The sequence below is a fragment of the Anomaloglossus baeobatrachus genome, chromosome 3 (genome assembly GCF_048569485.1).
Source record: "Anomaloglossus baeobatrachus isolate aAnoBae1 chromosome 3, aAnoBae1.hap1, whole genome shotgun sequence".
NCBI classification, from domain to species: Eukaryota; Metazoa; Chordata; class Amphibia; order Anura; family Aromobatidae; genus Anomaloglossus; species Anomaloglossus baeobatrachus.
Genome location: NC_134355.1, coordinates 521,271,665 through 521,560,022, shown reverse-complemented (window position 1 = coordinate 521,560,022; position 288,358 = coordinate 521,271,665). Strand labels below are relative to the sequence as shown.

Here is a 288,358-nt window from a genome sequence, read left to right as displayed (position 1 = left end):
GGAGGTCCTGGTTGAGGTGGATGTGGCAATGCAGGCCGAAGAGGCAGAGGAGGAGGCAGCCAACCCTTTTTTTGGGAGGTTTTTCAATATCATTTTTTTAGGGGTAAGGATGGGTGCGCCCGCTGCAGTTTTGTGCCTTCAGCGAAAAAAGGAACCTTTGCATAAAAACGCACCTTTGGCCTAAAAACACATAAAAATCAGCATATGTTTTTGCTGCATTTTGATGCACTTTTTCCCATGCGTTTTTTTTTAAAACTAGTGATGGGCAGACTCACAGATACTCGGGATCGGCAGGTCTAAAAAATATTTCTGGCCCAGAATTGATCCCAGGTATCTGGCCGGATGCCGGTCCTCATATAAGTCCATGGGGAACGATTCCCAAAAGTAAATGCACTGTCAAAAAAGTCCTAAAGAGTCCACTTGCTAAATATGTACATAAATCAATTGAAAAGAGACCTGTAATGGTTTGAAACATCACATTCATAGCAGAATAAAGGAGTTTTGGAATTGTTTCTTCTGATTTGGCACTGCATTGCCAAAAAGGTCTAAATTTCTAATGCAAATATGGAAAGTGTCAGAATTTTCCAACTATCTATTTTAAAAATGTTATATACATTTAATATTACTTTTAATATCAACCCTACAATATATGTAAAATGTATTGATATATCATGAGTATGGTGGGTCAGTGGTCAGCATCTGCTGGTTTCAGCACTGAGGTCCTGTCGTCAAATCCCACCAACCTGAAAGGAGTTTGTATGTTCTGGTTTCCTCAAACATGCCAAAGACATGCTAACAAGGGATTTAGATTGTGATCTAGAAATTGATGGTGCTACTGTATATACCGTACTGTAAGTGCAATAATGGACTATTTCTTCCTATCCTATCATTTTATCACCAGCAGAGGGCACAAACTACTGAAGTTTTAACCCTGCAGACAATTTTTACCTTATTATTCTGTTAATATTCTTCCTGCCGAGGGCTGAAGTATAGGGTTTGCAGCAAATAGTGTCAGACTGAGGCTGCTGTCACACTACGTTTTTTACCTTGGTTACGAGTGTCCTCCGCTCTCAGGCGGGGGAGAGAGAGGGAGGAGGAGAGAGGGAGGGGGAGAGAGAGACTGATAACGCAAGGCTGGTTTCTGGGCATGCTCAGTAGAGCAAGCAGGATCCTGTCTATCAGCATGCCAGCGTTCACATGCATTTGCGTGCAGTATAGTCAGGATCCAGCAATTTGCAGTATTTGGATGCAGCTCAAAAACGCTACAAGTAGCCAAGGGCCCATCACGGACATTGACACTGGTCACCCAGTGTTTAGCTACAAACAAAAATATTTTCAGAAATGTACCTATGCTTCTATATAAAAATGTCTCTTCAGAGTGGAAGAAGACTTGAACTCTACTACCAACTATTGGAAGTAGCGATCCTTAATGTCCCTTTAACAAGTTTTAACAAGTCTTGCCCAAAACGGACAATGTGTTTTCAGGCACGTGTTTGGTGGTGTTTGTCTTTCACTGCAAAGCAAGAGGCCTTGTAGCTGGGTTGGGCCTCTAATGTGAATTTAAGGGATAACATCTTCCCTTGTGGAGAGTGATATGCCTGACATGATGGCGTGGAGTAGAGAGGGGTGATTCAATGCCGCGCCAATGATCACTGTTCAGATGTCAGATTAATGTATCTTTATTATTTGCATAGGTCTACGCGCTTCAGGAGACTCGGCTCCCTTCCTCAGGACCGTCAGGCACAAAGGAAAACATCAAATCTATACAAGTGGGCACAGACATACATTAAGTAGCCAAGATGACGTCACAGGACCACCCCTTCTTAGAAAAAACGGGCGGGAAAGGGTGCATTGCAGTCCAGACATGACATAATAAATGTATCTTCATAGTGAAAGATCAAAATCCATCAGTAGTCATGGAACAGACGGCTACAATGATTAAACATACAATAAATTATGTGAAAAATAAATATGAAAATCTGATAAAACATGTGTACTCATTGGTGTGTGTAAAAAAATATATACAATCTACAAACATATGCACTTAATACAAATATTAATCGAAGTGTGAGGAGAGCCCAGAACTCACTTCATTGTGCTGACATCGGACCTCAGAATTCGCTAAGTGAAAGCTTGAAGTAATGCAGCCACCGAGGCATGTAATGCTTTGGGAAGTGAAAAAAGAAGCATCAAAAGAAAAGGAAAAGAAGGGAAAAAAAGGGGGAAAAAATCCTTACATTTGCAGTGTAAATCAGAGTAGCCTCCCTCCGGAATGTGCTGGAGAAAGAATTTCTAACAGTGAAAGAAGTACAGAACCGCCCCAGATCCTCATGTATTGAAAGCAGTTCACCGGAGTTCATAAGCGTGAGAAAAAAATGAACCGCGCCTGCGCCAAAGGTATGTATCAGAGACAGGCAGGTTATGTGGGTTCAAGACCGTGGGAAAATTGCCACAGCGCATGCGTTGCCCCAAGGAAACAGAGCAAGTGTCTGTATTAACATTTAATACACCAAAGATGAGTCAATCATGTCTGTCTCTGCCGATCTTGAACCCACATAACCTGCCTGTCTCTGATACATACCTTTGGCGCAGGCGAGGTTCATTTTTTTCTCACGCTTATGAACTCCGGTGAACTGCTTTCAATACATGAGGATCTGGGGCGGTTCTGTACTTCTTTCACTGTTAGAAATTCTTTCTCCAGCACATTCCGGAGGGAGGCTACTCTGATTTACACTGCAAATGTAAGGATTTTTTCCCCCTTTTTTTCCCTTCTTTTCCTTTTCTTTTGATGCTTCTTTTTTCACTTCCCAAAGCATTACATGCCTCGGTGGCTGCATTAGTTCAAGCCTTTGCTTAGCGAATTCTGAGGTCCGATGTCAGCACAATGAAGTGAGTTCTGGGCTCTACTCACACTTCGGTTAATATTTGTATTAAGTGCATATGTTTGTAGATTGTATATGTATATATTTTTTTTACACACACCAATGAGTACACATGTTTTATCAGATTTTCATATTTATTTTTCACATAATTTATTGTATGTTTAATCATTGTAGCCGTCTGCTCCATGACTACTGATGGATTTTGATCTTTCACTATGAAGATACATTTATTACGTCATGTCTGGACTGCAATGCACCCTTTCCCGCCCGTTTTTTCTAAGAAGGGGTGGTCCTGTGACATCATCTTGGCTATTTAATGTATGTCTGTGCCCACTTGTATAGATTTGATGTTTTTTTTTGTGCCTGACGGTCCTGAGGAAGGGAGCCGAGTCTCCTGAAACGCGTAGACCTATGCAAATAATAAAGATACATTAATCTGACATCTGAACAGTTATCATTGGCGTGGCATTGAATAACCCCTCTCTACTCTTCTCTGTTATCTGCCGTTGGGTGGCTGCAGCCGTGATCAAGTTTTACACGCGATTACAGTAGTTGTGACTTTCACAACTACATCTGGTGAGTAAGACTACTCCCCCCTCCCCACCCCGTACATATTGGGGTAAGACCCTATTTGCGCTTTCTCTCCACAGTTTTTTTCTCCTATTTGACATGATGGTGTGAGGAGGCTTATGAGTCATGAAATGCTCCTATAGGAAATTAAATATGCGAATTGCCTCTTTAGAGAGGAGGAGGTCTTGAATTCTAGTGCCATCTATTACAAGTAGTACTCCTAGAAGTCAATATTGAAGCTTTAACATCTCTGTAGAGGCTTGTATCCTAAGTCATCTGGCAAGGCTCATTAAAGGGTCAATATTGAGTTTTAGGCTATGTTCACAGACTGCATCTTTTTCCTGTGGTCACAGAAAAAACAGCTTGTGGCTCAAAAAATGCATGACGTTATGCCCCATTCTTGGTGTCTTTTTGTTAATACATTTTTTAAAAGGAGAAAGAAAATATGATAGGATAGAATAATTGATAGATATAAAAAAATAAATAGAAAGAACATATAGAATAGATAATAAGAAAGAACAGATATAATAAATAGAAAGAAATAACAGAATAACTCGAAGATAAAGGAATAGCTAGCTTGGCCAGCTGTTTATTCAATTTTTTGGGGTAAACATATGACGTGGGGTCCCCCCACTTTTCATATCCAGCACAGGAACAGCAGCAGCTGCAGGCTGCAACCCTCAGCTGTCTGCTGTACCTTAGCTGGTTATGAAAAATAGAGGGGATCCTATGCTTTTTTTTTTAAATTATTTGATTTTTTTTTTTTTAAATGACATGGGATCTCCCGTTTTTCTAAAACCAGCTAAGGTGCAGCAGACAACTGGGGACTGATATCATTAGGGTGGGAAGGGCCATGGTTATTTGGCTTTTTCCAACCTACCAATAGCAGCCCACAGTCGCTCCAGAAGTGGCGCATCCATAAGATGCACCAATTCTGGCGCTGGACCTGGCCTTTCCCATTGTCGTGGTGCGGTGGCAATTGGGGTAATAAGGAGTTAATGGCAGCCCATAGCTGCCACTATATCTTAGATTAGTAATGGCAGGCGTCTATGAGACACCCCCAGAACTAATGTGTAAGTGAAAGTAAATAAACACAAATACCCAAAAAATCCTGTATTTGAAATAAAAGACAAAAAAAACACCCTCTTTCACCACTTTATTAACATCCAAAACCCCTGCAGGTGCGATGTATTCCACATGAGGTCCCATGATGCTTCTAGGACTGCTACATATCTGAAGCTCACAGCGACCGTCATGGAACGACTGCCTGCTTTGAGATTCAGGCCACGACTTATGTGAGCCTTGCAATCAAGGATGACGTCACTCAGGTGATTTGCGGTCACAGCTGGAGTCTTCCACCCGTGACCACAAAGCAGGCTGCAACTGAAGTGAGCTGAGCAATCAGCGGGACTTCACTCAGGTGATTTGCGGTCACAGCAGGAGTCCACCAGCTGTGGCCTCAGCTAAGCTGACTGATGTCACCGCTGATCGTGCGGGCTCACTTCAGTCGCAGCCTGAATCTCACAACGAGCAGTCATTTTCTATGGCGCTCGCTGTGAGCATCAGATATGTAGCAGTGCTAGAAGCATTGTGGGACCTCATGTGAATTACGTTGGACCTGCAGGGGTGTTTTTAGGGTTTATACAGTGGTGAAGGAGGGTGAATTTTTTGTCTTTTATTCCAAATAAAGCATTATTTTGGTGTTTATGTTTAATTCTTTTCACTTACAGAGTTGTGATGGGGGAGTCTCATAGACACTTGCCATCACTAATCTATCACTTAGTAGCAGCTGTGGCCTGTTATTAACTCCTTATTACCCCGATTGCCACCACATCAGGGCAATCGGGTAGAGCCATGCAAAGTGCCAGGACTATTGCATCTAATGGATGTGGCAATTCCGAGTGGCTGCCGGCAGATATTTTTACACTGAGGGTGCCCAATAACCATGGGTATCCCCAGCCCGAGAATACCAGCCCCCAGCTGTTGGGCTTTATCTGTGCTGGTATCATATTATGGGGGGAAACCTACGCCAATTTTTAAAATGTATTGATTAATTTTACTGTATGATGTAGACTTGTCCACTGGCGTCTGTGATTGGTTGCAAAACTGTAGGGGGGAAAAAAACGCAATAGGGTCTTACCCGGTATGAGGGTAGACAGACAAGACAAAGAAGCACTCACCTGGTGAGGTTGTGCCAGTCACAACCCCTTATGATAGCCTGTGAGTGCCCGGTAGTTTAGCTGCAGCCCCGGGAGAGGAATTTTGTATCACACAGGTAGAAGAGAAGATCGGGTTTATGCCGCGCTAAAAACAACTGATGCGTGTAAATTAAAAGATTTCCTTTTTATTTGACAGTTCCTACGCGTTTCAGAAACATCCGTCTCCTTCCTCAGGAAAATATATGATTTGATTTCTTTTCCTGAGGAAGGAGACGGATGTCTCTGAAACGCGTAGGAACTGTCAAATAAAAAGGAAATCTTTTAATTTACACGCATCAGTGGTTTTTAGCGCGGCATAAACCCGGACTTCTCTTCTACCTGTGTGATTGGTTGCAGTCAGACACGCTGTCAATCAGGGTGGGGGATCGGCTGACTGCAACCAATCACAGCCACTGGTGGGCAGGGGAAGCAGTGCATATTCAGTGAAGCTGATGAGCGGCCCAGGAAGTGAATGACTGGCTGTGGGAGCAGTGTGACAGCCGCATCAGTGATTCGGTAAGTAGAAGCACTTGCTCCTATCCCTTTGCGCCAGATTCTGGTCCCTATAGACTTTATATGGGAACCGTCATCTGGTCAGATACCAGGGATTAATCCCCCACCAAACCCGAGTCAGTGGGTGATTGATCTGCCTGTCCTCCAAAACACAGGGGCAAAATGCAAAAAGAATTGACATGCTGCATCTTAGCTGCATCTTCAAAAACGCAGCCAAAAGAAGATGCAGTTGAAACGCCCGCGCCAGGGCCTGCAGGGATGGCACGGTTACCGGGCCGGTGGTATTCGGGATCAGGCTGTGAGTGGCCCGACCCGGCTTCCATGACCCCGGCGGGTTTCAATAAAAGGAAAGTCCGACAGTCAGTCCGGTGTGACAAGGTGATACAAGGAGGGTGACGGGTGTTCCTGCGGAGCTTGCCATCGCTTACAGCGGCTACTGAGGTCTCGGCCTCCTCTGCCGCAGCTCTCCCCCAGGAAACGGTATGGGACGGGGACGGGGGATGCTAGCAGCGCCACCCATGGTATGCGGCCAGGTGTTCAGCCACCGCTGCACAGTCACTCTCCGGGGCAGGTGTAATAAGCAGCCAGATGGAATCGCTCCCCACAGGTGGATCGGGGGAGCCCGGGAGGTTAGTGAGATCCAGGGCAACAGTCCTCAGGGACACCGGGGGCAGAGGGCAGCAGCATCTACTCACACCAGTCACTGAGTGCAGGTTCCAGTTTCTCTTTATTCACAGTCCATCTCACATCGCACCCAGGTGCTGGTCCTCGCTGCCTCTAGCCTCTGGTCGGTCCTGGGCAGGTAGGAGGAAGGGTACGGTGAGGTGTTCTTGGGAGTCTCTCTCTCTTTCGGTGCGTTAATGCTGTCCCCGTGGCATGGAGCATCTTGGGGACCCGCCGCCCTTCTGTCTCTCTCTCTTCCGGTAGCACATAACACCAACCGCCACCGGGTACAACATTCTCCAAAGATCCCCAGTGCCCGGCTCCATCCCCTTCTTCTAGATGTTAATAGCCCTGGTCTCGTGGCATCTCCTCAGCAGGGAGCTCTTTCCCCTGAAGTCTGTGCTCTCTCACAGCCTCTGTCGTTCTGTCTAAAACTTCTGTCTGCTCTACACTGAACTCACTCATTCAGGGCCCCCCTCCCCTTGGGTTGTCATGGGGACCTGCACACCTGCTCATTTAGAAGACAGGATGAGTCATGCAGGCTCAAACTACATGCTGAAGAATTTTTAACTCCTTCCTGCCAGTGTGTGTGTGTGGACTCTTCTCCTCCTGCCGGGAAAAATGGGGGGAATATTTAATACCCTGTAACGACTCGGCTGCAGGGGCGTTACACACTGTGCGGACAGCAAAATAGAAATCACATATACTTTGCTGGGGGAAGGAAATATATGCATCTGGGTGCATCTTTGTGACCTCACAAACACAACAAAAATGCAGTAAAAGACGCAATGTGGGAACATAGCCTTACTAGTGTAACCCCATTAGGTGACACTACTTTGAAGAAGCAATTTGCATACGTAGTTTCCCAGTAGAGCATAGCATGGCCTTTAGGACTAGTCACACCAGCATGTCACTCATCCTTGGGGAGACGTTACCCCTTAGATCTATATAATGATATACTGTTTACTGGGTAATTTGTTGAATGAATGAATGAATAAATGATGAGATGTTGCCTCTTATCTGTACATAGTAAATAAAGTGCTACTGCTCATATAGGGTGATGTGGGCCACTCCTGGACAGGTGTCTGCCGGCGAATTCACCTGATTCCATGTGGGCCTGTCCAAACCTAGCAGCATACCCTGCAAAATTACTGCAAGTGTTGTAAGGGACCAAAAGTGTTGAGGTGTAATTCTGGGTTGCTTAACACTGTATACACGGGTCTCTGGGTGTGTATAGTATGTATACATATGTTTGATTGAATTGTTGCTATTCTAAGAATGCATACTACTACATCCTAGGTCAACTTGGGACCCTTTATCTTCATGAAGAATGAGCCATGTGTTATCAAAATAAACTTGTTTAATGCTTCTTAAAAATATATACAACAGATAGTAGATAAAACACTAGAAGTCTTCATCTGGCAAACAAGTCAGAGGCACAAACATTGTGGTTATAGATGGCAGCACCATACTGGACATGTACATTGTTGACGTGCCTCAGGTTAAGCTGAGGACCTCCATCTTCCTAGCACAAGGCCACATGTCTGGTTCAATGTGTTTCGCTGTGATCATTGCACCCAAACTACCATATTTCCCCAAAAATATGCCCTACCCTGACAATATGCCCTAGCAGAAATTTTTGGCCTTTTTGGGGGTAAGGCTTAAAATAAGGCTGAAAATAAGCCCTAATTGCAGTTCAATAATGAAGTGTTTATGCAGCTAAAAAAAGTGAAAGAATTCTGCAGGACACAATTAAAAAATACCGACACCCCTAAAATAAAAAAACAAAACAAAACAAAAAAAAACCCCAGAAGCCCCACAATCATACTCCCAGACCTTAAATGAGAGGAGCTGCGGTGGGACACATTGAGGACCTGCAGTGGATCGCGCACACACACACACACACACACACACACACACACACACACACACACACACACACACACACACACACACACACACACACACACACACACACACACACACACACACACACACCAGATTGCACATACACACATCAGATACCTACTGTCTCCGGCCAGCAGGGGGACCTGGGACGCAGTGCAGTGGAGCATGAGCACCTGTATTGGAATACATGGAGGACTTGTGGAGGAACGCCATTAGGATAATAGAGGTACCTGAATTAGTAGAGTGGTGAGATAAGGGATCCTAAAAGAAAGGTAATATGCAGCATGAATAAACGTTCATGATACTGTAGTGGAGCACAGGTATGCAGCACTTGTAAAGCCAGGAGACTTGAGATAAGGAGGCTAGTCCGTCACCCTGTGGAGTGTGGAGCATTGTGTGGAGTGCGCCATTAATGCCGGTCGGTGGGTGACATCACATCTTGTGGCAGTGTGCGGTGAAGGCCAGTGCGCAGGCGCAGGCATAAAAAAAGGCTGCAGGGAAAGTCAGGAGCATTGGGAAATTACTGACATGCGCAATGGGGGAAGTGCTGAGGTAGTCAACCAACGGAGCGGGGGGAGGGTGACCAGGGTGCAGCAGGATCATGGTGGAATCTAAAAGGGGAAGAAGAATGTGATTAGTACACTGGATAAGTATTAAATAAACAAATTAGTGAATGAGTAAAGTGTTATATTGAAAGAGACCTATAGATGTATGTTAAAGAGGATCAACCACCAGGATTTTCATATATAAAATAAAGCCAGTGCTATTCTGGGGCTATCATGCTGATTCTATACATACCTTTAGTTGTGAGATCAGATGTATACTTTCTGAAATATAGGTGTAGCACCCAGGGATATGGGGTACTCGGTTCCAGGCAGTGTCTCTATTGGGAATGTCACGATGGTGGCCGTTACCTGGTTCCGTGCCCTGGGCCCTTTTTGTAATGGGGATATTTACAGGGGATTTGTGAATAAAGTTATTCGTGATGTCACTTGCTGTATTGCGGCTATATGTAGGGAGCCGCCGCTACAGAATGTCTCTACTGGGGCTGATGGTATTGCAGCTAGTATGGTAGTCCCTTCGCAAGTAGGGTATTGCCCCAGCAGGTGTATGGTGCAGTGGACGTCGGAAGAAGGAGTCCAGACAGGTATTCAGTGCAACTGGTTTACTCACTTTTCGGGTGTTAACTGGTTGCCCGAGGCCAGCTGGTTTCGCCTCCAGGTCCCCTTCGTCCCAGTGCCAGTCTGGTTCTCTGGTACCTTCTTCCCATGCACCTGTCTCTGGTAAGTGGGTTCCCTTGATATGGAACACTGGGGGTCCCCGGTTTGTTGTTTGTCCACCTCCTACCTACCGTCTGACGGTAGCGTGAACCCTGTGCGGTTGGAGTCTCTGGTCATATCCTTGGCTCTCTCTTTGCTACTGAGTCTTTGGATTCTTTAGGGTGAGCAAGGTCCTTGATGGTCCCCTTTGCTGTGCAGGTGTTAACAGGTCGGCTTGAAGCTCTTTCCTGTCCTTGGGTCCTGTACCCCGTCGGTGTGTAGTTTCGACGATACTCCACCGTACTCCACCGGCAACCACCTCTCCTGGGTGCCAAGTTACCGTTAAGCTGAGTCAGGGTGTCACTTCACTTCCACCTTCACACTTCCACAGTCACTACTGAACTGACTATGTCTGCTCTCTTTCACTGCAGACTTCCTTCTCTATTCTCACTTTCTCACTTTCTGACTACTGTCTTCCTGTGTTCCCGACTACTCTCCACAGTCTGCCCTCCCACCTGGTCAACTAGTGGACTGGAGTGGCTCCACCTATAGGCAGCCATCCATGGTCCCACCCTAGCTAAGTATCATTGTATGGGGGATTGTTGTGGAAAACTGGGATTACCTGGGTTTTTGGTGGTACCGGCACTGGCATTCTGGGTCCCTAAGGGGGTTGGCCATGCATCCTTGTGGGGATGCAGAACCTTGTAGCACCCTGAGGGCTTCAGCGGTGCTACATTCCCCCTTGGTTATGTACGGCCCCCGTGCCAGAGGCCGAGTCGCTCGGATCACGAGCCGCGGTGGCTCGAGGGGTCTCCGGACCCGGGGGTCTGCGCAGACACTCAAATTAAAAGAAGAGCGGGGGAGTATGTCCAAGGTATTAGAAAGTTCGTGACACCACCGTGTGTCGTGTGTCGTAATGTAGGAGACCACCGCTGCTGTTGGGGGAGCCCGGTGGCGATGGGGTAGCAGCAGGATGTTTAACCCCTCCGTGGGTAGGGGGTTTGTGCCCCGGGGCCCGTTGGGTGTTGGAGATTGGGGTGCCGTTGGGTAGAGGAAAAGGGTTTTTTCAGCGTACTCACTCAGTCCAGGAATAATAACACCGACAGCTTGTAAACCAGAGTTCTGAGCACCACTGCAGCCTGGAGGGAGCATGCTGGGATCCATGCCCTTGGTGTTGTTGTTAGCCTGTGGCCTTTTCCGTGGCACCTTCTCACTAGTTGGACGCTCAAGCTTGAAACTTTTCGAGTCCCACTCACCGGTATGGCTAATGGAGTGAGCTTGCTCTCAGGGTTCACGCGTAGGATTTCTCTGGACTGTATTTGGGGAAGTCCTATCCCATCGGCGCGCTAGTACCCCGATTTTGGAGCAGGTTGGGATGAATCTTGAAGTCTTCACCCCCATCGGGTAAATTACCGGGACGCGTGAAGCTACTTCCCTACCTAGGGTCCACATACCCCGTCGTGCCCTGGCCCCTGCCCGGTGATGGCTCAAGGTCGCCGGCTGCCCTCCTCGGCAGTCCGTGCCCCTTGACGCGATCCCCTGCAACCAGGGTTCCAGCTCCTACCAGGTCCAGACTAACGTTTGCCACCTAGTAAACTCCAGGAGCCCTGCTCTGGACCGGTGACCTCTCTTTCCCAGAGAGTCACTTTCCACCTCCTACTCCTTTCACTCCTGTTTCACTTCTCTGTCACTTTCTCACTTTCCCCTACCAACCCCCATATGGGCGTCCCTATTCCCTTCAGGCCCCCCAACGGTATGTCTGGTGGGTTCGGTGTAAAGTGTTCCTAGGATTTTGACTGGCTAAGCTGTTAGCAACACCAAAGGACCAGGATCCGTAACCAAGGAGGAGTGGATACTGTGCAGAAGTGCAGATTGCAAAATACCCTGTGACGACCTGATAGGCCAGGGTGTCACATTCCCCCTTGGTTAAACGTAGCTCGTCCCCGAGCTACAGGACACCAGAGGTTTATTTTTGCTTTTAACTGTAAAAGTAAAAAGGAACATTTTAACATTATGCATTTTTATTAATAGGTTCCATCCCTCACAGGGGAGGCACTTTTTTTTAAATATTACTAAAATTATTAAGAGTTCGTCGCCCAACCGTGGGACGCTACTGGTTTCTATGGTAACGGATGCTCAACCTACTCCATTGCAGCCCCTTCCTGCGACAGTCCAGTCTCAACGTCCCGGTTCCCAACAACCTGCTACCCAAACAACCTGTTCCCTCTGGAAACCTATGGTGGGTCCGTGAAAGGGTTAAGGTCCCGGGTGTTGTCTTTTAGACGACTCTGGTTGGCACAGGAGGTGCAACTATTATACAAAACACAAGTTCGTGTTGGTCACGCCAGTCCTGTGACCGTGGTCCATTTTTTACTTATGTATAAAAACTTAAACGAAGTCCATGTACCGGTTGTACACTTTTCAACAATTTACTTGCAAATCTGGTAACTTTCACTCTTTTGATTAAAACTGGTTGATTAGGCACTTATTTACTAACATTTTCTATATGGAAAATAACAAACAATGAACAATAACAAACGAAAGCATCCTATACCTGACAATTCTATGGCATCGCAACAACTGGTACCGTAACATTTTTTTCAGTAATAGACCGTCGGGTCGCACAGCCACGCTTCCTTGTGACTACGTGCTACCGACGCCAACACATATCCTTCCTCAAACATCACATGCTTAGTTTCCTCCAGGGCATACCAGCCCCGCTTTCGGCAATGCCGGGTATAGGTAACCATCTCCTCCGGCTGAAGATTACGCTCTGGGCGGCCCCAAGGAAGCTGCTGCGCCACATCTCTTCGGGACACATACACCCCTGCTGTGAGGCCCGCTTCATGGATAAACCCCCATCCTTGCTCGGGGTCAAATCGCTCCACAAGGCCACGGCACCGTGGCCCTCTTACGCTCAGCGCTCCTTATCTGCTCCTTCTCTTCTCGATAACGGGCGGCAAGCTCCCATTGTCGCCGGTCTCGGGTTGCAATCTCTGTCTGCAATTGTTACTGTTTTAGTTCCCAGTAGGGGGCACCACTGCAGCCTGGAGGGAGCATGCTGGGATCCGTGCTCTTGGTGTTGCTGTTAGCCTGTGGCCTTTTCCGTGGCACCTTCTAACTAGTTGGACCTTCAAGCTTGAAATTTTTCGGGTCCCACTCACCCGTATGGCTAACGGAGTGAGCTTGCTCTCAGGGTTCACACGTAGGATTTCTTTGGACTGTATTTGGGAAAGTCCTATCCTATCGGTGTGCTAGTACACCGATTTTGGAATGGGTTGGGGATGAATCTTGAAGTCTTCACCCCCATCGGGTAAATTACCGGGACGCGTGAAGCTACTTCCCGACCTAGGGTCCACGTACCCCGTCGTGCCCTGGCCCCTGCCCGGTGATGGCTCAAGGTCACCGGCTGCCCTCCTCGGCAGTCCGTGCCCCTTGACGCGATCCCCTGTAACTGGGGTTCCAGCTCCTACCAGGCCCAGACTAACGTCTGCCACCTAGTAAACTCCAGGAGCCCTGCTCCGGACCGGTGACCTCTTTTTCCCAGAGAGTCACTTTCCACCTCCTACTCCTTTCACTCCTGTTTCACTTCTCTGTCACTTTCTCACTTTCCCCTACCAACCCTCATATGGGCGGCCCTATTCCCTTCAGGCCCCCCAATGGTATGTCTGGTGGGTTCAGTGTAAAGTGTTCCTAGGATTTTGACTGGCTAAGCTGTTAGCAACACCAAAGGACCAGGATCTGTAACCAAGGAGGAGTGGATACTGTGCAGAAAGGGCAGATTGCACAATACCCTGTGACGACCTGATAGGCCAGGGCATCACAGTTACCGTAATTCCAGCATGTCCTCAGGCTGCAAGGTAAACTGGTTACACATTTTTTCTTTTATTTTCAACAGGTAAAACATTAAGGCTTAAAGCATAACAGGTCCATCCTATGCAGGGGAGGTGCATTTCTTTAACGTTTCTACCTGGGTATCCCTCCCTGCACGCACCACCCAAAGGTCCTGGTCTCAGAACCCTTCTCAGGAGCCAGGTTACCGGTTTCACTGGTGATCAGGTCCCGGCCGCCCTTGCCATGGACCTTTCCTGCACCCGGCCTCTCCTGGTGGCGGTGCCCACAGCAATGTCCGCTGTATGGGTATACCCTGGTTGGGCACAACTGGTGCAACTATGTACATTAACACAAGTTTGTGCTGGCTGCTGCCAGTCCTGCAGCCTGGGTCCATTTTTATCAAAGCATTTCAAAAACTGGTAACTTGTCATTCTGGAACAGACCAATGTTCAAACAACAAACAATATTCAGTAAACAGTAAACAATTTAAAACAATTTAACAGGTAGCATATCAGGTCATTGCTACCAGGTGCGGGTGTCCTTCTCAACCCGTGCTCGCTCCCAGGTGACAACTGCTGACTTCCCACTACCTGGTTCAGGGTAGCTCACTGCCGGGTCCCCGACAGCGACTGGGTACAGTACCTGGGGACAGTCGTCAGCACTGGTGGTGGCCTCCTCCGCGGCTCCCGATGATGTCATCGCCTGGGCTGCCGTCACTGGATCAGAGGACAAAGCTTTCTCCTTCTCCAGCGGAGAAGGTGAGTTGACTGCTTCTAGTCTGGCAGGGGATGCTAGCAACACTGTGTCCTTCTCCAGCGGAGAAGGTGATGCGACCTCTTCTGGTCTTACTGGCTCTGGCGGTGGCACGGCCTGGTCAAGAATGGATCCCGGTAGCTGGATCGGTGCAGCCTGGTCAAACGGCACTCCACTCTCTTGAGCCCGAATGGCTGCCACCACCTTCAGCATCTCCGCCTTCCACTCCTTGACTCGCTGCAGGTGCTCTGCACGGAAAGTTCAGCACAGCCGCTGGACCTCTGCTTTTAGCCTTTCCGCGGTCCAGGTCCTGGTTGAACTGGGACACTGGCACGATCCCCTGGAGCAGAAATGTTGCTGGATACAGTCCTGGAGTCATTCTGTGGCAGTGACTCCGGGCTCCCTGCTTCCAGTTTCGTTTCACATTCCGGATACTCCCAGGGGGCAGGGCTTCCTTTTTGCGCCTTTTGGTCTGCTGTGGCAAAGCTATTTTTCACAGCAAAATGGCAGCGGTTTTCAAAGAATAAAGCACAGTCCATAAAGTAGTCTTTAAGGCACACGTCACCCGGTTTGACCGGGTCCAGTTCAATCCTCTTCGTGACGCCAGGAAAAAGGGTTGTAGCACCCAGGGATATGGGGTACTCGGTTCCAGGCAGTGTCTCTATTGGGAATCTCACGATGGTGGCCATTACCCGGTTCCGTGCCCTGGACCCTTTTTGCAATGGGGATATTTACAGGGGATTTGTGAATAAAGTTATTTGTGACACCACTTACGGTGTTGCGGCTATATGTAGGGAGCCACCGCTGCAGAATGTCTCTACTGGGGCTGATGGTATTGCAGCTAGTATGGTAGTCCCTCCGTAAGTAGGGTATTACCCCAGCAGGTGTATGGTGCGGTGGGCGCCGGAAGGAGGTGTCCAGACAGGTATTCAGTGCAACTGGTTTACTCATTTTTCGGGTGTCAACTGGTTGCCCGAGGCCGGCTGGTTTTGCCTCCAGGTCGCCTTCGTCACAGTGCCGGTCTGGTTCTCTGGTACCTTCTTCCCCTGCACCTGTTTCTAGTAAGTAAGTCCCCGTGGTATGGAACACTGAGGGTCCCCGGTTTATGGTTTGTCTACCTCTGTCTGCCTGACGGTAGCGTGAACCCTGTGGGGTTGGAGTCTCTGGTCTTATCCCCGGATCTCTCTTTGCTACTGAGTCTTCAGATTCTTTAGGGTCAGCAAGGTCCTTGATGGTCACCTTTGCTATACAGGTGTTAACAGGTCGACTTGAAGCTCTTTCCTGTCCTAGGGTCCTGTACCCCGTCGGTGCGTAGTTCCGGGAGTACTCCACCCTACTCCACCGGCAACCACTTCTCGTGGGTACCAGGTCACCGTTAACCCGAGTCAGGTTGTCACTTCACTTCCACCCTCACACTCCTGCTGTCTGACACTTTCAACAGTCACCGCCGTTCTCACTACTGTCTTCCCGACTACCCTCCACAGTCTGCCCCTCCCACCTGGTCAACTAGTGGACTGGAGTAGCTCCACCTCTAGGTGGCCATCCATTGGTTCCACCCTAGCTAAGTACCATTGTATGGGGGATTGTTGGGGAAAACTGGGATTACCTGGGTTTTTGGCGTTACCAGCACTGGAGTTCTGGGTCCCTAAGGGGGTAGGCCACAGTAAACGGGACCATCAAGGACCTTGCTGACTCTAAAGAATCCGAAGATTCAGTAGCAAAGGGAGAACCGGGGACAGGGGACAGAACCAGATACTCCAACCCCACAGGGTTCACGCTACTGTCAAGCGTACAGAAGTGAACAAACCACAGAACGGGGACCCCCAGTGTTCTATACCATGGGGACCCACTTACCAGAGACAGATGCAGTGGAAGAAGGTACCAGAGAACCAGACTGGCACTGGGACGAAGGGGACCTGGAGGTGAAACCAGCCAGCCTCGGGCAACCAGTTAACATCTTAAGTGAGTAAACCAGTTGCACTGAATACCTGTCTGGACTCCCTTCTTCCGAAGCCCACTGCACCATACAGCCACTAGGGCAATACCCTACTAGCGGAGGGACTACCATACTAGCTGCTAATACCACCAGCCCCAGTAGAGACATTCTGCAGCGGCGGCTCCCTACACTTAGCTGCAACACCGCAAGTGGCGTCACAAATAAACTTTATTCACCAATCCCCTGTAAATATCCCCATTACAAAAAGGGCCCAGGTTACATAACCGGGAAATGGTCACCATCGTGACATTCCCAAGACGTACACTGCCCGGAACCGAGTACCCCATATCCCTGGGGGTGTGACACTAAAGTGCATTGTTCAGCAATCCACAAACGCTAGATAGAAAGCAGGGCATACAAAAAACAATGATAGCAATAGAAAGATAAATTACCTATGTAGCAGCAGTGTAAATAAATCTGCAAATGTTAATGTGCACTGTGTAGCTATCCATAGATTCTAGATAGAAAGAAGAGCATACGTAAAGCCAAAATTAGTAATGAAGAATAGAATAACCTGTGTGGATGCCACACATGAGTAATATTTTGCAAATATTCTATATAGGTATATAAACAAGTGCATCTCAATAAATTAGAATATCATCAAAAAGTTAATTTATTTCAATAATTCAATACAAAAAGGGAAATGCATATATTATATAGAGTCATTACACCCAGAGTGATCTATTTCAAGTGTTTATTTCTGTTTTAATGTTGATGATTATGATTATAATTATGGTGATTATGGCTTACAGCCAGTGAAAACCCAAGTCATTATCTCAGAAAACTAGAATAATTACCACAAAACACCTGCAAAGGCTTCCTGAGTGTTTAAAATGGTCCCTTGGTCTGGTTCAGTAGGCTACATAATCATGAGGAAAACTGCTAACAAATGTCCAGAAGGCAGTCATTGACACACTCCACAATGGGGGTAAGCCACAAAAGGTCATTGCTAAAGAAGGTAGCTGTTCACAAAGTGCTGTATCCAAGCATATTAATGAAAAGTTGAGTGGAAGGAAAAAGTGTGGTAGAAAAAGGTTCACATGAAACTAGGATAACTGCAGCCTTGATAGGATTGTTAAGAGATGGCCATTCAAAAATTTGGGGGAGATTCACAAGAGTCAGTGCTTAAAAGCCACCACACACAGACATATCCAGGAAAGGGGCTACAACTGTCACATTCCTTGTGTCAAGCCACTCATGACCATAGACAACGCCAGAAACGTCTTACCTGGGCCAAGGAGAAAAAGAACTGGACATTTGCTCAGTGGCCCAAGATGTTGTTTTCAGATGAAAGTAAATTTTGCATTTCATTTGAAAATGACGGCTCCAGGGTCTGGAGGAAGAGTGGAGAGGCCACAATCCAAGCTGCTTGAGGTCTAGTGTGAAGTCTCCACAATCAGTGATGGTGTGGGGAGCCATGTCATCTGCTGGTGTAGGTCCTCTGTGTTTAATCAAAACCAAAGTCAGTGCAGCCATCTACCAGCAAATTTTAGATCACTTCATGCTTCCCTCTGCTGACAAGCTTTTGGGAGATGGAAATCTCATTTTCCAGCAGGATTTGGCACCTGTCCACAATGTCAAAAGTACCAATACCTGGTTTAATAACCACAGTATCATTGTGCTTGATTGGTAAGTAAACTTGCCTGACCTAAACCACATAGAGAATCTATGGGGTATTATCAAGAAGAAGATGAAAGACACCAGACCCAACAATGCAGATGAGCTGAAGGCTGCTATCAAAGCAACCTTGGCTTCCATAACACCTCAGCAGTGCCATAGGCTGATCGCCTCCATGTCACGCCGCACTGATGCAGTAATTCATGCAAAAGAAGCCCGACCAAGTATTGAGTGCATTTCCTGTACAGACTATTAGTTTTTTCAGTTGATCTTATATAATATTCTAATTTTCTGAGATAATGACTTTTGGGTTTTCATTGGCTGTAAGCCATAATCATCAACATTAACAGAAATAAACACTTGAAATAGATCACTCTGTGTGTAATGACTCTATATAATATATGTGTTTCCCTTTTTGTATTGACTTTCTGAAATAAATTAACTATTTGATGATATTCTAATTTATTAAGATGCACTTGTATGTGTAAAAGATGTTTGTGTCACATACTGTGTATATAGCATCCATTTATAAATCTAGGATGCACACATAAACGTTTATAGGTGTAAACATGTCGGCAATCGCCCATTGAACAAGCAAAATGCTGCTCAATCATTGGGAAATTGGATTGCTTATGGTGGAGCAGAAATCATTGTTCTCGGCAGCAGATCACCCGGAGCAAACTGCAGATGTGCAACTGATAAAATTATACAGTATAGGACAAATTTATCTATTAGTGATCGTTCTGTGCCCATCATCCTTCCTCATTCTGTGTACAGAGGCTGGAAACAAGCACTGAAATACATAATATTGTTGATCGCGCTCACTTACCAGTCTGAACTCAGCGAAAGTAAGTGCAGCCTAAATGGTTGAGTGTGATGGTGTGTTATGTGAGCATTTAGGGCGCCACTTTAAACTTTTGCTCACTTTGTCTAAAACCAGCCCAGGTAATAAGTATCCTTTACTGTTTAAACAAGTTTGTCAAAAGAACATTTATAAATCACACATTTGTTTAATTTTTAGGACTTTGGGCACCTTGGTTATGTTGATAAGTGGTCCCATCATACAGGATTCTCTTTTCATCTGCTATGAGGGTGACTTGGCTAATTTCACGTTTCTACCTCACAGTATTCCCATGCTAATGCTAAGTTAACTAGGTTACTGCCACAAAATCAGGAAATGAGCCATTATGAAACAGATCAATAATATTGTATTCTCCCTTTTCTTCTGAAGGTCCTAGCTCCAACCAATAATAGTGAGGGTTAGGTATCAGGAAAAAGAGAAAAATCTTGTTTATTCTTAGGCCAGTGTCAATATTTGATCGATATTACGTTCACAAAGTTAATTTCTTTTTTTAATTAATTTTTAAAAACAGATACTAAGTGTATATTTGTGTCCATAAATTTACAGTGCAATAATAAACTACTTAAAGGAGTTGTCCGACATTAGCTTACCAAAACTTTTCGAGTTTATCTGTGCTGTACTGTCATATAAAACACCCCTATATTGTTATTTTTTGTTTTCTAACTTTTGTTCCTCTTGAATTATCCCTTTATTCTCTGCAGTTCTTTGTTTACATTTTGCTCCAGCAAACTGACCACTTCCTGTGCAAAACCTCAGTCAGAGCTGGCACCGCCCGGCCTCACTGTCCAGCCCCTCCCCCTGCCAGCCCCGCCCTCTGCCAGCCCCCTGTAAACACATTCCCTGTCAGTATTCTGCCCCAGCACCTGACCTGTTATCACTCTAGCAATGGAAATAACAGCCCCACATCGTGCTCTGCGCCACACACACACACCGCACACACGCACACATCGGGGTCTGTGCCACACACACACACACACCGCATGCACACACACATCGGGCTCTGCGCCATACACACACACACACATCGGGCTCTGCACCCCACACCACATCAGGCTCTGCAACCCTCCCCCCACACACACACACGGCGCTCTGTACCGACCCCCCCCCCCCCCTCACCATCGTTCTGTACCGACCCCTACCCTCATAGGGAACACATGTAGGCTACATTCACATGACTGTTCTGTTTTTGCGGTCCGCAAAAAACTGTCCATTTTTTCACGGATACATCCGTGTGTCATCCGTGTGCCTTCCGGAAGCAGCAAGAAAGATAAATAGATGAGTAGATATAGAGATGAATAGATAGATATAGAGACAGAGAGATAGAGGGATGAATGAATGAATGAATGAATGAATGAATAGAGGGATAGATAGATAGATAGAATCAAAGATAGGTAGGTAGGTAGGTAGATAGATAGATAGATGAGAAAGACATATAATGTCCTACCCCCCTGCATATTCTAAGCTGGCACCCTTTAGTGACTTTCATGTGGCACTAAAGGGTGCTTAGCCTTGTATTTATCAAAAAAATAAATAAATAATTAAAAACAAAAATGACGTAGGGTCCCCCATACTTTTGTAGCCAGCTAGGGTAAAGCAGACAGCTGCAGCCTGCAAACAACAGCTGGCAGCTTCACCTTGGCTGGTAATCCAAAACAGAGGGCACCCCACGCTGTTATTTTAAATTAAATAAATAATTTAAAACAAAAAACATTGGGTCCCCCCCAAATTGGATCACCAGCCAAGGTAAAGCGGACAGCTGTGGTCTGGTATTCTCAGACTAGGGAGGTCCACTGTTATTGGACACTCCCCAGCCTAAAAATAGCAGGCTACAGCCACCCCAGAAGTGGTGCATCCATTAGATGTGCCAATCCTGGTGTTTCTCCCCAACTCATCCCATGCCCTGGTGCGGTGGCAAACGGGGTAATATATGGGGTTGATGCCAGATGTGTAATGTCACCTGGCATCAAGCCCTGGGGTTAGTGATGTCACGCGTCTATCAGATACCCGACATCACAAACCCAGTCAGTAATAAAAAAAATAGACAACAAAAAAAAGTTTTATTTGAAAAAACACTCCCCAAAACATTCCCTCTTTCACCAATTTATTGAAAAGAAAAACAAATCCAGGTCCGGCATAATCCAATAAGGGGGTCCCATGACAATCCATACCATAGTCAATGTCCCAGTCAATGAAGAACAGAATGTTCTCCATTGGCTGGGAGAGTAGTGACTTGAGCTAACATCAATAGCCCAGGTCACTGCAGGGGATGCCGAGCGCTGCTGTCAGGAGGTTAGATGAAATCATTATGTCGCGGGCGGAGGAGGGGATGCTGCGCTCTCCCACTGCTCGGGTCCGGCCGCTGCTGCAGCGGCTGCCGCTGCTTGGTGGTGGCTCGAGCGGTGGGTCGGATCCCGGGGACTCGAGCGGCGTTCCTCGCCCATGAGTGAAAAGGGTGGGGATTTGATTGTGGGGATTTGGTTATTGTCCGTGACGCCACCCACGGTTGTGGTGAGATTGGTGACACCACCGCTGCTCTGTACGGGGATCCCGGGAGCGATGACAGGGAGCAGCCTGGATGTTAGTTCTCCCCTCCGTGGGTAGGGGGTTGGTTGTCCCGGGGCCCGGTGATGGGGTAGGGATGGATGACAGGCGGGTTACGGGGCCTGGTGAGGTGCAGGGTCACGGGGGCAGCGCTGTGGTACTCACTCAGCCCATGATGAGGACACAGTTCTCGGTAAAACACACGGCTGGATGGACCGGTGCCACAGACGGCTGCGGTGTTGTTTCTCCCGGCAGGTTGATGGTGACTGCCTTTCCCTGCACCTATGTACGGTAGATGGTTCCAATGGGTTCCCACCGGTAACCCGCTCCCCAGCTTGGATGTGGGCCGGAAGCCCCTTTTGCCCGCAGGCTCTGGCCCTGGGAAACGGTTGCCTTGGCGGTGGCGGTGTCTCCTTCTCTTGGTTGGACTGTTGCCTTCTGTCGGGACTTGGCTGCTGGGAAACCCAGGAGGTTCACTTCGCTAACGGATTTGGCAAATTCACGGCGACTCCTAGCCTTGCCGGGGTCCGTAAGCCCCTGCCAAATGGTGCTGGCTTCTCTTCACGTACAGGTCCGGTACCGCCGGGCCACCGCCCGTCCACGGTTCTTACGGTAAACTCCGATAGGCCACTCCTGCAGACGGTCACCACCGTCTGCCAACCTTGCTGATCTGTCCGGGCCACACACCCGGACCAACTTCAGTTTGCTCAGCTGCCACTTCACTCCTTTCCACTTTCACTCCCTAACTGAACTGTCTGCTTTTCCCGCCTCCAGGACTGTGAACTCCTCGGTGGGCGGGACCAACCACCTGGCCCACCCCCTGGTGTGATCATCAGCCCCTGGAGGAAGGCAACAAGGGTTTTGTGTTTTGGCTCTGATGTGCCTGACCGGGAGTGTGGGGTGTATGGGTGTTGTTCTCTGTGGCCCCTGGCTTGTCCAGGGCGCCACATTCCCCCTTAGTTAAATGCAGACCGTCCGCGGGCTGTCCGTCCATCACCGGTTTTATTTTCACAAACTGAAAGGTAAACGGTAAAAACACAGATTACAATTAAAATAACATCTTCCCACATCGGGAGGTACTCTTACTTAAACGTTGCGTAACGGTTATGGCTTCCGCTCTCTCCCACCCAAGCAACCTGGCCCTGATGCTGCCCCTAAGCAAACAGGCAGCACCCCTTGACCCCAGTCCAGCACAAGTTGCCCGAGCGGGTTCTGTCCTTTTCAGGGGACCCACGTCCATGGGGAACCCCTGAAACCCCCAGAGTATTGCCACCGGTTCCGGTGGTGGCTGGGCCCCAGCCTGCTCCACTGCGGGCCCTTCCTCCAATCTGCCTAACCGGAGGCTGTCACGGTGAAAGCCACAACAACATTATTTACAAGCCACAAGTTTGTGGTTGCCCTGCTAGTTCTCGGGCCTGTTCATAAGGAGTTCCTTATGCATAATTGTAAAGGGGGTCCCAACGGGGACCAGTTGCCGGCAACGACCGGTTTAATCAAGCTGTAAATCAGGTAACTCTTCGGTAAATCATTCACTTATCATTCTTTTCTTCAAAACATTTTAACTTTAAACACACTGGTGGTCCCAACGGGGGACAACGACAACGGTATTCCGCTGTCATCACTCTGAGTCCTCGGCATCACTTGGGGGAGGGAGCGCGGTGCACACACGGGCCTCCTGGCTGCCCCTCAACTTCCTCGGAAACAGGCTCTGTGTCCGGTCCGGAGTCGCTTTCATCCGTCCCTGCGCCAGGCGGGTTACCGCCAGCTGCCGCAGCCTCCGGGTTCGCTACTCTCTCGGCTCCTGCCACGAAGGGGTGTACGCTAGATGGACCAGGCGCCGCACGGTGCACGGGCAAGGAAGACGGGTGCAGCATGGGGGCCAGGGGTAGACCGGGTCCCTCAGCCGCAGTGGCCGGTCCCTCGGGGACACAGGGGCGTGGGTCACTCACCCAGCTCCTCCATCATTGCTTCCATTCCGTACACCCGGGCGACTGCAGCTACCTCCTCCACCTCCGCGGTCCACTGCTCCATCAACCTACATAACTGCCTCCGGTAATGTCGGCAGATCCCTGCCGTTCGGGCCCTCAGCCATGCCGCTATTCCGGGCACCAACTCGGTAGCCTCCGCATAGCTGGGTGGAGCGGACATTCTTTGCAGGGGTTAGCGGATCGTGGGGTCCCGGCATCCCTGTTTTTATAGCCACGCTCACATGCGACCAGCCGCCATTTCATCCCCCTAGTCTTTTTCCGGCTCCTCCTCTACAGGGGCGGGGTTTGGGCCTTCGCGCCTCTACTACTCAAGAAGACGCTCGAGCGGGAAATTTTCGCGCCCAAGATGGCGGCTTCACAAATGGCGCACCTCTACCCAACGGCAGAGCGGTAAGATCCTGTTCGTGCTGCCAAGTTGTCGCGGGCAGAGGAGGGGACGTTGCGCTCTCCCACTGCTCGGGTCCGGCCGCTGCTGCGGCGGCTGCCGCTGCTCGGTGGTGGCTCGAGCGGTGGGTTGGATCCCGGGGACTCGAGCGGCGTTCCTCGCCCGTGAGTGAAAAGGGTGGGGATTTGATTGTGGGGATTTGGTTATTGTCCGTGATGCCACCCACGCTTGTGGTGAGATTGGTGACACCACCGCTGCTCTGGACGGGGATCCCGGGAGCGATGACAGGGAGCAGCCTGGATGTTAGTTCTCCCCTCCGTGGGTAGGGGGTTGGTTGTCCCGGGGCCCGGTGATGGGGTAGGATAGATCACAGGCGGGTTACGCGGCCTGGTGAGATGCAGGGTCACGGGGGCAGTGCTGTGCCGCACGGCACGGTGGTACTCACTCAGCTCATGATGAGGACACAGTTCTCGGTAAAACACACGGCTGGATGGACGGGTCCCACAGACGGCTGCGGTGTTGTTTCTCCCGGCAGGTTGATGGTGACTGCCTTTCCCTGCACCTATGTACGGTAGATGGTTCCAATGGGTTCCCACCGGTAACCCGCTCCCCAGCTTGGATGTGGGCCGGAGGAGCCCCTTTTGCCCGCAGGCTCTGGCCCTGGAAAACGGTTGCCTTGGTGGTGGCGGTGTCTCCTTCTCTTGGTTGGACTGTTGCCTTCTGTCGGGACTTGGCTGCTGGGAAACCCAGGAGGTTCCCTTCGCTAACGGATTTGGCAAATTCACGGCGACTCCTAGCCTTGCCAGGGTCCGTAAGCCCCTGCCAAATGGTGCTGGCTTCTCTTCGCGTACCGGTCCGGTACCGCCGGGCCACCGCCCGTCCACGGTCCTTTCGGTAAACTCCGATAGGCCACTCCTGCAGACGGTCACCACCGTCTGCCAACCTTGCTGATCTGTCCGGGCCACACACCCGGACCAACTTCAGTTTGCTCAGCTGCCACTTCACTCCTTTCCACTTTCACTCCCTAACTGAACTGTCTGCTTTTCCCGCCTCCAGGACTGTGAACTCCTCGGTGGGCGGGACCAACCACCTGGCCCACCCCCTGGTGTGATCATCAGCCCCTGGAGGAATGCAACAAGGGTTTTGTGTTTTGGCTCTGATGTGCCTGACCGGGAGTGTGGGGTGTATGGGTGTTGTTCTCTGTGGCCCCTGGCTTGCCAACAATTACCTGCTGTGACGATCTTCACTTCACTCCTGTCAGCGCTGTCCCTGATTTCTATGCTCGCCGCGTTCTCAGCAGTATCGCCCGTGACGTCACCGCTAGTGACGTGAGAACGCGGCGAGCATAGAAGTGGAGCAGCAGAGGAAAGAAGAGAACATAGTATTTTTATTTTTTTAAATCTTTGAGTGTAATGTTCGCCGCAGGAGATGGGAAGGTGGTGAGCAGGAGTAGACCCAATGGACCATAGGGGGTACCCGGGCCTACCATTTAGTGGGAAGGGCTTGACTAAGTGCCACAGATGCCACTCCCAGGGCAGTGACCGGGACTGTGGCAGCTGACCCCCAGGGCAAGGACAGACACAGGTGCAGATGTACAGAGTCACTAGTGTAGCAGGTGCAGCCAGAACGGCTGAGTCAGGTCGCACGGACAGGCAGAGTCACTAGTGTGGCAGGTGAAGCTGGGATGGCTGAGGCTGATAATACAGCCAGGATGGATGGACAAAATCACTAGTGCAGCAAGGTCTACCGGGACAGCTGAGGCTGAAAGGACGACCAGGATGGACAGGCACCGGTGTACCGACAGGACCGGGAGACAAGAATAGGACTCTGTACACGGGGACGGACAGTGGACAGAGGGACCTGACAACTAGCTGGCTAGGGCATGGACCACTAACTAACTAACCACATTGATCAGGCCCCTCCCCTCTATGATTTAAAAAGAGAAAACACAGTAGTTTGACAATAAATGGCTTAACCCAACCAGTAACAATGAGTGGAAAAAAAGATATTATGTGATCATTCATATTCTCTGAAAAAAGGCCAAGAAAACAAAAAATCTGCCGGGGTATGTAAACTTTTGAGCACAACTGTAGCTCCTTTAACACTAGAACTACTGGACTTGTGACACCTATATAGAAATACATGGTGAAAAGTAGTCAAAATGACTACCTCAGTAGTTCTAGTGTTAATGGAAATAAAGGAAAAAGTTCTGGGTCTCTGAATTTTGAGACACAAAAACATTATTTTTCAGTGTATTTATTGTAAATAAGTAGTAAAACAAATACAATTATATAAAAGTGTTATTGCTATAATCGTACCGACCCACAGATTGGAGGTAACATGTGTAGCATAATGAGTGACAATTTACGATATAAAAAATTTGCAGAATTGCTATTTTTCTATTTCTTCTGTAACAATTTTGGCCTGTTAATGCACACCAATAGATTATATATGCACATTTACTAGTCTGCTTACACAAGCTGACAAATACTGGAGAAAACACAACGGATCATTAATATAATAATTTTGTTTCCTTAGAGGATGATGCCCACATGTAGCTACACTGAAGGAGAAATAAAAATGTTATGCTAAAAAAAATAAAACATCAAAGTGCTAAAATATGACAATCCTAAAGGGGATAAATAGTAATTTATGTTGCCAAGTTGTGAAATAAAAGCTACAGAAGCGTTCAGGACTCTGGAGCTCAGTGGTTTGTCGTGCGGAAAGTTAGATTCAGACAAACGACTAAAGCCCAGGAAGACTAATAGTAGACTGTGTGACAAATAGTTTGTGTGTTCCTTACTTTGTACTTATTTGTAGTATTTATAGTTACATTATGGGTTCTACACTGTAGCACTTTGTGACCTTTATCTTCATAACTGTTATGCTCACGGGTTTGAGTGGGAGTAGAACCACTGGACTGTAGCATCAGCTCACCTGAGTGGCGGGACTAAGCGCTTTCCAGGTTTTCACCAGAGCCTCTGATGGTAAGGATGAGCTTCGCTGCCTGTAGCCACAGGGTGCTACTTAGTTAGCCACAGTACTGCGACAGCTGGCCCCAGTGGTGTAGATTTGGACACAGACAGCCTCTGATGTGAACAGGTGCAGCCGACATGGCTGATTCAGGCTGAACGGCAGGGACCAGCAGGTATGGAGGATTTGTCTAATACAGCAGGTATAGCTGGGATGAGAGGTATGGCTGGGGTAAAGCAGGCATGGAGGGAAAAGCAGGTGCAGCAGATATGGCACATATGACTGGTATGGCTGGTACAGCAGTGTGCAGCAGATACAGTGGGCTCTAGGACACAGACTCATATTAGAACACACAGCATGAAGTACAGCACACGGGAAGGAACCTGACAACTAACAACACGTCTCTAAGGATAGACCATGTGGCCCAGGCACCTGTCATAAGGGGAGGGTGCCTTAAATACCTAGTGCTATTGAGCTATAGGCTAAGAGACACTTCCGGGTTTGGGTGTGCTGGCCCTTTCAGAATAAGTGCACGCGCATGACTTAAGTTTGCTCCCAGGAGACCTTCGTGGTGTGCCCAGGCCCTGTGAGCTGGCGACAGGGACCGGGGAAACAGGAGCTACCTCTGAGTGGCCAGTAATATGAGTGGGCCAGCGTCACCGCAAGAAGGAGGGGCAGAACAGTGCAGGGACATTGATAATGGCATAACAATAGCACATATTCCCCAAAACAGAAAAATGTATCAGAATCCCTTTCTTGTAACAAAGGACAAATCTTAGGCCCTACCTAAAAAAAGTCAAATGTATAACTTTATATTCTACAGAATTCAAACATTATGAATTATTTGTGCCCCAAGGGGCAACCATCAATATCACATTATGCAACTAATGGAGTTTCTCTTTAAACACACAAGTAATGAACATATTATACTGCCTGACGACAGCCTATGTTCTTGTAATTAACAAAGGAGAACATTAAAAAGTGATTTGCAAACATATGACCTGTTGTGTCATTGCTCTACATTCACTGTGAAACTCAAATCCCTCATTAGACTAACGTTGGCTGAAACCGCCTATATCATCGGGCTTGGCCAATAGTCTAATCCTGTATTGACGACTCGGAAAAATGATTGTCTGGGAAGATAAGGATCCGGCATGTCCGATTTCGGACTGCCCATTCTTTTGTTCTTCCTGAGAAAAGACATTACCGGAAATATCAGCAGAGCTCCCGAGTATGATAGAGATGGCTGAGATAGGTGCCGGACGAACAATCAACCAAGCAATGGCTCAATGGACAGCAATCTAAGATTTGTGGGGGCTTAAGATTCTTGTTTTGTCTGCTGCTCTAGGAGGTGAGTGGTGAGACTGGTGTGCTGCCATACACAAAGATACAACAGAGTAATTTTCTTAACTCTTTCCACTTGACTACTCCTGAACCTTGGAGTTAACATTCATCATGAGATAATTGACTTTCTGCTTCTGGAGAAGTCAAATATTGCACTAAACATTGTTCATTGCCTTTATCTTACCACGTCAAAATACTCTATGGTGCTGTCATCAGAGCCGTAGATGGGGCCTCTGTAATCACCGACGTTATTACTCCTCGTTTCCCGGCGGGGTTGCTAGGTTATTAATCTCTATTCACTGTATTCACATGAAAAATTACATTGATGACATTTACGTCTTTTTGTCACCTTCAATTGACAACTGAACTGATTATTAAAACCAATAAGTAGAAAACATGACGTAAGCGGAGGCTGTGTGTCCTACCCAGATTATCAGATGCATACCAATAAACAATATAGTCCATGGTCATTTCAATAGGTTTTATTAGAATTAATGGATGATGAATTTTGTGCCTTCATAGCTATAGGTGAAGAAAATAGCTGGAAGAATAAATTAAATTGATGGAAATAGCCAGAATAGAGGCTGATCATCAAAACCCAGCAATTACAGAGCTGCTGACCTTCTAGAAGAAAATGTATGACAATAGAATACTACTGGGAATGTAAAAAGGAGCTAGACATGAGAGAGCCTAAGATCAACCCGAGAAATGTCACTAAAGTAAATAAAGTCAAGAATTCAAGACAAGGTTACAACTAAGCATTCATTGTTAATCTGTTTTCACAGGAAAAAATACACTGTGGATGTATTGTACTTAGTGCAGGTCTCTGCTTTGGGCAGTTCATGATTACAACATAAGCACCTCTGCCAAGGTTAGGAGGTGAATTCTCAGTATTTGCCCTAGTTTCTCAGTCATGTACAAGAAAATTTACTCTACTCTTCATAAAAGTACTAAAAGCAATATATAAACTGATATTATACACTCTACCTACAATTTACTACATGTTGCCACATTACAAGGCACATAGACCTGGCTGTAAAATGCATTAAACTCTGTCACGTATTTCATGCTGCCCACCCTGACAGAAGCATACAGTAGTGCCTGGCACACTAATTTCAACATCGTGTCTATAGGCCGCTTTACACGCTGCGATATCGTGACCGATATCGCTAGCGTGCGTACCCGCTCCCATCGGTTGTGTGACACGGGCAAATCGCTGCCCGTGGCGCACAACATCGCGCGGACCCGTCACACTACTTACCTTCCTAGCGACATCGCTGTGACCGGTAAACCGCCTCCTTTCTAAGGTGGCGGTTCGTTCAGCGTCACAGCGACATCACAGCAGCGTCACCGAACCGCCACCCAATAGAAGCGGAGGGGCGGAGATCAGCGGGACGTAACATCCCGCCCACCTCCTACCTTCCTCATTGCGGGCGGCCGCAGGTAAGGTGAGGTTCCTCGTTCCTGCAGTGTCACACATAGCGATGTGTGCTGCCGCAGGAGCGATGAACTACTTCGTATACCGAGCAGCAGCGATATTCGAGATTAGGGGGGGATGTCACCGATGAGCGATTTTGACCGTTTTTGCGACAATTCAAAATCGCTCATAGGTGTCACACGCAAAGACATTGCTAAAGCGACCAGATGTGTGTCACAAATTCCGTGACCCCAACGAGATCGCTTGAGCGATGTCACAGCGTGTAAAGCAACCTTTAGTCGGAATATACTAGAGTTTGGCCAAACTCACATGAGCAAGCAATTATTGGTGTAGACATGGAGGTTGGAGACGTTGGTGAGGAGGAGAAACAGGTAATGAGTTAACATAGTAAGGGAGGTGGAAAAGTGTCTAAGAAAAGGTAGGGTATTCCTATTTCTGTACCTCCTAGCAAAATTGCTACATCTCAGAAATGGCAACACTAAGGGATTCTGCTCTACTTAACAGTGGTAAGAACAGCCCAGCTAGTACCGTAGCTGTGAGGTAAGTAATGTAAGTAGGGATAGACAGATGGTGGTTATAAGGGATTCTATAAATCAGGAAGATGGATAAAATAATTTACTGCCAAGATCACCTCCACCGAATACACTCCACCTCCACTGTCTACCTAGTTCTAGAGTATAGGGTGCTTTTCACGCTGCGACATTGCTACCGATATATTGTCGGGGTCACGTCGTTAGTGACGCACATCGTTAGCGACATCGCAGCGTGTGACACCTAGGAGCGACGATCAACGATCACAAAAACGGCAAAAATCGTTGATCATTGACACGTTGCTCCTTTTCATAATATCGTTGGTGGTGCATGCCGCTGGTTGTTCATCGTTCCTGTGGCATCATACATCTCTATGTGTGACACTGCAGGAGCGATGACCATCTCCTTACCTGCGTCCACTGGAAATGAGGAAGGAAGGAGGTGGGCGGGATATTCCGCCCGCTCATCTCCGCCCCTCCGCTTCTATTGGACGGCTGCCGTGTGATGTCGCTGTGACGCCGCACGAACCGCCCCCTTAGAAAGGGGCCACAGTGACGTCGCAGGGAAGGTAAGTTCGTGTGATGGGTGTAGGCAATGTTGTGCGCCATGGGCAGCGATTTGCCCGTGACGCACAACCGACGGGGGCGGGTACGCTCGCTAGCGATATCGATAGCGATATCGCAGCGTGTAAAGTACCCTTATGGGATGTGTTGGAACAGGTGGATAAATTGCTGCGCGAGGCTGGTGATTATCCTGCTGACATGGTCTACTTGGGAACCAATGGTATGTAGGAGAAAATACTTGGGAGTTTAAAACCAGAATCAATCACCATAGAGCCATAAGTGCATCTCAATAAATTAGAAAAGTCAATTTATTTCAGTAATTCAATACAAAAAGGGAAACCCATATATTATATAGAGTCATTACACACAGAGGGATCTATTTTAAGTGTTTATTTCTGTTAATGTTGGTGATTATGGCTTGTAGCCAATGAAAACCCAAAAGTCATTATCTCAGAAAATTAGAATATTATATAAGACCAACTGAATAAATTATTTTAGACTCAGAAATATTGGCGCCTACTGAAAAGTCTGTATAGTAAATGCACTCAATACTTGGTCGGGGCTCCTTTTGCATGAATTACTGCATCAATGCGGCGTGGCATGGAGGCGATCAGCCTGAGGCACTGCTGAGGTGTTATGGAAGCCCAGGTTACTTTGATAGCAGCCTTCGGCTTATCTGCATTGTTGGGTCTGGTGTCTCTCATCTTCCTCTTGACAATACCCCATAGGTTCTCTATGGGGTTTAGGTCAGGAAAGTGTTTTTGTTCTTTTTTTACACATCAAACATTGATCTTTTGATATAGCTTTTGAAGATTTTGACTCATTTCATTATAAAAAATGACTGTGTCTATGATATTAACATTTTATTGTAATGAAATGAAGGTTCTGTGAACTTTTTCAATAGGAGGATAATTACTTTGTAATAAGGGCTGTAAAGTTGTGAAGTAGGCTCTTCTGTGACTCAGCCGAATATAATTTATTTTTTACTTATTTTTTTTTTTTTTTTTGGGGCGGTGGGGGGGGCAATTAGAATTTGTGCTCCGGGGGCCCCATGATTTCTATGTACGCCCCTGACACCAATAACATTATTTTTGTGTTTAAGCACATGTAGAGATGGGGAGAATCATTATCAGTAATTATTTTTTTGATCATTAAATGTACAGGGCACTTTACTCTGTATTGTGAATTATCTATGAAATGTTTGTTGCATAGCTAATGCACTGCATCACTATAACTTATGTACTTTATATTTACATGAAATTCATCTTGTATTTTATGAACAATTAATTGTATCTATGAAATGCACTTCACTTCCATTTATATCTTACTTTAAAAATGTCCTCATATGGACTAAAGCAATGCGGTTTTGGGTGAATAAAGACCATTATTTCTACTGGATATCAGAGTGTTACTTACATTTTTACTACTATTACGGATTTGGTATATAAAAAGATTTGCACTAGCACTGTTCTGTACATATATATATATATATATATATATATATATATATTTATATACACATACATACATGGCTGGCTGGCGACTGTTCCATTCCACGCAGCTGGTTTTGAATCCCCTATTAAATCGATGGCTAGACCATATGTGACAAGCTTTTCTCCCCCCATCCCTCACTCCTTTTGGTATGTTAATTTTGTTATTTTGTATTGTCTCATATTGTCTGTACATGTCCCCTCTGAATAGTAAAGCGCTGCGGAATATGTTGGCGCTATAGAAATAAAAATTATTATTATTATATGGCTGGCTTTAGTATTTGCGACTAGTGCGGTCGCACAGGGTGCCGGCCGGCGGACAGCAGATGGGGCACTGCTGGGAGCATCAGTTCACTTTGATTTGCTGCTCCTGCTCTGCACAGGTTCCAGCAGAGGGCGCCCTCCCCTCCTGTGTGCTGTGCGTCCAGTCTTCTCCAGTCTTCACCAGAGAGGGGGGGTGGAGGGGCGCCTGCATTGCTCTGGCCTGAAAAGCTGCTTCTAAACACCTACCGCTCTCCAGGAGACCAAGAAGGAACAATGCTTCTATGTTGGTGAGAATAATGTGCTTTGTGTCATGTGTGTTATGTATAAGATGTGTTTGTCCTGTATAGTGGCAATATCTAGCTGTCTGTCTGTCTATACTATCTATCTATCTATCTATCTATCTATCTATCATCATCATCATCATCATCATCGTCATCATCATTATTATTATTATTATTTATTGAGCACCATTGATTCCATGGTGCTGTACATGAGGGGGGTTACATACAGAATACATATACAAGTTACAATAGACAGACTAGTACAGAGGGACGAGGTCCCTGACCTTGCGGGCTTACATTCTAAAAGATTTTGGGGGAGGAGACAGTAGGTGGGGTGTAGGTTGGATGGCAGCTCCGCACGGTGGTGGGGCGGCAGCTCCACACAGTGGTGGGGCGGCAGCTCCGCACGGTGGTGGGGCGGCAGCTCCGCACGGTGGTGGGGCGGCAGCTCCGCACGGTGGTCAGGCAGTGAGGTCATTGTAGATTATAGGCATTTCTGAACAGATGAGTTTTCAGGGTCCGTTTGAAGTTTGCAAGTGTAGTAGATAGTCTGACGTGTTGAGGCAGCGAGTTCCAGGAGACTGGGGATGCTCGGGAGAAGTCTTGGAGTCGGTTGCATGAGGAGCGAATGAGAGAGAAGGAGAGAAGGAGATCTTGGGAGGACCGGAGATTGCGTTTTGGAGTGTAGCGAGAGATTAGTTCAGAGATATACGGAGGAGACAGATTATGGATGGCTTTGTAGGTCAGTGTTAGTAGTTTGAATTGGATACGATGGAAGATTGGGAGCCAATGGAGGGATTTGCAGAGAGGAGAAGTGGGTGGTATTGAGGAGAGAGGTGGATCATTCGGGCAGCAGAATTAAGGATGGACTGGAGAGGGGCGAGCATGTTAGCAGGGAGACCACAGAGGAAGATGTTGCAGTAGTCGAGGCGGGAGATTATGAGGGCATGCACTAGCATTTTTGTAGATTGGGGATTGAGGAAAGGGCGGATTCTGGAAATACTTTTGAGTTGAAGACGGCAGGAGGTGGTCAGGGATTGGATGTGTGGTATGAAGGACAAGGCAGAGTCAAAGGTCACTCCGAGGCACCGAACTTTGGGTGCTGGGGAGAGCGTGATGTTATTTATTGCAATAGGTAGATCAGGTAGAGAGTGTAGGTGAGATGGAGGAAAGATGATCTGAGGTTTCTGAAGTAATCCTGTTTAGCGGAAGTGAGGGTCCAAGCGAAATGTGTGAATTGCATTTTTGAATGTGGTGAAGTCTTCCTGGGAGTGCGTTTTCTTCCAGCGCCCGCTCTGCAGCCCTAGACACTTGCCGTAGTTTTTTAGTGAGGCTGTTGTGCCAGGGCTGTCTATTGATTCGTCTCGCTCTGCCATGCACAAGGGGTGCGACTGAATCAATAGCTGATGTGAGAGTGGCGTTGTAGAAAATGGTGGCACTGTTTGTGTCTTGGAGTGAAGATATGGGGGATAGTGGTAGGATAGAGTCAGAAAGGGTGTGTATGTTGATGTGTGCAAGGTTTCTGCGAGGGTGTGCTAGGTGCTGGACAGGGAGGACAGGGCTGAAAAGGTCAGTAGATGGTGGTCAGATAAGGGGAGAGGGGAGGTTGTGAGGTTAGATAGAGAGCAGAGACGGGTGAAGATAAGGTCTAGTGTGTGCCCATCTTTATGGGTGGCAGAGGCGGACCACTGAGTTAGACCAAAAGATGAAGTGAGGGAGAGGAGTTTGGAGGCCGCTGACTGGCAGGTGTCAGTGGGTATGTTGAAGTCACCCATGATGATAGTGGGAATGTCAGCAGAGAGAAAGTGTAGAAGTCAGGCAGAGAACTGGTTGATAAAGGCAGTGGTTGGGCCCGGGGGTCTGTATATGACGGCCACTTGGAGGTTGGAGGGAGAATAGATGCGGACAGAGTGCACTTCAAAGGAAGGCAGGACAAGGGAGGGTAGAGGTGGGATTGGGTTGAAGCTGCAGTTGTTAGAAAGAAGGAGGCCCACTCCTCCACCCTGTCTATTGCCAGGGCGAGGAGTGTGGATGAAGTGGAGGCCGCCATAGCACAGTGCAGCAGGGGAGGCAGTGTTGGAGGGTGTCAGCCATGTTTCGGTGAGGCCCAGAAAGGATAGATTGCTGGAGGTAAAGAGATCGTGAATGATATGCAGTTTATTACAGACAGAATGGGTATTCCAGAGCGCTCCAGAGAGAGGGGGCGGTGGAGTGGGTGAGAGGGGAATGGATTTTATATTGGAGAGGTTGCGGTAGTTACTACTAGGTGGGGAGCGATAGGGGGGTGATAAAGAGGAGTGTCCCATCTGTGGGGGGCCAGGATTGGGAGATATGTCACCAGCAGTGAGGAGAAGTAGAGAAAGGGAGAGCAGGTGGGAGAAGGAGAGTGGACGGCATGGTCTGCGTGTTATTAAGAGAGATCTGAGATTTATGCGGGCTTTACACGAGACGACTGGTCGTGCGATGCATCGTCGGGGTCACAGTTTTCGTGACGCACATCCGGCATCGTACACGATGTCGTCTTGTGTAACACTTCCTAGCGACGCAGTATCGCTCACTAACCGTGAGTCGTGTACTCGTCGCTAGGTTTCATTAAATTGTTTAATTAAAATGGCGCTGGTTGTTCATCGTTTCCATAGCATCACACGTTGCTCCGTGTGACACCACGGGAACGATGAACAGCAGCTTACCTGCGTCCCACGTCTCCCGCCGGCTATGTGGAAGGAAGGAGGTGGGCGGGATGTTTACATCCCGCTCATCTCCGCCCCTCCGCTTCTATTGGCCGGCTGCTGTGTGACGTCGCTGTGACGCTGAACGTCCCTCCCACTCCAGGAAGTGGACGTTCGTTGCCCACAGCGAGGTCGTCCGGAAGGTAAGTACGTGTGACGGGGGTTAAACGAGTTTGTGCGCCACGGGCAGCGATTTGCCCGTGACGCAAAAACGACGGGGGTGGGTACGATCGCTCGTGCTATCACACGATAGATCGACTCGTGTAAAGCAGGCATTAGGAGCAGGTCAGCAGATGAGGACAGGTGAGGAGATAAGAGGGAAGGGGAGATAAATATTTGTTTGGAAAGTGCTGGGGTTTGGGGATAGTGAAGGAGAGCGAGGAGGAGTGGAGCAAAGACTGTGAGCGCGAAAGTGAGCATGGTGAGAATAAGGTTTTCAAATAAAAATAAGGGGGGGGGAGAGAAAAAAAAAAAGGGACAAAAGCGAAGGACACACAGTTAAAGAGGTAGCGCTCACCTTCTGGGACATTTCTGGAATATTTCTGATTGCCCACTTAGAAATCCCACTTAGGGAATCACACCATACCATGGTCATAACAGACCAGTGCCATCAGATTTATACATCACTAGAGGCATAGAACATGACTGTGAGCAGAGGGGAGGGGTTGGAGGAAGAGAGGTCTGAGAAACACACCAGGGGTGAATTAGTAAGTTTTAACCAAGAGAAACATTTGGACTACTTCACAGCAAGAAAACAAACTACTTAAGATGCAGAAGATATGGACAAGTGTGAACTGTGATCAAAGAATTAGAAGAATATGAAAGTCAGAGAGAGGAGGCAGTTTTTGAATTAATATGACGTACCAGGAGAAATAAACATATAGGAAAGAATAGGCTTTAATGGAGGAGGCAGTTGTTGAATTAACCCCTTAACGACCGCGGGCAGTAAAATTACGTCCTAAATGACATAATCTTACTGCCCGCGGTCCTCCGGCGGCAGCATGCCGCGATCGGCACACATCTCAGCTGATTTTCACAGCTGAGATGTGTGCCTGCTAGGCACGAGCAGAATCGTTATCTGCTCGTGCCGATTAACCCCTTATATGGCGCTGTCAATACATGACAGCGCCATTATAAGCGCGATTGCGGTAAGCATTTACTTACCACCCGAAACCGGAAGTCACGTGACGCGATCACGTGACTCCCGATAGTTGTCATGGTAGCACAGGGTCATGTGATGACTCCTGTACTACACATGACTTGGTTTCACTTTCGCTGTGCCCGGGGCACAGCAAAAGAGAAAGACAGCGTATCTGCTGTTTACAGCCTTGTGGCTGTGATCAGCAGATACTGCAGAGCGATCGGAATGTTGATCGCAATAGCCCCCTAGGGGGACTAGTAAAATAAAAAAAAAAAGTTAAAAAATAAGTTTTAAAAAATTAAAAAAAAACAAAAAAACCTAAAAGTTCAAATCACCCCCCATTCGCCCCATTGAAAATTAAAGGGTTAAAAAAATAAAAAATATACACACATTTGGTATCGCCGCGTTCAGAAACGCCCGATCTATCAAAATATAAAATCAATTAATCTGATCAGTAAACGGCGTAGCGGCAAAAAAATTCCAAACGCCAAAACGACGTTTTTTTGTCGCCACAACTTTTGCGCAAAATGCAATAAGAGGCGATCAAAACGTAGCATCTGCGCAAAAATGGTACCGTTAAAAACGTCAGCTCGAGACGCAAAAAATAAGCCGTCATTGAGCCTAAGATCCCGAAAAATGAGAACGCTACGGGTCACGGAATATGGCGTAAAACGTGCGCCACTTTTTTCGGACAAACTTCCGATTTTTTTTTAACCCCTTATATAAAAGTAAACCTATACATGTTTGGTGTCTACGAACTCGCACTGACCTGAGGCATCACACCCACACATCAGTTTTACCATATAGTGAACACAGTGAATAAAATATCTCAAAAACCATAGTGCTATCGCACTTTTTTTGCTATTTTTCAGCATTTGGAATTTTTTTGCCATTTTCTAGTACACAATATGGTAAAACTGATGGTTTCATTTAAAAGTACAGCTCGTTCCGCAAAAAATGAGCCCTCACATGACCATATTGACTGAAAAATAAAAAAGTTACGTCTCTCAGAAAAAGAATGGCGAAAAAAAAAAACGGAAAGCGAAAAATCGGCCGGTCGTGAAAGGGTTAATATGATGTACCATACCATACCTATACATCTATCCTATCTGTGTCTCTCTCTGTACATACATTTTTATTTTTTTTTAAACCAAATTTTTATTTATTTTCTTGCAATGGTAAAATAGGGTACAGAATGAAGAAAATAAGGGTCAACAAATCAAAATAGCAAATAACATAGTCTCTACAATTTATCAACCAAATATCTGTCACTGTCATCAAATTTGCTCCTTCCCCTTCTTCGTCAGTGTATATTTCCATTATTCAGTCTCCGCTACCCCCTTCAGCCTTCCTTCATAACTTGTTACAAACATTACTTATAAACACTATCCCTTCCATCCCCCCTCCCCTCTCCATGCGACACAACCCAGACTCTAGCCAGCTATACTTTCAGCTCGCACAGGGACCCTGACAGATCTTCCTTCATGTACCATTCCATAGACATAAATGTGGACATTATTTGTATTATTTCTTCTCTAGAACATATAACGCTTATGAACTTTCACCATTTACTAAAAAATGTTGCTGTCATTAGAGGCGTAGCTAGGGGTTCAGCTGAGAGGGGGCGAAACCTCTGAGTGGGCCCCTAACCAGGTAACCATATTTACAATTATGGTGTTGCAGCCTAATAGCTTGTGTAGACAACCATATTTTTGATCCAAGTGCGATCCAACAAAATATTGGATAGCATTTGGACCAATGTTATCCAATGAGGCAGTGCACATGTACAATTTTGTCCTTAGACCTAGTGGTCTAAGAAAAAAATAATAAATTGCATTATGCATGCGCAGACTGGTACGGTTAAGTGTAGTGGCAGGGCCGTAGTTGGCGTTCATGCTGTTCTAAGCACTTAAATTGATCACGTACCCTACCAATAAGAGACTAAAGCCGCATGCAGATGTGGCTAGAAGTATGCAAATCGCACACTTGTGGTCACATGACGGCCGCTCTCATCACCGACACTGGAAAACCATGACAGTGTACTGTGTACATGCAATGAGGATTCACAAGTCTGCAGTCACAGGCCATTGAACAGCTGCCGATCGGCTTCATATAACCAAACGGTCGACTATCATTTAAAGGGAATCAGTCAGCAGGTTTTTGCCCTCTAATCTGAGAGCAGCATAACGTAGGGACAGAAACCCAGATTCCAGTGGTGTGTCACTTACTGACCTGCTCAGAGTAGTTTTCAAAAAATTACTGATTAATCAACAGTAGGTTTGTTAAGGCAGTCATAAATTTACAGTGATGCAATCTAATTGTGCATCTACCTTAACCCTGTCTGCATCCAAATCATGAGTCATTTGTTAGTAGCATGCATACCATTATCCCTTACAGGCCAGAGATATGACACGGATCTGCATAGGAAATATGACTGGTTTAATACGGACGTTGACAAACATTTAAAAGGAATTATTGGCTAAGGGCCAAGAATACGTAACACGTCTCCTATTGGATAAAGTAAAATAGCTTATTCTGTAATATACAGTAAACTGTAATGTATAATGCATTTCCTCATTTATATTAAGTTATGTCAGCATGATTCACTTGTCACATGAAAGTCCAGACTGTCTGAGTCTTGTTATGTCTGAATGCAGTTCAAACCCCATCTTAAATCCTGTTTTTTGGATATCTTCATATAACTCATACCGTGTTTCCCCGAAAATAAGACGTCCCCCAAAAATAAGACATAGCAGGAGTTTTCAGGGATGCTTTAATATAAGACATCCCCTGAAAATAAGACATAGCTGCGGTCAATAATGAAGTGTCATGCAGCGGTGAAAGAGTTAAAGACACTGCAGGGCACTTCATTATAGGCAGCGGGCACCACCAGAAGAGATAAGACAGAAGACCCCCGATCATACTTACCAGACACCGACCGGGAGCAGGTGAGCGCATCATAGTCCTGCAGCGGCGGAACACACACACACACACACACACATAAGAACAGACACACACACATCAGATTGCATCCACACACTCACAACCTACGGCGATATCGCTTGCTTCTCGGCGGCGATTCTGTGCACTGTGCAGTGACCTTCCAGGACCTGTCGGAGGATCACATGGCCGGAAGCATGTGGTATCTCCGGATGTTTTGAGTGTGTGAGCGCGTATGTGCGATATCGTCAGTGTGTGTGTGTGTATGCGATCGGGTGTGTGAGTGTGTTCTGATGTGTGAGTGTGTGTGTGAGTGTATGCGATCGAATCTGTGAGTGTCGGCAGAGGAGCACGGCGTGCAGCACAGCTGCTGGGACCGCCCACCGGAGAGCACAGGGAGAAGTGGGATGTGTGTGTGTGAGTGTATGCGATCAGATGTGTGCGTGTATACTGTCTGATGTGTGACTGTGTGTGAACGTAAGTGATCGCATCTGTGAGTGTCGGCAGGAGGCAGAGGAGCACGGCGTGCAGCACAGCTGCTGGGATTGTGGGGTGGGTGGGAAGAAGTGAGGTGGGTGTGTGTTTGTGTGTGAGTGAGTGAGTGTGATCTGATGTGTGTGTGTGTGTGATCTGATGTGTGTGTGTGTGAGATGTGATGTGTGTGTGAGATCTGATGTCAGCCAGACGCAGGGGAGCACAGCTGCAGGGAGATCACAGGGAGAAGGGTGTGTGTGTGTGTGTGTGTGTGAGATCTGATGTCAGCCAGACGCAGGGGAGGCGTGCAGCGTACCTGATGGGAGATCACAGGAGGATCTGGGAGCCATACAGACGCCCTGGGCTGGTAAGTATGACGATCCTGGGATGGGGGTCTGCTTTTTGTGGGGGGTAAACTTACCCCCAACCATGTCTCCTCGAGAATAAGACACCCCCTGAAAATAAGACATAGTGCTTTTTTCAGGGCAAAAAAAATATAAGACAGTGTCTTATTTTTGGGGAAACAGGGTAATAGTTCATAATCTTGTCCATAACATTCCCCCCTTTGGAGATAGACAAAAGTCTTTCCTTACTTTTCCCGAGTCTATTAATCTGTCCTAATGCCGATGGTTACCTCACTCACATACGAGATAACCCATCCCTTGTGAATGAATATCCCCACCCAACAAACTATGCATAGGAAGCCAGATCTTGACCGTATTCTCTTGACTGTCCTCATGGCTATGTTCCACACTGGCACACGTTATTCAGGAAGGAGGAACGTGGCGGTAGTCCTCTAGTCAGCTCACATTTATCAGGGTTGGTTTCACTCAGTCTCATGCTCCTCAGTCCTCAGGAAGTAATGGTGGGACATCGTCAAAGGTGGGACGCACAGTCATCTTCTGGTCCACAGACTTGGATATTATCTTCTTGGCACAAAATATCGGGTAGAAGAGGAAAGACAGCCATCTCCCGGTCTCAGGTCCGACATCTTTTGTAGTAGGATGAATGGATCTTTGTAAGAAAGAAAGAAAGAGAGAGAGAGGGAAGAGAAAAACTCTCATTTTGGGGTGTCAACCGATTCCACCTAGGATATCCTGAGTTACACAACCCTAGCATCCATTTAGTATATACAGTATATCATGGGACAAGAATTTTTGCCCAGAATAACGCAAATTATGTGTGAACAGTGTCCAAAATGTGTATGACAAAGAGAAATCAATCAATGCCACCTTATGGTAACCTTCATAATAGAACTATTTTAGCGCAAATCCAAAATGGATAAATAGTCCCACCTGTCTTAATGTCAGTGTAGTTACTTCATAACATAAAAGAAAAAAAAGGGTATACAGTCATTCCAGAGGTTCTCAAATCCACAAAAACTAAATAAAACTACTAAAAAGAAGTACATACGTACATTCTGACACTGGTGCGTTGGCGTCATCACACTGGAACATCATAGAAAAGACATCCGGAACTCCCCTGGCTGTGCTGCCATGCTGTTTTAACCGCAACTGAGCTTCAGGAAAGCTCCCTGCCTGCCAAAGGCAGTATATCAAACATTATACTGAAGGCAATATGACCATAGGCCCCCCAAAGTGGGGGGCAGTTCAGATTGCCCTCATTATAATCTGCCTACCCCCTCCTGGTTTTGTGGCTTCCAGTATGTCCTGCCTCATCTTTACTGTACCATGTGCCTTACACCCTTCTGAGCCAACACCCTGGATCCATGTGGCCACCTTAACCTCTGGCTTTGTGAATAAACCCACCAGGTGAACTCTAACACCCTCATAATGGGCTGTGCTATATCATGTGATTTTATAGCTGCAAATTTTTATGGGGCAGCCTACGCAGCCATACTTGAAGTCATGGGAGCCTTCTCTTGCTCATGCAAAGTTTTGGTTTGTTAAATATGGTAGCTGCCATTTTTTTTGTGTGAATTTCAGATGACGTAAAGAGGACAGCCATGATTTTTCTGTTACTAAGTGGTGAAAAAATTAACAGGCAGGTAGTTGCTTACAAAGGCAACTACTTAGCTGTTGTGCCTGGTGCTGGCTTAGAGCAGTCATTGAGCTCTTCTTTTTCCACTCTGCCTTCTCTACGTGACATGATTGCCGATGTCATGCTGATTGACATTCAGATTCCCCCAATTAGGCAGAAGGAAGCCGGCTGTCAATCAACATGATGTTGAAATATATGCCTCGTCAACACAGCAGAGCGGAAAAGAAACTGTTGTTCTGTCAACTTGTCAGCAGTGGAAGCTGCGGAATTGCCAGCAGGACCGGTCTGTGATCACTTTGTGCTGGCAAATTTTGGTGCCGGGCACAACAGGCATGTAGTTAGCAACTACTTGGGTATTCGTGCTCAGGCACATTGTAAGATTTTAAAAAAAGCTCCTCGATATCCCTTCAAATCACGAATTGTTAAAATTTACCTGTTCCAGAGAATTTCCTTAAATTTGATGCTAATTAAATTTGCACCAAATTGATTTGCACATTTCTAGTAACTGTGATATAGAAGATAATATTATAACATGAAAGATAAAGTAATAATTTTTTGGTTAAATATGGAAACGCTAGAAGAATTACATTAGTGATGGGAAGAGCTGTGATGTATGTTAGGTTTTTATTGCATTCTTTTACATAACAGAATAGCACTAGAAGCCGCTATGACATTTTCTTTCAAATCTCTGTATGATAAACTGTCATCCATGATCCCCACTTCACAATCTAAACAGCAGAGCAGGTGTATGCACCGCTGCCTGGCAGGAGCCACCTGAGGGTTCCGTCACCTGTGACATTATGTCATCTGCACACGACCAACTACTGTTTACTTTCAACTGTCAACGGAGGTGACTGTAATGAAGCCTACAGACGGCAAGAATTTTCTGAGAATGGCATCCACTGGACATGTAGAAGAGGGCGAGGAGTAGAAGAGAAAAAAGAAGAGGAAGAGAGAATAGGAAAGCGATACCACTAGATTCAAGAAGATCTCAAAGAAGAGGAAAGAGGCCAAAGACAATGGATTGGAAGATAAAGAGCCAACACCTGGATGCAGTGGAGACCATGGAATATCCAGCCCCTACCCAAGGCTTGACATGAACCACTTCAACATCCACAAAATCTTGGGCAAGGGCAGCTTTGGCAAAGTGAGTATCTATTATTTTTCATTATAAAACTGTTTGCCATTTTTTCTCTATCAGTGTTCCTCTGTAGGTAGATATTCATTGAAGTGTACTTCTATGAGTTTACAAAAAAAACATCCTGACACTCCCTTACCTGTTATGATCCGGAACCATGGAAGACCACCATTTTGCCAAATCATTGGCAAAAGGTGACAAGAGCATTGGCAACTAATCTGGCCGCCATCCCCTTACTAACCATCACAACTAGAAGTAGCCGAGGGGTGAACTAACATCCTGTGCACCACGAATCCAGCCGGAGAACTAACTATCCTAAAGGTAGGAAAGATGAATAACTCTCTGCCTCAGAAAATAGACAAGAATAGCTAGCCCCCCACATTCAAAGACTGCGGTGATATAGGAAAAACACAATACACAGGTAGATGACAGGATTAGCAAAAGGTGAGGCCCCCGCTGACTAAAATAGGAAAGGACTGATGGTGGCCAGAGAAAAACCCTGCAAAATACCAACTTCCTGATAGTACAAAAAGGCCCTAAGATCGCACGATCTGAACTCAGTCCTATACCAGGTGCCCTTGTCATACCAATGAACAGAAAACAAGAATCATAACAAAGTCAACAAGCCACAAACACGTGGACCCAAAGGAGCTATACTCCACACAGAACTGCAGGGAGTTCCCCAACAATCCAATGAGGGGGAAAATCCCTGCAAGCAAATAACCTGAAACCAACCACAGCAAATGACAAACTCAGATAAACGAAAGAACCAGACAATAAATAAAGAGCAAGCACTTATCTGGGGAAGATGTGGTGTAGAGCATGATTAAGCAGGCTGGAGATACAAAGAACAACTGACATCCGGCAACAGCCTGCAATCAGACCAGGATTTAAATAAGCAGAGAGTTAGGAAGCACCCACTGCACAACACACCTGGTCCAAGTCCAAACCATTCCTGGCCACTAGAGGGAGCCTCCCAGCAGCCAAAACATAACTAACATTCACAACAGTACCCCCCCTTGAGGAGGGGTCACCGAACCCTCACCCACGCCACCGGGTCGCTCGGGATGAGCATGATGGAAGGCGCGAACCAACCTGTCCGCATGAATGTCAGAAGCAACAACCCAAGAGATATCCTCCTGCCCATAACCCTTCCATTTCACAAGGTACTGAAGCTGACGCCTACTGCGACGGGAATCCAGAATTTTTTCAACCTCATACTCCAGATCCCCTTGTACCAAAACAGGGTCAGGAGGCGCTGCTGCAGGAACTGCTGGCTCCACATGTTTCTTCAACAAGGACTTCTGGAAGACATTGTGAATCTTAAATGACGCAGGAAGAGTCAAACGGAAAGATACAGGGTTAATAATCTCCAAAATCTTATAAGGTCCAATAAATCTGGGCTTAAATTTAGGAGATGGAACTCTCATAGGAATATTTTTAGAGGACAACCACACCATGTCCCCTACTTTAAACCAGGGACCAACAGTCCAACGCCGGTTGGCAAACTTTTGGGCAGTTTCTTGGGACTGAAACAATTTATCCACTACCTGCCCCCAAATCTGCTGCATTCTGTTGACCACCGAATCCACCCCCGGACAGTCAGATGCCTCAAGCTGCCCTGAGAGGAACCTAGGGTGATACCCAAAATTGCAGAAAAAGGGGGACACCAACGTGGTAGAGCTAGCTCTATTGTTAAGGGCAAATTCAGCCAAAGGCAAAAACGAAATCCAGTCATCCTGATCCGCAGAAACAAAACACCGTAAATAGGTCTCCAGGGTCTGGTTAGCCCTTTCAGTCTGACCATTGGTCTGAGGATGAAACACCGAGGAGAAAGACAGCTGACCACCCAATTTGGAGCAAAAAATCCTCCAACACCTGGATACAAACTGCACCCTCTGTCAGAAACAATGTTTTCGGGAATACCATCCAAACGAACAACATGTTGGAAAAACAAAGGCACCAACTCTGATGAAGACGGCAACTTAGATAGGGGAACCAAGTGGACCATCTTGGAGAATCTGTCACAGATCACCCAAATCACAGTCATTTTCTGAGAGACGGGAAGCTCTGAAATAAAATCCATAGAGATGTGCGTCCAAGGTTTCTTGGGTACAGGCAAAGGCAATAATAGCCCACTAGAACTCCACACGACTGCACAAAACGACGGACATCTCGGGACAGGGAAGGCCACCAAAAAGAGCGTCTCACAAGATCCCGAGTACCAAAAATGCCAGGATGACCCGCCAAAACAGAGCAATGAACCTCAGAGACAACTCGGTCTCTCCATTGGTCTGGGACAAAGTTTCCCTGTAGGACATCTCTCAGGCTTATCCCCCTGAAATTCCGCCAGTGCCAACCGCAGATCAGGCGAAATAGCCGAGAAAACGACACCATCATTCAGGATAGTAGAGGGTTCGACAACCTCCAAAGAGTCCGCGCAGAAACTCCTGGAAAGGGCATCGGCCTTAACATTCTTGGTGCCCGGCAAAAAAGAGACCACAAAATTAAACCGGGTAAAAAACAAAGCCCACCTGGCCTGCCGAAGATTCAACCTCTTGGCCGATTCCAGATAGATGAGATTCTTGTGGTCCGTAAGCACCACAACTTGATGCCTAGCCCCCTCCAACCAATGCCTCCACTCTTCAAATGCCCACTTCATAGCCAATAATTCCCGGTTCCCCACATCATAATTCCGTTCAGAAGGAGCAAACTTCCGAGAGAAAAAGGCACAGGGCTTAAGTTTACCCGAAGTAGCGTCTCGTTGAGACAGAACAGCACCTGCTCCGATCTCTGAGGCATCGATCTCAACTTGAAATGGGCGAAACACATCAGGTTGCTGTAGAACTGGGGCAGAAGTGAATCGCCTTTTAAGCTCCTGGAAGGCCACAATTGCCTCAGGGGTCCAATGCTCAGCATCAGCTCCCTTCTTTGTCAAATCTGTCAGAGGTTTGACAATGGCAGAAAAATTGGCTATAAATTTACGGTATAAATTAGCAAACCCCAAAAACCGCTGCAGGGATTTTAGAGAAGTCGGTTGCACCCAGTCGTAAATAGCCTGAACCTTAACCGGGTCCATTTCGATAGCGGAGGGAGACAGGATGAAGCCCAAAAAGGAAATCCTTTGCAACCCAAAGAGGAACTTTGACCCCTTAACGTACAGTGCATTATCCTTAAGTATCTGAAAAACATCCCGTACTTGCCCAACATGAGACTCCCAATCATCAGAAAAAATCAAGATGTCATCCAAATACACAATCAAAAATTTACCAATAAGGTCCCGAAAAATATCATTCATGAAGGCCTGGAAGACGGAGGGTGCATTAGTGAGCCCAAAAGGCATCACTAGGTACTCAAAATGCCCCTCAGGAGTATTAAAAGCCGTCTTACATTCATCACCCTCCTTAATACGGATGAGATTATACGCACCCTTGAGATCCAGTTTCGGAAACCATTTGGCACTCTTCACTCTAGAGAACAGATCAGACATCAGAGGCAAAGGGTACTGATATTTGACCGTAATTTTATTAAGAAGACGGTAATCAATACAAGGCCTCAACGAACCATCTTTCTTAGCAACAAAAAAGAAGCTGGCACCCAAAAGAGAAGATGAGGGCCGAATGTGCCCCTTCTCCAAGGATTCCCTGATGTATGACCGCATGGCATCATGTTCGGGCACAGACAAGTTGAAAATCCGCCCCTTGGGAAATTTACAACTGGGCACCAACTCAATGGCACAGTCACAGTCCCGGTGTGGGGGCAGAGAATCAGATTCCTGGTCATTAAATACATCACGGAAATCAGACAAGGAGGCCGGAACATCAACTGCCTGAGCAGACGTGGATGACACGGAAAGGTCCTGATGCACACCTTGACAACCCCAACTAGCTACCGACAAGGATCTCCAGTCAAGAACCGGATTATGGGTCTGCAACCACGGAAATCCCAGTACCAAGGTATCCTGTAGATTATGCAATACTAAAAATGTACACGTTTCCTGATGCGCTGGTGCAACTCTCATAGGCACCTGAGTCCAAAATTGGGGTTTATGTTCTGCCAAAGGGGTAGCATCAATGCCCCTTAAAGGAATAGGAGTTTGCAAAGGAACCATGGGGAAACCACAATCCCTAGCAAACCCAAAATCCATCAAATTGAGCGCTGCCCCTGAGTCCACAAAGGCAAATGCAGAAAAGGAAGACAATGAGCAAATCAATGTGACAGACAAAAGAAACTTTGGTTGCAAAGAACCCACAGTAGCAGAAGTAGCCAATCTCCTTTCACGTTTAGGGCAGACAGAGATGTTATGAGAAGCGTCTCCCCAATAGAAGCACAGTCTATTCTTCTGTCTGAACCCCTGCCGACTAGCATTAGAAAGGACCATATCATACTCCATAGGCTCCAAAGGCTGTTCCACAGGCACAAAACCAGCAGGTATCTTACTGCGCTCACGTAAACGCCTATCAATCTGAATGGTCAAGGTCATAAAGGCATCAAGACCAGAAGGGACGGGAAATCCTACCATTACATCCTTCACAGCATCAGCAATACTCTTCCGAAAAAGAGCCGCAAGCGCATCATCATTCCATTTGGTAAGGACCACCCACTTTCAAAATTTCTGACAAAACGTTTCTGCAGAATCCAAACCCTGAGTTAAGGACAACAAGACCTTTTCTGCTTGGTCCACAATATTGGGTTCGTCAAATAATAAACCCAAGGCCTGAAAAAAGGAGTCCACATCATTGAGAATCGGATCATCAGACGCTAAAGAGAAGGCCCAGTCCTGAGGGTCACCACGCAGCAAGGAGATGACAATCTTAACCTGCTGTACAGGATTCCCTGAGGACTTAGGGAGCAGGTCAAAAAATAATTTACAATTATTTTTGAAGCTCAAAAATCTCGTCCTATCTCCTGAAAAAAATTCAGGAACAGGAATCTTAGGCTCTGCAAGGGGAGTCTGTGCAAGATAAGACTATACGACCAACCTTAGCATCAAGATGAGCAACACGCTCCTAATTCATCCATGCTAGACAAAAGAAATCTTCCACAGAACCCAAACAAGAAGAGGAAAAACACCAAAAAAAAATAAAAAAATTTTCTCAGCAGCTTTTTTTTTTTCTTTCTTCTTAAGAGTACCCTTTAAATTTGTGGGCCGGATGTACTGTTATGATCCGGAACCATGGAAGACCAACACAAATAATTGGCAAAAGGTGACAAGAGCATTGGCAACTAATCTGGCCGCCATCCCCTTACTAACCATCACAACTAGAAGTAGCCGAGGGGTGAACTAACATCCTGTGCACCGCGAACCCAGCCGGAGAACTAACTATCCTAAAGGTAGGAAAGAAGAATAACTCTCTGCCTCAGAAAATAGACAAGAATAGCTAGCCCCCCACATTCAAAGACTGCGGTGATATAGGAAAAACACAATACACAGGTAGATGACAGGATTAGCAAAAGGTGAGGCCCCCGCTGACTAAAATAGGAAAGGACAGGAAAGGGACTGATGGTGGCCAGAGAAAAACCCTGCAAAATACCAACTTCCTTATAGTACAAAAAGGCCCTCAGATCGCACGATCTGAACTCAGTCCTATACCAGGTGCCCTTGTCATACCAATGAACAGAAAACAAGAATCATAACAAAGTCAACAAGCCACATACACATGGACCCAAAGGAGCTATACTCCACACAGAACTGCAGGGAGTTCCCCAACAATCCAATGAGGGGGAAAATCCCTGCAAGCAAATAACCTGAAACCAACCACAGCAAATGACAAACCCAGATAAACAAAAGAACCAGACAATAAATAAAGTGCAAACACTTATCTGGGGAAGATGTGGTGTAGAGCAGGATTAAGCAGGCTGGAGATACAAAGAACAACTGACATCCGGCAACAGCCTGCAATCAGACCAGGATTTAAATAAGCAGAGAGTTAGCAAAGGAAACACCCACTGCACAACACACCTGGTCCAAGTCCAAACCATTGCTGGCCACCAGAGGGAGCCTCCCAGCAGCCAAAACATAACTAACATTCACAACACTTACCCCCATGCCCACTTTGTATTTCACATATTGGAGCATAGTTAGGTGTAGTGCTGCTATAAATGGGTATTCTGATTTATTGAAGAGCTGATTTCTGGGATCCCTTTTGTGAGGAGTTGGGGGACATGGTTTATTTCCTTCTACTGGTCCATATATGCTGTTATCAGAATACAATATATACTTTGACCTCTATGTTATATTATCAACTGCACATTGATATAACACCAATACTGACCCCAATCAACTCAAAGAGCCATCCAGTGTTTGTCCTATTTGTACCCATATGATAATAGTGAAATACCCCATTAACCCCTTCCCCCCGGGCCATTTTCCATTTTTGTTTTTTCCTCCCCTTCTTCCGAGGGGCATAACTGTTTTATTTTTCTGTCAATATAGCCATGCAAGGGCTTATTTTTTGTGAGACGAGTTGTACTTTTGAAAGAAATCAATACTTTTACCATATAGTGTACTGGAAAACGGGAAAAAAAATCCAAGTGCGGTGAAATTGCAAAAGAAGTGCAATTGCACGATAGTAGTTGATATCTTTTATTCAAATTGTTCACTATATGGTAAAACCGATGTGTCAGTGTGGTGCATCACATCGGTACGAATTAGTAGGTACCAAAAATGTATAGTTTTACTTTTATCTAATGGGTCGCCATTTTCCAAGACCCATAGTGTTCTCATTTTTTCATTTTTCGGGATCTGTGGCTCAGTCATGACTTATTTTTTGCGTCTTGAGCTCACATTTTTAAACAATACCACTTTTGTGTAGATGCTATGTTTTGATCGCCTGTCACTGCATTTAAAAAAAAAAATGCGGTGACCAAAAACATAATTTTTGCATTTGGAATTTTTTTCTTGCCATGCCGTGTACTGTTCAGATTAATTGATTTTATATTTTGAGAGACTGGGCATTTCTCAATGTGGCGATACCAAATATGTGTATATTTTTTATCTATTTTATTTTCAGTGGGGCAAAAGAGGGGTGATTTGATCTTTTAGGCTTTTTTTTATTTTTTCATATTTTTAAAACTTTACATTTTTTATTTATTTTACTAGTCTCCCTAGGTGACTTTTTCACTGCAGTGTCCGATCGCTTGTTCATTTCTGCTGATCAAAGCAGCATCACTCTAATCAGGAGAAATGCTGCTTTCCTGTGAGTGCTGGTGCTCCTCTGGCTCTCACAGGAAGTGAGTCATCAGCTGACCCTGCACTGCCATGGCAAAACATTGGTGCCCCGTGATTACGTCACAGGGCCACTTATCCCCGCCGCGGCCATTTAAAGTCACGCTGTCAGTATTTGACAGCACGATCTGAGGGGTTTACAGGCACGGGTGATCTTCGATTCATCTGTGCATGTTAGCCACACATATCTGCTCAACAGATCAGCAGACATGTGCAGGGGTCACTGCGGGCTCTCCGCCAGAGCCCACGATAACCGGAGGGAGGCAACCAAGGACGTACAGTACGTTCTTGGTCATAAAGGGGTTAAGATGTCTCCATAGAGGATCCAAGAATCAGGCGGTTCATTATGCCAATAGCTTAGCTTTGCTCTACTATAAGGTCTTCATTACTAAAAGTCTCACAAACCTCTTAATCCTTGTGCAGTAGATACACCAGTTGATTTCTGCCTTCCATGTACACTTTCTAAGCATTCTCTATAAATTTCCTCAGGTGGTCCTGACATCAGTCCCCAGCCGAAACATCTAGATAGCTGTAAAGATCATAGACAAAAAAGAGGGTACTATAAACACCATTATAAGTGAGCGGCAGATACTCCTAGTGGCCAGAGACTGTCCACTTGTACGCCCCCTCTATGCCGCACAACAGTCTCGGAAGCGTGCATATTTCATCATGGAGTATCTGTCTTGCGGCAGCCTGAAAGCTTTGATTGATATGTGTGGCTACTTGAATACTGACAGCATAGCGTGAGAAAAAGGAAGGTATACCAAAATAAAGAAAGTTAAGGTTGTGACATAGCGGACACAGGGATGGAAGGTTATTTGGTGCAGGTGGGGGGGAAGTGCGACAATGAGATTGATACTACACTCTGTTCTCTTTATCAGATTCTACACAGCAGAGATAGCTTAAAATTCCACGTTGGCTTGATGCTGACAAGAAACTGCTGAACAAAGATCCTCAGGAACGATTGGGTGTGTGCAGGAACATTAGAGCGTATCCATTTTTTACCACCATCGGCTGGGAGGAATTGGAGGAAAGGAGAGCACGGCCTCTGTGTACACCATTCAGGCCGGTTCTGGAGAACCATCTCATGCACTGGCCGGAGGAAAAGAGAGCCCTAGATCCTGTGGCTGGATTTAATTACATATCACCAAGCTGGGCTCTGTAAGAACTGCCTCGTCTGGCAATAACTCTCATTGGGAGTTCTTCTCGCCTTGTGGTCATTTCTATTGTTTTTGTCTTCTCCCACTATCTTTGCCAATGACTATACTATGACTGTTATTCTTAGGTGGATGAAAAGATCAGGGCTGTGAAATGGTGAGTTACCGCTGTGCACGCAGGACATCAATCATTATATCCATACTTGATATCTGATGTTACATATGGGAATGATTCATTATAAAGATCATTCCTCTAAGATAACAGAAGATCTAGGAGATAGAAGTTGTTGAATAATCTTCTTATGTCTTGCTGGATGAGCCCATGCCAACTGCTGAGAAATTCTTGCCTCCTGACCCATGCCTCATATCTCTGTTGATGTGTGTCATCTCGGCTGTCATAGAGAACACCATTCTTTCTCCATAACATCTTAATGCCCGACCATTGCCATCGTGACACTGCGGCACGCTCTTCACTTTGCATCCTCCAATCCTGGGCTGGCACCTGACATCATCCAACCTGAAGATACTCTGCCCCCCAGGAGCGGCTTGTGCTTGATGTCCATTTGGTGAATTCAGGAATAATAGTCTAATTTAGGCCATTATCCCTGAACTCAGCTCCGCATATGCCGGGTAAGTATTTCACCCATTACCCAACACATCCACATCATCCAGACTACACGATAAGTATAGACCCCCACACTACATGATAGGTATAGGCATCCACAAATAGACACTTAGATTGTACATGGAGATTTCAACTTTTGATCCTGGGATTTAATCTGATTGCCATATTTGGGGTCAGGAAGGAATTTTTCCCCCTAATATGAGGACAATTGGCCAATTCCTCAAAGGGGGTTTTCGCCTTCCTCTGGATTTACACAGCCTTAAATAGGTTTAGTATAATAGATCAATAAGTAGATTTACACATAAGTAGTGTCCAAAAACGTTATAAAAATTGAAAAATATATTTAAAAAAATTGTATATTTTACAGAAAAAAACATTTTTAGTCCATATATATATATATACAGTATATATATATATATATATATATATATATATATATATATATATATATATATAATCAATAATACATTAAAGAAAAATCTAAAAATCTCACAAGACAATCAGGTTAGTGGCCTTTGATCCTGGGATTCACCCAGATCGCCATATTTGGGGTCAGGAAGGACATTTTCCCCCTGATATGAGGATAATTGGCCCATTCCTCACAGGGGGTTTTCACCTTCCTCGGGATCAACTAGGCCAATAAGTAGGTTTAGTAAAATCGAATAAATAAGTAGGTTCTCATATTTATAGCAAAAACCTATATAAAAAAATAAGAATAACAGTTATGTAAGATAATAAAATATTTTTGGTTCAAAATGTTTTTAGTTGATACAAAAATAAACATAAGTTAGTCCAAAAATAGAAAATAATAAAATATTTAAAAAGAAAAAAAGTACACTAACGTATACCACATTAGTTAAGAGCCCTTGACCCTGGGATTCATCCCCATCACAATATTTGGGGTCAAGAAGGAATTCCCCCCCCCTTGATATGAGGATAATTGGCCTTTGTCTCACAGGGGATTTTCACCTTCCTCTGGATCAACATGGCCAATAAGTAAGCTTAGGAAAATAGAATAAATAAGTAGGATCTAATATTTATAGAAAAAAATAAATAAATGATAATATAACTTATGTAAAATAATAATACAATATTTTTTGTTTTAAAAAGTTTTAGTTTACACCAAAATAAATATAAATTAGTCCAAAAAAATGATAAAAATTACAATTAAACATTAGCTATGAGCCCTTGATCCTGGGATTTATACCGATCGCTATTTTTGGGATCAGGAAGGGATTAAGGGATTTTTTTTTCACTTCTCCTGGATCAACATGACCTTAAGTTGTATAAGTAAGTCTCACATTAATGTTTTATTAAAAATATATTTAAAAAAATCACTTAAAACATAAATAATAGCTGACACACATATACATAAATAGTCATTAGGTCAGTTCAAAAATAAAAATTAAAAGATAAATAGTTTAATACATTTATTAGAAATTAATTTCATTACACAGGTTATCAGCCCTTGATCTTGGGATTTATTCTGACCGCCATGCTTTATTTGGGGTCAGGAAGGAATTTTCCCCCCTAATATGAGGATAATTGGTGGATTTCTCGCAGGTTTTTTTTTACCTTCCTCTGGATCAACACGGCCCATAAATAGGATTATAAATCTGATAGTTGTATAAATTACACTTATACATAATAATAAAATAAGTAATAACCTCCATCTATAAATAAAATATTCTTTTTACCTGCTACATCTTTGTTCTTGTCTTTATTTCATTGGACGTCGATTTCATGAATCTGGGTTTAGCACCAGGGTCGTCTTCTCCAGCACTATGGACCTTGATGGGGTCATCCAGTCTCATGTAACGTTTTCCCATACAATACATGTAGGTTAGTGGTGCTGTGAATAAAGCCCATAGAGGTCTTTGGCTCTTTATCAGGGGCGTAACTATAATAGGTGAATGTGTTGCCATCGAACCTGCGCCCTGGAGCCTAGGGGGCCCCAAAAGTTATTTTGGCATATATGAAAAGACCAATGCTATGAAAGACTTGCCAAAATTCAGGCCCTCATTGGTTCTGTATCATTGAGGCCCATGAGCTTCACGTTACGGCTCTGCTCTTGATTATCCACTTTTGTTAGATGAGTCCCGGTGATAAGATAATCAGATTGATCCCTTCTCCATAAACATCCTGCACCCAGCAGTAAGTGCTGATTTTCCCCACAGTGCCTCCAGAGGAGGAATGAAGTATTACACATCGTTCTCTGTAATCACTGGGCTGTCCATGAAAATCATGGAAGTGTTGACTCCTCCACAGGGGGAGACGATGTTTTTTTGGTTTTCTCCATTCTGCTTAATAGATGATAATGCAGAACGTGGTCTCCACTGTTGAGATTTCCGTAAAATGACATTAGGAAATTGGGTTTTCTAAACTGGTCAAGAACGTTAATGGTTATGTAATACACAGTGAGGGTTTGCTGCAATGTATCAGCATGGGTAAGAGATATAATATAGACTATTCAACTTGTGGAGGATTGTCTACTACACCGCCATACGCTGCTCTCCATTACTGCAACTTAGCTCCCAATCACTTACATAGGAGCTGAGCGGCAGTACCCAGGAATGACCACTACACAATATATGGGGCTGTAGTGTCCTGGCTCTGTACACTGTATTTTCAGCCCCTACAGGCGATGCAAGGAGCTGATTTATGGGAAGTGGGGAGGTGTCAGAACCAAATTAATCTGATATTGATGACCTACCCTAAGCAGAGGTCATCAATGTATAAATCATAGACAACCTGTATAAACACAACTAGCAAAAGTAACATGTGGAGCATGACCTGCAGGTGTAATGCTATAAATCACACATCGGTGGGCAACTCATTGAGGGGGTAAGAGCATAAATTGCCACCAGAACATGGGAGGCCACTGAGATTTATTACACCCCTTTCCAATGTGTACTTCTGTGCACCAATAAGTTATGTCATATGTACTACAAGTCATTGTAGTCATATGTATTTTTCATATTTTTAAAACTTTACATTTTTTATTTATTTTACTAGTCTCCCTAGGTGACTTTTTCACTGCAGTGTCCGATCGCTTGTTCATTTCTGCTGATCAAAGCAGCATCACTCTAATCAGGAGAAATGCTGCTTTCCTGTTAGTGCTGGTGCTCCTCTGGCTCTCACAGGAAGTGAGTCATCAGCTGACCCTGCACTACCATGGCAAAACATTGGTGCCCCGTGATTACGTCACAGGGCCACTTATCCCCGCCGCGGCCATTTAAATTCGCGCTGTCAGTATTTGACAGCACGATCTGAGGGGTTTACAGGCACGGGTGATCTTCGATTCATCTGTGCATGTTAGCCACACATATCTGCTCAACAGATCAGCAGACATGTGCAGGGGTCACTGCGGGCTCTCCGCCAGAGCCCACGATAACCGGAGGGAGGCAACCAAGGACGTACAGTACGTTCTTGGTCATAAAGGGGTTAAGATGTCTCCATAGAGGATCCAAGAATCAGGCGGTTCATTATGCCAATAGCTTAGCTTTGCTCTACTATAAGGTCTTCATTACTAAAAGTCTCACAAACCTCTTAATCCTTGTGCAGTAGATACACCAGTTGATTTCTGCCTTCCATGTACACTTTCTAAGCATTCTCTATAAATTTCCTCAGGTGGTCCTGACATCAGTCCCCAGCCGAAACATCCAGATGGCTGTAAAGATCATAGACAAAAAAGAGGGTACTATAAACACCATTATACGTGAGCGGCAGATACTCCTAGTGGCCAGAGACTGTCCACTTGTACGCCCCCTCTATGCCGCACAACAGTCTCGGAAGCGTGCATATTTCATCATGGAGTATCTGTCTTGCAGCAGCCTGAAAGCTTTGATTGATATGTGTGGCTACTTGAATACTGACAACATAGCGTGAGAAAAAGGAAGGTATACCAAAATAAAGAAAGTTAAGGTTGTGACATAGCGGACACAGGGATGGAAGGTTATTTGGTGCAGGTGGGGGGGAAGTGCGACAATGAGATTGATACTACACTCTGTTCTCTTTATCAGATTCTACACAGCAGAGATAGCATGTGGCCTTCAGTTCCTCGATGGACACAACATCAGCCACCAGTAAGCAGAACTCTCCTCCTTCTGTTGGTCCCCTCTATATTCTTGACTTCTCCGCCCAGTCTTACAGTGACCCATTTCACATCTCTAGTATCAATGGGAAGATTTCTCATTCTGTTTTTCTATGTAATTGCAGAGATCTAAAGCCGCAAAATGTCATGTTGGATGCAGATGGCCACATCTAATAATATCGACCTGGGACTCGCCCAATATGGTGTCACCCCCTCCAATACCATCTGTGGAGTGATGGGCAATCTTCATTACATGACCCCTGAGGTGCTTTGCAAAATAGCATACGGCACAGTAGTTGATTGGTAGAGCTTGGTAATTGTGGTGTCCATGATGGCAACAGGACGCTTTCCATTTTACATCGGCTCCAACAGCAAAATGGCTTACAAAGATGTAATCAAAGAAGAGCTTAAAATTCCACGTTGGCTTGATGCTGACAAGAAACTGCTGAGCAAAGATCCTCAGGAACGATTGGGTGTGTGCAGGAACATTAGAGCGTATCCATTTTTTACCACCATCGGCTGGGAGGAATTGGAGGAAAGGAGAGCACGGCCTCTGTGTACACCATTCAGGCCGGTTCTGGAGAACCATCTCATGCACTGGCCGGAGGAAAAGAGAGCCCTAGATCCTGTGGCTGGATTTAATTACATATCACCAAGCTGGGCTCTGTAAGAACTGTCTGGCAATAACTCTCATTGGGAGTTCTTCTCGCCTTGTGGTCATTTCCATTGTTTTTGTCTTCTCCCACTATCTTTGCCAATGACTATACTATGACTGTTATTCTTAGGTGGATGAAAAGATCAGGGCTGTGAAATGGTGAGTTACCGCTGTGCACGCAGGACATCAATCATTATATCCATACTTGATATCTGATGTTACATATGGGAATGATTCATTATAAAGATCATTCCTCTAAGATAACAGAAGATCTAGGAGATAGAAGTTGTTGAATAATCTTCTTATGTCTTGCTGGATGAGCCCATGCCAACTGCTGAGAAATTCTTGCCTCCTGACCCATGCCTCATATCTCTGTTGATGTGTGTCATCTCGGCTGTCATAGAGAACACCATCTTTCTCCATAACATCTTAATGCCCGACCATTGCCATCATGACACTGCGGCACGCTCTTCACTTTGCATCCTCCAATCCTGGGCTGGCACCTGACATCATCCAACCTGAAGATACTCTGCCCCCCAGGAGCGGCTTGTGCTTGATGTCCATTTGGTGAATTCAGGAATAATAGTCTAATTTAGGCCATTATCCCTGAACTCAGCTCCGCATATGCCGGGTAAGTATTTCACCCATTACCCAACACATCCACATCATCCAGACTACACGATAAGTATAGACCCCCACACTACATGATAGGTATAGGCATCCACAAATAGACACTTAGATTGTAAATGGAGATTTCAACTTTTGATCCTGGGATTTAATCTGATTGCCATATTTGGGGTCAGGAAGGAATTTTTCCCCCTAATATGAGGACAATTGGCCAATTCCTCAAAGGGGGTTTTCTCCTTCCTCTGGATTTACACAGCCTTAAATAGGTTTAGTATAATAGATCAATAAGTAGATTTACACATAAGTAGTGTCCAAAAACGTTATAAAAATTGAAAAATATATTTAAAAAAATTGTTTATTTTACAGAAACAAACATTTTTAGTCCATATATATATATACAGTATATATATATATATATATATATATATATATAAAATCAATAATACATTAAAGAAAAATCTAAAAATCTCACAAGACAATCAGGTTAGTGGCCTTTGATCCTGGGATTCACCCAGATCGCCATATTTGGGGTCAGGAAGGACATTTTCCCCCTGATATGAGGATAATTTGCCCATTCCTCACAGGGGGTTTTCACCTTCCTCGGGATCAACTAGGCCAATAAGTAGGTTTAGTAAAATCGAATAAATAAGTAGGTTCTCATATTTATAGCAAAAACCTATATAAAAAAAATAAGAATAACAGTTATGTAAGATAATATAATATTTTTGGTTCAAAATGTTTTTAGTTGATACAAAAATAAACATAAGTTAGTCCAAAAATAGAAAATAATAAAATATTTAAAAAGAAAAAAAGTACACTAACGTATACCACATTAGTTAAGAGCCCTTGACCCTGGGATTCATCCCCATCACAATATTTGGGGTCAAGAAGGAATTCCCCCCCCTTGATATGAGGATAATTGGCCTTTGTCTCACAGGGGATTTTCACCTTCCTCTGGATCAACATGGCCAATAAGTAAGCTTAGGAAAATAGAATAAATAAGTAGGATCTAATATTTATAGAAAAAAATAAATAAATGATAATATAACTTATGTAAAATAATAATACAATATTTTTTGTTTTAAAAAGTTTTAGTTTACACCAAAATAAATATAAATTAGTCCAAAAAAATTAAAAAAAAATGATAAAAATTACAATTAAACATTAGCTATGAGCCCTTGATCCTGGGATTTATACCGATCGCTATTTTTGGGATCAGGAAGGGATTAAGGGATTTTTTTTAACTTCTCCTGGATCAACATGGCCTTAAGTTGTATAAGTAAGTCTCACATTAATGTTTTATTAAAAATATATTTAAAAAAATCACTTAAAACATAAATAATAGCTGACACACATATACATAAATAGTCATTAGGTCAGTTCAAAAATAAAAATTAAAAGATAAATAATTTAATACATTTATTAGAAATTAATTTCATTACACAGGTTATCAGCCCTTGATCTTGGGATTTATTCTGACCGCCATGCTTTATTTGGGGTCAGGAAGGAATTTTCCCCCCTAATATGAGGATAATTGGTGGATTTCTCGCAGGTTTTTTTTTACCTTCCTCTGGATCAACACGGCCCATAAATAGGATTATAAATCTGATAGTTGTATAAATTACACTTATACATAATAATAAAATAAGTAATAACCTCCATCTATAAATAAAATATTCTTTTTACCTGCTACATCTTTGTTCTTGTCTTTATTTCATTGGACGTCGATTTCATGAATCTGGGTTTAGCACCAGGGTCGTCTTCTCCAGCACTATGGACCTTGATGGGGTCATCCAGTCTCATGTAACGTTTTCCCATACAATACATGTAGGTTAGTGGTGCTGTGAATAAAGCCCATAGAGGTCTTTGGCTCTTTATCAGGGGCGTAACTATAATAGGTGAATGTGTTGCCATCGAACCTGCGCCCTGGAGCCTAGCGGGCCCCAAAAGTTATTTTGGCATATATGAAAAGATAACAGGTAACACAGCCAGCCAGAAACCTCTTTCCCCGGACACAGGCATCAACCAGCGTCCCATATGTGTCTCCTGACCTCCTCTTCTCCTTAAGATATTTTTCAGGGAATACCCTACTTCACATAGAGCTGTTTCCTACATGAAGTAACCGGGCCATAGGGTTCTCTTTTGATGCACCTGACATGTGTTACCTGATGACATTATCCTAACTGCATTACTGCAATATGCTGCATTTGCTCATTCTACCTAGTTGTGACAGGTCTGCATCTGACATGTGTTGCATAAATGGCATTGTCCTAACTGCACTACTGCAATAAGCTGCAATTGCTCGTTCTACCTAGCCGCGACAGGTCATTCCTACCCTTCTGGACATGACACACTATATGACTACCTAAAGCTCACCTCATCTTGGACACCTTACTGTAAATGAGCAGACCATACTTTGGTCTCCTGCCTTCCTATGACGTCAATTCACGGCCCCTTCTGGCGTCACTCTTATTGCCTACTTTGAAATCTCTTTACATGGTCACAGAGCCTAAACTTATTTCTTTCTGTCTATGACGACCTCATACGGTTCCTTTTGGTGTAATTTGAATACTGACTCTAATGTTTTAGTCTGATACAACCCCTGAAAAAGGTCCTATCTGGACTGAAACGTTGGGACAGACTTTTCTTTTTGTTTCAATAAAACCACGTTTTAGCACCACCCAAGACTTTTTGCTTAATTCTTTTAAGGTGTGCCGGAGCTACTTTTTTGTTTTAGTGGATATATTTCTCCAGAGCACCCAGTTTTATAGTGAGCCAGGTTTATACTAATATGAGCCCTAGGCGACAGCACTCCTCTATTTGCTTTATATAAACGTCTCGAGAACACTCTACCCATCGGAACTATATGCAATGCAAAATTCAAAAGGCCCAGTGAGGCTTGTAGATCCCTCAAAGTAGTTTTTCTTTGGCTTATAAATTTAGCAATATTAATTTAAGTTTACTTAACTTATCAGGGAGGCAACATTCCATATTAATAAAATCAATTACTATACCTAAATATTCAAGCCTACAACAAGGGTAAACAGTCTTTTCCTCTGCCAAAGGAACACCATAAATCTTAATAGGATCCTTAGGCGGGCTTTGCACGCTGCGACATCGGTAACAATGTGTTACCGATGCTGCAGCGATTGTCCCGCCCCCGTCGCACGTGCAATATCTAGTGAAAGCTGACGTAGCGATTATTATCGCTACGGCAGTTTCACACGCACATACCTGCCGTGCGACGTCCCTCTGGCCGGCGACCCGCCTCCTTCCTAAGGGGGCAGGTCGTGCGGCGTCACAGCGACGTCACACGGCAGGCGGCCAATTGAAGTGGAGGGGCGGAGATGAGCAGGATGTAAACATCCCGCCCACCTCCGTCCTTCTCATTGCAGCCGGCGGCAGGTAAGGTGAAGTTCCTCGTTCCTGCGGCTTCATACACAGCGATGTGTGCTGCCGCAGGAGCGAGGAACAACATCGCACCTGTCGCTGCACCGGCATTATGGAAATGTCGGAGGCTGCAGCGATGATACGATAACGACGCTCGTTCATCGTATCATCTAGGATTTACACACTACGACATCGCAAGTGACGCCGGATGTGCGTCACTTTCGATTTGACCCCACCGACATCGCACCTGCGATGTCGTAGAGTGCAAAGCCACCCTTAAACTTTCATAGCAACATTGCACAAAATCTGAAATCAGCCCTACTAATAAAATAATAAATAGTTTAAATAGAGGACCCTCCATCTTTCAATTCATATTGTAAAGTACATTGTAAAAAAGATGAGAAGGCTTCAAAGTAGTAACAGGATAATAAGAAACCTATGGTAAGCATCTATCAAAATAATATTTGTGCTCGAATTGAAAACCCAAGGAATTGAATCAGCTAGGATTGACAGGATGCAATCTGAAAGCTGACTTTATGTCCGCTTTAGCCATTAAGGCCCCTCTCCCGTATAATTTAAGCAAATCTACAGCTTGGTCAAAGGAAGCATATTTAACTGATGCACTCTCTCTATTTACTTCCTCATAAAAGATACTTCCTTTGGGTAAGACAAGTGATGTATAATTCTAAAAGAACCTGGATCTCTTTTAGGGACAATACCTAAAGGCCGCTTTACACGCTGCAACATCGCTAGCATTTGCTGGCGATGTCGAGCGCGATAACTCCCGCCCCCGTCGTACGGCCGATATGTGGTGATCGCTGCCATAGCGAACATTATCGCTACGGCAGCATCACACGCACATATCTGCTCTGCGACGTCACTGTGACCGGCGAACCGCCTCCTTTCCAATAGAAAAGGAGGGGCGGAGATGAGTGGGACGTAACATCCCGCCCACCTCCTTCCTTCCTCGTTCCCGGCGGTCGCAGGTAAGGTGAGGTTCCTCGTTCCTGTGGTGTCACACTTAGCGATGTGTGCTGCTGCAGGAACGATGAACAACATCGTACATGCAGCAGCAACGATAATTGAGAATAGGGGGGCATGTCACTGATTAGCGATTTTGAATGTTTTTGCGATGATTCAAAATCGCTCATAGGTGTCACACGCAACGACATCGCTAACGTGGCCGGATGTGCATCACAAATTCCGTGACCCCAACGACATCGCTTTAGCGAAGTCGTAGCGTGTAAAGCGGCCTTAAGGCCCCCTTCACACCTCCATGTCTCCAATACGTGTGATGTCCATTTTCACACTTACCGAAGACATGTTCATGTGGCGCCCCTGAGACTTCAGTCGTCACAGAGTACTGCACCTCACTTAAGGAGCGGTACTTATCCCGGGTTCGGAGTAGGTCGGTGCAGGTATCACATACATTTCATTCAATACACACCGTAGGTTGCCCTCCCCACTGGGGACCGGGCTAGGGTCGGATCATAAGGTTGTTATCCAAACACTGGGGCTTCCACCCACTAGTGACAGGGACCCAGGGGAGGAGAAGCCACCAGGGGGGAGAAGGAGTCACACACAGGGAGTCGAGCTCCAGGAGGTGACAGGACAGGGGCACATCACCGGTAGCTCCTGTAGGACAAAGGAGAACAAAACGGTTGCTGAGGGGAGAGCTTCATTGCTCCCCCGGAACCGGCACTCGGCAGGGTGCAGAGCCCTAGGATGGAACACACTCTACGTTGGGCCACCAGAATCTGCCGGACAGGAGGATTCCATGTCTCCCTGGCCACCACGTATCTCTGAGCACAATAGCACATAGGGTCCGGAGTCATCATTATAGTTAAGCCCCATAGCGGATCCGCACCACCTGCACATGTGATGTTAGCTGAATTACAAGAACCGGGGTCCCCAAGTACCTTCAGGCCACGGGGATCCAACACTAAAAGTGGAAGGAGGGAAGGGCCTACAGGCTAGCGCACCGATACTGACCTATGAAGGATCTGGGATAGGCTGGAGCCTATCACGGCAGAGACCGGTACCCCCGGGCAACTAAAGGACAGTGAGTAAAGACCTGGAACTGTAACTACTGTGTCAGTCCTTCTTTGATGGCAACATCGCCACGCGCTTCGGCGCCAACGGCCACTACTACCCCCATTATCCTCCCTGGGGCCTAGCTTCACCTGCGGGATGCTGAACTATCCTAGCTGCGACACCATCCGCCCCAGAGGACAGCAACCGCAGCGGCAGCTAATCCCTGGCCGCATACTGAGATGGCGTCACGAGACAACCAGTATAACTCCCATCATCCTCATCATCATCCATCCTCATCCCATCTCCATTCCCACTTTTGGTGTACACCTCAGGGCCACGAAGCCGGGCAGGGCCACCCGTGACATCCCAGACCCGACATCACTGGCCTAGTGACAAGTAATTTAACCCCTGCCCCGTGGGTTCTACATTCACACACATACTAATTAAAATCACTGGGGATCTTCACATCTCCGTGATTTCACACAGCTCGTGTGTGCATTTGAACCACCTGTGTAGCCGTTTGATCCACACAGAAACATGTCCATTTTTTCCGGCTGCATGGATACCATCCATGTGATATTTGTGTGACACGTACTGGAAAAAAAACGGATGATACTGACATGAATTTTTTTATGTGTAAAAGATATGCAAAGCTAGAAAAATGACAGATAAACGCTAAATAGCTTGTACAGCTATTTAGCAAAATAAATAAATAAAGGAAAGAAATGACCTGGGGTCCCCTCCTATTTTTCATAACCAGCACAAGTCAAGCATCAGCTGCAGGCTGCAACCCTCAGCTGTCAGCTGTATCTTGGCTGGTTATAAAAAATAGCAGGGATCCCATGCTATTTTTTTTTCATTATTTAAATAAATCATTTGAAAAAATGGCCTGGGACCCCCCATTTTTCAGAACAAGTCAAGGTACAACAGACAGCTGGGGGCTGGTATTATCAAACTGGGAAGGTCCATGGTTATTTGGCCCTTCCCAGCCTAAAAATATTAGCCACCCCTGAAGAGGCATATCCATTAGATGCGCCTATTATGGTGTTGGACACGGCTCTTCCTGATTGCCCTGGTGCTGTGGCAATTGGGTTAATGGTTTATGGGGTTAGTGCCAGCTTTGAATTGACAGCTGGCATCAAACTCTGGTGTTAGTTATGGGTGGGCGTCTATCAGACACCCCCATTACTAACCATGGGGATGTAAATAGAAAAAAATACACCCCAAAATGTTTTATTAAATCCCCCTGACTCTAGCCCTCATTCACTAACTTATTAAAAAAAATGTAAAAAAGCCTTGATGTTCAGACGTAATCTAGTGAATTCGAAGTAGTCCACAAAAGTGAACCTCAAATATATAAAAACAGAGAATTAAATAAATACAGATAGTACACAGTCCCCCGTTTACCAATTTATGAAAAAAATAAAAAAAAGCATTGACGTTCTGACATAATCCACACAGAGGTTTCACAACATTGCCTGACTCAGTGGCCCAGGCTATGAAGAATATTCAGAGAACGAACCCCATAGCCTGGAACAGCAGCCACTGCTGGCTCTCATTGTCACTGTAGGTACGCAGAAGGAGGAGTGCCAAGCAAACGGCGAAAGGGAAGGGAAAGAAAACCCTGTGTCTAGGAAAGGGGGAGATCGTGACCTCTGACCAAATCTTCCGCTGGCCCCTGGCTTCCCTCTCCACCCTAGATAGGTTCTGTACCTATACGCCAAGCTGGATACCTGACCCTTGCTGACCCTGAAATAGGCCCTAGGTAGGGAATGGATGCGGTGAGTACTTAGTCAACCCCACTAAACTCTAAAAAAGACACAGGGATCACAAACAGGGGGAAAGTAAACTAATAACATATCTCCAGATGACTCAGAGAGAGCAACTGCAAAAACAACAAAGTTTCTCCAAATGAATACAAGCCTACTGCTTTCATTGAAGGCTTGTCAAGGGTATTAGACCTATCACCAGCACAGAGTAAGGGGGAATGAGAGTATTTAAAGGCACAAATGGAACTGCTGAGGATTAAGAGTTGAAAAGGTGAGGAAATCCGCAGAGTCCTAAAGAAAAAGGGATAAATCCCAAGTAGGGAACAAGGGAAAGTGTAACGCCTGCCTGGATCCACAGACTCAGACAGGCTGTAATGGACAGGCTAGAGGGAAGCCACTCACCAAGCAGGACCCCCAGAACCCTGAAACCCTTTAACCACTATACAGGGATTTGGAATTACACAGGGCCCTGGAGATCACTACCTGTGGAAGGCTACAGTCCGAGAGAGTAGTCGTTAGGCAGGGTCAAACCAGGAATTGCAGAACAGGGACAGAATCGGCAGGCAAGGACGTAATCAGAAAACAAGTAGTGGTCAGATCCGGATCAGGCAGCGAGGTACATAAACAGCAGGCAGGAGAGATAGTCAGGAAACAAGCAGAGATCAGCACACAGGAATCACTATACAAATAACACAGGAACCAGGAATACAACTATCTCTGGCAGTGGTCAGATGACAGGAGGGGGAATAAGAAGGGTGTGGTGTCTTCCCATTGACTGCAGGTGAATGCTGGCAACTACAGCTGGAAGACACATGCCACCTACAGTCAGCCAGTAGTACTGCAGGTTCCAGGGAAACCCAGCCTAGTGGATAAGCAGAGCCTGCGCTCAGCAGAGCCATGGGCACCAACTCCTCTCCCATCACCAGCACTATTCATGGCGGGAACACAGCATTGCCTGTTGATCGGAGCAGAAGTCGCAGGAGCGGACTCCGGTGGAGACATGACAGAAAGTCAAAGAGCAGCTTGTGTAGCCAAACGCTGCGACCTTCTACAGCCAGAAACTATAGAACTATGTGTCAAGCTTGACACACCGGTGACACTCATACTGCATTCCGTGAGAACCGCCAGTGGCAGTGTCAAGCAGTGATGTCATTAGGTCACTGCAGGTCACAACAGTTGAGTCAAAAAGAACATAATGTGAGAATCGTCAGTAGGAGTGATGAGCGGTGACATCATGAGGTCACTGCAATTCACAACAGGCTAGTCAAACAGAACATAGTGTGAGAACTACCGACAGCTGTGACTAGTGGCGACGTCATGAGGTTACTGCAGTTCACAGCAGCATGTTTTGGCACTACTTTCTGTGTAACCTGGCTGCTGTGAAATGTGTTGACCTCATGATGTCACCACCTTTCAATGCTGCTGGAAGTTCTCACAGAATGCAGCATGAGAGCTGGCAGTGGCAACTGTTCCAACTTATGGGGTTCATTTTCTGAATGTTCTTCGTAGGCTGGGCCACTGAGTCGAGGAACATCTTGGGACCTTCATGTAGATTACGTCGGAATTTCAAGGCTTTTTTTTATTTATTTTTTTATAAATTGGTGAATGAGGGCTAGAGTTGGGGGGTGTCTTTTTAAATTAAATATTTTTTTATTTAAATCTACTGGGTTAGTAATGGGGGTGTCAGACAGACACCCATTACTAACACCAGGGCTTGATGCCAGCTGTCAGTTCACAGCTGGCATCCTCCCCATAAACCATTACCCCATTTGCAACTACACCAGGGCAATCAAGAAGATCTGGTTTCAGATTCAAAATTGGCACATCTAATGGTTGCAACACTTTGAAGGCGGCTGTGGGTTGCTATTTTTAAGATTGGAAGGGCCAAATAACCATGGACCTTCCCAGCTGTCTGCTGTACGTTGGCTGGTTATGAAAAAATAAGGGTACCCCATGCTGTTTTTAAAAATTATTTATTTAAATAATTGAAAAAACTGCTTTGCATCCCCTCTGTTTTTCATAACCAGCTAAGGTACAGCAGACAGCTGAGGGTTGCAGCCCGCAGCTGCTGCTTTACCTGTGTTGGTTATGAAAAATAGGGGGCACCACACATCATTTTTTTCCATTAATTATTTATTAATTTGGCTAAATTCTGTACAAGCTATCTATCTATCTATCTATCTATCTATCTATCTATCTATCTGTGTGTCTGTCTGTCTGCCTGTCTATCGATCATTTATCTATCTTTGCATAGCTTTTACACATAAAAAAAATTAATTTCAGTATAATAAGTTTTTTTCTGATACCTGTCACACAGATGATACATGGATGGACAAAACGGACAGTGCAACATGTGCGTTTTTTAAACAGATGTGCGAAGGGAGCTTAAGGGAAATAATCTAAAATGTAAAAACGGATGGATACTGAATTCTACAGTATTTAACTCTAGCTCTATAGCAATCTTTTCTATAACAACATCTTTATAAATTAAAGCAGAAGCCAAATTCTTAATCCAACAACATCCAACACCTCTGAACTCAGGTACATAAAACCATAGCTGAAACCTTGAAAAATGAACTCAGTTTTCTCCTGATCTGGGAAGATTTCGAGCCTAGGCAGCATTTTTTCCAGATTCACCGGAGTCGATGGTTTTAAAAAATACCGTATTTTTGGATTATAAGACGCACTTTTCGTCCCAAAAATTTGGGAGGAAAGTGAGGGGTGCGTCTTATAATCTAAATGTAGCTTACTGTGGGTGGTGGACAGGGTCGCATGAGGCCAGGGGAATGCTGCAGCAGCTGTGCAGGGGCAGCGGTGGCTGGGTTGTGCTGCGGCTAGATTTTGTCTAAAAGACTCATTATAATTATAGCAGGGTATACCGTCAAAATTGCTGTCTGTCTCAAGTATAATATCAACGTGTAGAAAGGAACCACAACAAATGCTAGACAATCTTTCCCCAAGAAGAGATGCAGAAGGCCTGAAGCAAATTATTAAAAGACCTCGGGGCACTACGCTTTTTATCATCTCCATTGACAGTCTCTTCCTTTTAAGTAGATCTTTTCCTGATGGCAATAAAGAAAATAAATCTATAAATTCTTTGTTAAATTCCTTAACTTAAGCATTAGGGTGACTGAAATCCCAATGTGAGCTCGCTCTCACATGTCAAGGCTTCCTTAAAATAAGATTCAGAAACCCGTGAAAATTTAGGGTTTCCGACCTAGATTAAAGAGAGTCTATCAGACCTAACATTTGCCCTAACACCTGTCTAATTAAGTCTTTCATCTAATCCACAGTCTCATTCCTATCAGAGAAAGACAGGGAACAAGTATTCTCTAACTCCTCACATCAGGTTCTTGGCTTGAACCCGGTAGATCATCATCTTTGGTGCTCAAAGCCTCCATATGGGCAAGCACAGGCACCGCCGCTCATTAGACATTCAGGCTGAAGCCTTGTCTTCTCCTTATGATCCTGCTCCATCTCCCCAGGGTGCAGCAGCCGATGAACTACTTCTCCCGGACCACAGCGGTGAAGACCTGTCAAAGCACTGATTATGCTTTGATATTCCCTGGGCCAGTGCTGCACTTTTATGGCAGTGGTAGCTAATTGACCCACAGGAGATTTTATTGTCTGCCCTGGTGATGGTCTCTTCCTGATAACGTTGGCATGACTGTGACCCGAACTTTAACCTTGCGATAGGCTGTGACTATCTCAGTAATGTTCCTCTTCCTACTGAAAAGCGCTGGTGGTGAGTATAAGTTGCAGAGCCTTCTTTGCCTCTTCATGTTTTTTAATAGCTTGTCTATTAAAATTTCAGGCTGCGATGGCTGTCATTCTACTCGTTTGATCCTCTTCAAACTACACCGCTTCTTTTTCTTTCTCAGATGCTAACAATGGGACCAGGGTTTCCAGACATTGCCACAGCCAGTCTTCCCCTCTGGCTTTGCCGGCTATTCTCATCAGTTGTTGAAGTAAGCCCTGCATCAGGTGCTTTTTGGTCTTGAGCTGTGGCGCCCCTGACCTGGTCAGGCACCACAGAGTATTGCACCCATGCGGGGACAATGCCTCCAGGTAATCTCCAAAGGCCAGGATGAGGTGCACACACAAACACATAGTGACCAGGTCTCCCACATCACTAGAGGGGACCCTTGGGTAGCCAGTAGGGGTTAACTTTCAATTCCCAGCAAGGGGTGTGCTCAGAGGCTGGTTGCTAGGAAGCAGGGCAGAGAGGAAGGAGGGAAGTCTAGAGGAAGAAGTTGAAGTGTGTGGAAGGGAGCAGAGGAGCTCTCGTGTCAGACAGGTCCTGAGGAGTGCAGTAGCTGAAAGCGGGGGAGAAAGGAGTACCGTGGGTCGGCCTGAAAATCATCCAGAGAGAAGGGTGGCTGAGTACGGAGATCCCGGTATCCGAGCACACAAGGGGAACTAGATCCCCAGTACAGGCAGCAGATCATCCAGAGCTGCTTAACCTACAGGTGGGGGGGGTACTTCATGCCCTCACCACGACTACACAGAGCTTGAGCCAAGCAGCAATCACCAGGCCCATAAGGGGACAGGGCCAGAAGCCATCCCACCAAGGCCACGCTGCCGGCAGACGAGCCAGAGAGAGAGGGGAGCAGGGTGGTAACAGCTTCCCTGGAGGGGTCCTACCACGCTTCAAGCAAAGGATCCTCCTAAAACAGAAAGAGTGCAAGGAAGGCGAGTGGACAGCTACCCTCAGAACGGCCTCCTGGAATTCCTGGTTCAACCTGGTTATCACAGTGTCGCCCGGGCATCTCACCGTGACCTCCAAACAGTGAGTAAACACGTTGAAAGACTTCTTGGACTGTGTTTGAGTCATTCTGCGACCTGTGGTCCCACACACATACACCGGGGCCTGGGGCTTGCCTCACTCTCAGGGGGCTAATATACTGACTGCACCCACCATCAGCCCCAGGCATCCCTTAACCTGCAGTGGCGGTCCGCACTGACCGCAATTCTGAGAGTGGAGTCACGACGTATCCCAAAACGAAGGTTCCCTACCTGTGACCAGACCGTCCCATCCCGTGGAGTCCCTAAGGGTAATACCCTGCTGCACCGCAGCTGAAGGGCTCCACAGATCTGGCGTCACGAACAGGATTTGGACTAGACCTGTTCAGACAGGTGACCGTGCGCCTCAGAGGTCCGACCGCAAAAATTGAACCGCCGCCATATTGCCATCTTCAGAAGCGCGCGCTGCAGCCCGCGCGAGGGAGAAGAGCACCGCCCACGAAGAGGTGTGGCCGCCCCAGAATCCCCACAATTCAGAGAGCGTACTGACCCAGGAAGTGGAAAGGGAGCGCGCAGATTTTTTGAAGAAAAATGGACGCTGCAGGAGGTAATGCCCCTGGTCAGGGCGACGCAGCCCAAGCGATGCCAGCCCCCGTCGCGCTGGACGCAGCAGCGCCTGGTGCCGGTGCCGCGGTCGCAGCTGCGCCGGCCGAAATCTCCCCCATAATGCCAGTTTCCTTACTGTATGTCCCAGGAGCGCAATGGCTGCCCCAATACGCCGGTAAAATAGACACGTTGACCGGGTTTAAGAAGAAGATCAACACCCTGCTAGACATGCACGCGATGACTGGTAAGCAGAGGGCCGCTGTGGTGCTGGGTCAATTGACTGGAGCCGCAGAATTGGAAGCTGAGTCCTGGACCAATGATGACCGGGGCTCTGTTGAGACCATCTTTGCCAAACTAGCAGCTGCTTTTGAACACCGCACAGAGGGAGAGCTGAGGACGGACTTCTATAACTGCTGTCAGAAGCCCCAAGATAGTATAAGAGACTATGCCCTCAGGCTGCAGGCTGCACTACGGGCTCTCAAGCTGGTGGACCCTGTCAGTGATCAGGAAGGAAACCGGATGATGAAGGAACAATTCTTGCGGGGCCTGCGCTCTCCTGAGGATGGGAAGCAGATGAAGCTGTGGTCCCTGGAACACCCTGACGTGGACTTTGCCATTCTGAAAGACAGGGCAGTGAAAGCACTCCAACCTCCTGTGGACGCAGACCCCGTCGCACCAGCATGGCCTGCCAGTTCCACGGCTGCAGGAGCGGAATCCTCCTCGCAGGCCCTGATAACTGCAAAAGGACTCAACGCGTCAGCAGAGACTATAAATACACTATCCTCCCAGGTGCAACAGCTCACTAAGGATGTCGCACAAATCCTGAAAGCAATGCAGTTGCCCTCAGAAACCAAAGTCCCTCATCGGATCCTGCTAGCTGACAGCCCAGAGGACGTCCCTTGGATGCGAAGGAGAAGAGGTCCTACAACCCGAGGCAGGAGCAGTGATCGCTATGACTCATCTGGACAACCCATCTGTCGTCGTTGCCAGGAGGCAGGTCACTATGCAAGGGCTTGCCCTTTAAACGAGCCAAACCTGGGGCCGAGGGCCAGTCCTCAGGATTAAGAAGATCAGGCCCAGGTCGCTGCCATGGTCAGTACGTGGGTGGACGTCCTGTCCTGTCCATCGCCCTGGATGGGATCCCTACCCCGGCATTATTGGACACCGGCTCTCAGGTAACCACGATCCCGTATGTCCTGTATCGTAGGTTTTGGTCGGACGACGATCTCCGACCACCGGACCCCTCCCTCACCATCTATGCTGCCAACGGACAACCTATAGACCAAATTGGGGTCAAGGAGGTAACCATAAAGGTGGGAAGGCAGGAAATGAAGGGACAAGGACTGATTGTTGTGGACACTGATATTAGAGAAAGGAACCCGCAAATGATTTTAGGCACTAATGTCATAGACAATTGCCTAGGGGAAGTGTTGTTGTTGCTTCACCAGATTGTTGAAGGTGCTGAGGGCAGGTCGCAAAGAGCCTTGCAAAAGGAGATCCGAATCATTCTGAGGAAGCAACAGGTAAAACAGACTGGCGGTGAGATTGGTAGTGTACGGGTGATGGATGCTAACCCAATTGTGATACCCCCACGGAGTGAAATGATGATGTGGTGTAGAGCAGCGGTAGGTCTCAGAGGACAAGATTACCAGGCTGTACTAGAGCCCACTCATTCAGACCACTGGCCCACGATTCTGACAGCCAGGGGGGTAGTTGACGTACACAAGGGACGAGTGCCTGTACGAGTGTTGAACTGTGGGGAGGAGGAAGCCAGACTACCAAGGTACGCTACCATAGCCAAACTGTTTACATGCTCAGATGACGCCATAACACCTGTAGGTCCCCTGACACAAGCTGACTCAAAAGAGGGCGAGACCTCCCAAAAGCAGTTAGAGGATTGGTGCCAGAAACTCCACGTGGGGACTGACTCTACACCCGTCTACCGGAAACATGGGGTTTACAGGGTCGTGCGGGAATACGAGCAGGTCTTTAGTAAGAACCCACTAGACTTTGGTAGGATCAAAGGGGTGCAACATCACATACCCACAGGCAGTCATCCTCCCATTAAGGAAAGACATAGGCCTATTCCACCAGCCCATTACCAGCGCACAAAGGACATGCTGAAGGACATGAAGGAGGCAGGAGTCATAAGGGACAGTTGCAGCCCCTGGGCAGCTCCCCTAGTCCTGGTGAGGAAGAAGGATGGCACGATGAGGATGTGTGTGGATTACAGACGGATAAATCAGATAACACACAAGGATGCCTACCCTTTGCCAAGGATAGAGGAATCCCTCGCTGCCTTAAAAACCTCCAACTACTTTTCTACCCTAGATCTTACTAGTGGCTACTGGCAAGTATCTGTAGCAGAGGAAGATCGGGAGAAGACGGCCTTCACCACCCCAATGGGCCTCTGTGAGTTCAACAGCATGCCATTTGGACTCTGCAATGCCCCCGGGACCTTCCAGAGGCTTATGGAATGCTGCCTAGGGCACCTCAACTTTGAAACCGTCCTGCTCTACCTGGATGATGTCATCGTGTACTCCAAGACCTACGAGGACCACCTGAAACACCTGGCTGAAGTCTTTGAAGCACTATCCCGATATGGAATGAAGCTGAAACCATCCAAGTGCCATTTACTGAAGCCAAAGGTCCAGTACCTAGGTCACGTGGTCAGTGCAGAAGGAGTAGCACCGGACCCAGAGAAGGTCACAGTCATCCAGGAATGGCCCACACCTACTACCGTCCGGGAGATACGTCAGTTCCTTGGCTTGGTAGGCTACTACAGGAGGTTCATCAAGGGCTACACGAAAATGGCAGCGCCTTTGCAAGAGCTCCTGGTAGGCCACCCAAAGAAGAAAGGAAAGATCTCCGGCCCGCCATTTCACTGGGGAGAAGCAGAAGAACACTCCTTCAGACAAATGAAAGGGGCCTTGACGGGTGAAGAGATCCTAGCCTACCCTGACTACGGTCTGCCATTCGTACTGTACACAGATGCCAGTAATGTGGGACTGGGAGCAGTGCTTTCACAGGTGCAGGGAGGCAAAGAGCGTGTGATTGCTTACGCCAGCAGGAAGCTCAGGCCTACTGAAAGAAACCCAGAGAATTATAGCTCATTTAAGCTAGAGTTCCTGGCTATGGTATGGGCTATCACAGAGCGGTTCAAGCACTACCTGGCAGCCACCAAATTCACTGTCTTCACGGACAACAACCCCCTGACCCACTTTGATACTGCTAAATTGGGTGCCATGGAGCAGCGTTGGGTAGCCCGACTGGCGAATTATGACTTTACTGTCAAGTATCGAGCTGGCCGCAAGAACGGCAACGCAGATGCTCTGTCCAGGATGCCTCACCTAGCAGACGAGGGTGAAGATGTAGATGATCTTGAAGAGATTGAGCTGCCAGTGTTCCATCGCCATGGAGCAAAACAGTGTCGGCAGTCGCGTGCCAACCGCCAAGAGGTGACCCTGAACCCACTACCTCACTACAACTGGAAGGAGACCCAGGAAAATGATCCAGCGGTAGGCTTGGTAAAGAAACTGATCAGCCAGCCTGGCGCCAGCCTTGACAAAGGAGCCCCACCTGAGGCACAGTACCTATGGAAGGAGAGGGGTCGATTATTCATCTATCAAGACAAACTTTACAGGAGCATCATTGACCCGAGGACGCATGAGAAGGTGTGGCAAGTGATTGTACCACAGAAGGATACGAGGATGGTGCTAGAAGCCTATCACAATGGTGCAGGCCACTTTGGTTGGAAGAAACTGGAGGCCCTACTTAAAGTAAGATTCTACTGGGTGGGTATGAGATCTGCCCTAGAGAAGTGGTGTCGAAACTGCGGGCCCTGCAATCTTAGAAGAAAAGACCAGCACAGCCAGAGAGCACCACTCCAGCCAATCCAAACTAAACGGCCCCTGGAGATCGTGGCCCTGGACCATGTAAAGTTGGCACCCAGCAGACAAGGCTACAACTACGCTCTCACTATGGTTGACCACTACTCCAGATTCCTGGTGGTAGTACCAGTCAAGGACTTGACAGGTCAGACTGCAGCCAAAGCTTTCCAGACACATTTCTGTCGACCACATGGCTATCCAGATCAAGTGCTCACTGACCAAGGACCAGCCTTTGAAGCTGAAGTGTTTAAGGAGTTTTGTAACCTATACGGCTGCCAGAAGATCCGTACTACGCCTTACCATCCTCAGACCAATGGCATGTGTGAGAAGATGAACCACATCATTCTCGACCTTCTGAAGACTCTCCCACTAGAAGAACGAAGTCAGTGGCCGGAAAAACTGCCCGATCTAGTGGACATGTATAACAACATCCCTGTGAGTTCCACGAACTGCACACCGGCATATCTGATGAGGGCCAGACCAGGGAGATTGCCAGTAGATCTGGAAATGGGAGTTGAGACCCCTGAAGACCATCTACAAGGTGCTGATTGGGATTCCAACCGCCAAGCCCAATACAAGAAAGTACAAGAGTGTGTGGAGCGAAGCCTGACTCAGCAGCGTGAGAAACAAGAAAAGGCCTACAATCGAAAAGCACCTGCTGTTCCTTTGCTGCCAGGAGATATAGTTCTCAAGAGAAAGAGAAGACATCATAAACTTTACAATCACTGGGAAGAAGAACCCTATACTGTGTTACCATCGACGCTTAGCAATGAAAAGACATGCCGTATCAGCAAGGATGGAGGGAAAACAACAGCTGTCGTTTCTAGAGATCGCCTAAAGAAATGTCCTGAACAACTAAGAACCCCTGAAGAAATTCCCAACCCTTTGCCAGTTCAAGAACCAAAAGAAAAGATGATCCATACTGTACTTGGAGATTTTCCAGCAAGTTGGCCTCAATACAATGGAGCAGTAGTTATTCCAGTCATTACATTCCCTCAATCTAGAGAAGTAAGAGAACCAGAAGAACCTGTTCAGAACCTGGAAGAGCCAAATGTCGCTGAAGCAGAAGACCATGCATTGGTATCAATACCCAGTACACCTATTATTCACATTGAGACACATACATCGGGTGGGAGGACACAACCTCAGACAGATGACAGTATAGTACTGCGTAGATCAACCCGCAGCAACTTTGGTCAGCTCCCATTACGCTATAGAGAAAGTACAGTTTAGTTCAAAGTGACGGTATGAAATGTAATGTTTAACCTGTTTACAGTTAAGTAACGTTTAAGTGAAATGTGCCCACAAGGACTATTGTGAGACCTCTTTAAAATGTTTTCTTTACACTAGTTCACGTGCATTTTAAAAAAATGGACCACCGGTTATGAACTGGCTTTAACCACAAACTTTTGCATTGTAAAAAGTTACCTCCTTGGTATCAACCACAGAGTCTGCCTGTTGAGGGGCATGGCTCTGCACCAACAAGGGGGCACGCCTGTTTATGGGGCCTTCCCTCCAACACTCGGAAGCGGGTACGCCTGTTTATGGGGCCTACCTTACACCACTCTCCTCAGGAGAGGAAGATTGGAGGAAAGGTCTGGGGAATGTGATGGCCCAGCCCTGGTCACCAAAAGGACCGGCGACCTACCTCCTGGAGGTTTTTGGGTGGGGGTTCGGACATGTGGGTGGTTGGTGGTGGAATGGTACCTGGTATGTTTAAATGTAAATAATTGCCCCTGCGTGGGAAAAGTTTGTATTTACCTTTTTCTCTTGTCTTTGCAGCCCGAGGACGTGCTGATGATAACTAAGGGGGAATGTGGCGCCCCTGACCTGGTCAGGCACCACAGAGTATTGCACCCATGCGGGGACAATGCCTCCAGGTAATCTCCAAAGGCCAGGATGAGGTGCACACACAAACACATAGTGACCAGGTCTCCCACATCACTAGAGGGGACCCTTGGGTAGCCAGTAGGGGTTAACTTTCAATTCCCAGCAAGGGGTGTGCTCAGAGGCTGGTTGCTAGGAAGCAGGGCAGAGAGGAAGGAGGGAAGTCTAGAGGAAGAAGTTGAAGTGTGTGGAAGGGAGCAGAGGAGCTCTCGTGTCAGACAGGTCCTGAGGAGTGCAGTAGCTGAAAGCGGGGGAGAAAGGAGTACCGTGGGTCGGCCTGAAAATCATCCAGAGAGAAGGGTGGCTGAGTACGGAGATCCCGGTATCCGAGCACACAAGGGGAACTAGATCCCCAGTACAGGCAGCAGATCATCCAGAGCTGCTTAACCTACAGGTGGGGGGGGTACTTCATGCCCTCACCACGACTACACAGAGCTTGAGCCAAGCAGCAATCACCAGGCCCATAAGGGGACAGGGCCAGAAGCCATCCCACCAAGGCCACGCTGCCGGCAGACGAGCCAGAGAGAGAGGGGAGCAGGGTGGTAACAGCTTCCCTGGAGGGGTCCTACCACGCTTCAAGCAAAGGATCCTCCTAAAACAGAAAGAGTGCAAGGAAGGCGAGTGGACAGCTACCCTCAGAACGGCCTCCTGGAATTCCTGGTTCAACCTGGTTATCACAGTGTCGCCCGGGCATCTCACCGTGACCTCCAAACAGTGAGTAAACACGTTGAAAGACTTCTTGGACTGTGTTTGAGTCATTCTGCGACCTGTGGTCCCACACACATACACCGGGGCCTGGGGCTTGCCTCACTCTCAGGGGGCTAATATACTGACTGCACCCACCATCAGCCCCAGGCATCCCTTAACCTGCAGTGGCGGTCCGCACTGACCGCAATTCTGAGAGTGGCGTCACGACGTATCCCAAAACGAAGGTTCCCTACCTGTGACCAGACCGTCCCATCCCGTGGAGTCCCTAAGGGTAATACCCTGCTGCACCGCACCTGAAGGGCTCCACAGATCCAGCGGATCCCAAGGCCGAAATTTAAATGGAATATTCTTCTTGATCTTTTTTTAGATTGTCCAATCAGTGGCTGTAAAACAGTTGGTTGAAGCTGGATCTAATCTGCTTGTGTCTCCACAACTGACTTCGATGACTTTTCACGTGGTAAGTAAACTATAAACAATTGTTAATCAATTAATTGCTGAGCAGGGAAGGAGAGTGAGGGGAATAATATATCAATATATATATTAGGGTGTGTCCGACCATAGGACTCACATTTTAGGCCGTTACGGGGCCTTACATTATGATGGGGCATTCCAGAGCCCATACTTGGGAACAGCGGTAAGACTCACTACCAATCCACAAGATTGATACCTATCCTTTGGATAAGAGATAATTTTAAATGTTTGGAATTATGATATAATCTAACATTTATGGCCACCTTAAAAATTCTTGTTCATAATATTTAGAGATATATTAGATGCCATGACTGTCTATTGCTTTTCCAAGTGTGCCATAACAGTAATTGGAAAAAGCATAGAATTAAAGATTTGTTCTACAAATTATATATTGATGGCCTATCATTTGAATAAGTCACATACCAAATTCTAGATTAGAGAGAGTCCAACACTCAGCACCCCCACAGATCAACTGTTCTCATTGCCAGTGACAAACGGATGGAGGTTGTGATGCTAGTTATGGGGAAATACCATGTATAAGGTCAACAGGGAAGGGAAACCCTGTGTTTAGGGAATGGGGAGATGGTGACCCCTTACTAAACTTTCTCCTGGTTCCTGGCTCCCTGGACACTCTAGATAGGTTCTGCACCTATGCGCCGAGCAGGATGCCTGGCCCTGGCTAACCCTGAACTGGGCCCTAGGTAAGGAACGGATGAGATGAGCGCTTAGTCAACACTACTAAGTTTTAAACAATACGCAAGGAACATACACAGGGGAAGTGAACAAACAACTTATCTCCAAGAAGACTCAGGGACAGGAACAGCAACAAACAACAATGTTTCTTCAGATGAATACAAGCTGACTGCTTGCATCCAAGGAATGCAACTATCACCAGCAAACACCAAGGGGAAATGTGGATATTTAAGGACACTAGGTTAAGTGATGATAATGATGATGATTAACAGCTGAAAGGTGAGAATATCCTAAAAGGAAAGGGATTAACCCCAGGCAGATAACATACATAGGATACCATTTGCACTACAGCAGGAAGAATAGAATGTCAGGGAGTAGTTTGTGTAGCCAAACACTGCGACCTTCTATAGTTGGTCACCACAGGACTGTCTGTCAACTGTGATACACCTGTGACAGTCCTGAACTGAATGGCTCTGACTACCGTGTAGTGGCCGCTGCTGAGTACCACAGATTTTATTCATTCATTCAAATAGTGGTGGATCTGCAGTGTCCTGCAGTGACTACTACACATTTGATGATGGTGTGCTGTTCAGCTCTGCAACTGTTAACAATCAGCCATTGCCGCTACTGAGAAGAGCTGATCGGTGAGGGTGCCGGGGGTCAGACCACTACTAATCTGATATTGTTAACCAGTACTTACAATAGGTCATCAATATACTAGTCATAAAATCCTTTAAGTCTTGATCTGGTTGACCTAGATTTCACAATATAAACTACATGATTAAAAAGATCACGATAGGGATGGTGTACGTAATGTGTAAATCTACGTCAGACTGATGGTATGCTCCTCAAGTGGAAATCAGCATTATAGGAGTAATAAAATGCTGATTTTAATATTAGCAGGGAAACTTTCACAAGAGGTTGTACAACCATTCATAAAATAAGTACACCAGCCTCAACAGGAGTAAAAGATCTATTTAACTGAATATGCACTTTATAGAGTGAAATTCGATGACTGTTCCACTTCTCAGGTATTTTATATATTATCATAATCATTAACAGAGTAATTCATTGTGGAAGCTGAAATACTCTGATACACAGGGTAGGACCATAGGTATAAAGGGTGAAGAGGTAGAAATCTGTAGACTGTGAGCCCTCGCGGGCAGGGTCCTCTTTCCTCCTGTACCAGTCTGTGCCTTGTTTTGATCATGATTTTTGTACTTGTCCTTATTATGTATACACTTTTCACATGTAAAGCGCCATGAAATAAATGGCGCTATAATAATAAATAATAATAACAAGCACAAAAGCCCTGCTGTGTGAGAGAGGGCAAAGGTTCCTTGCATAAGATGATACCTGTATGACAAATAAGTCATGGTAGCTGGGGTCCCTCTTATGAATTTTGCCCAGAACATTTCATGTAACCCAGTAACACAAGGCTGTAGGAAATGTTTCCATATCTGCAGAATCTCCATCTGCAGATCCCAAGGCAGTTTACCTGGTGAATGAACTGTGTGGAGCACATGGGCTACAGGTTGCCATAAACCAGCAAGCATTCTGACTGCACCTATATCAGGGGCTCTGACTGCACCTATATCAGGGGCTCTGACTGCACCTATATCAGGGGCTCTGACTGCACCTATATCAGGGGCTCTGACTGCACCTATATCAGGGGCTCTGACTGCACCTATATCAGGGGCTCTGACTGCACCTATATCAGGGGTTCTGACTGCACCTATATCAGGGGCTCTGACTGCACCTATATCAGGGGCTCTGACTGCACCTATATCAGGGGCTCTGACTGCACCTATATCAGGGGCTCTGACTGCACCTATATCAGGGGCTCTGACTGCACCTATATCAGGGGCTCTGACTGCACCTATATCAGGGGCTCTGACTGCACCTATATCAGGGGCTCTGACTGCACCTATATCAGGGGCTCTGACTGCACCTATATCAGGGGCTCTGACTGCACCTATATCAGGGGCTCTGACTGCACCTATATCAGGGGTTCTGACTGCACCTATATCAGGGGCTCTGACTGCACCTATATCAGGGGCTCTGACTGCACCTATATCAGGGGCTCTGACTGCACCTATATCAGGGGCTCTGACTGCACCTATATCAGGGGCTCTGACTGCACCTATATCAGGGGCTCTGACTGCACCTATATCAGGGGCTCTGACTGCACCTATATCAGGGGCTCTGACTGCACCTATATCAGGGGCTCTGACTGCACCTATATCAGGGGCTCTGACTGCACCTATATCAGGGGCTCTGACTGCACCTATATCAGGGGCTCTGACTGCACCTATATCAGGGGCTCTGACTGCACCTATATCAGGGGCTCTGACTGCACCTATATCAGGGGCTCTGACTGCACCTATATCAGGGGCTCTGACTGCACCTATATCAGGGGTTCTGACTGCACCTATATCAGGGGCTCTGACTGCACCTATATCAGGGGCTCTGACTGCACCTATATCAGGGGCTCTGACTGCACCTATATCAGGGGCTCTGACTGCACCTATATCAGGGGCTCTGACTGCACCTATATCAGGGGCTCTGACTGCACCTATATCAGGGGCTCTGACTGCACCTATATCAGGGGCTCTGACTGCACCTATATCAGGGGCTCTGACTGCACCTATATCAGGGGCTCTGACTGCACCTATATCAGGGGCTCTGACTGCACCTATATCAGGGGCTCTGACTGCACCTATATCAGGGGTTCTGACTGCACCTATATCAGGGGCTCTGACTGCACCTATATCAGGGGCTCTGACTGCACCTATATCAGGGGCTCTGACTGCACCTATATCAGGGGCTCTGACTGCACCTATATCAGGGGCTCTGACTGCACCTATATCAGGGGCTCTGACTGCACCTATATCAGGGGCTCTGACTGCACCTATATCCGGGGTTCTGACTGCACCTATATCAGGGGCTCTGACTGCACCTATATCAGGGGCTCTGACTGCACCTATATCAGGGGCTCTGACTGCACCTATATCAGGGGCTCTGACTGCACCTATATCAGGGGCTCTGACTGCACCTATATCAGGGGCTCTGACTGCACCTATATCAGGGGCTCTGACTGCACCTGTATCAGGGGCTCTGACTGCACCTATATCAGGGGCTCTGACTGCACCTATATCAGGGGCTCTGACTGCACCTATATCAGGGGCTCTGACTGCACCTATATCAGGGGCTCTGACTGCACCTATATCAGGGGCTCTGACTGCACCTGTATCAGGGGCTCTGACTGCACCTATATCAGGGGCTCTGACTGCACCTATATCAGGGGCTCTGACTGCACCTATATCAGGGGCTCTGACTGCACCTATATCAGGGGCTCTGACTGCACCTATATCAGGGGCTCTGACTGCACCTATATCCGGGGTTCTGACTGCACCTATATCAGGGGCTCTGACTGCACCTATATCAGGGGCTCTGACTGCACCTATATCAGGGGCTCTGACTGCACCTATATCAGGGGCTCTGACTGCACCTATATCAGGGGCTCTGACTGCACCTATATCAGGGGCTCTGACTGCACCTGTATCAGGGGCTCTGACTGCACCTATATCAGGGGCTCTGACTGCACCTATATCAGGGGCTCTGACTGCACCTATATCAGGGGCTCTGACTGCACCTATATCAGGGGTTCTGACTGCACCTATATCAGGGGCTCTGACTGCACCTATATCAGGGGCTCTGACTGCACCTATATCAGGGGCTCTGACTGCACCTATATCAGGGGCTCTGACTGCACCTATATCAGGGGCTCTGACTGCACCTATATCAGGGGCTCTGACTGCACCTATATCAGGGGCTCTGACTGCACCTATATCCGGGGTTCTGACTGCACCTATATCAGGGGCTCTGACTGCACCTATATCAGGGGCTCTGACTGCACCTATATCAGGGGCTCTGACTGCACCTATATCAGGGGCTCTGACTGCACCTATATCAGGGGCTCTGACTGCACCTATATCAGGGGCTCTGACTGAACCTATATCAGGGGCTCTGACTGCACCTATATCAGGGGCTCTGACTGCACCTATATCAGGGGCTCTGACTGCACCTATATCAGGGGCTCCAGTGTCAGACTAGATGAGACATTCTCCAGTAATGCAGGGATCTAATCTATGATTGTCATCCTATAATAACCATACACCATTCCTGGGTCGCTGTCCTGGGTGCTGAATCCTTAGCACATGTGCGGAGTGAGGAGCAGCACAGGCAGGAGGCTGGTGGGATGTCACTGAGGACATTGGATTGATTCGTGTATATCTGCTGGGTCCTGTCTCTCCAGGAAGCAGAACTCCCCCGCAGCCAGTCCTATAAACCACTCCTCTGCTTTGACTATACAGAGCTGCTCTGCAGTTTTCTACTCACAAAGACTACAGAGTAATGGGACAGAGCTCCCCTAGACAAACCAGAGAAAGAGGAACCAAGCAATGGAAGCCAAGCAGAAGCCCTTCTATCCAACCAGAGCTCCCATCTCCAGTGTCTGCAGGGAGCCACCTACACTATTAGAGAAAGATGCATCAAGAAGATAACTGGCAGCACAGGTAGGGTTAAGGTGAGGATGGGAGATGGAAAGTACCTGTAGGGTTCTCAGGTGACCTGTCCCAGAAGATGTCCAGCTCCATCTATGCTGCTTTTCACATTCTGCTCAGTATCCTCATCCCAGCTGCCAATATTCCGGTCATTGTCATCTTGTCCAAGCTGCTGAAGAAAAGGCGCTGCAAGAGTTACATCTTCATCCTGAACCTGGCTGCTGCAGACCTTCTGGTGGGACTCATGTGCATCATGGAAGCCCTAGATGACATCTTTGATGAGGAGTTTGACAGGAACCTTTTCTTCTGTCTGCTGAGGTTATGCTTCACAGTCACTCCTTGCATTGGATCTATGTTAACTCTCCTCTTAATCTCCCTGGACAGATACCTGGCTGTGAAGATGCCACTATATTACATTAAGATCATGAATGGTAAGTGTGTTGGCATTTCTCTGGCTGTACTGTGGGTGGTCGCCTTCTTTGTTGGCCACATGCCTTTAATAGCCCCCTCACTGCAGCACAACAACTACACTGGAATCTGTGGACTCTTCTATGCAACAAAGAGTGACTATCTGTATGTTCTGTGCTTCGTTATTTTCCTGCCAGCCTTAGTGACTATCGTGTGTCTCCACATTGCTGTTGGAAGAATTGCCTATTTCCACCACAGACGGATCCAGAGAACAAGGGCCATTAGTGGTCTTCCCAGCAACCACCCAGCACATTCATCCCACTTCAAGGCAGCTAGAACAGTTCTTATAGTCATTGTCTGCTTCACCCTATCATGGGGTCCTTACTACATCACTGGAATCATCCAAGCCACTTGCACCTCCTGCAAGCTGGTGGACTTACTAAAGGATATTTTATTTGTAATGGGCGAAGCAAACTCTCTTCTTAACCCCATCATCTATACCTTCTATTGTAGAGACATAAGAAGTTACCTATACCAACATCTTATCTGCAGAAGAAGAAAGGTGAAGCCTCAGGTGTTAGCATTGGTCCAGTTCACCAATATTGGAGGAGCAGCTGGCCATGAAAACTCTACACTGGCCCAAATATCTGGAGACACTGGCCATAACCTGTCCATTGTAACATGCAATGGTGAATATTGTAAAGGCACATCTTAACACTAGAAGTCCCAGGAATTTTGAGCTCCATAGAGTTCCAATGGTAGAAATGTTAAATGACCCCTCTCAGGGACTTCTAGTGTTAAAAGGTGGCAAATAATACAAGTGATATCCTACAGATTGATCTATGAAATAAAAGCACAAGATTCTTCACTACAGGCTGTGATCTGATGTGACTACTACAATACTGCTGGGGCAAGGAATATCCACTGTACTGATTCCGGAGCCTCAGGTTGCCTACCTCTGCATTAGTCCTGGTGCTATAGACTGGCAGTGTTCAGTAGAAGGCTATTCTGGGCCAGCTCTTTTTTGGAGATCAGTTAGGATTGTTGCCTGCAGATATTTACAGATGGGCACAATCTTAGGACATTTTGAGTTGTCTATAATCTGACTTCCCTTTGTTAGGAATCACATTTTACAAGATGCAGGTTATTTTATATCTGCAGTAATTCCATGCAGGGTGAAGGGCAGTCCCACATTTTTTTGTGTTTATATGTACAGATTGTTTTTTTTTCTATGAATATATTTACAATGTTACTATGTGTTTACAGGACTTATTTTAATGCATAAAAAATATAAATATTTTATCCCATTTTTCTTTTATGCATCTGTTCCTTTATGAAATACATTGTTGACAAATAAGCAGTATTTTACTTGGGGGACTTTGTGTATTTATTCCATTGTCTACATAATTCTGCTGTATTTCAGCATAACGGCAAGATGATGCATTATATCAGATGTGCCAAATACATTCACATTGTTTTGTTTTTGTGGAATGTAGAAAAAAAACAAAAATCTATGGTTCTTAAAGGGAAACAACCAGCAGGATTTTCCCATGTAAAGTAGAGGCAGTGCCATACTGGCGCTAGCATGGTAAGTGAAATCATACTGTCATGATTCCTCTGTGCAGAGCATCTTGCACACTAGGACATGCTCTGCTGGGTTTTCCTGGGTTACTGGCTGGCAGGTTGATTGACAGTGCAGGATTCCATGCAGGTTCTCTGAGGTGCTGATTGCTCATCTTCCTGGTAATTGCTCTGCTTCTTTTCTGAGCATGCTCTCCCAGAAGCTTGCCAGTCGTACATTCTGGTTTGTGTATAGTGTGGTTAGCCTGTATTCCTGTTTGTTCTGATACTTGTTGCCTGACCCCGGACTGTTGTTTGACTCATCTCTGCCCACTCCCTGTTCTTGTTGCGACCTCCTGGCTTTTGACCTCGGACCGTTACCTTACCACATCTCAGTTTACTCCCTGTATCCATACGTGCCTTCCTGGAATCCTGACCTCGGATTGGGACCTGACTACACCTCTATTTCCTCCTGGAATCCATTGCGTGTCCTCCTGTTACCAGACCCCGGCTTTACTGACTACTCTTCCGTTTGTACTACCCATATGTAGTGACTAGCATCACATATACCTTCAGTTGCCAGATTGTATGTTTGATCGCCCAAAAATATGTTCTCAAAGGTCCAGAAATGAGTTCATTGGTTGAGTGGTGTGTGCAAAGGGCGGGCCTTTGTGGGTTGGGTCCTCTGTATATAGTCCTCCTCCTGCGTTCCCCTGTCTTACCCCCTTTTGTTTATTTAAATTTTTGTTGGTGGCGCATGTGCATTGCTATTATGATGTCTTCATTAAAATGGAGCACACATGTACCGCGATCACCAGTGACATTTTATTGCAGACACTCACTGTGGAGACGACTGTGAGCGGCAGGGGCGCATGATCAGATGAAAAACAAAATTCAGTCATCACATGGGCCGATGCCGCTCATATTTGTCTCCACTGTGTCTTCAATAAAATGGCGTTGGAGATACCGGTACATGCATGCACTGACTCCAGCTCCATTTTAATGAAGACAACATCAAAATAGCAATGCACACGCGCTACCAACAGCTACAATGATCGTGCAGCGTGAAATTTAAAGAAAGAAAAGGGGCAAGCCAGGAGGAAGCAGGAGAAGGAATATACACCGAGGACCCAACCCACAAAGTCCTACCCCGCAGCACACGCCAATCAAACCATGCACTCATTTCTGGACCTTTGAGAACGTTTTATTCAGCAATCAAACATCCAATCTGGAAACTGAAGGCATAATTTCATTCACCATGCTAGCGGAAGTATGGCACTGCCTTTGCTTTATATGGGAACATCCTGCTGGTTGGTTCCCTTTAAACTGACTGAATACATTAGTCACATATATAAATCACTGCTGAGCACCAAGTTTATGTTGTGATTTTTTTTGAAAGTCTGTAAAAATAACTCATGCAAGGTGTATCATGTATATGTGTCATGAGTTTGAATTACAAAAAAAAAAAATTGGATTCATAGATTGATCAGTCAAAAAATTGTCTCTTTTATTGCCATCATGTCAACAACTTTACCGTCTTTACCATATTACTAGGGTATACAGCATCATACGGCCTTGATTAATAATCAGCCACAAAGATTGAAACATATTTCAAATAATGACTACTAAATAGATCTATTTAGGACTGTGTTCACATTTGTATTGGTGTCATTGATTATTAAAAATCTTTATTTTTATCTTAACTTTTCACATGTTCTGTTAAGGTGTTCAGAAGTTGCTCCAATAATATCTAATGTACATACAATTGCTGTAGGTGAGGGCTGGAGTACACTTGTGTAAAAGTTTAGCAATATTTTAAAAAGTAGTAATTGATGAATCAGCTGCAAACATCTGGAAACCCGAGAGCCTTCCCACAATTACAACCATAAAAAAAAACAGGTAAACACAAGGCGCAAATATAAAAAAGGCAAAAAAAAAACCCTGTAAAAACTAGACAAAGAAAAGGTTAAAAGGCAGTAAGAAATCGTCACATAGTGTAAAGAACAAGTGATATTTTTTTTTCTTTTCAAATTTAAAGAGAAAGTGTCATTGCAAAATAACCACTTTTTATATTTTTTTCAAATCACTATTTTGATTATAAAAATCCTAAAATCTATGAATATTCACTCTGAAAACGGAACTTAAAGGGAACCTGTTACCAGATTTGCGGCCTATAAGCTGCGGCCACCACCAGTGGGCTCTTATATACAGCATTCTAACATGTGTAGAGCGTAAAAAACACTTTATAATACCCACCTAGGGGGTCGGTGCGATGCAAACTGGTCAGATGGGTGGCGCTGTTCTCCGGAATCGGCGCCTCCTCTTTCGGCCATCTTTGTCTTCCTTCTTCTGAAGCCGGCATGCATGACACGTCCTACATCATACACCCTCGCCGGCATTGAAGTCCTGCGCAGACACGCTTTGATCAGCCCTGAGCAAGGCAGATCAAAGGATTGCATTGCACCTGCGCAGGACCTCAATACCGGCCTGTGTGCATGATGTAGGACACATCATGCACGCCGGCTTCAGAGAAAGAAGACTACGTTCTACACAGCGGTCTGGGCTCTTATATACAGCATGTTAGAATGCTGCATATAAGAGCCCACTGGTGGTGGCCACAGCTTATAGGGCCCAAATCTAGTGACAGGTTCCCTTTAAAGTTGATCTTTCACCAGTTTGAGCATGTTAATCTGGACACATCATGGAGTAGTGGCTGCAGAGCTGAGTAACAGTAGTTTTTATTTTACTTTATTTTCTCTGTTGCGGAGATATTAGCTTGTCAAGTTTAGGTTATAATTTGTGTTACCAGAAATGTGTCTCTGGGGGCATGAACTTCTACTCCAGCATGAGGTTAACCAATCAAAAGCAGGCAGCAACACAGAGGGGAAAAACGAACACACTCTTCTTTCCTTATTATTCAATGAATCTCTTGTGTAAAGCACTGTTCCCCAATCTGTAGTTTCGGAGCCACATGTGGTTCGTGGGCCAAGATATCACTCTCTGGTGTCTGTCAGCTTCATGCATTAGCAACAGGTCTAACAAGCTGCTATGAAGAGCTAGTCTGCAGAACGTGACTTTTGTGAATGGCCCTGCTCAGAAGAGAAGTTCTGTATGTGCATATGCTGGGAGAAGAGATGCATATAGTAAGCTGGAGATTGGATGACACTGCAAGAAGCTGGATAAAATAAAGTGGTTAATGTGATTGATGCAAGAATTACAAATTGGGGGGTAGAGTCAGAATCCCTGAATGTAAATATACTGCCTATAAGAACCACAAGGGGCACAATGTTCTGGTTTGCCTTCTGTGGGCAAGTTTTGTATGTCATCACACCAATAACAAGGGGCTCTGGGTGTCACTACTGTTGGGTGGAGGATCGCTCAGTGTGGCTCACAACCATTTCTCAAAGCTGAATGTATCTCTCAATGTACGGCCAGAGTCACACTTGTGAGAGATTCGCGTGAGTCTCGCATCGCATCCCCTAGCACAGACTGACGCCCTCCGGACAGGAGTGTCTCAGCTGCATAGAAATACATACAGCCGACCTGATCCTGTCAGGAGAGTGTTTGGCCATGCCGGGTGATGTGATGCGAGAATCACGCGAGTCTCTCGCAAGTGTGACTCTGGCCTAAGAAAGGTTAGATTTCATTGGTGTAGAGAAACACAGCAGACTTGAGTTGTGTATCAGTACAAACACTTCCAGATCTCTTCTCACAGTGCTGTCAGCTTTCACCCTTCCCCCCAAGCTGACTGCTTTGACATGAGATCTGGAAGTGTTTCTAATGATACATAAGTCAGCTCTGATGTATCACTACAGAGTAGCTGCAGAGATCAGTAAGAGAGGAGAGGAGGGCATGTACTTTTTTCCCTGTGTTGCTGCTTGCTTATGATTGATGATCCTTATGTGCAGGAAGAGATAAATGCCCCCAGAGTCAAATCTCAGTGGTTAGCACTGCAGTCTTGCAGCACTGGGGTCCTGGGTTCAAATCCCACTAAGGATGACATCTACAAGGAGTTTGTATGTTCTCCCCATGTTTGCGTGGGTTTCCTCCAGGGTCTCCGGTTTCCACCCACACTCCAAAGACATACAAATAGAGAATATAGATTGTGAGCCCCAATAGAGAGAGTGTTACTGATGTATGTAAAGTGTTGCGAAATATGTTGGCGCTATATAAAAATTAAAATTATTATTATTATTAATAATAATAATAATAATAATAATAATCACAGTTGGGCTATAACATAAATTATAACCTAAACTTTACAAGCAATCTTTGCAATGGAGAGGGGATATTAGAAAATATCAGCTATGTTTCACTTAGCTCTGCAGCCAGTATTCCATGATGTGACTAAATAAAATACTCATACTGGTGAAGGGGTCTCTATGACATGAATAAATAAAATGTTCCTTTAATGTATGTACAATCTTTAGTGAAGAATCTACATAATCCGTAATCCTCCTTCTTCGTCACACTTCTAGTGATGGTGTATTTCATCCAATGATATTGCTATTAGTACTGCTGAAACCATTAGTTCCACAAGTGATAACCACCCAAAATATTGTCATGGAGTGTGATGAAGAGGAAGGATTCCAGATAGTGTAGATTGTACTTTAAGTATCGTAGAGAAAGGTAAGATTGTGTATTATCTGTCTTTATTGTCTTGTGTGTCTTTATTTTCTAGAGCACTGGGTTAAATCATTATAGTATTATAAAGCATAAGAGGTTGACTTAAGGCCGCTTTACACGCAGCGACATCGCTAGCGATCGCACCCGCCCCCGTCGTTTGTGCGTAATGGGCAAATCGCTGCCCGTGGTGAACAATATCGCTAGGACGCATCAAACGGACTTACCTTCCTAGCGACGTCGCTGTGGGCGGCGAACAACCTCTTTTTTAAGGGGGCGGTTAGTGTGGCATCACAGCGACGGCGGAGAGCAGCCACATTCACGTCACTCCCACCTCGTTGCCGGAGGGCGCAGGAATGCTGTTGTTCGTCGTTCCCGGGGTGTCACACGTAGCGATATGTGCTGCCTCAGGAATGACAAACAACCTGCGTCCAAAATGAGCAACGATATTTAGGAATGGAATGACATGTCAACAATCAACGATTTTTGCCTTTTTTCGGATCGTTAGCGGTTGCTCGTAGATATCACACGCTACGACGTCGCTAACGAGGCCGGATGTGCGTCACGAATAACGTGACCCCAGCGATATCTCGTTAGCGATGTCGTTGCGTGTAAAGTGGCCTTAACACAATTCCTTCTTAAAGACTACCGTATATTCCCCAATGTAAAATAAAAATACCCATACTCACCTCTCACTCCGGCACCATACAAGCAATGTCAGCTCCAGGTCTCCCAGGGCTCACGTGACATTGTTATGTCATATGAGTCTTGAAGTCAATCAGTGGCTCTTATTGAGCTGCTGTGCTCACTTCTTTGGAAGAATCTCAGAATTCTGAAGCAAGTAAGAGCACAACTGCCCATTAGCAATCACTGATTGACGGATTGACAATGTTGCATGAGCCCGATGTTAGCATCGATGGAACCGCACTTGTATGAGAGGTGAATACAGGGCATTTTTTATTTACATCGGGATGACCAAGTAGAGGATAACCCCTTTTATATTAGGCTCACAATTATTTACTACAGCCAGAGTGGAGCTGGGTGAATTGATTTTGTAATTAAACATATATATTGCATACACACCTGAACCTCAAGATAATTACTGATGCAAGTAAGCAGGTCAGTACCATGCCTCCACAAACCCAAGTCATCTTAATTATATCAGGTCAGTATCATGCCTCCACAGTTACATACCTGAGTAGTGATGGGCAAACCCCCCCCGATGTTCGTGTTCAGGAGACTCCCCCAAACTTTTTGTAAAGTACTTGTAGTCACATACTATCTAGACTTATTTGGCTTATCTCAATTCTTTTCATTTGAGAGCAGCCATATGAGTCTAGTTGACATGTGATTGCAAGTATGCAAATCGTACACGTGGTCTCACTCGCAAGGGGAATTTTTACAGTTGCACTGTTCATGGAGCTTCCATTAACAGGATTAGCTCAAACCATTGCATTTACCAGATCCTGGAGTTGCCCTGTCCTTCACCCTTTAATCCCTGGAAAGGGATCTGGATTTACACAGTGGCCTCTGGGCTGAGGCCATAGAGTCAGGTGCTGAACAGTAGAATAAGCTGAAGGCAAGAAGAATTGACAAGTGGTGTCAATGACAAGAGGTCACGTCAGGGATAAAGTCAGAAAGCAAGAGGTTGGTGAAAACTCAAGTCAAAGTCTGAAAATGGCAGAAATCAGAAAGACAACCCTAGAAGAGCAAGGACTAGAGATAAAAGCCAGGTGAGGAGAACTCATTGGCTGCAAGTGACACAGGTATTTAAGTAGCAGACAGCCCCACCTAGGGCTTCTCGAAAAGCAGTAATCATATCCAAACAATTAACCCCATACTTCCCTGATCTAAGGGCACAAATAGTCCCAAAACTAAAACAGGACAACTGTCACTCTCACACATCACCCAAAGCAGCTGAAGTCAAGTCTGATGCTTCAGTGAGTACGATTGCTGACCCTGGAGACCAAATGGGTGAAATCCTATTGTTGGTTCCAGTGAGCAAATGACTTGTGAATGACTAAGGAATCAGGGTTCCTGGGGTCAAATAGGGCCAGGAGGAACATCTGCATAAAGCTTGTTTGCATGGGTTTCCTCTCTGTAATGTTTCCTCTAGTCCATGTGTGATAAAAAGCTCAACTGTAATTGTTGTCAAACATAACAATTTATGTAAACTGTGAGCCCTCGCGGGCAGGGACCTCTCTCCTCCTGTACCTGTCTGTGTCTTGTATTGTTTATGATTATTGTACTTGTCCCTATTATGTATACCCCTTTCACATGTAAAGCGCCATGGAATTGATGGCGCTATAATAATAAATAATAATAATAATTTAGAGCGATAAAAGAAAAAAATACAATGAAAAGGGCAGAAATAAATGCAATTTTTATTATTACTAAAGTCTTACAAATGGTTGCAAAGCCACCTGACGGCATGCAAAATGTTACACGTGTGTCAGGAATCCAGCATGTGATGAGAATGTGAAATACTTCTAATTGGGTACGTTACAGGGTACATAATTGCTTACGATATCCCGGATTGATGAGCAGACATCCTTGTTAATGTTACAAACACTGCAGAGGTAAATTAGCCTCTGTGCCTGGGCCACCAGAAATGATGAAGGCTTGACTTTGTCCCACTGCTTTTTAGACCGAAAATTCAGGCATTCATGACATTTGTTTAACAAACTCAGGAACCTGATCTTCATGGCGAGCAGCATTAATTCATCTTCCGCTGATTTCTTCTGCAAGTCGCCGTCTCCTTTTGCCTCCTTTCAATTAAAAATAATAGTAAAATCATGAAGGAAAGTCATACTAAGCATATTTTCCATTAAGCTGTTCATTTAATTTAATTACATTATTTTCTGTTTCTACAATAAAAGTGGTTTTCCATAGTTTAAAGGGAACCTGTCAAAAGTATTTTCAGCATTAAACCAAAAGTATCACCTTATGCAGCTCCTGGGCTGCATTCTATTAAGGGTGCACCTTATTGCTGACTCCCTTTGCAGACCCCAGAACTAACTTAATAAAATCTGACTGCCACATATGCTAATGACCGGTTCGGGTCAGATGGGCGTGCTCATTTTCAGCTCCTGTCCCTCCTTCTGGCCTTGTTCGCCGTCCTCCTTTCATGATTGACGTTGATGACCCCTCCATCATCATCATCCACGTTGCTCTGCCAAATCTCGCGCCTGTGCAAAGTCATTCCCAGCAGGTGCAGTTCGCTCTGCCCCATCGCGGGCCAAGCTAAAAACATAGCTGCCTTTGCACGAGTTGGTGAGGTCTTTGCGCAGGAGCGAGATTATGGTCAGTGATGTGCATGACGTCACTTGCGTTATCCTCGTACCAACCATAATCTCATGCCTGTGCAAAGACCTCACCAGCTCGCGCGAGGGCAACTATGTTTTCGGCTCGGCCCGCAATGGGGCAGAGCGAACTGAGCCTGTGCGAGTCGGGAATGACTCTGCACAGGTGCTAGATTTAGCAGAGCAACGTGGATGATGACGGAGGCGTCATCCATGTCAATCATGAAAGGAGGACGGCGAACAAGGCCAGAAGGAGGGACAGGAGCTGAAAAGGAGCACGCCCATCTGACCCGAACAGGTCATTAGCATACGTGGCGGTCAGATTTTATAAAGTTATTTCTGGGGTCTGCAAGGGGAGTCAGCAGTAAGGTGCACCTTCATAGAATGCAGCCCAGGAGCTGCAGATCGTGATTCTTTTGGTTTATTACTGAAAAAACTGGTGACAGGTTCCCTTTAATGTTGGGCAATCTGGTATGCACAACATGCTCGTATATCTACTGTAATAGTCCCGAGAGGCATTGTTGTGAATTATTTAGGGACACTGCTAAAGTGAATTGCAAATTGCATCTATAAGACCAGTAGTTCTGCAATTTGGTTGTAGGTCTCGGAGTGCCCCATGTGTGTAGAAGCATTCTATGATCTAAAGAGTGAGGTGAAAATACAAATCAAGGAGGCACAAACTAAAGGCTATCAAAGTAGCCAAGATCAGGAAATAGAGAAGGTAAGCCATCCAAATGAAACAGAGTCCCAAATATGTAAATCAAGCAGTAAAACACTGATCAGTCTGATCTGCTGTCGGGGAGAGTGTAACTTAACTTTTATTCAATAAATTCTCTGCTTGGAACATCCTGGACTTAGGAGTCCAGTGGGCGGTCCTAATCAGTGATTGACAGCTGAGTACTGACACTTACACATGAATCTGTCAAACATCAAGTGACATTTTAATATATCTCAAATGGAAAGTCTTCCTACAAAAATCAAGCCGTTCAGCTTGTCATGCTTGTCCTGTCTTGTTGCTCATAGTTTATGCAGCACTTGCAAGCTGTTGGGATATCTATGGAGGAGCAGCCACTCAATGAATGCAGAGCTGAAGAGCTGCACACAGTGTTTGCTTTTGTTTCTATTATTTGCCTCGGTTTCTTCCTCTATTTTCATGCAACACACAAAAGAAATATAACAAGGATGAATCTGCATTGTACATCCTCTTCCTTTCCCCTCAACAAGTGGTTATATTCTCGCTTTGGCCGGTTTCACACATCCGGCTTTTTGCCGTTTTGCCGGATGCGGCGCTCTCCCGTACAGTTAATACAGTACAATGACAGCGCAACAAGCGCCGGTCACATGCTGTCATGTGACCGGCGCATGTGACCCGGAAGTTACAGCGCTGTCATTGTACTGTATTAACTGTACGGGAGAGCGCCGGATCCGGCAAAACGGCAAAAAGCCGGATGTGTGAAACCGGCCTTTGCGACTTTGCTCATGAACATTTACCTGTGAAGTCAATTTTCTTCCTCCAACATTGAATTTTGCTTGCTTCCCCATTGCCAAAAATGTGACATATATTCGGTCTTTCCCAAATATTCTGATGCCAACATGATGATTCAAGGCTATAAATATTGGTTTGAACTCAACACAAGGACTGACAATTTCAGGGCTCTTCCACCTCCATCGCCGTACTCTGCTGCCGGTGCAGTCCGAGTATTGTCCTCCCACTGGATTCATAATTATCCTGGATATTAAAGAACATAATAAGGCATTTCATGTATATGTCAGTGACTTAATCAGTATAAGAGCTTATTACTACTATCATTTTATATGATATAATAGCATTTCACAATATTCCTTAAAATGGAAGAAACAAATCATATAAGTAAAATCGCATTTAACTATTTATGTGCAGCATGTAGGACAATGCATGGGATATAATGTAATATCTCAAATAATTTTTACACTTCCTATATGTGCTTGGCACCGGTGGAATATCTAGCAGACACTTGTCAGAAAAAGCTCACAACAGCTCTTAATTTATGATTATTCTGCTATATGTGATATTTAATTAGTAAAAATTGATGCAAGAACAGGAATCTACATGTCACAAATTCTTATTAGTGAGGAGTGAGCACTTCCATGCTAGGGTGCTCATTACTCGTCACTAGCAGCGATAAGTGGGCACTTCCATTCTTGGGTGCTCATAACTCCTATCTAACAGTGATGAATGAGCACTACGATGCTCTGGTGCTCGGTACTCATAACTAGCAGTGATGAGTGAGCACTGCCATTTTCAGGTGCTCGAGTGAAAACTGTGGAAAAAGAAAGCGCAATAGGGTCTTACCCCAATATATATAGGGTGAGGCAAAGAGTAATACTACTCACCAATTCGGGTTGTGACAGTCACAACACCTTTAGCAGCATGTAACACCAAGTCCCGGCAGCGGTCCCCATGCGGCAGATAACAGAGAGTAATAGAGACGGGTTTCACAGCCGCGCCAAAGGACTACTGGATTCTTTTCAGATTAATGTTTCTTTATTTCATGCACAGGTCAAGTCTACGCGTTTCAGGAGAACACAGCTCCCTTCTTCAGGACAAACCAGCAAAGAATCATCAAATCCCTGAGATTTGATGATTCTTTGCTGGTTTGTCCTGAAGAAGGGAGCTGTGTTCTCCTGAAACGCGTAGACTTGACCTGTGCATGAAATAAAGAAACATTAATCTGAAAAGAATCCAGTAGTCCTTTGGCGCGGCTGTGAAACCCGTCTCTATTACTCTCTGTTATTTTCAGGTGCTCGGTACTCGCAACTCAAAGACAAAATGGAGAAGGGCGGTCCGCACACACTCCGGTGGCTTAGATGTATAGGTATGAAATCACCAGATCCAACGAATAGGATATGAAATGACTGCGTTTCAGCAGTATCTGCCTTCATCAGGTACAAAATCAATATGAAGGCAGATTCTGCCGAAACGCATAGTACAGCAAGCAATGTTTTTAAAAAATTTAAAAAACTGTTTCATTTTTAATAAAGACAAGATCAGTATAAGTGGATCTGATAATTTCATACCTATACATCTAAGCCACTGGATTGGGCGCAGACCGTCCTACTCCTTTTGTCTTTTTGTTTTCTGCTTGGAGCCCGGTAAAGGACTCCAATTCAGTGGGACGACCAGCCGCCGCCGGATAGATGGGTTCCCCAGATTACATGCACGATTCATTTTACACTAAGGTGAGTGCATTACCATTCAAGCACTTCTTGGGATCACAAAATACTGCACCCAGAAAAGCGCCGCCTGCCTCTCTTCCTTTCTAGGAATTTTTTCCCACTCTGAGGCTATGTGTCCACGTTGCTTTTTACCTGCTTTTTACCTGCTTTTTTGCTGCTTTTTCAACTGACATGTCAATTGTTTTTGCCATTTGGGTTTTGCACTGCAAAGCTGAGTTTTTGTCCAAAGTTCTGCAACAAAAAGGCTGCAGTTTGAACTGCATAGTGGGCACAAGAAACCCAAATTCCCATAGACTTTGCTTGAAAAGCAGAGCACATCCTTTTCGGCATTAAACGCTGCAGTTGAAAAAGCAGCAAAAAAGCAGGTAAAAAGCAGGTAAAAAGCAACGTGGACACATAGCCTTAGTACTCGTATCTAGCAGTGATGAGCTAGCAATACCATACTCGGGTGCTCGGCACTCGTAACGAGTAGTGATGAGGGAGCACTACCATGCTCGGATGCTTGGTACTCGTAACTAGTAGTGATGAGCTAGCACTACCATGCTCGGGTGCTTGGTAACGTAATGAGTAGTGATGAGCGAGCACTGCCATGCGTGGGTGCTCAGTGTTCGTAACTAGCAGTGATGAGCGAGCATTACCATACTCGGGTGCTCGCTACTCATAACTAGCAGTGATGAGCGAGCATTACCATGCTCGGGTACTCGGTACTCGTAACGAACAGTGCTCAGAAGAATGCAACTCCCGTACCAAATTTAATGGAAGACAGTGGGGTACTTGAGCATTTTTCTAGGAAATCTTCCCAATTGACTTCCATTATACTTGGTACATGATATATGCCCATCCTAGCATCAACTGCTCTTAACGAGTACCGAGCACCTGAGCATGGTAATGCTCACTAATCACTTAATTTTATACACTGCAACTATGTAGCTTTCTGACTGCCAGCAAGGCTGCAGCAAAAGAATATTGTGTAGGAGGTAGAATGGGTATAGCTGACTTTCCATTCCACACTTTCTTACTATTACCGTTCAGTGAAAATAATAGTACACTTTGTTATTCTCTCCTTAGACCTTAATCACACACAGCAGATCTGGTACAACTTCTTTTTATGTACTTTTTTGTCAAAAGAAGAATTTGATCCCTAAAGAGGAGAAGAGGAATTTAATTGAGTTAATACATTTTTTCTGTAAAGATCCTAGTTTTGGAGTAAAAAAAACATGCACCAAATTTGTTCTGATTCCCTTTTTACATCATTGTATTTTTATGATTAATGGGATTTTTTTTAAGAATCTTTATATAAATGTCCCAGAGCAGTTTAACATCATTGTGGAACAGCCTGAAAATCTGACATGGCCTTGAGGGTAATAATGGTTTATTCCTTAGTAGAGCTGAGCGAATCTGAGGTTTGGTGTTCATACTAAACACAGACGTTACAAAAAAAAACAGAGTTCGGGTGCTTTACGTATACAAACCACTTGTGCGAGCATCACTGTACTCGTGTACTCTCGATGCTCAGACCAGTGAGCGCTGCTTGTAGTGATTGAACGGCACACACTGGGGGTAACAATAGCGTGATCGGATGTAGTATGCACCAAACAAAATAAAAATGGAAAAAAAACCTTGCCCACCCACGCCTGGAAGTGTTCTGTTTATGGCGGGTTGCATGTGGGAGGAGACCTGAACAGCCCAATTAGTGACTTCCATTGGGGTTCAACTCAAGTTGAAACGTCTGGGTCCTAAACCGAACGGTACCTAAAGTCCGGCTGAACCTGCCGAACCGAACATCCGCTCATCTCTATTCCTTAGTTATTAAAAAGCTATTTCCTCCAAAAAACAAGGTAACACCATTTAAAAGGGACCCTTGGCAATCTCAAGATCAGGACTCTGGAATCCAGAGAATGATGTTCTGCAGCACAATCACGAATGGAGCAGAGGAGTGCATGCTCAACCTCCACCCTATTCTTTATCATTGGGACTGTTGGAAAAAGCTGAGTGCAGCACTCTATTTCTCACTGATGATAGTCCCAGAGGTCACTGTATTACCTGTACACTAAAGGCACTGTCACACACACAGATAAATCTTTGGCAGATCTGTGGTTGCAGTGAAATTGTGGACAATCAGTGCCAGGTTTGTGGCTGTGTAAAAATGGAACAATATATCCATGATTTCACTGCAACCACAGATCTGCCAAAGATTTATCTCTGTGTGTAACGGGGCCTTAACACTATATACAGAGCTACTGTGTATAATGGCACTGATGGTAATATTATTGTTATTAGTATTGTGATTTTTATTAACGATCATTATTGTAGCATTATTTGGCACTGTGTGGTGGTAATATGTGGTCTGGCCACAGTGTGGTGGTATTTCTCTGTTGCATGGGGTATTATTTGGTCATTTATGTGGTCTGGTTAAAGTGTTGAGGTATTTCTCCCTTGTATGTGGTAATATTCGGTCACTATGTGCTCTGATTATGGTGTTGCGGTATTTATCTCTTGTATGTGGTTGTATTCAGTTACTATGTGGTGGTAATATGTTATTGGTCACGGTGTGGCATTATTTCTCTCTTGTATGTGGTTGTATTCGGTTACTATGTGGTGGTAATAGGTTATTGGTCACAGTGTGGCGTTATTTCTCTCTTGTATGTGGTTGTATTTGGTTACTATGTGGTGGTAATATGTTATTTGCCCCGATGTGGCGGTATTTCTCTCTTGTATATGGTTGTATTTGGTTACTATGTGGTGGTAATATGTTATTGGTCATGGTGTGGCGGTATTTCTCCCTTGTATGTGGTATTATTGGATTTGGTAGAGTGGATTTTGTTGTGTCTGGAGGACATTTTTTCTCTATCAATAAAGGGAAGATTATTTCCAGTAGAGATTGAATACTTGAATGTTTAACCCCTCCCTGTCATGTGACTATTACACTGCAAAAATATGCTAAGTAATCGCCTATTCTAAGGCCACGTGCACACATTGAGTATTTGGTCAGTATTTTACCTCAGTATTTGTAGCCAAAACCAGGAGAGATAAAATCAGTGGAAAAGTATAATAGAAACACCTCTGCATTTTTCACCCAATCCTAGTTTTGGCTTAGAAATACTGACCAAATCCTGAACATGTGAACGTGGCCTAAGGATAATTGATAACTTATTCATCTGTGGGACCGACTGCTGGGACCTGCACTGATCGTGCAACTTTTATCCTCTTGAAAGTGGAGCTGATGTCCGATCCATTCTTTCAATAAGTGATCACCTTCCTAACCTGTGGATCGGTGATCACTTGTTTTCACCAAAGATCCCCCTTACTGCAAACTACTGTAACAGTACATCAGTTATTGTGTGTGTACAGGAGATGTGCAGGAGCCGCCTGTGCTTCACAGTCAGTGCTCCACTATAACGAGGATAATGGCTAACAGGTATTTGCATATCGCTGTAGGGTGGGCCCCTGGAGTCAATTGGAGACACCAATGGAGACACCCCAGTCCAACGCTGCTTAGGTGCATACCAGTTACTACAGAATTTTGCACTCCGAGTGTTAAAGGCCATGATCACTGTTTTTTACAGAACGGTATGGAGGCATATATATCAGGATGGGGACATATATACCAGGATGGACCCAGGATGGGGATATATATATATACACCAGGATGAGGACATATAGTACAGACCACGTTCTCAGTGGGCACACCTTCTCATTGAAAGAGTTTTCTTCATTTTCAGGACTCTGAAAATTGTAGATTCACATTGAAGGCATCAAAACTATGAATTAAAACATGTGGAATGAAATACTTAAAATAGTGTGAAACAACTGAAAATATGTCTTATATTCTAGGTTCTTCAAAGTAGCCACCATTCCATCCTGGGTAAGGAGGAGGTCAATGCCGGTTCATGCAAAAGCACAGCACACTCACTTAGCAACACATCACTAAACCTTGTGAAGGCGTGATTATACCCGAACCAGACCGGGGGGTGGAGTCAGCTGAGTGGGAACAGAGGTGTCATGTGGAGAAAGTTTGTCTAAAGTTGGAGAGGAGTAGTGGAGGAGCAAAGACCCCCGGTTTGGAGCTGGTACCGCTCAAGCCGGGCATAGACAGAAGGGTCCCAGAGCCCACGGGAATTCCTACAATAACCCTTGGACTTGTTGTGGAGGGACACTGTCAGGCTCTGGTCCCCAGGCTAGAGGAGATTAAACCCACGGATCCCTAGTGAAACCAGTGGCTGAGGTGTCTTCAAGCTCCGAGGCTACCACCGCACACTAATTCACTGGAGAGTGACCCAAAACAGACCAGAGGGATAGAGCTTCACGCCGCCCAACAGGGTTCACGGGCACTGGACAGGGTTCAGTGAGAAAGGGCACAAGGCAGGAGGGTGAAGCCAGTGCAGAGTTGAACCAGAGAAAGAGCACATTACAGAAAGGTGCACCGGACTCAACCTCCGAACTACCCGAGATCGGCTGGAGCCCATCACGGTTAATCCCAGCATTCCAAGGGTGGTCCACAGCTTGTGTGTAACCGGCTACAGTGAGTAAACATCCATTGACTACATCCCTGAGTCGCTCCATTATTCACCTGCGTCCGCCATAATAGACTACTACTACCACCCCCATCCACCCTGGGGCCCAAGCTCTACCTGTGGAGAGAGACACCATCTAAGCTGCATCACCATCAGCCCCAGAGGTCCCTATCTCGCAGCGGCGGCACCCAAACTTGCCGCATACCACAGGTGGCGTCATGAATAACTGCCATCATTGACGACATCTTTATTAAACTTTACCGCTGGGCTCATGGAATCGGGCCTGGCCACTGCGGCGCCCCTGCAGCAGCAGAAACGGAACCGCGGCTCGGTAACGAGTCTCTCCAGGCCCCTGTGGGTGCTTCACTACTGAGGAGAGCGAACCCATGACCCGCAGATTAACTAATATATATATATATATATATATATATATATATATATATATATACATATACATATACATATACATATACATATACTAGAAGGTGGCCCGATTCTAACGCATCGGGTATTCTAGAGTTTATTGTCTAGTTAATGTATGATTTTTGTTATATATATATATAGATGTTGTTGTGTGTAGTTGCCAAGTGTTTGTGTAGGGCGCTGTAAATGTTCTGGGTGTTGTCTGGGTGTGGGGGTGTGTGAGAGCGGTGTTGTTTGTGTGTTGCGTTGTGTGTGTTGCGTTGTTTGTGGAGCGCTGTGTGTCTGCAGCGTTGTGTGTGTGTGGTGCTGTGTGTGTTGCACGGTTTGTGTCGGTGTGTGTTTTGGGGGGAGGTATGTTTTGTGCAGTGTGTGTGTCTTGGAGGAGTAGTCCTGGGGGAGAGGAGTATAATAGGAGTAGTCCTGGAGAGAGAGCAGGATAATAGGAGGAGTAGTCCTGGGGAAAGAGGAGGATAATAGGAGGAGTAGTCTTGGGGGGAGAGGAGTATAATAGGGGGAGTAGTCCTGGGGAGAGAGGAGGATAATAGGAGTAGTAGTCCTGGGGAGAGAGGAGGATAATAGGAGGAGTAGTGCTGGGGAGAGAGGAGTATAATAGGAGTAGTCCTGGGAAGAGAGGAGGATAATAGGAGAAGTAGTCCTGGGGGGAGTGGATTATAATAGAAGGAGTAGTCCTGGGGAGAGAGGAGTATAATAGGAGGAGTAGTCCTGGGGAGAGAGGAGTTTAATAGATGGAGTAGTCCTGGGGAGAGAGGAGTATAATAGGAGGAGTAGTCTTGGGGGGAGAGGAGTATAATAGGGGGAGTAGTCCTGGGGAGAGAGGAGGATAATAGGAGGAGTAGTGCTGGGGAGAGAGGAGGATAATAGGAGGAGTAGTGCTGGGGAGAGAGGAGTATAATAGGAGTAGTCCTGGGAAGAGAGGAGGATAATAGGAGAAGTAGTCCTGGGGGGAGAAGAGTATAATAGAAGGAGTAGTCCTGGGGAGAGAGGAGGATAATAGGAGGAGTAGTGCTGGGGAGAGAGGAGTATAATAGGAGTAGTCCTGGGAAGAGAGGAGGATAATAGGAGAAGTAGTCCTGGGGGGAGTGGATTATAATAGAAGGAGTAGTCCTGGGGAGAGAGGAGTATAATAGGAGGAGTAGTTCTGGGGAGAGAGGAGTTTAATAGATGGAGTAGTCCTGGGGAGAGAGGAGTATAATAGGAGGAGTAGTCTTGGGGGGAGAGGAGTATAATAGGGGGAGTAGTCCTGGGGAGAGAGGAGGATAATAGGGGAAGTAGTCCTGGGGGAGGGGAGTATAATAAGGGGAGTACTCCTGGGGAGAGAGGAGGATAATAGGAGGAGTAGTGCTGGGGAGAGAGGAGTATAATATGAGTAGTCCTGGGAAGAGAGGAGGATAATAGGAGAAGTAGTCCTGGGGGGAGAAGAGTATAATAGAAGGAGTAGTCCTGGGGAGAGAGGAGTAAAATAGGAGGAGTAGTCCTGGGGAGAGAGGATTATAATAGGAGTAGTCCTGGGGAGAGAGGATTATAATAGGAGGAGTAGTCCTGGGGAGAGAGGAGTATAATAGGAGGAGTAGTCCTGGGGAGAGAGGAGGAGTAGTCCTGGGAAGAGAGGAGGATGATAGGAGGAGTAGTCCTGGGGAGGGAGGAGGATAATGGGAGGAGGAGTCCTGGGGGAGGAGTCTAATAGGAGGAGTAGTCCTGGAGGGGAGGAGTCTAATAGGAGGAGTAGTCCTGGGGGGAGAGGAGTCTAATAGGAGGAGTTGTCCTGGAGGTGAGGTGTCTAATAGGTGGAGTAGTCCTGGGGGGAGAGAAGTCTAATAGGAGGAGTAGTCCTGGGGAGAGAGGAGGATAATAGGAGGAGTAGTCCTGGGAAGAGAGGAGGATGATAATAGGAGGAATAGTCCTGGGGAGAGAGGAGGATAATGGGAGGTGGAGTCCTGGGGGGAGGAGTCTAATAGGAGGAGTAGTCCTGGGGGAGGAGTCTAATAGGAGAAGTAGTCCTGTGGAGGAGGTGTATAGGTGCGCTATATGTGCGGGGGGCGTAGCCGAGCGGGCACAGTGCGCGGGGGGGTGTGGTCGAGCGGGCACAGTGTGCGGGGGACGGGTCGGGCTGAGCCGAGCGGCCAATGCGACGGTTGTGACTGTAATGACGTCATTTTGGAGCAAGACAGACAGACAGACAGAATAAGGCAATTATAAATATATATATATATGCACATGCTACATTTCTAATTGATTTGCCAATATTATTATTATTACACCTACTACATATTGAGATGGGAATGACCCTATAATGTCTATCAATAGCAGTTATTTGTACTCTGCGGCTAATGTCTGTAAGAGATGTACGCACCCTTTCCAAGAATGGATTATTAATGAATCATCTGAATGACTTCTCCCCCATGACATTTACCATACAATCCACGTATACACAAAGTCCTTATTTTTAGGTATAAAATAAGGCAGCAGAGTTTATCATACAATAATTCTTATATTTAATTCTGCTATGTTTTTACTTTATAAATGTGATCAATGATATTAAGTCCTTGAGTGAAAATCATGTTCTTATGGAAATTTCCAATACAATTCTTGTACAAACACAATAAAGCACAAAGCCATCCAAATTCTAACAATTCAGCTTTGCCTGAGGATTAACCCATCTCCCATTTTAAACAGGCCTACATAAGAAAATTCCATCCGGAAAAAGTAATTATGAGAGATAATGGGGTGGATGTAAAAATAGATTTACTATGTAAATACATTGAAGATATGAAGCCGATTGATTACTACTTTCCTAAGGTTAGGCAGGATAACACCATATTAAAGAAGCAGAAAAAAGGACCAAATGGTTCAGAATGATGCACTCTGTCAGATAATTTACTAGATGTGTACGACATTATTTCTTATCACCTCTTGCCTCACACCATTATTTTGCATCCAAAAATTATAAATTATACCTGCCATTCCGGTTAGTTACACTCAATTTTTTCTCTCATTCTCAAGGAAGTGTAAAATATTTCTGGCCAACGTAATGAAAGACACTGACAAGGAAGGTATAAAAAATGTAACTCATTAAGAATGTGGGGAACGCCCTGGAAGGCTCTTCTTTTTAGCACTTTGTGCATAATTCTAATGCATTTTGCCATAACAAACACCATATATATGACAAGCTTTAATATGCTTGATATATGAAAGGAGGACTTCATGTTTGACATACAATACAGTGAGAGAGAGACAGAAACATTGTCTATGTAGTGCCACAGCTTTAAATGGATTCTGTCAGTAAGATCCTGCCCAAAACCACGTATATGGGCAAGCAGATGTTTGATAGCTAAATGCATGAATACCTATACCGTATTTTTCGGACTATAAGACGCATCGGACTATAAGACGCACCCTGGTTTTAGAGGAGGTAAATAGGAAAATATAATTTTAAGCAAAAAATGTGGTCATGACACACTGTTATGGGGCGAGGCTCTGCTGCTGACACTGTTATGGGGGTAATGTCCCCAAAATTCTCTACTAAGGTACCCCATCCTGGTAATGATCCCCCTGCCTTGTATATGATTCTCCTGTCTTTATATATATATATATATATATATATATATATTATATACATATACACTGTATATGTCCCTCATCCTGGTATAGCCACCATCCTGCTATATACCGCCATCCTTGTATATGGCCGCATCCTGCTCTATACCAAAAATGACAGAAAAATACTCCTAAAATGTGTTACCTTTAATGATTTCCAACACAATTTAAAAACGTGAAAAAGACTTGTACAAATATACCCTAAGGGTCTAAATTACAGATTAGTTAACAGTTTAGTGGACCGGTCAGCGGTATATCCCAGCAAAATGGGTTATATCGCTCCACTTCACAATCAATAATAAATCAAAAGTTTACACTCATTATAAAAGCAATCAAGAACATAGTCATTATGTCTAGATCCAATAATTATCCATATACTGGGAAGTGTACAAATAAAATTAACAATATATCTCCCATGTGACAGTAGGAAATAACATATATATATATATACATATATATATATGTTAACACTATATGTGGTTTTGGCTGTATAGGACGAAATGGAAGATATGTAATTTACTAAATTGGTGGAAATTTTTATGCCCAAGGCAACATTTTAACCCCAATATTTTAATCTAAATCACAGCCACTGTAATGTTTCAATCATTGGAAATGGTTGAAACATTGAAATCCAGCCATGATCAGTGCAGCTATAGCACTGATCATTGGCTGGAGCAGGGTGACCTCTGCTTCACCCACCCCCAGCTCTGATTGGAGAGACCGGCCTTGTGACCAATCTCTCCAATCATTGTGGATCTGGGGCTGGTGACCGCTCCCCTCAGCTTCACTCCGGCGTCTGTGGAAGCTGTGGAGAGCGATCCCTGTATGTGCATCAGTAAGTTATAGCTGCCGCCGCCCCCCTCCATCTGCAGTCCCCCTTCCATCTGCTGCTGCTCTCCCCATCAGCCGCTACCCCTCCATCTGCCACCGCTCCCCACATCAGCCGCTACCCCTCCATCTGCCACCGCTCTCCCCATCAGCCGCTGCCCCCTCCATCTGCCACAGCTCTCCCCATCAGCCGCTGCCACCTCCATCTGCCACCACTCTCCCCATCAGCCGCTGCCCCCTCCATCTGTGACAGCTCTCCCCATCAGCTACTGCCCCCTCCATCTGCCACCGCTCTCCCCATCAGCCGCTGCCCCCTCCATCTGCCACCGCTCTCCTCATCAGCCACTGTCCCCTCCATCTGCTACCGCTCTCCCCATCAGCCCCTGACCCCTCCATCTGCCTCCCCCCCTCCATCAGCTGCAGCCCCCTCCATCTGCCGCTGCTCTCGCCATTAGCTGCGGCCCCCTCCATCTGCCTCCTCCCTCCATCAGCCGCTGCCCCCTGCATCTGCCGCTTTCCCCATCAGCCGCTGCCCCCTCCATCTGTCTCCCCCCTCCATCAGCCGCTGCCCCCTCCATCTGCCGCTGCTCTCCCTATCAGCCGCTGCTCCCCTCCTTGATTGAAATTAGCGTACAGACTACAAAACTGAATAATGAGAAAGAGGGCTGCACCGTTCATTGGACAAGTTGAGCAGTTTGCTCAGGCGGCACTATATTCAGGGTGGCGGCAATGCGGCCAGGGGGCGGAGCTGTATGGGGACTGCCGTTTTCCGCCGCCTAGTGCCTCAACAGGTAAACCGTGCACAGGATGTCCCGGCCGCCCGACAGCACGACAGCACCCCCTCCTTGCTCCTCAATCTCGGCCGCCAGCTGACAGATCCCCCCCTCCCGCTCCTCAATCTCGGCCGCCAGCGCCTGACAGCAGCCCCCCCGCTCCTCGCCTCAGAGATGCATACTGGCAAATATATTTTTACAAAAAAAACACTGGATATAACCATTCCCCATTTTGCTGGGATATACCGCCGACCAATCCACTAAACTGTTAACTTATCTGTAATTTAGACCTTTAGGTATATTTATACAAGTCTTTTTCACGTTTTTAAATTATGTTGGAAATCATTAAAAGGTAAAAAAATGTAAGAGTATTTTTCTGTGATTTTTGTTTTCTGGTTACTCCAGATTTTGATCTGCTTCTCTGTGAACATATCCTGCTATATACCCCATCCTGGCATATGGCTTCATCCTGCTATATACCCCATCCTGGTGTATGGCCGCATCCTGCTATATACCCCATCCTGGTGTATGGCCGTATCCTGCTATATACCCCATCCTGGTGTATGGCCTCATCATGCTATATACCCCATCCTGGTGTATGGCCTCATCATGCTATATACCCCATCCTGATGTATGACCTCATCCTGCTATATAAACCATCCTGGTGTATGGCCTCATCCTGCTATATTCCCCCATCCTGGTATATGGCCGCATCCTGCTATTTACCTCATCCTGGCATATGGCCGCATACTGCTATTTACCTCATCCTGGCATATGGCCGCATCCTGCTATATACCCCATCCTGGTGTTTGGCCGCATCCTGCTATATACCCCATCCTGGTGTATGGTCGCATCCTGCTATACAGTGCCTACAAGTAGTATTCAACCCCCTGCAGATTTAGCAGGTTTACATATCCAGAATTAACTTGGCATTGTGACATTTGGACTATAGATCAGCCTGGAAGTGTGAAATGCACTGCAGCAAAAAAGAATGTTATTTCTTTTTTTTAAATTGTGAACAGTTTATTCAGAGGGTCATTTATTATTCAACCCCTCAATCCACCAGAATTCTGTTTGGTTCCCCTAAAGTATTAAGAAGTATTTCAGGCACAAAGAACAATGAGCTTCACATGTTTGGATTAATTATCTCTTTTTCCAGCCTTTTCTGACTAATTAAGACCCTCCCCAAACTTGTGAACAGCACTCAAACTTGGTCAACATGGGAAAGACAAAGGAGCATTCCAAGGCCATCAGAGACAAGATCATGGAGGGTCACAAGGCTGGCAAGGGGTACAAAACCCTTTCCAAGGAGTTGGGCCTACCTGTCTCCACTGTTGGGAGCATCATCCGGAAGTGGAAGGCTTATGGAACTACTGTCAGCCTTCCACGGCCTGGACAGCCTTTGAAAGTTTCCACCCGTGCCGAGGCCAGGCTTGTCCGAAGAGTCAAGGCTAACCCAAGGACAACAAGGAAGGAGCTCCGGGAAGATCTCATGGCAGTGGGGACATTGGTTTCAGTCAATACCATAAGTAACGTACTCCACCGCAATGGTCTCCGTTCCAGACGAGCCCGTAAGGTACCTTTACTTTCAAAGCGTCATGTCAAGGCTCGTCTACAATTTGCTCATGATCACTTGGAGGACTCTGAGACAGACTGGTTCAAGGTTCTCTGGTCTGATGAGACCAAGATCGAGATCTTTGGTGCCAACCACACACGTGACGTTTGGAGACTGGATGGCACTGCATACGACCCCAAGAATACCATCCCTACAGTCAATCATGGTGGTGGCAGCATCATGCTGTGGGGCTGTTTCTCAGCCAAGGGGCCTGGCCATCTGGTCCGCATCCATGGGAAGATGGATAGCACGGCCTACCTGGAGATTTTGGCCAAGAACCTCCGCTCCTCCATCAAGGATCTTAAGATGGGTCGTCATTTCATCTTCCAACAAGACAACGACCCAAAGCACACAGCCAAGAAAACCAAGGCCTGGTTCAAGAGGGAAAAAATCAAGGTGTTGCAGTGGCCTAGTCAGTCTCCTGACCTTAACCCAATTGAAAACTTGTGGAAGGAGCTCAAGATTAAAGTCTACATGAGACACCCAAAGAACCTAGATAACTTGGAGAAGATCTGCATGGAGGAGTGGGCCAAGATAACTCAAGAGACCTGTGCCAGCCTGATCAGGTCTTATAAAAGACGATTATTAGCTGTAATTGCAAACAAGGGTTATTCCACAAAATATTGAACCTAGGGGTTGAATAATAATTGACCCACACTTTTATGTTGAAAATTTATTAAAATTTAACTGAGCAACATAACTTGTTGGTTTGTAAGATTTATGCATCTGTTAATAAATCCTGCTCTTGTTTGAAGTTTGCAGGCTCTAACTTATTTGCATCTTATCAAACCTGCTAAATCTGCAGGGGGTTGAATACTACTTGTAGGCACTGTATACCCCATCCTGGTATATGGTCGCATCCTGCTATATACCCCATCCTGATGTATGACCTCATCCTGCTACATACCCCATCCTGGTGTATGGCCTCATCCTGCTATATACCCCATCCTGGTGCATGGCCTCATCCTGCTATATACCCCATCCTGGTGCATGGCCTCATCCTGCTATATACCCCATCCTGGTGTATGGTCTCATCCTGCTATATACCCCATCCTGATGGTTGGCCCCATCCTATGGCACACAAAAAAAAATAAATGTTTATACTCACCTTTCCTCACTCCATGCACCATCGCTCCACCTCCCATCTGAGCCAGCAGTAGCGCCGCTGACCTGTGTGGAGCCAGCCACGATCCCTGCAGCATCGCGATGTCCTCCTGTCTGTGCCAGCCTCAACTGTGTGTGGACACGTGCGCACAGCGATGACATCATCACTGTGTGCACCGCTGGTCTCCACACACAGCCACGGCTGGCAGACAGGACGACGAGCGATGCTGCAGGGATCATGGCCGGTGAGTATACTGATTCACTGCACCCCGTGCTGATGCGTGGGGGGCAGTGAATACAGCCACACATGATCACTCCAGGATGTAGTTGCCAGGGGTGATCATGCGGGCTGGCTGTTTAGTATGCACGCACCCCCCGCCCATTATCCCGCCCAACTCTCAGTGACGGCTTCAGCGCTGAGAGATGATGGGTGGGATGATGGGCGTGTATATGAAATGAGCCGGCCCACATAGTCACGGCAGGCGCTGATACAGCTGATGACCCGCTCCACCACAACAGCCTCATTCCCCGCAGCCCTACATTCAGACTATAAGACGCACCCCCCCCCCACTTTCCCCCAACATTTGGAGGAAAAAAGTGCGTCTTATAGTCCGACAAATACGGTATATGTTCTATCTGTCACTGCATTTTTGAGAAATCAGTGCCTTAATTCATATAAAAATAAGGCACTAAATGTTCTGGGCGTGACAGATCACTTCCCACACCTCTGCCTCCTAAGGTTACTGTAGCGCCCCTGAAGCCATCAGGGCGCTACAAGGTACTGCATCCTCACCAGGATGCAGTGCCTACCCCCTAGGGATCCAGAAGACCAGTGCCGATCACACACAAACACTCCAGGTAATCCCTGTTATCCCCAATGCTTCCACCATAGAATGGTATAAGGCTAGGGTCGGACCAATGGATGGCCGCCTAGAGGTGGAGCCAATCCAGTCTACTAAACAACCAGGTGGGAGGGGCAGACAGTGGACAGTCAGACAGTGGAGAGGTAGACAGTCTAGCAGTGAGAGTGCAAGTGAGCAGACGGACTGACAGGAGTGAACAGTGACCTGAAGGCCCAGGCGGTTGGTTGCCAGTGGAGTAGGGTGGAGTACTCCCGTAACTACGCACCAACAGGATACAGAATCCTAGGTCAGGCAAAAGCTCCAGGCAGACCTGATAAAATCTGCGAGGGGACCGTCAAGGACCTCACTGACCTTGAAGTTCAGGACTCAGTAGCAAAGGGAGAACCGGGGACAGAACCAGCGACTCCAACCCCACAGGGTTCACACTACCATCATACAGACTGCTGAAGAAGACAAACAGGACGGGACCCCCAGCCACTCTACGCCACGGGGACCCACCAACCGATGACAGGTGCACGGGGAAGAAGCCACCAGGTCACTTAACCAGCACTGGGACTACGGGGACTTGCGGTTAAGACCAGCCAGCCTCAGGTGACCAGTTACCACCAAAAAGTGAGTAAAGAACCAGTTACACTGAAACTCTGTTGTGGTCTACCTTCTTTCCACACTCGTCTACATCACCTATCCTCTGGTGTCTGGCCCAGCTTGCGGAGGGTCTAACATTCAGGCTGCCATTAACACCAGCCCCAGTAGTGAACATTGTGCAGCGGCGGCTCCATCCACATAGCCGCAAAACCGCAAGTGGCATCAAGTGTGTGAACATTATTCAAATTTCCCGTAAATACCCCCCTTTTAAAAAGCACCCAGGGCACAGGACCAGGCAACCGGCACCAAAGTGACATTTTCTCCAGTTATACCGCCCGGGACCGAGTACCCCATAACCCTGGGCGACACATTACGGTATCTTTCTCCATGGAAAAGGCTCTTTAGCTGTCACACTATAAGATGGAGGGGAGAACGTGTCGTAGACCCACTGATCCTAAAACCAGATTTACCCTGAGAGGGGCGTGACTACTCAGTTTTCACCAGAGCCTCTCATGATGAGGCTTTACTTGTCTGATGATAGGCACCAGGTACCACTCTAGGGCAGCTCCTGGTTGTTGTGCTCCAAGGGGGCTCGTTGGTGTGAGTTATGACAGGAGAAGGGATACACTGCTACTAGGGAAGGATAGGTAGTAGGCAACCCCTGACACTTACCCTAAGCAGCTCAGATTTCCCTCACTTACCTAGACAGGTTCTTTCACCCCATGCACTGATCACATTTCTATCTCTGTCTTTCCTTGAATACAACCCTGTCTAGTGCACAGGATAGAGGGTACATTAGTCCAGCTCTACATTAAAGACACAGAGGGGATAAGACAGACAGGGGGAAAAGAAACAGCAATCACACAAAGCACACCAAATTACAGGAAGGAGTAAAGGGAAAGGATAAGTGAGGCATACTGAAATGGAATTAAAGAAATGGAAAACACCACACAAACTTCCATGTAGCAATCTGCGGCTACAGCTCCAAAAATGACTTCTTTGACTAAAGCTCACAAGTACACTCCAAAGGCTAGGTATAGCTAAACTATCACTAGCAACTCCCTGAAGTGGGAGGAGAGTATTTATAGCAGAGGTGAGTGTGAAAATCAGAACAGCTGAGCTAAGGCTTTTCAAGCTGAGTTAGGAGAAGAAACAAACTACTTAACCCTTGCAGCACTGGATCAAGGAGAATCTGCACAGTTAGCAGATTTAACCCATGCACGTGTGCGTGTAGCCATGCGCTGCTATCTCTTGACACCTGAAACAGAACAGACCACGCTCCATCGTGGCACCCTTGTGACATTAGCTTGATTGATAGCTCATTGTCTGTGTGAAGTTAGGCGCCATGCAAATATTTCAGACTAATATACAAAAGCAAAGAATGGAGTAAATACGTGCACTGAATAGATAATTTATTGATATATAAATAGTTACAAAGACATGTATATAATATTGAGAAGCACCAATCAGGGAACCAATACATACAAAAGGTCCCCGTGGATCATCCCAACTACTGGTATATATATCATCAAGGATAACTTCAGTATATGAAAAGGAATAGCAGATAGCTGTGGCTCAATGAAGTACAGGGCAATTATAGGTAATTGCTAAGGGGCTATGTCATAGAGAGATCATAAATGAAAATATTAGGTAATAATAGCCACCTTTTGCTAACAAGTAGTTAAAGCACCACCAGGTATAAATACTGCATGGGCAAACGTAAACAGCGTATATTAGTCTATTGGAGTGTGCAGTCTCTGGGACATCCTGGTGGGTTAAATCATACTCCTTACCAGTATGACCCTTTTGAGACCATAAGGTTTAACCATGAGGCCTTTTGTTTGGATAAATATTTCAGACTGTAAGCTATCAATAAAGATAACGATGCTCGTGCTGGATAAGAAAACAGCGCCTCAGGTAGCAGAGGCTTGGGAAGTGCTCTGTCATGCACACAGCACTGGATACCTTGTCTGGATATGAATGAAAAAGCTGATTACTTGGGAATGTAGCAACAGGTAGAAGATAATCACTGTGTGCTCAATTATTAGGCAATTTATATTTTTGATGATTAATTTCATTATTGAACAACTACAGTGCTATCAAACTAAAAGGTTACTAATCCTGAAACATTAATATCTACAAAAGTAAAATTAAGGTTTTGTCTTTCTTAGGAGAATATCTGTGTGTGCAGAATTACTGGGCAACTATTAGTGTGTAGAATTATTATACAACTAAATGAAAAACAAAACTTTTCTCATTTAAACAGTTTATTTTCCTCTGCTACAGTGAAAATAATAACAAAAGTCAAGATACAAAAAATACATTTCTGACATTTAAAAAATATTTATCAGTGACCATTATAGCCGTCCGTCATAAGCCTTCCATCCATGGAGTCTCTCAGTTTCTTAACCTGCTAACGATTTACTCTTTTGAGCAGCACCAACCAGTCTCCCAGACACTGTTCACAGAGGTAACGTATTTTTCGCTTTATAAGACGCACTTTTGTTCCCCCAAATTTTGGGGGAAAGTAGGGGGTGCGTCTTATAAGCCGAATATACGGGGGGGGTGGTTTTTATATATATATATGTACACTGCAGGGTCCAGGGGAGGTGGGGGCGCTGGTGGGGGCAAGTGAACGCTGCGGCGGCAGCGTTTGATCTCCTGCTCCCGCTCATATAATATGCACAGCCGCTGTCCATCTCCAGTGGTACTGAAATCGCACCGCAGTGAGGGGCTGGGGCAGCGGTGCATATTATATGTCTCTACGCGCCCCTGTGATGGTACATGTCCCCCCTGTGTTAGATTTGGCCCCCAGGCTGCTGCTCATTCTAAAATAAAAAAGCTTTAGGCTAAGTTCACACTTCCGTTGTTTTATATCAGTCACAATCCGTCGCCTTGAGGAATTACGGTATCCTGCAAAATATTTTGCAGGATTCCAGTTTTTCCCCATAGACTTCTATTGGCAACGGATTGTGACTGATGATGCTGCCTTGCATCCGCTGCGTCGCGGTCAGTCGTTTTTTGACTGACCGCCGGGCGGGAGCAACGCAGCATGTAACATTTTTGTGCAGTGGAATCCGTTGGATTTCGCTGCGCATGCGCTCTCTGGCTCCCCGCACAGGTAACCAGGATAAACATCGGGTTACTAAGCAACGCGCTTTGGTTAGTTACCCGGTATTTACGCTGGTTACGGGTGCAGGGAGGCAGCGCTGAGCGGTGTATGCTGGTAACCAAGATAAATATCGGGTAACCAAGCAAAAAGTACTTTGCTTTTACCCGATATTTACCCTGGCTGTGCACGGAGCCAGACACTTCACCGCTCGGCTCCGCCCCCTCCCGGCCCCGCCCCCTCCCGCACTCAGCATGTACACACACACACACACACACACACATACACACACACTTACACTCACACTCACCTGTCCTGCAGTCCCCGCGGCACTGACGTACTCAATGCCACGGCCCCGCTCGGTTCCACCCACCCCGAACGCCGCCCCTCGAACTCCGCCCCCCGCACACAATGGAATCCGACAAAGAATTCTGTTCTTTGTCATCCGTTGTCATCCGTTGTACAGCACATCAGTCACATGCGTCAAGCGACGCATGTGACTGATGCAAAACAACGGAAGTGTGAACTTAGCCTTACTTACCCCCTCCAGCATTTCTCCCCGTGTCCCTGCTTCCACTGTGATCAGGCACGCAGAGATCTCAGTCTGCTGTGCCGATCACATGACCGCACTGAGAACCAGGAAGTAAGGAAGAGAAGCACGGAGGGAGCTCAGCGCTGGAGGAGGTAAGGAAAGAGTGTTTTATTTTACTATGGGCAGCAGCCTGGGGGCGATATCTAACACAGGGGGACTTGTGCGATCTATAGGGGCCATGGGCAGCACTATGGGGGCGATATCTAACACAGGAGGACTTGTGCAATCTATATAGGGGCCATGGGCAGAACCATGGGGGCGATATCTAACACAGGGGGACTTGTGCGATCTATATAGGGGCCATGGGCAGCACCATGGGGGCGATATCTAACACAGGGGGACTTGTGCAATCTATAGGGGCCATAGGCAGCAGCATGGGGGTGCTATCTAACACAGGGGAATGTGTGCAATCCATAGGGGACGATAGGCAGCACAGGGGAATGTATGCAATCCATAGGGGGCCATAGGCAGCACAGGGGAATGTATGCAATCCATAGGGGGCCATAGGCAACACAGGGGAACGTGTGCCATCACAAGGGGGCTATATTCAATATAAGGGGGCCATATCCAGATTAAGTGGGCTAATTTTAGGATGGGGGGGCTATGAGGGACATATGCCCTATATGATTTGATAGAAGGACACTGGCATTATAAGATGGACCCCATTTAACATTAAAAAAAAAATTCTCTTTTCCTTCACCAAATTTGGGTGTGTGTCTTATAATCAGGTGCGTCTTATAAAGCGAAAAATACGGTAACTGTTTTTTCACCGTAAATCTCCCATTTCAGAAGGGCCCAGATGTTCCCAGTAGGGTTTAGGTCAGGTGAGGAAAATTACATTTTACTTGAAAGATGCACACTTTTTCTTGTACCACTGCTTGAAAAAAGTATCCCCTGAAACTGACCGTAGGGTTGAAAGCTGATTTTGAGTCGATCTTCAACCCGAAATGGTCCAATTAGCTCATCTTTAATAATATCAGCTCATAGCAGTACCTAATCTCTACCTTGCTGGCGTCCCATCGAAGTGGAGGTTTGTGCCAGTTACCGGTACTCATCGAGTCACATACCTATCCATCTGGTCTGTCAAGAGTAATGCGGGCGTCACACGGTACGATATATCTGGCGATATGTCGTCGGGGTCACGTCGTTAGTGACGCACATCCGGCATCGTCAGAGATATCGAACCGTGTGACACTTATGAACGAGCAGAAATACTCACCTTCTCGTTCATCGTTGACGTGTCGTTCATTTTCATAATCTCGTTCCTCCTTCTGTGCTCCGGTTGTTCGTCACTCCCATGGCAGCACACATCGCTGTGTGTGACACCCCAGGAGCGACGAACACAGCTTACCTGTGTCTCGCCAGCAATGCAGAAGGAAGGAGGTGGGCGGGATGTTTAGGTCCCGCTCATCTCCGCCCCTCCGCTTCTATTGGCCAGCTGCCGTTTGACGTCACTGTGACACCGAACGTCCCTCCCCCTTCAGGAAGAGGATGTTCGCCGCCCACAGCGACGTCGCCCGGAAGGTAAGTCCGTGTGACAGGGGTTAACGACTTTGTGCGCCACGGGCAACCAATTGCCCGTGATGCACAAACGACGAGGGCGGGTGCGATCGCACAAATTATCGTCCCGTGTGACGCCCGAATATACGGGGGGGTTATATATATATATATATGTAAATAAGAAAGCCGCGGAGACACCATCACGTGTTTCTCAATGCTGCCAGGAAACTAGCCAGGTCTTTCACCGGGAAGGAACAACCACGGGAAAGGCAGTCTCCAGTCAAGGAGACCAGCTATACCAAACATGGTATCCATCCAAAGACAGCCGTTTCGGGGTATTTGCCCCTCATCAGTGTGGAGTAGGAATCTGGCTAGTGGGGGCAATGCCTAGTAAAAGACTACTTAAGCAAGCATTGTTGACCTTAGGGAGATCAACATATCCACTGCGGAGACACCATCACGTGTTTCTCAACGCAGTGATTCTAGAGCAACGCCCCCTGGGAAGTATGCAAATAAGAAAGCCGCGGAGACACCATCACGTGTTTCTCAACGCTGCCAGGAAACTAGACAGGTCTTTCACCGGGAAGGAACAACCACGGGAAGGGCAGTCTCCAGTCAAGGAGACCACGTATACCAAACATGGCATCCATCCACAGACAGCCGTTTCGGGGTATTTGCCCCTCATCAGTGTGGAGTAGGAATCTGGCTAGTGGGGGAAATGCCTAGTAAAAGACTACTTAAGCAAGCATTGTTGACCTTAGGGAGATCAACATATCCACTGCGGAGACACCATCACGTGTTTCTCAACGCAGTGATTCTAGAGCAATGCCCCCTGGGAAGTATGCAAATAAGAAAGCCGCGGAGACAACATCACGTGTTTCTCAACGCTGCCAGGAAACTAGCCAGGTCTTTCACCGGGAAGGAACAACCACGGGAAGGGTAGTCTCCAGTCAAGGAGACCACCTATACCAAACATGGTATCCATCCACAGACAGCCGTTTCGGGGTATTTGCCCCTCATCAGTGTGGAGTACGAATCTGGCTAGTGGGGGCAATGCCTAGTAAAAGACTACTTAAGCAAGCATTGTTGACCTTAGGGAGATCAACATATCCACTGCGGAGACACCATCACGTGTTTCTCAACGCAGTGATTCTAGAGCAACGCCCCCTGGGAAGTATGCAAATAAGAAAGCCGCGGAGACACCATCACGTGTTTCTCAATGCTGCCAGGAAACTAGCCAGGTCTTTCACCGGGAAGGAACAACCACGGGAAGGGCAGTCTCCAGTCAAGGAGACCACCTATACCAAACATGGTATCCATCCACAGACAGCCGTTTCGGGGTATTTGCCCCTCATCAGTGTGGAGTAGGAATCTGGCTAGTGGGGGCAATGCCTAGTAAAAGACTACTTAAGCAAGCATTGTTGACCTTAGGGAGATCAACATATCCACTGCGGAGACACCATCATGTGTTTCTCAACGCAGTGATTCTAGAGCAATGCCCCCTGGGAAGTATGCAAATAAGAAAGCCGCGGAGACACCATCACGTGTTTCTCAACGCTGCCAGGAAACTAGCCAGGTCTTTCACCGGGAAGGAACAACCACGGGAAGGGTAGTCTCCAGTCAAGGAGACCACCTATACCAAACATGGTATCCATCCACAGACAGCCGTTTCGGGTTATTTGCCCCTCATCAGTGTGGAGTAGGAATCTGGCTAGTGGGGGCAATGCCTAGTAAAAGACTACTTAAGCAAGCATTGTTGACCTTAGGGAGATCAACATATCCACTGCGGAGACACCATCACGTGTTTCTCAACGCAGTGATTCTAGAGCAACGCCCCCTGGGAAGTATGCAAATAAGAAAGCCGCGGAGACACCATCACGTGTTTCTCAATGCTGCCAGGAAACTAGCCAGGTCTTTCACCGGGAAGGAACAACCACGGGAAGGGCAGTCTCCAGTCAAGGAGACCACCTATACCAAACATGGTATCCATCCACAGACAGCCGTTTCGGGGTATTTGCCCCTCATCAGTGTGGAGTAGGAATCTGGCTAGTGGGGGCAATGCCTAGTAAAAGACTACTTAAGCAAGCATTGTTGACCTTAGGGAGATCAACATATCCACTGCGGAGACACCATCACGTGTTTCTCAACGCAGTGATTCTAGAGCAACGCCTCCTGGGAAGTATGCAAATAAGAAAGCCGCGGAGACACCATCACGTGTTTCTCAATGCTGCCAGGAAACTAGCCAGGTCTTTCACCGGGAAGGAACAACCACGGGAAGGGCAGTCTCCAGTCAAGAAGACCACCTATACCAAACATGGTATCCATCCACAGACAGCCATTTCGGGGTATTTGCCCCTCATCAGTGTGGAGTAGGAATCTGGCTAGTGGGGGCAATGCCTAGTAAAAGACTACTTAAGCAAGCATTGTTGACCTTAGGGAGATCAACATATCCACTGCAGAGACACCATCACGTGTTTCTCAACGCAGTGATTCTAGAGCAACGCCCCCTGGGAAGTATGCAAATAAGAAAGCTGCGGAGACACCATCACGTGTTTCTCAACGCTGCCAGGAAACTAGCCAGGTCTTTCACCTGGAAGGAACAACCACGGGAAGGGCAGTCTCCAGTCAAGGAGACCACCTATACCAAACATGGTATCCATCCACAGACAGCCGTTTCGGGGTATTTGCCCCTCATCAGTGTGGAGTAGGAATCTGGCTAGTGGGGGCAATGCCTAGTAAAAGACTACTTAAGCAAGCATTGTTGACCTTCCATCCATGGAGTCTCTCAGTTTCTTAACCTGCTAACGATTTACTCTTTTGAGCAGCACCAACCAGTCTCCCAGACACTGTTCACAGAGGTAACGTATTTTTCGCTTTATAAGACGCACTTTTGTTCCCCCAAATTTTGGGGGAAAGTAGGGGGTGCGTCTTATAAGCCGAATATACGGGGGGGGGGTTATATATATATATATATGTACACTGCAGGGTCCAGGGGAGGTGGGGGCGCTGCTGGGGGCAGGTGAACGCTGCGGCGGCAGCGTTTGATCTCCTGCTCCCGCTCATATAATATGCACAGCCGCTGTCCATCTCCAGTGGTACTGAAATCGCACCGCAGTGAGGGGCTGGGGCAGCGGTGCATATTATATGTCTCTGCGCGCCCCTGTGATGGTACATGCCCCCCCTGTGTTAGATTTGGCCCCCAGGCTGCTGCTCATTCTAAAATAAAAAAGCTTTAGGCTAAGTTCACACTTCCGTTGTTTTGTATCAGTCACAATCCGTCGCCTTGAGGAATTACGGTATCCTGCAAAATATTTTGCAGGATTTCAGTTTTTCCCCATAGACTTCTATTGGCGACGGATTGTGACTGATGATGCTGTGTTGCATCCGCTGCGTCGCGGTCAGTCGTTTTTTGACTGACCGCTGGGCGGGAGCAACGCAGCATGTAACATTTTTTGTGCAGTGGAATCCGTTGGATTTCGCTGCGCATGCGTTCTCTGGCTCCCCGCACAGGTAACCAGGATAAACATCGGGTAAGTAACGCGCTTTGGTTAGTTACCCGGTATTTACGCTGGTTACGGGTGCAGGGAGTCAGCGCTGAGCGGTGTATGCTGGTAACCAAGATAAATATCGGGTAACCAAGCAAAAAGTACTTTGCTTTTACCCGATATTTACCCTGGCTGTGCATGGAGCCAGACACTTCACCGCTCGGCTCCGCCCCCTCCCGGCTCTGCCCCCTCCCGCACTCAGCATGTACACATGTACACACACACACACACACACACACACACACATACACACACACTTACACTCACACTCACCTGTCCTGCAGTCCCCGCGGCACTGACGTACTCAATGCCACGGCCCCGCTCGGTTCAACCCACCCCAAACTCCGCCCCTCGAACTCCGCCCCCCGCACACAACAGAATCCGACAAAGAATTCTGTTCTTTGTCATCCGTTGTCATCCGTTGTACAGCGCATCAGTCACATGCGTCAAGAGACGCATGTGACTGATGCAAAACAACGGAAGTGTGAACTTAGCCTTACTTACCCCCTCCAACGTTTCTCCCCGTGTCCCTGCTTCCACTGTGATCAGGCACGCAGAGATCTCAGTCTGCTGTGCCGATCACATGACCGCACTGAGAACCAGGAAGTAAGGAAGAGAAGCACGGAGGGAGCTCAGCGCTGGAGGAGGTAAGGAAAGAGTGTTTTATTTTACTATGGGCAGCAGCCTGGGGACGATATCTAACACAGGGGGACTTGTGCGATCTATAGGGGCCATGGGCAGCACTATGGGGGCGATATCTAACACAGGGGGACTTGTGCAATCTATATAGGGGCCATGGGCAGAACCATGGGGGCGATATCTAACACAGGGGGACTTGTGCGATCTATATAGGGGCCATAGGCAGCACTATGGGGGCGATATCTAACACAGGGGGACTTATGCGATCTATATAGGGGCCATGGGCAGCACCATGGGGGCGATATCTAACACAGGGGGACTTGCGCGATCTATAGGGGCTATGGGCAGCAGCATGGGGGTGCTATCTAACACAGGGGAACGTGTACAATCCATAGGGGACCATAGGCAGCACAGGGGAATGTATGCAATCCATAGGGGGGGCATAGGCAGCACAGGGGAACATGTGCAATCCATAGGGGACCATAGGCAGCACAGGGGAATGTATGCAATCCATAGGGGGCCATAGGCAGCACAGGGGAACGTGTGCCATCACAAGGGGGCTATATTCAATATAAGGGGATCATATCCAGATTAAGGGGGCTAATTTTAGCATGGGGGGGCTATGAGGGACATATACCCTATATGATTTGTTAGAGGGACACTGGCATTATAAGATGGACCCCATTTAACATTAAAAAAAAAAATTCTCTTTTCCTTCACCAAATTTGGGTGTGTGTCTTATAATCAGGTGCGTCTTATAAAGCGAAAAATACAGTAACTGTTTTTTCACCGTAAATCTCCCATTTCAGAAGGGCCCAGATGTTCCCAGTAGGTCAGGTGAGGAAAATTACATTTTACTTGAAAGATGCACACTTTTTCTTGTACCACTGCTTGAAAAAAGTATCCCCTGAAACTGACCGTAGGGTTGAAAGCTGATTTTGAGTCGATCTTCAACCCGAAATGGTCCAATTAGCTCATCTTTAATAATATCAGCCCATAGCAGTACCTAATCTCTTCCTTGCTGGCGTCCCATCGAAGTGGAGGTTTGTGCCAGTTACTGGTACTCATCGAGTCACATACCTATCCATCTGGTCTGTCAAGAGTAATGCGGGCGTCACACGGTACGATATATCTGGCGATATGTCGTCGGGGTCACGTCGTTAGTGACGCACATCCGGCATCGTCAGAGATATCGAACCGTGTGACACTTATGAACGAGCAGAAATACTCACCTTCTCGTTCATCGTTGACGTGTCATTCATTTTCATAATGTCGTTCCTCCTTCTGTGCTCCGGTTGTTCGTCACTCCCATGGCAGCACACATCGCTGTGTGTGACACCCCGGGAGCGACGAACACAGCTTACCTGTGTCTCGCCAGCAATGCAGAAGGAAGGAGGTGGGCAGGATGTTTACGTCCCGCTCATCTCCCCCCCTCCGCTTCTATTGGCCAGCTGCCGTGTGACGTCACTGTGACACCGAAAGTACCTCCCCCTTCAGGAAGAGGATGTTCACCGCCCACAGCGATGTCGCCCGGGAGGTAAGTCCATGTGACGGGGGGTTAACGACTTTGTGCGCCAAGGGGCAACTAATTGCTCGTGACGCACAAACGACGAGGGCGGGTGCGATCGCTTATGTCCCGTGTGACGCCCGCATTACTCTCACCTCATCAGTCCATAAAACTTTTGAACAATCTGTACTCATATATTTCTTGGCCCAATTTGGACACTATCTTATGTGTCTAGCTCATTGGTGGTCTGGTTCAGCCTTCCTTACCTTGGCCATGTATTTGAGCACTGAACACCTTGTACTTCTGGGTTTGCAGATCACCTGATCTGCTTCATCCAATAAGCATTCAAGTTTATACAGCTTAGAGTTGGAAATACATAAAAATATGGCGATATGGTCAAAATATTCACTTGGCTAATAATTGTGCATAAAGTGTTGAAGTGCAGATGGTTTTAGCGTTCAAGGACCTGTATGCCTATGTATGTGGTTTGCGGGCTTGATCTTACTGACAGATACCCTTTAAACAGCATCAACAAGAAGTCGAGAAATTCTTTAAGGCATAAGTGACAATACTCTTCAGAGCTATAGATAAGGTTATTGTTTTATGAAGATATTACTCATGAAAATCAAATTTTATGCCCTCACACTGAAAGCATATAGCATGAATTTACATACAGTAAGCTCTGGCATTGCTCTAGTTTTAAGAAATGCATATCGAACTTATCAAGGCAGATATTCAATATTTTTATAAGTATATTAAGATGTTTTTGCACTTTAATGATAGGAATCTTGATTTTCACACTTTTCTAAAAATACTGTAAAATGATATTAGTATTAAGCACACATTTTGCAAATGACATACTGTTTCTATATTACAGTGATCCAGGATTAGATTTCTGTAGCACAGGGAGCAGTAAAAGCAGAACTGGCTGATACTGGAGCCGGTTACGTCCAAGCCGAGAGTGTCAGATGAACACTCGCCTCATGATTCAGCTATGCCTCATATTTCATCCAATGATCAGAAGTGACGAGACCAGTATATATTTCAGTTCCACAATCATTATATACAGTCTTACTGGATGGTCCATGCTACAGTGAAGGAAATAATTATTTGATCCCTTCCGGATTTTGTACGTTTGCCCACTGACAAAGACATGAACAGTTTATAATTTTAAGGGTAGGTCAATTTTAACAGTAAGAGATAGAATATTCAAAACAAGATCCAGAAAATCACATTGTATAAATTATATAAATGTATTTGTATTTTTAGAGAGTAAAGGGCCATTTACACGCAGTGACATCCCTAACGATATATCATCGGGGTCACGGTGTTTGTAACGCACATCCAGCGCAGTTAGTAACATCGCAGCGTGTGACAGGTAGAAGCGACCTTAAACGATCGCAAAAGAGACAAAAATCGTTGGTATATGAGAGGTCGTTCATTTACCAAAAATCGCTGTCTCGTACGTAGCGAAGTTTTTCCTCGTTCCTGCGGCATCACACATCGCTATGTGTGACATCGCAGGAGCGACGATCATCTCCTTACCTCCGTCCACCGGCAATGAGGAAGGAAGGAGGTGGGCGGCATTTTCCGGCCGCTCATCTCCGCCCTTCCTCTGCTATTGGACGGCCGTTTTGTGACGTCGCTGTGACGCTGAACGCACTCCCCCTTGAAGGAGAGATTGTTCGGCGGGCACAGCGACGTCGCACAGCAGGTATGTGCGTGTGACGCTGCTGTAGCGATAATGTTCGTTACGGTAGCGATCACCACATATCGCACCAACGATGGGGGCGGGTGCTAACGCTCGCGACATCGCTAGCAATCGCTAGCGATGTTGCAGCACGTAAATCACCCTTAATACGTATTTGATCCCCTAACAATCATTAAGAGTTCTGGCTCCTCCAGACCAGTTAGATGCTCCTAATCAACTCGTTACCTGCATTAAAGACAGCTGTCTTAAATTGTCACCTGTATACTTCTGGCCACAGACTCAATTAATCAGTCAGACTCTAACCTCTACAACATGGGCAAGACCAAAGAGCTTTGTAAGAATGTCAGGGACAAGATCATATGCAAAACAAGAATGCCGCGGAGACACCATTACATGTTTCTCAACGCTGGCAGGAAACTAGCCAGGTCTTTCACCAGGAAGTAACAACCACGGGAAGGGCAGTCTCCAGTCAAAGAGACCACCTATGCAAAACGTGGTATCCATCCACAGACAGCTGTTTCGGGGTATTTGCCCCTCATCAGTGTGGAGTAGGAAACTGGCTAGTGGGAGCAATGCCTAGTAGAAGACTACATAGGTAAGGATGGTTGACCTTGGGGAGATCAACATCCAACACTGCGGAGACACCATCACATGTTTCTCAATGTAGTGGCACTAGAACAAGGCCCCCTGGCAAAATATGCAAAACAAGAATGCCGCGGAGACACCATCACATGTTTCTCAATGCTGGCAAGAAACTAGCCAGGTCTTTCACCGGGAAGGAACAACCACGGGAAGGGCAGTCTCCAGTCAAAGAGACCACCTATGCCAAACATGGTATTCATCCACAAACAACTGTTACTGTATTTGCCCCTCATCAGTGTGGAGTAGGAAACTGGCTAGTGGGAGCAATGCCTAGTAGAAGACTACATAGGTAAGGATGGTTGACATCGGGGAGATCAACATCTGTTAGGTCCGGGTGGTGGAAATACTGGACTGTACACCGGATTCCCCTGGTGAGGCAGCCAGGCAGGTCACCCCGCCAGAGGGCCTTGATGCACGGCAGCCGAAGCACTCCTGGTAGCAGGACAGTCCGTGTAGAGAGCTGGGAAGTAGATGTCCCTGGGAGCACAGAGTTCTAGACGGTAGTCCGGGTGACGAGGTTCAGGGTCCGAGGCCGGGTTGTAAGGTCAGGCGGGATCCGGAACCAGCTGAGCGAGATGGCAGGTCACCAAACGGAGCCAGGGACTGGAGACTGGCGAAACTGAAGAGGTGGTGGAACATCAGCCGACAGTCACTGACAGGAGTACTGGAGCAGACGTGGTCAGGACCGGCTGGCGTCGCAGGACATGCTCTGCGAGATAGACAGGGGTTAATACTAGACAAAGCAATAGGGGGACCTGAACTCCTAGCTTACTAAACATGTAGAACAGGCCCCGCCCACCAGGAAGGAGAATCCTCTTATACCCTTTACTTGCCTATGCAATATCCTGTTTCAGGACGCTGGCCCTTTAAGAGAGGGTCAATGACCGCGCGCGCACCCTAATGCGCATGCGCGAGGCCCGTGTGGTGCCAGAAGCCAGAGCAGGAAGCAGTGCAGAAGAAGCAGGAGTGCCCGGCAGTGTGTCCTGCGTCGCAGAGGGGCGCCGGGAGCGGGGAGCAGGACACATGGAGGGCGCAGGCGAGGGAGAGGAAGCAGGAACCGGAGCGGTGAGCAGGGGGCGCCGTCGGGGACTGGAAAGCGGGGCACGGGAACCGAGGAGCGGGGCACGGGGACCGGGGAGCGGGCCAAGGGGACCGGAGAGCGTGACAGTACCCCCTCCCCCACGCCGCCCTCCCCGCAACCGGGACAGGAAGGCACGTATCAGAGGAGTACCAACATTCTCCCGGGGCTCCCAGGACCTATCCTCGGGGCCATAACCCGCCCAGTCCACCAGGAAGAATTGTCAACCTTGCACGGTCTTCATGGCCACGATATCCCTTAGCGCATAGTTGTCATCGTCAGCAATGGGAGGAGCAGCAGTACTGGCACCAGCGGAGAAGGGACCAAGGACAACCGGCTTGAGCAAGGAGACATGGAAGGAGTTGGGTATTCGCATCGTGGCCGGGAGCTGCAGCTTGTAGGAGACTTCATTGATCTTGCTGATAACTTTAAACGGCCCGATGTAACGAGGACCCAACTTGTACGATGGTAGCTTCAATCGGACATATTTGGAGGCAAGCCAGACCAGATCACCTGGAGAGAAACATGGAGGATCCAGGCGCCTCTTGTCTGCGTGTCTCTTCATCTGCAGGGAAGCGCGCTCAAGGGAAGTCTTGACAGAGTTCCATATAGCTGAGAAGTCCAGGACTAGAGCATCAGCAGCAGGGACATCTGAAGCCGAGGATACTGTTAACGGGACGGAAGGCTGAAGTCCGTAAACGACATGGAAGGGAGAGCTGGAGGTGGACTCGCTGATGTGATGGTTATGGGAGAATTCAGCCCAAGGAAGGAGCGTGGACCAATCGTCGTGATGGATGTTGACGTAGTGGCGCAGGAAGGAGGTCAGGATCTGATTGACTCGTACCACTTGGCCATTCGACTGAGGGTGGTAGGCCGAAGAAAAGTCCAGAGATACTCCCAGATGTTTGCAGAGGGCCCTCCAGAAGCGCGAGGTAAACTGAGTTCCTCTGTCGGACACAATGTGTGCGGGAAAGCCATGCAATCGGAATATGTGTTGTATGAAGGCGTCAGCGAGCTCCTGGGCAGAGGGCAGCCCACCCATGGGAACGAAGTGAGCCATCTTTGAGAAACGGTCCCCCACAACCCATATGACCGTGTGTCCGGAGGACAAGGGCAAGTCCGTAATAAAGTCCATTGCAATGTGCTGCCACGGAACGGAGGGAATTGGCAGAGGCAGAAGACGACCGTATGGCAGGTGCTTGGGCATCTTGTTCCGGGCACAGGATGGGCAGGCTGAGACGAAGGATGTGACGTCTTTGCGGAGAGACGGCCACCAATAGTGACGGACAATCGTACTCCATGTCTTCTTCTGACCAGCATGGCCGGCGATTTTTGAGGCATGACCCCAGTGTAAGACTCTGTTTGTCGGTATCCGAGACATAGATCTTCCCAGGGGGTATCTGAGCCAGAGTGACAGGGGCCACCGGAAAAATTTTACTGGGACAGATGATGGGCTGGAACGTCTCCTCCTCCTGCTCCACGGGCACGAAGGACCTGGACAAGGCGTCTGCCCGCACGTTCTTATCCGTGGGCCGAAAATGGAGTTGGAAATCGAACCGGGCAAAAAACAAGGACCAGCGGGCTTGTCGCGGGTTCAGTCTTTGGGCTGACCGTAGGTACTCCAGGTTCTTGTGGTCCGTGTAGATGATCACGGAGGTAGCGCCATTCCTCCAAGGCCAGCTTGATAGCCAGTAGCTCCCGATCACCAAAGGTGTAGTTGCGTTCGGGTGCCGAGAAGCTCTTGGAGAAGAATCCGCAAGTGACCATCTTCCCGATGAGGATTTCTGAATTAGCACTGCCCCGGCCCCTGAGGAGGAGGCATCCACCTCCAAAGTGAACTGTCGGTTCAATTCAGGACGATGGAGAACCAGGGAAGAGGCAAATGCCCGTTTCAGAGAGTAGAACGCGGCGTCGGCCACAGGTGGCCAGTCCTTAGGGATAGCCCCCTTCTTGGTCAAGGCAGAGAGGGGTGCAGTCAGGGCAGAGAAGTGCGGGATGAATTGATGGTAATAGTTAGCAAAGCCGAGGAAGCGTTGGATAGCCTTCAGTCCGGAAGGAGGGGGCCAGTTGAGGATGGAAGAGACTTTCTCTGGGCCATCTGCAGGCCAGTGTCAGAGATTACGTAACCCAGGAAGGGAAGAGACGACTGTTCAAACACACACTTCTCGTACTTGGCGTACAGACAATTTTCTCTAAGCCTTTGTAGTACCCGCTGCACGTTCTCTCTGTGGGTCTGTAGGTCCGGAGAGAAGACCAGGATGTCGTCCAGATACACGACAACACAGACATAGAGGAGGTCTCTGAACACGTCGTTCACTAGTTCTTGGAAGACTGCCGGAGCGTTACAGAGACCAAAGGGCATTACACAATATTCGTAGTGCCCATCCCGAGTGTTGAATGCGGTCTTCCATTCGTCTCCAGGGCGAATGCGAACCAGGTTATAGGCACCACGGAGATCCAACTTGGTGAATACACAAGCTCCTCGGAGCCGATCGAATAGTTCGGGGATGAGCGGCAGAGGGTATTTATTTTTCACGGTGATCTGGTTTAATCCCCGGTAGTCAATGCAGGGGCGCAGGTCACCTTCTTTCTTCCTGACGAAGAAGAGGCCTGCTCCGGCAGGGGACGAAGATCTCCGAATGAACCCCTTTACCAGGCTCTCGGTGATATAGGCAGACATGGCCCATGTTTCAGCAGGGGACAAGGGGTATATCCTTCCTCTAGGAGGTGTAGTTCCCGGCAGTAGGTCGATGGCACAGTCGTAGGGACGATGAGGCGGCAGTACCTCTGACTCCTTTTTATCAAAAACGTCCACGAAGGACTCTTAGGCAGAAGGCAGTCCTGGTAGAGACTCTGGAACCGGAGGTCGGGATGGGCTGTATGGATTTCAGGCATCTCTCGTGACACGAGGGGCCCCATCGGTTAATTTCACCTGTACACCAGCTGACCGACGGTTCATGTGCCCGTAACCATGGGAGTCCCAGCAGGATCTGATGAGACATGCGCGGGAGGACGTAGAAGGTGATTTTCTCGGTGTGCAGGGCACCGATCCGTAATTTCACAGGCTTGGTGATCAACGAGATGGTGTCAGAGAGGAGTCTCCCATCTACAGAGGCAATCACCAGGGGTTTTTCTAGTGGGATAACAGGCACCTGGTACTTGTCCACCGTAGCCTGCTGGATGAAGTTGCCTGCTGCTTCGGAATCGAAGATACGCCTCTGCCGTGAACTGGGTCTCTTCCGTAGTCACTTGAACAGTCCATGTAACGGAGTCTGAGAGAGTCCCAGTACCTAGGGTGGCCTCTCCTACCAAGCCTAGGCTTTGGAGTTTCCCAGCTTCTCGGGACAGGAGCGTAGCAGGTGTGTGCCATCTCTGCAGTAGAAGCAGAGACCCTTTGCTAGTCGTTCTGCTCGGCGTTGCTCGGACTGCCTCAGGCGGTCGATCTGCATGGGTTCGTGGGCAGAAACGCCAGATGACGCCGACTGGGAATCGGTGGACTTCAGCGGAGGGAAGAAGTGCCGTATCGGATGCCTCTCGCGGGACACCTCTTTGGATCGTTCCTGAAAGCAAAGATCCACTCGGGTCGCTAGAGCGATCAGGGCATCCAGGGTGGAAGGAACGTCACGGCCAGCCAGCTCATCCTTAATACGACCCGAGAGTCCTTCCCAGAAAGCGGCGGTTAGGGCCTCATTGTTCCACCCTAATTCTGAGGCCAAGGTGCGGAAGTGGATGGCATACCGGCCCACCGTCAAAGTCCCCTGACAGACTGAGGAGCAATGAGGCGGACGCGGAGGCGCGTCCAGGTTTGTCAAAGGCAGTACGAAAAGCCTGCAGGAATTCCTGGATGTTGGTGGTTACTGGGTCCTCCTTCTCCCACAAGGGGTTCATCCAGGCCAGTGCCTCTCCCTCTAGATGGGACATCACGAATGCCACCTTGGCTTGGTCAGAGGCAAAAAAGTGCGGCAGCAGCTTGAAGTGGAGGGAGCACTGATTTAAGAATCCCCTGCAGGTCTTGGGATCTCCGGCGTACCGGGGTGGTGAGGTCAAACGGAGTTTGGAGGTATCCGAGGAAGCTGCCATGGGAGCTGCGGACGTGGACTGAGTCGCCAGAGACGTGGCAGTTGCTTGCAGCGTATTCAGGCGGGTGTCCACGGAGGTCATGAAGGCCAGCATATGGGATTGGGTCTCACGTTTTCGTCTGAGTTCCTGCTGCAATCCAGCCAGCTGGGATGCTAGTGGTTCGGCGGGATCCATGGCCTGTTCTAGCTGTTAGGTCCGGGTGGTGGAAACACTGGACCGTACACCGGATTCCCCTGGTGAGGCAGCCAGGCAGGTCACCCCGCCAGAGGGCCTTGATGCACGGCAGCCAAAGCACTCCTGGTAGCAGGACAGTCCGTGTACAGAGCTGGGAAGTAGATGTCCCTGGGAGCACAGAGTTCTAGACGGTAGTCAGGGTGACGAGGCTCAGGGTCCGAGGCGGGGTTGTAAGGTCAGGCGGGATCCGGAACCAGCTGAGCGAGATGGCAGGTCACCAAATGGAGCCAGGAACTGGAGACTGGCGGAAATGAAGAGGTGGTGGAACATCAGCCGACAGTCACTGACAGGAGTACTGGAGCAGACGTGGTCAGGACCGGCTGGCATGGCAGGACAGGCTCTGCGAGACAGACAGGGGTTAATACTAGACAAAGCAATAGGGGGACCTGAACTCCTAGCTTACTAAACATGTAGAACAGGCCCCGCCCACCAGGAAGGAGAATCCTCTTATACCCTGTACCTGCCTATGCAATATCCTGTTTCAGGACGCTGGCCCTTTAAGAGAGGATCAATGACCGCGCGCGTGCCCTAATGCGCATGCGCGAGGCCTGTGTGCCAGAAGCCAGAGCAGGAAGCGGTGCAGAAGAAGCAGGAGTGCCCGGCAGTGTGTCCTGCGTCGCAGAGGAGCGCCGGGAGCGGGGAGCAGGACACATGGAGGGCGCAGGCGAGGGAGAGGAAGCAGGAACCGGAGCTGTGAGCAGGGGGCGCCGTCGGGGACCGGAGAGCGGGGCACGGGAACCTGGCCACAGGGACCGGAGAGCGTGACAACATCCAAAGACGCTGGGTGAGAAGGAGACAACTATTGGTGCCATAGTAAGAAAATGGAAGAAATACAAAATGAGTGTCAATCGACATCGATCTGGCGCACCATGCCCATGCAAAATCTCACCTCGTGGGGAACCCAGGATCATGAGGAAGGTGAGAGATCAGCCTAAAACTACACGGGGGGAACTTGTTAATGATCTCAAGGCAGCAGAGACGGCTGTTACAAAAAAAACCCCATTGGTAACACATTACGCCGTAATGAATTAAAATCTTGCAGTGCCCGCAAAATCAAACTGCTCAAGAAGACGCATGTGCAGCTGGCCCATATGAAGTTTGCCAGTGAACACCTAGATGAATCTAAGAGTGATTGGGAGAAGGTGCTGTGGTCAGAGGAGACAAAAATAGAGCTCTTTGGCCTTAACTCAACTCGCCGTGTTTGGAAGAAGAGAAATGCTGCCTATGACCCAAAGAACACTGTCCCCACTGTCAAGCATGGAGGTGGAAACATTACGTTTTGGGGTTGTTTCTCTGCTAAGGGCACAGGACTACTTCACCACATCAATGGGACAATGGATGAAGCAATGTACCATAAAATGCTTAGTGACAACCTCCTTCCCTCCGCCAGGACACTTCCAGCATGACAATGACCCAAAACATACAGCCAAGGCAACAAAGGACTGGGTCAAAGAGAAGCACATTAAGGTCATGGAGTGGCCTAGCTAGTCTCCAGACCTTAATCCCGTAGAATACTTATGGAGGGAGCTGAAGCTCAAAGTTGCCAAGTAACAGCCTCGAAATCTTAATGAATTAGAAATGATCTGCAAAGAGAAGTGTACCAAAATTCCTTCTGACATGCGCACAAACCTCATCATCAACTAAAAATACAGTCTGACTATTGTGCTTGCCAACAAGGGTTTTGCCACCAAGTATTAAGTTTTGTTTGCCAGAGGGATCAAATACTTATTTCTCTCTGAAAAATACAAATAAATTTATATAATTTATACAATATAATTTTCTAGATTTTATTTTGGATATTCTTTCACTGTTAAAATTAACCTACCCTTAATGTTATAGACTGTTCATGTCTTTGACTTTTACAAAATCAGCAAGAGATGAAATTATTATTTCCTTCACTGTATATTAAAACTAAAGTGGCAGATGTGATTAGACCACCACAAAAACAAGACAGCATTAAGGATTAAATACACTCTTCAACACTGGAATTACAACACCAAAAAGTAACAGTTGTGAAATCATGGCAATCACAGGATTGATTTGCAAATTATGAGGAAATGGAAACATTTTCAAAACCTCTTGATTTATCCTGTATCAAGTTTGAGTGCCACATGCAGAAATACATGCACTTATGTGACGCCGTGACAAAATCAGGTTGTCACAGGAGACTGCATCCATCCTCTAGATGCAGCACTCTCTCCTCCTTGCCTACCAACACAACCCACACACAGGTACACACACCAGCCAAAAAAGCCTAGTCACCCTCCCAAGGACAATAGGGACACACCAGTGGGTGGGGCCAGGCAGATGGTAATGCCCACCTAGGAGTTCTGAGGTGTCAGGGGAAGGAACGCAGGAGATTAGTTTGGACAGTGGAAGTGAAAGGAGTGAAGTGGTAGTCGTAGGTTGCAGCTCCCGGACTACCGGACTACCTGAGCTGACTAGGTGGCAAACGGCAGAGCAGGCCACAGGCGACGGAGATCCGGTCGCGGGAGACCTTAAGTGGACTGGAGCAGGGTTGTAGCCCGCCAGTGACGACAACGGGAATCCAGTCCGGAGGCCGTGCACAGTCGAGGTACCTGGACCCCAGGAGAGCTTCAAGCACCTTTCAGATTAACCAGCAGAGGACAAGATTCCACGTCTTGTCCCACGAGTAGCCCAGATAGAGCGAGACGGAAGCCCAACGTGGGGGATAGGGTGTCTGCAAGTGCCTGCAAAAATCCCAAGGGTCAGATCTCGAGGGCCACAGCTCCCACAGCAAAGACACAACTCAACACACGAGACACCAAAATAGAGTGCAGGAGGAAGGGCCCCTGTTCTGTTCACCGGTGTGCGGGACCCGAGCACACCCCTCCGGAGGCTACCGGTATCCGGCACTTGGTTTACTACTTGGACTTTGTGTGACTTATTTCCAAACTGTGAGTACACCGGTATCATCCGGTCCAGCCTGCAGACTGCGCCCCAGCATTCCACTCCACATGCACCTGGGCCCCGGGACAACACCTCCCCTACCCGTGGAGGGGATACCATCCTGCTGTCCGCCCCATCAGCCCCGGGCGCCCCATATCAAGGCAGCGGCGGTGCCACCAACCATCAGCGCAACCCACGGGTGGTGTCACTGACAATCTCTCCCCTGAAAATAACCCCTTTATACAGTTGTGGGCGGCGGGCTGCTGCACGAGCCCTGGATCCGGCTGCCACTCGAGCCACAGCCACGATCCCCGATCCGAGCGCCTCGGGTAGCCTCCCCTGCCGTGGTCTGTGCCCCCCGCCCAAGATAACTAAAAATTGGAGTCACAAACAGGATACTTACCCCATCTACTAACCTGGGTGAAGTGCGCCTTTTCTGGACTTTTAACCCGCCACCATCTTGCCCGCCATTTTTGGTGCCAAAAACAACAACCTCACCATTTTCATCCCCGAAAAGAGCGCGAGTCTGAAGCTCCGCCCACCTTCCTGTGAGCGCAGCCGGAGACTACTGTGGGAAAACCAAGGGGAAAGGTGAGGGAGTGGCATGTGACCAGAGCTGATAAAGTGCAGGGACGCCAGGACTCTGCAGAAATCCGTTCCTGGACACCGACGCGGCAAGATATCACAGCAACCTTGCAGGCAGCGCCCAGAGAGTCCCGTCCCCGGAACCACTGACTGGGTCGAGGAGCTGATGGAGAGGATGTGCCGGAGGATCCAGGCCCAAGCCCACTTCATGCTGGCGAAGTGGACATCGGAGATGAAGGGCCTGGCTGCAGCTGTCCGGGCACGCGAAGTGGAGATGGCCTCAGAGGAGCGGGAAAGCAGTGACCGACGCCCCTATGTTCCCCAGGAACCGGCCTGCCCGGCTGAGGGGTCCGGCATGCTCCCATTCGCCACACCACCTCCCTCGTCACCCATGTCCGCAGCCAACGCCCCGACCGACCCGTGTCCTCAGTCTGTGGCAGCGGAACCCGTACCATCTACGGGGAAGGACCCAGCCACTGGGTCCTCAGGCCTTACTGTTGCCATCGCTCCACCACCACTGATGACATCAGACTCGGCCTCGAGCCAGGCCACACCGCCTGTGACGTCCGTCTCGGCCCCGAGCCTGGCCGCACTGTTGATGACGTCGGCCCCGGCCATCCGACCGGCTGCTACGGAGACGGCACCCTTCTTTGTGTCTTCCCCAGCTGCAGCACCAACCGCTCCCAAGCACCCCGCCCCAGCTGAGGAGCAGCCAGAGTGTTCCTGCAGGGAAGCGGAGCAGGCCACCGATCAGTGGGGCCCACGGCAGTATGAGAGGCCGGTCGTAGCCGGCGCCAAGGGCATCTGAGTGGGCCTGGCTCCTGAGCAGGAGGAGGAGCACGGAAACTGTGCCCCGTACTGGGAACAGCAGCAGCGACGGCTCTGCAAAGAGATAGCTGCTCGGGAGAAGAAAAGGGCGTATGTGGTTGCCCGAACCTACCGGGAGAAGGACTGTCTCCGGCAAGCTACTTTCCGGGTCAGAGGCCCGACATACAGGGGAAAGGTCCGCCATTTTGACCCCCAGAAAGGGTGGGGGTTCATTTATCAGCTGGGACTGGAGGCTGAAATATATGTGTCCCGGAGGGATGTGTCCCCTCATCTACCATCTAACAGAAGGGCCCCTGTTCTGTTAATCAGGTGTGCGGGACCCGAGCACACCCCTCCGGAGGCTACCGGTATCTGGCACTTGGTTTACTACTTGGACTTTGTGTGACTTATTTCCAAACTGTGAGTACACCGGTATCATCTGGTCCAGCCTGCAGACTGCACCCCAGCATTCCACTCCACATGCACCTGGGCCCCGGGACAACACCTCCCCTACCCGTGGAGGGGATACCATCCTGCTGCCCGCTCCATCAGCCCCGGGCGCCCCATACCAAGGCAGAGGCGGTGCCACCAACCATCACCGCAACACACAGGTGGCGTCACTGACAAACTCTCCCCTGTAAATAATCCCCTTTTTATACAGTTGTGGGCGGCGGACTGCTGCACGAGCCCCGGATCCGGCTGCCACTCGAGCCACAGCCACGATCCCGGATCCGAGCGCCTCGGGTAGCCTCCCCTGCCATGGTCTGTGCCCCCCACCCGAGACACTAAGGGGTACTTTGCACGCTGTGACATCGCTAGCGATGCCAAGCGCGATAGTACCCGCCCCCGTCGCACATGCAATATCTTGTGATAGCTGCCGTAGCGAACATTATCGCTACGGCAGCTTCACGCACTTACCTGCCCTTCGACATCGCTCTGGCCGGTGACCCGCCTCCTGGTCGTGTGGCGTCACAGCGACGTCACACGGCAGGTGGCCAATAGAAGCGGAGGGGCGGAGATGAGCGGGACGTAAACATCCCGCCCACCTTCTCCCTTCCGCATTGCCGGTGGACGGCGGGCGCAGGTAAGGAGATGTTTGTCGGTCCTGTGGCTTCACACACAGCGATGTGTGGAGCTGCAGGAACGACGAACAACATTGTACCTGTGGACGCACCGCCATTATGAAAATGAACGATGTGACACAGATCAACGATTTTTGACTGTTTCACGCTCGTTCATCTTCTCTCCTAGGCTTTACACGTTGCGACGTCTTTACCGGCGCCGATGTGCGTCACTTTCGATTTGACCCCGACGATATCGCAGTAGCGATGTCGCAACGTGCAAAGTACCCCTTACACTCCCTGGTATGCTATTAATGAGATTAGTAATTGAATACACTTGCGCAAATCATCAAGATATGCTGCTGGCAGCTCTTTTTCCAACTGCTGATCAACGATGCTCCAGTTGTGTTTAATGGAACACAAGTCCAGAGATGCTACAGACCAAGGTAGGATATTTTGGCCAAGCAGGCTGCTTATAGTAGCACAAGTAGCATGCGTTAAAAACAGCTACTGGGACACTTTGGATAAATGTCCATAACATTGGTTCTATGAATAATTTATACTGTACTGCAACTGAAAATGGATGTCACATATCAAGCCTAAAGGTGGCTTTACACGCTACGAGATCGCTAAAGCGATCTTGGGGTCACGGAATTTGTGACGCACATCCGGCCGCTTTAGCGATGTCGTTGTGTGTGACACCTATGAGCGATTTTGAATTGTCGCAAAAACGTTTAAAATCACTCATTGGTGACATGCCCCCTCTTCCCAATTATCATTGCTGCTGCAGTGTGACGCCGCTGGAACGACAAACATCTCCTTACCTGCATCCACTGGAAAAGGAGGAAGGAAGGAGGTGGGCGGGATGTTCCTGCTGCTCATCTCCTCCCCTCCCCTCCTTTTCTATTGGGCGGCGGTTCAGTGATGCTACTGTGAACTCGCTGTGATGCTGAACAAACCGCCCCCTTAGAAAGGAGGCGGTTCGCCAGTCACAGCGACGTCGCTGCACAGGTATGTGCGTGTGACGCTGCTGTAGCGATAATGTTCGCTACTGCAGCGATCACCACATATCAGGCCACCGACGGGGGCGAGTGCTATTGCACGCGACATCGCTAGCCCATGCTAGCGATGTTGCAGCGTGTAAAGCGGCCTTAAGACATCAAACAGTGTCTATACAAATTATAAGGCCATGTGCCCAAGGGAGAAAGTAACTGCGGAATTTGCTGCGGAAAACCCATGGATTTTCTAGATTTTCCAGATACTTTCCATCCCCAGTACAGACACTCCCAATGTTATTCTATGGGATTTGGGGAGTGCTGTATCAATGCTGCGGTATGTGCGGCTTCAGAATATGCTGCGGATTTCCGGCAGCCGCACGTAACTGCATGTCCATTATTCATGCAGAATTATCTGCAGAATTCCTGCCTTTCCACTATGGAGATACAGGGCAGGAATTCTGCAGGAATTCCACACAAAATCCGCACTGCTTCCGCAGGTTTACCGCAAAAATTCCGTAGATATACTGCAGCAATGGATAGCTGTGGATTCCAGGAAGTTGCTGCGTGAACCTGCGGAAATATCTGCAGAAAAGTCCGCAGGTAGGATCTCCCGTGGGCACATGGCCTAAGTAGGCATTGCATTACATTGAGCAATGTGCCAGAAAAACAGCTATGGGTATGTGCCACCCCCGTGCCAGCAGCCGGGCTGCTTGGATCCAGATCCGCAGTGTGGCTCGAGGGATTCTAGCGGGGGTCGCGCGGACACTTCAAATAAAAGGGGACGTATTTGTACGGGATTTGCCGTAAACTGTCTGTGACGCCACCCACGGTGTGTGGTTAAGTGTGGCACCACCGCTGCTGTTGTGGGGCACCCGGGGGCGATGGGATGGCAGCTGGATATTAACCCCTCCGTGGGTAGGGATGGAAGCCCTGGGGCCCAGTGTTGCTATGCTGAGGATGGTGACTGCAGGGGCCGGCGCGCCCGGTCAGACCGGAGGATGTTAGTTTACTCATGATTAAATGAATCACACAAGTCCAATGGTAAACCAAGGTGCTGGTGGCCGGCCGCCGCAGTCGGGTGTATCTGGTCCCACACCACCCGAGCTGATGGTCTGTATCACTTTCCTCTGCACTCTGTGTTTTGTGTGGTGGACTTCCCGGTGTGAAACACGGGAGTCCTTTCCCGGTCATTTTGTTGGGAGCCGTGCCCGCTGACGCTGGCCCGTGGGATTTACCGGGCCCCGTTGCTTCCGGTCCTGGCTTCAGGGTCCAAGTTCCCCCTCAGTGCACGGTTTCCGGGTCGGTTCTCCGCTGTTGGTACCGGTGGGCTCCAACCCTGCCCCAGTCCACCTCGGATCTCCGGCAGCCGTCTTCCCGTCTCCTGTCAGACACAGACCACCGTCTGCCACCTAGCCAGTACGCCGAGGCTCCAACCCCGGTGTCTTTCCTTTCTGAACTTGAGCTTCACCTCCTCACTACTCCACTCCTCTCCTCCTGAACTTCAACTCTGCTCTTCACTGACTCTTTTCCCGTCCCGGGTTCTCCAGACCCCTAGGTGGGTGTTCTCCATCCGCCTGGTCCAGCCCACTGGTGTGCCTTTCCTACCCTGGGGGGGGTGACTAGGGTTTCAGGTCGGCTGTGTGTAATCCTGTGTGGGATAGTGTTATGCGGGGGCCTAATTGTGTGACTACCTGGTTTTGCCAGGGCGTCACATTCCCCTTTGGTTAAATACAGACCGTCCGCGGGCTGTCCAACCACACCAACATTTATTAAAACCGGAACTGCAAAAATAGAAAAGGGATAACAAGGATAATAACATAATAAAACATTTCTTCCCTTTACGGGAGGCACAATTTTTGAACGTTGCAAACGGAACGGGATGGAACGGACCACCTTCTCATTGCACCCACCCAAAACAATCTGTTTTCTGGTGCCACCGCTAAACACTGGTGCACACCCCTTTGCCCAAGTCCAGGAACGGGTCCGGGTGACGCCCACAAGGGCCGGGTAAAAAGTTCCTTACCCAGCAGTCCTTTTCACGAGCCTCAAGTCCGGGGACCCCTGGCCTGGAGGTTAGTCACCGGTTGCATTAGTGACTGAGCCTCGGCCTACTCTACTGCAGGCCCTTCCTCCAATCTGCCTCTCCAGAGACTCCTGTGAGCAACAGGAAGGTGGTTTAAAACATTTGAATACCGCTGCCGGGCGGCCTCCTCCTGCAGCGTTCCCACCAGACCACCGCTCTAGCAGCCCGGGCCCCAGTGCCACCTTCACTCGCGGTGCTTCACTGTCCAAAAACCCCTCCTTCCTGCTGCCGACGGTGCGGATACAGCTGCTCCTCTGGTCATGGCTCCATCCTCCACCAGGGGCTCCGACCCCTGATGGCATCTTCACTTCAACAAGCAGGGGGAAGATGTTCAACAAGAATGGAGCTCCAACTGTTAACTTTTTCAACTGCCCTGCCACCCTCCACCTACGGTGCAGATGGCCTCCTCCAGAACATGAGAACGTACAACAAGGGTAGCGGGTTTTTTAAACAGTTAACTTTTAACTTGTAATTTGTAAGGGTAGACTTATGGGTTCCGCTACCACTGCTGCATAGGGCCGTATGGCTCACTCAGTACTCTGGGAATGGCATCCCTGGACCAGCCGCAGTGCATTCCGGAACTCCGGGCTTCCATAAGGAACGGAGGTAGTATACCAGGCAATACTGTCTCGTCGGGGAGCCGGATCGGCTGGTGTTCCCCGGCCATATTGGGAACGGGCTCCGGCTCCGGGCAGGTCAGCGAGGCCGGGAGGGTCTGTGTTCCTCTCTCCCGACGCGGCACTGTATGGGTGGCTCGACTCTTGCAGGCCCACACCACTGCCACCATTCTCTGGACCTCCGCTTTCCAATCCAGCACTTGTTGCAGCGACTGAGCTCGCACCTGGACACAGAACCTCGCTAGTTCTCGCTCCAGCCAGGCAGCGGTCCCCAGTGGTAAGCGGTCCGATTCTTGCTCCTCTGCAGGAACCACCACTCCGCCTCTGCCACTTCTAAGTGCCACCACGCCAGCGAAAGGCACCGCTCCATCATTAATATTGGACGCGGACATCTTCCCGCTTCTCCCCCTTGGATTTTCAGGAGCAGTCTCCAGATGTGGCTCTCTAGTTTCGTTTTCGGCCTCAGGGTGTTACTTCCTTCAGGCCATGTTCCCAGGGGGCGGGGCTTCAACTTTGCGCCCTTTCTTGGGGAAGAAGACGCTGGGTTGTTCTTTTTCGCGCCAAAAAATGGCGGCAAAGATGGTGGCTTTTCAAAATTTTGCAGCGGAGCACCGCTGACAGTCCAGAACAAGCCGCACTTCCACCAGGTAGGTGGATGGGTTACAATCCTGTTCGTGACGCCAGGTTTTGAGGTGTGCCGCCCCAGTGCCAGCAGCCGGGCTGACCGGACCCGGGAGTCGCGCAGACACTTCAAATAAAAGGGGACGTATTTGTACGAGATTTGCCGTAAACTGTCTGTGATGCCACCCACGGTGTGTGGTGAAGTGTGGCACCACCGCTGCTGTTGTGGGGCACCCGGGGGCGATGGGATGGCATGGATGTTAACCCGGGGGCGATGGGATGGCTGGATGTTAACCCCTCCGTGGGTAGGGATGGAAGCCCCGGGGCCCAGTGTCGCTATGCTGAGGATGGTGACTGCAGGGGCGCGCCGGGTCAGACCGGAGGATGTTAGTTTACTCACGATTAAATGAATCACACAAGTCCAATGGTAAACCAAGGTGCTGGTGGCCGGCCGCCGCAGTCGGGTGTATCTGGTCCCACACCACCCGAGCTGATGGTCTGTGTCACTTTCCTCTGCACTCTGTGTTTTGTGTGGTGGACTTCCCGGTGTGAAACACGGGAGTTCACTCCCGGTCCTTTTGTTGGGAGCCGTGCTCGCTGACGCTGGCCCGTGGGATCTACCGGGCCCTGGCGGATGCCCTATCCCCGCGGTGGGCTGTTGTCTGCTTTTGGGACTTTGGTTGGGACAGGACCTATAACCCTGCCCTCAATTGGTTAATTGGCTAGGCCGTTGGTTCCGGTCCTGGCTTCAGGGTCCAAGTACTCCCTCAGTGCACAGTTTCCGGGTCGGTTCTCCGGTGTCGGTACCGGCGGGCTCCAACCCTGCCCTGGTCCACCTCAGATCTCCGGCAGCCGTCTTCCCGTCTCCTGTCAGACACGGACCACCATCTGCCACCTAGCCAGTACACCGAGGCTCCAACCCCGATGCCTTTCCTTTCTGAACTTGAGCTTCACCCCCTCACTACTCCACTCCTCTCCTCCTGAACTTCAACTCTGCTGTTCACTGACTCTTTTCCCACCCCGGGTTCTCCAGACCCCTAGGTGGGCGTTCTCCATCCGCCTGGTCCTGCCCACTGGTGTGCCTTTCCTACCCTGGGGGGGGTGGGTGACTAGGGTTTCAGGTCGACTGTGTGTAACCCTGTGCGGGATGGTGTTATGCGGGAGCCTATTTGTGTGACTACCTGGTTTTGCCAGGGCGTCACAGGTACTCCATTGAACTCACACCGCCAATCTCAAACGCTAGCATTGTGCAGAGAAAGACAGCAATGGAGGCTGTAAAGGAGGCCATCTTCTTCAGCAATGTGTCTCGCTTTTTCTTGGATGCATTGACGCCTGGAGATTGGTCTGCAGACTATATGGGCAACACAAACAGGCCTTCATGATGAAAACATTGTACTTACTGGATTATAATGTGGGTTGGCATAATGTGTGGTAAGTAGACTCTTCTTAATGCCAAGATGTTTGTGTACCGGAATGGTCATGGAACCAGGGGTACGACCAAACTGCCCAAAAAGCCATTTTTTAATGGAAGAATGTTAGGCCAAATGTTGCTGGTGTAAAGGGTGCTTTACATGCTGCGAAAACGCTAACAATATATCGTCGGGGTCACGGTGTTTGTGACGCACATCCGGCATCTTTAGCGACATCGCAGCATGTAACACCTCTGAGCGACATAAAACGATCGCAAAAGAGGTAAAAATTGTTGGTATTGGAGAGGTCGCTCCAACACCAAAAATCGTTGACAGGTGACTAGCGAGATTGTTTGTCGTTCCTGCGGCAGCACACATTGCTATGTGTGACACCGCAGGAACGAGGAAACTCACTGTACCTGCGTCCCGCCGGCAATGAGGAAGGAAGGAGGTGGGCGGGATGTTTGGCCCGCTCATCTCCGTCGCTCCTCTGCTATTGGGCGGCCACTTAGTGACGTCGCTATGATGCCGAACGAACCGCCCCCTTAGAAAGGAGGCGGTCCACCGGTCACAGCGACATTGCTAGGCAGGTAAGTATGTGTAATGGGTGTAAGCGATGTTGCGCGCCAAGGTCAGCGATTTGCCCGTGTCGCACAACCGACGGGGGCGGGTACGCTCGCTAACGATATCGGTACCGATATCGCAGCGTGTAAAGTACCCTTTACTGTGAGCAGACTGAGATGTCTGCAGCATCTTTGGTCTTGTCTCCTACCAAGCACATCTTTGATATAATTGGTCGGCAATAGCTAAAGGAACTTCAAGGAGTAGATCTTGATTTTTGTGAACAAGCACATTCAGCATGGCAGAACATTCCTCAGACAATCATTATTAATTTCACTGATGGTATGCCAAGGCTTGCAAATGCATGTAGCTGTGCGCATGGCGCTCATATTTGATATCGGATAAACCAAGATGGTTTGAAATTTTCATTCCATTTTTTGATCATTTACATATTGTAAACATGCATATCAATCCTTTAATCTCCATAGTTTCATGAATTTTTCATCTCAGTGTTACAATTTCAATGTTGAGGAAAGAATAGATAATTAGCTATATATGGCAACATGTAGTATAGCAGCAGAGAAACCACAATTGCTCTAAACTTGGTTGCTGGAAAGTGGAGAGAAGGGTGCTCTCTCACTCTATCCAAATAGTCCTGAGTTATCTAATTGAATGTATTAATTGGACTCTGTCAGTAAGCGCAATGCCCTCCTTAGGGTACCATCTTACTAAATGACGTACCAGCGATTCCAACCACGATACGGCCTAGTCAGGATCGCTGGTGCATCGCTACATGGTCGCTGGTGAGCTGTCAATCAGGCAGATCTCACCAGCGACCAGCCACCAGCGACTGTGCGCTTGGTAACTAGGGTAAATATCGGGTAACTAAGCAGAGCGCTTTGCTTGGTTACCCGATATTTACCCTGGTTACCAGCGTACACCGCTTAGCGCTGGCTCCCTGCACACGTAGCCAGGGTACACATCGGGTTAGTAAGCAAAGCGCTTTGCTTGGTTAACCGATATTTACCCTTGTTACCAGCGTACGCTGCTTACACAGAGTTGGTGCTCGTTGGTCTCCCTCCGTCAAACACGCCGATGTGTGCTGCACATCGGGAGACCAACGAGCAAAAAATGAACCAGAACAGTGTGTAACGATCAGCGATTTCACAGCAGGGGCCAGGTCACTGCTTAGTGTCACACACAGCGAGATTGCTGATGAGGTCACTAGTACGTCACAAAACCTGTGACTCAGCAGCGATCTCGCTATTTGAGAAGTACCCCTTAGACTGCATATTTGGGCAGACAGGTGTTTGAAATGTAAATCCATCAATACTTTTATATCTTCTATCTATTACTGCATTTCCAAGAAATTAGTGACTGATTTATATGCAACTTAGTCGTTAAATGCTTTGCACCTGACACAGCACTCAGTGTTCACAGGTTGTTTTTTTTACACATCCAGCAACAGCCTCGTTAGCTTGATTGAAAGCTCACTGATTTCTTTGCCTGATTTTTGACATCACAGTGAACTATCAATCAATCTAAAGAGGCTGGTACTGGGCAAGAAAACAAGCTCAAAGCAGAGGCGTGGGAAAGGGTCTGCCACATTTGATACACGATTTGCATTTTCAATGAAAATGGTATTTTCTGTGGAATGCCGCAACAGATAGAAGATATAAAGATGTCAATTGATTTACATTTTGAAAAAATGCATACACATACTGTATGTGTGGTTTGGTAGTGATAATTTTACTGACTGTTTCCCTTTAAGAACCAGCTGAGAGAGCAATTAACATTTGATAATCAGCCTGGGGAAGACAGGCTTTGACATCTTTCTATATACTATAATATGTGTATATAATATATATTATACAGTATAATATGTACAATTATTTTTTTTAATACTTAAGTCTTGTTGATTTCCAAGAAATGTTATTTTTATGATTTCCAACAACGCACCACAGTCTCCGAGTTAACAGCTATGTTATCACACACACTAGGCTTTGGAAGACGGCCAGCTCAGTTAATATTAGCAGCAGAGCTGTGAATGTGCTGATCTGCAGCAGCCAGCAGGGAGCTGGCTCCTATCAATATCTCCGCATTTGCACACTGGTCTATTGGCTTTGATTACAACATGCCCTACTAAATGGAAAGAAGCATAATTCTGATTGAACAGTATAGATCATTAGATAAAATGCACACGTGGGCTATGTAGAGTAAAAGCAGGGTGTAACTTACCATACATTCCTGTTTGGGTGGTAGCAGGTAGCTTTACCAGAAGATCCAAACACTGCTAAGATGTCTGGGCTGTGCTCTCTGTCTTCTTGAACAATGCAGATTGATTCTTTTACTTTACTTGGAATAATAATAATGGCCAGGTTACCCGAAGGATAGCTGCAAGATAAGGCCAATAACCAGTAATCTCATGACACATATTGTTACTATATGATTCATCCATTTTCCATAGAGAACCTCTGGGATGGAGGGAGAGAATTTCCTGCTGTGCTTCCCAGCCTACAGCATGTGTCACAGCAATTATACACAGCAATTACACAGAATTTTAATGTAAAAAAAACCATATTTTTTGCCAGATTTCTTTGGCAAAAATACTGCCACCAGATCTTAGGCTAAGTTCACATTTCCGCTAAAATCTATCAGTCACAATCCGCTGCTCTTGTAAACAGCGGAATCCGTTTAGCGGATTCCGCTGCTCCCATAGACTTGTATGAGCAGCGGATTGTGACTGATGATGCTGCGTTGCACCCTCCGCCCGACTGATCAGTCGTGGAACGACTGACCGCCGGGCGGGAGGAACGCAGCATGTAACGTTTTTTGAGCAGCGAGATCCGTCGGATTTCGCTGCGCATGCTCTCTGGCTCCCTGCACACGTCACCAGCTTTGGTTGGTTACCCGATATTTACCCTGGTTACGGTGCAAGGAGCCAGCGCTAAGCGGTGTAGGCCCGTAACCAAGGTAAATATCGGGTAACCAAGGTAAACATCGGGTGCTTTGCTGTTACCCGATATTTAGGCTGGTTACGTGTGCAGGGAGGCCGACACTTCCCCGCTCGGCCCCGCCCCCTCCCGCACTCCGCACATGTATGTACACACACACACACACACACACACACACCTGTCCCCAGCCATGCAGACAAGCACTGACACCCTCGTCTGGCCCCGCCCCCTGCTCGGCTCCGCCCCCTCCCGCACTTTGCATGTGCACACACACACATACATACATACATACATACATGCACATACACACACTCACTCACTCACAGATACACTCACCTGTCCCCAGCCATGCAGACCGCAGCACTTCCACTGACATCCTCAGCGCCTGGCCCCGCCCCCCGCTCGGCTCTGCACCCGAACTCCCCCCCCCCGCACACAACGGAATCCGACAAAGAATTCTGTTCTTTGTCATCCGTTGTACAGCGTTGAACAGCGCATCAGTCACATGCGTCAAGCGACGCATGTGACTGATACAAATCAACGGAAATGTGAACTTAGCCTTACCTGCACGTAGTCAAACACTACAAACAATGACCTTTTGTGTGCCGCCCCACCCCCATTTTTGGTGCACATTTTGACATAGTTATCAACAGGCTATTAATATAATTTAGGGACGTTAAAGAATCCCCCCCCCTCCGAAAGTCAGATAAAATGGCGTCCCTGGTATAATTCAATTTGTGATCCGTCGTAGTCACATGACAGTATAGGCTGCAGACTGAAGAAATACAACTCCTGTGTTTCAACTCACAAGATGTATGACATACCTCAGTCTGTTACTGATTCTGGTGTGTGAAGAAGAAGAAATATTTTAATTCATGTTGTGCTTGCCCAGGAGATCTCCAGCTTCACGCCCCTTATCTGTCAGTCTGATAACTTTATAGCAGTACATGGAGACTGACTGTGCCGATCTGGAAAACAAACATTGAGGAGAATGAACCTGGAGATTCCGAAGAAAACTCAATTATGTTCAGGAAGAGATACACATCGGGTGAAATAAGTATTGTAGACGTCACCAATTTTTTAAGTAAATATATTTATAAAGGTGCTATTGACATGAATATCTCACCAGATGTCAATAACAACCCATTCAGCCCACACAGGCAAATAAATCAAACCATTGATGTCCATTAATTAATTAACTTATGTGTAATAATGAGAAATGACAACGGGAAACGGTATTCAGCACCTGAAGAACGAGAGCTGGAAAAAGCCAAGGAAAGTCATGACAACAGCTGGAGTCTAGCAGTATTTAGAAGACAATTCTGCCACTTGGTTGAAAATAGTATCAGCTTGTTCAACTGATTGTCTATAAAAAGGTGACTCATTACCATGGTACCACACAAGAAACATCTCATGATACATAAAACCAGTGAGCTATCTCATGACCATCACAACCTTAGGCTTCTCTCACATCAGCGGTATTCTGCCGCACTGCCGGTGTTTGGCTACTGTTCATATGCTAATTAAGTTTGTTGAAAGGCTGCATCGCAGCTACATCTTTATTGCATGTCGACATTACCTGTCTGCTGCTGTGAGGCAATTGACCCCATTTTGCTTCCTCATGAAGCCCCCTAGCCCTTACTATGACTATTTTACAGCCATTTTACAGGACACAGGTTCGAGTCTCCATTGACTTACATGAGGCTGCGGGCTCAAGTTCGGGTCAAGTACAGGCCCCACCCAAAACTTGTAACTAAATCTGAACCCGGCGAACACGAACTTCCAGGGGTCTGCTCATCCTTACTCACCACGCAAGAAACCGTTGCAAAACAAAAAGCATGTCCAAAATGTCCAAAAGCATTTATAGTTTGCTCAACAACATTTAGACAAGCCTATAAGATACTGGAAGAATATAATCTGGTTAGATGAGGCCAAAATTGAGCTCTTTAGATGCAATAATACACATTATGTTTGCAGACCAAAAGGCACTACATATCACCCCAAAAACACCATGCCAACAGTAAAGTTGGGAGCTGGGAACGTCATGGTGTGTGCCTGTTTTTCATCATATGGCACTGCAAGTTTCATTTAATTGATGGAAGGATGAATGGACAAATGCACAAAGACATTCATGATAAAAAAAATCTGCTGCCATTTGCAAGGATGATGAAGATAAAATGAGAGCTGACATTTCAGCAAGACAATGATCCCAAACACACAGCCAAAGAAACTCTCATTTGGTTTCAGAGAAAGAAAATTAAGCTGCTAGAAAGGCTGAGCCAATCACCTTACCTGAATCCAAAAGAAAATTTATGGAAGGAATTAAGGCTCAGATTTCATAGAAGGAGCCTACAATTTGAAGAGTGTTTGTGTGGAAGAATGGGCCAAAAGCACACCTGAACAATGCACGCAACTAGTTTGTCCATACAGGAGGCATCTTGAAGCTGTCATCACCAACAAAGGTTTTTGTAGGAAGTATTAAATACATTTTAGTAAGCGTTATCAATACTTTTTACTGTGTAATTTTTCATTATTCCTCACCACTAAATTAATGGACATCTATTGTTTAATTTCTTTACCTGTGTGGATCGGATGGGTTGTTACAAACATCTGGTAAGAAATTCATGTCAATAGCGTCATTAGAAATAGATGTAATTGGTGATGTGTTCAATACTTTTTTCACCTGCTGTATTTTTCCCACATATGACAGCCTGACTGAGATATGTGTGATGCAGCTCTTTCCAGTTGACACACAGGTCTAGGGAGATATATATCTTTAGTCTGCAGCCTGTACTGACACGAGACTAGGACAAGCTGCAATTTCAATTATACTAGGAACACAATTTTATCTCATTCTCAGAGAACCCCTATAACCCAAAACAAAGTCCAGCAAAGAAGTTCTCCTTTACCCCTTCTCAACATGGACTCCAACCTGTTGTCAAAGTTTGAATGAACCAAAACCATCTTCACCCCAAATAACCCAACTTTATATGAATTCCACCCCTATTGATTCAGGAAGATTTTGACTTTGCCAGGACTGCTTTTGAAAAATCATGGTGAGCCTTGACAAATCAAGGGGTTTCCTCAAAGTTCTCTATGAAAAAAAAAATAAAAAAACAAATCCATGTAAGATTAGTATGATAACAAAACTTGGCTTAATAAACACAGAAAATACAAACAAATCTTACCATTTAAAAAAAGAGCCCCAAAAAGTATGAACAAAGGAAACCTACAGAACTTAAAGGGAACATTTCCAGTTGCACCGATTTGTGAACAGCATTATATAAAGAAGAAACTGGGTAGAAAAATTTTTAATTATGTAAAATGAATAAGATGAGCGACAGAAGAATGTGTCGAATATCTCTCGTCCATTGTGCATAAAATCATTTATGTGAGAAAAAAACTTTTCCTTTTAAATTTTAAAAATTGTACAATGTAAATGGAGATTGTTCGCTTTGTCAACAATTAAGGGCACGTTACACGCTACGATATATCTTACGATATGTCGTCGGGGGTCACGTCATAAGTGACGCACATCCGGCATCGTTTGACATATCGCAGCGTGTGACAGCTACGAGCGAGTGTGATCGAGCAAAAATACTCACCTTATCGTTGCTCGTTGACACGTCGCTCATTTTCAAAAAATTGAACGTCCTTCTGTGTGCCGGTTGTTCATTGTTCCCGAGGCAGCACACATCACTCAATGTGACACCCCGGGAACGATGAACTGCAGCTTACCTGCGGTCGCCGGCAATGCGGAAGGAAGGAGGTGGGCGGGATGTTACATCCCGCTCATCTCCACCCCTCCGCTTATATTGGGCGGCCGCTGTGTGACTGCCCACATTGAGGTCGTTCGGAAGGTAAGTACGTGTGATGGGGGTTACCGACTTTGTGTGACACGGGCAAGAAATTGCCCGTGCCACAGAAACGATGGGGGCGGGTGCGATCGCAAATGCGAGAGATCGACGAGAGATCGACACGTGTAAAGCAGCCTTTAGACAAGCAAAAATGAAGACTGGAGTTTCACATCCTAAATAGTTATGGCTTTCTGTGATTGGCTGATCGTGTTCAAAGGCAATTGTTCAGTAGCAGTTGGAGCATTAGAATGAGAGCATATTCATGTCATATTTTTCATCGTTATTATTGCTGTTCATGTACAGCCATGAAATTGAAACAAACATTTTATCACTAATTCAATTAAATGTTCTTTATACAGCACATAAATGCTTGTACAATCTCGTACTTTATTAATTCATGTATTCAATATAATTAGTATCACTCATTAGGTTTAACCCCTTAATGACCCATGACATACTATGTCCATCATGAGTCACCTTCCTGACTTTGATGTGGTCTCGCACTCAGGTTGCTCATCTTTCCCTGCACATATTGGCTGATCTGATTAGCCGACATATGCCTCTAACATTTGGGGGTGGACCAGAGATCCACCAATGGCTGTTAACTAATTAAATCCAGCTGTCAATCTTTGACAGCAGGTTTTAACATGTGCCGGCGGTAGTGTATCTTCCCCTACTCCCATAAGCACACCCATGACGTGATCGCGGGACGCCAATGGGTTGTTATAACAGCTAGGGGTCTGCTGATGACTATTGTGTCTTTTGTGACCATCCTCCTGTGAATGCCGGCTGATAGCCGGCGTTCATAGACGTTTGTGTTTTCTGCTAAAGAGAGACATATATAAAAATAAAAAAGAAAAAAGGTTCAAATCACCTCCCTTTTGCCTCATTGAAAATTACACAATGAAAACGTAAATAAAAAATACACATATTTGGTATCGCTGCATTCAGAAATTTCCTATCAAAATCAAAAAATAATTTGATTGGTAAAAAGCAAAACGAGGAAAAAAATCAAAATGCCAGAATTGCAGTTTTTTAGCCTCTGCAACAACAGAAAAAAATGTAATAACAGGATCAAAATATTGTAACCCAAAATAATATCAATAAAAACATCAGCTCGTTGCCCAAAAAACAAGCTCTCACACACCCCAGATCCCAAAAATGTTCCATTATGGGTCTCGGAAACTTGTGACTAGGGATGAGGGAACCTGAACTGTAAAGGTCGGGGTTCGTACTGAACACTGGGTGTTCGAGCCTCAGACTAAGGGCTCTTTTCCACGTGCGATTTTTATGTGCGAGTGCAATCCAATAAAAATTCGGATTGCACTTGCACCAGTGTTAATCAATGAGGCAGTTTCCTCTTTCCTGTTATTTCTCGATACGAATCGTGCTCTCGGTGCAATCGCAGAATGTTTCGTTTTGCAGCGAGTCTCAGCTCACGCATCCCCATACAAGCCTATGGGAGCGTGTGAAACATCGCACTGCACTCGCATGTTATGCGACTGCAGTGCGGTGCACGCAGAGACAGAATAGAATAGATGGGTTCCCTCTATCTTCTCCACTCCTGTGATTGCGATTGCAAGATCGCATCACAGTCGCATGACCCTCGGCTGACGCATGCAGCAGAGGGTCATTAGCATATTGCTTCCGCGGAAGCGGTACGCTAGTAGAAAAGAACCCTAAAACATGGACTTTTAAAAAATGTCAGTGTCCGAAATCTGGTGCTGTTCGTATACTAACCACGCGATCGAGCATCAGGGTGCTCGGATACGCTTGGTGCTCAGCCCAGTGAGAGCCACTTGCAGTCTCTGAATGGCACTAACTGGGGTAAAATCAACCTCCATTACACTCGTTACTTGAGTTGAGCCCATTAGTTTAGGTCCTTTGAGGTCCGACAACAAGTTCAGGTCAAGTCTAGGTACCGAAACCTGGTGAACCAGAACATACACGAGTCCGCTCCTCTCTAGTCATGACACAAGCAAAAGTTTGTTTTGTTTCACAATTTCTTATTTTGTTTTCATGACTTTAATAAAACAAAAACTATGCATTTTTGGTATGTGCGTAATCGTACTGACCCGGAGAACCATACTGCCAGGTAAGTTTTATGATAAAATGAACATTGGAAATGAAAAACTCAAAAACCAAGTTCTATTTTGCCGCACTTTAACTTAAAAAAGCCCTCACACAGCTATATCGACAGAAAATAAAAGAGTTATGGCTCTTGGAATAAGGGGAGGAAAAACAAAAGCGCAAAAATGAAAAATCGCCCTGTCTATGGGGTAAATTTTTTAACACAAAACACTTCAGAATATCTGTCTGTATGAGCGCTGTGCACAATGTTCGATGCTATGATGTAAAAAGGGGGGTTGCCACGCTGCGATATCGCTAACGAAATATTGTTGGGGTCATGGTGTTTGTGACGCACATCCGGCATCGTTAGCGACATGACAGCTAGGAGCGACGATCAACGATCGCAAAAACGTCAAAAATCATCGATCCTTTTCATAATATCGTTGGTGGTGCATGCCGCTGGTTGTTCGTCGTTCCTGCGGCATCACATATCGCTATGTGTGACACCGCAGGAACGACGAACATCTCATTACCTGCGTCCTCCGGCAATGAGGATGTTCCGCCCGCTCATGTCCGCCCCTCCGCTTCTATTGGACGGCTGCGGTGTGACGTTGCTGTGACGCCGCACAAACCGCCCCTTAGAAAGGAGGCGGTTGGCCGGCCACAGCGACGTCGCAGGGAAGGTAAGTCCGTGTGACGGGTGTAAGTGATGTTGTGCGCCACAGGTAGTGATTTGCCCGTGATGCACAACCGACGGGGGCGGGTACGCTCGCTAGCAATATCGATAGCGATATCGCAGCGTGTAAAGTGCTCTTTAGGTTCACTATTAAACTATTACTAGTCTTGGAAAATGGTGACTTAAGGCCCCGTTACACGCAACGACATCGCTAACGAGATATCGCTGGGGTCACGGAATTCGTGACGCACAACCAGCGTCGTTAGCGATGTCGTTGCGTGTGACACCTACGAGCGACCGCTAACGATCCGAAAAAAGGCAAAAATCGTTGATTGTTGACACGTCGTTCCTTTCCCAAATATCATTGCTCGTTTTGGATGCAGGTTGTTAGTCGTTCCTGAGGCAGCACAGATCGCTATGTGTGAAACCCCGGGAACGACGAACAACAGCGTTCCTGCGTCCTCCGGCAACGAGGTGGGAGTGACGTTAATGCGGCTGCTCTCCGCTCCTCCACTTCTATTGGTGGCCTGCTGTGTGACGTCGCTGTGACGCTGCACGAACCTCCCCCTTAAAAAAGAGTTTGTTCGCCGGCCACAGCGACGTCGTTAGGAAGGTAAGTATGTGTGACATGTACTAGCAATATTGTTCGCCACGGGCAGCGATTTGCCCGTGATGCACACACGACGGGGGCGGGTGCGATCGCTAGCGTGTAAAGCAGCCTTTAAGCTATTTTTTTAAGAAGTTCCCACAAATTTATACCATTTAAATAATAATTAAAAAAAAAAATATGCAAATTTGTTTTTTGTCATAATCATACTGCTATGGGAAATCAAGTTTCTAGGTGATTCTTACTGCAAAATGAGCACCGTAAAGAAACTCCCCCCAAAAAACAATTGTGGAATTGCAGTTTTTTCGCAGTTTCACTTCCCAATACAACCAGTCCCGTAAAAAAAACAAGCTCTCACATGGCTTTGTCAGCAGTAAATACTGTAAAAAAATTACGGCTCTTGGAAGAAAGTGAGGGAAAAATGAAAGCTCAAAAACTAAAAATTGTTTGGTCCTTAAGGTGCAAATAAACTCTAACTGGCGAGGTAATATCAGAGCTTATTTATACTGATCTTAATTCTCTCATAACACTTATTTCTATTATAAATAGTGGAAAATCTGCAGAGGTAGAAAGGCAGAAAAATGCAACATGGTATCACGATGTGACTGTTGGATAACGAGGGGTAATGGCCCATAGGCTGTCCCTCATGCTAGGGGGCCCTATGCGATCCGTAACCTCAAGGATACTCCTAATGGTGGAGATGCCAATGTCACATTCCTGGCCCTGCTCCTGACCAGACCTAATTTTTTACCCCCTCCCACCAAAGAAGGACGGGACAGGAATGTGATGTTAACCCCAGATAACAACAGACAAGGGAAAGCCAATACTCTGACACACTGCGTACACACACACACACACACACACACACACACACGATTAGACAATAAGAGATTCAGGAGGAAAACAAGAGCAGGAAGGTAGCTACAAAAGACAACAGGGGTAAACTCCACAACTGCACAAAGCTATGAGCACAACTTCCAACAGATAGTCTGGAACAGCACACCTCACCAAGCCACCTGAGATAAACTATAGCTGGCATAGGAGGAAGGATTAAGCCAGCATAAATAGGAGTGTAGCAGTTCTGATTGGCTTCCCCACAACATGTGATCAAAGGAGACTAATAAGCAGACTAGAAGAGATTAACCCTTGCTAGCCTGCCTATAAATCAGCCCACATCAGGTCGAAGTCCAAGTCTGCCTGTGTTGATCCCAGACACCAGAGGATTTCTCAGGCAGAGTGTCAGACTCTGTAATCTGACCAGAACCTGACGCCGCAATGTCAGCAAAGTTTGTGAAAATCTATGTGTGACACATGGCTGGGCCACGATAGCTGCATTCTATTTTCTCGGTTGGCATTAAAACAAAAGATTGTACCTAAAAATAAGCAAAAGCTGAACCTTATACAAAATCTGTAATATTAATAATGCCACATGCCTTTATTCCTCACCTGGCATGCTTATGCTTATTATGAGAACAGAAGACTTATAAGGTCTGTACACACTGACAAGATATTTATCATAATAAAGAATGTAAAGTCTGAGTATAAAGGATACAAAATCTGTGCAGTTTCATCTGGAAAAACTGTGAGGAATTTCCTTCCTGTCCTGTAGTGTTTTTCGACAAATCTTCCAGGGACAATCTGAAAGAGAGCATGAAGCATTCTAAGAATACGTTGCCATGATCAGTTTTACTTACGTTCTTGTACACAAAGTGTCATTGTGACGCCCTGGACTAGTCAGGTCGTCCCAGGCAGTCCCATGCACACACACTCCCTCCCTAAAAAGGTGACAGCAGCCAAACTTCAAAACCCTTGTCACCTCCCTCCAGGTTTGATGTCCACACCGGGGAAAGGAGCCAGGTGGTTGGCTCCGCCCACCGAGGAGTTCACAAGCCTGGAGGCGGGAAAAACACTAGTTCTAAGTAGATTAGCTTTGACAGTGGAGTGGAGTAGTCAAGTTCAAGGGCAGACCTGTGACCAGGCCTGCCATAGTCTACTAGGTGTCCGGGTTGGAGCCCAGTCACCTCTGGCAAGGAGGCAGACGGTGGTGGCCGCCTGCAGGAGCCGGGATTACAGCCGGTGGAACCGTAGGGACCGGGGTCGGGCGGTGCCGGTACCGAACCGGGGAACCGATTGGAAACCGGAGCACCAGGAGGGGTACTCAGACCCAGTACAAGGCCCAGAAACAACTAGGCTAAGTCGAATCAACTGATTGAGGACGGGACTTTAGGACCTTTCCCACACAAGACCCGACTGAAGACAACAGCCCAACCATTAGGGTAAAGCCACCGCCAAGGCATAGAGACCCAAGAGGCCAGCGTCTGTGGGCAAACAGGGCTCTCCCGACACCCAGCAAGCCGGGGAGCGGACTACCGTTGCTTAGGCATAGGAGTCATAACGTCTACACTAAAGAGGTGCAGGAGAAAGGCGGAAACCACCAACCTGTTAAGGGGAAGCTGCAGCCGGCTGCGGGCCCCATTCATCATCCCGTTTGGTTTACCAGACACTCCAGTGTGTTGTATCATAGTGAGTACACCAGTGCCTTCGGGCTGCGCACCGCACTGCACTAGCACCCAGCACGCACCCGCTCCCCCGCCTCAGCCCCTTCCTCGGACCCCCGGGACCATCACTCCCCTACCCACGGAGGGGTCAACACCAAGCTGCGCAACACCGTCCCCGGGAGGCCTAGTCAACGGCAGCGGTGGTGTCCATCCATTCACCACAACCCGTGGGTGGCGTCACGAACTTAAATCCCCTACTCCCCACCGAAGTCCCTGCGTGTAGCGCCAACCCCCTTTCAGAGCGACGTGACCCCCGGGTCCGTGGAGAGCTCGAGCCACCCACCGACAAGCACGGATCTGAGCGGCTCGGCAGCCGGCCGAGCCCACAGGGCGATACACATCGACTCTTCTGGCGTCACGAACAGGATTGAACCCATCCACTTACCTGTGGAAGTGTGCCTTGAAGTTATCGTCAGCGCAGCCCCCATTGAAAAATTGCAGAATCCGCTATCTTATCGCCTTCCTGTGGCACGAAGTTTCCCGCCCAAGCCGTCTTCTCCAAGCAAAAAGGGCGCGAAAGAGAAGCCCCGCCCCCTGAGAGCAGAGCGGTGCAGAAAGCAAGTGAAGTGCCCCGAAAAGACCACGGGGGGAACAGATGGAAAGATGTCGGCGTTCCCGGATGGGAGCGGAGGGGCGCCCGCCGCTGGAGTGGCGGGGCTCGGAAGGAGCAGAGGCGGAGTAGCCTTTGAAGACTGTGGCCCGGGTGAGCTTCCCGCTGGAGTCGCTGCCTGGTTGGAGCGGGAGCTGGGTCGGTTCTCCATGAAGGTGAGGGCACAAAGTCTGCAGCAGGTGCTCGACTGGAAGGCGGAGGTCCGCAGGGTGGTTGCCGTGGCGTGGGCCCGTGAGCGGAGGGCCGCCGCAGCCGTGGAGCGCCGAGATCGAGCCACGGAGACCCCCATGTCATCCCTCATCAGCTGGGAGCTGAAGCCCGCCAGTACCGTAACCAGCGAGCCCAGGATACTGCAACTCATGGAGGAAGAGGTACCGTGTACGTTGCCCCCGCCGCCGTTCCCGCTGGAAGTTTACAGCCCAAGAAAATACTGCACCTGGATGGGGAGTGTCGAGGGCGGGGACCGGCTTCACCGTCGCGGGAGCTGCTCGGGGAGATTGCGCCCGGATCCGGTGCCTTCTCCTCGGTGGCCCGAGGGCTCGAGCAGCGCACCTCGCCTACGAGTGAAAAGGGAGGCGGCCTACCGGAGCCTACTCCGTTACCGTCGCAGGGTCGTCACCACCGGCGGGTCCTTCGGTGGGTGCCGCTGGGCTTGCTGGCATCACCGGGACTTCCACTCCTGCGACCGGAGTGGGAGCCGCCTGCTGACTAGCTGATTTACCTTCAGGCCCCGCCACTCCGTTGATGGGTGCCGCTCCGCTCACCTCCCTGGACGCTGACATTCTCCTTTTCTCTTCCCGCGGACATCAGCAGCAGCTGTTTCACCCGCCCCCCCTTGGTATTTCTACTGCACTTCACCTTTTCGGAGGCGGGGCTTCACTTTTCGCACCTTCACTGCTCGGGAAGACGACTCGAGCGGGAAATCTTCGCGCCCAAAATGGCAGATCTTCAGATTTTTCAGCGAGACGCCGCTGACGGGGATCACAAGGCGCACTTCCACCGGTAAGTAGACTGGTTCTATCCTGTTCGTGACGCCAAGTGGTCGAGGGCGGGGGCCGGCTTCCTTGTCGCGGGAGCTGTTCGGGGAGATTGCGCCCGAATCCGGTGCTTTCTCCTCGGTGGCTCGAGCGGGCCGGACCTGGGGCTCGAGCAGCGCTCCTCGCCCACGAGTGAAAAAGGAGGGGAATGGGATTGTTGGGATGGATAGAGTGTTCGTGACGCCACCCACGGGTTGTGGTGATGGTGGGCACCACCGCTGCTGGTGACGGGGTTCCCGGGAGCGATGGCGGGGAGCAGCTAGGTGTTAACTCCTCCGTGGGTAGGGGCTGGTGGTCCCGGGGCCCGATAGGAGGGAGGAGGATTCCGCAGGATGGGTTTTTGCAGTGTGCAGGGTTGTGGTGCAGCGCAGTGCAGTGCCTGATGGCACTGTTGTACTCACAATTAAACCACACAGAGTCACTGGTAAACTAGAAACTGCCGGAGTCCGCAGCCTTCGGTGCGGAGAGTGTTTGGGTCCCACACACAGTACAGCAGGATCCTGTTCTTGTTTTGCAGCCAGACGCTTCTTTCTCCTTCCTCAGTCGGGAACGGGGAGCCCACTCCCCTGCCGTGATCCGGGTCGTCCCTTGGTACCAGCGGGCCACTACCCTGCCTCGGTCACCTCGGGCCCCTTCCTCACACTTCCCTTCCTTACAGCAGCCAGGAGCTATCCTCCCCTGGTCTGCTCTCTTCACTCTCCTCACTCACTCTGCTCCAGCCCCTCCCCTGCTGCTCTGTTTAGCTCTTACACTGGGGGGAGGGGTGTGTCTGTCCTGCTGCACTGGTGTGGGATCAGGTTACCAAGGAGGAGAATGGCCTGCACTTTGCTGGATTTCTGCAGGCTCTGTGACACCCTGGTTTTGCCAGGGCGTCACAAGAGCCCGATTGATCGTCAGACCGTCGGCCAGTACGGTCCCCTATGGTGGTAACCACCCTGAAGTTGCAAGTTTTACAAGTTTTAAAATATTTTAAAGCCCCGCTGCTATGAAGACCCGTGTTCCTTTGTTGAACGTCCCCATGTTCCCGGGAGACGCCATCCGGTATGCCTGCCTGACTTGTTGAACGCTGCTGCGGTTGGAGTCCCAGTGGGCGCCATCAGGGGTTGGAGTCCCTGGTGGAGGACGGCAGGGAGTTGTGAGGAGTGAGGACAGTTCCCGTTACAGAGCCCGGTTCACCGTACCCGCACCGCAGGCAGTGGAGAACGGGGTCTTTGTGGACAGTGTCACTGTGAGTGAATGTGGCATTGGGGACCCGTGCTGCCCTGTGGTGGACTGTGGGAAAATGGCTGGAGGAGGCTGCGCCGGCAGCAAAGTCCCGCTTGTAAATAACCCCCTTTAACCGGCCTTCCCATTTCACAACCTCCGGAGAGTCAGACTGGAGAATGGGCCTGCGGGAAACAGATGGCCGAGGCCCGCCACCAATGCAACCGGTGGCGATCCTCTGCACCGGGGGTCCCCTGGACGTGGGGCCTCTGAGAGACAACCAGGTGTGAAACCCTGCACCCGTCCCATATAACAATGCCTGGGCCCGTTCCTGGACTGGGGAAAAGAGGTGCTGCCCATTTCTTAGGGGCAGCATCAAGACGAGGTTTGTTTGGGTGGGTGACTGAAGGACCCGGTCCCGTTCCCGCATTAATAAAGTTGTATGTTTGTAACGTTTAAGAGAATGCCTCCCGTAAGGGAAGATTTGAAAAAAAAAAATGCATACTGTTTTGAAATGTTTTTATCTTTTTTCAGTTACAAAATAAATCGATAGTGGACGGGCAGCCCGCGGACAGTCTGCATTAAACCAAGGGGGAATGTGACGCCTTGGACTAGTCAGGTCGTCCCCGGCAGTCCCATGCACACACACCCCCTCCCTAAAAAAGTGACAGCAGCCAAACTTCAAAACCCTGTTCACCTCCCTCCAGGTTTGATGTCCACACCAGGGGGGTGGAGCCAGGCAGTTGGCTCCGCCCACCGAGGAGTGCACAGGCCTGGAGGCGGGAAAAACACTGGTTCTAAGTAGATTAGCTTTGACAGTGGAGTGGAGTAGTCAAGTTCAAGGGCAGACCTGTGACCAGGCCTGCCATAGTCTACTAGGTGTATGGGTTGGAGCACAGTCACCTCTGGCAAGGAGGCAGACGGTGGTGGCCGCCTGCAAGAGCTGGGATTACAGCTCTCCCGACACCCAGCAAGCCGGGGAGCAGACTACCGTTGCTTAGGTATAGGAGTCATAACGTCTACACTAAAGAGGTGCAGGAGAAAGGTGGAAACCACCAACCTGTTAAGGGGAAGCTGCAGCCGGCTGCGGGCACCGTTCATCATCCCGTTTGCTTTACCAGAGACTCCAGTGTGTTGTATCATAGTGAGTACACCAGTGCCTTCAGGCCGCGCACCGCACTAGCACCCAGCACGTACCCGCTTCCCCGCCTCAGCACCTTCCTCGGGCCCCCGGGACCATCAGTCCCCTACCCACGGAGGGGTCAACACCAAGCTGCGCAACACCGTCCCCGGGAGGCCTAGTCAACGGCAGCGGTGGTGTCCATCCATTCACCACAACCCGTGGGTGGCGTCACGAACTTAAATCCCCTACTCCCCACCGAAGTCCCTGTGTGTAGCGCCAACCCCCTTTCAGAGCGACGTCACCCCCGGGTCCGTGGAGAGCTCGAGCCACCCACCGACGAGCACAGATCCAAGCGGCTCGGCAGCCGGCTGAGCCCGCGGGGCCTTACATCATCACTGCAGATTTTCCCCATAGACTTGTATTAGATGTGGAAAAGACGCATATAAAAGACGCATGTTTTTGGTAAATTTAAATAGCAGAAAGGTACCAAAAACGCACGTAATCTGCACCTAATGATGTCAATACCAGGAAGATTCAAAAGCACAATAGCTTTAAGGGTTTTCACTCAAAAAAAGTTCATTTTAAAGTTAACTTTAATCAATAGGTCTTGGAATAATAATACTTTCCACAACTGGATGTGTTTAAAAGAAATGTTCTTGCACTGAGATAATCTTATAAATGTGTCCCTCCTATGTACTGTGTAATGGCCGTGTCTGACCATACAGGGACGTGGTCTGATCATACCATAGCTCCTGGGCAGTGGAGGATGCAAAAGAGTATACAGACAGGGCAGCATGGGATCACAGATGATTCTTTCTGTGGGGTAAAGCATTTCCTTACCTGTTTTTAAAAAAATGTTTTACCCCAAAGAAAAAAATATTTGTGATCCCATGCTGTACTGTTTCTATATATATTTTTTTTTTACTTCCTTCCCAGCCCAGGAGATAGGTATGATCAGACCATGTCCCTGTACGGTCAGACACAGCCATTACACAGTACATTGCAGGAACACATTTATGAGATTTATCTCAGCACAGGAACATATTTTTTTAAACACATTTAGTTGTGGAAATTATTATAGGCCATATTGCTGCCTATGCACCTCATATTGGGAGGTTTCTTTCTTGAAACTACTTCAATCAGCCATTATAGACTGCAGTGATTTTAGATACATGTACCTCCATATCTTTTTGAGTAATGATGGAGATCTCACACTATTAAGTCATAATCAAAAGCGCTTTTATTTTATGAAATACATACTTTGACCAAAGTAGAGGGCTATGCTTTTGCTTTGAACCATGAAAACTGGCAAATTTTTGGTTTACATCTTATACTTTAAAAATTGTGTTTATAATTAAAGATATGTAAAAATGAGTTTTTATATGGACTATATTCTTCTTTATGTCAGATAAACCATTTTTAAAACTTGGATTTGATTCCTGATCCATATAGGTAACTAAATATTATACAGGTATGTATAATCCAATGCTCCCACTTAAAAGCATCCCGGTCATAATACATAATACATATACTGTAGTAAGCTATCTACTCTTCATTCTTCACCTCAGACTCCAGAGCATAAAAAATATTGTATTCACTGTTTAAAATTTGACATAAAGAGTGAACTATGTCAAGAGGATTATTACAATCCCAGCCTTTAAGATGATTAAGTTGCAAGGCAATAAAATATTTCCAACAGCTCGGGATACTAAATCCTCCTCCAGAGCTTTCTGTTTGTACAATTTTAGGACATGCTTGAAATTGACCATTCAGTGGCTGCAACAAAACAAAGTGAAGATTCTGTAGGTTTTGCAGTGGCCATCATTGGTCTACTGTCATCAAGATAATTGAACCACTTTTAAGGAGAACTCAAACTTGCGGTTAGCTCGGTACAACCAGAAAATGTTCAGGATTTGGGAGCTTTTTGCACCTAAGAAAATAAAAGGCTTCATCTATCAGAAAAGTCCTTAAGCTTCTATATATCCAAAATGAGGGAATACACAATAGTACGAACCATGTGAGAAGGTCACCGGAAAAGTCCTTTAATGGAGATATTTATCATCGAGGTTGATAGCCTCGGTGACACTAACCCGGAAGAAGGCTCCAGCATGGTTAATGCTGAGAGTGTTAATAGGGTGTGTCAGGGCTGGGTTTACGAGTAGTCAAAGAGACGGGTGGGAACGATTGCTCACATATCCTCACCCTCGAGCATGGTACAAGAGGTAAAATGGAGCTCATTAGTTGTATTCAGGTGTCTGTGTGTGGAGGTGTGCAGACCTCCAGTGGTGTTGCTCTTGCTAAGAGCTGGACATTATCTTGACCCCATAGCTATATGCGGGCTTGTTATTTTCAGTTTGTATCCTTGTGCCGGAAGGAGGCTCTTTTGAATTTGTTTTACTGCATGGTTTATGAAGACTGAACAAACCAGCTGGACACACTTCCTGTGTCTACCTCCAACACGTACCCAATCGAGTCAGAACATTACAGTCCCCCATACACATTAAACGCAATATGGGCGTATTAGCCGATATTTAGTCCAATGTGTTCAGGGTAGATGAAGTCGGGGAGAGAAGGATCTGGCCTATTTTATTTCCAACGGTGAATATTTTTATTATCTGAGAGATAAGAAAGGCCCTCTCACACAGAGCACAGTGCAGGAGAGCTAGGCCAAGACCAGCTTTCCTTTGTATGTTGAAATTGTGATGCCCTGGACTAGCCAGGTAGCCACAGACAAAACACAAACACACACCCCACCCCCCAGACAGTTACATTAGTCAGACAAAAACCCTTGTTGCCTCCCTCCAGGGTCTGATGTCCACACCAGGTGAGGCGGAGCCAGGCGGTTGGCCCCACCCACCAAGGAGTTCACAGGCCTGGAGGTGGGAAAAAAGACGGAGATCAGTTTAGGAGGTGAAAGTGAGAGGAGTGAAAGGTCTGCGTGGGCCTGGGTAGGAGCCCAGGCACTGACCGCAAGGTTGGCAGACGGTGGTGGCCGTCTGCAGGAGTTGGTGGAACTCTGCAAAGCCGTAAGGACCGGGGCTGGGCGGTGGCCCACCGGTACCGAACCGGGGAGCGGAGTGAAGCTAAGCACACACAGGCAGGGCCATCGGACCCCGACCAGGCTTGGAGCCGCCGTCAATACTCAAATCCAAGTGTGACAGGAACTCCAGGGGTTTCTCAACAACCAAGTCCCGACAGAAGGCAAAAGCTCACACCGAGAGGATATACAGCCACCGCCACAGGCTAGAGATCCAAGGGCCAGCGCCTGCGGGAAAACAGGCTCCTACGGCACCTATACACCGGGGAGCGGGCTACCGGTGGGCAACCACAGGAGTCAGAACATTCTAAAAGGTGCAGGGAAAAACAGCCACCATCAGCCGTCCGGGGAGAGCACAACAACAACACTGCAGCCGGCTGCGGGACCCGTCCATCCAGCCGTTTTGGTTTACCAGAGACTCTGTCAGTGATTGTCTGAGTGAGTACACCGGTGCCGTCCGGCACCGCGCCGCGCTGTCCCTGCAACCCTGCACCCCAGCCATCCAGCCTCCCCGTTACACCACCGGGCCCCGGGATCACCAACCCCCCTACCCACGGAGGGGACAACATCCTAGCTGCTCCCTGCCATCTCTCCCGGGATCCCTGTCACCAGCAGCGGTGGTGCCATCATCACCACCATGTCCCGTGGGTGGCGTCACGAACAATCTCCCTAACCAAACCACCCCTTTTCACTCACGGGTGAGGAGCGCTGCTTGAGTCCCCGGGTCCGGCCCACCGCTTGAGCCACCGAGCAGCAGCAGCAGAAGCCCCGGAACCGAGCGTAGCGAGCGCGCCCCCTCTGCCCGCGACAAAATCAGATACAACAACAGCTAAAATCCTGCTCAAGACAAGACTGCCATTTCATTGAGGTATCAGAATATAGCTGGCTATTGAAGTCTATGAAGAGGGAAATGTTGGGGAGCAGCAGAACAAGAGGAAAACACATACAGAGGCCCTACTGCTGGACAGGAAGAAAACACATACAGAGGCCCTATAGGAGGAGGAAAACACATACAGAGGTCCTATAGGAGGAGGAAAACACATACGGAGACCCTACACATTGCTGGAATCTGTCACTACATTCCTCATATACATACTTATAACAGTTTATTCTGAAATTGCATGTATGAGTTAACACACAACAACAGTTATCATTAAATCGCTGTCCGGTCTCTTAAGCTACAAGTCTGCGGTCACTCTATGTATCTCTCTATGTGTCTGCAGACATCTGTATCCAGGGCCGGATTATAGGCGGGGCAGGCGGGGCTCCAGCCCAGGGGCCCCCACCAAAAGAGCTTCTAAGGGGGCCCCCACCACCAGGGCCATACTTGTCAGCATTTTTTTTCTTCACACCCTCTCCCCCTCCGTAAAGACAGTCTAATAAATCAGCCGTGTTTTCGGAGGGATGGGGGGCGGTGCACCGGCATTTATTTGTATCTGCGTCTTTAAGACGCAACAACAAACTGCGGGCACAGGACGCTGAATGACCCCGGAAGTACCAGCGCTTGCACTTCCGGGGTCAGAGGTGTTCCAATGTGCTTCCTGCTATGTGCTGCGGCCGTCATGGGCGTACCCAGCGAGGGGCAGGGGGGCACCTCCCCCCCGGGCCCCTAGAAGCAGGGGCACGGTGTAATGGGCCGCTGTATGTGCAGCCACGCTCCTCCGCAGTGTGTGTATGCAGGCCCGACACACTAGCTGCAGCAGGAGCAGGAGGCAGCGCTGTGCTGTGCCGGCTCTGCTGTGTGCTGTGTGCCCGGCATGCACACAATGCAGAGGAGCCCAGCGGAGCCGGTGACCGCAGCTTCCTCCTTCTTCCTTTCAAATGTATTTGCGTCTTTCAGACGTAAATACATTTGAACAGCGCGCTGGGACTGGGCCCCGCCCCCGACGTGCAGCAACGTGATGAGATAAGCACCTTGCTGACGTCATCACAGTGCTGCGGGCGCCGGCACACGGGACATCAGATGGTAAGTGCTCCATGAAGGAGCCGAAGAGACAGGTTTAATTAATGATGATGAGTGGGGAGGGGCTGAGGACACAGAACGGGGAACATCTGTGAAGGAAGTGAAACACAGCTTTGTGGCAGGCAGAGGGGGAGTACTGTATTCCGAGGGAGGGGGGAGGCAGGAGTGTGTAGTGATGGGGCAGTGTGATTTGTGTGTGTAGGGGGTGATGAGGGTTGCATTGTATTGTGTGTGGGGGGAGGGGTAATGGGGGGGTGCATTGTGTGTGTGTGTGTAGAGGTGATGGGGGGGTGCATTGTGTGTGTGTGTGTAGGGGGTGATGGGGGGATGCATTTTGTGTGTGTAGGGGGTGATGGGTGGGTGCATTGTGTGTGTGTGTGTGTGTAAGGGGTGATGGGTGGGTGCATTGTGTGTGTGTGTGTGTGTGTGTAGGGGGTGATGGGTGGGTGCATTGTATATGTGTTTTGCGTGGGGGGAGTTATGGGGGGTGCATTGTATTTGTGTGTGTAGGGAGGAATGGTGGGTGCATTGTATTTGAGTGTGTGTGTGTGTGTAGGGGGTGATGGGGGGTGCATTGTGTGTGTGTGTGTGTGTGTGTGTGTGTGTGTGTGTAGAGGTAAAGGGGGTGCATTGTGTGTGTGTAGGGGGTGATGGGGGTGCATTTTGTGTGTGTGTAGGGGTAAAGGGGGGTGCATTGTGTATGTGTAGGGGGTGATGGGGGGTGCATTGTGTGTGTGTGTGTGTGTAGGCGGTAAAGGGGGGTGCATTGTGTGTGTGTGTGTGTGTGTGTGTAGGGGGTGATGGGTGGGTGCATTGTGTGTGTCAGAGCTGTGTGTGTCAGAGCTGTGTGTGTCAGAGCTGTGTGTGTCAGAGCTGTGTGTGTGTGTCAGAGCTGTGTGTGTGTCAGAGCTGTGTGTGTGTGTCAGAGCTGTGTGTGTGTGTCAGAGCTGTGTGTGTGTGTCAGAGCTGTGTGTGTGTGTCAGAGATGTGTGTGTGTGTCAGAGATGTGTGTGTGTGTCAGAGATGAGTGTGTGTGTGTCAGAGATGTGTGTGTGTCAGAGATGTGTGTGTGTCAGAGATGTGTGTGTGTGTGTCAGAGCTGTGTGTGTGTGTCAGAGCTGTGTGTGTGTGTCAGAGCTGTGTGTGTGTTAGAGATGTGTGTGTGTGTCAGAGATGTGTGTGTGTGTGTCAGAGATGAGTGTGTGTGTGTCAGAGATGTGTGTGTGTGTCAGAGATGTGTGTGTGTGTGTGTGTGTGTGTCAGAGATGTGTGTGTGTGTGTCAGAGATGTGTGTGTGTGTGTGTGTCAGAGATGTGTGTGTGTCAGAGATGTGTGTGTGTGTCAGAGATGTGTGTGTGTGTCAGAGCTGTGTGTGTGTCAGAGCTGTGTGTGTCAGAGATGTGTGTGTGTGTCAGAGCTGTGTGTGTGTGTCAGAGCTGTGTGTGTGTCAGAGCTGTGTGTGTGTCAGAGCTATGTGTGTGTGTCAGAGCTGTGTGTGTGTCAGAGCTGTGTGTGTGTGTCAGAGCTGTGTGTGTGTGTGTGTCAGAGCTGTGTGTGTCAGAGCCGTGTGTGTGTGTGTCAGAGCTGTGTGTGTGTGTGTGTCTGAGCTGTGTGTGTCAGAGCTGTGTGTGTGTCAGAGCTGTGTGTGTGTCAGAGCTGTGTGTGTGTCAGAGCTGTGTGTGTCAGAGCTGTGTGTGTGTGTCAGATGTGTGTGTGAGAGATGTGTGTGTGTCAGAGATGTGTGTGTGTGTGTCAGAGATGTGTGTGTGTGTGTGTCAGAGATGTGTGCGTCAGAGATGTGTGTGTGTGTCAGAGATGTGTGTGTGTGTCAGAGATGTGTGTGTCAGAGATGTGTGTGTCAGAGATGTGTGTGTGTCAGAGATGTGTGTGTCAGAGATGTGTGTGTCAGAGCTGTGTGTGTCAGAGCTGTGTGTGTCAGAGCTGTGTGTGTGTCAGAGATGTGTGTGTGTCAGAGATGTGTGTGTGTGTCAGAGATGTGTGTGTGTCAGAGCTGTGTGTGTGTGTCAGAGCTGTGTGTGTGTCAGAGCTGTGTGTGTGTCAGAGATGTGTGTGTGTGTGTCAGAGATGTGTGTGTGTGTGTCAGAGATGTGTGTGTCAGAGATGTGTGTGTGTGTGTGTCAGAGCTGTGTGTGTCAGAGCTGTGTGTGTCAGAGCTGTGTGTGTCAGAGCTGTGTGTGTGTGTCAGAGATGTGTGTGTGTGTCAGAGATGTGTGTGTGTGTCAGAGATGTGTGTGTGTCAGAGATGTGTGTGTGTGTCAGAGCTGTGTGTGTGTGTCAGAGATGTGTGTGTGTGTCAGAGATGTGTGTGTGTGTGTCAGAGATGTGTGTGTCAGAGCTGTGTGTGTGTCAGAGCTGTGTGTGTCAGAGATGTGTGTGTCAGAGATGTGTGTGTGTGTGTGTGTCAGAGCTGTGTGTGTCAGAGCTGTGTGTGTGTGTCAGAGCTGTGTGTGTGTGTGTGTGTGTCAGAGATGTGTGTGTCAGAGCTGTGTGTGTGTGTGTGTGTGTCAGAGATGTGTGTGTGTGTGTCAGAGCTGTGTGTGTGTGTCAGAGATGTGTGTGTGTCAGAGCTGTGTGTTTGTGTCAGAGCTGTGTGTGTCAGAGCTGTGTGTGTGTGTCAGAGCTGTGTGTGTGTCAGAGCTGTGTGTGTGTCAGAGCTGTGTGTGTCAGAGCTGTGTGTGTGTGTCAGATGTGTGTGTCAGAGATGTGTGTGTGTCAGAGATGTGTGTGTGTGTGTGTGTCAGAGATGTGTGTGTGTGTCAGAGATGTGTGCGTCAGAGATGTGTGTGTGTGTCAGAGATGTGTGTGTGTCAGAGCTGTGTGTGTCAGAGCTGTGTGTGTGTCAGAGCTGTGTGTGTGTCAGAGATGTGTGTGTGTCAGAGATGTGTGTGTGTCAGAGATGTGTGTGTAAGAAGCAGTCTATGCAGCCCCCCAGAACTATATGGGTCCCCCAGAGCACTATGTCACCCATCCCAGTAATGAGTACCCCACCAGAGCTGTTTGCCACTCCAGTAACGTCTATGCCCCCTGCCCCTCCTGTAATGTATATATTGTAGCCCCCAGCCCCTCCTGTGATGTATATACAGCAGTGCTGTCAGTGTGCAGTCATGTCTGTTAGTGACAGCCATCGTGAAACACAGCCACATGTCCTAAAGGAGCTGGATGGAAACAAGCGGGAGAGGTGAGTGAGGCTGCTGGCGATTTCCCCATATTAATACCTGTAAGGGCTCATGCGCACGTAACTGCTGAATATTCTGCAGCAATTTGACAGCACATGTGCGCGTCAAATCGCTGCAGAAACACTGCGTAATGGATGCAGTTTTTCTTTACAAAAAATGGCGATTTCATGTGCTCTGGCTGCTGGCCCCACCATAGACAGAGCGGGAGCTGCATCCATAGCGCACGGAATAATTGACATGCTCATTTTATGAACACACAGATTTGGGTCAACATTTTAGCACCCAAATCACTGCGTTCATAAAAGCAACGTGTGCACGTATCATGCACAGTCTACATAGATCGTGCTGGGGACGCAGGACGCATGCATTTATGCTGCAGTGCTATACGCAGCGTAAATGCATGGAATTACGCAACGTGCGCACGAGCCCTAATGCGTCTGTGTCTGCATGTATGTCAGTGTATATGACTGTGCATATATTTGTCTGTTTATTTGTATTTTTCTGAATTTGTCTTCAAATATGTATATATACGTATGCCTGTATGTGTGTGTGCGTGTCTGTGTGTGGATGGGGTCCACTGAGACTCTTTCACCCGGAGGCCACAGAAACCTGGAGCCGGCCCTGGCTGCCTTAACATTGGGATCAATAAAAAATATGTGAGTAAGGTTCTGTACGCATGTTGCGTATTTGCATGCAGTTACGCTGCGATCTGCACCGCAGCGTAACTGCATGCGTCCTGCGTCCCCAGCACAATCTATGAAGATTATGCAGGAGCCGTGCGCACGTGGCGTATTAGAGCGCAGCGATTCGGCTGCTGCCTGAAGCGCTGCGTTCTAAGAAGTGACATGTCACTTCTTTCATGTGCTTTGGATGCAGCCCCTGCTCTGTCTATGGGAGGGGCTGCACTCAGAGCGCATGAAATTGGCTTTTCATTACGGACTCTTTCTGTAGCGATTTGAAGCGCACGTGTGCTGTTCAAATTGCTGCAGAAATTTCTGCAGAGACAAACGCAACGTGCGCACATAGCCTAACTCTACTTTCTGTGTATAAGTAACGGATGTGAGTTATCCTGGACTGTATCTGTATTGTACTGTGTGTATAAGTGACGGCTGTGAGTGATCCTGGACTGTGTCTGTATTGTACTGTTTGCATAAGTGACTGCTGTGAGTGATCCTGGACTGTGTCTGTATTGTACTGTGTATAAGTGACTGCTGTGAGTGATCCTGGACTGTGTCTGTATTGTACTGTGTGTATAAGTGACTGCTGTGAGTGATCCTGGACTGTATCTGTATTGTACTGTTTGCATAAGTGACGGCTGTGAGTGATCCTGGACTGTATCTGTATTGTACTGTGTGCATAAGTGACGGCTGTGAGTGATCCTGGACTGTGTCTGTATTGTAGTCCTGTAAATCTGAATGTGGCAGAACAGGATAAGATAAATGTTCATTGGATTTATATCTAAATGCTACAGTTCGCGCTCTACTGTTATGGCTAAAAATGTTAACGTTATGGGGCCCCCACCAGATTTTCTGCCCGGGGCCCCCACCAACCTTAATCCGGCCCTGTCTGTATCCTCACATTGCAAGCAGTGCATGCTGTGAGGATTCTCTAGTGCTGGGAGTGGGCGGCCATGTGACTGCAAGTGTGCAATATACATATTCCGGGCCATATTTAGACTATATGGGAGCAGCATTGCTCATTGCAAGTGTATGCAAGTGTCAGCGCCCTGTTTGATCCTTTTTGATCAAAATAGTGTCAACTGAGTACCCTATGGTATATACATGTACTATTACTGTTCACTTATTTACTTACTGTAGGATATGTGCCCATTTTATTGTTATCCTAGGTTATCCTTGTTAATGGCCACGATGTGAATGTGCATCTTACAAATTGCACTTATACTAACAAGAGTTCCAGCTAATTTCTTGGTTTTGGTTTCTTTTTTTGTACTTTCTACATATAGGGGCGAGGATCCCCCTTTTTGGGCTGTGCATATAGTCTATATAGCTTTTCCATGGACAGGTGTTTCAAATGGTGGGCCTGGGTCCTGCTCTGCCCCCATCTATTGAGGCTTGCTGGCACTTATTGATGCTTAATACTAGAGATATGACCATCCTGATTAGGTACACCTTGCAGCAGTGGTATTGCGTTTATGCTTTTTTGATCAAAATAGCGTCAACTAAGAAACCAATGTTGTTATTTATATGTACTATTACTATTTACTTACTACAGGGTAATTACTCATTTTGTTTTTATACTAGGTTACCATTATTTAATATGTATAGTATATTGATAATATTACAAGTAATGGGGAACTTTTATAGACATAGAAGGACATAGTTGCAGACAGTAAGCATTACCGTATCACTAGTGAAGTCATATAGGGTTGCCTCTTGATCCAAAGATTCCTCACCAGAAGTTGCTTCTTCATTATCTATAGGAACTGTCCAGCTGTCGACTGCAGGAGGAGCATTGGATAGTTGGTAGGAAATGGTTTTCATGGGCCTTCCATCTGCCATTAAAAAGGTACACCATCAAACACTGTGTACCATATATACATATATACCTGTATTAATAACTGCTAAGAACTTTTCTTGAGGTTCTGTAAGCTATGGCCCTCTATTTGCTCTTGTAAGGATACTGACAAAGTAAACTTTTCTTTTTTTTGTCCTATCTAAAGACAGGCAGTGTATGGGAATGTATAGAGCACCAGCATATGCAGTCTTATACTAACTGATATATGATAATAAAAATATACTGTATATATAAATGTTTTCTAGGCTCACAAAGTAGTGATTGACAACTTTCCCTTAAAATCACATATGCAACTTTTCACAGTAAAGCCTGCTTTACACGTTGCAATTTCGTATATGATATCGTATGCGATTTGCAAGGCCCCCATCGTATGTGTGGCATGTTCAATTTGTTGAACGTGCCGCACAAACGATTAACCCCCGTCATACGTACTGACCTCGATGCGGGCGGCGAACGTCCACTTCCTGGAGTGGGAGGGACGTTTGGTGTCACATCGACGTCACGCGGCAGCCGGCCAATAGAAGCGGGGGGACGGAGATGAGCGGGACGTAAACACCATGCCCACCCCTTCCTTCTGCATTGTCGGCGGGAGCCGCGGACGGAGTAAGCTGTCGTTCAATGTTCCCGGGGTGTCACACACTGCGATGTGTGCTGCCTCGGGAACATTGCACAACCGCACGTTCAATCTTTGAGGAATGAACGACGTGCATGCGATGAACGGATTTTCGTTCAATCGTAATTGCACGGAGGTTTTACACGCTACAATCATACTTACGATGCCAGATGTGCGTCACTTACGACGTGACCCCGCCGACACATCGTAAGATTTATTGTAGCGTGTAAAGCGGCTTTAAGTCTAAGCTCAGTGGCACCTTCTCTTCCCTATGCTGTCCTCCGATGTATAGTTAAAATCAAAATCCTCAATCCTGAAATCAAATTCAGTTTATTAACAAAGTGACAAACTTTTTTGTTGTTTGCAATAAGTCAAACAAGAACAATTTAGTGGGAATCTGTCACCAGGTTTTTGCCACCTAATCCGAGAGCAGCATAATGTAGGGGCGGAGACCCTGATTCCAGCAATGTGTCACTTACTGGGCTGCTTAGTGTAGTTTTGATAAAATCACTGTTTAATCAGCAGTAGATTATCATTAGATGACTACTTGGCCTCCTGCCAGGTAGTCCAGCATATTCATGAATTTGACATAACCCCTCCCCAAGCACTGATTGGCAGCTTTCTATGTACAATTTACATTGACCAAAAGGTGCCAATCATTGTTGTAGGCGAGGATCCACATTCAATAACTGCCAAATCTGCAGCAAAGAAAACAGTAATTTTATCAAAATTACAGCAAACAGCTCAGTAAGTGACACATCATTGGAATCAGTGTCTCTGTCTCTACATTATGCTGTTCTCAAATGGGGTAACACAAACCTGATGACAGATTCCCTTTAAATAGCTCAACACAAATGTTTACTTCAAATTTAGCAAAAAATGCCAGTTGTAGTCTCATAATTATTTAACCACTTTATGACAAAAGTCTTTAGTATTAAGTAAATAAACCTTTGTATGTTATGACCTGCTGCAAACAAGATGCCTAGCCGGACACAAGCTTTTGCCAGAATATTTGTGGAACCTTATCGCATTTCTCCTGGGCAATGGCCTCCAGTTCAGTAATTTTCTTGGGTCGCATGCTCCAACATCCTTCTTCAAGCACACTGAAGATTTTCTGTTCACCAACTGAGGGTTACTTCAAAACCTTTCAAGATGTGTTCTGAAATCAAGCCTTGGTGGACTTTGGGGTATGCTTGGGATCATTGTTTGGCTGGATGGTCCAATGATGCTTCAGCTTTTTCACGGAAGGCATGATGCTTTCTCCCAGGATTTTTTGATACTTGGTTGAATCTAGCTTGCCCTCCACACATTGCAGATTTCCAGTGCTACAGGATACAAAAGCAGCTCCAGAACATCATCGAGCCACCACCATTCTTCGCTGTAGACAGATTGTTCTTTTCAGCCTGTGCTGCATTCATCCTCCTCCAGACATACTGTTGATCCACAGGCCTGAAAAGTTCCAGTTATGTTACATCGCTTCATAGAACAGAAGGCCAAAACGTCTGTGGCTTATTTATATGGCTTTAACCATATTGGAGAAGACTTTTCTTATGCTTTTGGGTCAATAGAGATACTGTATTTGTCTTGGAGTCCGGACATGGAGACATTCAGAATTTAGTATGTAACTTACTATGTACACTAAAACCTTAAGGCTATGTGCCCACGCTGCGGATTTACCGCGGATTTTGCCGCGGATTTGCCGCGGATTTACCGCGGATTTTCCGATAATCTGCAGCAGTGGCACTTCCAAGCCATTTCAATGGCATTTTGGAAATGCTGTGTCCATGCTGCGGATTTTTCCGCGGCAGATTTGCCGCGGATTTTTATCCGGAAAAATCTGCAGCATGTCAATTATTGTTGCGGATTTTGGTGCGGATTTTGGGTATAGAATGGGGAAAAAAAAAAAATCCGCATCAAAATCCGCGGCAAATTCGCGGTAATCCGCGGTAAATCCGCGGCAAAAATAAGGTGCGGATTTGCCGCGAAAGTCGCGGATTTTCATGCAGAAAAATCCACAGGTACATTCTACCGTGGACACATAGCCTAAGGCCTGCTGCAACCAAATCTTGTTGCCTATGTTTTGCAGTAAGTTGAGGGTCTTTGAGATGATGCCTCCTCAGGACTTTGGTGACCATGTCCTCTTTCTGCCACGTCCACATAGTGTAGCCAGTCTTCCTATAGTTTTGATTGTGTGAAAGCTTCCAGTTGTATATGTAGAAAACTTCAATGTCTCTGCTATCTTTTTGCATCCTTTCCTTTGTTTGGCAATGATTTTTTTCTCTTAACTTTTTGGACCGTTCTATTGACAATCCATAAGTATTAGTGGACTTTTGAGAGGAATGTGTTAAGAAGATTCCTCAGAAATGCTGCCAGAAGCTGGTGTCTGGCCATGTAACATGTTTGCAGCAGGTTATTACAGCCCATGTGTGCTCTACTAAGCATTAAAGATGCTCGTTATGCGGAGTTGAATAATTAAGTCGTTAAAAGGGACATTTTGTATTGAGTTTGGAGAAATCACTCTGTTTGAACTATTTAAATTGCTTTTCTTTGATTGGTTTATTGTGAAAATGTTGCTAATAAACCTAATTTACAATTGTGTTGAATAATTTTCATTGCAACTGTATACAAAAAGTCATATTGCACCAATACATGCAGGATGCCTTGCACATATAGTATAGACTATTTAGTTGGTCACTATATTTTGCGATATATATCAGATGCTAGTCTGCGAACACAATGAGATGACCTCTCTTCGAAGTCCATTGACAGACTACTGGCTTCCATCTAATATGCGTCCATTGTGCTGATAGAATTAGAAAGTTCCAGCAGCCCTGAAATGTTACTATCAGATTGACTATGGAACACATTCTAGTTATAACATCATGTTACATTATGGCTGATAATGCAATTATTTAATATAATATTCACATTGGCTCCAGGGTAAATCTTCATCGTTTCTTATTATCCATTAAAACCAACAATGTTAAAGGGGGTTTCACCTACATTAATATTGATGTCCTATCCTTACAAGTTAGGTGCTAGTACAAACCTGACACTCCCACTAATCAGCTGTTTCCAGCTCTACAATGGCTGGATGTAAGCAGTATATGAAGCGGGCACCACAGCGCAATACACTGTTGAGAGGCCATTCCCAGGTACTGCAGATCAGCTGCTAGACATCTGAATATCTTCGAAGGTGGTAACAGTTCCAAAAACATTGACAAATCTCCCGGGCCAGATGGCATTCATCCATGGATACTGAGGGAATTGAGCTCAGTAATCGACAGACTGCTGTATCTCATCTTCTTAGACTATCTTGTAACAGAGATAGTACCTCAGGATTGGAGGATTGCTGATGTGGTACCGATATTTAAGAAAGATAAGAGGGTGGATCCAGGCAACTACCGTCCAGTAAGCCTGACATAAGTGGTGTGTCAGGTTTCTGAGGGCATTTTAAGAGATGACATGCAACAATATGTTGGAGAGAATAATATAATAACTGATAACCAGCATGGATTCATGAAAGATAAGTCGTGTCTAAACAACCTGTTGGGGTTCTATGAGGAGGTAAGTGCAAATCTGGATATTGGTAATGCAGCTGATGTGATTTATTTGACTTGGCAAAGGCAATTGATACTGTACCACATAATAGGCTTATACTAAAGCTAAAGAAGCAAGCACTAGAGGAAACTATACGCAGATGGATAAGGAATTGGATAAAAGATAGAAAACAAAAAGTTGTCCTACATGGTACATTTTCTAAATGGGCTATAGTCAGCAGTGGGGTGCCGCAGGGATCTGTGCTAGGACAGATTCTTTTTACTCTCTTTATTAATGACCTTGTGGATGGGATTGATAGTAAAGTGTCAGTCTTTGCTGATGACACCAAACTATTTAGGATATTAAAAACTGACCTTAATAGTATAATATTACAAAACGATCTGGACAAAATGTCAGAATGGGCAGATACTTGGCAAATGAGATTTAATGTTGATAAATGTAAAGTAATGCACCTAGGACGGAGTAATCCTATAGCTGCGTATACATTAAATGGAAGAAAACCTGGGACTACAGAACAGGAGAAGGACTTGGGTATTCTCATTACAAATAAGCTGAGCAGCAATACGCAATGTCAAGCATCAACTGCAAAAGCAAACAAGATTTTAGGGTGTATAAAAAGAGAGATTAGATCCTGTGATCCCAACGTATTGTTACCCCTCTATAAATCACTTGTAATGCCACATCTGGAATATGGGATTCAGTTTTGGGCTCCACATTTTTAAAAAGATATTAAGAAGTTAGAGTCAGTTCAAAGGCAATTAACTAGATTATTGCAAGGAATGGAAGGTATGATATATGTGATGAGAGGTTGAAAAAGTTAGATTTGTTTAGCTTAGAAAAAAGACATCTCAGAGGAGATCTCATTTATATGTATAAATACATGTGTGGTCAATATAAAGGACTGGCACATCACTTATTCCTTCCAAAGACAATAATACTAAGGACTAGGAAGCACTCACTGCGAGAGGAAGAAAGGTGATTCCTGAATATAAATAGGAAAGGGTTCTTTAAAGTTAGAGCAGTCAGACTGTGGAATGCCCTACCACAAAACCATAACATTTAAAAAAGGGCTGGATGATTTCCTCAGTACACACAACATTGTAGGTTATAAATGATTTAGTGATGAAATATATAATTGGTGGAGGAAGGTTCAACTAGATAGACCTAGGTTTGTTTTCAACCTATGGAATTACGTAACTATGTAACAGTGATCGGTAAGAGTAAGGGGTACTTTGCACGCTGCGACATCGTTAGCCGATGATAGCGATCCAAGCGCAATAGTATCCGTCCCCGTCGCACATCCGATATCTTGTGATAGCTGCCGTAGCGAACATTATCGCTACGGCAGCTTCACAGGCACTTACCTGGTCGGCGACGCCGCTGTGACTGCCGAAGAATCCCTCCTTCAAGGAGGCGGTGCGTTCGGCGTCACAGCGACGTCACCGCGACGTCACTAAACGGCCGGCCAATAGAAGCGGAGGGGCGGAGATGAGCAGGATGTAAACATCTCGTCCACCTTCTCCCTTCCGCATTGCCGGTGGACGTCGGGCGCAGGTAAGGAGATGTTTGTCGCTCCTGCGGCTTCACACACAGCGATGTGTGGTGCTGCAGGAACGACATACAACATCGTACCTGTGGACGCACCGACATTATCAAAATGAACGACGTGACACAGATCACAGATTTTTGACTGTTTCACACTCGTTCCTCTTCTCTCCTAGGCTTTACACGTTGCGACGTCGTTACCGGCGCCGAATGTACGTCACTTTTGATTTGACCCCGATGATATCGCAGTAGCGATGTCGCAACGTGCAAAGTACCCCTAACGGGTGTCAATCCCCTACCTATATCATATTGATGAACTTTCCGAGAATAAAGTCATCAATATAATTGTAGTGGGCAACCCCTTTAATTTTGATAAATATTTCTAAAAATTTTTTACACAAATGGTATTTCATTCTCAAAGCTGTCCTTATCCGGATACTTGTAGATTGTTCTGTCTTCTGAATGGGCATTGTACAATGCATTCCCAATGAACAAGTGATGATGCCTGGAACTAAAGAGTTAAGCTTAGCATGTTGCTGTTGAACAGTATTCACATTTCTAAAGGCCCACTCACACTAAAGAACTTGCCAGCGATCCCAACAACGATCCAACCTGATAGGGATCGCTGGTAAGTTGCTAGGAGGTTGCTGGTGAGATGTCACACTGCGACGCTCCAGCGATCCCACCAGCAACCTGCCCTGGCAGTGATCGCTGGAGCGTGGCTACACGAGTTGCTGGTGAGCTGTCACACAAGCAGATCTCACCAGCAACCAGTGACCAGCCCCCAGCCAGCAGCGCCGCGTGGAAGCGATGCTGCGCTTGGTAACTAAGGTAAATATCGGGTAACCAACCCAATATTTACCTTGGTTACCAGCGCACACCGCTTAGCGCTGGCTCCCTGCTCTCCTAGATACAGTATACATGGGGTTAATTACCCGATGTGTACTGCAGCTACATGTGCAGAGAGCAGGGAGCCGCGCACACTGCTTAGCGCTGGCTCCCTGCTCTCCTAGGTACAGTACACATGGGGTTAATTACCCGATGTGTACTGCAGATACATGTGCACAGAGCAGGAGCCGGCACTGGCAGCGTGAGAGCGGCGGACGCTGGTAACAAAGGTAAACATCGGGTAACCAAGGTAAGGGCTTCTTGGTTACGCGATATTTACATTGGTTACCAGCGTCCGCAGAAGCCGGCTCCTGCTGCCTGCACATTTAGTTGTTGCTCTGTCGCTGTCACACACAGCGATCTGTGCTTCACAGCGGGAGACCAACAACTAAAAAATGGCCCAGGACATTCAGCAACAACCAACGACCTCACAGCAGGGGCCGGGTTGTTGCTGGATGTCACACACAGCAACATCGCTAGCAACATCACAAAAGTTGTTCGTTAGCAGCGATGTTGTTAGCGATGTTGTTTAGTGTGACTGGGCCTTAAGGCTACGGTTTAGTACAATGGTGCATTTGTGAATTGTTTTTAGATTATATAGTGACAGTACGCCCTGAAGCACCATACATGTGAAATAGGAAACTAAATAAATGAGTACAATGTTATCAGTATTGACCAGAACTAGCAATTTCCATACATTACATGGGGGGATTCAGCGATCACAGGCTGATTACAGCATATTTATAGAAAAATGAGATGAGCTCAAAACTAAGGAGCGTATTGTACCAGGTACTTGCACAATAAAAGCAATCTACATCAAATGAGTGCATTCTGGCCCCAATAAAGCAATGACTCTTCCTCATTTACCTGAATCAGCAGTGCAATTTATCAGCCATCCAAACAAAATAAATATTGGCGTCTACTGTCCATTACACCCTCACCATTCTTGTAATAGTCGTGTAATCCTGAGGATAAAGCTTTTTTATAGTCTGAAATAGAGGCAGCGTGTAAATACAGCTCCAGCTGGGCACACACGGCTCCTGGACATGTCATGGCTTAAAACATATCTAATTAGAGAGATGTACTTGGAAACGTCACTGTATCAACAGTGTGTTATAAAGGAGTTCGGCTGTGCTGACCAGCTATGCTACTTTATAAAAGAAACTATAGATCAATATATGTCAGACAGGCATGAATAGATAAGAGAGAGTTATATACATAGGGAGGCACTGTGACTTTGCAATCCAGGGGTCTTGGGTTTAAATCTAGAGATGAGCAAACCTGAGGTTTGATATTCGAACCAAACACCAACTTAAAAATTCAAGGTTCAGGTTCTGGGTTCGGATGCTCTACATGCGAACTTCACTCGCACGAGCAATGCTGTGCTCCAGTACGCTTGGCGCTCAGCCCTGTGCGAACCGTTTGCAGTGTTTGAACGTTGCACACTGGGGGTATCATCAGCATGACTACATGTAGTGTGCAACCCAAACAATTGTTGAAAAAGCCCTCCTACCCTCGCCTGGAAGTGATCTGCTAAAGGCTGGCTGTTTGTGAGTGGAGACTAAAACTGCCAATCAGTTACTTGCTCCCAGGTTCAGGTCACGCTCGAGCCAGTGGAGGCTCGATTGCTGCCGGCGAACCGAACCTCGACAGAACCGCTCATCTCTATTCAAATCCCACCAAGGTTAACATCTGCAAGGAGTTTGTATGTTCTCGCTGTGTTTACATGGGCTTCCTCCAGGTTCTACGATTTCCTTCCAAACTTCAAAGACATGATAGAGAATATAGATTGTGTGCCCCGATTGGGACAGTGATGATTATAGCTGTAAAGCGCTGTGGAATGATGGTGCTATATAAATTAGTAACATAAATAAAATATAGCTAGACAGACAAACAGATAATCCAATGATATCATTATAAGATGTACACTATATATCCATATGTGTTTTATTGTGTTTCTTTTGCACTTACATTCATTAAAAGTTGTTGGCTCTGTCACAATTGATTCAAAAACTTTTGCCATATGTCTTTCTCGGAGCCTGAGGAAGAATAGCATTTAGTTTAGGCATTTATCTTTTATTTCTAAGCAGTGAAACCATATGAGGAATGTGAATTGATCCATTGCATCTTTTCTTTTAGCTCAAACTTTATTTTTTAAATATAACAGGAAAAGAATACTGAATATTGGTAACTGAGGCTTTCTTTTAGGAGTCCTGCTGCAGTTTTGACTTTGCAAACTGCTGACAGTACTTCATAGAAAACCTGCAACACAGTTTAAAATGCCTTTGTGCATGGCGTCATAATCATTGTCACGGTAAAAGAGGTTTCATACTGCACGTGCCATGAAGGCTTGGATGGTGGTCCCTAATGCTGAAGTGCTCCCTACAGTAAGTGCTTGTCAATCCTTCTCCTCTGATTGAGTGTCGGCTGTAGTCGGCTCCTACTTAACACTAGAAGTCCCAGAGAGGGGTCATTTAACATTTCTACCTTTGGAACCCAGAGACGGGTGGAATGGCCTAAAGGATTTTAGCTAACATCCTATAATCACCGTCTTTTGTTCTGTAATTAAGGCCATTACTGTCGCACCACAGGAGGTTGTTGTTTTCCATTGAGTTTAGCCATTTAGTTTCTAGTTAGTTCTATTCAGTTTATTGTATGTCATTTGACCCTCTTTCAGGACTTCAGGGGGGAGCTCGAAATTTCTGGGACTTCTAGTGTTAACACTATAAAGTCAGGTGCGGAGCAGAGCGGTGGTCTGGAGAGGCCTGGGCCAGAGATAGATTTAGAGGGAGTCTCCCAGTGACATGGCTAGCAAAACTGAGTGCAAGTTAAATGTGTTAAATGAGACATTTCTGGGCAACTGAGCCACAAGAAGGGCAACCACCGCCTTATGTATTCAGCCATATTGTTTTCTGTTGACCTATGCAAGTGCCATACAGTTGTAACCACCTGACTTACATGCCTTCTGACATGATCTCAATGTGGCCTCCATTTTTGTAGACCATTTCCTCCTGTGGGCAGTCAACGCTGGACCCCAGTTGTTTTTACTACACATCATAGTTTTGCCACTTTACAGGCAGCCCTTCTATCCTAGATGACAAAACGCTCTAAGTCATTAGTAGAAAGCTTCATTAACCAGCAGCTGCATTCACCTCTTCTATTTACCACGTTATGGCAGATTTGGGGGAAATGAGCCTACTTGACATCTACATAAAATTTACAGCTGCTGAAAAGTACAATGAAACTTTTTGCAATTAACATACATTACAGAGTTTCACATATTGACAAGTACTGCTCATGAGTTCTACATATAGAGTCTGTTAAATTCTAGCTGTGAAGTGTAGAGCCTTCTTAGAAGAGCGGAGACGAGGTGCCCAGACCGGGGAGGACATCTGTGTATATATCTGTGACTGCTTAGGTCATATGTTCGGGAATTTTGAGCCATCCTCATACCTTTGGATATGCAAAGTACTTCATGATTGAGAGTATTGGACAATAATCAACTAAATAGGATCCCAAAAATTTGGGCTGGCCTTATAGGACTGCCAACTGTGTGACTGCACAGGGCAATCCTAATCTAGTGATATATTAAAAAGAAGAGAAAACATAGGCTCGGCACTGTCACTGTCAAGGAAATAAATCCCTCACCCCTCCATGCTTGATCCAGTATGGCTCATATGAAGTACGGTGGTGCTCAGCTGTGTTATCCCAGGAGAAGGGAGATAGCCAGTCCAGACACGGAGAGACCAAAGAGGTAAAAACAAACCCTTTATTCAAATCTTCATAAAAACATTCTCATGTTCAAGATCACAGCTGGGGGAGAGGGAAAAACAAAGCAGGTGCAGACCCTGAAAAAGCACGGAATAGTGCAAAACGGCCGCCATCTGTGCTTCCCCTTCACCTGCTTTGTTTTACTCTCTCTCTCCCCAGTTGTGATCTTGGACATAAGACTGTTTTTATGAAGATTTGAATAAAGCGTTTGATTTTACTGAGTGCCGCTATTTCTCTGTGTCTATACTACTCTAGTGGAAGGTGCCTCTGCTCATGATAGCGTAGGTACCTGAACTTTCACTCAAACTCCCAGTTGTGTCCTGGGCTCAACCTACGGTAACTAGCGGTACTGGATTCAGCCCCATCCACTAGGTTATTTATTCGGCAGTTTTACTTAGACAACTGTTTGGTCATGTAATTTAGGCACCTTCCAGCATTGTTATTGGGGTATTAAATGATTGTACAAATTGGGCACTATACATTACATAAAGGATGGCACTAGTAGAAGGCATTGTACGATGAACGCCCAAGTCTGATAAAGGTAAATCTACAGAAGTCATAGATAACAGACAGTTCTAAAACTCTCTGTAATACATGCGGCAGCTAGTGTAAACTTTTGTCAATACTGAAATATTCCCGCATTAAATGACGTCTTTAAATGGAGTCCAGAAAGTAGGAGATAGGAGTAACAGCAGTCTAGCCCTGAGCACAGATATTTTCCAATTGTAATGGACTAAAAGGGTTAATGTGAATTTTGATCGGAAATGAATATTTTACAAATACAATGTCACTAGGAAATATTCCAGGTCATTTTATTTATATATCCACTAGACGCGAGTATTTTTTCTTGACATGTATTTCCATATAAACAACGCTTCATCATTAGTCTACCAGGATTCAGGAGCTCCTAGGATAAGATGCAGGAATGAGCGGTGCAGATGGGACGTTACCTCTGTGCAGTCTTTTCTTTCGCCTTTTGTCTCTCGGTATCACTTCCAAAAGGTCCATGGGGGGCCACCGAGATTAACTCGATTTCATCCCTTTGAAGCAGTCGCTTCTCCTCTTTCAGCAGATACTGGCACATGTTCCTAAACTGCCTACAGCAAAAAGTCTGAAAGGGTCTTGTGTTAGTTTAGTGGGTTTGAAACAGCTTGTGCCCCCCCATATTGTCAGAGAAGATATCTATAAATATAGCTTCTAATACACATTTGATCCTTTGAAATCCATTAAAATGTGTTTTTCCTGCTGATCTTCGTTCTCAGTGATAACATTACGCAGACTAAATTGGATTTCAGCTCTACAATATACAGCAATGATGGTTAGAGGAGACACCACATTTCCCCATCGCACTGCCAGCTTTCTTGGATGGCGTATGTATGGGCTATATGCCATGCTCATTATATCTTCTGATATATTAGTTTTCATCTGCGCTTTATGGTTACTCATATTCAGGGCTGGACTGGGACTGAAACTCATCCTATGCAGCCGCCCCTACACCATCTTCCCTAGATGGGGTCTTTATTACTAATATGATCCCCCAAGCATAAATAAAGCAGATGTTGTCTTTTTTATTGGCTGTGCATTATACTCTTTCCTTACATTTGGATCATCTATCCAAGCCTGGAACTGCCATACACCATATTTCCTACACAAGCCAATGAGTGGTGAGCTGAGTACATTTTTTCTCTTTCAATTATATTAAAGAAAACGCACAGGAGGGGTCTCCCTGAAAGCGACTTGCATTTACTGATTTACTGAGAGCTGCCAGATCTGGCTCATAGACGGGAATATGGTCAGGGTGGTCTTTATATAGAGCTGCTGTTTATACATAATTTGGGATCGTGAGAAGCATTTCTAAAAAAAAAGTGAAATCAGATCTCTGGCATTGCGCTGAGGAGGGGCACTACCATGAAACACGTGTCCGCAAGATTCTGGTTTCTATTTTATCCTGACATATGGCAAGGCTCGTTAAAGGGTTGATTTAGCCTCCTATATACATTATAAGTACAGACATAATCTCTTCTATACATCATGAGCCCCAAATAGCCTCCTTCATACATTATAAGCCCCACATAGCCTCTCATATACCTTATGAGCCCCACATAGCCTACTATATATATTATGAGTCCCACATAGCCTCCTGTAAACATTTTACACTCCACATAGACTACAAAATAAAACAAGAGCTCCACACCGCCTCCTATCTAGATTGAGTCCCACATAGTCTTCTATATACATTATGAGCCCCACATAGCCTCCTTAGTACAGCATCAGCCCCACATAGCCACCTAAATACATTATCTAGCAGGGCTCATAATCCCTGTCCACACCACTGATTGGTATCTGTGTACAATGTACTGTATATTGACAGAAATCTGCTAATCATGGGCAGACTTGAAGGCACAGGGCTGCTTGTCCTGTAGTGACAATCTCTGGCTGATAAAACACTGATTTTATTGCCCAGTAAAGGACATCTCTCTGGAATCAGGGTCTCTGTATGAACATCATGCTGCCCTCAGATTACATAGCAAAAACCTGGTGATAGATTCCCTTTAACAATGGTGTCTCTGTAGCCCACTGCATCAGCAGCTTTTTATTTGCAGCATGGCAGTGGGTTTCAATGTCAATACAATGTTCTTAGCCGTGCCTACATTTTGAGGTGGGATAACAATTGATTGGAAAACCCACTATGCACTGTTCTTCACTGCATAAAAATGTTCGCTCTAGGCCACCAAAATTAAGTGACTTAATTGAACATTTTTTACACAAATCATGCTTGCCAGACCACTAGCTTAGTGGAGTCCAAATTCCAGCACCCTCTACGATGAGCTGTTATCAGCACCAGTGATGTTCCAATGTGAACAGTGTACAGAGCAGGAACAGCAAAGCTCCATTTACTGTGAAGTGTCTGCTCCCAAATGGAAGTGAAGAGAAATAAAGCTGCAGACCAAGACCACGGCAACTCCACACTCCACTCATACACTGTTTATATCTGACCACCGCGGGAGCTACAAATGGATAATCAGTGGAGGTGCCGGGTGTTGACCACCACCAATCTGATATTAATGACATATCAATAAGAACAGGCCATCAATACCTACTATACAGTATGGACAGCCCCTTTAAGCACCCAGTTTATGGCTACGACACCTGAACGTACAGCATATTTGAAGTAAATGTCTATTGTTACAGAACGTGTAAGGAGGTTGAGGACATAAGAGAGATGCTGAGCATAGGCTGTATGCCTCTGTCGGATATTAACAATGTGATGGATTTACCTCATTAGAAATCGCTTTATCTATGGTGTATTCTAGATGAAATGGCTTCAATGGTTTTCCACAGAATTCACACAGCTCCTTTCCAGACTGTTCCCTCAGGATCTATATACATGGGAGAGAAAACGCAACAGTGTCACACTCCGTGAATAATGTGAAGTGGGAATAACACAGCCATCAGGAGATTGCAGACATGTCCTAATAGGATTTCCTATTACCTGGTACCACGGAGGTTTCTCCACAGTATTATCACACTTACAACCTCTTTATTAGTGTTGAGCAAGTATGCTTGTCACTACTCGGTACTCGCACGAGTATCACTGTACTCGGGCTACTCGGCGGGTACCGAGTAATCTCGCGATACTCGTGCTGTACTCGTGGTCTTCATTCCTGCATGTTGGCGCTCTTTTGAGAGCCAGCCCTCATGCAGGGATTGGCTGGCAGACCACTGCAATGCCACAGCCCTGTTAGTTGTGGAATTGCAGTGATTGGCCGGCCCTCACAGCATGACCGTGCCTTTAGCCCGACACTTCCCCGCTCGGCTAAGCCCCCTCCTGCACTTCACTCCGCATGTATATATATATATACACGCATACACACACACGCACGTTTTTTTATTTACTTTACAATTTTATGGTTTTTACATGCTGCCGGGGGTCATTTCAGAATAATACTCGGGTCTCCCATAGGATAACATTGGGCTCGGTGCTCAGGCTGAGTACACGAGTATCTTGGGATGCTCGGCCCGAGCCTCGAGCACCCGAGCTTTTTGGTACTCGCTCATCACTACTCTTTATGCAAATTGTACAAGAAGTATCTAATTACCGACCTTCATCATTGCCAGTAGCCGGTTGTTTTCTGAGGATTCTCTTTTGTATGCCAGGATAGTCGGAGGGCCAACACTGGGTAATGTCTCTAGGTGCTTCTCAAAATACGCCCTAAAATCATGAGAGAACTACAGGGAAATACCACATTTTATCAGATGGTTCACTTCATGTTTAAGTTAAACATGGATGAAATGTCATTCATTACCTCCATATCATAAAGACTGCTTAGCTCACTCAGGTCTTCTGATATTGAGGAGTACAAGTCTGCAAGTAATGCAAGATATGAAGGCCGATGGATATCAATGGAAAATAATACTTTTACAAATGTTAGTGTCAACCTTGAGTTAAACAGAATCTGTCCACAGGTTTTTGCTTCCCCATCTGAGAGCATCATAATGTAGATCCAAAGACCCCGATTCCAGCGATGTGTCCCTTACTGAGCTGATTGCTATCATTTTGATAAAATCAATGTTTTCTCTGCTGTAAATCTATCTGCCATATAAAGCTCATGAATACAGTGGGTACGGAAAGTATTCAGACACCTTTAAAATTTTCACTCTTTGTTTTTTTGCAGTCATTTGGTAAATTCAAAAAAGTTCTTTTTTTTTTCTCATTGATGTATACTCTGCACCCCATCGTGACAGAAAAAAACAGAAATGTAGAATTTTTTACAAATTTATTGAACAGGAAAAACTGAAATATCACATGGTCATAAGTATTCAGACCCTTTGCTCAGTCTTGAGTAGAAGCACCATTTTGAGGTAGTACAGCCATGAGTCTTCTTGGGAATGATACAAGTTTTTCACACCTGGATTTGGGGGTCCTCTGCCATTCTTCTTCGCAGATCCACTCCAGTTCCATCAAGTTGGATATGGAACGTTGGTGGACGGCCATTTTCAGGTCTCTCCTGGGATGCTCAATTGGGTTTAAGTCAGGGCTCTGGCTGGGCCAGTCAAGAATGTGCACAGAGTTGTTCTGAAGCCAGTCCTTTGTTATTTTAGCTGTGTGATTAGGGTCATTGTCTTGTTGGAAGTTGAACCTTCAGCCAAGTCTGAGGTCCAGAGCACTCTGAAAGAGGTTTTCTTCCAGGATATCTCTGTACTTAGCCACACTCATCTTTCCTTCAATTGCAACTAGTCGCCTGTCCCTGTAACTGAAAACCACCCTCATAGCATGATGCTGCCACCACCATGTTTCTCTGCTGGGATTGTATTGGGCAGGTGATGAGCAGTGTCTGGTTTTCTCCACACATACCTCTTACAATTTTCACCAAAAAGTTCTATCTTCATCTCATAAGACCAGAGAGTCTTATTTCTCATAGTCTGGGAGTCCTTCATGTGTTTTTTTGAAAACTCTATGCAGGCTTTCACATGTTTTGCACTGAGGAAAGGCTTCCGTCGAGCCACTCTGCCATAAAGGCCCGACTGGTGGAGGGCTGCAGTGATATTTGACTTTGCGGAACTTTCTCCCATCTTCTTACTTGTGACGCCCTGGACTAGTCAGGTCGTCCCAGGTAGTCCCATGCACACACACCTCCCTCCCTAAAAAGGTGACAGCAGCCAAACTTCAAAACCTTGTCACCACCCTCCAGGTTTGATGTCCACACCAGGGGGGTGGAGCCAGGCGGTTGGCTCCACCCACCGAGGAGTTCACAGGCCTGGAGGTGGGAAAAAGCAGTAGTTCTTGAGAGGAGTTCTTGAGAGTAGTTTGACAGTGGAGGAGAGAAGTCAAGTTCAAGGACAGACCTGTGACCAGGCCTGCCAATAGTTTACTCAGGTGTCTTGGTTGGAGCCCAGTCACCTCTGGCAAGGAGGCAGACGGTGGTGGCCGCCTGCAGGAGCTGGGATTACAGTCGGTGGAACCGTAGGGACCGGGGTCGGGCGGTGGCCCGCCAGTACCGAACCGGGGAACCGATTGGAAACCGGAGCACCAGGAGGGGTACTCAGACCCAGCACGAAGCTCAGAACCCACAGGGCTGAGTCAAATCAACTGATTGAGGACTGGACTTTAGGACCTTTCCCACACAAAACCCGACTGAAGACAACAGCCTAACCATTAGGGCAAAGCCACCGCCAAGGCATAGAGACCCAAGGGGCCAGCGTCTGTGGGCAAAGAGGGCTCTCCCGACACCCAGCAAGCCGGGGATCGGACTACCGTTGCTTAGGCATAGGAGTCAAAACATTCACATAAAGAGGTGCAGGAGAAAGGCGGAAACGACCAACCTGTTAAGGGAGAAGCTGCAGCCGGCTGCGGGCACTGTTCATCACCCCATTTGGTTTACCAGAGACTCCAGTGTGTTGTATCATAGTGAGTACAGCAGTGCCTTCGGGCCGCGCACCGCGCCGCACCGCACCAGCAAGCACCCATCCCCACGCCTCAGCACCTCCTTCGGGCCCCCGGGACCATCACTCCCCTACCCATGGAGGGGTCAACACCAAGCTGCGCAACACCATCCCCGGGAGGCCTAGTCAACGGCAGTGGTGGTGTCCATCCATTCACCACAACCCATGGGTGGCGTCACGAACTTATATCTCTTACAAACCACCGTGGCCCCGGCCGTGGAACTACCCACTGAAGTCAATGCGTGTAGCGCCAACCCCCTTGCAGAGCGACGTGACCCCCGGCTCTGTGAGGAGCTCGAGCCACTCAGCATACGAGCACGGATCTGAGCGGCTCGGTAGCCGGCTGAGCCCACGGGGCGGTACATACTGCATCTCTGGAGCTCAGCCACGGTGATCTTGGGTTTCTCCTTTACCGCTCTCAACAAAACTCTTCACCCACGAATGCCAGTTTGGCTGATTGGCCAGGTCTAGGAAGAGTTCTGGTCGTCCCAAACATCTTACATCTAAGGATTATGGAGGCCACTGTGCTCTTAGAAGCCTTGAGTAATGCAGACATTATTTTGTAACCTTGGCCAGATCTGTGCCTTGCCACAATTCTGTCTCTGAGTTCCTTGGGCAGTTCCTTTGACCTCATGATTCTCATTTGGTCTGACATACAGTGTGACCTGAGAGGTCTTATATAGACAGGTGTGTGCCTTTGCAAATCAAGTCCTATCAGTTTAATTAAACACAGCTGGACTCCAATGAAGGAGTAGAACCATCTCAAGAGGATCACAAGGAAATGGACAGCATGTGACTTAAATATGAGTGTCTGAGCAAAGGGTCTGAATACTTATGACCATGTGATATTTCAGTTTTTCTTGATTAATAAATTTTCAAAAATGTCTACATTTCTGTTTTTCTTCTGTCAAGATGGGGTGCAGAGTGTACATTAATGAGAAAAAAAGAACTTTTTAGAATTTACCAAATGGCTGCAATGAAATAAAGAGTGAAAAATTTAAAGGGGTCTGAATACTTTCCATATGCACTGTATACTGGACTACCTGGCTATTCTGTCTCTTCCTGGTAGCAATGAATCCAACCGCTCTAATTATCAGTCCCTTAGATAACTGTATGATTTTACTCACTCTACCGGCTTCCACAGATAGTGTTAACTCAGCCCAACGATGACTTGTAGGAAGACAAGGAGAAACGCTGTAGTTTTCTTCTAGAATCTTGTATTAAGTACAAAGTAAAGGCAGGTGAAAAGGAATAATCTGTACAGGGTTGCAGACATGTCTCTTCAGTAATGATTCCTCTAGACTAAACTGAAGGAGAAGGGAGGAGCTTTCTATACAGAAGCCAACTAAGGGAGGAACATAGGGACAAACTTCATACAGTCTAATCTACCTAGTAACAATAAAGGAATTTCCTGATAGGAGGAAAAATATGCAATGCAAGAATTATATACAACAGGTTGTTCCCATTCATGGGACACAACACTCCCCGTCTGAAATCATATGATTTCACAAGTCCTTCTACGACGTAAGGAGTCGATCCTGTCCCTCGATGTCACGAAACCTGTAACGAGAAAAGAGACAAACACAAAAAATGCAACCGTAATGCACTGAATTCAAGTCCATGCTTTGTTGATGACGCATTGTCCTTGCGTAAAAATGTAAAAGTAGAAAAATGTAAAAAATGAATCCAAGTTCAACAACCCATCTTCAGATTGGGGAAGCCGCAAACATGCCAACTCTTCCTCCAACCCAATAATCCAACAGTAACGTTTTAATCCAAAGGAAAAGTTCAAGGTTCAATTGGACACGGACAATTGTGTCTCAGTACAGCAGGGGTAAGGAAAGGTACGCTCCCCGCCGTGGCAGTGTCCAACGACAAAGTTAGTTCATGTAACGTCCTCCTTTGGTAAAAGTAGCACGAGTTCGGTGACTGGACGAATCACACACATGTGCCAGCCGTGGCACGTTGAAGACTTGTAGTTGGTGAAACAGTGAGCAATGTGAATAAGACAAGCTACCTCAGATGATCAACTTGAGAAGCGCTCGAAGCGATGAGGTCTCAATTTCTGTTCTGATGTCACTGAAGTGTAGCGAGCGGAGACGACCGGTCTAATTTCCTTGTCGGATTCTGGTTCCACCAGCTCGTACATGTTGCCGGCGTAGTTATCGCAAGTCTCCTCGTATAAGATACTTGGAGGTGTCAGACACATGTTGTCGCCGAGTTTGGATGCAGCAGTGAGTCTCGTTCCTCGGTCGGCTGGGTTTTGTTCGGTGAGAATGTGGTGCCACTGTTCAGCATGATCTCTGTTGAGGATATTTTGCATAATCTCGACAAAGCATTTCTCCATTTCTGGTTTTCTTTCCAAAGTGCGTTTTAGAGAGGAGGACCTTGCGGTTGCTTGCTGGGAGTTGTTTGGCAACCTTGGCCTTGGAGACCGAAAGGGTAATGGGGCTACCCAACTGTTATAGTCATTTTGAGAGAACTCTTTATCCATAATCTTTATGAATTCTTTGTCTTCTCTCATCGGAGCCAATTTGTTGTCTTCGTTTGTAGACTCGAACGCTGTTGACCCGAAGTCGTCATGCCAGAGATGATATGCGTCCGCGCAGTCGGGAGGCTGCTGTCGCCACCTGGTGTCACTCAGCCTCTCTTTCACCCCATAGTGATGCGGACATGGTTGAAAGTGAGTGCCGCGACCGTTTGGGAGGATGTGCATCTTGTAGGAGGAGATCGCGTCGGGACTCTTCATTTTGCCTACGCAGACGTTTCCTATGATCACCCAGCCTAAGTCGTAGCGCTGAGCGAATGGCGCATCGTGTGGCCCGTTGATGTGTTGGCGTACTTGGTGTAGCCGGAGGATGTCCCTTCCAATCAGAATCAGGATTTTTGCACTATGATCAAGAGGTGGGATCTTGCTGGCGATAGTTCTCAGGTGAGGGTGGTGAAGAGCTGCCTCTGGTGTTGGAATCTCTTCCCGGTTAGCCGGTATCTGGTTGCACTCGACGAGTGTCGGTAGAGGTATCTCTACGGTATTTTCAAGAGATGTTACCACGAGACCACTGGCTCTTCTTCCGCAAGCTTCTGAGATGCCGCTGCAAGTACCTAGTGTATAAGGGTAGGCATTTCCTTTTAAGTCGAACAAGTCGAAGAGTTCAGACCTGGCGAGTGACCTGTTACTCTGGTCATCCAGGATGCTGTACACCTTCACGGCCCTTTCTGGGTGACCTTTGGGATATACCCTTACTAGGCATATTTTCGCACAAGACTTGTCCCAGAGATCTTCTCCGCAGACTGCGGTGCACGAGGAGGATACTGTGAGGTGGTTTGCAGCTTGGCCTGTACTCTCCCCGCCATGACTTGTGGTAGGAGAAGGTGTAGGTGCAGGATCAGGCTGAGATGGGTGCAGCGCTTGTACGTGATCTGTGCTGTCACACTCCATGCACTTAATTGTAACCTTACAGTCCTTGGCAAGGTGTTCTGTAGAGGCACAACACCTGAAACATACCCCAAACCTTTTCAAGAGTTCCTTTCGTTCTTGAAGGGGTTTCTTCCTGAAGCCAATGCACTTCTTCAGGGGGTGTGGCAGTTTGTGAATAGGACACTGGCGGTTCGGATTTTCCGCCTTCCCGCCTTCAGTGCCATTGTCTGGTGCTGATGGTGTAGGTGGTAGAACATCGGTCTTTTTGACTGATACTGGGCCCCTACACTTCCTGTCATTTTGATGAGGGCTCTCATTTCTGGGAGCCGGTGAAGTGGAGCCGGTGGGTTCTCCACAGGTGAAGCTGGGGTCTGCCTTACGTTCCGCGATGCCATTGATGAACTCGCAGAAGTAGGAGAATGGAGGAAAGGAGACTCGGTGCTCTTTTTTTATAGTTTGTTCCTACCGTGGTCCACCTTTCCTGCAAGTTGTAAGGTAACTTGGCGACTATGGGTTTCACCCCACGAGTGGTGTCCAGGTAGCTGAGGCCAGGTAGGTGTGTGTCTGTTTTGGCCAGCTGGAGCTCGGACAGCAGGTCGCTGAGTTCCTGGTACTTTGAAGCATCCTTGCCAGATATTTTGGGAAGGTCGTATAGTTGTTTCAGCAATGCATCTTCAATTGCTTCAGGACTGCCGAAGCCTTTCTCTAGTCTGTCCCATGCGGTTGCGAGACCAGTTGTTGGGTCGCTGATGTAGACGGATCGGAGTCTCTTGATTCTTTCAGTAGACCGTGGCCCTAGCCACCTGATTAGCAAGTCCAGCTCTTCAGCAGCCGTAATGCCAAGGTCATGCGTTGCGGTTTTGAAGGCACACTTCCACCCTCTGTAGTTTTCAGGCTGGTCGTCATACTTTGTGAGACCGGTGTTGGTGAGTTCTTGGCGGATCATGTACCTCGCAAAGTCGGACATGTCTGATCTTTCCGACGTTGGGGGCACATTTGCTGACTGCGTGGTGCTGGTTGCGTGATTCGTAGCTTCGTGGTTCGGGAACATGGGAAAGTACGGAGTGGCGTGGGCGTTTAGACCAGTGATCGGTTTGGTGTGTACAATCTCTGTTGTATACGGGCTGGAACTACATAGTTGTTGGGAGTGTAGCGCCTTGCCGGCATGTTAGGTTGCATGTAGACATGGGCACACGGAGGTTGCTGATGCGCAGGGTGTGGCTGTGCATTGGAATATGAAGTTGGTTCAGGCTTGAAAGTCTGAGGTGCATTGGACTGGCCTGGAAGGCTGGAAGCGGTAGGTGGATCAGTGTCTTGAGGCTCTGGAGAAGTGTTAGCACTGACGGGAGTGTTGATGGTAGTTGGCAGTTCGTCGGCTTGGCTCAGCACGTAATCTCTTGTACGCTTAAGTGAGTCTTCTGTGTCGAGATCACACAAACTGGCGCTGCCTTCTTGGCTCCCACCCAGAGCTTGCTCAAAGACTTTTAGCCTTACCATGGCCGCCACATGTTCACATTCCTTCTGAAGGGCTTCAATTTCTGCTTCCTTGCGTGCAGATTCTGCTTTCATATCTGCTTCCTTGCGTGCAGATTCTGCTTTCATCTCTGCTTCCTTGCATGCAGATTCTGCTTTCATCTCTGCTTCCTTGCATGCAGATTCTGCTTTCATCTCTGCTTCCTTGCGTGCAGATTCTGCTTTCATCTCTGCTTCTCTCTGGGCGAAGATGGTGGGTACTTTTGTTGTTTCTGCTTCCGCGCGCGCCTTTATGAGCTGCTCGCTGAGGGTTGAGTACCTTGATGAGCCTGATTTGAGTGAGTGCCTTGAGCTCTTAATGGACCTGGATTTGTAAGATGCCGCTCCTGACATTTGCGCAATTTTTGCTTCAGTCTCGCTCACAATGTCGCGCATGGTGCGGTCTCGTTCAGCATTAAGCTGTTGAAAGTCCTGTAGTTCTTTTTGAGACTCGGACGTATTTGATCTCAGCAGGGTATAGGAATATTTTTTACAAATCTCTTTGTAAGACCGGTATGCTGAGTACAGTTGTTCAAGGGCTCCCTCTGATGGTAGCTCATGAGCACTGGGCGCAGATAAAACAGTCACTTGTTTTTGCACTCTTTGCCACGATAATGCTGTGTGGGTGTGCAGTTCACTTCTGGCTGTTTCTAGGTTCTCTATAACCTTCCATGTTGGTCTGATCGACCGCTTAGATCTTTCACTGTAATTTGAGTGTGACTCCATGTCTTTCTCTTGCTGCTTTAGAGCAGGTAGTGAAAGGGTTCTCTTTACATCCATCAGGAAGGGTGAATGCTGCTCTGCACTGGTTGTCAGGGAAACAATACAATGTTGCAATCTCTGCAGCCAGCAGTTTGTGATTGCAGAATGTATTTGCAGAGTCTCTGGCTGCAATTTACAATTAGCTTATGGGGGATTCTTGGTTTATAGCTGCACACAGTTCTGATAACAGGTTAATACTTTACAGAGCACTTTGTCTGAAGCTGCTATAAAGTTTTATGCTGTGGCTTGTTATCAGCCCCTTGGGGTAATCCTTTCTCTGGATTGTATGCAGTATAGCACTCCTGGAAACAGGTTCTTTACTGATATATGTATACTAATCCCGGTAACAGCTAGTCCTTTTCACTATTCTGTCTCTTCCTGGTAGCAATGAATCCAACCGCTCTAATTATCAGTCCCTTAGATAACTGTATGGTTTTACTCACTCTACCGGCTTCCACAGATAGTGTTAACTCAGCCCAACGATGACTTGTAGGAAGACAAGGAGAAACGCTGTAGTTTTCTTCTAGAATCTTGTATTAAGTACAAAGTAAAGGCAGGTGAAAAGGAATAATCTGTACAGGGTTGCAGACATGTCTCTTCAGTAATGATTCCTCTAGACTAAACTGAAGGAGAAGGGAGGAGCTTTCTATACAGAAGCCAACTAAGGGAGGAACATAGGGACAAACTTCATACAGTCTAATCTACCTAGTAACAATAAAGGAATTTCCTGATAGGAGGAAAAATATGCAATGCAAGAATTATATACAACAGGTTGTTCCCATTCATGGGACACAACACTGGCAGCAGGGGCATAATGATGGTGGTTTCAGAGATCACGACTGCGACTAGGCCTGGCAGGGCGGGTGCCCGGCAGAGAAGCAGCCGGCTACTCTCAGTGAGAGAGGAGCTGTGTTGTTCAGTGGCATACCACCAATGGCGGCAGACCACGCGGCTGTTCTGTGGCAAGTGAGTCAGGGGTGCCGGAGCGAGCGGAGGCACCAGGCTCCCCTCGCACTTTATCACACAAAGAAATGATGAGAGAGGGAGCAGAGGCCTCCGTTTCATCCTTGATCATTCTTCCCCTGTGTCTGCACTCAATATCTCAGCGCAGCGGAGCGCAGAGACGTCACTAGTACGTGCCGCTGTGCTGAGACATGCAGGATGTTCTGACCGGAGCAGCAGGGGAACAAGGAGAAGAAAGTACTTGTTTGTTTGTTTTTTTTTAATCAGTGAGTACACGATGACCAGAGGCCTATGGGGGTGCATTAAATGGTATGTGGGCTGCATAATACAATATGAAGGACTATGGGGGATACCTTATACATGGACTATAGGGGTGCATTATAATACATGGAGGACTATGGGGTACATTAAATGGTATGGGGCTGCATAATACAATATGAAAGACTATGGGGGCTGCATTACAATACATTGAAGACTATGAGAGCTACCTTATACATGGACTATGGGGGTGCATTATAATACATGCAGAGCTATGGTGGCTGAATTATATTATATGGAGGACTAGTTGGGTTACCTTATACATGGACTATGGGGTGCATTATAATATATGGAGGACTATGGGGTGTTCATTATAATACATGGAGACTTATGGGGTGCAGTATAATATATGGAGGACTATGGGGTGCAGTATACTATATGGAGGACTATAGGGCTGTATTACAATATATGGAGGACTACCTTATACGTGGACTACGGGGGTGCATTATAAAACATGGAGGACTAGGGGTGTGCATTACAATCCATGCAGGACTATGGGGGCTGCATTATAATATATGGAAGACTATGGGGTGCATTATAATATATGGAGGACTATGTGGTAAATTATAATACATGGAGGACTATGGGAGGTGCATTATAATAATTGGAGGACTATGTGGGTGCATTATAATATATGAAGGGTTATGTGGGAACCATTATTCTATATGGAATACCATTTGAGGAACTTTATAGTATTTGAAGAGCTATGAAGGAGCCTTTATACCTTATGGATAGCCATTATACTGTATGCAAGAAATTATACAGGTTTGTGTGGGGTTTATAATACTATGCAGAGGGCTGAGTGGGGGTCATTATACTATTTGGAGGGTTAAAAGGGGTTATTATACTGTATGTAGGTCAATTATAAGCATAATAATTATAATTATATATTATATATAATTATATATTATATATATAATTATATATATATAATTATAACAATTATAATTATAATGCATAATGCATAATGCATCCCCACATGGTTGTGTGGGGATAATACTGTGTTGGGGGGGTCACCATTCTTTGCTGGGGTAGTTGAAGGGGGGGTACGGCAAAGGGTACTGTTAAGAGGAATTCACTGTGGGGGAGCATATAGTGCTTGTGGGGCACTTTTGTTGTCATCATACTTTATGGCTGCGATGAAAGGGGAATCTAGGGGCTTCAATAGGAGGAAACTTACTTTGAAAGGGCTGAAAAGCTTACGTGACCAAACCAAATATTATTATTGTGATTATTATTATTACTTCTTTTTTTGTGGGAAGGGGCTCTTTCCCTCAACACACAGCTTTCCCATGCTCTGCTATATATCTTTCCCTCAGCACCCAGCTTTCTCATGCTCTGAAAGCTGGGAGCTGAGGGAAAGATGTATATCAGACCGTGGGAAAGCTGAAGGAAAGATGTATAGCAGAGCATGGGTAAGCTGGGTGCTGAGGACAAGATGGATATCATAACATAGGAAAGCTGGGTGCTGATAGAGAGAGGGATTTCAGGTCATGGGATACCTGGGTGCTGAGGGTAAGAGAAAAGTGTCAGTGTCACTATCCTGTACCCCGAATGTCCGTGTCATTATCCCATACCCCAAGTGTCGGCGTCATTATCACGTACCCCAAGTGTCGGTAAACAGTGGGGGGGCCCAGGTCCAAACTTTGCACCAGTTCCCATCAATCTCTAGTTACATCACTGCCTGGCTGCACACCAAGTAGGTCCATAATGATAATCTACTGCTGATTAAACTGTGATTTTATCAAAACTACACTAAGCAGCCCAGTAAGGGAAACACCGCTGGGAATCAGGATCTCTACCCTAATGTTATGCTGCGCTAAGATTAAGTGGCAAAAACCTGGTGATAGATTCCCTTTAAAGGAGCTGTCTCGAGGATCTTAAATGTGTCGAGTAAAAAGAAGCAACTCTGTAATTTACCATTTAGTAAAATTTCTCTCTTTTTCCAAAAACGGAGGGATTTGTAATTCTGTAGGTTACAGCCCATTGCTTAGGTTAATGGCCACCATGCACTGACAGAGTGGCCGGTTACCTAGGCAAGGAGCATGTGCCGTCAGCAGACTCCATGCCTTACTGGCTGCTACCAAGCGTTGCACTGAAGCCTTCAGGATTGCTGGATCTACCCAACCTCAGTGTTTATGAGCTTCAACCATGCTGCAGAGGAAAAGATACCCCCGCTAAGAGCCTTGATGAAAATTAGTGTGGGCTGACACAACCACCATGTCGCTGGTCTGAACTGTCAATCTTGATGAGCGCACCACCCCATGAAGCCTGGAGGCAGAGGAGCGGTGTGCTCCTAAACAAACAACATGAGAAACACATCCTTAAAATAAAATTTTTAAGGTTGCAATCTTCATTACTTAATTAATTTTTGACACAAACATGTAATTTGCAACCTTCTCTTAGTCCCACACCTTTCCTTTATGCTGAAAGACACTGATCCCTCTTTCCTGGAGCATCTTCTCTCTACACTCATATATAGCCTATGTGATTTCTCTCTCCTTACCCTGCAAGCTACCTAGTATATGCTTTACTATATATCTATAACCTGTGCAATCTGCAATCTAATGATCTGGATGCTAACCTCCCCTCTACACCCTGACCTGTGGCGTACAACCCCCCCCTCTCCTTGCTAAAATGTTTAAAGAAAATTTGTTGGCAGATTTTTGCTGCCTCATCTGAGAGTAGCATGATGTAAGCAAAATGATCCAGGATCCAACGATGTATCACTTAAGGCCCATTTACACACAACGATATTGCTAACGAGATATTGTCGGAGTCACGGTGTTGGTGACGCACATCCGGCCTCGTTAGCGATGTCGTTGTGTGTGACACCTTTGTGCGATCAGTAATGATCACAAAAAGGTGTCAACTCGTTCGTCATGTACTCATCGTTCATTTTTTAAAAAACGTTCCTCGTTTGGAACGCAGGTTGTTTGTCGTTCCTGCGGCAGCACACATCCCTATGTGTGACTCCGCAGGAATGAGGAACAACATCGTACCTGCGGCCGCCGGCAATGAGGAAGGAAGGAGGTGGGCGGGATGTTCCGGCCACTAATCTCCGTCCCTCTGCTTCTATTGGGCGGCCGCTTAGTGACGTCGCTGTGACGCCGAACGAACCTCCCCCTTAAAGGAGAGATTGTTCGGCAGCCACAGCGACGTCGGTGAACAGGTAATTGCGTGTGACGCTGCCGTAGAGATATTGTTCGCTACACCAGCGATCACCCCGTGACGCGCCACCGACGTGGGCGGGTGCTATTGCTCGTGACATCACTAGCGATGTCGCAGTGTGTAAAGCCAGCTTTAGATTAAAGGGAGCAGCGAATCTTACACTACCAGAAGTTTTAGATTTAGAAATGTAGCAGAGCTGAAAGAGCTGTCCCCACCACACCAGGCTCTCAACAGAGATTGAACATTGACAGTGAGGTGTCAATCACAGAAGGGGCGTGCTGGACTGCCGTGCACGTGACATTGTCATCCGAGCAATGATAAGTCCTGCTGCGTCCTGCTGCTTAAACAAACATAGCAAATAAACAACGGTTCGGACCTTGACAAGACAATTTTCTGTGTTAACCCCTGCAGCATGCTGTCTTCAGCTTACATAGCAAAAACCTGCTGACAAATTTCCATTAAAGGCCCCCCATATATATTAAACCACAGTTGTGTGAACCTGCTGATATCAGTGGGATCAGCCATCAGTTTAATGTGTACAGAAGCCTCCCAACTCTCCTGACAGATGATGTCAGGGGACATTAGGGTCAAAAAGTTTGAATTTGTAAACGATCTTTTTTGTTTTTTGACATATAAGATACTTCAAAAGCTGATTGGCAGCAGCTTTCTCTGCTCCTCCGTTAAAATGGGGCAGTCAGGGAAAACAGCTGGCGGTCAAGTTAGCGCTCACTTGTCAGTTATCTTATATGTATGAAAACCTTAATCATCAGAATAGGGAAAGGGAGGTAAGAGAAAACTGCTACAGGGGCACCATGCTGTCACATCTATGCAAAAGCACCAGAACAGCCAGCTATGTGAAAGATTTCCACAGACTTGACAGCAGCAAAGTGATAAAAAAAATGAAAAAATATGTTCTCGATTATCCTACCTTCATCCTGCTCAATCACAGCAGATTCCATTACTGTTTGAGTAGAATCAGCTTCTAAAAATGGAAAGAAAAAAAGGTTAAAGCTATATGTATGCTAGCATTAACTCTGGAGATGAGATTGATAAATAAATATGGCTTAAACAAGGACTCCGACTTTCCAACGCTATGATGCAGTTGTATGTTAGCAGTTGTATTTTTACATAGTTAGGTTTTACTTTTATAAAAGCTTTTTAATTGATATAATTAACCATTTATAGTTTATTTGTTTCGCATGCTACATTGTATCAGCAATCCTCTGTGTACAATGATTTTTACATGTAAGATACCTCTATGTTGCTGGCATGTGACCGGACAGATCATTTCTATGTAACTTTCACCTGACCTCCCACAATACACTGCACAAAACCATCTGAATTCTGAATTTAGCTTTAAGGCATGAGGATCAAACAGCAGATTTTTACACAGATTCCAGCATGCTTTTCCTCTTTTCTTTAAACTGACTTGTTAATTCTTGAAGCATTTTCTGCACAAAACCCATGCAGAAACCACGGAGGGTAAACATCTAGGTTAACAGCATTGTGGTAGCAAAAACTGCAAATACACAGCGGACGTCTGTCACGTTTGCATTTCTGCCACTAATTTTCTTACAAAAATCCCTACTAAGCCCCCCGTCACATGTCCGTGCAAAAAACTAACGTTTTGCACGATATGTGGTATAGGTCCGTCTGTGTGTGTGTGTTTTCCATGTGCTAGTTGTGTGGTATCGGGATAGCACACAGACAGTACGAACTTGTATACTCATCTGTCTCCGGCGCTGCTGTATCTGGCGCTGCTGTCACACTTGTTTCCAGGTCCACAGTCAGTGCAGTGAATATTCATGAGCATAATCAGCAAGCCCGGAAGTCACAGCAGCGCGGGAGACAGGTAAGTATAACAATACATTTATTTCTCAGTGACGTGTTTCCTCCGGTATGTGTCACATTGATGTCGTTCTGTATGACATATGTACTGCTGGCAGAAAACGGACATGTCACCGTCTGGAGCCAATGGACACACAGTCAGTGACAGAACACGGACATGTGAGAAAATCCATTGATTTTATTGGGTCTACGTGTGTACGGATTTCTGGAAAACGGATGTGAAAACGGATGTCACACGTACCGGAGACACGGATGTGTGAAGGAGTCCTAAGAAGGATCTTTATATGTCACAGAAGAATAGCCATGGAGATTGGATAATTGTCAAACATGTTTATCTAAAGTCAGATGCATGTAAGGCCGGAGTCACACGAGTGTATAAATCTAATGAGTGCTGTCTGATTTTTTTTTTATCGGATAGCACGGAAGCAATGTTATTATATGGGGCAGTGTTGATGACCGATTGTTTTCACTGAAAGAGTCTGTCAGTGAAAAAAAATCACAGCATAATGCAATTTCACTCTGAAGTCAAATGTCACTCACCCACTCAAGTCTATGGATGTGTGCCGCCCCGCGTCAGCAGTTGGGCTGCTCTGATCTGGATCCGCGGTGGCTCGAGGGGTCTCAGGACCCAGGGGTCGGGGTCATGCGGCCACTCAAACAAAAGGGGGCTGTTTGGTTAAAGTTCGTGACGCCACCCATGGTGTGTGGTAAGGTGAAGTACCACCGCTGCTGCTGGGAGTACCCGGTGGCGATGGTGTGGGGCAGCCCGGTGTGTAACCCCTCCACGGGTAGGGGGAATGCCCCAGGACTCGGTGATGGTGTCGGGGAGGTGCCATCGGGCCGGTAAGGGTTTAATTGCGTACTCACTCAGTCCAATAACGCTGACAACCATAGTAAACCAAAGTTCTTGATGCCACTGCAGCAGGGAGGGAGCACGCCTGGATCTCGTGCCCGTTGGTGTTGCTTGATAGCCTGTGACCTTGACCTTGGCACCTCTCTTCTGTAGTTGGTCCCTTTTAGCATACAACTAAACAGGTCCCGCTCACCAGTGTGGCTAACTGGGTGAGCTTGCTTTCAGGGTTCACGCTTGGATTTTCTGGACTATGCAGTGGGAAAGTCCTATCCCCCTCATTGCGCTAGTACCCCGATTTTGGAGCGGGTGGAGAACGGATCTTGAAGGCTCCGTCCTCGTCGGGTAAATTACCAGGACGCCTGAAGCTACTTCCTGGCCTAGGGTCCACATACCCCGTCGTGCCCTGGCCCCTGCCCGGTGATGGCACAAGGCCGCTGGCTGTCCTCCTCGACAGTCCGTGCCCCTTGTCAGGATCCCCTGCGATTGGGGTCCAGCTCCTACCAGACCCAGACCAACATCTGCCACCTAGTAGTAACAAGGAGCCCAGCTCCTAACCTCCTGTCACTTTCACCTCCAACACTACACTGACTGTCTCCTGACACTCCTGACCTCCCCTTAACCAACCCCCCAAGTGGCCAACCCTATTCCCTTCAGGCTGTCAACTGGTGTCTGGTGGGTGTGGTGCGGAGTGTTCCTAGGGTTTTGATTAGCTTGTTCTTAGCAACATCAAAGGTCAGGGACCCATAGCCAAGGAGGAGGTGGATATCATGCAGAAGGGCAGATTGCACAATACCCTGTGACGACCTGATTGGCCAGGGCGTCATAGGTGCGTGGAAATGGCCCTCGGATGATATAGTTTTGTGGTGTTTAAGATTGAAGGTAGACTTAGGTGCATCGAGTTCAACCCATGACCTAACTTAAACAACTGAGTGCAGTCCGATTTCTGCACACTGAAAGAATGGAGAATGTAGAGAAATGTTGTTCTCCATCTTCTCCTCACAGAGTGCTTTGATTCACCTCATCCCGGAGAATCAGATCTCACTAATCTGACACTGATCAAACTCTGATCATAGTTCCAATAGCATAATCGACCCAATTCTCTCTGACGAGAGAATCTATGGTTGTATGACCCTGGCCTGCGATGTCGGTGGGGTCAAATTGAAAATGACGTACTTCCGGCATCGCATGCGACATCGTAGTGTGTAAAGGCTCGATGATATGATTAACGAGCGCAAAAGCGTCGTAATCGTATCATAGGTGCAGTGTCGGCGTAATCCATGATTACGCTGACGCGACGGTCCGATGTTGTTCCTCGTTCCTGCGGCAGCACACATCGCTGTGTGTGAAGCCGCAGGAGCGAGAAACATCTCCTACCGGCGTCACTACGGCTTCCGTAGGATATGCGGAAGGAAGGAGGTGGGCGGGATGTTTACATCCCGCTCATCTCCACCCCTCCGCTCCTATTGGCCGCCTGCCGTGTGACGTCGCAGTGACGCCATACGACCCGCCCCCTTAAAAAGGAGGCGGGTCGCCGGCCAGAGCGACGGTCGCAAGACAGGTGAGTCTATGTGAGGCTGCCGTAGCGATAATATTCGCTACGGCAGCTATCACAAGGATATCGTAGTTGCGACGGGGGCAGGCACTATCGCGCTCGGCATCGCAGCATCGGCTTGCGATGTCGTAGTGTGCAAAGTGCCCCTTAGGCTTATGGGCCCAATACCAAATCTTTCAAGGGAATCTGTCAGCAGGTTTTTGTTATGTGATCTGAGAGCAGCATACTGTAGGGGCAGAGTGCCTGATTCCAGTGATGTGTGCCTTATTAGGCTGTGTGTTGGATTCAATACAATCAGCATTTTCTAAGCAGACTATCACTATATGACAAGGTGTCCTGTGCTTCCTAATCCATGTCTGCCCCCACCACTGATTTGCAATCTTCTGTCAATGCATAGTGTACACAGAAATATGGCAATCAGTGTGGGCAGAGTGATAAAGGGCTCAGCATTCTGAGTACTGCTACATCTGCAGTAGAAAAAACATTGATTGTATTACAACTGCTGCATCCAGTAAACTGATTGATACATCATTGGAATCAGAGTCTCTGCCCCTGCACTATGCTATTCTCAGATGAAGTGGCAAAAACCTGCTGACAGATTCCCTTTAATAATAATAATAATAATAATCTTTAAGAGTTTCCCCCCCAAGTACCGTGTGCGTATAATACTGGGGTGTTATTATAAGGCTGTAATGCTTCCCCAGGAAAGGAAGGTCAAATATTACTACTACCTCTGTAACCCTTATAGATACACCCCTGATTTAAACAGTGCGTAGTTAGTATGAAAAAAAAGGTAATTAGATGGGATTGATTCCTAGAACAAACAAGTGTGATGAAATCTCGCAGTGTAGCAGTCTAGCTCTGATTTCTTCTCATATCTCTGATCATCAATAGAATTTAATAACATGTCAGAACATAGAAGAAATGTCCTTTGCTTAGATTGCCTGACACAGAGCAGATTTCCTCCTTGGAAGAAGCTACTGTCAACATTTACTTCCATCTGAAGAGAAGCTCAGGTACAACAGTGCTTAAGAAGTCTGTGTTACTTCATCTTTTCAGTACCTTATATTTGGGGCTCTTGAAAAATATATTAAAAAACAGCATGAACATTAATTTCACTATCCTGTATTTTGCAGTCACAAGGATTATCCATAAAGAGATTTTAAAATTATATTATATCAGTTGCTTATGGGCTAAGATAACACATAAGCACATATTATTACGTACACCTTTCATATCCTCTGCTAGTCCAGCAGTGATCGTCTCAATATCCTCTGCTGTTTTTAGTTTCCACCATTTCAGGAATGACGCACTAAACTGACATCACCGCTGCAGGCAATCACTGCTCACAGCAGTGGTGTTAGTATGTACAGCACATGATGCCAGGTGAACCTTTGCACTAGACATTACAGCATGTCATCAATACAGCAAATTATATAAGTTGTCTACTACTTTAACATTTATGGTCTGTCCTTAGGATAGGTCATCAATGTCTGATCGGTGGGGGTCCGACACCTGGTACTCCTGCCGATCAGCTGCTCTCGGTGCCAGCGGCAGCAGCAAGTTGTACTACACGTCCGCTGGGTACTGCATGTCCGCATCCCATTCATATCAATAGAAGGCGGATATGCAGTACCTGGATGCTAACAAAAGATGGAGCAGCTCCGGAACTGAGCATTTCCAGATGCATGTTGCCGCCGCTGGCACCAAGAAAAATTGATCTCTGGAGGGTGTCGATGTGGTCAGACCTCGGCCGATCAGATATTGATGACCTATTATAAGAATAGGCCATCAATGTAAAAGTAGTGGACAACTTCTTTAAGGTGAACCGACTTAAGGAGGCTTTACATGCTACGACATCGCTAATGCGAAGTCGTTGGGGTCACAGAATTGGTGACGCACATCCGGCCGCATTAGCGATGCCGTTGCGTGTGACACCTATGAGCGATTTTGCATTGTCGCAAAAACGTGCAAAATCGCTCATCGGTGACATGGAGGTCCATTCTCAAATATCATTACTGCAGCAGTAACGAAGTTGTTCCTCATTCCTGCGGCAGCACACATCGCTCCGTGTGACACCACAGGAACGAGGAAGCTCACCTTACCTGCCTCCCGGCCACAATGCGGAAGGAAGAAGGTGGGCGGGATGTTACGTCCCGCTCATCTCCGCCCCTCCGCTTCTATTGGACGGCGGTTCAGTGATGCTGCTGTGACGTCGCTGTGACGCTGAACAAACCGCCCCCTTAGAAAGGAGGCGGTTCGCCGGTCACAGCGACGTCAACGGGCAGGTAAGTACATGTGACGGGTCTGGGCGATGTTGTGCGGCACGGGCAGCGATTTGCCCGTGTCGCACAACAGATAGGGGCGGGTACCCACGCTAGCGATATCGGTACCGATATCGCAGCGTGTAAAGCCCGCTTAAGCTGAAATCCAGTGTCTGGTGTGGTGGCAGCAGAGAGCAGTGAGATCAACCATAACTCTGACGCTGCACATTCATTAGCATTACATGCTAAGGGGGCTGACCAGCCAAGGGAACTAACTGCCTTGTGAGTAGTCGCTGGCCTCATTAGCATATCATATGGTATCTTTAGAAATACTTTTTCTAAAGATCCCTTTATCTATACTACTAGATTAGATACAGGGACAGTTAGGCAGGGATTAGCAATATGCACCCAGAACTGCTCCTAGTTCCTGACAGGTTCCCTTTAAGCACAGACTAGCAGGGAACCATTGGAGTGCACTTTTGTTAATTTAGACCGTAAATAACTGACACATTTTTATTTTTTTTTAAAGGTGGGAAACCACATTAGATGCATTAGGCAAATGACTTACCATTTTTGTCAGGACTGGACTCTTGTTTTTGGACTGTGTGACTTGTTTCAATGCTATGGAAAAATATACATATCCGAAGAATCAGCAAAAAGTTAAGGTATGTGCACGACAATAATTCAGGCGTATTCCACATGTCACTGTTCACATGTTAAGTCTGCCCTTACTTCTTTTAACCACTTCAGGGTATGGAAATCGTGAAGTGGTTAATAGAAGCAGCAAGATAACTCTCCTGGGGGGTTCTGCTATGAAGCCACTCACTAGTTATAGTATAGAAGACAAAAAAGGAAGCAAGTGGGAGAGTTGTTGCAAAATGATGGCAAAACCGCCAGCGAAGGCGCAAATACAGTTCTGATCTCAGCCTAAAGGATGCTTTACACACAGCGAGATCGATAGCGATGTCGTTGGAGAAAGCACCCACCCCAGTCGGTTGTGCGTCACGGGCAAATCGCTGCCCGTGGCGCACAACATCGCTAGGACCCGTCAGACGTACTTACCTGCTCTGTGACGTCGCTGTGGCTGGCGAAACGCCTCCTTTCTAAGGGGGAGGTTCGTTCAGCGTCACAGCGGCCTCACTAAGCGGCCGCCCAATAGAAGCGGAGGGGCGGAGATAAGCGGGACGAATATCCCGCCCACCTCCTTCCTTCCTCACTGTGGGCGGCCGCAGGTATGGTGATGTTCCTCGTTCCTGCGGTGTCACACATAGCGATGTGTGCGGCCGCAGGAACGACGAACAACCTGCGTCCTGCAACAGCAACGATATTTGGGATTAGAACGACGTGTCAACGATCAACGATTAGGTGAGTATTTTTGATCGTTAACGGTCGTTCCTGCGTTTCACATGCAAAGACGTCGCTAACGAGGCCGGATGTGCGTCACGAATTCCATGACCCCAACGACATCTCATTAGCGATGTCGTTGCGTGTAAAGCCCCCTTTAGAATAAAGACAATTTTGGTATTTTCTTTGTTCATTGCCTCGGTGCATTTTGGCTCAGATTCCATTTTTATCTTCACACGATGTTCAGTTTATGTAATAAGAATGCAACGGGAAATGCTCTCAGCACATACTGTACCTGTGCTAGGTCAAATGTTATTGGTCTTCAGGTAATATGAGTGACATATGCAACTGTATGGTATATAGTGGCTTATGTCTGGGTTTTGTTAAGTGCATATGTTAAAACACAAATTCAGCTTTTTTTTAATATTTCACCACTGAAGGGTGTCGATAATGTAAGATTCCTGTTCCTTACCAGCCACCAGCTTCTGTTCTTCCCAGCACCCCTCCAGTTTGGATTCACCATCGGCTTCAGTCACAAGCTCTCAATGTAAAGGTCCAGTCACACTAAACAACTTACCAGCGATCCCAACAACGATACAACCTGATAGGGATCGCTGGTAAGTTGCTAGGAGGTCGCTGGTGAGATGTCACACTAAGCGACGTTCCAGCGATCCCACCAGAAACCTGACCTGGCAGGGATCGCTGGAGCTTCGCTACACGTGGAAGCGATGCTGCGCTTGGTAACTAGGGTAAATATCGGGTAACCAACCCGATATTTACCTTGGTTACCAGTGCACACCGCTTAGCGTTGGCTCCCTGCACACCTAGCCACAGTACACATCGGGTTAATTACCTGATGTGTACTCTGCTACGTGTGCAGGCAGCAGGGAGCCAGCTTCTGCGGACGCTGGTAACCACGGTAAACACCGGGTAACCAAGAAGCCCTTACCTTGGTTACCCGATATTTTCCTTCGTTACTAGCGTCCGCCGCTCTCACGCTGCCTGTTCCCTGCACTCCTAGCCACAGTACACATCGGGTTAATTACCGATGTGTACTCCAGCTACGTGTACAGGGAGCAGGGAGCCGGCACTGGCAGTGTGAGAGCGGCGGATGCTGGTAACGAAGGTAAATATCGGGTAACCAAGGAAAGGGCTTCTTGGTTACCCGATATTTACATTGGTTACCAGCGTCCGCAGAAGCCGGCTCCCTGCTCACTGCACATTTAGTTGTTGCTCTGTCGCTGTCACACACAGCGATGTGTGCTTCACAGCGGGAGAGCAACAACTAAAAAATGGTCCAGGACAGTCAGCAACAACCAACGACCTCACAGCAGGGGCCAGGTTGTTGCTGGATGTCACACACAGCAACATTGCTAGCAAGCTGTGCCTCAGCAGCGATGTTGCTTAGTGTGACGGTACCTTAAGTCTATGGGAGCCTTGTTCTGGCCCTCATAGACTTACACTGACAAGTGACCTCTGGCTCACCCAGCAAACACTGGAGCGATCTGGCAGGTCATAAACAGCAGAAAACGGCCGAAGCGGTGCCAAGAACAGAATAAGAGAGCGGCAGGTAAGTATAATACTAGGGGCAGGGAACTTATATAAGTGACATCACTCCAAATAAAAAAAATGCTAGAGTGGTACTTTGAGATATTTTCAGTAGATTAACGGATCGGACAAAAATTAAAATTCGGCTGTTTGTGCGCCTGTTTTCCCTGTAAATTTGATTCACAGAGAAGTTATTCTCCAGAAATGTAATGTCCCTTATTATGCTACAGACCCCAGAGCAAAATAAGATGTAAAAAATAAAAAACACATACCTCAACTCTCACCTACAACCGCTCCGTTCCTCTTTGTCTCCCATCCGGTCCCCGCTGCATCTTTTCATCACTGCTATGAATGATGAAATTCCCACAAACACGCAAAAGGTCATAACATCATGATGTCACAACGTGCGTGAGGATTTCACCGCTCATGGTGGTGAGCAGAAGATGTGCCCAGGACCGTAGGGGTTGATGGTGAGAAGCTGAGGAGCCGGAGAGGTGAGTATAAGGATTTCTTAGGCTAAGTTCACACATCCTGTGTTTTGCATCAGTCACAATCCGTCGCCTTGGGGAATTACGGTATCCTGCAAAATATTTTGCAGGAATCCTGTATTTCCCCATAGACTTCTATTAGCGACGGATTGCGACTGATGACCCTGCGTTGCATCCGCTGCGTCGCGGTCCGTCGTTTTTGACTGACCGCCGAGCGGGGAGCAACGCAGAATGTAACGTTTTTCGGGCCGTCAAAATTAACGCGCCGCGCAGGAATCCGTCGCCATCCGCCACACTTGCAATGTATGTCTATGGTGCTGGATTCCGTCGTAATCCGTCTTACGACGGAATCCAGCGCTGGATTCCGCCATGCTCTACGGAGCATGCCCAGCATGTTTGGCACGCCCACTGGGCTGTCCCAAACACAAACGGATCATGACTGATCCGTCAAAAAACGGATGCACAGCGGATGTAACGGACGCAACTGATCAGTTTTTTCACAGGATTCCTGTGAAAGGAATCCTGTGAAAAACACATCAGTTGCATCAGTTGACATCTTGAAAATGACTGATCCGTTGCTGACGGACCTGACGGATTGAAAACACAGGATGTGTGAACTTAGCCTTAAATGTTTTTTGACCTTTGATGGATCTTTAGGATCTTTATGGTGCAAGAAAATGCATCCAGCGCCCACCATTCTGCTAAATCCAAAAAGGGAATTACAAAACTCAATTTTGGCGAATGCAGATTTTTGTAATATTCCACTCTAATATATTTGCTTATCTCTAATTTTCACTCTATCCATATATAAAGCCAAAATTTAATGTGAAAAGAAAAATCATCTAAACTAAATGTAAAGCCAAAATCAATGTGAACAGAGACGTAGTTAGCATTTCATTCTTATTTATATATTGTATATTGACATCATCAAGAGGATGTCACAATAAATAATCATAATTTTTAATGACAATTACTAAAAAGGACTGGTGGGAGTGCACATTGTAAAAAAAGGTTGAAAATAAACTTGAAAATATTGTGAGACTTTCACACGCAAATGGACAAAGTACAGACTTCCAAAATACCCTACTTAACCATCGCTGAGAAAAAGAGGGTGTGGATTGTCAACATATCAATACCTGGAGATAGCAGGGTCAAGGAAATGGAAAAGACCGAAAAATATCAAATCTGAAAATGAAAATCCAAAGATTACGGCACAAACCAGCAGTTGTGGTATCAGTGGTCATTGGCACTATGGGTGCTATTCCGTAAACCTCAGGAAAGCCTTACAACTAGGGATGCACGGACCCGTGGAAGTTTGCCAGATTCCACCAGACTTTAGTTAAAAGTTTGGTTCAGGACCCATAGCCACCTGTCTGTAAAATTGTCGCAATAAGAGCTAAGGGGCTGCAAAAGAAGCAAAATCAAGGCAATTGCCCTGCCAACGAATGTGGATAGGGAATAAAAACAATAAAAAATGACTTGGGCTCCCAAATATGTTTGATAGCAAGAGCAGGAAAAGTAGACAACTGCGGGCTGCAACCCTCAGCTGTTAGCTTTATCTCGGTTGGTTATCAAAAACAGAGGGGATCCAATTTTAAAATTAATTAAAAGTATTTTTTTATTCAATAAATTGGTGAATAAGGGTGTGTGGGGAAGTGTTTATTCAAATATTTTTTTCCCCCTGTGTGTGTTGTTGTTTTTTTAACTCTATACTTACCGGATTAGTAATAGAGGTGTTTGATAGACACCTCTCTATTACTAATCCCTAGGCTTGATGTCAGTTTTCAAGTAACTACTATCAACCCAAAAAATATTACCTCGATTACCACCACACCTGGCAATCGGGAAGAGCCGGGCAAAGCGCTATAATTGGAGCATCTAATGTGATGCGCCAGTATTGGCACGGATGTGGGCTGCTATTTTTAGACTGGGAAGGGCCAATTAACCATGGTCCTTTCCACCCTGATAATATCAGCCCCCAGTTGTCCTCTTTACCCAGGCTGGTTATCAAAACTAGGAGGGACCCCATGCCATTTTTTTAAATTATTTATTTAAAGCAATTAAGAAAAAATGAGTGTGGTCCCCTCTATTTTCTATAACAGGTCAAGGTAAAGCAGACAGCTGAGGGTTGCAGCTCCCAGCTCTCTGCTTTACCTTCACTGGTTATCAAAAATAGGGGGAGCCCATGTAATTTCTTTTTTGTATTGTTCACAGCAGTGTAAAAGTAACGTCTACATGCAATTACGCTTGTTGATTAGCTGCGCTGCAGCATTTCAACAAACTTTATTAACATACAAACATTACTCAAACTCCGATACAGACTTTTTTTGAAAGTCCGTGCTTGAATCCAAAAACGTGGACACCCAGTGTCCCTTACGAACCCCAAACTTTACCGTTTGGGTTTGCTCATCCCTACTTACAACTCAATATTGGCAATATCTTCATCAGTCAACTGCAGAAAACAGCTCTGCGCACATCCTAATATATACAGTTGAAACCAGAGGTTTACATACACTATCTAAAAAGTCATATATGCATGTTTTTCTCACTATCTAAGATGAACTCAGAATAAACCTTTCCCGTTTTAGGTCAATTAGGAACAAAAATTATTTATATTTGCCAAATGCCAGAATAATGAGAGACATAATGTTTAAAGGCATGTTTATTACTTTCTGCAAAGTCAAAAGTTTACATACCAAGTATATGGTACCATAGCCCTTAAACTGTATTGTGCCGCCCCCACGCCAGCAGCCGTGCTACTCGGATCCGGATCTGCAGTGCGGCTCGAGGGACTCTACCGGACCCGGGGGTCTTGCGGACACTTTGAATAAAAAGGGGACGTATTTGTACAGGTGTCGTTGAAAACTATCTGTGACGCCACCCACGGTGTGTGGTGAGATGTAGCACCACCGCTGCTGCTGTGGGACTCCTGGGGGTGATGGGCTGGCACCTGGATGATAACCCCTCCATGGTTAGGAATGGATGCCCCAGGGCCCAATGTCTCTGTGCAGGGGATGATAACGGCAGGGACCGGCGCACTCGGTCAGACCGGGGATGTTACACACAGTTGAATAAACCACAAAAATTCTTTGGTAAACCAAGGTAATGGTGGCTGGTTGTCGCAGATGGGTGTATCTGGTCCCACACCCGGGCCGGTGGTCAATGCCCCTTTTCTCTGCACTTTGTGTTTTCTGTGGTGGACTTCCCGGTGTGTAACGCAGGAGTCCGCTCCCGGTCCTTTTGTTGGGAGCCGTGCATGTCAGACGCTGACCTGTGGGATCTACGGGGCCCTGGTGGATGCCCTATCTCTCTCTGTGGGTGGTTGTCTACTTTTCGGGACTTAGCTTGGGACAGGACCTAAAATCCAGCCCTCAATTGGTTAATTAGCTAGGCCGTTGGTGCCGGTTCTGGCTTCAGGGTCCAAGTACCCCCTTTTGTGCACAGTTTCCGGTTCAGTTTTCCGGTGTCGGTACCGGCGGGCTACAGCCCTGCCCCGGTCCACCTCGGATCTCCGGCAGCCGTTTCTCCATCTCTTGCTGGCGCTGACCACTGTCTGCCACCTAGCCAATGTGTCAGGGCTCCGACCCTGGCACCTGTCAGCGTCACCTCCAAACTCTCTGACTTCCAAAACTTCACTCTCTGTTTTTCCCGCCCCGGGCTCTCCAGACCCCTGGGTGGGCGTTTTCCTTCCACCTGGTCCCGCCTACTGGTGTGTCTGTCCTTCCTTGAGGGGGTGACTAGGATTTTGTTGGCTGGTTTAACCTTGTGTGGGAGCGGTGTTATGTGTCACGCTCCCGGTGTCCCAGCAGCGCTCCTTACTTACTGAGCTGGTTTCACCATCCAGGCACCGCTCCGTACCCACTGATACGGTCGCACCTGCATTGCACCGCTCCATGCTCACTGATCCAGTCTGACCATCGCACCACCGCTCCTTGCTCACTGATCCAGTCTCGCCATTGCACCATCGCTCCTTGCTCACTGGTCCAGTCCATGCGTCCACCGGTCACGCCTGCTGCTCCCGCTCTTGCTCCCCTGAGTCCTGTTCCAGGTCTCAGGAGTCTGACTCTGACTGATGCCTCTGTATAGGACCGGGCCGAGCCCACTCACCAGGTCTTATAGGCCCAGCACTGCTGCAACAGGAAATGACCTGAGGCTGTGCTGGGTATATAAGACTGGCCTTTCCATGTAGGCAGGGCCTGATCATCGCTTGTGTTTCTTTGCTTTGTCTTGTGAGCTAGGTGCTCAGGTCCTTTTGTTCCTGTTTCCTGTATTTCTGCCTTAAAGTACGCTGTGACCCTAGTGACCTGGTCCTGTCTTTGCTTCCTGACACCTGCACCTGTTCCTGTACTGTCCTATGGGACTTCATGACCCTGGTGACCTGGTTCTTCCCGTTCCTGCCACGCTAGTGCTCCAGGTACCGTGTACCCTGCCAGGTGGGGTGCTCGGTCCAGTGGATCCACCTCCTGGGCCTACCAGTTCTCCCCGGCCCTCACATTACGCGGGGGCCTATTCTGTGTGACTACCTGGTTTTGCCAGGGCGTCACAGTATGACTTGTGTCAAACATTTTGGATATCCTTCCACAAGCTTCTCACAATTTTTGGTAGGAATTTGGGCCCATTGCTCCTGACAGAACTGGTGTAAAGTCATGTTTGTAGGTCGCATTGCTCGCACCTGCCTTTTCAGCTGTGCCAATAAATTTTTAATAGAATTGAGATCAGGGCTGTGTGCTGGCCACTCCAAAACATTGACTTTGTTATAGTTAAGTCACTTTGTAACTAGTTTGACAGTATGTTCGGGTCATTGTCCATTTGGAAGACCCATTTCCACCAAAGCTTTAAGTTCCTGGCTGATGTCTTGAGATGTTGCTTTAGTATTCTTTCCTCATGATGCCATCTATTTTGTGAATTGCACCATTTTCTCCTGCAGTAAAACAACCCCACAACATGATGCTGCCACCCCTGTGTTTCACAGTTGAGATGGTGTTCTTAGGCTTCAAAGCGTCTCCCTTTTTCTCCAAACGTAACGATGGTCATTATGGCCATACAGTTTAATTTTAGTTTTGTTAGACCACACGACATGTCTCCAAAAATTAAGGTCTTTGTTCCTGTGTGCATTTGCAAGGATTAATCTGGCTTTTTTATGTTTCTTTTGGAGTGATGGCTTCTTCCTGGCAGAGTGGTCTTTCAAGCCATGTTGATACAGTACTCGTTTTACTGTCCTATATTGTTTAAAGGCATAGTACTCTTAGTGTATGTAAACTTTTGACTTTGAAGAAAGTAATAAAAATGCCTTAAAACATTCTTTCTCTCATTATTCTGGCATTTGACAAATATAAATAAATTTGGTTCCTAATTGGCCAAAAATAGAAAAGGTATATTCTGATTTCATGTCAGATAGCTTTTTGGATAGAGTATATGTTACCGGCAATGTGTAAAAACAGGCATTCTATAGAATACCTAGGCAATGTATACAATGCTGGAAATGGGTTGTCAAAGTATGAAATACATCAGAGGTTCATACATTTCCTAGTTATGCTATAGAATACCTTAATGACAAACAGGCGGAGTGTAGAATACTAAAGGGGTGGTCTGTCCAAAAGTAGGTGGACAGAGCAGGCAGCAGCAGATCTGTGACACTGGCTCAGTTGTCCTTAGCATCCAAAAGTAGGTGGACAGAGCAGGCAGTAGCAGATCTGTGAAACTGGCTCAGTTGAACAATGCAGATATTTCATACCTTGCCTGAAAATGACAGGGATTGTATACATTGCCTAGGTATTCTATAGAATGCCGGGTTTTCATACATTGCCTGTAACATACTGTATATAAACTTCTGGTTTCAACTGTATATGTCAGGCTCTCAGCTGTCACTTTATGAAAGCAGACTATGGCAATTCCAATGTGGATGTTCATATGTCTGTGAAATTGCTTGATGAAATAATGACAAGCTGAACTAATCATTATCTAAAAAAAAAAGCATATTTAGCATTAAAACAGTGTGACGTGTAACGTTTGCACGGGTCACTAATTTATGCCATGCACGATACATAATTTAATTTTTTACTTATTTTTCCTTTGGTAACTATTTAGTTTTACTATTACATGAGCCTGTACAGGTAGGAGGCCAGATGGCGACATACAGTATGTTCCGCACATCAATTATGCTTGAAGCCCGGCTCTTATTAGGTGAAACTTGAAGTTTCCTGTTAGAAATTTCCTGGAAATCCAAGAGAAGGTCCTGAATGCAGCATAGAGAACGCTCAATATACCGATCCTAATGGTTTTGTTTATGTTCTGCCTTTGTTTTCAATCAGTCCTTATTACACAGGATCAGAGCACAGTGTAGGCAGCAGTAATTGCCATGCCGCTAGTTTATCTGTTCTCATCAATTGTTTGTCTGAGTCATGACCCTTGAGTGAAGTAGTGATCAGCGGGAAAGTAGTGGCCGATATTCAAAATGCAATGAACTACAATCAATGTCTGTGGCTGTCTCCCTTTCTTGGGCAATATTTACCTGTGAATTCTAGGGGGAAATAATTATTTGATCCCTTGCTGATTTTGTAAGTTTGTCCACTGACAAAGACATGAACAGTCTATAATTTTAAGGGTAAGTTAATTTTAACTGTGAGAGATAGAATATCCAAAATAAAATCCAGAAAATCATATTGAATAAGTTATATAAATTTATTTTCATTTTGCAGATAAAAATAAGTATTTGATCCCCTACCAACCATTAAGAGTTCTGGCTCCTACAGACCACTTGGACATTCCTAATCAACTCGTTACCTGCTGTCATGATTGACTCCTGGCTCAGCTGAGCTGAGCCTTTTTTTTAGTTTCACTTCTGATGCAAGTCACGTTAGGGGTTAATCCTTTCTGCCTCGTTCTGGAGGTCAGGCTGCTTTATTAGGGCACTGTTTCTCTTGGACTTCGCCAGTGATACTTCTGGCTCTGCTGTGTTCTGCTCTTGAGTGACCTGTTGTCTGCCCTGCCCCCTCCTGACCTCCGTGTTCACCTGACCTGTTAACCTCCTCTGTTGTCTGTTTCCATCAGTGTCTCTCCCACTGTCTCCCTGTTCGTTCCTTATCTGTTTACCTTTATTCTGTCTTGTCTTCCCATTCCCCCTCACTTCTAGGCTCTGATTTCCCGGCTACTGACTATTTGCTTCCCTCTGACTACGTTTAGACTTTGCCTTTGTGTACTTACAAGACCTCATGTTGTTACACGGCTTTCTGACGATTCTACTGCCATCTGGTGGGCTTGACTAGTATTACCTCTGCTAGGGAATTCCCTGCTCACACGTTTCCTCCACTTTTACGCCCCCTAGTGGTTTACCAGCTAACTACCTTCTCAGATAGTTTCAGGAATCCTCTCAGTCCCACATTACTGCGCTGTACTGCTATTGTACATCTTAGAGTACAGCGTGACACCTGCATTAAAGACACCTATTTAAAATTGTCACGTTTATAAAAGACTCCTGTCCACAGACTCAATTATCAGTCAGACTCTAACCTCTACAACATGGGCGAGACCAAAGAGCTTGCTAAGGATGTCAGGCACAAGATCATAGACCTGCACAAGGCTGGAATGGGCTACAAAACAATAAATAAGACGCTGGGTGAGAAGAAGACAACTGTTGGTGCAATGGTAAGAAAATGGAAGAGATACAAAATGAGTGTCAATCGACATCGATCTGGGGCTCTATTTAAAAAAAATCTCACCTCGTGGGTATCAAATATCATGAGCAGGGTGAGAGATCAGCCTAAAACTACAGGGGGAACTTGCTAATGATCTTAAGGCAGCTGGGACCACTGTCACCAAGAAAACCATTGGTAACACATTACGCCGTAATGGCTTAAAATCCTGCAGTGCCCGCAAAGTCCCATTCCTCAAGAAGGCACATGTGCAGATCCATCTGAAGTTTGCCAATGCACACCTGGATGATTCTGAGAGTGATTGGGAGAAGGTGCTGTGGCCAGATGAGACAAATTTGAGCTCTTTGGCCCTATCGCAACTCACCATGTTTGGAGGAAGAGAAATGCTGCCCATGAGCCAAAGATGTGACATGGTCCCCACTGTCAAGCATGGAGGTGGAAACATTATGCTTTGCGGGTGTTTCTCTGCTAAGGGCACAGGACTACTTCACTGCATTAATGGGACAATGGATAGAGCCATGTACCGTAAATTCCTGAGTGACAACCTACTTCCCTCCGCCAGGACATTAAAAATGGGTTGTGGCTGACTCTTCAAGCACGACAATGGCCCAAAAAATACAGCCAAGGCAACAAAGGAGTGGCTCAAAAAGAAGCACATTAAGGTCATGGAGTGGCTTAACCAATCTCCAGACCTTAATCCTATAGAAAACTTATGGAGGGAGCCGAATCTCCAAGTTGCCAAGCGACAGTCTCAAAATCTTAATGAATTAGAAATGATCTGCAAAGAGAAGTAGACCAAAATTCTTCCTGACAAGTGTGCAAACCTGATCATCAACCACAAAAACCATCTGATTGCTGTGCTTGCCAACAAGGGTTTTGCCACCAAGTATTAAGTCTTGTTTGCCAGAGGGATCAAATACTTCTTTCTCTCTGCAAAATCCAAATACATTTATATAATTTATACAATGTGATTTTCTGGATTTTAATTTGGATATTCTATCTCTCACTGTTAAAATTTACCTGCCCTTAAAATTATAGACTGTTCATGTCTTTGTCATTGTGAAAACTTATAAAATCAGCAATAAATCAAATAATTATTTCCCCCACTGTATAGCCCTCAGACAGGAATTAGACTGAGTCAGGTCAGATCTGCAAATTTTTTTCTCATGCTGATTCAGGGCTATTTTCTGGTATGTTCACACATGGCAGAAAGGTTGCAGAGACGTCTGTAAGGCTAGGGTTACACAACCACTTATTCTCTCATCTGAAAAATGGTAATAAATGGGTCCAATTATGCTGATTACACTGTGATAAGAGTTTGATCAGTGTGATCCAATTTTCTCCCATCTGGAGAATTAAAAAAAAAGTATCCATGTTCTCCATTCTGACAGTCTGTGAAAATCAGATTGCTAGATATCATCCGAGTGCAGTTCGATTTTTCTCATGGACCCACAGGCACGAATGGTCGAGTGCTATCCGATAGTTTGATGTAAATCATGGGTGTGCACAGACCCATAGATTAGCATAGGAATGAGGGTTTGCCATTAAAATGATGGATAGCACTTTTCCGATGTTTACGCTCATGTGACCCTAGCCTAACTGACATTGAGGTCCATACAGAAATCTCTGCAAGTCTCATACATTTCTGCAAGAATTTTGCTTCATGTAAGTATGTACCTAGGAAATCAGATAGGATGTATTATAGCATCACTTCTACAGATGGTGTCAATCCAATGTTGTGGGGTATTAACTGCTGCTCATATTTTCATCATTCCCCCAGGGCCGGTTAAGGTGTTTGATTAAATATATGACTCTTTAAGACCCCAATATCTGAGGTCAGTGTTTCCTCCATATATTTTATTCGACTAAGGGGCCAATCAGATGGCCGTATAATACAGACTGACCAGCGGCCATGTGTCTGCACTCTTACACATAGGATTTACACATAGGATTTACTAGCTCCACTTCCAGTTAAAGAATTGGAGTTAAGATGTCTTTCTTACTCAGTAGGCGGGGTCTTCATTTCCATAGACGGGTATTGTCCCTCTCTTCTTACTGTCATTATTGCTTTTGGCAAAGGTGATGCTCCTGAAAAATAAATGCATCAAATCCACCTGATTAGTAGGCGCGGTATGTACAGAGAAATGATGCACAATTATCTGGATGTGGCCCACTTTCCCGCACCTTACTAATTGTACCTGTGTCGCCGCTGAGGCTTCAGTTGCCACAGAGTATTGTTTAAGCTGCGGTATTCGCCTTGGGTAAGGCGGGGGTTAATCACCGATATTCCACATTCACACTTTACATAAAGCTTAGGAGCCTTCTCACTGGGGAGCTGTGCTAGGGTAGGCAGCGGCTTGGCCATCACGAAGCATGGCAATTTCCCGGTCACTTGGACAACCACCTGGGGGGAGGGGTTCCACTTGGGATAGAATAGGAGTAAACTCACACAATCACTAGTCAGTCTACCTGGGACATCAGTTCTGGAACACGACACCACCTCTTTCTTCTCTTCACAGGGCCTGGGGCTTGGAGCAGAGCCCTCAGCCCAGATGCCTCACAGCGGGAAGGACAACTTTAGAAAAGGACTTTCTTCTTCTTATTCAAACACCGGTGGCTTCTCCAAACTTATCTGGGGTCGTCGGTGCCCATTACAGCAAGTGACCGGTATTACCCGGGTCGAGCGGCACGAACTGTGAATAAAGACACCTGGAACCGCAGCAGCAGACTCAGACTCTTTATTACCAGCACCGCTGCTGTCGCGGGCGGGGAGGAGGGTGTCAGCACACCGCGCTCACCCCTTCTGCTCGGGTCCGGCAGTTGCTCCTGGTGGCTCGAGCTGCGGGCCGGATCCCGGGGTGTCTCGAGCGACACTCCTCGCCCGTGAGTGAAAGGGGGGGTGTTTGTTGGGATTATAGTTCGTGACGCCACCCACGGTTGTGGTGATGGCACCACCGCTGCTCAGTGTGGGGGTCCCGGGGATGGTGATGGGAGCAGCCAGGTGTTGTGTTGCCCCTCCGTGGGTAGGGGTTGGTGATCCCGGGACCCGGTGAAGAGATGTGAAGTGTAGGGCCTGGAGGGCGCATTGACGCGGGGGCAGCGCTATGCCTTGCGGCACTGTGGTACTCACTCAGCCTGAGACACGGACACAGTTTGTACGGTAAACCAACGGCTGGTAGGACGGTCCCACAGACGGTTGCACCTGCACTCCCGGTAGGTGACGGTGACGTCTCTCTTCCTTGCACCTGTTTGACTGATGGTAGCGGTGGATTCCCTCCGGTTACCCGCTCCCCGACTGCAATCTGGGCCGGAGGAGCTCTACACTTTGCCCGCAGGCGCTGGCCCTGGGGAAACTGGTGCCTTGGCGGTGGCGGTGTCTCCCCGGTAATGGTCGGGCTGTTGCCGTCAATCGGGACTTTGTTGCTGGGGGATCTGCGTCCCCTTCGCTGACGGATTCGGCAAATTGGGCGACTCCTAGCCTTGCCGGGGTCCGAGAGGCCCCTGCCCTGGTGCTGACTGTCCTTCGGAACACTGCTCCAGACCACCGGGCACACAGCCAACGGGGTCCTTCCAGGAACTTCCAAACGGTCCCTCTCCGGACAGTCACCGCCGTCGCTGACCTTGCTGTTCTAGCCCTACACACAGCTGGGCTCTCAGGCTTCTCCTTCTCTCTGCTCTGTCACCACTTCTTGCTTTCCTCCTTTTCCACTTTCCTTTCCTTCACTTTCACTTGTTGTTTGTTTCCTCTAGCCCCTGCCTGGGCTACTCTGCTGTTCACTCCTTCATGTCCCTGACAGTTCTGCCTGATAACTTCCTGCCTCCAGAGTTGTGAGCTCCTTGGTGGGCGGAGCCAACCGCCTGGCCCACCCCCTGGTGTGCATCACAGACTCCTGGAGGGAGGCAACAAGGATTTCTGGTTAGCAGGTGTGCCTACCTGGAGTGTGTGGTGTAGTGGTGTTGTTATCTGTGTCCCCTGGCTTGCCCAGGGCGACACACTGCCCCGTGCCTCGGGGCCAAACGCCATCACTACTGCTCTCATCATCCTCCATGGGGTCCGCTCCACCTGTGGGGAGCAATACCATCTCTGGCTGCTACCACCAACCGCCCCGGAAGACAGCGACAGCAGAGGCGGCTTATTCCCTGGCCGCATACCACAGGTGGCGTCACGACATTCATCCTACTACTACCCCCATCATCTACCCTCCTTATTGGTGTACATCACAGGGCACGAAGCCGGGCAGGCCACCGCGACATCCCAGATTATCACACCAGCCTGGTGACTAGTAACGCAGGTAAGTGAGACTACTGTGCCTGATGACCCCTGCCCCCTGCCCTCTGGGTGCTACATACTTATTTAACCCTTTCATTTCTGCTATCTAGATTGCCTGCATAATAATCCAAGGAATGTGCCCCTTTTTTGTGCTGTGATCTGTAAATAGAAGGGCACACAGAGTTTTTGTGAGGTGTTCAGAAACAATGAGTCATGTAGTGTAGAGTTTTCCTTTTTCTGAAGAGTTTAGTGCTGCGGCTTTGAAGAGGTTGGGTATGGGTACAGCGTCATTTAGACAGGAAGAGCTGGCGGTCTTTTAACTGTGAAGGCTTTGCGGCTGCCTTGCCATCCTTCTTATGGTGGCTCTGCTCCCAGCGGCTTTCACTCTATACTACTAAGATCATGGAGTCACCTGAAGACTGAGCTAGTCACCTTGTAATCGCTTCAGAGTTTCTGAGCCTTGAAGTGGCTAAAAGAAGGAACTTGTACACATTGATGTCACTGTGACATTGCTGTGCACCATGTTTGTTTTATGGGGGCAGAAAAAGATTTGATGGCCATTTTCTTTCCCCCCACCAGGTTATTTTCAAAACTTAAAGAGGAAATAAAAGTTCAAAAGACTGAACATATAAAAAGCAAGGTGGTTTTACAATGGAAATGAATAAGAAGAGTCTTTTAAAGGTTTTTGAAGAATTTTTTCAGGCATGTTTGAAGTCGCCCTGGTTTACTTTCCATTGACTTCTATTGTAAAGTATGGAGCAACTTTGGAGCAGAAGATGCCTGAAGGAAGGCCGCGTCGCCTGTTTTATCTGTTTGCCATTTTTGGAAGCCTGAAGTGGATAAAAGACACTCAAAAGCCTGAACATATGAGTGGCAAGTCTTATTACAATAGCCGTGAATAGGAAGAGCGTTTCCAGCATTGTCTGAGTGATTTTTCAGTTGTTTTTTTAAGCGGACCTGCTAAAAGAAACTCTGAGAAAAATGAACAGTGAACATACCATACCCTAAGGTTATATGCTCACGATCAGTGTTAGCAACATTTTGTACGCATCAATATTTCAGCTACGTCCAAAATGCTGCATTGTACAGTAGAAGCACAGTGGATGGAATTTCTAGAAGTCCTGTGCCCACTGTGCGTGTACGGCCCGCAGCAAACACTGACCTGCGGTGCGTCTTTCCTGAGTCGCAGCATGTGAATTCTTTGCTGCCGAGTTGCAAGCGTGGTCCACAGGGAGAATACAAGCGAGAGACTGTAGCGCACTGAACCCTGATCATGGGCACAGTCAGCTGCGGTCTCCTGCGGAGGAGACTTGAGGACCCACAGGTGTGTCCAGGATGCAGCGGGTCCTGATCGTGGACACATACCCTAAGGCGGGCTTTGCACACTACGACATCGCAGGTGCGATGTCGGTGGGGTCAAATTGAAAGTGACGCACATCCGGCATCGCATGCGACATCGTAGTGTGTAAAGCCTAGATGATATGATTAACGAGCGCAAAATCGTCGTAATCGTATCATCGGTGCAGCGTCGGCGTAATCCATAATTACACTGACGCGATGGTCCGATGTTGTTCCTCGCTTCTGCGGCAGCATACATCGCTGTGTGTGAAGCCGCAGGAGCGAGGAACATCTCCTACTGGCGTCACCGCGGCTTCCGTAGGATATGCGGAAGGAAGGAGGTGAGCGGGATGTTTACATCCTGCTCATCTCTTCCCCTCCGCCGCTATTGGCCGCCTGCCATGTGACGTCGCTGTGACGCCGCACGACCCGCCCCCTTAGGAAGGAGGCGGGTCGCCGGCCAGAGCGATGGTCGCAGGGCAGGTGAGTGCATGTGAAGCTGGCGTAGCGATAATGTTCGCTACGCCAGCTATCACACGATATCGTACCTGCGACGGGGGCGGGGACTATCGCGTGCGACATCGCAGCATCGGCTTGCGATGTCGCAACATGCAAAGCCGCCCTAAGACGTTTTACCAGATTGGCTGTTTGGCGTTCCCACGTTATTAACTTGTGTTAGAAAAAGCATCATGTCGTCGTGTGAATTCTGCATTTTTGCAGGTGACTTCATCACAGTTTTGTTGTCATTTTTGTAGCAGAAACATTGGGAAAAAACACACTAAAAAGACATAAAAAAACTGCATCGAAACAGCTTCAAAATGGCATGGTTTTATAAAACAGCTCAGGAAACCCAGAGCAAATTAGGGTTTTTTTTCAGCCATAAAACTCCATCATCAAAAACATATGTATGAATGCTCCTATATATGCACAAAAAAACTGTCGTGACGTGCCCCAGGGTCATTTTTTTTTTTTGAATGGATGAAAAACTTGTTACAGGCAGATCTGAAGCGTTTTAGGTGGATTTTGTGGTGTTAAAAACAAAACTGTGTGAACATACCCTTGAACGCCTTGTAGGTGTACCCCACAACAGTCTGACAGACTGTACATGTTCAGGTAAAAACAAAAATAATGAACATTACTGCAAAAAAAGCTAAATAATCGTAGAAAAACAACAACAAATAATTAAATAGTGATTTTGCTCATTAGAAAGCAGCTGTCAGCAGGATTTCTATCACTGATTCCCAGCGTACCAGGAAAGTGCTGAATCTGCGGAGAGGCAGCGGATACTGAGGAACGGATACTGAGGAGTGGATACTGAGGAGTGGATACTGAGGAGCGGATATTGAGAAACGGATACTGAGGAGCGGATACTGAGGAGCAGATACTGAGGAGCGGACACTGAGAAGCGAACACTGAGAAACGGATACTGAGGAGCGGACACTGAGAAGCGAACACTGAGAAACGGATACTGAGGAGCGGACACTGAGGAGCGGATACTGAGGAGCGGATACTGAGGAGCGGATACTGAGGAGCAGATACTGAGGAGCGGATACTGAGGAGCAGATACTGAGGAGCGGATACTGAGGAGCGGATACTGAGGAGCAGATACTGAGGAGCGGATACTGAGGAGCGGAAACTGAGAAACGGATACTGAGGAGCAGACACTGAGGAGCGGATACTGAGGAGCGGATACTGAGGAGCAGACACTGAGAAACGGATACTGAGGAGCAGACACTGAGGAGCGGATACTGAGGAGCGGATACTGAGGAGCGGACACTGAGAACCGGATACTGAGAAGCAGATACTGAGGAGTTGATACTGAGGAGTGGATACTGGGGAGTGGATACTAAGGAGTGGATACTGAGGAGCGGACACTGAGAAACGGATACTGAGGAGCGGACACTGAGAAACGGATACTGAGGATTGGATATTGAGGAGTGGATACTGAGGAGCGGACACTGAGAAGCGGATACTGAGGAGTTGATACTGAGGAGTGGATACTGAGAAGTGGATACTGACCAGCGGATACAGAGAAGCGGATACTGAGGAGTGGATAGTAAATGGATACTGAGGAGTGGATATTAAGCGGACACTGAGGAGTGGATACTGAGAAGCGGATACTGAGGTGCGCCTACTGAGGAGTGGATACTAAGGAGTGGATACTGAGAAGTGGATACTGACCAGCGGACACTGAGGAGCGGATACTGAGGAGCGGATACTAAGCAGATACTGAGGAGCAGAAACTGAAGAGTGGATACTAAGCAGATACTGAGGAGAAGATAGTGATGTGTTGAAACTGAGAAATGGATACTAAGTGGACACTGGGGAGTGAATATTTAGAAGCGGATACTCAGGAGCGGATACTCAGGAGCTATCCTGAGGAGGGTCATTCCATGGTAACTTACATTACATTCAGAAGCCAAAAACTGAGTTAATAATGGCTACAGACTGTTCTTTGAAGGCAATATAGGTAAGGATGGTTGACCTGAGGGAGATCAACATCCAGCACTGCGGAGCACCATCACGTGTTTTCTCAACGCAGTGATTGTAGAGCAATGCCCCCTGGGAAATATGAAAACAAGGAAGCCGCGGAGACACCATCACATGTTTCTCAGCGCTGGCAGGAAACTAGCCAGGTCTTTCACCGGGAAGGAACAACTATAGGAAGGGCAGTCTCCAGTCAAGGAAACCACCTATGCCAAAACATGGCATCCATCCACAGACAGCTGTTTCGGGGTATTTGCCCCTCATCAGTGTGGAGCAGGAAACTGGCTAGTGGGAGCAATGCCTAGTAGAAGACTATGTAGGTAAGGATGGTTGACCTTAGGGAGATCAACATCCAGCACTGCGGAGACACCATCACGTGTTTTCTCAACGCAGTGATTCTAGAGAAATGCCCCCTGGGAAATATGCAAAACAAGGAAGCCGCGGAGACACCATCACATGTTTCTCAACGCTGGCAGGAAACTAGCCAGGTCTTTCACCGGGAAGGAACAACCATGAGAAGGGCAGTCTCCAGTCACGGAAACCACCTATGCCAAAACATGGTATCCATCCACAGACAGCTGTTTCGGGGTATTTGCCCCTCATCAGTGTGGAGTAGGAAACTGGCTAGTGGGAGCAATGCCTAGTAGAAGACTATATACCCCGAAACAGCTGTCTGTGGATGGATACCATGTTTGGCATAGGTGGTTTCCGTGACTGGAGACTGCCCTTCCCATGGTTGTTCCTTCCCGGTGAAAGACCTGGCTAGTGTCCTGCCAGCGTTGAGAAACATGTGATGGTGTCTCCGCGGCATTCTTGTTTTGCATATTTTCCCAGGGGGCCTTGTTCTAGTGTCACTGCATTGAGAAACGTGATGGTGTCTCCGCGGCTTCCTTGTTTTGTATTTTGAAGGCAGGCACAAAAATGTGTGAATATATATTGTACATTGAACTATTCTCAATAGATTTCAACACAGTTTGATGTTTCAACAATAAAATTAAATACAAAATACAATGTTATTCCTTGGAGCTTACGTTTCTTTTTGTGTAGCATAAGTTATCAACTAATAACATTGTATTTTGTATTTAATTTGTATTGTTGAAACATCAAACTGTGTTGAAATCTATTGAGAATAGTTCAATGTACAATATATATTCACTCATTTTTGTGCTGCCTTCAGAGAACAGTCTGAAGCCATTATTAAAGGGAACCTGTCACCACTTTTTCAGCCTATAAGCTGCGGCCACCACCGGGCTCTTATATACAGCATTCTAACATGCTGTATATAAGAGCCCAAGCCGCTGTGAGAACATAAACACTTTATAATACTTACCTAACGGTGGCATGGTGGGCCTTAGGGGCGTCTCCGTTGTCCGGTCCCCGGTGCCGCCTCTTTTGGCCATCTTTGTTCTCCTCTAGCCGCGGTGCATGACGCGTCCGACGTTATACACACTCGCCGGCATTCAGGCCCTGAGCAGGGCAGATCAAAGTATTGTAGTGCGCCTGCGCAGGACCGGCGAGTGTGTATGACGTAGGACGCGTCATGCACAAAGGCTTCAGAAAGAGGACGAAGATGGCTGAAAGAGGAGGCGCCGACAGCGGAGAACGGAGACGCCCATAAGGCCCACAGCGCAACCGTTAGGTAAGTATTATAAAGTGTTTTTCATGTTATACCCCCGGCCTGGGCTCTTATATACAGTACTCTAACATACTGTATATAAGAGCCCGGTGGTGGTGGCCGCAGCTTATAGGGGAAAAAAGTGGTGACAGGTTCCCTATAAGTGTATAGTTATAATGCAGAAACGCCTTATTGGCTTCTGAGTGTAACGGTTAAGTTACCATGGAATGACCCAGGAGCAAATAGTGGGGAACGGATATAGAGGAGCGGATATTGAGGAGCGGATATAGAGGAGCGGATACTAAGTGGTCTCTAGAGCGGACACTTAGCAGCACACAACATGAACGGGTCCGTCCTGTACGCAGGCTCCGACTATACAATGTGATCTGCACAGCCATCCCCGGGCCGGGACACGGGGCTGACTGCACGGTGCAGCTAGAACTCACCCGGCTCCCGGGCCTCCTCCGTTCCCTCCATGCTGCGCTTTGTTGTCGCATGGTCTCCATGACAACCCTGTACAGCTCAGACGCCGCCGCGTTCTTGCTGGCAGCCCCATCCTGTCACCCGGAGCCAGCCCAGCAGTGTTGTCAGAGGAATTGTGCGCAGTGTTGGCGGCAGCGGGGCACAAACAAGCAGTATAACAGATGCCTGCATTGTGGCCGCACAGGATAATAATCCGCCAGCCAGAGCTCTGCACAGCAGTGTCCCCCACATGTGCCCCCATCAGAAATCCCTCCACAGCAGTGCACCGCACTGTCCAGAATGAGGGCAGGCTTATACTGTACCAGCAGAGGATGGGCATTTCCTGCAGATGTCCCCCAGAAGGACACTGTACAAGGAGAGATCTGCTGCAGCTCTGTGGCATCTGTGGGGCGCTGCTGCCGATTCATTGCACATTTTACTATAAATTTGGGGCATAACCTGTACAGGGATTTTTCCTCTGAATTTACAGCTCATGTGAATGCGCCCTTAACTCCTCCATCTCCATAATGTTTGTGGGGATTTGTGACTCCCTGGCCTATCAGGTCATCACAGGGTATTGTGCAATCTGCCCTTCTGTGCAATATCCACCTCCTCCTTGGTTACGGGTCCCCAACTACATGGTGTTGCCGACAACAGCTAATAAAATCCTAGGAACACTCTGCACCACACCCACCAGTGGACAGCCTGAGTGGAATAGGGTCGCCCACTTGGGGGGTTGGATAAAAGGGAGGTCAGGAGTAGGTCAGAAGGAGAGTAAAGTGTAGGAAGTGAAGGACAGAGGAGGTCAGGAGCAGGGCTCCTTGGAAGCAACTAGGTGGCCTGGTAGGAGCTGGACCCCCGGTCGCAGGGGATCATGGCAAGGGGCACAGAACTGTCGAGGAGGACAGCCGGCGGCCTTGCACCATCAGCGGGCTGGGACCACGGCATGACGGGGTACGTGTACCTTAGGTCAGGGAATAGCTTCAGGCAACCTGACAACTTACCCAACGAGAACAGAGCCTTCAAGATCCGCTCTCCACCCGCTCCAGAATCGGGATAATAGCGCAACAAGGGGGATAGGACTTTCCACTAAAACAGTCCAGGAAATCCCAAGCGTGAACCCTGAGAGCAAGCTCCCACAGTTAGTCATAGTGGGGAGCGGGACCCGACTAGTTCTATACTACCAGGACCAACTGACAAGTGAACTTAGTGCCAGGAGGAAGGTCACGGATCACCAGGCAGCACCATCGGGGACGGGACCCAAACTAGCTCCCCTCAGCGGCAGCGGTGTCCAGAACTTTGGTTTACCCAGTTGTCGGTGTCAGCTTTATGGATTGAGTGAGTACGCAAGTGACCCCTTCACTCCCCAAACACCATCACCGAGTCCCGGGGCATCCTCCCTACCCATGGAGGGTTCTAACACCTGGCTGCCCCATTCCATCACCCCCGGGTACTCCCAACTGCAGCGGTGGTATTCCCCATTACCACACACCACGGGTGGCGTCATGAACGATAAACACAATCCTCTGTAAATACCCCCCTTCATTTGAGTGGCCGCACGACCCCCGGGTCCGGATGCCCCTTGAGCCACCGCGGATCCGGATCCGAGCAGCCCCAGCTGCTGGCACAGGGCGGCACAGATTTATACACCGTGCTCGGGTACTGCTGCTGCGAAGTCAGCATCCGGCATCTGCTGAAAAAGGGGGTAAAATGTGAATCCCCCCTCGTCTTACCTGTTAATACTGAAGAAATAAAAAAACAAAACACTTTTGGTGTTGCCACATATGTAAGTCTGGACTATCGAAATTATCAAAAGATAAAATTACTGTATCGTAAATACTGCAACGAGAAAGAAAAATACATAAATACGACAGAATTGCACTTTTTGTCACCTCATCTCCCTAACATAATAAGCAAAACCAAAGAAATGAGGCGGAGCATATGCTGGTATAAGTGCAAAGTATTGGCGCACGTTCACACTGTGACCATTTAACAGACAAAACCAAAATCAGCAAACACCCTGTTGTGAGTAGATAAATAGTAATAGTAAATGTAAATAACATCGGGTTCTTAGTTAACACTATTTTGATAAAAAAAAGCTTAAAAGCTGTCCCACCACGACAAGGTGTACCCCAATCAGGATGGTCCTATCTCTAGTATTAAAGGGAACCAAACATCAGGATTTTCCTATATAAGGTAAAGCCAGTGCAGTACTGGCACTATCAGGCACAGTGTGTACATACCATTAGTGGGCAGCTCGGGTGTTTAGGCTGTGAAATTCAACTTTATAAAGTTTGAAAATTCATGCACTTTTTGATTGACGTGTGCACCTTGCTGCTAATTTCCGGGCGGGTTATGCACGTGTATCCCTGCCCCCCCACGCAGCCTGTTCCTCCCTCCCTCTGGATGTATGTAAACTTCTAATCTTCAGTCACACAGCATCGGAGTTAGCGCCTGCGCATAGCGCTCATCGCCGGCGCCGTGTTTCTGAAGCCCACAGTATTATTGTGCATGAGAGGGTGGCGCATGCGCCCTCGCTTCTTCAGATCTGTTGTGACCGCGGGAGCGTGCGCGGGCACAACAGGACTGGAGAACAGCTGATCTTACTGATTAGCTGCAGCAGACGATATCATAGGGGACGTCTGCTGCAGCTAATCAGGGTAATATCAGCTGTTCTCCAGTCCTGTTTTGTGACACCGCGCGTGCTCCCGCGGTCACAACAGATCTGAAGAAGCGAGGGCGCATGCGCCGCCCTCTCATGCGCCACCCTCTCATGCACCATAATACTGTGGGCTTCAGAAACATGGCGCCGGAGGTGAGCGCTATGCGCAGGCGCTAACTCCGGCGCCGTGTACTGCAGATTAGAAATTTACGTACGGCCAGTGAGAGGAAGGAACAGGCGGCGTGGGGGGGGGCGGGGATACACGTGCATAACTCGACTGGACATTAGCAGCGAGGTGCACACGTCAATCAAAAAGTGCATGAATTTTCAAACTTTATAAAGTTGGATTTCACTGCCTAAACACCCGAGCTGCCCACTAATGGTATGTACACACTGTGCCTGATAGTGCCAGTACTACACTGGCTTTACCTTATATAGGAAAATGCTGATGTTTGGTTCCCTTAAACCTCTCTATGTGTCAGCCGACCTCAGTATCGATGGGGGAGGGCAGGATCCAGGCTGACTGTTCAGACACATGAATCATGTGGAGCCCAAATTAGTGTCAGTAAAAGTATCAGCATACCAGGTAAAAACACAGCTGTAGTAGGGTAGATCAGGGATGGGATTCAGTGGGTTCGGGGGAACTGATTGTTACAATTGCATCCAGGTCCCCGAAGTGGCAAGAAACAGCATCCCAACCCAGCTCTGAGACCTCTCTAGCTTCAACTGCATGTGCGTGCTCGGATGCATATTCGGTTGACATATATCATCCTAAGTCATATGCAAAGGATTGTTAAAAATCCATTTTTGACTTTTAGGATCGCTACTTCCAATAGGTGGCACTGTGCTAGAGTTTGTCTCCTTTCCTGGAGAGACAATTTGGTCATGGTGCATGAACTCCTTCCTGCATCAAAATAGTTAAAATAGCTGCCGGCCTATCGGAGGCTGGCAGCTGACGTCAACGCACGTCACTGGCATCAGCGAGGGCCTATCAGAGGCCGACAGCTGACGTCAGTGTGCACATCGCTGATGAATGACATCACTAGAGATGAGCGAACCGGTCGCGGTTCGGCTCGAGGTCGGTTCGCCGAACGGAGGTCCCGTTCGAGTTCGGTTCGTCGAACGTTCGATGAACCGAACTCGAACCGCATAGGAAACAATGGCAGGCATTCACAAACACATAAAAACACCTAGAAAACACCCTCAAAGGTGTCCAAAAGGTGACAAACAACTCACAACACAACACAAACACATGGGAAAGTGAGAAGAACAAATTCTCATGCGAAAACAAAAGAGCGTAACAAGGAAAAAGAGGACGAGACACAGATATAGGCATGGCACGCCCTTCTAAAATCATGTAAAACACCGCAAGGTGACTCCAAGCGGAGTCTCCCTTTTTTCCAAAAATTGGGCCCCACACACACCCACCCATTCAGTGGCAGCACTTGTGACCTAGTTGTACACTTCACAGCTAGATTTGCATCAAGCACATTCAAAAATATGCCATACTTAACCGTCCCCAGGATGACTCCGGGGTAGGTAGCAAAGTCTTTGACCATGACTTGTTCATCTTGGCTCCTTTTAAAAAACACAGCAAGCAAGGGTTACTCCAAGCAGAGTCTCCCTTTTTTCCAAAAATTGTGCCCCACACACACCCACCCATTCAGTGGCAGCACTTGTGCTCTAGTTGTACACTTCACAGCTAGATTTGCATCAAGCACATTCAAAAATACGCCATAATTAACTGTCCCCAGGATGACACCGGGGTAGGTAGCAAAGTCTTTCCTGATCCCAGCTCTGTTCATCTTGGATCATTTTTAAAAAACACAGCAAGCAAGGGTTACTCCAAGCGGAGCCTCCCTTTTTTCCAAAAATTGGGCCCCACACAGACACCTTATCAGTGGCAGCACTTGTGCCCTAGTTGCAAACAGGATGTTTTGATTTGCATCAAGCACATTCCAAATCCACAAGCATTTACTCTCCCCAGGATGACACAGGGGTAGTAAATTCCTTCTGGATCCATGACTTGTTCATTTTGATGAACGTTAGTCTGTCCACATTGTCACTGGACAGACGCGTGCGCTTATCTGTCAGCACACACCCAGCAGCACTGAAGACACGTTCAGAGACAACGCTGGCAGCTGGACACGACAAAATCTCCAAGGTGTAACTGGAGAGCTCTGGCCCTTTTTCAAGATTTGAAGCCCAAAATGAGCAAGGCTCCATTTGCAAAGTCATGGCATCGATGTTCATTTGCAGATACTCCTGTATCATCCTCTCCAGCCGTTGACTATGTGTTAGACTTGTTGTCTCTGTTGGCCTTGCAAAGGAGGGTCTAAAAAAATTCTGAAAAGATTCCATAAAATTGCTGTTACCAGCACCAGATACGGTGCTACTGGTACGGGTAGACTGTTGAAGATGACGAGACCGTCCCATGTTTGTCAAGTTACAACTGGGAGATTCACTCCCTGCACCTGCACGGTTGTTTGGTGGAAAAGCCGAGCTAAGATCGAGTAACAGCTTCTGCTGATACTCCTGCATACGTGCGTCCCTTTCTATGGCTGGAATTATGTCACAAAATTTGGACTTGTACCGGGGATCTAATAGTGTGGCAAGCCAGTAGTCATCATCACTTCTAATTTTGACAATACGAGGGTCATGTTGGAGGTAGTGCAGCAAGAAAGCACTCATGTGTCTTGCGCAGCCATGCGGACCAAGTCCACGCTGTGTTTGTGGCATAGAGGTGCTAACCGTTCTTTCTTCCTCTGACATCTCCCCCCAACCTCTTTCAACTGAAATTTGAAAAAAGGTCTCCCTCATCCGCTGAGTCTTCCATGTCCATGGACAGTTCGTCCTCCATTTCTTCATGTTCTCCTGCACCTTCCTCAACATTTCGCCTGCTACCATGCGCCCTTGTTGATCCCTGTCCCCCATGGTCCCATGCCTGCCGCGTTGGTGATGATGAACGTCTGGACCTTGGAGATGTTGTTATGTCTTGCGCATATGAATCCTCCTGTAGTTCCTCCCCTTCCTGTTGTCCCACCCCCTGACTCCGAATAGTGTTTAGCGTGTGCTCCAGCATGTAAATGACTGGAATTGTCATGCTGATAATGGCATTGTCAGCGCTAAACATATTCGTCGCCATGTCGAAACTGTGCAGAAGGGTGCATAGGTCCTTGATCTGAGACCACTCCATCAGGGTGATCTGCCCCACCTCTGCATCTCGTTGGCCCAGGCTATACGTCATGACGTATTGCACCAGGGCTCGGCGGTGCTGCCACAGTCGCTGTAACATGTGGAGAGTCGAATTCCAGCATGTCGGCACATCGCATTTCAGGCGATGAACCGGCAGGCCGAAAGACTTCTGGAGCGATGCAAGTCGCTCAGCTGCGGCGCTTGAACGGCGGAAGTGAGCAGACAGTTTTCGTGCCCTGGTCAGAAGGCCATCTAGGCCGGGATAGTGTGTTAAAAATTGCTGGACAACAAGGTTCAACACGTGAGCCATACAAGGTACGTGTGTCACCTTGCCCAGGCGAAGGGCCGCACCCAGGTTTGCAGCATTGTCGCACATGGCCTTACCAGGCTGCAGGTTGAGTGGAGACAACCATTTATTAAACTCGGACCGCAGAGCTGACCACAACTCCTCAGCTGTGTGACTCTTATTCCCAAGACATGTCAAGCTAAAGACCGCCTGATGACGTTGCGCTCTGCTGCCAGCATAGTAATGAGGGGTGCGTGATTCCTTCTGCACAGTGAGAACGCTGGTGGCCTGACCAGGCAGGCTTGGGGCGGAGGTGGAGGACACAGATGAGGTGGAGGAGGCAGAAGCAGTGGCGGAACTTGGACAGACAGAGGATTGACACACAAGTCGTGGGGACGGCAAGACTTGTGCAGCAGACCCTTCACCATCTATCACCATAGTTACCCAGTGCCCAGTCAGCGACATGTAACGTCCCTGTCCATGCTTACTGGTCTAAGTATCGGTGGTAAAATGCACCCGTTCACACACAGAGTTTCTCAAGGAAGCGGTGATGTTGTGTGCGACATGCTGGTGTAGCGCGGGCATACCTTTCTTAGAGAAGTAGTGGCGACTGGGCATCTGGTACTGGGGCACAGCGACAGACATAAGGTCTCTAAAATCCTGTGTGTCCACCAGGCGGAAAGGCAGCATTTCGGTAGCCAAGAGCTTACAGAGGGATAAAGTCAACCTCTTAGCTTTGTCATGGGTCGCAGGAAATGGCCTTTTATTTGTCCACATCTGAGGGACAGAGATCTGGCTGCTGTGTGTAGACGGTGTTGAGTAGGGTGTCCCTGGAAAAATGCAGGTTTGTGAGGAAAGTGCAGTCGGAGACATGATGTTGCCTTCATCCAACGTTGGTGCTATCGATGTCTGAGAGAGCTGTACACACGCACTTGTTTCCCCTTCCAAACCAACTGACGACCTACCAAGCAAACTGCCTGTTGCGGTTACAGTGGTGGAAGTTGTGCGTGGAAAACCAGGTGTGACAGCTGTCCCCATAGTCCTAGAAGATGAAGAGCGCGCGGATGCACTGGAAGGGGCAGGCGGTGGATGGTTCGCTCCGCTAGGCCGCATTGCAGCACGGTGAGCTTCCCACTGGGACCTATGATATTTATTCATGTGACGATTCATGGAAGAAGTTGTCAAACTGCTGAGGTTTTGACCTCTACTAACAGAATCACGACAAATTTTACACATCACATAATTTGGGTGATCTTTTTCTATGTCAAAAAAGGACCAGGCTAGGCAAGGCTTAGAGGGCATGTGACCTGCTGAGCCCCCCCGACTAGTGCTCAGAGGCAGAGTGGTGGCTGATGATGCAGTTGTAGACATGCTACCAGTGCTCCGACTCTGTCCAGGAAGGCGCAAGGTAACTTCGTCGTCGGTTGCATCCTCCTCCACCGCCTCTGTTGACCTCCTCGAGTGCCTGACTGTGGGTTGACAGTAGGTGGGATCAAGAACTTCCTCATCAATTGTTGTGTTTGCACTCCCTTCACCCTCAGACCGAGCCTCTTCTTGCCCTGACCGAATATTTAAGTTGTCATCCCAATCTGGTATCTGCGTCTCATCGTCATCAGTATGTTCCTCATTGTCTATAACCACAGGTGTTACAGTTTGTGACAAAGGGTCAACATTATGCTCAGAAACTTGGTCCTCACGGCCTGAATCAGAGTCACAAAGGTTCTGGGCATCACTGCAGACCATTTCCTGTAGCTTGGGAGCAGACCTCTGATTCCCAGGCTATAGTGTGACTGAACAGCTCTGCAGACTCAGCCATCTCAGTTCCACCATACTGTGCAGGGCTGATGGAGACTTCAGAGCTGGGAGAAAGCAAGTTTGATTGGGATGACAACTCAGAGGACTTGTGTTTTTTGGATGCGGTAGTTGAGGTGGCTGAGAGGGCACTTGTTGGACCACTTGAGATCCATTCAAGCATTTTCCTTTTTTGGCCATCATCTACCTTTGTTCCTGTTGTTCGTGTCCGTAAAAAAGGGAGCACATCGGATTGTCCACGGTAAGTAGTAGACATCTTACCTTTGCTGGTAGATGGTCTATCTTCAGCCGATGTTAATGGAGCTTTGCCACCTTCCCCACGGACAAACCCTTTTTTCCCTTTTCCAACACGCCTCTTCCCCTTTCCACCAGCATCTGTCATTTTGCCACTCATGTTGATTGCGACAAGATTGTGCACTTAAAATGTGGTAGTAAAATTTGATAGGTGGTGTAGATTGCAGCGGTGGTCTAGCTTTATTAACAGCAGAATAATAAAGAATAATTATCCCTGACAATGCAACTACGGCCCTTAAACTGTCAGCATATATTGCTAGTATAATGGCTTAGTAACAATGAGTTTGAGTGTGCAATGCAGGCAGACGTGCTGCAAATATCTGTGCACTACTGGGACTATACAGAAGTCCAACAGCCACCGTTGCTTCTCTGGCTAAAAGTCCACTTAGCTGTGTGTGTCTGGGATTGGCTGACATGCTGGCCCGCCCCACTACACGCGCGCGCTTAGGGAAGGAAGACAAGGAAAAAAAAAAAAAAAATGGAGATCGCCATTATACATACAGCAGTGATCTGAAGGTGCTGTTCCCGCACACTATACACTGAAATGTCATAATAGTGTGAGTCACAGAGTGACTTACACTATTACAGCGGAAAGCCAGCTAGGAATTAGCTGTTTTTTTTTGCTGCTAGAACCGTTCTCGAACGTATCTAGAACTATCGAACTTTAGCAAAAAAGCTCGAGTTCTAGTTCGATCTAGAACAGCCCCAAAATCACTCGAGCCACGAACTGGAGAACCTCGAACCGCGAACCGCGCTCAACTCTAGGCATCACTGCAATGCTTCAGCCTGTCTGCTCCACCAGTCAAGCAAGAAGAGGATGCTGCGACTCTGTGGACAGGTAAGAAGAACCTATTTTTTTTTTTTGTAGTTTATTTCATTATTTTATTCATATGTGGACCAGGATAGATGAAATACACTCCCTGACAGAAGTTCTGTCGCTTATCCATGTTATGTAAATAGAAGCTTATAGCCTGACTTTAAATTCATCCATTGGTTTTATAAATTACTCTTTTGAAAACTGAAACCCTCCCAAATTTGGTTTAGGTTATGAAAATGAAGTTGCTGCAAAGCTGAATTATTGATCATATAATGAACACAGAAAGGTAGATTTTGGCAAAACAAAAGTTGTGTCGCCCATAGAAAGTAATGTGAAATTCAAAGAAATAATTAACTTCTAATACAAAGATATGTTGCATAAGTTGTGGTGCTATTAGAGCCATATTTAATATTTTGTGTGACTTCCATGAGCTTGAAGGACTGCGTCCATGCGGTTCAACAATGATTCATACAATTTATTGATGAAGTCATCAGGAATAGCAAATAATGCAGTCTTACATGCCTCCCAGAGTTCATCTAGATTCTTTGGTTTTATCTTCCAAGCTTCCTTTTTCATCCTACGTCAAGCATGCTCAATGATGTTCATGTCTGGTGACTGGGCTGGCCGGTCCTTGAGCACCTTGATCTTCTTTGCCAGGAGGAACTTTGTTGTAGAGATGGATGCAGGTCATCCTGCTGCAGAATTTGACCCCTTTTATGATTGGGAATGTAAGAGGTAGCTAATACTTCTTGATATTTTAGGCTATTGATATTGCCTTCCACCTTGCAAATGTTTTGCACACCCCCATACTGAATGTAACCCCAGACCATGATCTTTCCACCACCAAACTTAACTCTTTCCTGGGTGTATTTTGGATCCATACGGGCTCCAGTAGGTCTCCTGCAGTATTTACGGTGGCTGTGGTGTAATTCAACTGAAGATTCATCAGCGAAATCCACCTTCTGCCACTTTTCCAGCTTCAATCTGTTTAGCAGGTTGTGGACTTGGCAAATGCCACATGTTTTTTTAATTGCCTCTTGTTTAGTGCTGGCTTCTGGGCACTGATTCGACCATGGAGGCCATTTTGAGACCGAATTCTACAAACTGTTCTAGTTGACACAGGGACTTGAGGTGGCCAGGCCTGTTGGAGCTCTGCTGCAGTGGAAGAGGGGCTGGCTTTGGATTTTCTAACCAATAAACATTTCTCCTGAGCAGTTGTCTTGCGGGGTCTGCCGGACCTGGACTTGTCAAAAACATCGCTGAGACATTAAAGGTGCCCGCCACTTCTGCAGTGGATCTGATCTTCAGCCTTTTGATAATCAAGGCTTTGGTCGCAGGGTGGATTTTGGCATGTTGTCAGAGGTCAAGTAAGTTGCAGTTTAAGTGACGATCTGGGGTGCTGGATTTCCATTTTATACACATGCACTAATTAACCGATCATTTAGTGAGCACAAGTGAGGATGTAAACTAGGATTGGGTGCATTATATGACAAGATGACAAAACTTTTGTCTTGCCAAAATCTGATCTTTCTGTGTTCATTAAATGATCAATATTTGAGCTTTGCAGCAACTTTATTTTCATAATCTAAACCAAATTTGGGAGGGTTTCAGCTTTCAAAAGAGTAATTTATGAAACCAATGGATAAATTTAAAGTCAGGTTATAAGCTTTTATCTATATAATATGGATAAGCAACAGAACTTCTGTCAGGGAGTGTATGGAGACCAGGATGAAGGGTTATATGGGGACAACGATGGATGTTATATGGGCACCAAAATGGGGGATGATATAGAGATCAGGATGGATGACATAAGAGGACCACGATGGGGAATTATAAGGTGAACAGGATGGATGACATATGGGGACCAAGATAAAGGATTATATAGGGACCAGTATGGATGACATATGGGGACCAGGATGGGCGATTACATGGGGTCCAGAATGGAGGACATATTAGGACCAGGATGAAGGATATATGAGGACCAGTATAGTGTTTTATATGGAGGACATATGGGGACCAGGATGGGGATGGTTATTACATAAATGGGTCAGAATAGGGGACATTGCAGGAAGGGGGCCGAGGATGGAGGACATTATTACAGGAAAAGGGGCGAATGATTTAGGACATTATTACAGAAAGGGGCCAGAATGAAGGAAATTATTACAGGATGGGGTGACATTATTACAGAAGAGGGCCAGGATGTAGAAAATTATTACAGAAAGGGGCCAGTCTGGGTGACATAATTACTATATTGGTGCTAGAATGAGGAACATAGATTGCTTATGGTGGCAAGTAGGAGACATAATTAATATACAGTATTCTACCATGCTATTATATATAGTATTTTCATATTCTACCATGCACATTCAGCTGGTGTATTGCGAAGCAGAGACCTATCAGGTCCCTGCACCACAATCTACTCTGTTGGCCAATCAAAGGTTCGCAGCTGACATTAGAGTGCCTGGCATTGTCATTGCACAACAGTGGCATCATGCATTGTCATATCAGGTACACCGATGTCAGCTTCCCGCCTCTGTGTCTGCTACAGAAGACAATGCTGCGTGTAGTGGGAGTGGAAGACGGTAAGTAAAATGTCTTTTTGGGGGTTTTATGTGTTAGAGGCAGGAGAAGGACTTATATACCAAAAAGGGGCCTAGGATGGAGGGGATATAGACCAGGATATGATATTATATATATATTATATACCAGGAAGAGTCCCAGGATGGGGGACATATATTCCAGGATAGAGGGACATATATAAGAGGATGGGGGAAATATATACCATGAAGGGTCCCAGGATGGTGGACATATGTACCAGGAAGGGGTCCAGGATGGGGGGGCATATATACCATAAGAGGCCCAGGATGGAAGACACATCTACTAGGATGGAGAACATATATACCTGAAAGGGGCCCAGGATGGGGTGAAATATATTACTGGATGGGGGACCAGAATGGGGACATACATACCAGTATGGAGGACATTTCAACCTAACAAAGAGTGACAGGGGGAGCGAATGTCTGCATATGATCTAGAATGCTACAAGGGCCCATACATGATGCAGGGGGAGCCCAGGTCATAATTTCACCAGGGCCCATTGGACTATAGTTACGCCACTGCTCCTTGTAATTCTAACGTTTTTCAGTGTATTGCTGGTGGATTCATGAACATAGACACTAGCTAATTTGAGAGAGACCTTTAAGCCTGCTTTACATGTTGCAATTTCGCATACGATATCATATGCGATTTGCAACGCCCCCATCGTATGTGTGGCACATTCAATTTTGTTGAACGTGCCGCACAAACGATTAACCCCCGTCACACGTACTTACCCGTCCATACGACCTCGCTGTGGGCGGCGAACGTCCACTTCCTGGAGTGGGAGGGACGTTCAGCGTCAAATCGACGTCACGCGGCAGCCGGCCAATAGAAGCGGAGGGGCTGAGCGGGACATAAACATCCCGCCCACCTCCTTCCTTCCGCATTGTGGGTCGGGAGCAGCAGGACGTAGGTAAGATCTGTCCATCGCTCCCGGGGTGTCACACACTGCGATGTGTGCTACCCCAGGTACAATGAACAATCTGACGTGCAATTCTAGAGAAATGAACGATGTATATGCGATGAACGTTTTACCATTCAATCGCAATCGCAAGTACCTGTCACACCCTACAATGTACTTACAATGCCGGATGTGCGTCACTTATGACGTGACCCCGCCGACACATTGTAAGATACATTGCAGCGTGTAAAGCAGGCTTTAGTTGCTTCGAAGTTACCTTGGGTTTCTTTGTGACCTCGTGGACTATCATAAGCCTTGCTCTTGGAATGATTTTTGTTAACTTGTCCTAGGTAGGGTAATAGTGGGCTTCAATTTCCTCCATTTATACACAATCTGTCTGAATGTAGATTGGTGGAGTCCACAGTCTTTAGAGATGGCTTTGTAACATTTCCAGCCTGTGAAGTGTCAATAAGGCTACTTTCACACATCCGGCTTGAGCCCTGCGGCTCAATCCGGCTGTGAAGCCTATGCAACGGATGCGGTGAAAACACCGCATCCTTTGCATAAGTTTTTCCCATGCGGCCCGCCCGGTTTTTGCCGCTTGCGGCATGCTACTGAGCATGCGCAGTGGCAAAAACCGCATGCGGCGGCCGGATGCGGTATTTGCCGCATCGCGCCGCATCCGGCCACCATAGGCATGCATTGAGAGATGCGCCGCATCGGCCGAATGCGGCGCGATGCGGTTTTTTTTGCCGCACGAAAAAACGTGCCAGGCAACGTTCCATCCGGCCGCCGCATCGGCTAAATCTGCCGCATGCGGCAAAAACCGGATGGAACGCAAGGCCATGCGGCACAATGCGGCACTAATTAAAGTCTATGCAGGAAAATCGCAACCGGCAGCAAAAAAAACCGGTTGCGATTTTCCTGCAAAGTGCCGGATTGTGCCGCAGAAGAAAAACCGGAGGTGTGAAAGTACCTTTACTCTTCATATCTGATGGTCATCCCATTGATTCAAAACACAAGACTCTAATTTCATCTTCACATTTTCTCACAAGCTTATAGGCTCATATACTTTTGCCACTTACAGACATTTGATATTGGATCATTTTGGTCATTTACCACCACTCCAGCATTTTTTTTTAATCCCACCGCTGGAATGATGCTTTGAATCTAAGTCCCCTGCTCCCTGTCTTATACTCACACTCCAGTGCTTTCATCCTTTTTCGGCATTACTCCTTTCCCGAGGTGCCATCTTGTGCCCATAACGTCTGACTGGCCAGAAGGCAAAAGTTATGTCACAAGCTCTCAATACAAATCTATGAGAGCCAGAATGAGGCTCTCATAGACTTGTATTGAGTTGTGACCTCCAGCATGCTCCATGAAACACTGGAGCTGCTGGGAAGTCACAAATCACTAGAGAATGACCGGAGTGGTGATGGTAAAGGTGAAGCCACCAGTAGGTGAGTATGAGACAGGAGGTAGTTGACTTGGATTTAAAGCACCACTGCAACGGTAAAATAAAAAAACGTCTGGAGTGGTTCTTTAAAAAATGACAACATCTAATATTTATGAATCATTTGTTTGATTTGGTTCTCTTTATCTACTTTAAGCACTTATGTCAAAAAATCTGATGTTGAACTTTATTTTACCATTATATTCCTAATGGGATGTTGTTAGACAATGCAATGTTTGAGCAATATTTACTGTTTGTTTTGTTGAAGCGCTGTTACTATGTGCGGAGGAACATTATACAGCTCTCTAATATAATTTGTAAAATTACTCCAGTTAATCTATATATATAATTGCCTTATTCTGTCTGTCTGTCTGTCTTGCTCCAAAATTGTGTCCTTACGGTGACACAAAGCTGATTGGCCGCTGGGCTCGCCATGGCCCCGCCCCGCCCCCCCCGCACGGATTGGCCGCTCGCCCAGGCTGCGCCCCCCCCACAGATTGGCCTCTCGCCCCGGCACCCTGCAGGCATTGGCAACTCGGCCACGCCCCGCCCCCCCTCATGCAATGCACGCTAGCTCTGGCCCCGCCCCCCCACGCATTCCCGGAACCGACACGGTCTCGGACCCACGACTCCCAGGTGAGTACTGTACCCCCGGGAGCCCACATCAGCGTACGCCGCCAAACCAGCCAACACATACCCTCGCATTGCTGGGGCTGGCCGGCGTATGCTGGTGTGGGCTCCCGTGCGAGCGGGGGACGAGATACGCTGGTAACCATGATAGCATAGTTACCAGCGCATCAAGGTCCTGCAGCGGCGGAACATACACACACGCACACACATAACATACACACACACACACATCAGATCACAGTCACTCTCACACACACCTCACACACACATCACATCGCATCCACACACTCACAACATCCTGGGATATCGCTTGCTTCTCGGCGGCGATACTGTGCTGTGAGCTTCCAGGACCTGCCGGAGGATCACATGGCCAGAAGCATGTGGTATCTCCGGATGTTGTGAGTGTGAGCGCGTATGTGCAATATCGTCAATGTGTGTGTGCGTGAGTGTATGCGATCGGGTGTGTGTGAGTGTGTGTGAGTGTATGCGATCGGGTGTGTGTGAGTGTATGCGATCGGGTGTGTGTGAGTGTATGCGATCGGGTGTGTGTGAGTGTATGCGATCGGGTGTGTGTGTGTGTGTGTGTGAGTGTATGCGATCGGATCTTTGAGTGTCGGCAGAGGAGCACGGCGTGCTGGAGGAGGCTGGGAGGAGAGAGGCTGATCCTGGGGAAAGCTGGGATGGGGAGGCTGAGAGAAGAGAGGCTGATGCTGGGGGAGGCTGAGGCTGGGGTAGGCTAGGAGGAGAGAGGCTGATGCTGGGGACCGAAAAGGCTGATGCTGGGAGGAGAGAGGCTGATGCTGGGGGAGGCTGAGGCTGGGGCAGGCTGGGAGGAGAGAGGCTGATGCTGGGAGGAGAGAGGCTGATGCTGGGAGGAGAGAGGCTGATGCTGGAGGAGGCTGAGGCTGGGGTAGGCTGGGAGGAGAGAGGCTGATGCTGGGAGGAGAGAGGCTGATGCTAGGGACAGAAAAGGCTGATGCTGGGAGGAGAGAGGCTGATGCTGGGGACAGAAAAGGCTGATGCTGGGAGGAGAGAGGCTGATGCTGGGATGAGACAGGCTGATGCTGGGGACAGAGAGGCTGATGCTGGGGACAGAGAGGCTGATGCTGGGAGGAGAGAGGCTGATGCTGCGGGTAGAGAGGCTGATCCTGGGAGGAGAGAGGCTGATGCTGCGGGTAGAGAGGCTGATGCTGGTGCAGCATGGGGGATGGAGCACGATGGGGGGTGCGCAGCATGGGGGATGGAGCACGTTTGGGAGTGCGCAGCATGGCGGATGGAGCACGTTTGGGAGTGCGCAGCATGGCGGATGGAGCACGTTTGGGAGTGCACAGCATGGCGGATGGAGCACGTTTGGGAGTGCGCAGCATGGCAGATGGACCACGTTTGGGAGTGCGCAGCATGGCGGATGGAGCACGTTTGGGAGTGCGCAGCATGGCGGATGGAGCACGTTTGGGAGTGCGCAGCATGGCGGATGGACCACGTTTGGGAGTGCGCAGCATGGCGGATGGAGCACGTTTGGGAGTGCGCAGCATGGCGGATGGAGCACGTTTGGGAGTGCGCAGCATGGCGGTTGGAGCACGTTTGGGAGTGCGCAGCATGGGGGATGCAGCACAATGGGGAGTGCGGAGTATGGCGGATGGAGCACGTTTGGGAGTGCGCAGCATGGCGGATGGACCACGTTTGGGAGTGCGCAGCATGGCGGATGGAGCACGTTTGGGAGTGCGCAGCATGGGAGATGGAGCACGATGGGGGGTGCGCAGCATAGGGGATGGAGCACGATGAGGAGTGCGCTGCATGGGGGATGGAGCACGATGGGGGGTGCACAGCATGGGGGATGGAGGATGATGGGAAGTGCACACCTCCCCCCAACACACACATACACACACACACACACACGCACACTGCCCAACACACCACACACACACACTGGGAACCACAAACAACTGCCCTACACAGACACCCACACACACAGACAACGCTGCACACACACAACACCCAACACACAAACACCGCGGCACACACAAATATACGCACATACCGCACAACACACACACACAAACATACCTCCCCCCAAAACACACCACACACACACAAACCGCGCAATACACACACACACAATGCTACAGACACACAGCGCTCCACAAACAACGCAACACACATACAACACCGCTCTCACCCCCCGCCACACCCAGACAACACCCAGAACATGTACAGCGCTCTACACAAACACTTGGTAACTACACACAACAACATATATATATATATATATATATAAAACAAAAATCATACATGAAATACACAATACGTAAATTCTAGAATACCCGATGGGGGGGTGCGCAGCATGGGGGATGGAGCACGTTTGGGAGTGCGCAGCATGGGAGATGGAGCACGATGGGGGGTGCGCTGCATGGGGGATGGAGCACGATGGGGGGGTGCGCAGCATGGCAGATGGAGCATGTTTGGGAGTGCGCAGCATGGCGGATGGAGCACGTTTGGGAGTGCGCAGCATGGTGGATGGAGCACGTTTGGGAGTGCGCAGCATGGGAGATGGAGCACGATGGGGGGTGCGCAGCATAGGGGATGGCGCACGATGGGGAGTGCGCTGAATGGGGGATGGAGCACGATGGGGAGTGCGCTGCATAGGGGATGGAGCACGATGGGAAGTGCACACCTCCCCCCAACACACACACCACACACACACACACACTGGGAACCACAAACAACTGCCCTACACAGACACCCACACACACAGACAACGCTGCACACACACAACACCCAACACACAAACACCGCGGCACACACAAATATACGCACATACCGCACAATACACACATTGCACAAAACATACCTCCCCCCAAAACACACCACACACACACAAACCGCGCAACACACACACAACGCTACAGACACACAGCGCTCCACAAACAACGCAACATACGCAACACACATACAACACCGCTCTCACCCCCCGCCACACCCAGACAACACCCAGAACATGTACAGCGCCCTACACAAACACTTGGTAACTACACACAACAACATCTATATATATATATATATATATATATATATATATATATATATAACAAAAATCATACATGAACTACACAATACGTAAATTCTAGAATACCCGATGCGTAGAATCGGGCCACCTTCTAGTTAGTTTATAATTTTCTAGTCCTAATCAGTTTTGTAAAAACTGAAGCTCTATTATAGGTGCTGACAGTGGTAGGGGATATTGGTGGAAAGCTGCGCTTCTCGGCAGCAGGAAAACTATTATATTTTAGTAGCTCTGCATTATCCACTTCTCTTTGGTGTGGGAAATTACCCATAATGTGCTATCACTATGCAGGGGCAGTCTTCAGAATCTTCAAAGGTCAGGCTTAGGTCTAAACTCTTGGTTGAATCTGTACATTATTGTTTTCCTTTCTAATCCTGGAATGTTTCAGATTTATCTCCTTAATAAGACATTGAAGATGAAAAATAAAGTGTTTTTCCTTCGTCACAGTGCAAAAATAAATGTGAACTCACTATTAGGTGCAGATGTGCCGCCCCTGCAGTGGTCGAACCGCTCGGATACGGGGGTGATTGCTTATGGCTTGAGGGTCTCCGGACCCGGGGGCTAGGGGTCACACTCAAATGAAGAAGGTGGTATTTACAGGGGAGATATAGATAGTTTGTGACATCACCCATGGTGTGCGGTAATAGGGAGTACCGCCGCTGCCGTTGGGAGTACACGGGGTGATGGAGTGGGGCAGCTAGATGACGTTACCCTCCACGGGTAGGGAAGGTCCCGGGACCCCAGATGATGGGATGAGGGTGCAGGGGGAGCGTAGGCTAGGTTAATCAGGTAGTAACTCAGCAAGAAAGCAGACGCTGACAACGTAGTTAACCAAGTCTCTGGGTGCCACTGCTCTCTTAAATTACCACAAGATTAAAATATTTATTAATATTAGACCGTGGCCAACCAGCATTAGTTGTGTAACTATACCCTGCTTAACAAACATTGCGCTAATACTAAAATTAATAACAATAGTATAGAGCTGTGGAAAAAGAAGCGCAGATAGGGTAGTACCCCAATAATGTGGGGTGAAGGGGGGGGGAGTACTACTCACCAGATGAAGTTGTGCAAGTCACAACTCCTTTACTCGCATATAAAAATGTGATCACGGCTGCAGCCCCCCGAAAGCAGATAACAGAGAAAAGTAGAGAGGGGTGGTAGTGCTGCGCCAAAAATCACTAATGAAATTCAGATTAACGTGTCTTTATTATTGGCATAGGTCTACGCGTTTCAGGAGCTCTGCTCCCTTCCTCAGGACCGACAAGCATAAAAGAAACATCAAATATACAATTGTGACAACAGTCAGACATACATTAAATAGCCGCATTGATGTCACAAGGACCATCCCACTTAGAAAAAATTGGGCGGGAAACAACGAAGCAAGGCAGTACAATCATGACATCATGGATACATTTATAAGACTAGAAATAAAAATATAAAGACATATATATACAAAAAATCTCCTGAAATAAATGAAATTTGTTCAAAAAAGTGTATTTATTGTGATGCGTGTGAGCAAAAAAATTTCAAAGAATATGAATTATATATAAGATAGTATGTATGTGGGGACCAGAACCCACATGTGCTTGTAATTCATGTGGTACGTTAAAGATATGCAAGATAGAGAGGATCCAGTATAGCCACCAAGGCATGTGTTCTTCTTCCATAAGGAAGAAACACAACCGAGAAAAAACAGCTATGGATCAGGGGGTGGAGCGACCTATACTATAATGCAAAAGGATAGAGCATATATCTGTGAGTATATCTCACTATAAAGAAAAAGGAATGGGGATAGTGGGGTCAGACTGTGAAACCGCTACAGATCCTCGTCACTGGGGCATTTGGTGAACCGCTGTCAGTGACTAAGTGGGATGGTCCTTGTGACGTCAATGCGGCTATTTAATGTATGTCTGTTGTCACAATTGTAGATTTGATGTTTCTTTTATGGTTGTCGGTCCTGAAGAAGGGAGCAGAGCTCCTGAAACGCGTAGACCTACAGTTAGGTCCAGAAATATTTGGACAGTGACACAATTTTCGCGAGTTGGGCTCTGCATGCCACCACATTGGATTAGAAATGAAACCTCTACAACAGAATTCAAGTGCAGATTGTAACGTTTAATTTGAAGGTTTGAACAAAAATATCTGATAGAAATTGTAGGAATTGTACACATTTCTTTACAAACACTCCACATTTTAGGAGGTTAAAAGTAATTGGACAAATAAACCAAACCCAAAAAAAATTTTATTTTCAATATTTTGTCGCGAATCCTTTGGAGGCAATCACTGCCTTAAGTCTGGAACCCATGGACATCACCAAACACTGGGTTTCCTCCTTCTTAATGCTTTGCCAGGCCTTTACAGCCGCAGCCTTCAGGTCTTGCTTGTTTGTGGGTCTTTCCGTCTTTAGTCTGGATTTCAGCAAGTGAAATGCATGCTCAATTGGGTTAAGATCTGGTGATTGACTTGGCCATTGCAGAATGTTCCACTTTTTTGCACTCATGAACTCCTGGGTAGCTTTGGCTGTATGCTTGGGGTCATTGTCCATCTGTACTATGAAGCGCCGTCCGATCAACTTTGCGGCATTTGGCTGAATCTGGGCTGAAAGTATATCCTGGTACACTTCAGAATTCATCCGGCTACTCTTGTCTGCTGTTATGTCATGCCCATGCCATCACGTTGCCTCCACCATGTTTTACAGAGGATGTGGTGTGCCTTGGATCATGTGCCGTTCCCTTTCTTCTCCAAACTTTTTTCTTCCCATCATTCTGGTACAGGTTGATCTTTGTCTCATCTGTCCATAGAATACTTTTCCAGAACTGAGCTGGCTTCATGAGGTGTTTTTCAGCAAATTTAACTCTGGCCTGTCTATTTTTGGAATTGATGAATGGTTTGCATCTAGATGTGAACCCTTTGTATTTACTTTCATGGAGTCTTCTCTTTACTGTTGACTTAGAGACAGATACACCTACTTCACTGAGAGTGTTCTGGACTTCAGTTGATGTTGTGAACGGGTTCTTCTTCACCAAAGAAAGTATGCGGCGATCATCCACCACTGTTGTCATCCGTGGACGCCCAGGCCTTTTTGAGTTCCCAAGCTCACCAGTCAATTCCTTTTTTCTCAGAATGTACCCGACTGTTGATATTGCCACTCCAAGCTTGTCTGCTATCTCTCTGATGGATTTTTTTCTTTTTTTTCAGCCTCAGGATGTTCTGCTTCACCTCAATTGAGAGTTCCTTAGACCGCATGTTGTCTGGTCACAGCAACAGCTTCCAAATGCAAAACCACACACCTGTAATCAACCCCAGACCTTTTAACTACTTCATTGATTACAGGTTAACGAGGGAGACGCCTTCAGAGTTAATTGCAGCCCTTAGAGTCCCTTGTCCAATTACTTTTGGTCCCTTGAAAAAGAGGAGGCTATGCATTACAGAGCTATGATTCCTAAACCCTTTCTCCGATTTGGATGTGAAAACTCTCATATTGCAGCTGGGAGTGTGCACTTTCAGCCCATATTATATATATAATTGTATTTCTGAACATGTTTTTGTAAACAGCTAAAATAACAAAACTTGTGTCACTGTCCAAATATTTCTGGACCTAACTGTATGCCATAAATAAAGACACGTTAATCTGAATTTCATTAGTGATTTTTGGCGCAGCACTACCACCCCTCTCTACTTTTCTCTGTTAAAATTAATAACAATAAAAGAGGGAGGGTGGGATACTACTTCTTTACCATTTCACGTAATTTCCAGACTCAGTACAGAAGTGGTCCTTATATTTAAAAATCCTTCATTCCGCTAAACCACAGCAACCAATCAAATTAAAGAAACTCTTCCCACTCAAAGTGAAATAAAGGCTCTTGACTCATGAGGCAAGACATAGCTGATCCATCAACAGTAAGTACCACTAAAAGGGAAGAAGAAGGGCAGAAGAATTAACAGGGGATGGTAGGGGGAGAAAAAGGGCCATTCCAAAAATACTAACCAAGCTAAATTAACATTGTTATTTCACTCTGCTAAGGGAACGTGCAAACAGGTTCCCCCCCATCTATGACTCTCTGAGGTTCCCTGGCTTTATAATTCACTGTTGCAGTGCAAAAAGCCAATATACTGTTGTTATACAGGGACCCTCTACTGTCTGTGTCCACCTACCTAGGCTGCCATAGTTCTCCGCAGTGTGAGTTTTATTTACACAGGCCGATGCACCGCAGAGGACGATGATGTTTGGTGCTGCGCCAAAGGTCATTTTACCTGAAGAACGTCCATTTAGATAGTTTTTGAAAATGTAAGAAAATAATGTGACTTAAGAGGCTTCTGATCAGCTCATTGACATTACTTGAGTTAGTCGGAGGAGAACGCATCAGTAATTTATGGCCTACTTACCTCTTTGATTCACAGACTAAAAAACTCCTTAATTTTGTAAAATTTAATTTTATTAACAGAAGCAATCAAATAAAAAACACTTCCACAGTATGTAGCAAACAATCCATTCAGTGCCAAACACTCAATAGAGACATATATCCCTCTTCTGATTATATTCATATGTGTTTCCCCTATTTAGGAGCAAAAAACAAATGTCAATTAGGCATAGCACAAAAATATATCCCTAAACAGTCCAATAGTCAAGGGTCCTACAGTCAAGATCCCTAAAGCAACACTTTTACCCTAGATTAGTTGATTCTGCGTTGAGATATAGTTCTGAATATATTGCCAATTACTATATTTGTGAGGAGGTTGTGATATTATCAACCCTCAACCCCTAATTGACCCGACGCGTTTCCCCTCCCAACAGGAGGTTCTTCAGGGATCATTCAAAAGCAGAATAGAAAATGATAAATACTATACAAATTATCCTCCAATTATATAGTATAGACATGATTTTTGTAATCTCCTCGAATAGAAAGTGATATATACTTTACAAATTATCCTCAAGTTATATAGTAGGTGTAGACATAATTATTGTAATCTCCTCTGGTTATAACGCATTCCCAGAATCCAAAAGTTGCCAGGTGATGCAGAGTTTCATAAGGTATCGGTGTAGATGTTACAGGACAACTTACTTATTTCTCTTAATGTTATTTATCACCTCGCCTGGAACAAAGTTATAGATTCAGAGTGAATGACGATGTCACCTGAAAAATTGAAAGAATTTTATGTCCCATAAGGCTCATATTCTCAGGTGTAATTACAAAGAGAGATCACACAATAGTCAACCATGGCACTTAAAAAGAGAAGAGACTAACCTCCAGAGGGTACAAAAAAGAGAGTAACACAAAGAAGGCCATCACCTCAGAAAAGGAACACCTAAGTGCCCATATAGCTACTAGATATACCTATTTATGACATGTCCATTCATGATTCCCTTTCAAAAAGCATTTTTTCCTTTTTCTAATAATGCAATGAATAGACTAAGATCCTATGAAAGAAGCAATAAAATCAAAATGTGCTAATACAGCACCCCAGAGGGTTTTATATATAACATTTAGGTATAACATACCCCTCCAGGAGATAATTAATAAATATATCCGGTCCAAAAAGTTTGGAGACTCCGCATACTACTTACCTCTTAGCTTGACATCATGACGAAATTAAAACAAATCAGTCAAGACTTCAGAAAAAGAATTGCGGACCTCCATACGTCTGGTACATCCTTGGGACAACTTCCAAACTCCTGAAGGACCCATATTAATCTATTCAAACCATAATCTGCAAGTTTATACGTAAGGATGTGGACTGACGGTCTTTTTCCTGGCCCTGAAAACACCAATGGTGACAATGTCTTGTCATTTATTGTGCCTTGTGAATTGTAAGGTATTATGTGCCTAGATGTAGCAATGTTATGAAGAACGGAACATGCAGGTATAGGACTATTATGCAGTCTGTCAGCATGGAGTGCAGGGACAGAGATAGTTTAGTGTGGGATTAGCCCACAATGGGAGGAGACAACAAGCAACTGCTTCCGGAAGAGAGAGGTCAGTTAGGTTTGGAAAACATGTAGATAAAAGGTGGTTCTGGACAGTACAAAGTCTATATAGTGTTACCTGGGTGGAGAATCCTGAAATGTCTGGAGCTAAAGGCTCAAGCCCTGTTTGTGCAATGGTGAGCACCTTAACCCCTTCCTGTGAAAGGCAAATAGACATGGAGTCGTGGATGGGAGAAGGCACATATTTCAGATGTGCTGCGGTACTGGGCTGGCAATTCCTTGAACAGACAGGTCCAGAAAGAGCAGGAATAGTCCATGTGGAGCAAACAAAAGACTTGGAAGCGTACTGCACGTGTCAGGAGTGTGTCGCATTCGGCTGAGACATTTGCAGTATCTGGGATTAGAAGTTCACGTTGATTAGGTTCTCTTTAACATGAGTGATGGGATTTAACTTTTATTTGGTGTTAAAGGGGTTAACAGTTCCTTTTAGCTCTAATCTCAATCTAATGCTGCACCTTTATGCCACTCCCACTCCTCCACTCACTCCTGCCTCTCATATATGTCAGTGATAGTTATTCTATGCTGGCCTCTCAGGAGAAGTTGTCATTGTGGAAGCTATGGAATATATTTTTTGTTTTATTCCCATGTGTTTGTTTTTCTCCCTGTGTTGTCTTATTGTAGTAGTAAGACTAGTGTCTTGCTGCCCAGCTGACTAGCCCAGGACTAGCCCATGGTCAGCCAGGACTCAGTCACGTGATCGTGCACAGAGGGAAGGACCTATTTAGGGTCGATAGGAAGTGAGGGGTTCAGCTTCAGGTGAGTGTTTAGAGGTCACTCATACCTCCTCTCTCTATAGCCACGGCCCCATTGTATGTGTTTCCCTTCCCTTTGCGCCACATGCTGAGCATCATCCTACCCTGGCGTGATAGCACATTTGAGAAGTTGACCGTAAGGACATGTTCCCGTTCTTATGTATTGCAGTGTGATGGCTATGGACTGTTAGATAAACTTTTTTTGTTTGGAAACAAACTCGGTGTCCCTTGGTTCATGTGTGGCAGCTCCTGAAACTGAAGATTTGGAGTCGGCGGAGACTTGTGGTTCAACAGTGAGTACAATGTACTCCACACAGAACAGCATACATAATCAAGGACACGATTTCTATGAAAAGTGCCAAAAGGGCTATGCAGCAGCAGCTCACCCATGATTACCGCCATCTGGCACCCTACATATACACCAGGCGATCATGCAGCCATCATTCCGGTCAGGCAGGACGCATCCTATCCTCTATAGGCGATTGTACTCTGGTGCGCAGCTCCCCGAGGAAGGTCACGAAACGTGCGCGTCGGAGCACGCCACGTCGGGTAGTTAACACATATGGGTAAGTGTTTCACATTTATTACGGCTTTATAACTTTAAACTCAGCTGGTAATCTGCCTTGTTGCTGAACACATACTAAGCTGTTGAATGTGAAACTGGGCACATCGCTCATTATGTCTATTTACTGTTCAGCAGGTCTGCTCTGCATTCCTTATCTTTACTGTATAATTTAATTAGACCCACCCCCTGGGCTTACGGTTTTGGCGATCTGCCTTGTGGTATTACATCTATTAGCTATTGTTTGTGAAACTGAGCTTATCGCTCTTTTATGCTCACTAACAGCGGGTCTGCTATTTTGCATTCCTTTATTGTATAGCTAAACTGGATTCATCCTCCGGGCTCACAGCTTTGGTTTGGCTTCAGCCTTAAGCATGGCTGTTTTCCTGCAGGTGGATCTAGTTTAACTCTTCACTGTCTGACACAGATCACTCAGTATGTTTATTTACTATCGGCAGGTCTGCTTTGCATTCCTTATCTTTAACTAGATTCACTCCCTGGGCTCACGGCTTTGGCAATCTGCCCTGTGGTATTACATTTATCAGTTGTTGATAGTGAAACGGAGCTTATCGCTCATTTATGCTTACTAAAGCTATGTGCGCACGTTGCGTAAAAACATGCAGTTACGCTGCGCTTTGCAGCGCAGCGTAACTGCATGCGTCCTGCGGCCCCTGCACAGTCTATGGAGATTGTGCAGGGGCCGTGCGCACGTGGCGTTTAAGAGCGCAGCGCTTCGGCTACTGCCGAAGCGCTGCGCAAAAAGAAGTGACATGTCACTTCTTTCCTGCGCTTTGCCGGCAGCTCCTGCTCTGTCTATGGGAGGAGCTGCAGGCAGAGCGCATGGAATCGGCGCTCACTACGGACATTTCTGCAGCGATCTAAAGCGCACATGTGCTCTTCAGATCGCTGCAGAAATTTCTGCAGGGCTTGTACGCAACGTGCGCACATAGCCTAACAGTGGGTCTGCTATTTTGCATATCTTTTTTGTACAGCTAAACTAGGTTCATCCTCCGGGCTTACAGCTTTGTTTTTGCATTAGTCTTAAGCATCGCTGTTTTCCTGCAGGTGGATCTAGTTTAACTCCTCACTGTCTGACACACTCGGACATTGGGGTGTTTTTCTATGGTTATTATAACATCTCCTTATATACAGTTACCTTGCTGATACCCTTATTCAGTTTTTTTTTCCCAATGTGTACTACCCGATTTTTTATGGTTCCTGGTATTTTCCTGACATTAACCTGATTGTCTTTATATATACATTTTTATGAAACAAACTTTTTTCCTCTTATGCCTGTAATTGTATACTAATAAAATTTCATTGGATTATTTGCAAGAGGTTGTTATACTGTGCATTATTTTTGATTAATCGATATCCTCACTAGTAGAAACCCCTGCTCTCTCTTGTTTTCCTGTATTTCCAATATGGGGTCTAGTGTTTTTGGATATTAACTATGACAGGTCTAATTATCCCTACCCTTTTCATATATATCCTCTATAGGCGATTGTACTCTGGTGTGAATAATACAAATCAATCCAAAAACAACAGTAAAAGACCTTGTAAAGAAGTTGGTGAAACAGGTACAAGAGTATTGATATCAACAGTAAAATGTTTCCTGCAGCGTCATGACCTGAAACGTCGTTCACCAAGGAAGAAGCCACTTGTCCAGCAAAGCCAGGATACAGTTTGCAACAAAGATGTTACATTTTGGAGAAATGGTCTCTAGTAATCTTATGAAACTAAAATGGAGTTGTTTGGCAAATTGGCATAATTTCCATCGTTATGCATGGAGGAATAAGGGGGATACTTCCAAGCCAAAAAAGCATGTGGTTGGCGGCATCAGGTTGTAGAGGAGCCCTGCTGGTGCAATTCACAAAACAAATGGTGTTATGTTCAGGGAAAATGATGTTGAGTTATTGAAGAAATAACTAAAGACATCATTTAGGGAGTTAAAAAGGTTATGAACATAGAAAATGGCGTCATTAGCACATCTTATGAGTTCCTTCAGGGTCACAGATTTTACTGTCACGCTACCCGAAGGAGAGAATGAGCGTGAAATCTGGTGAGCTTCTTCTCTTCTGTGGGCCATACGCTCTGTGTGAGACAGGGCTGATTATATCAATCATCTGACTGGAAAAGCGCAGCCAAATCTGCAAGAGTTTGATACTGTTGCTCCATAAAGCACAATGGGATTTACCGATTTTTCTCCTGAATTCATACAAAAAGAGTCATCATCATGGTCAATGAATTCATCCCAATAGACAGTAAATGAGCAAACTGCAAATCAGATGAAAATTTACCTAAGCTGCAACCTGGAGTCTAAACTTTACCTGATACTGAACATTATTAGGTATCAGCCATGTAATAAGATGTCGCTGTGTATTATATAGCCCAGATAAAGGTGGGTGATGCACCAGGTTCTAAACAGTTAATCTGCAAAAGAAGAACGTGCATTATATAGACAAGCATACTGGGACACCTACACGTTACACCTACAGGAACGTTTATGGTGTTCCGGTCTAAAGTCATAGGCATGGATTTGGAGTTGGTTTCCCCTTTGCAACTATATCAGCTTCCACTCTTCTGGGAAGGTTTGTACAAGATCTTGGGGTGTGTTTGGGAATTTGTTGCCCAGAAGAGCATTTGTGAAGTCAGGCACTGATGGCTGGTCATCGCCGTTCTAGTTCATCCTAAAGATGTTGGAGGGGTTGAGGTCAGGGCTCTTTTCAGCCGGTCATGGTATTCCACATCAATTTCACCCAACCATGCCATTTTGGACCTTGCATTATGAACTTTGATACAGTCATTCTGGAACAGAAACAGGCTTTCCCCAAACTTTTCTTGGAAAGTTGGAAGCTATAATCGTGCAACATGACTTGGTATGCTGAATTAAGAGTTCACTTCATTGGAACTAAGGACCCCTGTCTGACTCTTGAAAAACAAGCTCATAGCCTTATCCTTTCTCCACCAAACTTACAGGGAACTTGACAGCTGATATTTGCTGCCTGATCAACAGGCATCATAAATCAGACAACAGCTGCATGATTCCAGCATTTCAGAAAAAGACATAGTTTAATAGCCCTCGGGGACCGAGTCACATGGGGAACTGGTTGGACAGGTTGGTTCTCCCCTATGTTTTTTCTCTGACACCACGCAGTGTTTCAGAATTAAATATACAGTATATGGCTAAAATAATGCACCCAGTATTTGATACATTCTACTTTTGGACTGGGCAGCATGTATCTGCAGTCAGGTTCTCTTTAACAGGTGACACGGTACAGTCAGGCAGGTAACATTCTGCTCCTGCCATTCTAAGACCATTCATAAGACCTGCCGCCAGATAACGAAGCATCATTCATCACTCCACAAAACACATTCCAACTGCTCCATAGTCCAGTGGCGGTGTGCTTTATGCCACTCCATCTGATGCTTGGTGACGTAAGGGTGCATGCAGTTTCTTGCTATGGAAGCCCATGTCATGAAGCGTATGTAGAGGGTTGGTGACTCCGCATTGTGACCCCACTCTGTAACTTTACGTGGTCCATCACTTTGTGGCTAAGTTGTTGTGTTGTTCCTAGACAAGTCCTTCCCCTGATGACCAGGGCACTCAACATTTCTACATATTGAGCTTTAGTATCACGATCAGTCTCTATGTATGTATGTATGTATGCTTAGTAACGCACTGACAGAGATGACAATAAGTGTATAAAAGTATTGAGAGGTCTGGCGCCAAAGAAGGATGCAATTATGGCTCGCCAAGGAAGAAGCAGACCTCAGAGACTTCACCAGCTCGCTGTTTTGCTAGTGGGCCCTCCATGTGAATGTGTCCGGGGCAGCTAACCCCTGACCCCCTGCCAGGTACGCCTATAGGCAGAAGATTGAATGTGTGTGTGAGCGAGGAGGCGTACAAACCTGACTCAGATATATCAATTCCATGAGGACAAATGGACAAAAATAGCTTCAACTTATTGTGAAAACCACGTGGAAATCTGCACGAAACACGTGAGCCATGTTACTTCATTTAAAGGCAATGCTACTAAATACTAACCACATGTATCCAAACATCTGAGCTTCTGGGAATATGATGAAAAAAATACAATCTGAGATAAAGGATTGTCGCTAACCCTGTGCTGACATTAGCTCCCTCCATCAGGGCGGCAGGAACCTCACATGACTGGGCTTTGAGGCTTCCTGTTTTCTCTCATTTACTGACATTGTCACACTGTTACGCTCGGCTCAACCACCATGATCACAAACCTGGACAGGCGACTGCGAAACCATCACACCGATCTGATGACACCTACAGAGACTTATTTGCATAGCATTTGTTTGCAGCAGAAGTAGAAAATAAACCGACTGGCTAAAACGCATATAAATGGAAACCCCAGAATATGGAAATATGGGCCTTGGTCCTGGGACATGCAGAATTGCAGGCATCTTTATTGAAAATACTTACAGAAGTATGTGTAACTGCAAATGAAGAAATGATTATGTACAGTTAATTGCTGCTTCATATTTCAGTATGGACCTTATGACAGACTTGGTTTCACACATCCATGAATCACAGACCATGATTGAAACTGAAGACCCAGGCCTGATCATCATGTGGCATGGGTAAGGTGCCCAAGAATGCAGAGACAAATCATATGCAAGGTTAGAGGTGGGAAAACGCAGGGAATAGAGGAGCACTGCCGCCGCTACCACTGCCACTATTGCCTGGGACCTTGTCCATTATACCGGTGGACATACGGTATTAAAGGCGCACTGCTCCTCTATTCTCTGCATTCTCCCCCCTCTAACCTCACATATGATTTGTCTCTGCATTCTCGAGCACCTTACCCATACCACAGATGCCATGAGCACCGTCTGATATTGCAGATTCCTTCCCCAAAAAAATCCTCAACTCTCTACACACAAAACCCTGATGAATGCTTCTTGAAGCCGAAACGTCATTTTGCATAAGTTGAGGTGCACCCCTTTTTGCAGAAAATCAAAAACTCTAAATTTAATTTGACCCTTTCTTGTCTCTTGAGTGCTGAAGTTACCTTTTATGATTACTTGTATTTCCCCCCAAAGCACCTACTCTATATTTGTTGAGCCGGACCCTATATTTTATAATGACTCAGGTCACCGATATCAGATTGTCTCTTGTGGGCATCACATTAACACTTTTATCAGTTCGTGATTAGTGATGGGCAAAAAGTAACTATTCGTGTTCAGAATATTTGTAACGAATCCCAATGTACGTTTCCGGTATTTGTCATTAATAACGAATCTGTAACGGCCATATTGCTTTGCCCGCACTGTTCTGCCCCTCTCCCCCGCCGGGGACGTCGGGTACCTCACCCGTCTGGCTCTCCTGCAGTGGGTCTCCGTTCCTGTCCCGTGCTGCTGTCTCCCAGAGGCAGTGTACTCACAGCAGGCTTCCTGGTTCTGCCTTAGGGACTTGTGCGTGGCTACGCCCCTTTCTTAAAGGGCCAGTATACCCTTAACCTGGAAGTGCCTCTCAGAACATCTATTTAAGGTACTTTCTCCCTTAAGAAAGTGCCTGGGTAAAGAGTCTAATACATTACTAGTTCTCAGGTCCCCTAGCAGTGTGCTGCTGCTGTTGTAATGTGCTAGTTCTGCTGCTGACATATGTTTATATTTCAGTGTCCTCCTGCTGCTATTCCAAATCTGCTGCTACAAATCGCCACACCGGCCGCCAAACACGATACCCGCTGCCACGGAGTATCATCACCAGCTGCTGCGGTCGTATCCATCCATCCATCCATATAGCCATCCCAGTAGGAACCTGAACACCTGCTGCTGCTGTCTATCCTGGAGACTGTCTCTCCTGGGCCAGCCATTGCAACAGTCTTCCTGAGTGGCACCACTTCTCCCACCTGCAGAGTAACACCCTCACCATGAGAAGTTCTGGTGAAAACCAGGTGTGGTTCCATAGTTAAGCCCCCCTGGGGTTTCTGGGTGCTGTGGCTCACCCGGCAAACATAATCTAATGTAAGTCAGTGGGGAACCTTAGCTTTTTTTTTTTTTTTTCTTGTCATGGCGAATACTGGACTAGACCTCGACAAAGCATTTACAAATGTGCATCCAGCTCACCTTTCTGCTTGGGAGACCATCATCTGACCGTGCAGGGATCTGTGTGGAGTCAGCCCGCTCCTTTGGTATCCACAATTCAAATTTTTCATTTGAATACTGGAATAGTACTCAGTATTCTGCAAACATTATTCGCCCATATCTATTCATTATAATAAGGTGACCTGGGAGAAGACCACAAACCGGCTGCATTTCTAGAAAGCAATTTGTAGCAGTAAATTGTTTACTCAGACAAAACATTTTGTGAATACGGTTTTTACACTTCTCCAATCTGTTGTCATTGTTTCATTATTTTTTTCTTTTCTTTCATAAATATGGTAGAACAGATTGTAGGAAAATCACAGCAGTCAGATAGTATGTGTATAGTATTGTATCCGTGGGAAGCTCAGCCGTGCATATGCTCGTCATGATCATTATCCCACATATGCCTCAATTGCAAATATTTAACATCGTCAAACAGCTAGATTAGAAATAATAAAAATGTATATGCAAGTGTGTGCTTATCAGACAGCTCAGAAAACAAGACGATAACCTGAAAAACGACGGTATGAGAGGTTTGCAGACACTGAAAAACTAAAAAGTGATATGGGTTCACCAAGACCAGAATCAGTAGGCGTCCGGTGCAGTGCGATTTTAGACACGTGAGCAGAGACTCGGTGCAAAATGCAGCATGCTGTGATTGCACCGAGAGCCCTATTCGTCTGGAGAAAAAAACGGGACAGAGGAAACTGCCTCATTGATTTACAGTGGTGCGAGTGCAATCAGATATTTTTTTTTATCGGATCACACTCGCACCAGGAAATCGCGAGTGGAAAAGAGCCCTTACAGTGAGTATATGATTGAACTTGCGTCTCACATTGCAGCACACCGCAAAGCCTGATCATGCTGGTCTTGATGAGATGTGTTGGAGTCAGATGCTCCCAATTCATGAGAGGAGGACGCCTCTTCATGACTCAGGATCATTGTTGTAAATATTGTTTGCAAAGTTTAAAAGAAAAAGAAAAAAAAAACAAACAAGGAAAAACAAACACAAATGACCTCGCCTGTGACATCTGTAGAATTATCACTTTGTCTTCTTCCACAGGAGTACAAATGTTTCAGATCTATTTTATGCAATCTGGGTTTTTTTTGAAGAAATTTTCCTACATGTGAACATACACTTAAAAGTTAGCCTTGTAGCCCCAAATTCCTACGGCCCTAATTGTATTCCAAAGCAGATAAGCAACTCTGCTGCCCAAGACTTGGTGTGCAGGGATGCTGCCCAAGACTTGGTGTGCAGGGATGCTGCTAGAGCAGTAAATGAGAGTCTCCATGGCTAACGAAGCCAGATAAATGCTAATTTTAGGAAGGGTGGAGACATAGCACCCAGATAATTAGTGATAATCCTTACCTATATGGCTCTACATCACTGGGCCTTATCAACATGATGTAGAGTGCTTTCATCAATGTGCAGTGTCTTATTGGCTTCTGTGTTTTTTTTTTTTGTTTTTTTTTAATTGGTCCAGAAGTCATTCATTTTTTTTCTTGTATGCAATAAGACTGAACAGTAAAAAAAAAAAAAACAGCCCATAGATACCATCCATGTAGCATCTATCAGGTTTTTTTTCAGTTGTCTTATTGACTCATATGACTGAATTTAATCTGCAACTGGGACCAAAGTAAGAGCCGTCTCCATTTTGTTGAATGCTGTACATAAGAGAGAATAAAAAAAACAAACAAAAAGACTCCCCAGAAAATGGAGTGACTGTACGCAGTGAAATATACATTATTCTAAAATTATTGATAAACATGGCAGGAAAAAAATTAACTGTCACATAAGACCAAATATTTATTTCACAGTCATAAGATTCCAATATGACAGACAGGGAATAAGGAGCATACAAAGAAAGGAACATGTTTTATTTTTAATAAAAAATAATTGAATGGTTTTTTTTATTTCTATTTTCACTGATTATTGCAGAACTGGCCTGACAACCTTATATTTGTATATCATTAGTGTATATGCTCTGATCAGATTTTAGCACTTTTCATTATAGAAGATTTAGATTTGATGTATAACTGTATACAAAATAATCACTATAAAGAACCAAGGCCCGAAAACCATGAAATAAAATACAGGCACCTATACAGTATAAATACAGTACCTGACTATTCATACTCGCTATACTCATAACGAGTACTGTCTAATACTCGTTGGAGACAGAATAAGGATGTGATATGCGAAACGCGTCCTCCTGCTCTATGGTTTTTGTACCTGACATGATGAAATTTTATCTACGATGAAATAAAGAATAACATTTTTTACTTTTAAGTTTTGGACCGGTTTGCTGGACAATCCTACAAATTTATCTTCTTATCTATTTGGAGTTAGCTTTCTCCTTCTGGTCCGTGCACAGTCAAAACAAAAAGTGCTGGTCTCCAATGAACTATAACAGGTGAGCTGGACTGCTCTTTGTATTTGCTCCTGTCTAATACTTGTGTATTCATTCCGAATAGCGTGTGCAATGCAAGTCAATGGGGAAAAAGTCGCAAAGTAACGAGTAGCCTGAATGCCGCGCTATCCGTGTGACTAGTTAAGGCTATGTGCGCACTGGGAAATGAAATTTCCTTGCGTAAATTCCGCAGGCTCTCAAAGATGTTATCACCTGCGGAAAAAATCCGCACCAAATTCCGCACCAAAATCCGCATGCGGATTGTCGCGTTTTGTTGCGGATTTGGTGCGGAATTGGTGCGGATTTGGTGCGGTTTTTCCGCAAGCTGTTCACTGCGTGATTTTTACATTAGATTAGGGAAAACCCGCAGCTACCTGCGGAAAAGAAGTGACATGCACTTGTTTTTGCTGCGGGATTTCCGCAGCAAAACATGCAGCTGTCAAATTCCGCCTAGTGCGCACAGGATTTTTTTCTCCATAGGATTTGCTGGTGATTCACTGCAGAGATGTTATGAACATTTTCTGCAGCGAAACAAGCAGCAAATCCGCGGAAAATCCGCGGCAAAATCCGGTAAGTGCGCACATAGCCTAACAGTGCGGAATTTGGGTTACTTGTTGCATTGCACATGATATTCAGAACGAATACGCAAGTATAAGGCCATGTGCCCACGAGAGAAAGAACCCGACACCGGAGTTTTCTGCAGGTTCACACAGCAACTCCCCGGAATCCGCAGCTATTCATTGATGCAGTATTTCTGCAGAAGTGTTGCGGTAAACCTGCGGAAGCATGCGGATTTCCCGTCCTGTATCTCCATAGTGGAAAGGCAGGAATTCCGCAGATAATTCTGCATGAATAATTGACTTACAGTTACGTGCGGCTGCAGGAAATCCGCAGCATTTTCTGCAGCCGCAAAAACCGCAGCATTGATACAGCACTCCCCAAATAACATAGGATAACATGGGGAGTGTCTGCACTTGTGCAAACCCATGGATTTATCTAGAAAATTCGTGGGTTATCCGCAGTTACTTTCTCCCGTGGGCACATGGCCTTAGACAGTACTTGTTAGGAGTATAGCGAGTACGAATAGTTAGGTACTCGCTCAACTCTACTTCTGACATTTTGATAAAGTCAATCTCCTACATTTTCTTAGCAAACCGCCATATGCCTCTGCTTGAAATCTTACAAGCCCCATGGATTTCTAGTAACCCTATTATAGCTCTGAACACAATAGAGCAGTTTTACAGCCTGGGGCATTTGCCCGAAACAGGAAAATGGCAAGCAACTAAGCAGCACCTGGACTGAGAGAGGTATATGCGTGTATGTATTATATAATATATTCCTTAAGCTATGTGTATGCAGTCATTTCAATGGACTGAGGATTCCAGAATAGATTATCTTTAATGATGAGCCAGTTTCGAAATACTCGAATTCGTGATACTCGTAACAAGTACTGTCTAATACTCCTGTATTCATTCCGATTAGCGTGTGCAATGCAAGTCAATTGGGGAATACTCACAATGTAACAAGTAACCCGAATGCTGTACTGTTTGCTACTCACACGAAATCTACGGCATTCGGGTTACTCTTTACATTGAGAGTATTCCCCATGGACTTGCATTACACGCATTATTCGGAACGAATATACAAGTATTAGACAGTACTCGTTAAGAGTATCACAAATCTGAGTATTTCGAAATGCGCTCATCATTAATTATCTTGCAAGTTAGAGAAAAATAAATCTTTGCACATAATAAAAGGTTTGGATGTGATGATTATAGGGAACAGCTGGCTCTGTAGAACAGTTTAGGATATATGAACAGAAAGGAAGATTATTTTTTTGCCCATGACCTGTTTGGGCGCCCTACCTGCAGGGAATAGAGATGACCAAGTACCGAAATATCAGAAATCACTACACTCGTAAAGAGTACTTTGCAATACTCGTGTAATCATTCCGAATAGTGAGTACAATGCAAATCAATGGGAAATGCAAGTAATTTTCTGCTGGACCCAACAAAGAAGTGTGGGCTCTTTGTTGGGTTCAACAGAAAATTACTGGCATTTCCCATTGACTTGTATTGTTCCCGCTATTCAGGACGAATACGCGAGTATTACAAAGTACTCATTACGAGAATACAAATATTCCGGCACTCGCTCATCTCTAGCAGGGAACACTTTGTAATGTTAGAAAGTATTATTCCCATCTTTTACATTTTTGGCATATCCAGTAATGGGACCCGCATTGATCATACATTCATGTCATCTCCTGAGGATAGATTATATATATATATATATATATATATATATAGTGGCAACTACGAAGACAGTGAGTGCCTGCTGCTTGCCCCACCAAACTCAACAACCCTATAACCAGGCTCCTCCTGTAAATGTCCTCATCGCGAACACGTGCAAACAAAAAAATATAAAATCCACTGTCCAGAGTTGCTGAAAATGGAATCAGACGTTGTGCGACTGCTAATAAAACTTCATTCTAAGGCTGGGTTCATACAACTGTACTTTCTCTGAGAAAAACTGATCAGAGTCTGGAATAATTGGACCATTTTTCTCAGATAGATAAAATGCAGACTTTGATCAGTGGCATCAGTTTTTCTCGGATGGAGAATACAGATAAAAAGTTCCGCCATGGTTTCCAGACTATTAGTCTGTGAAAATCGGACCGCACTCTGATGTCATCTGAGTGTGGTCTGATTATTTCTTACTTTTTAAACAAACCCATATAGAGTTAAATGGCCGAGTGCCATCCGATTCTCTGAGGCAAACGTGCCTGCTGCAATTTTTTCCAGATCCCTCAGTCTGAAGGAAAACATTGAACATCCGCACTGTCTCATTGAATAACATTGGTCACCGTGTAATCAGATTTTTTTTGACTGAAACCACATGGACCACGTATATAGTCCTCTGCGCGGCCCTAAGGGCGGCTTTGCACACTACGACATCGCAGGTGCGATGTCGGTGGGGTCAAATCGAAAAGTGATGCACATCCGGCGTCACTTGCGATGTCGTAGTGTGTAAAACCTTTTTGATACGATGAACAAGCGCAAAAGCGTCGTTATCGTATCATCGGTGTATTCTCCGACATTTCCATAATGCCGGTGCAGAGACAGGTACGATGCTGTTCCTCGTTCCTGCGGCAGCACACATCGCTGTGTGTAAAGCCGCAGGAGCGAGGAACATCTCCTACCTGCGTCCCAGCTGTAATGAGAAGGAAGGAGGAGGGCGGGATGTTTACATCCTGCTCATCTCCGCCCCTCCGCCGATATTGGCCTCCTGCCTTGTGACGTCGCTATGATGCCGCACGACCCACCCTCTGAGGAAGGAGGCGGGTCGCCGGCCAGAGCAACGGTCGCAGGGCAGGTGAGGGCATGTGAGGCTGGTATAGCGATAATGTTCCCTACGCCAGCTATCACAAAATATCGTACCTGCGACGGGGGCGGGGACTATCGTGCTCGGCATCGCAAGCATCGGCTTGCGATGTCGTAATGTGCAAAGCCCGCCTAAGACTAATTTAGACGAGCCGATAAACTGGAACGATAAATCGTTCACTTGGGCATTATCAGCCTGTGTAAACATGCAAAAGTCACCTGGCAAACCAGCAAAATGCTAAGTCATGGGGTGATTAGATCATTCATGCCGGCATTAAAATCTCTCGGCAGCACATCATCCGGTGTAAACAGTAGAAGTGCTGCCAATAAATAGGATATCCTGTGACCACAGAACAATTGTATTCTGTCTGCACAGAATTCTGATTCATCAGTCTAAACCGGCCATTAAACAGCCTCCGATGGTTTGTATGTAAGGACATGCGGTCAGTTTATCTATACGGCCCACCAGGCCTCATTCAGACGTCCAAGTCACAAACATGTGCACATTATAGTTTATGGGGCGTTTACATGTCCATTTTTTTGTAGACCAATTTTTCCCCTAAAGTCAAGGAAACATGTCCACATCTAATAAGAGTCAAGGCTCAACATTACCCATTCATATCTTATAGGTCAGTGGAAATCACGTCATCTCGGTGATTAATACTGTAATATACGGGACATTTGCAGTCCATCTTCATCAGTGGAAGATCATTGATGAAATACTGATGGTAAAAACAGACCCAACGCCAATGACTCTCGGATACAAAACACGGATGACCAGTGCGGGAAAAGTCACAGATGTCAATGACACTTGTGTTTTTGCTCAGTATTTTGCATCTGCTTTTGAATGTTGCAATGGATACTGTACATAGAAAAAACAAAGATGGACTTTTTTTCTCTTTATTTTCTCTTTATTTTGGATGCAAAATACTGCAACTACAAAAGTGTGAATTAGGCCTAAAAATGGCTGGTCAATCAATTCCAACCCCTTTTCTTCAAGAAATTGGCTAAGAACTGGAAATATAAATATATTTAACAAATCCATTAATTAGCTATTCAATCTCCCCACACCCACAGCTTGTGATCGCTGCTGGACCTCTTGTAAGGAGATTGTGGCCAGTGACCGCTGCAGCCAATCACTGGTTACAGTTGCTTGAGGCCAGTGATTAGCAGTCATGTAATAATAAATGTGACAGTCGTTGCAGGACCAGCGATGGATTAAATAGGTAGGTAATGGTTATTTTACTATGTCGCTAAATTTCTAATCCCAGGCAATCCTTTTAAAGGGAACCTGTCATCAGGTTTTTCCCTTATGAGCTGTGGCCACCACCAGTAAACCCCTATATATAGCATTCCAGATTACTGTATATAAGAGCCCAGGCCACTCTGTAGAACATAAAAAGCACCTTTATTATACTCACCTGGGGTGGTCCAATCCAATGGGTGTCACTGCTTTCAGTCCAGCGCCTCCTCTTTTCTTGCAATTACTGTCCTTCTACCCAGTCCCGTGTGCATGACGCGTCCTGCATCATCCACAGAGGCCTCCATTGCGGTCCTGCGCATGTGCACTTTGGGCAGAAGAAAGTACAGTGGACCCTCGGTTTACGAGTAACTTGGTGTGCGACTATTTCGCTATATGAGCAAAGCTTGCTGTAAATTTGTAACTCAGTTTATGAGCAAGCTTTGCTGTATGAGCAAAATACCACACACACTCCCGGTTCCGTACGCACAAACACACATATTATGCTCACATATCCTCCGTTCCCTCGCCAGCCTCATACCTGGTTCTTGTAGTTCGCCGGTATGTGGATTCAGTAACCATCGAGACCGATACAGAAGCTGTCGCTGTGCTTCCCAATGGCAGCGCGCTGACCAATCAGAGCCACTGACGTCAGAGCCCTGGCCAATCAGAGGCAAGCAGCTCATGCCTCCAATGTCAGCGTGCTGGCCAATCAGAGGCAAGCAGCTCATACCAATGACAACAGCCGCTGAAGGCCTGACAGCGGCAACCCTTGTATCGGCCGCCACGGTGACCTGTGGACTGCAAGAACCAGGCCGGCGAGGGAACAGAGGATAAGTGAGCATAATGTGCGTGTGTGTGCATGTGGAATGGCACAATAGTGGACCAAGATGGGACATGCTACAAGTTGTGGAACGAATTGTCTGCATTGCAATGATTTCCTATGGCAAATCTTGCTTTGTTAGACGAGTAAATTGGTTTACGAGCACACTCCCAGAACAGATTGTTCTCATAAACCCAGGTTCCACTGTACTGTAATGTACAGGTGTGAGAAAAGGCCAAAGATCACCCGTGCATGCACACTACAGTACTTTGCCCTCAGCCGGGCAAGATCAAAGTGCGAATGCGCAGGAGCGCTATGGAAGCCTCTCTGAATGACAGAAGAAGCGTTATGCACACGGGGCTGGGCAGGAGGACGGCGATCGCACAAGATGAAGTAGGCACTGGACCGAGAGCAGCGACACCCATTGGATCGGACCGGAGCGCCTCCTTGGTGAGCATTATAAATAGGTGCTTTTTACGTTCTAGAGCATACCTGGGCACTTATATACAGTATTCTGGAATACTGTATATAACAGCTCACTGGTGGAGGCTGCAGTTCAAAGGGGAAAAAACTGGTGACAGGTTGGCTATAAGTATATAGTTATAATGCAGAAACGCCCATCAAATCCTGAATGGCAACATTTCCAGAAAATCTGATCAGATTATTAATGTATTCATAGAAATAGGCTTCATTTTAGAACAGGTCACCGATACAACTAACCAAAACTAAAAGGCAAACTAGGCTGATGTTCCTGGATGAAACATTGCAAAATGTGTGCTTTAATATAAAGACAAGAAATAACAAACGAATCGAACTCTGGCACATAGAAAATTTGGTCTATACATCGCCCACAAAACATTACACAGCAATGTTCTGCTGAACGCGGTTCATTTGCACGTACAAAACAGGACCCTTATGACACGTAGACGACATGCAGCGAGGCTTGGATCTCTCCTACTGTCGTTTCCAAAAGATTTTGACAAATCTCTTCATCAATTAAAAAGAAAAAAGTCATTTTAGAATGGGAAATAATTTAAGGAAAAAAAAATATCTAAATTTATCTTTTTGGGTAATGATCCATAGACTTTGTCGTAAAATGCAACTACATCCAGTCTCTAGAAAAGTTTGGCAAAGATTATTGGAAAAAAGTGAGTTCACTTTAATAAAATATAAAATGTGGACAGCACTATTCCAAATGAGCCACATAAATATCTACCTTTACAAAGAACACAAAAACGAAGATCACGGACAACAAGTAGATATGGTCACGTTGATGCCCAGGTTCCCATTATCAGCAAAAAGATGTGCAATCGCTGTGTCAAAAACTAAACAATCACTGTTCATGATGGCTGCCGCGACACCATCATGGATGGACCTTGGTGTAGCTTCCCAGGTTAGACGCCTACGGTTTCCATTCAGTTCAAGTCTGTAGGCAAAGTTTTCAGCCTGTTTTCGTGTGCCTATCAAGAGGACAATGGCAAAAAACTGCTGGTGTCCCTCGTACTTCTCTTGTTTCTCCAGCACCAACATGAAGTGGTGGCTAAAACAGAACTGCATCATGACCCAGTCAACGGCGCCTGGCAAGTTAATGTCGGTAGCAAGGAAGACTATGTCTTCTCCTTGAAGTGTGGTAATGCTCTTGTGAGCATGTGTGAGGTGGGGCATAACCGCTTCCAGGGAACCTTGCCATTTGCATGAAGCTCCAGGGCAGGGGCATGAGTAGGGGCGATATTCACAGATGTCCTCGTGTTCAGGTTTTTCTGTGTGATGGAGAGACAGAGAACATCCGGTAGAGGCATACTGAAAAAAAAAGAAAAGTGCAAATCAATATGGTATTAAATAAAGCATCGAGTGTCACGTGAAAGTATCAATGTATGACTTGTGGGCTCACAGCTGTCCAAACAACAGGCACCATAAAACTCAATGATGTGAAAATGCAAATACTGGACCAAGCACGCAGCCGCCATTTACAGGAGATGGAAACAGTCAGTGAGAGGTTTTGTTTTTTTTTTGTTTTTTTTTTATAAGCCACACTTGTAAAGAAAATAAATATATTAATATAATTACTGTGTCCACCCACACTTCAGTCATATTGTTGCCATATGTACAAGCAGGTCCACATCTCAGGGTAATCCGTGACATTTACCCACAGAAATTTCTTATGGGAAACATTTCTACCTGGACAGATCCCCTTAATATAAGACTTATCTGAGCAGTTCTGGAAGCCACCAACACCGGGGTGATGGGTGCCACACAACCACGGATCAGACATTTATGGCGAAGAATAGGACATCAATGTTAAAGTAGTGGTTGTCCACGAAGTCCCATAGAGACAGCCATGTAGTCAATATTGGTCAGCAAAAATAAGTAAGGTGTTCAAATACCCCACAGGCCTAGGTCTTATTTTCTAAGACTGTGCTTTTATGTATAAACATTCAGAAGGGTGGCAATGCCGCGGGTTCAGACACCACTGTGTGTATGGAGAGAGGCATCTGTAACCGTGCCCACGACACTGACTGACAGCCACTCAGCATTAGAACCACCTGGAGAGAGGCATCTGTAACCGTGCCCACGACACTGACTGACAGCCACTCAGCATTAGAACCACCTGGAGAGAGGCATCTGTAACCGTGCCCACGACACTGACTGACAGCCACTCAGCATTAGAACCACCTGGAGAGAGGCATCTGTAACCGTGCCCACGACACTGACTGACAGCCACTCAGCATTAGAACCACCTGGAGAGAGGCATCTGTAACCGTGCCCACGACACTGACTGACAGCCACTCAGCATTAGAACCACTTGGAGAGAGGCATCTGTAACCGTACCCACGACACTGACTGACAGCCAGTCAGTCAGTGCCGGGGGCGGGGTTACAGCCCAACGCTAAAGTTAAAGGGGTATAACCACCGCCAGGATCCTATCCAAATATGTAGTAGGAATAATACATAATAATGATAATATATAATAGCAAATACCTCCAATTAGAGATCTAGTATAGTTGTTCTAACTCACCATGCCACTTACCTCATGTGCAGGGCATTGTAGTGAATCAGGAGAACTATACTACATTTCTAATTAGAGGTATTTGCTAATATTATTATTATACCTACTACATATTTGGATAGGATCCTGGACATGGGAATACCTCTTTAATTTCCTCTAGGCAGCAAGGTTCAATATGCAGAGACCGGAAGGTTCCACAAGCTATTAACCCCATATCTGGGGGTAAGATTTTTTTTTTTTCATATGACAGGTTCTCTTTAATGATGGCACAAAACAGCTGTAGATTGATGGTATTGTGGTAAAAAAAATGTAACAGTCAGGTAAACACATGACACATATATGTCTCATTGCATTTTCCTATTACCATGTATTCTAATCTAGTTACAGAATTACAATCTTGCTCATAGTAATGAAAGCCTCTTAACCGAACCTTGCCTTTTCCACTACCATCAATGTTACTTACGTAATTAACAAGGCCACAAAGTGTACATTCAACTAGCGACCATATACAAAAGTGTAGTCAAAATATCAGAGAACAGCCTGTTTTAGTTCTAAAAAGGACACAAAGGACACCATTGTACAGTAAAGCAATCTGCCTCCATAAGGAGATGCTCTACATACTTAAAATACCTTTTTCTAAGCAGACTTTTACTGGAGATTTCTCTAGACAGTTCTGAAGAATTAGACCAGTGTGGATCTCATGATTTACACTTTGGTTGAGGCACCATGGCGTAGGGATACCAGGTCACAATGCAAGTGAATGGAGTTGCAATGCGACAAGCAACTCACAAGAAGTCCAACAAAGTTGGCCGACCTTGAGCTCTGCGGCCCCACGGACTAGTATTGTTCTGTGATCGAGCAGCGACACGGGACAGGTGTTGCAGCCAAAGCCACTATATAGCTCCAGCCTTGAAGAGAACCTGTCAACAAGATTTAGTACTACAAAGTGAAGCCATGGGGCCATAATGGCGCCCTGATGCTAACTAAATTGATATCTGCAGTGAAAGAATCCGAACTTTGGTTGTTGAATAAACATCTTCTGAAGTTTTCATTTAATGATTTCTTCTGTGTGAGTGGGTACTTGGGGGGGTTTAGGGTAGAGTAGTCTTTTGCTTCTTCGCCTGCCACCTGTCTCTTTCACTCCTCCATTTGCTTTTGAAATTCCAGCGCATGCAAAGTGTGATTCTGCGGCCAGTCTATAGGTGTTCAAGAAAATGGCACTGGACGTGATGCATGCGCAAATCAAGATTTTAGCTTAATTACCGCTTAAGCCGAAATCTCCATCTGCACATGCGCCGCATCCATAGATCGAGATTTTAGCTCTATAACCTCTTCAGGCAGCAGAGATCTCGATCTGCGCATGTGGCGCCTCCGGCACAGTTTCGTGAAGTCTGGCTGCAGCATCACGCTGTGCCTCTACCTGGGCGCAGAATTTCAAAAAGGAAACAGAGAAGTGAACGTCCCACCACGATGCACACCAATGCACAGAAGACATCATTAAATGAAAACTTTAGAAGGTGACTACTCAGCAACCAATGATCAGATTCCTTCACTGCAGGTGTCCATTTAATCAGCATCACAGCGCCATTATGATGGCCATGTATTTACTTTAGAGTGCTAAATCCTGTGGACAAATTATTGTTAAAAGAGTCTGTCAGCAGGACTTCACACACCAAACTTGTGCATGTTGCTCTTTAAACATTGACTACCAATACCTTTACACTTTATAATACTTACCTAATGGTCGCGCGGTTGGCCATATGGGTGTCTCCATTCTCCGGTGCCGCCTCTTTTGGCCATCTTTGTTGTACTCCTCTAGCCACAGTGCATGACGCGTCCGACGCCATCCACGCTCGCCGGCATTGAGGTCCAGAGCAGATCAAAGTATTGTAGTGCGCCTGCGCAGCACCAGCGAGTGTGTATCACATAGACGCGTCATGCACACAGGCTTCAGAAAGAGGACGAAGATGGCCGAAAGAGGAGGCGCCGGCACCGGACAACGGAGACGCCCAACTGCGCCACCGTTTGGTAAGTATTATAAAGTGTTTTTTTTATGTTCTCACAGCGGCCTGGGCTCTTATATACAGCATGTTAGAATGCTATATATAAGAGCCCGGTGGTGGTGGCCGCAGCTTTTACACCAAAAAAGTGGTGACAGGTTCCCTTTAAGTCACACAACATATTAAGAATTCAGATCTACAATAGCTCTTCAGCCTCATTAGCATATCAACTCAATCGTCTCTGTAAAAGACTTTGCAAGTAATGGTAATACTGGACTTGTCTTTCTAAAGCTGGGTTTACACACTGCAACATCTCAAACGACATCGCTGTAACGTCACTGGTTTTGTGACGCAATAGCGATGTCGTTTGCGATGTTGCAGTGTGTGAAACACATCAGCGACCCGGCCCCTGCTGTGAAGTTGCTGATCCTTTGTTGCTGGTCCTTTGTTTCTTGCTGTGCAGCATGCATCGCTACAAAGTTTCAGTGTGTGAAAGACTTTGCTAACAAAGTCGGTGCAACTTCCCTTTCAAAAAGCTGCTTATCAACGTCCCCAACAACCAGCTAGGTCGCTCTGCAGGTCCGGATCGCTGATGCGTTGTTGGCCAGGTTTGCCTGTTTGACAGCTCACCAGCGACTCAACAGAGACTTAGGGAGGTCGCTGTTACGTCACAAAACCGGTGACGTTACAGCGATGTCCTTTGTGATGTTGCAGTGTGTAAACCCAGCTTTAGAGCTATATGCATTTATAAATAGTTTAGGGTGTGAAATCTTGCTGACAAATTCCTTGTAAAATCATACACTGAGTCAGCCAAAAGCTATTCCCCTTATACCAATGCATGCTTGCCCGAGGGAGCATGAGTTCTCAAAGGTGAGAAGAGTACAAGTCATTACAGCAGTGGCTTACCTCGAGTAAAAATATTGAGCACATTAAAGGGAACCTGTCAGGTCCAATATACACCCAGATCCACGAGCAGTTCTGGGTGCATATTGCTAATCCCTGCCTAACTGTCCCTGTATACACTAGCATAGATAAAGAGATCTTTAGAAAAAGTATTTCTAAAGATCTTTTATAGTATGCTAATGAGTGAGGGGACAAGTACCAAGGGTGTTACTTCCCTTGGCTAGTCATCCCACCTAGTATGTTAGCATAGCCCTGTGGGGGTGCTAACGAATGCGCAACAACGCCGCACATACCTCATCTTGATGGCAGCTGTGTATGCCGCACGCAACCGCATGTGACTGCATCTTGCTGTGCTTCCATTGTAAATGAATGTAACTTAATCGCATTTGTGCCGGATACGGCTTTCCGGCAAAATACCGCTGATGTGAGCGGAGCGTAAATCATTAAGAAGCACACACAACAACTAGGGTTCTCCTAGGCCAGAAAGGTTACTCCAGGCAGGGGGGGGGGGATTTCAATGAAATACCATAGTTAAGCTCTGTCCAAGGTCCACTTATTTTGGTAAAGCAACTAGAATAAAGAGGAGTTGCAAACTTTTTTATCACATTTGAAGATGATTTACATCAGCGAAATTACCTTCTTGAAAATTGTTAATGAAACCCAAACGCAAAAATTATTTTTGGGTAAAATGTACACATTTCAGACAAAAAACCTCCATCAAATTTGTAGTCTTAAGGGTGCTTTACACACTGCAACATCGCTAACGATATATCCAATTAAGACATAGAAGAAAAGGACCGCACAATCCAGACGCCAAGTGACATAAGTGCAGCATAAAAAGCAGGAAAGGAGCTGAGCGCATGCTCCCAATAAAGACGACGGCCGTTTCGCGTTGGTGTACGCTACGACTGGTCCACCACCTGGTGGACCAGTCGAAGCGTACACCAACGCGAAATGGCCGTCGTCCTTATTGGAAGCCTGCACTTAGCTCCTGTCCTGCACTTTTGGGAATAAAGAAACTTCACTTGGCGTCTGGATTGTGCGGTCCTTTTCTTCTGTGTCTTTATTGGACATTCCTTGGACTCCTGTCTATTTGTCTGGACAAGCACTCCTGAGCTGTGAACACATGGAGCCCAGGTCTTTTCCTACTTACCAGTGAGACCACCCTGCAAAGTAAAGCTGGTTGTGCAGGGCTATACTCATTTTTTTCATCGCTAACGATATATCATCGGGGTCACGGTGTTTGTGACGCACATCCGGCGTCGTTAGCGACATCACATCGTGTGACAGCTAGGAGCGACGATCAACGATCGCAAAAACGTCAAAAATCGTTGATCGTTGACACGTCGCTCCTTTTCTTAATATTGTTGGTGGTGCATGCCACTGGTTGTTCGTCGTTCCTGCGGCATCACACATCGCTATGTGTGACACCGCAGGAACGACGAACATCTCCTTACCTGCGTCCACTGGCAATGAGGAAGGAAGGAGGTGGGCGGGATATTCCGTTCACTCATGTCCGCCCCTCCGCTTCTATTGGACGGCTGCCGTGTGACGTCGCTGTCACGCCGCACGAACCGCCCCCTTAGAAAGGAGGCGGTTCGCCGGCAACAGCGACATCGCAAGGAAGGTAAGTCTGTGTGACGGGTGTAAGCGATGTTGTGCCCCACGGGCAGCGATTTGCCCGTGACGCACAACCGACGGGGGCAGGTATGCTCGCTAGCGATATCGCAGTGTGTAAAGTGCCCTTAAGGCTATGTGCACACTAGAAAGTGCCTTTTTCTTAAGGAAAAACCGGACGCTCTTAAAGAATCCCGCACCCGCGGTAAAAAAAACGCACTAAAACCGCATGGAATCAGCATGCTGTTTTACCGTTGTGTGCCGTGGTAAAAAAGGCAGGAGCAGAGTGGACAGCAGGGCCCCTCATGGACGACAGCCGTTTCGCGTGTACTCACGCTTCCTTGGGCCCTCTCATGGACCCGAGGAAGCGTGAGTACACGCGAAACGGTTGTTGTCCATGAGGGGGCCCTGCTGTCAACTCTGCTCCTGCCTTTTTACCTGCACCATGAATAAATAAAGTATTTTTTACTGGACGTTGGTGAGTGCTGCCCTATCTCTATTGTTGGACTCTACATAGGGCTCTGCGCACCACGCGCACAGGGCTCTGCGCACCACGCGCACAGGGCTCTGCGCACCACGCGCACAGGGCTCTGCGCACCACGCGCACAGGGCTCTGCGCACCACGCGCACAGGGCTCTGCGCACCACGCGCACAGGGCTCTGCCCACCACGCGCACAGGGCTCTGCCCACCACGCGCACAGGGCTCTGCCCACCACGCGCACAGGGCTCTGCCCACCACGCGCACCGGGCTCTGCCCACCACGCGCACCGGGCTCTGCCCACCACGCGCACCGGACTCTGCCCACCACGCGCACCGGACTCTGCCCACCACGCGCACCGGACTCTGCCCACCACGCGCACCGGACTCTGCCCACCACGCGCACCGGACTCTGCCCACCACGCGCACCGGACTCTGCCCACCACGCGCACCGGACTCTGCCCACCACGCGCACCGGACTCTGCCCACCACGCGCACCGGACTCTGCCCACCACGCGCACCGGACTCTGCCCACCACGCACACCGGACTCTGCCCACCACGCACACCGGACTCTGCCCACCACGCACACCGGACTCTGCCCACCACGCACACCGGACTCTGCCCACCACGCACACCGGACTCTGCCCACCACGCACACCGGACTCTGCCCACCACGCACACCGGACTCTGCCCACCACGCACACCGGACTCTGCCCACCACGCACACCGGACTCTGCCCACCACGCACACCGGACTCTGCCCACCACGCACACCGGACTCTGCCCACCACGCACACCGGACTCTGCCCACCACGCACACCGGACTCTGCCCACCACGCACACCGGACTCTGCCCACCACGCACACCGGACTCTGCCCACCACGCACACCGGACTCTGCCCACCACGCACACCGGACTCTGCCCACCACGCACACCGGACTCTGCCCACCACGCACACCGGACTCTGCCCACCACGCACACCGGACTCTGCCCACCACGCACACCGGACTCTGCCCACCACGCACACCGGACTCTGCCCACCACGCACACCGGACTCTGCCCACCACGCACACCGGACTCTGCCCACCACGCACACCGGACTCTGCCCACCACGCACACCGGACTCTGCCCACCACGCACACCGGACTCTGCCCACCACGCACACCGGACTCTGCCCACCACGCACACCGGACTCTGCCCACCACGCACACCGGACTCTGCCCACCACGCACACCGGACTCTGCCCACCACGCACACCGGACTCTGCCCACCACGCACACCGGACTCTGCCCACCACGCACACCGGACTCTGCCCACCACGCACACCGGACTCTGCCCACCACGCACACCGGACTCTGCCCACCACGCACACCGGACTCTGCCCACCACGCACACCGGACTCTGCCCACCACGCACACCGGACTCTGCCCACCACGCACACCGGACTCTGCCCACCACGCACACCGGACTCTGCCCACCACGCACACCGGACTCTGCCCACCACGCACACCGGACTCTGCCCACCACGCACACCGGACTCTGCCCACCACGCACACCGGACTCTGCCCACCACGCACACCGGACTCTGCCCACCACGCACACCGGACTCTGCCCACCACGCACACCGGACTCTGCCCACCACGCACACCGGACTCTGCCCACCACGCACACCGGACTCTGCCCACCACGCACACCGGACTCTGCCCACCACGCACACCGGACTCTGCCCACCACGCACACCGGACTCTGCACACCACGCACACCGGACTCTGCACACCACGCACACCGGACTCTGCACACCACGCACACCGGACTCTGCACACCACGCACACCGGACTCTGCACACCACGCACACCGGACTCTGCACACCACGCACACCGGACTCTGCACACCACGCACACCGGACTCTGCACACCACGCACACCGGACTCTGCACACCACGCACACCGGACTCTGCACACCACGCACACCGGACTCTGCACACCACGCACACCGGACTCTGCACACCACGCACACCGGACTCTGCACACCACGCACACCGGACTCTGCACACCACGCACACCGGACTCTGCACACCACGCACACCGGACTCTGCACACCACGCACACCGGACTCTGCACACCACGCACACCGGACTCTGCACACCACGCACACCGGACTCTGCACACCACGCACACCGGACTCTGCACACCACGCACACCGGACTCTGCACACCACGCACACCGGACTCTGCACACCACGCACACCGGACTCTGCACACCACGCACACCGGACTCTGCACACCACGCACACCGGACTCTGCACACCACGCACACCGGACTCTGCACACCACGCACACCGGACTCTGCACACCACGCACACCGGACTCTGCACACCACGCACACCGGACTCTGCACACCACGCACACCGGACTCTGCACACCACGCACACCGGACTCTGCACACCACGCACACCGGACTCTGCACACCACGCACACCGGACTCTGCACACCACGCACACCGGACTCTGCACACCACGCACACCGGACTCTGCACACCACGCACACCGGACTCTGCACACCACGCACACCGGACTCTGCACACCACGCACACCGGACTCTGCACACCACGCACACCAGACTCTGCACACCACGCACACCGGACTCTGCACACCACGCACACACGGCGCTCTGCACCGCATGCACACACGGCGCTCTACACCGATCCACCCTATCCCCATAGGGAACACATGTAGGGAATACATACTCACCCGTCCTCGGTCCCCGCCGCTCCTGCACGTTCGCGCGCTGTCTGTGCTCTGGACATATCAGCACAGTAGTGACGTCACCGCTGTGCTGAAGAGAGCACAAACAGCTGGACAGTGATATGAAGCGCAACGCTCCTTCTCATCAGTGCTTTCAAATGTACCGGCATCTGCGATCACAGCATCCAGGAGGCAGGGAGAGGGATCGCTTACCTCTCCCTGGTGATCGGGTCCCTGCAATGTAATCACAGGAATCCAATCGCTGTCATGGCAATGCTGAGTCGTCACCATGATGACCCCAGGTTACTGAGATACAGACCATGCTGTATGCATAGTGTATGAGGCAAAGTGCTGTGCTATAATCCACTGTAGTGATACAGCATTGCAGGAGATTATAGAAATGCAGAAAAAAAAACCAAAAAAAAAACCACACAAACAATTGACATGCTGATTCTTTTTTCAGCAACAAAATCTGCAAGGAAAAAAGAAGCAGCATGTGCAGAGCATGTCAGGATTCTCAGACTTTGCTGGGATGCTTTGTCCTTGTAGTATTGATTTAAATCTCCAAGGAAAAAAAAAAAAAAAAAAGCATAAAAAAAAAACAACGTGTGTACAAAGCCTAAACTTTGGAAAATAGGAGAAATTTTCAGAATTTGTGGAAAATTAGAGATTAGCTGTAAGCTTTGCATTGTTAACATGCTAAACACCTCCTGTCACTCTCAGAGACAGAACTAAAACTTGAGCCCTAAAGTCATTTGTGGTTTTGCCCTTTTATACTAAGACCACGTTCACGCATCTATGTCATGGTCTGGGAGTGGGGCCACAGTCTGGCCAGGTATCTCCCGCTCTGAACTCGGCACCCGCATAAGCATGAAGGTCAGGCTCGGGACAGAATACCGCAGCTGAGGCATCCAGCGCAGTCTGTACATAGGCCAGATTCATGAGTTAAGGGCGCTTTACACGCTGCGACATCTCTAGCGATCTCGTTAGCGATGTGACACACCAGATCGCAGATAAGATTTGACGAGATCACACATAGGTCATTTTTGTAGCGCCAGTCGCATGTGCGATCTCGGCAAATCGTATGTGCGATCTGGCGTGTTACATCGCTAATGAGATTGCTAGCGATGTCGCAGCGTGTAAAGCGGCCTTTAAAGTCGACACTTCTCAGCTTTAGCTCTGTCAGTCCACACCATACATATCTGCAGACGAAGATGGTCAGCGTTATAGTAGACCTGTAAGTAGCTGAGATTTCAACAAATCTTATCTACACTTTGGGGAAAATCTGAGGATGGTCAATCCTTAGTGCTGAATTCATTGAGGATTTAATCCCCACTAAAATGTACCAACCCTTAAAGTTCTACCTCACCATTTCCTAAAGCTGGTGATGGACACAGATTGCTAAAATCTCATGTCTAAAGCCCGCTTTACACGCTGTAAGGTATCTTACAATGTGTCGGCGGGGTCACGTCGTAAGTGACGCACATCCGGCATTGTAAGTACATTGTAGTGTGGAACAGCTACGTGCGATTGCGAATGAACGGTAAAACGTTCATCGCATATACATCGCTCATTCCTCATGAATTGCACGTCAGATTGTTCATCGTACCTGGGGTAGCACACATCGCAGTGTGTGACACCCCGGGAACGATGAACAGATCTTACCTGTGTCCTGCAGCTCCCGGCCGCTAATGCGGAAGGAAGGAGGTGGGCGGATGTTTATGTCCCGCTCAGCTCCGCCCCTCCGCTTCTATTGGCCGGCTGCCGCGTGACGTTGCTGTGACGCCGAACGTCCCTCCCACTCCAGGAAGTGGACGTTCGCCGCCCACATCGAGGTCGTATGGACGGGTATGTACGTGTGACGGGGGTTAATCGTTTGTGCGGCACATTCAACAAATTGAACGTGCCACACATACGATGGGGGCGGTTACGATCGCATACGATATCGTATGCGAAATTGCAACGTGTAAAGCGGGCTTAAGAGGAGAACCCAGGTGTTCAGGAAAATAGGAAGCAAATGGATTCTGCTCATAAAATGATGACATGATAATGTTATTTCCCCCATCTGTTAGTCATCAGTAATGTACCGTGTTTTTCCAAAAATAAGACACTGTCTTATATTTTTTTTGCCCCCCAAAAAAGCACTAGGGCTTATTTTTGGAGGAGGTCTTATTCTTAAAGAAACACGGTTGGGGGTAAATTCACCCCCCAAAAAAGCAGACCCCCCCACTTCCCAGGAGACTCATACTCACCAGACCAGGACGTCTGCATGGTTCCCAGGTCCTCCTGTGATCTCCGGTTGGTGCTGCACGCCGTCCTACCCTGCTGCTGGCAGGCACACACAGCAGATCACACACAGCCGATCGCAGACACACACACACAGCCGATCGCAGACACACACACACAGCCGATCGCAGACACACACACACAGCCGATCGCAGACACACACACACAGCCGATCGCAGACACACACACACAGCCGATCGCAGACACACACACACAGCCGATCGCAGACACACACACACAGCCGATCGCAGACACACACACACAGCCGATCGCAGACACACACACACAGCCGATCGCAGACACACACACACAGCCGATCGCAGACACACACACACAGCCGATCGCAGACACACACACACAGCCGATCGCAGACACACACACACAGCCGATCGCAGACACACACACACAGCCGATCGCAGACACACACACACAGCCGATCGCAGACACACACACACAGCCGATCGCAGACACACACACACAGCCGATCGCAGACACACACACACAGCCGATCGCAGACACACACACACAGCCGATCGCAGACACACACACACAGCCGATCGCAGACACACACACACAGCCGATCGCAGACACACACACACAGCCGATCGCAGACACACACACACAGCCGATCGCAGACACACACACACAGCCGATCGCAGACACACACACACACAGCCGATCGCAGACACACACACACACAGCCGATCGCAGACACACACACACAGCCGATCGCAGACACACACACACAGCCGATCGCAGACACACACACACAGCCGATCGCAGACACACACACACAGCCGATCGCAGACACACACACACAGCCGATCGCAGACACACACACACAGCCGATCGCAGACACACACACACAGCCGATCGCAGACACACACACAGCCGATCGCAGACACACACACAGCCGATCGCAGACACACACACAGCCGATCGCAGACACACACACAGCCGATCGCAGACACACACACAGCCGATCGCAGACACACACACAGCCGATCGCAGACACACACACAGCCGATCGCAGACACACACACAGCCGATCGCAGACACACACACAGCCGATCGCAGACACACACACAGCCGATTGCAGATACACACAGCAGATCACACACACACATCACATCCAGCACTTACGGCAGCAGGGAATGAGAGCAAGTCACATGTCCGGCCGCAGGTCCTGTTCGTCGTGCTGCACCGCACTGCCTCTCAGGATTCTCCCGGCGAGAAGCGATCGGTGTAACTGGATGAGGTGAGTGTGTGCGATCCGATGTTTGTGTGTGTGATTTGATGTTTGCGTGTGATCTGATGTTTGTGTGTGCGATCTGATTATATGTGCGATCTGACTGTGTGTGCGATCCGATGTTTGTGTGTGAGTGTGTGTGTGAGATCTGATTGTGTGTGTGTGTGTGTGTGCTGATGTGTGCGGGTGTGTGATCACTGCAGGTCCTGCCGCTCAGTGTCGGGTGAGTAATTGCCGGGTGCCGCTGTCTATAATGAAGTGTCCTGCAGTATCTGTAACTTTTTTAGCTGCACGGACACTTCATTATTGATCCGGGACTAGGGCTTATTTTCGGGGGAGGGCTTATATTTAAGCCTTTCTCCGAAAATGCTGAAAATCCCTGCTAGGGCTTATTTTTGGGGGAGGTCTTATATTTGGAAAAACACGGTATGTACAGTGTGGGCATTAAAATACTTAGCAATCGCTGTCTTCTGCTGTTTACAGCGCTGCTCTGGCCCTCTCCTGGATCATATGATCATAGATGTGACCAGCTGGCTCGCTGTAGCATCTTTCTGTGTGGACGTGAAGTTAGTTTCTCAATGTAAGTCTATGGGATGCAGAACAAGGCTCTCATAGACCTGCAGAGACTAAGGGGTACTTTGCACGTTGCGACATTGCTACTGCGATATCGTCGAGGTCAAATCGAAAGTGACGCACATCCGGCGTCGGTAACGACGTCGCAACGTGTAAAGCCTAGAAGCACCGATAATCGATCGCAAAAGTGTCGAAAATCGGTGATCTGTGTAGTGTCGGTCATTTCCATAATTTTGCTGCAGCGACAGGTATGATGTTGTTCCTCGTTCCTGCGGCAGCACACATCGCTGTGTATGAAGCCGCAGGAGCGAGGAACATCTCCTTACCTGCGTCCCGCCTGCAATGAGGAAGGAAGAAGGTGGGCAGGCTGTTTACGTCCCGCTCATCTCCGCCCCTCCGCTTCTATTGTCCGCCTGCTGGGTGACGTTGCTGTGACGCCGCACGACCCGCCCCCTTAGGAAGGAGGTGGGTTGCCGGCCAGAGCGACGTCGCAGGGCAGGTGAGTGCATGTGAAGCTGCCGTAGCAATAATGAAACTGCAAAAGACCACTACACAAAAACAAATGCTGAAATGGGACTTTAATTGCCCGTAGATAATTGGTACGGCATAGTATGGTAACATCTCTCTCCAGGGAGATAGGAAAGTCTACTATCTAGCCATCTTCAGGACCGTACACCGCCATAATCAGTACTGCAAGTGCTAAAACCTCCGCAGTACAGAGTCCTACATAAGGGGCGCGCTGACCTAATGGGGAGGCCAGTGCTAATTAGGTCTGTACCTTTCTAGCTGCTCCTCCAGATTTATTCCACCTCCCTGTGTCACAGGACAGCTCTCCGCACACAGCATACATTAGGTGTGGCCACGTATGACCTCAGCTGTTTATGGCTCAATCACAAGTAATATGTTCTGTTCCCAAATGCAGGGGACTGGAGGCAAAACCAGATAGCGGAGGTCTATGGGCTGACGTGCATAATGATCCTCATAGTAAGGACTCCCCTCTGTATCTTCTTTAGCACAGATTTATTTTTATTCTCCTATAAATAGGAAAGAATGTAGCAAGGCTATTTTCCCTGAGAAAAATCACACCATTTAGGGCAAGTGAAAGAAAACAGCCAATAATAACTTGGCAAGTCTAGATGAGTCTTAAAAGAGTATTTCCACATTAAACTAGTCTGCCATATAAATAGTACATCACCTACTGGTGGGAAATGCCTGTCATGTTACCATTTCTCCTTCATATCAATAATGCTGTATCACACATCCATGAGTCGCAGTCTGAGCACAGACCGACTTCGGGTATCCCAACCTGAACCCGACACCCTTATATGCTTATGAGGCTGTCAAGTTCGGGCCAGGAGACCTACAGCTGGTCTGTACTCAGACCATGACACATGGATGTGTGATACAGCATTGCATGAAGAAGCAAACAGCATACAAAACCTATTTTCATATATCCTCGGGATTCTCTTAAAGGGAACCAAACATCAGGATTTGGTATATAAGGTGCAGCCAGTGAAGTACTGCCACTATCGGGCACAGGCTGTACATACCATTAGTGGGCAGCTCGGATGTTTACGCTTTGAAATCCAAGTTTGTGAAGTTTAAAAGTTCATCATTTTTTTGACTGACGTGTACACTTCTGCTGATAATATCCGGGCGGGTTATGCACATGGGATTCCCGCCCCCCACCGCTTGTTCCTCCTTCTCTCTGGCTCTATGCAAATTTTACAAATCAGTAACGTGGCGTCGGAGTTGGCGCCTGCGCATAGCGCTTATCTCCGGCGCCATGTTTTTGAAGCCCGCATTACCCAGTTTTCTGTCTGAGAGGGTGGCGCATGCGCCCTCGCTTCTTCAGATGTCGTTGTGACCGCGGGAGTGCGCGAGGTCACAACAGGACTGGAGAACAGCTGATCTTACTGATTAGCTGCAGCAGACGTCCGCTATGATATCGTATACGCAGTGTCACAAGATAATCTCACTCCCCTCTCTGCTGCCATCGCCACCTGACACTGGATTTTGGCTCAGTGCGCAGATCCTGGACTTCCGGTCAAGCGCAGTACTTCAGTTTGAAACAAAAATGTGTACACCCGGCTTCATAGTGCGCATGACCAAAACCCCCGGGTCATGCACACTGAGCTCTGAAATCCAGCGTCGGGTGACGATGGCAGCGGAAAGGCGAGTGAGATCATTCTCTGATGCTGCGCATTCATTAGCATGTTAGTACGCTCACAGGGGTGTGCTAATATGCTAATGGGGCCGAATAGCCAGGGAAGCAATGCCCAGGGGACTAGTCCCCGTGCTCATTAGCATTACGATAAAAGATCTTCAGAAATACTCTAAAGATCTCTTTATCTATGCTAGTGTATACAGGGACGGTTAGGCAGGGATTAGCAATATGCACCCAGAACTGCTCATGGTTCTCAGTGCATATTCCACCGGACAGGTTCCCTTTAAGCTTCTGAGAACTCTAATCACACTATAAATTTTAAAAAGGTGCAAAACCACCCCTCAAAAAAATAAAATAAAAAATCAAGTGTGACATTCTTATAAAACATATCTAACGACATTGCACAATTCCAAAAAATGTCCGCTATTTTAGAAGAGTATTCCAGACTCAAAATTGGTACAAGTCCTCCTTTCACCCTACTGTCCTCAAAACCATGTCCAGGAGGCAATGAAACAAGCGGCAGGTGGGGCACCCATGTTTCATGTAAAGGGGTTGTACCAGGAATTAGGTACATTTTGAATTTTACATGTTGAAACGTAATGTAGGTGAAAGGGGTTGCATTTTTACCCACAAGGTATCGCAACCAGCAAGTCGCAGAAAGTCAGACCCAGCTGTTTACTACTAGCTAGTCGTGATACCTTTGAGGGTCATATGGTGACACAATTCACTTGCATTACACTGCTATTTAGCAACTGGCATGCGGCAATTTTTGACCATTTGACCTGTGTCACCACCAAAGTTGCCAAGTAGTAGCAGCCTTATCGTATCCTCTAATGTCAGTGCCCGGACAATCCGAATACTCATGATTCAAGATTACCTGACGTACAACCGGTCAGTGACTGCCGAGTCACCGACTACAGGGCAGGAACACTTCAAGGATTTAGACTCTGTAAATCCGGGCATACGCCTAACACTGGCCCAACACGACAGCAACTGTATAATGTGGTGCTCGACCTGGTAAATCTAGTTTACACGGCTATGAATACCAGTGCAGGGTGGCATGAGGCGGCACTGCTATGAATTCCAGTGCAGGGTGGCATGAGGCGGCACTGCTATGAATACCAGTGCAGGGTGGCATGAGGCGGCACTGCTATGAATACCAGTGCAGGGTGGCATGAGGCGGCATAGCTAAGAACACCAGTGCAGGGTGGCATGAGGCGGCACTGCTATGAATACCAGTGCAGGGTGTCATGAGGCGGCACTGCTATGAATACCAGTGCAGGGTGGCATGAGGCGGCACTGCTATGAATACCAGTGCAGGGTGGCATGAGGCGGCATAGCTATGAACACCAGTGCAGGGTGGCATGAGGCGGCACTGCTATGAATACCAGTGCAGGGTGTCATGAGGCGGCACTGCTATGAATACCAGTGCAGGGTGGCATGAGGCGGCACTGCTATGAATACCAGTGCAGGGTGGCATGAGGCGGCACTGCTATGAATACCAGTGCAAGGTGGCATGAGGCGGCACTGCTATGAATACCAGTGCAAGGTGGCATGAGGCGGCATAGCTATGAACACCAGTGCAGGGTGGCATGAGGCGGCATAGCCATGAACACCAGTGCAGGGTGGCATGAGGCGGCACTGCTATGAACACCAGTGCAGGGTGGCATGAGGCGGCATAGCTATGAACACCAGTGCAGGGTGGCATGAGGCGGCACTGCTATGAACACCAGTGCAGGGTGGCATGAGGCGGTCACAGAAGCAATGATTGAATTCTGAAAGACAAGTTGCCAGGAATATCTCCCCCAGACTTTGATGTTTGCCGGAGGACTCCATTCACCAGTGACAGAGAGTCTCCGTGGCTTCCAGTCACAGTTTACTTAGTAGGAAAACCCAACTGACCGCACTCTCTTAGGCTTCTGCCACACTCACGTGAAATTCACACACGTGCAGAGAGACACGTATTTCCCCTGCGTGTTGCGTGCAGGTAAGTACGTGTCTCTGGTACGTGCGGGCCACGTGTGTTCTACGTGTGCTATCCGAGATAGCACACGTAGATCCGGTAATTTACATACTCACCTGGTCCTTCCTGCTGCCGCGCTGCTGTCCGCGGTGCTAATCCTCGGTCTCCAGCCCTCCCGTCTCCCCGCTGCTGCTGCTGCCAGGCAGTGAAGTGAATATTAAATGAGAATAATGAGCAGCGGTCGGCAGCAAGAGGCAGCAGCGGCAGAGACAGGAGGGCTGGAGAAGGTGAGTTAATGTTTTGGGTTTTTTTCACTGACACGTGTGTTTTCTCCGGCGCGTGTCACACGGGACCGCATCCACACTACACCCGTGTGTACGGGTGCGGGCCGTGTGACACCCGTGCTGCCGGAGAAAACACTGACATGTCAGCACTTTGAAAAACGCACACACGTACAAACGCACACGGACACACGTTCCGTGTGGTTTTACGTGTGTGTGCCTGCTACAATAGGGTAGCATTGTTTAACGTGTCTCCGTGCCGCCGGTACGTGTAAAAAATGACAAACACGTGCCGGCGGCACGGATGTGTGTCGCAGGCCTTATGCAGTAATATCGCAATGTGGACTTTCCCTAACTGGTGTTTACATCCATACAGCCCTGATACCGGCCTCCATCACCACAGTGCAGGGCAGCATACATCACATATGTACTGAAAACCTCACAGCGCATTCGTTAGAGGGATTGTCCACTTTAAAGCACCACTATACTAGAATGTTTTATTTTTATTCACCGCTGTAGTGGGGCTCTAAATGTAAGGCCCATTACTCGGACAACCCCTTCTCACTCAGTGTTTGCCCTCCATAATACAACACAACCTCTCTTCCGGGGCCGGTGCTGTTCCAGCGGTGTCAGCACTGGCTCTCCCGGGGCTCACGTGAGGGTGTCACGTCCTGCGGGCCCTGCGCACAATCAGCGCCAGCTCCTCTGTCTACACCTTTGGACGTATTGAACATCAAGAGGAGGCGAGGGCTGCGGCTGACCACTCACTTTCTCTGAGGCAGGTAGAAATGCTATTTTAACGGGGGCAAAAATGCTCATTAAGAAGGGGCTTTCTGAGAAGTGGAACATTAAGTGTATGGGTGATGGAGACCACATTATTTTACAGGTATCCGTCACCCATAGACATTGTGGTACTCATCATAGGAGCATATGGATGTCTTGGACTACTAATGCCACTCTGAAAAACACAGACCATTACCATGGCGTATACTGGTATATACCCTCCAGATGGAGGGCAGCAGGGTGCTCTACGCTGTATGATTATAGGGTACATGGCTCACAGGCGCTCAGGGCACAGACATCGGTGACCCCACAGAGGGTGAGCAGGGCACAGACAGCGGTGACCCCACACAGGGCGAGCAGGGCACAGACAGCGGTGACCCCACACAGGGCGATCAGGGCACAGACAGCGGTGACCCCACACAGGGCGATCAGGGCACATATAGCGGTGCCCCCCACACAGGGCGATCAGGGCACATATAGCGGTGCCCCCCACACAGGGCGATCAGGGCACAGACAGCGGTGCCCCCCACACAGGGCGATCAGGGCACAGACAGCGGTGACCCCACACAGGGCGATCAGGGCACAGACAGCGGTGACCCCACACAGGGCGATCAGGGCACAGACAGCGGTGACCCCACACAGGGCGATCAGGGCACATATAGCGGTGCCCCCCACACAGGGCGATCAGGGCACAGACAGCGGTGCCCCCCACACAGGGCGATCAGGGCACAGACAGCGGTGACCCCACACAGGGCGATCAGGGCACATATAGCGGTGCCCCCCACACAGGGCGATCAGGGCACAGACAGCGGTGCCCCCCACACAGGGCGATCAGGGCACAGACAGCGGTGACCACACACAGGGCGATCAGGGCACAGACATCGGTGACCACACACACACAGGGTGATCAGGGCACAGACAGCGGTGACCCCACACAGGGCGATCAGGGCACATATAGCGGTGCCCCCCACACAGGGCGATCAGGGCACAGACAGCGGTGCCCCCCACACAGGGCGATCAGGGCACAGACAGCGGTGACCCCACACAGGGCGATCAGGGCACAGACAGCGGTGACCCCACACAGGGCGATCAGGGCACATATAGCGGTGCCCCCCACACAGGGCGATCAGGGCACAGACAGCGGTGCCCCCCACACAGGGCGATCAGGGCACAGACAGCGGTGACCCCACACAGGGCGATCAGGGCACATATAGCGGTGCCCCCCACACAGGGCGATCAGGGCACAGACAGCGGTGCCCCCCACACAGGGCGATCAGGGCACAGACAGCGGTGACCACACACAGGGCGATCAGGGCACAGACATCGGTGACCACACACACACAGGGTGATCAGGGCACAGACAGCGGTGACCGACACACACACACAGGGCGATCAGGGCACAGACATCGGTGACCACACACACACAGGGTGATCAGGGCACAGACATCGGTGACCCCCACACACACACACACACACACAGGGTGATCAGGGCACAGACAGCGGTGACCGACACACACACACAGGGTGATCAGGGCACAGACATTGGTAACCCCCACACACACACACACAGGGCGATCAGGGCACAGACATCTGTGACCACACACACACACACACACAGGGCGATCAGGGCACAGACATCTGTGACCACACACACACACAGGGCGATCAGGGCACAGACATCTGTGACCACACACACACACAGGGTGATCAGGGCACAGACATTGGTAACCCCCACACACACAGGGCGATCAGGGCACAGACATCGGTGACCACACACACAGGGCGATCAGGGCACAGACAGCGGTGACCCCCACACACACAGGCGATCAGGGCACAGACATTGGTGACCCCCACACACACAGGCGATCAGGGCACAGACAGCGGTGACCCCCACACACACAGGCGATCAGGGCACAGACAGCGGTGACCCCCACACACACAGGCGATCAGGGCACAGACATTGGTGACCCCCACACACACAGGCGATCAGGGCACAGACAGCGGTGACCCCCACACACACACACACAGGCGATCAGCAGGCAGCACCCACCTTGCACGGGAAGAGGACAGCGGAGGCCACCTTCTCCATCGCCAGGTTCCGGATGCTGGGGGTGAGGGACGCCCTACACGAGGGGCAGCAGCTCAGCTTCTGGCGGCATTGGTTACACACGAGGTGCCCGGCCTGGCACTGCAGGATGGGGGGCAGGACATAGTCAAAGCATACCGGGCACTCGAACAGCGACGTCAGCTCGTGGTGCTGCTGGGACGCGGGTCCCGGGATCGCCGCTGCCGCCGCCGGGGACGGTGGAGGGGCGGCAGGGCCGGAGGCAGCGGAGATCGTGGTGCTGGTGACCGCGGGGGATGGCGTGTGAGGCGGCGGCGGTGGCTTCTGTTTACCGCAGGGCTTGCTCGCACAGGGTCCGGCGGAGGACGGGCGGCTCATGTCTGGCCGAATCAACCATGGAACTTAGCGGAGCGCTCCGGGGAAGCAGAGAGGAAACTTCCCGGCCAGAGACAAGCAGATCGGCCCAGCACCGCTCCTACACAGCCCGCCCCTCCAGCGCTGTCAGCGGCCGCACGGCTCTGCCTACCTTCTGGAACATTGTCACACGTCATCGCCACTGACGTCACAGCCGCCATGTGAGAAAGGAGCGGAGGCGGTGCTGCCTGCAGTCACATGACTGGGCTGAGGATATGACGTCAGCTGTCAGTGTGGCAGAGTTGGCGGGAAAGTGTTCAGGGTACCTGGCGGTGACTGCGGGGTGTTTGGGCTGGCGCGAGTCACGTGACTTTATGTTGCATTTTCTCCTAGTTACGTTACAGTATTGTCTCTGAGGGACGGAGCTTGTGTGCTGCAGAGCTTGTGTGCTGCAGAGCTTGTGTGCTGCAGAGTGATCACTATCTGTCCTATCCCCTCCGCAAGGCCTGACGATGTGTCTTTTCTTTTTGCAGTTTTCTCCGTTTTTCCAGAAGCCATAATTGTTTTATGTTCCTGTTTACAAAGCAGAGTCAGTGGCGCTGTTCCGGAGGCTCAGTGGCGCTGTACCGGAGGCTCAGTGGCGCTGTACCGCAGGCTCAGTGGCGCGGTACCGCAGGCTCAGTGGCGGGGTACCGCAGGCTCAGTGGCGGGGTACCGCAGGCTCAGTGGCGCTGTACCGGAGGCTCAGTGGCGCTGTACCGGAGGCTCAGTGGCGCTGTACCGGAGGCTCAGTGGCGCGGTACCGGAGGCTCAGTGGCGCGGTACCGGAGGCTCAGTGGCGCGGTACCGGAGGCTCAGTGGCGCTGTACCGGAGGCTCAGTGGCGCTGTACCGCAGGCTCAGTGGCGGGGTACCGCAGGCTCAGTGGCGGGGTACCGCAGGCTCAGTGGCGGGGTACCGCAGGCTCAGTGGCGGGGTACCGCAGGCTCAGTAGTAGTGTTATGTAATGCACTGAACAATAGGAAAAATCCCAAGTGCAGTGGAAAGACGAAAAAACCTGTCCCCATTGTTTTTGGATCTCCGGTGTTCATGTTGCGGTAGCAGTGACCGGTGCTTCCGTCTCCCCGGGTCAAGGTAATGTGGCAGGATTACTAACTTCACTGAGTGTTTTGGGACATCTTATCAGATAATCCCAGACAATATATTTTAGAGACACAGTCCTCTGATTGTCTGCGGCCCATAGTGCTGTGCAGAAGACATCAGGTTCAGACGCTGTAAAATGATGAGAATTAAATACAATAATCTGAAGAAATTTCTTCATCTTAAAAAGAAAAATCACAGCCAGCTTAAACATATTACGGCAGTGCAAAAAAGCGTCCTCTTTATACGGCTGTCCTAGAGTTTCTGGGGGGCTGGCAACCCTGGATTGCATATCTTTAATAACCGTATGGGCTCATTCACATGACCGTTCCGTTTGTCCTGGTATGTTCCTGTTTTTTGCGGACCCACGGACAGGACCATCTTTTCAATGTCTTTTGTGTAGGATCGGATGCACATGAAAGAACTTCCGTATGCATCCGATCTTACAAAAAAAACACATCGGATGCCGTATGTCCGTTTCGTTATGGAACATATTCTATTCTGTAATAACAGACCGTGACTCAATACAAGTCAATGGGCCCGCATAATCCCTGGACGCCGCATGGAAGCACTTCCATGTGATCTCCATCGGGAGCCCGTGCAGTCTGTGTCCCGCTCCCCGCCAGCCCCGCAGCTGCCCGCACAGCAGGGTGTCAGTGTCTGGCCGTACTGCAATGTGTCAGCATATGCCCGTGTACCGCCCCGCGCTCGGCTGCAGCCGAGCCGCTCGCATACGGGCTCGGTGGGTGGCTCGAGCGCCTCTGGACCTGGGGTCACTTCGCTCTGAAAGGGTGCTGGCGCTACTTAGGGGGGTGGTAGGTAGGTGTACGGCCGGAGCCGTGTTTGAGTTCGTGACACCACCCACGGGATGTGGTGCAGGTGTAGACACTGTGGCGCCCCTGACCTGGTCAGGCACCACAGAGTATTGCACCCATGCGGGAGCAATGCTTCCAGGTAATATCCAAAGGCCAGGATGAGGCGCACACACAAACATATAGTGATCAGGCCTCCCACATCACCAGAGGGGACCCTTGGGTAGCCAGAAGGGGTTAACTTTCAATTCCCAGCTAGGGGTGTGTTCAGGGGCTAGTTGCTAGGAAGCAGGGCAGAGAGAGAGAGGGAAAGAGGAGAGTCGAGAGGAAGAAGTTGAAGTGTGTGGAAGGGAGCAGAGGAGCTCTCGTGTCAGACAGGTCCTGAGGAGTGCAGTAGCTGAAAGCGGGGGAGAAAGGAGTACCGTGGGTCGGCCTGAAAACCATCCAGAGAGAAGGGTGGCTGAGTACGGAGATCCCGGTATCCGAGCACACAAGGGGAACTAGATCCCCAGTACAGGCAGCAGATCATCCAGAGCTGCTTAACCTACAGGTGGGGGGGTACTTCATGCCCTCACCACGACTACACAGAGCTTGAGCCAAGCAGCAATCACCAGGCCCATAAGGGGACAGGGCCAGAAGCCATCCCACCAAGGCCACGCTGCCGGCAGACGAGCCAGAGAGAGGGGAGCAGGGTGGTAACAGCTTCCCTGGAGGGGTCCTACCACGCTTCAAGCAAAGGATCCTCCTAAAACAGAAAGAGTGCAAGGAAGGCGAGTGGACAGCTACCCTCAGAACGGCCTCCTGGAATTCCTGGTTCAACCTGGTTATCACAGTGTCGCCCGGGCATCTCACCGTGACCTCCAAACAGTGAGTAAACACGTTGAAAGACTTCTTGGACTGTGTTTGAGTCATTCTGCGACCTGTGGTCCCACACACATACACCGGGGCCTGGGGCTTGCCTCACTCTCAGGGGGCTAATATACTGACTGCACCCACCATCAGCCCCAGGCATCCCTTAATCTGCAGTGGCGGTCCCCGCTGACCGCAATACTGAGAGTGGCGTCACGACAATCAAAGAAAAGAAGGTTCCCTACCTGTGACCAGATCCAGCTGCGTGGAGTCCCTGAAGGTAATGCACCGACACAGCGTCTGCGGGGCTCCACAACACCACCGCTGCAGTTACGGGGCACCCGGGGAGATGGTTATGCAGCAAGATGTTAACCCCTCTGTGGGCAGGGATGATGGCCCCGGGATACGTTAGGGAGAAGTAGCTGGGCGGTGCGTGGCCATATGGCACTGTTGTACTCACTGTTATTGACACACACGAGTCTCTGGTAAATAAAGTTGATGGTGGTCAGTGCCCGCAGCCGGCTGCGTCTGGTCCCCCACCCGGTTCGGTGGTCTTTGCCTTTCTCCTGCACCATGTAGTGTATGTGTAGACTGCCTGCACTTCAGCGACGGGAGTCCGCTCCCCAGCTGTGTATATGTCGGGAGAGCCTGTTTGCCCGCAGACGCTGGCCCGTGGGATTTCTCTGCCTGTGCGGGGGCTTTCTATCCACCTCGGTGGGCTGTTGTCTTCAGTCGGGACTTGGGTGGGAAAGGACCTATAGTCCAGAGCGCAATCAGTGAATTAACTCAGTCCAGTTGATTCTGGACCTCGTTTCAGGGTCTGAGTACCCCCCTGTGTGCTCCGGTTTCCAGTCGGTTCCCCGGGTCGGTACTGGCGGGCCACTACCCTGTCCCGGTTCACCACGGTTCCACCGAGCCGTCTTCCCGGCTCCTGCAGGCTAGGCCACCGTATGCCTCCTAGCCAAGGTGTGCGGGCTACGACCCTCACACCTGTCAGTCTGATACAGGCCTGTACTACAGGCCTGACCTCCTCCACTCCTCTCACTAATCTGCTGAATTCAACTCACTCCACTAACTGACTTAATTGACTGTTTTACTGCCTCAGGCCCTCTGAACTCCTCGGTGGGTGTGCCAACCGCCTGGCTCCAACCCCCTGGTGTGTCCATTAAGCTCTGAGGGAGTTGACTAGGGTTTACGGTTTGGCTGGTGTTACCTTGTGTGGGACTGGTGTTGTGCGGGGCGCTATCTGTGACTACCTGGCTAGTCCAGGGCGTCGCACCTGCCCTGCAGTGTCAGCGTCTGCCCGCCCTGCAGTGCGGGCAGCTGCGGGGATGACTAGCGCTGCTGTCAGGAGGTTAGATGAGATCATTACCTGCTGTGACGATCTCCTGCTCTCCTGACGTCAGCGCTGTCGCTGCCTTCTGTGCCCGCCGCGTTCTCACATCACGTCTCGTGGGCGGCCCAAGACTGTCACTAGCGGTGACGTCACAGGCTCCCGCGACTCTTCGCTGTGAACGCGGTGGGCTTAGAAGTCAGTGACAGCGCTGACGTCAGGAGTGCAGGCGATCGTCACAGCAGGTAATGATCTCATCTAACCTCCTGACAGCAGCGCTCGTCATCCCCTGCAGTGAGCTGGGCTGACCTATTGATGTTAGCTCAGGTCACTGCATTACTCTCCCAGCCAATGGGGAACATTCTGTTCTTCATTGACTGGGACATTGACTATGGTATGGATCGTCGTAGGACGCCATTATTGGATTACGCCGGACCCGGATTTGATTGTTCTTTTTAATAAATTGGTGAAAGAGGAATTTTTTGGGGAGGTGTTTGTTCAAATAAAACTTTTTTTGTTAATTTTT

At 47.4% G+C, this 288,358-nt stretch overlaps 3 protein-coding genes across 3 annotated transcripts; 1 reads left to right on the top strand and 2 right to left on the bottom strand.

Moving 5' to 3' along the window:
• Nucleotides 1–82,334: 82,334 nt before the first annotated feature.
• Nucleotides 82,335–84,088, top strand: GPR119 (G protein-coupled receptor 119). The gene has a single exon (XM_075338592.1). It carries the CDS (start codon nt 82,497–82,499, stop codon nt 83,538–83,540), a length of 1,044 nt encoding a protein of 347 aa, XP_075194707.1. The 5' UTR covers nt 82,335–82,496; the 3' UTR covers nt 83,541–84,088.
• A 7,290-nt stretch (nt 84,089–91,378) lies between these two features.
• ERICH6 (glutamate rich 6) lies at nt 91,379–222,325 on the bottom strand. The gene is made up of 14 exons (XM_075338591.1): nt 222,234–222,325; nt 214,081–214,165; nt 201,614–201,666; nt 195,457–195,510; nt 182,248–182,306; nt 182,045–182,170; nt 181,219–181,320; nt 178,891–179,051; nt 176,141–176,208; nt 167,388–167,539; nt 151,852–151,937; nt 142,374–142,529; nt 93,802–94,039; nt 91,379–91,776 (listed from the first exon to the last, which is right to left on the bottom strand). The coding sequence occupies exons 1-14, from the start codon at nt 222,262–222,264 to the stop codon at nt 91,498–91,500; spliced, it is 1,650 nt and encodes a 549-aa protein (XP_075194706.1). The 5' UTR covers nt 222,265–222,325; the 3' UTR covers nt 91,379–91,497.
• Nucleotides 222,326–255,181: 32,856 nt separating this feature from the next.
• SIAH2 (siah E3 ubiquitin protein ligase 2) lies at nt 255,182–283,902 on the bottom strand. Its single transcript, XM_075340756.1, has 2 exons — nt 283,331–283,902; nt 255,182–263,032 (listed from the first exon to the last, which is right to left on the bottom strand). The coding sequence occupies exons 1-2, from the start codon at nt 283,721–283,723 to the stop codon at nt 262,475–262,477; spliced, it is 951 nt and encodes a 316-aa protein (XP_075196871.1). The 5' UTR covers nt 283,724–283,902; the 3' UTR covers nt 255,182–262,474.
• Nucleotides 283,903–288,358: the final 4,456 nt, after the last annotated feature.

What these genes read in the sequence shown, in the direction of transcription:
- GPR119 (XM_075338592.1), top strand. Translation starts at nt 82,497, where the DNA reads ATGTCCAGCTCCATCTATGCTGCTTTTCACATTCTGCTCAGTATCCTC.
- ERICH6 (XM_075338591.1), bottom strand. Translation starts at nt 222,264, where the DNA reads ATGGAGGGAACGGAGGAGGCCCGGGAGCCGG. An exon ending in GCCAACAACTTTTAATGAAT is followed by an intron (nt 167,540 to 176,140) that starts GTAAGTGCAAAA and finishes TTTTAATGGCAG; the next exon opens with ATGGAAGGCCCATGAAAACC. An exon ending in GATGAAACTGCACAGATTTT is followed by an intron (nt 142,530 to 151,851) that starts GTATCCTTTATA and finishes CTTATCTTGCAG; the next exon opens with CTATCCTTCGGGTAACCTGG.
- SIAH2 (XM_075340756.1), bottom strand. Translation starts at nt 283,723, where the DNA reads ATGAGCCGCCCGTCCTCCGCCGGACCCTGTGCGAGCAAGCCCTGCGGT. An exon ending in CTGTCCTCTTCCCGTGCAAG is followed by an intron (nt 263,033 to 283,330) that starts GTGGGTGCTGCC and finishes TTTTTTTTTCAG; the next exon opens with TATGCCTCTACCGGATGTTC.